Source organism: Columba livia, chromosome 5 (assembly GCF_036013475.1).
Source record: "Columba livia isolate bColLiv1 breed racing homer chromosome 5, bColLiv1.pat.W.v2, whole genome shotgun sequence".
In the NCBI taxonomy this organism is placed as follows: domain Eukaryota; kingdom Metazoa; phylum Chordata; class Aves; order Columbiformes; family Columbidae; genus Columba; species Columba livia.
This window is the reverse complement of record NC_088606.1, coordinates 5,073,495-5,302,065: the sequence shown is the minus strand read 5'-3', so window position 1 is coordinate 5,302,065 and position 228,571 is coordinate 5,073,495. Positions and strand designations below refer to the sequence as shown.

Genomic DNA, 228,571 nt, shown 5'->3' with positions numbered 1-228,571 from the left:
TGCCCAGGTGGGTCTGGAGACCACCAGCCCCAAGGAGCAAGAGCATCCACTGAACACCCAGTGATTCCAGTGGTGCCCAGTATTTAAAAGCGGACTGTAAGAAAGATGGGGACAGACAGCAGGGCCTGTTGTGACAGGACGAGGGGAGGATGCTTTTAAACTAAAGGAGGGAGATTCAGGCTGGACATGAGGAAGAAATTGTTGGCCCTGAGGGTGGTGAGAGCCTGGCCCAGGTTGGCCAGAGAGGTGGTGGCTGAACCATCCCTGGAGACATCCCAGGCCAGGCTGGACGGGGCTCTGAGCAACCTGAGCTGGTGAAGATGTCCCTGCTCGTGGCAGGGGTGGCACTGGATGAGCTTTGAAGGTCCCTTCCAACCCAAACTGTTCTGTGATTCTATTCTTTGATTATACGATCCCACCTACACCCAAGTTTTAATTACTACACTGATTCTAATTACATTCTGTGATTCTAAGGTTTCTGGCCCACACACAGCAGCCTGCAGCACCTGGAGGGTGTCCATCTACCTGCAGATGATTTCCAACCATCACACTCCAACTGTGACTCATGACCCAGCCACACATCTTTCAGCTCATGGCACCAAACATGAGAGGGGTTGTCCTACGGAGAGCTGGGAAGATGGGATGTTAGATCACAGGTGGTTCCATAATAAGGAAAATTATGTTTTTTATAGAAAGAGAGGAAGACGACTTGACCCTGGGCAACTCAGACAAAGCAGAAGTGTGGGAAAGCAGCTCTGTGTGTGGAGAGGAGAAATAATGAAGCCTCTACACTAAAAGGCGAGATGGCAAGTGTTGAGTCTTCCCAGCTGAAAGGTAGCAGAGCTCTGATTTCCCAGCACCCCGGGGACCTGGAGACTTGTGGGATGGAAACACCTCTCTCATGTGGAAAAGCTTCCTGAGGCATCTGGAACCCCAGTCCAAAGAATTGCTCCAGGTTTTAGTTATTTTTATTATTAACAATAGTAATAATTACCTTTTATTCTTTTAAGGCATAAAGGTAAAGAAAGGATGTTTTTTTTAATCTCTGGGACTCTACTTCCTTCCTCTCTCTAAATATTGCTGTAAAGCTGGTTTTGATGCCACAGCTGCCATCCCAAGCCCTGCGAGCCCCCGGTGCTGCTGGCGTGCCAGGAGCTCAGCGCAGAGCTTGCAGGGAGCTTGTGAGCACGCCTGACATGACTGATTCCTGCACACCGTTCCCCCAAGGTTAGCCACAAATTCCTTATTTGGTCCTGGATCCAGCAGACTCGCTGGCAAGGGGGGTTTCATCTGCCGGGGAGAGCAGCCGGGATGGGTTTGTCCTCTATACGCGCTGGGGCTGGAAGCAGGGAGGTGGCAGGCTGGTGACAGGGAGGGAAAATGTTAAGAATAAAATCATCCCACTGACGCACATTTTCAGGTCCCTCTAGTGTTTTTCCCTGCAGCCCAAAGCACATCAGGGAGAGATTGCCTCTCCCCATCACTCCCCGCAGCAGGTCTGGTCCTACCCCATCCCCATCCCAGGGATCTGATGCAGCTTTGAGACACTTCTCTGGGTGTTTATAGCCCAAATCAAGAGCCCTCTTCAGAATTAGGCTTTATTTGCTGTATGAATTAGGTGTCCCTGGGACCTGCCCACCCCAGCTGGGGGAGAGCAGGGAGTCTGGGGGGAGCTGGGACCCCATGGCATGTCCAGGGAGCACCACCAGAGCTGGGGTCCAGACCCTGGTCACCCCTTGCTCTTCACCCAAACATCTCTTCCCATGGCTCTAACAAATTCAAGGCTCTCCCCAAAACCTCTCTGCAGCTCATCTCTCCTCGCCTGACCTCCTCAGGCCTCCAGCCCTGACCCCTGCAGCACCCGAATGCTCCAGGGTGACTAATCCCAGCAATTAGCCTCGTTCCCTGCATTTATCTCCTTCCTGCCTTTGTCTCATCCTGACAGCCTCTCCGAGCAAATATGCTTTTAGCCACATTTTCCTGGCTCCAGCTCTCCTGCCAGGCTTTGTCCCATGGACCCTCTCCGAACTGGGTGAAGAGGTTATTCTCCTCCATAACGTGTCCCTTCCGACTGCTGTGATCAAACCAGTGACCAAAAAAGAAGCCCCCAGCAGCGCCGAGGTCACCCCGGCCCCGGGCAGCGGATGGGCCAGCTCCAACTGGAGGCAATAGGATTTGTTCTTTAAATCGAAGACTGATGTGGACCCAGGGGCATGTCATGCTAGAAGGGATTTTAGGGCTGAGTGATCCAACTAAATGGGGACAGAGTGCTTGGGCCAGCCTAAAATTCAATGAGAAATAGTGAAACACAAATTCAATGGGAAATAGCGAAACACATGGGCAGCACATTTGGGAATTGCCTTCTTGTGTTCCTCAGGACAGGCTGTGCATCCGCAGGGCAGCTCTGTGGACCCACCAAATTTCAGAGAGACGTAAACTCTCACATGTAGGCTTGACCAGCCTCCCATGCCTAAAAAAGCAAGCCAGGCTGCTTTAAATTAACTTTTTTTTTTCTTTTTCACTTCAGGATCCATGTCCTCTTAAAGTGAGTTTCAAAACCTACCAGGATATTTCCCTATGGAGTTTTGGGCAGCTCTGCAGCACGTCTAACCCTGCTGAGGGCTGTTTTGCTTTGCTTGGGCTTCTTGGGTGCTTTTGTCCCCATGTGGTCCCTTCCCTGCAGCACTTTGGGTGCTTCAACGGATGAGCCCAGGTGGGGATCTCACCTCTGGTCTGGGGGCTCCATGCAGAGTGGGAACATGAGACTCAGACAACAATTGAGAGGTTTGTCATACGATGCTACGCAGGATGCTGCACATGTCAGGGGATGAAGTTCCCAGGGGTGATGGTCCTCACCTCTTTGCAGTAGCTGCGTCAGTCTTCAAGTGAAGTAAATCACAGAATCACAGAGTGGTTGGGGTTGAAGGGACCTCCGAAGATCACCCAGTCCAACCCACCTGCTAACGCAGGGTCACCAGAGCAGATCAGACAGGTCGGTCCAGGTTTGAATGTCTCCAGAGAAGGAGACTCCACAACCTCTCTGGGCAGCCTGGGCCAGGCTCTGGCACCTCACAGGAAAGAAAATTCCCCTCATGTTCAGATGGAACCTCCTGTGTTTCAGTCTGTGCCCGTTGCCCCTCACTCTGTCGTTGGGCACCACTGAACAGAGTCTGATCCATCCTCTGACACCCACCCTGGAGATATTTATCAGCAGAAACAAGATCCCTTTGCTGACCCAGGGCCGGACTCAGTCCCCGCCCAGGGAGTTGAGCGCTGGATTTAATTTCCACTATTTAAAGGGGGAAAAAAAACAAGTGGAATTTTCTGCCGGATCTCTTTCCTGGTGCAGGGCAGCGCCCGGCGAGGAGGGCATGGGGAGGACGGCGGGGCCGGGGCCGGTCCCGGAGCGCGGCCCCGTCCTGTCCCGCAGCTCCGCGGGCCCGGCCGCCGCCTGCTGCCCGCCCGTGGGGCTGCACCCGGCCGGGCACGCACGGCAGCTCATGCTCTCACACACACACACACGGGCGCACACACACACACGGAGACCCCCTCCCCCCCCAACCACACACATCCCGGTACACCAGCCCCCAGCCACGCAGCACCGCGCTGCACCCACCCGCACCCCACCAACTGGCTGCAATTGTCTTCCTTTTTCCACCTTTTTCCAGCTTTTCACACTTTTTCCCACATTTTTCCTTCTCCCTTCCTTCCTTGATTTATCTTTTCCCACTCTCCCATCCTTGCTCACTCCTTTTCTGCCTCATTTTCTTCCTCTCTTCATCCTTCCTGCCTTCCTTTCTTCACTTCTTTCCCCCTCATTCCCTTTTCCCTCCTTCCTTTCTCCATCCCCTCCTCCCACCCTTCGTTTTTCCACTATTTCCCTTTTTCTTCCTCCTTTCCCTCCTTTTTTTAACGTCATTCACCCTTCCTTCCTGCCTTTCCCCACCCTTTCCCTTTTTTCCTTTTTCTTTTTTTTCCTTCATTTCTTCTTCCCTATTTCCCTTCTTCCTTCCCTCCTTTATTTTTTATTTCCTTCCTTCCACCCCCCCATCCCTGCCCCTCCAGCCCCTCTCCCCCTGTTCAGCCTATCCTTCCCCTCTGGCAGGGCCAATTCCCACCTGCTCTCACTCTGGGGGTGCAGGGGACCCCCAGACCTCTCCACACCCCCCTGCTCTCTCCACCACACCCTGTCCGGGACAGCGCGTGAAGCAGCTGCCCCGTGACTCGTCCCTGGCTGTGCTGAAAACGCCACCCAGTCCAAACCACTTTCCTTGCTGGTTCCGGTCAACCCACGCCTGGGCCAGCCCCTGCCCTGGGTTTTTGGGGCTTGTGCAATTGGGGAAATATTGCTCCACCGTCCGCTCCTTGCCCAACACCTTCCAACCCCGGCCCTGCCGGCTTTTTCCCCTTGTTTTCCTTCCTTTGGCAGGCTCTGGCCACAGCGATGATGCCGGCAGGTCCCCGAAATGCAGCAGGAGGAGGTGGCCACAGCACCAGACCTGCTGCCCCCCGAGGGCCTAAGCCGACCACTGCCCATGGCTTTTGACAGATTTCCTGGCTATTTCCAAGGGCTATTTTCTCCTCTGGCTGAGCAGCGCTGCAATAACACAGCTGGAAATAATCACCAGGGTTTCTCCTGCCTGGGTCACCCGATGACTCAGAGTGGGTCTGTGTTCCCAGCTTGCACCCCAGCAGCCCCTCAAAGCCCCCCTCTCCTGGGGGCACCATCACAGTCGGGATGAGGGGATACGAGGACCAGCCCTGCCAGGTGCTGAGATGTGCCAGCTGCCGCTTCTGCCTCTAACAGCCAGTTTAAATTGGGGTGTTTGGGCATGTTTAAGATGTTCAGTGCATCTTCCCAACAAAGAAAACACATCCCCCTCGGAGGAAAAGCACTGGGGTATCACCAACTTGGGTGCTTCCCATCCCTGCACCCCAAATCCATGGCTGCAGCACCCTGGGTGCCTCCCAAAGCGCTCATTGTATTGTCTGGGCCATGGGGTCACCCACCTGTCCACACCAGGGAGCTGCAAATCCCCAAGTCCCACCACCTGGAAAGAGTTGAAAGGCTGGTGGGTGTTTAGTTGGAGGAAACCAGAGCAGGGGAAGACGTGGGAATGGTCAGAAAAGGACACTGGGGAGGGGACAGTGATGCCCTGCTCCTGTCCCCTGGGGGACTGGTGTCCCCAGGAAGGAGACCAGGGCTGGGGTGCATGACCAGGGCTGGGTGAAGAAGCACCAAACAGTGGTGATGGAGCACTCCTGAGCAGGGTTCTCACCGCAGTACCTTCCCAGCCTTGTTTTCTTGACATGCGAATATCCAGCAAAAGCTGCCAAAAAGCCGCCGTTCCTGGCAAGCCACATCCTCCGTCCAGCTCCCCGGCACGTCACCCACCGCCTGCCAAAACCCTCCCTGCCTCTAAATTAGGTTATTCAGACACCACTACAAACACTTCCAAAGCGAGTGCTGAGCTGGAGGAAGGCGAGAACATCACAGTACGGCCGCCCCGAGCCGCGTTGCTGACAAAAAGCAGGCGGACGCGTCTTCTCTGGGCAGAACTGTCTCTTCAGGGAAAGCCGGGCTTGGCAATAACACAGCAGTGGGACATCGCCGTCCCTCGTTGCCACCCGGCTGGCAAGGAGAAGCCGTATGGGGTCAAGCAAGAGTTTTGGAAAAAAAAACCCTGAAATTCCTTGCAGATGCTTCAAGTTTTTCCAGCACCTCATTTGTCTTCAGGGCTTTGTGGCATGCTGCTTTTTCTTCCGCTGTGGGTTGTTTTTATTCTGCCTTTTTTTTCCCCCATGTCCACCAGGAATGTGACCATCACATCGGAAGTGTGACAAACAAGAGAGATTCATCCTACGTGGTGATGAGACTTTCTCAAAATCATTTTCCCCTTCCAAGTAGCTGCAATTTATGCAAATTAACTGAAAGATGAGTTAAACGGGGACTTGGTGCATCTGGCTGTCCACACTGCTTTCTCTGCCGTGGGCAAGGAAGGAGGGAGATGTGTCTGCGGTTATGTTCCTGGCTGCACATTGTGCCCGTGCTCAGCGTCAGACCTTCCAGCAGTGGGTGAAGGAGCTGGGATCGAGTGAAAATCACCCCTCCCACCCTCTGCCAGCCCCAGCCATGGCTGCACCCAGCACCTCGGAGGTATGGGTGGACCAGGAGATGGTCCCAAAAAGCCTTCCTCACCCCAGTCTTTTCCATCACTACAGCACCGAGTGGTGCGAGGACGGGAACAGCAGCATCCTCTGGTACTTCAGGGTTTACAGCCACCTGGTGCATTCGGGGGCAGCACTCACCTCCAAAAAGGGCTGAGTTTTGTAATGGTTCTTCCTCCTCTCCCCAGGCAACTCCTTTTCTGTTGAATTTGGCCTTCATCCGGCAGGCTAGTGTCTGTTGAGGGACTTCTCAGTGGTGGTGGAGAAGCCCGGCACTTTGGTCTCATCTCCATGAGAGCAGATGGGGAGCAATGTTCCCTTTGCAGGAGTGTGCAGGGTCATCGCTCAGCCAGCAGCACATCCCTGGGTGATGAGGAACAGTGTCCCATAATGTCCTCAATGAAGGGGAACAGCATCCCATAACATCCTCAGTGCAGGAAGGGAAGTGAAGCCCAGATGTTTGACTTGTGGAGGCAGCTCCTGTGGATGGAGGCAGCTTGCCTGGGCTGGGTTTTGGTTCAAGAAGGCATGTCACTGCTCTGAGCAAGAAGAAGAGATGTTCTTTCCGCATGCAAGATCCAGCCTTGGGAACCATCCTCCTTGACATCTGCAGTGTTGCAGGGCTGGCACCAGGGTCTGGGACAGACACCATCCTCTTGGCCCTTAGGAGTCAGTAAATCAGCTCTCCTGTGCTGCTGGGCTCTTCTTCCCAAACCTCATCCTGGGGAAAACCTGAAGGATCCTCATGCTGCTCCATGCTGCCGAGATCACCCCAAAAGGAGGATCCCAGACCTGGAATGAGCTGCCGTGTGCTCTGCAGAGCAGTGAACTCCCCGGGTGCTGGCAAGCCGTCTGCTTGGGTGTGTTTTCAAGGATATTGCTCAGATTACTTCCCCAAAGCAGCTGAATTTCTTCTCCCCTGGGCCCCAGGCAGGACGTGGCCACTGGGTTCACGTTCAGCCCTAGTGAGGGCAGCACCTCAACACCACACATGTGTGAGCACCAAGCTGCAACAAGTTTTTATCTTGATATCTTCCAGAACTGGGGCTCTCACCAGCCACAAATGGTCCCTGCCCTTTCTGTCAGAGAAGGCTTGAAGTCAGCAGCTTCCTTCATGCAATATGAGAAATGCAGTCCACCACTAAATCATGCCAGGACTGATGTCTGGCCCCTCTGACTGCCTTTCCCACTCCTCCTGTCATCTTGATACTTTCCTGTGCTTTGTGTACGCTCATTCAGAGCAGCGAAAAGGGGCCTGAAAGCAGACAACCGTGGTTTCGTGCTTATTCATCATCACATGTATTCTGCAAGCTGTGGTATGTGTTATGTCGTGGCGTTTCTGCAGCTAGAAAGGCCACTTTCTTTTCCTGGAAGAAGCTTTTGGCACTTCTCACGGAGTTTCCTGGGGTAGCTGAGCACAGCCACAGGCATGGAGAGGCTGGAACCCCCGCAATGGGGGGCTCAGCAGCGGTACCCCCACACAGCAGGCATGAGGGATGGGGTGCAGGTAGAAGTGATGCCTGGCCAGATTAAAGGCTCGAGTGTGGGATGTCTCCTGAGTCATACAGAGGCACAGGCACCCCTGTACTTGTAACCCCTCCAGCGGCTTGGCCCAGCTCCTCACCCATAACCATCTCTGGGGCTCAGCCCTGACTCCTCACCTACAGACCCTACAGGGGCTCAACTCCAGCTCTTGACCCTGTATCCCCCTCCAGAGACTCAGCCCCTCTCCTCTACCCTGCACCCCCCACAAGACACTCAGACCTGGCTTCTTAGCTACAACCCCCCCAAAGAGGCTCAGCTCCCTGCCCTGCACCCCCTGTCCTCCAGGGACCCAACCATGCTCCCCTTACCCAAACTCTCCCCTCTACGCTATAACCCGCCCCTCGAGGAACTCAGCTATGGCCCCCTTACCCATAAGCCCACGCCCAGGGACTCAGCCCCCACTCTCTACCATGTACTGCTGCCCCCCCAAGACACTCAGCCCTGGCCCCTTACTTGCAGTCCCCCAAAAGTCTCATCTCCAGCTTCCTGCTCTCTAACCCCTCCGTCAGCGATTCAGCCCCCGTTCTCTGCCCTATACACGCCGCCCCTGCAAGACACTCAGCCCGGGCCCCTTACTTGCAGCCCCCTAAGGGGCCCGGCTCCAGCTTCCTGCCCTGTAACCCCCCCGCAAAGGGACTCAGCCCTTAGCCCCTCACTCGTAACCCCTCCGGGACTGAGTCCCTGTCCTCCATCCCACAATCCTCCCTGCCCAGGGACCCGTAACTCCCCCGGGACTCAACCCTGACCCCCTTCTCTTCCCCTCTCCCGGGGTTTTCCGCCGGCCCGCAGCCCCAGCTCTCCCTGGGGACCGGCGCATCCCCCTGCCCCGCAATCACCCTCCGCCATCCCGAGGGGGGTGGGGGCAGGCAGCGGGAAGGGGCCGCCCCAGGGGCCGTACCCGGTCGTTCCGCACCGCCTCTCCCCTCCTTCCCCCCGTCCCTCCCTCCGCCGCCGCGGGCCGCCCGCCCCGCCGGGCCAGTCGCCGCCGGCAGCCGCGGCGCAGCCCCGGTGCGTTCACCCCGGTGCGTTCACCCCGGTGCCGATGCGGGACGCCCCATCCCGGTGACCGGATTATCCCGATGGAGACGGAAGGTTACAAATGCCGTAACAGCCGGTACATCGAGAGCGGGCAGTCGGCGGTGCCCGGGTCGGTGTTATTCGCTGCCGGCTTGTTGGGCAACGTGTTGGCGCTTCTGCTGCTGGGCCAGCACCGGCGGAGGTCGCGGTCGCCCGGTGGTCGCCCACCGCGGGTCTCCGCTTTCTACGTGCTGGTGAGCGGGCTGGCCGTCACCGACCTGCTGGGCAAGTGCCTGCTCAGCCCCATCGTGCTGGCTGCCTACGCCTACAACCGCAGCCTCAGTGAACTGGGACCCAGTGGGCGCAGCGAGGGTGAACCGGGTGTCCTCTGCCAGCTCTTCGCCTTCTTCATGGCCTTCTTTGGGCTGGCCCCCACCTTGCTGCTGCTAGCCATGGCTCTGGAGTGTTGGCTTTCCCTTGGACATCCTTATTTCTACCGACGGCATCTCACCCGGCGGTTGGGTGCGATGTTGGGGCCCGTGGCAGCGGGGCTCTGCGCCCTTTTTTGCGCCCTGCCGCTGCTGGGTTTTGGGGTGCCCATGCAATATTGCCCTGGGACGTGGTGCTTCATCCGCATGGCCGGCGGTGGACCGCGCCAGCTTGGCTTCCCCGTCCTCTATGCCAGCCTAATGGGCCTGTTGGTGTTGGCCATCGGCGCCTGCAACGTGAGCAGCATGCGGCACCTCTACGGCATGGCCCGGCGGCAGCCCCGCCGCGGCCCCCCCGCCACTGCCACCCCGCACATGGAGGAGTTTGACCACCTCGTCCTGCTGGGACTCATGACTGTCCTCTTCACCATCTGCTCCCTGCCGCTCATCGTGAGTAACCCCACCAGCCCCCTCCCCCAGAACAGCCCCTTGCACTGTCCCCCTGTACCCAAAAGTTCATGTAGTTGCCTTGCCACGGCCAAATATCCACCACCCCATCCCTGGGGGTCAGTTCTTGCATTAACTCCCCTGGAAAATAATCTCTCTCCCTGCCATCTCCTCCCACAGGGGCTGGATTGTTACTTTGCCGCCCCAGAGTAGTCCCTCACCTTGCCCATGGGGCTCAGGTCATTGCCTAAAGCCCCTTGGAGTAACACTCCCTCCAGCACCACTCAGGCTGGGAAGGGGGACATCAGGTTGTTGGTTTTGCCCTTTGGAATAAACTCTGGCATCACCACCTGCTCCTGGGGGCTTTGCCCCCGCTCTGAACACTGCCCAGGCTGTCAGCAGGGTTCATGTTGTTGCCTAAACCCCCTTGGAATAACGCCCCCGTCACCACCACTCTGTCCTGGGGGGTCAGATTGTTGCTTTGGCCCATTAGAATAAACCCTGGCACTATCACCCACTCCAGGAGCTGTCGGGGGGGGCTCATTGTTTTAGTCCCTCCTGAATCCCCACTACTACAGCCCCGTCTCTGAGTGTCACATTATTGCTTTAACCCCCTTGGAATAACCCCCCCGTCCCCAGCACCACCATTCCGTTCTGGGAGGTTGCCCCCCTTGAGTATCTGCAACCAGCACCACACCTCTTGCGGTTGTTTTATTGCTTTAATCCCCACAGAATAACATCACACCCCCCCCCCCCCCCGCCCCTCCATCACCACCGATCTGACCTAGACTTTCCAGGAAGGTAGTGTCATTACTTTTGTCCCCTGTGAGCGTCCCCCATCCTTTCTCAGGGGTCTGGTCATTGCTTTAACCCCCATGGAATAACCCCCAGCACCACCACCTTGTCCTGAGGGTGGGTTCATTGCTTTAAGCCCCATGGAATAACCCCCCCATCACCATCACTCTGTCCCAGAGGTGTTTGGGGGGGAATATCACATATTTACTTGGGTCCCCTCTGAATATCCTCCACCCCCTCTCAGGGATCTGGTTGTCACTTTAACCCCCATGGAATAACCCCAGCACCACCATCCTGTCCCAGGACAGGGGAGTTAATTCATTGCTTTAACTTTACTGGAATAACCCCCCATCACCCTCACCCTGTCCTGGGTAGGGTCATTGCGTTGCTCCCCCAAGAATACCCACCACAGCACTATCCCATTCCTAGGGTTTAGTTCATTGCTTAAACCTCCCCATCACCACCACTCTGTCCTAGAAGTGTTGAAGGGGTTGGGTAATCATTTTGGCCCCCTCTGAATATTCCCCATCACGTCCTAGGGCGTCTAGTTGTTTCTTTAAGCCCATTGGAATAACACCCCCCCCATCACCACCACCCTGTTCCTCTGGGGTTGTCCCAGAGATATTGGGGATGTCAGTTCATTGTTTTAACCCCTTGAAATAACTCTTCCCCCATGCCTGTTCCTAGGGAGGCTGGTTCACTGCATTAGACCCTTCAATAACCCCCGTATTCCCACTCCCTCCCTGTCCCACAGGTGCTGGATAGATCCAGATCCCTTTGAACCACGCTGGGTTTCCCAATCTGAGGGAAAAACTCCCTGAAATCCTCCCCCTTCTTCCCTAGGAGTGGGGGTCCCACTGGTGGGGTGGGAGTGGGAGACTCCCAGCATGACAGTGCCCTTGTTGCCCACCCCCCCAAGAAGTGCCCCATGTCCCAGGGTTGGATCTGCGGTGTCACCTCGCTGCCACCAACTGTGAGCAGAGCTGGTGCAGCAGTGGGGGTTGTCCCAAAATCAGGAGGGTATGGGTGCTGCCACTGCCCTAGGTGACAACGTCCACCACTACTCCCTGTCCCCTCTGTTACACTCTGGAGCTGTATCATGACACACCAGCAGCCCCAGTATGACTGGGCTCATACTGGTTTTGGAATAACCCCAGTGGTCCTCAAACAAGCAGGGCTTCAGGCTGGACCTGGAGGTGGAGGAAGGACCTTGACCCAGCTAGGGTCACCATCCAGCTCTGCTCCAACTGTGTTATCCAACGGACACCTGATCTGATACCCATCGCAGTGGGGGACAACCCAAACGGGATGTACCAGCCTCAAGGGATGCGCAGCACCCACCACTGCAGCCTGCAGAGATTGGATGTTCCCTTTACCCAGGAAAAATCCCAGTTCTGGGACCAAATCTTCAGCTCTAACCTCCTGGCCCCAAAGGGGACATGGTGTCCCTGTGCTACTGCAGTCACTGACCCATCCCCAACTCCCAGTTTTAGGGTCTGCAACCCACAACATGTCCTGATTCGATGCATACAGGTATTGGGGGTTAAAACTTCTTTTTGCTGTCCCCACGAGAATCTTTTTCCTCCCAGCTTTAACACTGCAGTGAGATCTTTTCTCATTTTTCCTTTCTTTATTTGTTCACCAGATCCGGGCGTACATGGGGGCTTTTGCTGCTGATTTCAACGAGAACGCTGACCTCAGTGCCCTGCGCTTTCTCTCTGTCAACTCCATCGTGGACCCCTGGGTTTTCATCATCTTCCGCACCTCTGTCTTCCGCATGTTCATCCGCAGGCTTTGCCGGAGGCTCCATTCCCGGAAAGCCACCCTTAAAGGACCGGTCCCTGGTGGGGACAACCAGTTTTGTCCCCCGGGATGGCGCAGGACAGACACCCCGCAGCTTGGTTTTCCCTGAGTGCGTGGGGTTGGCAGAAGCCAGCAGCTGCTGGTGAGGATGAGGAGCGAGTCTTCGGCCCCGGAGCATCCCAGGGCTGTTGCAGGAGGGGACGGTGTCCAACTCGCAATGAGGGGTGGGCACCAAGTGTTTTTGGCCCCTCCCCAGGCTGTGTTTCACCCCGGAGAGGAACCAGGTGTTGGTCCTGGGTGCCTGTGAATATTTCCGAGCAGCAGCACTTTGTGGAGCGTTTGGGGAGCACTCGGCCCCAGGAAAGCAAGAGGGTTTTGGTGTGTGGCTTCAGGGCAGCGGGGACGCACAGGGAGGAGAGATGTGTGTGTGCGTCCATAGAATAAAAGTGTTTGGGAGCCCTGCTCCATCGCCTCATCCTGTGCATGGGCCCCTTCCACGCCGAGGGGGGTTCTCCAGGGCTGGTTTGGGGTATCCCTGGCCTGGGCAAGGTGGGGTGTGAGGGAGATTTTGGAGTTGTGGAGACTCAGAAACTTGAGCAGCAGCTTATGACTGTGTTAAGGAGCCAAAGGGCACACAGGGTCCTTTGCCTGGATGCCCATTGTCCCTCCCCGGGATGTCCATCATCCCTCCCCTAACCCTCTATCCCTTGAGCAGGGCTGTGGATTCTCAGGAGCAATTTACTTTTCTCTCAAAAATTGATTCCTCCAGGCGCTAATGTTGCATTTGTGTTACTCAGATGGCTACCTGTCCTGCTGTAATTATTTTAATTTGGTGTCTGTGATGATCCGGAGCCTTATAAGAGCAGTAATTGAGAGAAAGCAGAGCCTGGGATGTATAACCTCGCGGCATAAGCATGCAAGCAAACCATCATTTTAATGAAAGATCCATTTCCCCTCAACCACACGTATTAAATAGATTTAATATCTGCCTCAAGTGACCATTTAGGCCAAAAAAATTATGATAACCAAAGTCTCCATCTGCTTAGTGTCCGTGAAGGAGACAGGGCAAATACTTCTCCTCCTCTATTTAGCTAAGCCTTGCAAGGTGTAGTCGTGTTCCTGCCAGTTCTCAAGCCATATTTACTCCTGGTGTCAAATGGATTCTGGTTTTTGAAGGAGGAAACTCATGCAAATCTATCTTGAGGCCTTTTGGAGGTGACCTGGTTGGGTTGGCTCTTTTTTTGACCTGCCAGGCTGTCCTGGCTGGAGAAAAGGGCAGACCTACCTTTTGGGATGTACTTGGGGGGACCTGCAAGCTCAGTGCCTCTCGTCGGTGTTTTGTAGGGAGAAAGAAAAGAAATGAGGCTTGGTTCGTGTACAGGTTTCATATTACTGGTGTGTTATTGACTTGGAAATGGCTCACGTGGGACTGCAGAGTCAACAGCACCCAGCCTGCATGGTGGCTTTCGCCAGACCTGTTTCACCATGGCAGAATGAAGGCCAGGTGAGATAATGGTTCTGCAAAGTCTTGCTGTTGTCCCCTCTGGCCATAGAAACATAGAACAGTTTGGGTTGAAGGGACCTTCCAAGCTCATCCAGTGCCACCCCTGCCATGAGCAGGGACATCTTCACCAGCTCAGGTTGCTCAGAGCCCTGTCCAGCCTGGCCTGGGATGTCTCCAGGGATGGTTCATCCACCACCTCTCTGGCCAACCTGGGCCAGGCTCTCACCACCATCAGTGAAAAAAAATTCTGGGATTTCCTCCACCATATGGATCCATACATCGCTCAGGACAAATGGACCAGGCATGGTCAGGCAGTGACATGAGCTGTGTGTGATCGGTGTGCGCCCAGGCTGAGACAGGTCATCATCTGCCCATGACCCTAACGAGGATTCACTCCTAGAGAGGTTCCTGCACCACAATGTGTGGATTTAGAGCCCAGGGCAACCATGCTCCATGGAAAGCAGTAATTGAATTAAAAATAAATAGGTTCTTTATTAAGGTGTGTGAATGCAGACTCCACCCGAGCCCCGAGATAATGTGCACACCACGGTGTCTGACCCATCCATGACTTTATCATCAGAGGGAAGAAATGGCTTGTGGGCTGCCGGGGTGACACCTCTGTCCCTGCACCATCCCCACTCCCTGGCTGGGTCTGTGCACGTCTCGGCAACCTTGGCACACTTGTCTGGGTTCTGCAGCGCTTTTAATCGACGTTGTGCCCTTCCTGCTGTCCTGCCTGCCCTGGGAGCAGACTTGGAGGCTCCAGCCGGGCACCGCTGCGTCCGGGCAAGCCCAGCTCCGGCTGCAGCCAACAAGGTTTGCATTGGCGGCTGAGGGCCAAGCCGCCCTCCCAGCAGATAAATCACTTATCGACGTGTTGCTGGGACCTGAGACTGCGATATCGCCGTCCTCTCCAGAGATGGCAGCACGTCCCCAGCCAGGGATGGGCTCAGAGCACGCTGGGCACCGCCGCTGCGAGGAGAGGGGCTGCCGCTTTTTCTTTTGGTTAACCCATTTTTTAATGCCCAGACACATATGGTTTAGGGCTTCAAGGAGTTACATAGAAGCTCAGAGCCCTTTCCTATTACAGAGCTTGGAAAATATTAAAATAAATTAAAAAAAAAAAAAAAAGAAAGAAAAAAAAAATCCCTGCAACACGCGGTTTAGTTGTAAATGTTGCTAAACAGGAACCGAAAAAAGCCCAGAGGCTCAGGGCTCTCCGGCCAAATGCTGAGGAGGTGAGAGCTGCCGTGTGAGCCAGTCTCCATCGCATCCTCCCACCAGGCTCCTCGCATGGCTCAGCTGGTCCCCACGGGCCCCTCTGTGCCAGACGGCTCCTTTGCCAGCAAGCCTCAAAGGGACGGAACTGACACTTAATGGAGGCAATAAAGTGATGCTGCTCAGCTCAGGGCTGTGGCTCACACTACGATGCTCTTTTTGGAGATGTTGTGCCATGCCTGCTGCCCTCCAGCACCACCAGCTGCCCTGCCCCATGCTCACAGCATCACCAGCATCCTCTAACCCTGCATCCCACTCCTTTCCTGGACATAAATCAAGCATAGCCAGTTGTTTGTTATTTGTTTTTTTTTTTAATTTTCAGCTCATGAAATCCAGGCACAACTTCTCACAAGCTGATTTCCCAGCAAATTGTTTAGTTCTTGCAAAGAGCCCTTTTAAAATTATTATTATTTTTTTATTGTCTGCCTGCATTTTTCTGGCCATTCGGGAAGCAGGAGGCACGTGCCTGGGCAGGCAGCAGCGCCGGGGCTGCCAGGATGCTCATCAGCCTGCAGGGATGTAAGATGCAACCAGCTGGTGAACAGTTGGGTATTTTTTTAACCCAGGTGCTTGCACAGAACAGCAAGTCAAGGCAGCAAAATCTGGATGTGCCACGTCGGTGCTCAGCCCTGCTCTTTTCCAGGGTGGTGAACGAGGCCGCTGGCAGCACTGGTGGGCAAGGTAAGAAACGGGGCTTTGGAAGAAAAACAATATCTGGCTTTGCTAAACACAAGTCAGATGGGTTTTTGGTTTAAAAGGGTTGAAATCCACCCATACAGTCTATCCCTCCCTGCACAGGAGGGCTGGTCTCCTCCCTGCCCACCTTTAAAACCTTCTAGGGATGGAGCAGGATCCCAGTGCCCTTCCCAGCCATAGGCAGCAAAGTCCAGAGGTTGAATCCTCTTAGCTACCTGGTTTATATGAAATTCATGCAGCTTTCCTACAATCCTAGAGTTTTTTTTTTCTCAAAGTGGGTCAAGCCTGGAAATCTTCTCTTAGGGAAAACAATGCCAACGACCCTTGGGAGAACATACGGTCCTTGTTAGTGGCAAGACACCTGTAGATAAAGATGGAAGCAAAAGCAAGAAAATAAACACTTCCCAAGAAACAAGACAGATTGTACCAACTGGCGTATTCCTGGTTTTGAGCTGAGGAGAGAAAGAAAAAAAGAGAAAAGCCCAGCAGTTTTCCTGTTATTGCAAAAATATCCCATCAGAGGCAACTGCCGGTTGAGAAGCCCCAAATGGGTATTTAAGGCTCCATTAGCTGCCAGCAAAAATGAGCTCCAGAAGATGCCAAAACCCCTTCCTGAACTGTGACATGAAACACCAGAAAGAAGTGGGAGGTTGGGAAAAGCCTTGGAGCAACCACCCAATGGAGTGTCTTCTGCTCAGAAAAGGTCTCCGTGCACTGCTCGGATGGACCAGGACAGGGCTCGGCCTCAGCTCCATTTTTTAACCTGATTTTTGTGGACACCACAGAGGGCTGAATGTTTCATCAGGCTGGACATGAGGAAGAATTTTTTGACACTGAGGGTGGTGAGAGCCTGGCCCAGGTTGTCCAGAGAGGTGGTGGATGAACCATCCCTGGAGACATCCCAGGCCAGGCTGGACGGGGCTCTGAGCAACCTGAGCTGATGAAGATGTCCCTGCTCATGGCAGGGGTGGCACTGGATGACCTTTGAAGGTCTCTGCCAACCCAAACTATTCTATGGTTCTAAGAAACTCTGAAAAGATTACCATTGGATGGTCCATTGTGGTTGATGTTCTTCCAGCCTGGTCTTTGACTTCACCCATTGGGTGCGAGAGTCACCCTGACCAGCCAGTGAGCACCCTGCGTGGACACCCACGTCACCCAGCTTGGGGACAGAGCGGGACACCACAGCCATGAGTGTAATCCCAGAAGGAGATGCTGGAGGTGGAGCACCCCTCTGTTGGGAGAGGAAAATACAGACAGAAGGTGTTTGGGGAGGAGGTGGTTTTGGCTGCTCGTTCTGGCTCCATCACGAACCCTGGCTCCAGGAGAAATGAGCTTGGAAGGTCCCTTCCAACCCAAGCTATTCTGTGATTCTATGATGCTCTGATCCAGCTCTCTGCATACAAACAGCATCACTCTCATGGCTGGATCTGTCCACATGCTTTTGTGCTCTGCTGGATTAGGTCTACAGGGCTGGGAACAGGGTTAAAAAGTCCTGGGATGGGTGTTTTTCTGGCCCATCTGCATGCAGGGTTAGTCTGGATGTCAGCTAAAACACCTTCCCCTCTATCACACCCATTGTTTTGGCCACAGGAATGGGGAGGGCTGGGGCTGCGGGTGCCCTGCTACCGTCAAGGTGACTGTGCATCCTCCCCAAGGTGCTGAAGAAGCCTTTGAGCTGCATGACATAAAAAACCAAAGCGAGGAGTAGGAATGGCTCATCGGAAATGGAGGTGCTGTCACAAACCACAGCTCACCGAGCACTGGAGTTTGCCATGTACCATATTTCCTTTACGAAGTTCCTGTTACAAAAGCAAAGTTTAAAAAAAAAAACAACAGGCAAAATGTGCTTGTGGCAGCAACCTGCCATGTCCATGCCCGGGCTGATCTATGCTGCATCATTTCACTGGAGTTTGGGGGAACCAGAGCACTTTGTGAGGACAGTTTTCTCTTAGGTCGTGGGTGAAGGGGTGCACCTAAACCCTGCCTGACCCCCAGCTGAGCTGGGTCCCAGCTCGGGGGCCAAGGGAAAGGCTTTGCTCTAAGCAAGGTGGCCAGAGGACTGGGGTCACAACTGGGGAAATACTTGCTCCAGGGAGACCTTATTGTGGCCTTTTAGTACTTAAAAGGGGCCGATAAGTAAGAAGGGGACAGACTATTAGTAGGGTTTGTAGTAACAGGACAAGGGGTGATGGTTTTAAACTAAAGGAGGGGACATTAAGGCTGTACATGAGAAAGAAATTGTTGCCCCTGAGCATGGTGAGAGCCTGGCCCAGGTTGGCCAGAGAAGTGGTAGATGAACCATCCCTGGAGACATCCCAGGCCAGGCTGGACGGGGCTCTGAGCAACCTGAGCTGGTGAAGATGTCCCTGCTCATGGCAGGGGTTGGACTGGGTGAGCTTTGAATGTCCCTTCTAACCCAAACTGTTCTCTGGTTCTATGAAATACTATGCAGCAGCCAGAGTTTCCTCTGGCATCTTCTGAGCCTGAAGCCCCAGCAGAAGAAGCTTTCCTGGAGCTGGGATTTGGGGCCGGTGAACCATGTTCAGCAAGGCTTGCAGTGAGAAGAAGGGTTCCCTCTGATGTCACCCCCACAGCCCACTCCTGACCAGACACTGGCCGCAGGCAGGACCCCCATAGGGAGTTCTGATGACATATGGGAGAAGGGGCAATGAGGACATGGTGTGGGGCTGGCCATGGGGCAGGGAGTTCTCCGGGGTCTCTGAGCACCACCAGACCCACCTGCACAGCCCAAGCTCAGCTGTGTCTCCCTGGTAGCCCACCCTGCACCAGGCTGGTGGAAATGGCACCAAGGCTCATCATGCCACGGGGTCCTCAGATCAGCACTGGGGCTTGCTGTGTCTCCCAGGGATCCCATATCAGCATTGGGCTGGCTGTGCATCAAGGTTCCCAGTGACAGTTCAGGGCTCTCAGACTGGACTGGGGCTTGCTGTGTGCAGGGCTCCCGAACCAGCATCAGGACTGGCCATGCCACTGGGCTCCCAGATCAGTACCGGGCTAGCCCAGCCTTCCCGCAGCAGCAGTGGGACTCCTGAACCACCACAGCAGCCAGCTGTGCTCAGGGCTCCTGGCCCGGTACAGGGACTCTTGGAGCAGCACCAGGGCTGGCTGTGCTGTGTGGCTTGCAGCCCAGCACCAGGACTCGCCACGCTTCAGTTCTGGAGACACACTGGGACTCCCAGGACGACACCGGGGCGGTCTGTGCAGGTCTCCCACACGACCGGCACCGGGGCTGGCTGTGCTGCAGGGCTCCCTCAGCATCATCGGAGCTCCCAGAGCAGCACTGGGGCTCCCAGCCCGGTGCCGGGGCTCTTGGACCAGCCGGGGGCTGGTTGTACCTCGGGATTCTCAAAGCTGCACCGGGACTCCTGGACCGGCACCAGAGCTGGCCGTGTGAGTGACTCCCGGGCCAGCACCGGGATTCACTGTGTCTCAGAGCTCCCGAAGCAGCACCGGGACTCTCGGAGCAGCACTGGGGCTCCCAGCCCGGTACCCGGACTCGCGAACTGTCTGGGGCTTGCCGTGAGAGTGGCTCCTGGACCGGCACCGGGGCTGGCCGTGCCTCGGGACTCCCGCAGCAGGACCGGCGTTCCCGGAGCAGCACCGGGATTTCCGGCCCCGTACCGGGACTATCGGACCGGCCGGGGGCTGATCGTACTTCGCGGCTCCCGGAGCCGCACCAGTGCTCCGGACCAGCGCCGGCCGTGCCTCGGGGCTGCCGCCGCAGCACAGGGACTCCCGGAGCAGCACCGGGGCTCCGGTACCGGGACTCTCGGACCTGCCGGGGGCTGGCCGTGGCGGGGTTCTCAGCGCCGTACCGGTGCTCCCCCGCCGTCGGGTCCCCCGGAGCAGCACTGCGGGGCGGCCCGGGGTCGCGGGGCGGGGCGGGCCCGGGGGCGGCGGGCGGGGCGGTGGGGCCGGGGCGGGGGAGCCCCGCGGAGGGCGGTGCCGGCGGGGCGGTGGCGGCCGCGCAGTCGCTCGGAAGCGGCGGGATGAACGGGACGGGCCCGGCGCTGTGCGAGGGCGGCGGGGCGCTGCCGGCCGGGGCCCGCCCGCTGGTCAGCGCCCTCATGTTCTCCGCCGGGCTCCTGGGCAACCTCCTGGCCCTGGGGCTGCTGCTGCGCTGCCGCCGCGGCCCCCGCCCGCCCTCCCTCTTCCTTGTCCTGGTGCTGGCCCTGGTGGTCACCGACCTGCTGGGCACCTGCTCTGTCAGCCCCTTCGTCCTGGCTTCCTACCACCACAACCGGACCTTGTCCACCCTGGTTGAAGGAGGACACATCTGTTTCTACTTTGGCTTCGCCATGAGTTTCTTCGGCCTCGCCACCATGCTCATCCTCTTCGCCATGGCGCTGGAGCGATGCCTAGCCCTGGGGCAGCCTTATTTCTATGAGCGCTTCCTCAGCCCCCGCACAGGCTTGGTTGCCCTACCTGCCATCTACACCTTCTCCGCTGCCTTCTGCTCCTTGCCGCTGGTGGGCTTCGGGCAGTATGTGCAGTATTGCCCTGGCACCTGGTGCTTCATCCAGATGCATCTGGACTACTTCCAGCACAACGGTGGCAGGGAGGTCTCCAGGTTGGATGTCACCTTCTCGCTTCTCTATGCCACCCTTCTCCTCTTCCTCATCCTCTCTGTGCTGCTCTGCAACCTCAGCGTCATCGCCAACCTGGTCCGTATGCACCGCCGTGGGCAGAAGACACGTCGCTTGGCTACACTCGAGCAGCCCCGCGTGGCCGCTGGCTCCAACCGGTGCATGTTCTCCATGGCTGAAGAAATCGACCATCTCCTTCTCCTCTCCATCATGACCATCACCTTTGTCATCTGCTCACTGCCAATCACGGTGAGTGCAACCACTCCTCCTCTGGTGTGGACTTCCTCTCCCCAACACCCCTGTTCCTCTCCCTCCCTTTATAAGGCTCTGCTGCCCAAGCTTTAAGGACTGAGGTCAAAGCTTAGCTCCTCCTGAAGCTTGGGAGACCCTCAACTCTATCAGGCAATTAGCACATTTCACGGGGAGCTGGGAAAATCACTCTCTGTATCCTGAGTGCTGCAGGAGGATAGGGTGACAGAAGGATGGGGTGGCAGAAGAATGGGTTGGCAGGAGGACAGGGTGGCAGGAGGATGAGGTGGCACGAGCAGAAATGTCCTCTCATCCTGCAGAGGCTCTGTGGCTAGGCAGCTTGGCACAGGCAGGGTTTGGGGTAGAGGGCCCCTGGACCACATGGCAATTGCTGTGGTTCCCAAGAGCCAGCCACTCATGGTTGAGGTGTGAGAGATGGCAGAGCAAGAAATTAGACATCCAAAGATGAAGGAGATGCCACTGGGTTGGATTGAAGACAGCGAGTATCTTTGCTGGGTGGGAAGAGTTATCCCAGATTTCTATGGCAAGAGGGAGGGACGGAGCTGGGGATGTGGGCAGGTGGTATCCACCTCACCGTTAGATGGAGGTCTCTTCCTCCGCAACAGCACCAGGCCATGGGCATGGAGATGGGTGACTGCTGGGAACAGAGATTGGCACACGGACCACAGCATCCCTCATCCCGTGTCCCCTCCGTGCACGAGACTTCCAGCAGAAACCTGGGGTCAAAACACCACAGCCAAGTGAGGAAGGGAGAGAGTGAGTATCCTGATGCTTTTCATCCATCCAAGCTGTATTACACCAGCAGCATCACGGACTCCAAAGCACCTCAAGCCACTCTTGTCCCCTGCCCATGTATGTGAGACTGCCAAGGTGGTAGGTCATTTTGTTCACATTAGAAACGAGCCCCACCAAGGTTGGGAGTGCAGCCAATGCTAATTTTGTGCTTGTGGAGTTAAATAGACACCACCTTCCCTCCATGCTCACGTTCTTTTCCCAAGGGAAAAGAAAATAACCACAAGCTGTAGCTGAGCCAGGCTGCCTGAGCTTTAAGACAGAGAAAAGACAAAGCAGTAACGTCCACGTGCTCGTGAGCATCCCGGGGACCAGACTCAACATCCTGAGAGATGCTTCAGCTCCCATCAATGGGACCACACATGATGGATGTCTCCTCCTTTGTCCCCAAAAAGCCCAAGTTTGGGTGCTGTGGTCATTACGAAGCAGGACCTCTTGATGGTGACACGTGGGCAGAGCCCTACAGGTCTGCTGGGGGCAGATGGGATGGGAAAGTGCCTCTGTTGGGGATCCCGTGGGCCCTGTGGTAGCAGATATAGCCTTATCCAGAAGCACAGCCAGCTTTTTTGTTTCCCGTCGCCCAGCTCCCATGTGGGGTTGTGTTTGGGCTGCGTTTTGGCAGCCTCTCAAACCGAGCTGCCCAACACTGCCGGTGCCTCCTCACTGCGACACTTTCTCTTCTGTCTGGGGCTGCCCACAGCAGCCACCCCTCCGAGGAGCAGCCTGAGCACGTGAATCCAGCAAGCATCAGGCCACAGCACCACAAAATCCTTCCTAAACCCCTCACCATGACCCCAGGGCAGCCCTCAGAAGCTCCAGGTACCGGCTGCACCGTGGCCACCTGGTACCCCGGGATGCAGCATCCCTGGATGGTACCCAACAGCCAGAGGAGGGATGCTCCTGCCTCCCATGCTCCCGTCCCATCTGAGCATCTTGTCTCCCCCGAAATGAGGGGGTGGTGATTTGACCGGTCTGAGTCAGGAATGCTGAGTCACCCTTCCAGGAAGCCCCATAAGCTGCGATGAGTCGGCACGTTGTAGGCAGGACTGGAGCGGTCCAGCCCCCCGCACCCTCTTTATTCATCCTGTTTATTCATCCTGTCTGGTTTTCAAGGTGAGACCCACCGTTTCCTTAAGCAGCCACTGGCTTAATTATGTTAGGGCTAAACTAAGCCTCACTGAGAGTAGAGCGCAGGCCTGGCTCTTGTTAGCAAGAAGATAATTTAAACTGGTGGAGGCAGAAAGGGTGCTGTGACAGCCCAAATCTCCCCAAGGAGCTGCCCTGGGGGCCAGATTCTGGCAGCCCAGACCCAGCGTTATTTCTCCATGTTGTGTTTTGCAGATCCGCGCCTACATGAACAAGTTCAGCCAGGAAGAGGACAGCCACGACTGGGACCTCCTAGCCCTGAGGTTTCTCTCGATTAATTCCATCATCGATCCTTGGGTCTTTGCCATCCTGAGGCCACCAGTCTTAGGGTTCATGCGCTCAGTGCTGTGCTGCCGGGTGTCCCCTGCCAGCCAGGACAGACAGACTCTTTCCCCTGCAAAGACAAAACTGGCAGCACGGCTAGACCCCTGTGGGCAGTAGATCCATCAGCTGTTCCAGGAGACATCTGCCAGGTGAAGCACTGGTAGATGTTAACAAAGCTCTGAAGCTCATAAAGACATGTATGTGCTGCAGGGAGGGCCAGGGACGGGTGGCTTGGCCAGGTGTCACCACATGTCTGGGAAGTCACTGCAAAGCCAGTGTGGTTTCTCACAGGGCAGAAAACATGGTGGGACAGGGTTGGAAGGGCTGATGAGCACCTGGATATCACTGCCACCCTTAAACAGGGCTGCTCCCACCCAGCAAAGGACACAGGCTGCATTCAGCCTCGCTGCAGGAGGGTTTGGGGCTGATGCGTGGGGGGCTTTGCTATAACACTACTGCTGGGGGGGGTGACAGGGACCAGAATTTCCCTGTGTTGAAAGGGACCTTCAAAGCCCATCCAGTGCCACCCCTGCCATGAGCAGGGACATCTTCACCAGCTCAGGTTGCTCAGAGTCCCATCCAGCCTGGCCTGGGATGTCTCCAGGGATGGTTCATCCACCGCCTCTCTGGGCAACCTGGGCCAGTGTTTCACCACCCTCATTGGAGAGGAAGGGAGCAGTGTATCCCCAAATGTTCCCCTTTATTTAATAGGCTGGTTGCCTAAAGAAACGCACTTTATCAGGTGTAGGTCTGTGTGCATGTGTCTGTCTCTCCGTCCCCCACCCCCAGAGATTTGAGGCTCTGGTGGGTGCCAGCCCAGCATGTCTGAGGGCCTCTGGGGGCAGAAAAAAGCTGAATTGTGGCTTTTCTGTAGTGCTGTGATGGCAGCAGAGCTGTCTGACCCCTCCTGAGCAACCCTTCTGCAATTTTCTTTATCCTGTGGTTTATGCAGGAGCCAACAAGGGGCATAAAATCTCACCCCGTTGGGCAGCATCCTTCAGCACCCCTATTTTGGGTTTTTTGGTTGTACGTGTTGCTCTCTGGGGCTCTGGTCTGGGAAAAGGGCATCCAACCCCTCTGGCTTCTCCCACGGGTGAGCTGGGTTTGTCCTGAGGCCATCGCTGCCATCAGGGGTTGCTTGTGGGGGGCTCATGGATCCTTTTCGTGCAGCATCCAAAACACTCAGTGTCATTGTGCTATTGCAAGGGGGGTGTCTCGTCCATTTGGGAACTGCAGCTCTGCTCAGAAAGCCCAAAGGTGCTGAGATTTGGAACTTTTCTGCCGTTCGGTAGTTGAGAGGATGTAAAAAAAATATAATATTATTATTTAAATAATAAATGTCTCTGAAAGGAGCCTGCTGAATTGTGTGTGAATTTGTGGTGAAGATGCATCTCAGGGTAGATCTGGCTCGCGGAGAAAAAACATCACCTGCCTGGAGCATCGGTGGGATGAAGCCTTGGGGATGGGGGGAGAGAGCAGGAGGGGAAACACGTGTCTACAGTTTCCTAAAATGTGAAAATAAACTGTGTTTTATAAATGTGTGATGATATTTTTACCTCTGCAACCCAGCCCTTGAGCTACAGAAATACCCCCACCTCTGAGCTCTTCCCTAAGACTTGTGCATCCCAAAGCCAGGGAGAGACAGGCCAAGCTCCTACCTGTTATCAAAATAAAATTAAAATAAAATCACCCTAAAAAAAGGCGGAATTTATGTCACTTTTGTCAGGCAGCCAAGATCCACAGGAAGTTTACTGGCCTCCGAAATGTGTGTGGGCAGATGTCAGGCATGGGCTGCTATTGCTCAAGTGCTGCTGCTGGCTTTCTGGCAGCATCCTGCAGCTGGGGGGGTCCAGGGGGGACATCACGGGAGGGGTGACATGTGTCTTGCACACAGGGCTGCAGCTGGGGTGCTCCCCACGACATCCCGTAACTTGTGCAATTAAGTCATTAACCTTCTTTCTGAGCCCTGGGTGTCCAGATTGGGCAGATTCCCACCCGCTGCTCAGGGGTGACCGTCACCCCCTCCCTAATTAAAAAATTGTCACCCTATCTGTGAACGCAGCAGCAGCAGCAAAGGCAATTTTGGGGTTCAGGGCTTGTGCACCCCATTGTGTGTCAGCAGCTGTTCGGCTTGAAAAGAAGCCAAAATCCTGGGAAGATCCGTCGGTCCGTGTGCTTTTTTTGTCATGATGGTCATGACCTGGTTGCTCACGGTGGAATTTTGGGACCAGTTGCCTAATTATCTTCTTAGCCAGAGGGAAAGGCTGCCTGGCATGCAAAAGATGGGAAAAATATATATCTATATATATATTTAAAAAAAAAAAAAAAAGGAAATGGCAAAGGGTCACATCCCACAGAAACCAGCCAAGGGGTGTGACAGTGGTGGGAAGGGGACCCAGGATCGCTCATGGGACTGCAGGGGACAACCCGAATGCGAGATGTTCCAGAGGCTCTTGCTCTGAGGATCTGCTTCTGCCAGCTTGGCCGCTGACCACTAATTGCCGGCTGCGTGGGTTTTTTTGGGAGGTTTATGGTTCCTCATCGGGAAACAACATCCCCATCCCACTGGGAGCTGCGTTTCACAGGGTGATGCTCCAGTGGAGTCACTCTCATGCAAACTGTCCTCTATAAGGGACAGCAAGCCTGGCAAGTGGGGTCAGGGAAATGATTTGGCTGAAATGTAATGCAATAAATAAAAAATAGTAATGGTTACAAGCCAGGGTCCCAACCTCTGAGCCTGCTGGTCACGGGCTACCCCAGCCGCTGCTGCTCCCCGACCCCAGGAAAACTTTAAAGAGGCAATCAGCCTTCCTGCTCCTTCTTTCAGATGAGAATAAGGCTTTAATTAGAGCTCTGCGAGGGCAGGGAGGACCATGGATCTCTCTGTATCCTGAGCCATAAACCTGCACAAAACGCTGCTTTTATTAGCATCGTGCAGGAGCCATTACAAAAGCTGAATTAATTTGACTCTCTTCAGCTCAATTGATGTCTGCTCAACTTAAATGCAAGATGCCAAAGTGTCATTTAGTTGTCTGTGCTGACCCTTAATGAGTTTTTATTGCCATACCGTGGACCAGAGCCGGAAACCTGCTGGTAGAGGAAAGCGACAGGCAGGTTTTTACGTCTGTATTTCCATCTGGAAATCAAGCTGATGAAGAGTGAGAGAGAAGCCACCCCTTGGGGACAAGGGACAGCATCAGCCACCCATCAGACTTCTTTAAAAATGGAGAGGGACCTTCTGAAGCTGCTGGAGGGAGTGGGGCATTGCGGGACCCGGGGGACCAGAGCAGCCCCAGGGTGGCTCAGAGTGGTACCCCATGGCAACAGGGAGGCCAGTGTCTGCCTGTCCTTCTGGGCTGAATCCCTTAAAAAAGAAGAAAAACCCAAAACCCTGAAGGGTCCAGGCAGTGGGACATGGTTTGAGTGGGAAATGATGATATGATGCAAGGTTTTTAGGAAAATGGGCATTTCTGGGGAGTGGAGAAGAAAGGAGAAGAGCTTCCCTCTTGCTCGCTCCTTTTCTGGCTTGTTTGGAACATCTCCTGTGCCAGGGCCTGTTGCACTAGGACAAGGTGTGATGGTTTTAAACTAAAGGAGGGAGATTCAGGCTGGACATGAGGAAGGAATTTTCCCCTGAGGGCGGTGAGAGCCTGGCCCAGGTTGGCCAGAGAGGTGGTGGATGAACCATCCCTGGAGACATCCCAGGCCAGGCTGGACGGGGCTCTGAGCAACCTGAGCTGGTGAAGATGTCCCTGCTCATGGCAGAGGTGGCACTGGATGAGCCTGGAAGGTTCCTTCCAACCCAAGTTAATCTATTGTTCTGTGATTCTGTGATCTGTGTGCTATCAGCAAGGAGCAAACCCTCATTTTTCAGCTGTTTTGACCGCAAAAGCCCCACAACCCCATTCATGGGGGGTCAGCAAACACGGGCAGCACTTGGGGACAGCCTGCAGAGGTGAGTGACATGATGTGCTGTGTGCCCAGGCCAAGGGCATCCCTGCGGAGCATCTCTGGGATGTGGTCCTTGGGGAGGCTGGGTGGGAGCAAAGCCCTGGGATGAAGCGGGGAGGCAGCTGCCCAGCCAAGACATCTCCGTTTCCAGGCAGGGGATGGGCAACAAGCCCATCTCCCCATTCTCCAGGAGGGCGTGCAGCACAATGGCAGTTAAACCAGCATAAATGAATTAGGCAAGGAAGTGATCGAAGGGAAGATGGTATGGCTGGGCTGCCAAACCAGCGCTGCAGGGCTGACATCGGATGTTGGAGCTGACAGCAATTCCCCATGGCTCAAGCGCAGGGAAAAGAGAAACGTTTGGCTTTACCATAGCTACCTTCTGCTTTTGCATCTGGTTTTGCATCTCTGCATCCCCATGTATTAACGTGAAATTTTTCCAGCTCCGCTGGGTCCCTCAGGTCACCCCCACATCTCTCATTTTTCTGGATTTACCAGGTCCCTTTTTGTCATCAGGGACTAATGCCAAGCACTGCCCACCCCCAGAGGGGAGAACTGCAGTTTAAATCAGGGTATATTTTACCTTACAGCCAGGTAAGCAAGAGCATCAGCCCTTTCCAGGAAGACTGCTGGGGTACCCCAAAATTCATAAGCATAAAATCAGAACCTGCCACCCAACACTGAGACCCAGAATGAGTAATTCATGGCCCGTCCCCTGTCATTATGAGGGGCTACGAGACCTTGAAAGCAGTAGGGCTGTGGCAGAATTACCCCTCTGCAGCCACATTTTCAAGCATGTTTTGCAATGTGTGAATAATAACAACTTTTTCATTCTGTTTTTTTCAGTTTAGCATTGCAGGAGGGTGAAGTTCTCATTGGAATTTACCCCCAAACCGGCTGAATTGCTGCTATTTTGGCTGCTTAGGGATTTTCTCTTTCCCATCACGCTCTCAGGTCTCTCTCCCTCCCCGATACCTGTATGCAGTTTCGTGAGCTGATGCATAAGGGAGGAATTTGGGGTGGAGGTGCAGCTGCTGACAGCTCCTGCAGGCTCACTTCTCCCCACAGCTGGATCCAGATGTTCCAGAAGGTGAGCTGGAGGATGCCAGGAATAGTGCTGGACCCTGTGATGTTGAGGGCAACCAGACATCCCGCTGGCCCCCGAGCCATAAGATACGTGCAGGAGAAGGGCTGGAGGGAGCAGAGACCCTGAGGGTCCTTCTTCTGCTGCGGGAAAACCAACCAAGGGAACAACTGAAGGGCTGGGAAAAATCTACCCGGAGCTCAGAGATGATCTACAACTGACTGAAAACACAAGGAAGGAAAGTTTTACAAACCCAACTGGGAGATGGAGCTAAAAATACAGCTGCCGCAGCTTGGCGAGGGAGTGAGATGTCCAAGGCCACCGCGTGTTTGTTTGCTGCAGCGACGTGCAATCTCAGCGGGGCTGGTGCTTGCCCCCAGAGAAAGTCCTGTCTCTTAAGAGCATCCAGATGAAGAACACAAAAACATATATTCTCACTTGCTGCTCTTGATACATGATGAAGACTTGTCATCTTTCCCTGAGCTGGTGGTGAGGGCTGGACCACACGTCCCCGATGCTCGCGGGCTTTGCTGTGGGGACAAGGTCACCACAAGAGGTTTGGAAGGGGCACATCAGGTCCCTGTTCAAAAGTCCGAGGTGGGCAGCGTGTTTTGGGAGGTTCCTGGGAGTCACAAGGCTTTCTCAAGCCAAGCTGCTTTTTTTAACCGGATTTCCCTGAAATATGGAAACATCCGTGCCCATCAAATCCGCAGGGAAACGCCGACGATCTGCCAGCGCTGGTGCGCTTCCCAAAGCGATCCATATCTTCAAAAACAAGAGACTAAACAGTGTCAAACTCATGTCAAGCATCTGGCTTTTTAAAAGGCCATAAAAGTTATGAGGCATCGCTGAGCATGATGGATTACTTGTCACCCTGCCCTGCACGCTCCATGCTACAACCTCACCCGCAAACCCCATTTATTAGGTAAGTGAGACCCCCCCCTTAGCAGTCTCGTGAGCTGAGCTCATGCGAGGAGGACAGCAAAGGTCGCAGGGTTTCCGAGCAAGTCAGACTATAAATCTGGAGGGTTTTGGGTCTGAGCACTGCAGCCGAGAGCAACCACCGCCTGCTGTGGTTTCCATGCGGTCCCCGCTGAGCCACCCCAGCTGCACAAGGTGCCAGTTTGTGGCTGAAATAAAAACCCTCTAAAAAAAAAATAACACCTGAAAAAGCTCGTTTCTCTGAGCAGCCAGTTTGGGACCAAGGCTATGCCATGGTCAAAACATCATCTTTCCAGTGCGATGAGTCTGGCACGCTGCATTTCTTAGCCTCAGTTTCCCCCCCGTGCTCTGAGAGCATCTCTTCCCAGCGCAGAGCTGCATCCCTCCCGTGGCCATTCCCCCAGCACCCCACATTGATTGGGGAAACTTCAGGAAAATAATAAAGGGAGTAAAAAGAGGAAATAACAAAGGGGAAAGTGCCTGCGTGCTGGAGCTGGTGCTGTTCTCTGCTCTGGGGCGCAGTGCGCTGCCAGCTCCCTCCACCTCCCAGCTGCCACCGGCTTTGCTCCTGTTGACGTTGGCAGCTTTTGCGGTGACGAACAGTCCCTGCTCTGGCTCAGCTTTCCCTTCTTGCAGCCAACCCCATGCCGAGGAGCCCGGCCGAGCCGCCGTGCCGGCCCCGGCTCAGCAAGGTTCCCACAGGGCTGGGGGAGCCGTTCCTCATGCTGAGCAGCTGCAGATTTCTCTCTCTTTCTTCTCTAAAGAGCACCCACCAGATGCAGACTTCTCCAGCCGGGCTTTTCCCAGCAGGACCTACCTGGCTGCTGATTTTATGTGGGGTTTTTTTGCATGGCTCTTTGCTTAGCTGGGATGCTGAGGGGGCAGGATCAATGCATAGGTGCATGGGTGAAGGGCTCTGCTCCCACTGCCTCCTTGCCCTCTGCTCAGAGGCACTGAAATGGTGCTGGAAGAAACTCCCAGAGCTCATTGAATCCATCACCCTCCCAAAACTTGCTCCAGGATCATCATCCTCCCTGACCTCCTTCCTTTGCTGTCACCTGCGCTGTAATTTCAATCCTAGAAAGCACCTAGAAGATGCTGAATAAGCAGCATAGAACCAGAATTGATAAAAATCATTAAAGATGCCATTTATTGGGAGACAAATATTTCCAATACTGCTGCCACAACACGCTGGGGACAAGGTTTTATATCTCGATAAAAGGGAGGGCCAGAAGGAGGTGGTGTTGGCTGGGACAGATGTGAAATGTCAAAGCAGACAGCGTTTTGAACAGAGTTAAGAAGAACAGTGTTTACAAGAAGCCATTCCAGGGCTGTTTTGTTTGCCCATGTTTATCTCCAGACATTTCGTGCTACTAGAGTTTTGGCCATGCAGCTAATTGAGAGTGATGGAGTTTGTCATGCCTAGTGGATATATACACGAGAGAACATTTATTTGTCATAAGCAGCTGCTGTTTCCTCTGCTAAAGACCTTTTTTTCCATCCAATTGGGACTGGGAAATGCTCATTTACAGCTGGGAGGACTCTCAGAGGGCACTGCAGAGGTTGGACTGACTCGTAGCTCCGTGAGGATGAGTCCTCAGCAGTTCTCTTCAGCAAATCAGTGCCTGGGGACAGCAGGGACAGCCTGTGCCAAGGCGTCCATGGGGCTGCTGGAAGAAGCTGCTCAAACTAGACGTGAGGAAGAAATTGTTGCCCCTGAGGGTGGTGAGAGCCTGGCCCAGGTTGGCCAGAGAGGTGGTGGATGAACCATCCCTGGAGACATCCCAGGCCAGGCTGGACGGGGCTCTGAGCAACCTGAGCTGGTGAAGATGTCCCTGCTCACGGCAGGGGGGGCACTGGGTGAGCTTGGAAGGTCCCTTCCAACCCAAACCATCCTGTGATTCTAGGGTCTTGGAGTGATTGCACCAGGCATCAATTTTTGGAAACCTCTTGCATCCTGTGGGACTGCTCCTGCTTCCTCCAGTAATGGGTCATCGCTGTCCCCAGTGTCCCCTGGTCCGCTGAGGCAGCTGTTCCCAGCAAGGTCATCACTGTACCTCATTTCTGGTGCAGGACCATGTCCATGATGTGGATAAGGAGCACAAAGCCTCTGCAAACCAACAGGGATGGAGAGAAGGGATGAGGAAAGGAGAAAGGGGACAGGGGACAGAAGAAAGGCTTCCAGGCTCTGTCCTGGTGTATTTCGCCATTGGAAACTGCCGTGTTCAGGTGTCTCTGTGGGCAGCACTTTGTCATCAGCCCTCCTGTTCATTGCTTTTTGCCTTCCTAAGCTTTGGCAGCTACATTAGTCAAGAAACCCGAGTGCTCCCTGCAAGATGCTCCAGGAACTGGAGGTTTCCCACTGCCGTGGAGATTGGACACATCCCAGGACAGTAAAACACAGAGCCCCTGATGTGCCTGAGAGGGGTTCAGGGCTCAAAAACACAAATACCAGGAAATCCAGGGCAGGATATCCGCTGGTTCAAGAGGCTGGTTACCCCCTTGGAGAGGTCCTTCAACTCTGAGTATTCTTCCCAGGAGGGTTTGCTCAGCATTCTCCTCCTTGGTGGAGCCGCTTGTACAAACTGGGGCACCAGGGCCGGTTCTTCCTTCCCACACATGGAATTTTCCTACCAGTACTTCCCACCAGCACCAGTTACAGCTGCACTGTGGAGCAACTGGGCTCAGCTTCAAAGAGCCGGTGCTCCCGTGATGCCAAACGCTTCTCGAATAGCTACGCAAGAGGCTCTTGATTCTCTTAATTATTTATCATTGTGAGTAATGTGCTGTAATGACTAGAACAAACCAGGAAGATTTGCAAAGTTTATAATCAATAATCTCTCTTTGAGAAGGAGCTGAAGGGCCATGGTGCAGCACATCCCTTTTGCAGGATGTCTGGGAGCATTTAAGTGAATAATCAGCATCAGACAACTTTTTTAAGGGAGATCAGCTTTTCCTGGGCATTGCAGTGATGCTCTCAGGAGTACCTGCTGCCGATGACCCCATATGTCCATCCAGCCCCCTCAAAAGACCATGGGAGTCCAGTCCCTGTCCCCTGCCAGGACAAGGACACAGGTCTGGTCAGCAAACACCATCACGTCGCTGCTTTGCTCTATTTTTTCCCTCTCAAGGGGGAACAGTTCATGTTTTCTCACATTTTTCTGAAGTCATTCTGTGTTTTCAGGACACGCTAAGCTGGGAAGGATTTCTTCTTGCAGGCGTGTTTGCTTTGAGCCTTGCTTTTGCACAGCAGTGCCTGGTGTGTTTTTAAAATCATGTTTAATTGCCCTTTTCCCCTGCTGGGACTCACTGGTGCCTTTCTGGGAGTGGAAGGGCACTGGCAGCCCATGGGCTCATAAGGGACATCTTTGGGGTTCCCACCCTTGTAGAGCAGATCCTTCCCTCCTAGGAGGTCCCTGTCCTTGCAGGGGGCCCCTATAGAGTCCTTGTCCTTTTAGGACATTATTGTGGGGTCCTTCTCCTGGTATAGGGGTCCCTGTTCTCATAGAGGGTGTCTCAGTCCTTGCAGGGTGTCATTGTGGGGTCCTCAACCTTGCAGAAGCTCTAAGGCCCTTGCATGGTACCACTGTACTTGTAGAGGGTCCTTGTCCTTTCAGGAGGGTCCTGTGGTGTCCCTGTCCTCATAGGGAGTCATTGTAATGTCTTCATCCTTGCAGAGGCTATAGGCCGCTTGTACGATGTCCTTTTTCTTGTAGGGTGTCCCTGTCCTTGTAAGGGGGCATCCCAGTTCCTGGTAGGGGGTCCATAGGGGACTGCAGCAGCCAAGGGGGACAGGACTGCGTTCCATGGGGAGCCACATCCCAGGGCCTGGCATGCCGGGGACAGCCAGGATGGAGGGGGACAAGAAGTTGTCCAAAAGCTCCCCATCATCCCCCAACTCCAAGGCATGGTTTGTGGGACTTTCAGCTGCCCCCAACACAGACCAACGGCCACCACAGTTTGGAAAATCCCCACACAGGGGGATGCGAAAGGCATTGGAGCAACATGGGGCAGGCGGAGGTCACCATGAAAAGGCAACGGCCAGGAGAGCAAAGAATAATTAGCAAGAGCGGAGATTTGCAGAGAGAAAAACTATGACAGCAGCATTGTCAGCCCGCTGACAGATGGATTTTCCAGGCTGCGAGGAACGAAAAAAATGACTTTTCTCTATTTGGGAAAAGAAATGGAAGGGGCCTATCTGTTAAGTCCAAGAAAAATACCTCCTATCCTCGATATCAAGCAGGAGATGGAGGGGCTTGGGCAAAGAGCTGAGGCAACTGGGTCTCGATAACTTCATGCTGGTGCAGGGACCAGGGACATTAATGTGCCCATGGCATTGGGACAACACTAGTGAGCCCAGACTGAGGGACTGGGCTGGGTAAAAATTAGACATTTCACTGTATGAAGACTGGCCCCATGCCCTGCTGAGGCTGCGTGGCAAGGACCCCATCCCCAGGACTGTCACCAGGGCTGGCAGGATCCTTCCCAGACCTCTGGAGTACTTGTTTCTCCTGGAAATCCCTGATCCACCACGGCGTCAGAAGGGAAAAGTCCTGTGTATTGAGTCATCGGCAGCGAGGACCACTTAGACCTGTGGCGTGAGAGAGAGGAGAGCAGGACTAAGTGGTCCTTGCTGCTGATGACTCAATTTTTAACCATCCTCGGGAATCTTGAAGGGAAGCTGCTCAAAAAAAACAGTCACGGAAAGACAAGGAGGTCCAAAGGAAATGAAGAGCAGGAGGGTTGTGATTAAGTGGCTTTAACTCATATCCTTAAAAACAAAGATCTGCTTTGGGAGCTGTTTGGGCAGAGGAATGTCAGGCTGGCCCTCCTGGCTCACACTGAAGGTCTCTCAAGCTTCAGAACTTGTCTCCACCAGCAGACACGAGCTGGGATTTAGGGAATGAGTCCAAGGACGGGGCAAGTCAGAGCAACCTCAGCTGGCAATGGTCAGGAGTCACCAAGAGCCGACCCAGCCCCTCTGAATTCAACTACTCCCTTTCTGAAGGCACCACCACCTTGCAGCAAGAAAACTGGGGTCTAGCCAGGGATTTACCCATGGATAAGAAACGCACCTCACAGGGACAGGGTGTTCTCCCAGGGCCTCCACAGGATTGCTGGACCCACCAGCATGGGGAAAAGGCTGGGGAGAGCAGCCAGCTGGCCCCACTTCCCCAGTACCGCAGGACAGGGCTTGCCAGGGGAATAGTTGAAGCTCTGCCATGGGGACAGCTGGGCTGGGCTGTGAAGCCCTTCCTTTCCCTGGGAATTGGACCACAAGAGATAAAGTAAAATATCCAAGACCTCGTTCCCAGCTGGAGTCCTTAAAACGGAGCGTGCTGTGCTCTTGGCTGCGGTAAAGGAAGAGAGAAATCCCTCCTGGTGAAAAACCCCGGCTTTCTCTTACTCAGCCCAATTTTGGGGACCTGTGTGTCACTGCTGGCATCTCACTGCCTTGCTGCATCCCCTGTGAGCCAGGGAGTGATGCTGGCGTCTGGCTGTGCCTCGTCACCCAGAGTCCCCTCTGCTGTGTGGTGGCATTGCTGGGTCACTGTGGTCCCCATAAGCCACAGGACTTCCCAAGCTGTGAATCAAGAGGGGTTTCCTCCAGCCCTGAGGTGGCACAGTCTGATTCATGCCCCTGCCCTCCTGTTTCACGTTCTACAGCTTGTCCTGAACTGTTTTGCTCCCAGGGACAACCCCGTTTGCCCAGTCCAAGCACTGGGGAGAGTCCCTGCTGCATGTCCCAGCCCCACTACAACCAGGCACAGGGAGCGAGGGACCCATCTGCCATCGATGCAGGGACATCTTCACCAGCTCAGGTTGCTCAGAGCCCCGTCCAGCCTGGCCTGGGATGTCTCCAGGGATGGTTCATCCACCACCTCTCTGGCCAACCTGGGCCAGGCTCTCACCACCCTCAGGGGCAACAATTTCTTCTTCATGTCCAGAAAATAAAATACAGCCCAGATGTCCCCAAGCAGGCTGTGCCCAGATCTCCAGCTTGGGGTCCTGGCTCCTTGCTGGGGGGGTCTCACCCCAGAGGGGTCTCTGCCAGTGGAGCTGGTGGCAGAGGACCTGTGACAGTCACTGTCAGTGCTTCTTGCGTGTTCCATCCCAAGGTTGCCTCGCTGGGATGCTGCAGGGGATGACAGGTGGACTGGGGACTTGGGGACAAAATTTGAGACCACCTGGGTTCTTGTCAAGGATGGGGCTGAAGCTCAGTTGAAGCCTGTGGTTGTCACACTGCCTCTCCAGTGGAAATACTCCACCAGGGGACATCTCCATGTCCCTATGAGCCACGCCGGCACACTCCTGTCCCTGGCGTTGATTCCCAGGGCAGCTCAGTCCCCGGGGAAACAGGCTGCCCAAGCATGGGGAGGGGACATTCTCCTCCCTGCCATCCCCAAGCTCAGACAGTTCCCAAGTGACCCGGACACCAGGCTGATGTCTCACGATGGGGCTGAAATATCTGCACCTGGCTGGGTGACTCACACACCCCAGGGCCTGTAAAAAGGAGTTGGACTTGATGATCCTTGTGGGTCCCTTCCAACTTAGGACATTTGATGGTTCTGGGAAACATCGGGGGAGTGAGCAGGCTGTCCTGCATTGCAAAGATGCAATTTGCTGCCTGGTGCTAATTTCTGGGAGTGAATGAGTAGACTGGCTGGATGCTGGCACCCACATTTCAGCATCCATGTACCCACAGGGAGAAGAAGCTATTTCTCACCTCCTCAGCTGTCAGGTCCATGGGGATGGGGTGTCTCCAAAAAGCTCAGCCAAGAGAAGTCCTATAGAATCACAGAGTGGTTGGGGTTGAAGGGACCTCTGGAGATCATCCAGTCCAACCCACCTGCTAACACAGAGTCACCAGAACAGATCACACAGGATCACATCCAGGTGGGTTTGAAGGTCTCAGAGAAGGAGACTCCACACCTGCTCTGGGCAGCCTGGGCCAGGCTCTGGCACCTCACAGCAAAGAAGTTTCTCCTCATGTTCAGATGGAACCTCCTGTGTTTCAGTCTATGCCCATTGCCCATCATCCTGTCGCTGGGCACCACTGAACAGAGTCTGGTCCATCCTCTTGACACCCACCCTGGAGATACTGATCAGCATCATAAGATCCCTCTTGGCTTCCCTTTTCCAGCTGAACAGCCCCAGTTCTCTCAGTGTCTCCTCATCAGAAAGATGCTCCAGACACCTGATCATCTTCACAGCCCTCTGCTGGACTCCCTCCAGTAATTCCTTATCCTTCTTAAACTGGGGAGCCCATAAAACAAAGACCACACGCTGCCACAGGAAGGGTAATGAATGTCCCCCTGGGCCAGGGGACTCTGGCCACTGCCCATGGACACTGTTTCAGCTTTGGTCCTGAAAGCATTTGCAGTTAATTTTGGGCAGGAACTACCTTTCCAAATATTTGCCTTGGTGTTAGCACCTGGCCCTGCTGGCAGCTGGGGCTCCCTCCCCTGCTCACTGCTGCGCAAAGCTGAACTCTCCCAGCTGCAGCATCCTTCTTGCAGCCCTGTGGTAGCCCCATGTCCAGCTTCCCACCTCTCTTCACAGGTAACTTCTCTCACCCACCTCCCCACAGTAGGTCCAAGGTGCACAGACAGTCACCCACAGCATCTCTCCAGGGTAACCCAGCCTTCCAAAGCTCCCACAAGCCAACATAGGTCACTCACAAGCCCAGCTGTGGGAGAGAAGACTTAAAACTCAAAAGTGGCCTGAGGAGCTGCTCCATGCATTGCATCAAAAGGCTCTGTACATAGAATCATAGAATCACAGAATAGTTTGGGTTGAAGGGACCTTCAAAGCTCACTCAGTGCCCCCCCTGCCATGAGCAGGGACATCTTCACCAGCTCAGGTTGCTCAGAGCCCCGTCCAGCCTGGCCTGGGATGTCTCCAGGGATGGTTCATCCACCACCTCTCTGGCCAACCTGGGCCAGGCTCTCACCACCCTCAGGGGCAACAATTTCTTCCTCATGTCTGGCCTGAATCTCCCCTCCTCTAGTTTAAAACCATCACACCTTGTTCTATGGCAACAGGCCATGATAAAAAATCTGTCCCCATTTTTCTTACATATATGTTGTCCAGTCGCCCAGGTAGGACCAGTGATGGAGCAAGTCTGGGCCAGGGACACCAGGGCTTTCATGGGTGCAAGGAGCTACTGGTCCATGGCTTTGTCCTCACTGGGGATCCTGATTTTTTACTCTTTGTGGGTGCATGTGCAGAATGAGTCCAGCCCATGAACTTGGGCAGCTGCCAGTGTAGAGGAACAACACCAAGTTTAGCGATACCGACTATTTGTGTTGCAAGCAAGCCAAGAAATCCCCAGCTGATGGAGCAAAGGCCCTTCCCCACCTCCCAACCCCACCGGAGAGCTGACCGTCGCCCTCCGGCACTGGAGCGAACCTGGGAACCTTCCCAGTATGGTCGCACAGAGGAACTGGCCCATGTGTTACCACCAGGGGCTGAATCATGGTATTGCAGCCACCGCAGCTCTTTCAACACACAGAAGGGATTTGGTAACCCCATGGGCTATTAATAGAGCCGAGCTGTTTTCCATGGGCCCCATGCTGCGCCGGATGAGTGCGGGAGAGCAAAGCAAACTCTGAGGGAGGCAAAGTGCTGAGTTTACCTAAGGAGAGGTCGGGTGAGTGGGGAAATAACATGCTGGAGAGCAGGAACCGCAGCAGTGCCCTCTGCCCTGTTATCGCTTCCCGTCCCCAAAGCGGCTCCGCCGAGCCAAGAGGGAACAATGAATAATGGAGCCAGCAACGTGGCGCTGGAGGGACATGTCACCTCCTGCTCCCTTCCCAGCCCTGTGGAACCCCAGGGGCACCTGCTTTCCAGGATATGGGAAGACATTTTTGGGGGACAGACTTTTTAGCAGGGCCTGTTGCAATAGGACAAGGTTTGAAACTGAAAGAGGGGAGATTCAGGCTGGACATGAGGAAGAAATTGTTGCCCCTGAGGGTGGTGAGAGCCTGGCCCAGGTTGCCCAGAGAGGTGGTGGATGAACCATCGCTGGAGACATCCCAGGCCAGGCTGGACGGGGCTCTGAGCAACCTGAGCTGGTGGAGATGTCCCTGCTCATGGCAGAGGTGGCACTGGATGAGCTTTGAAGGTCTCTGCCAACCCAAACTATTCTATGGTTCTAAGAAACTCTGAAAAGATTACCATTGGATGGTCCATTGTGGTTGATGTTCTTCCAGCCTGGTCTTTGACTTCACCCATTGGGTGCGAGAGTCACCCTGACCAGCCAGTGAGCACCCTGCGTGGACACCCACGTCACCCAGCTTGGGGACAGAGCGGGACACCACAGCCATGAGTGTAATCCCAGAAGGAGATGCTGGAGGTGGAGCACCCCTCTGTTGGGAGAGGAAAATACAGACAGAAGGTGTTTGGGGAGGAGGTGGTTTTGGCTGCTCGTTCTGGCTCCATCACGAACCCTGGCTCCAGGAGGATGGAGCCAGTGGTGCCCTTGAGACCCAGTCCCTGCCCGTGCTGAGTATGAAAGAACCACAGAATTACAGAACCATTTTGGTTGGAAGAGACCCTCAAGATCATCAAGTCTAACCGTTAAACCAACACAGAGAAGGGATGAAGGCCCCATCACAGCCACCCCACCAGCTACAGCGGGTGCTGTGGGTACCTCCCCTGGGCCCACACCAGGAGCATGGCTGTGTTTTTAGCAATAGGAGCACCAGGAGGAAGAGCCACCCAACGCAAAAAGGAAACCCACCCTGCCCAGCCACCACCCCTTATCTCACATCCCAGCTCCATCCTGCCCCTGCCCCTGCACCCTCCCTTCCCCAGCACGACTCCTCTGCCACCTTCTGCCATGCCAATCCGACACCAACAGCTTCCCATCCCACCCCTGGACCAACTGTCTGTTCTGTCTGTGTGTCTGTCTCCAGATTTCCCCCAGATTGCTCCCCACCACTGTGCTTCAGCCACCGGTCCTGTCTCATATCAGAAGGCAGCAAGGGCATCGTGGAGGCTTGGGGAGCTGGTTTGGGTCTGGGCAGGGGGACCCACTGGCAATGATGGATCATCCCAGGCACTGCAGAGCCATGGGATCTTCTCCTGTCCCCTCAGGCAATGACATGGGGATCACATCCCCAGGGTACCATGCTTTGCATTGCCCTTGTAAAATTGGATGCATCCAAGTGTGGGCTGAGGTCTGTTCATCTGTCTGCCCAAGGCAATTCCAGAAAGCCTCAGCAGGAGACCAGCCTTACCCAGCAATCCGGACAAACAGCCCCAGCTCGGTTACTGCTGGTAGGGCCCTGTGTCAGGGGAGGGTGATCCATGGCAACTCAGAGAAGGGAACGGAGCTGGGGAAGGGGCTGGAGCACAAGTGTGATGGGACCAGCTGAGGGACCTGGGGGGTTCAGCTGGAGAACAGGAGCTGAGGGGAGACCTCCTGATCTCTGAACTGCCTGAAAGTAGCTTGGAGCTGGGGGAGCGGTCGGGCTCTGCTCCCAAGGAACAAGCGACAGGACGAGACGAAACGGCCTCAAGTTGTACCAGGGGAGCTTGAGGTTGGATCTTGGGAACCATTTCTTCCTGGAAAGGGCTGTTGGGCATTGGAACAGGCTGCCCAGGGCAGTGGTGGAGTCACCATCCCTGGAGGGGTTGGACAGATGCGGAGATGAGGTTCTCAGGGACATGGGTTAAGTGCGAGGGCTGAGTTAACGGTTGGAGTTGATGATCTTGAGGGTTTTTTCCAAAACAATTCTGTGATTCTACGGCAGGGATTATGGCCAGGCTGTTCTGGAGGGGAGCCTGCTGTACAGGAAAAGCATCTCTGCCAGACAGGATGGAGTGACTGGTCCCCACCGTCCCCCACCCCTGCCAGACCCCCTGTCCCCACGCAGCACCAGACACCGACAAGTCCCGGAGGCAGCAGCCAGCTCACCTCTGTGCTGCTGCACATCCTGGCAGCGCTGACAGGCAACGCTGCCTGCGCACAGGCAGATGTGTCCTTCCCGTGCCCCCACTGCTGCCTGTCAGCATCTCCCTCCTGGGACAATGTCCTCTCCTTGTCACAGACTTGTCTTCTGCTGTCCTGCAGCTGTATCCCTGTGGCAAAGCCAGATCACAGAATCACAGAACAGTTTGGGTTGGAATGGACCTTCCAAGCTCATCCAGTGCCACCCCTGCCATGAGCAGGGACTTCTTCACCAGCTCAGGTTGCTCAGAGCCCCGTCCAGCCTGGCCTGGGATGTCTCCAGGGATGGGGCATCTACCTTAGAAACAACTGTTGAGTTTAATTTCCAGTTCTTTTTCAGTTTTTATTTTTCTTTGTATGTTACAATTCGGACTAATTGATTTTAAGTCTTCACTGAGTGCTAAAACATGATTAATGGAGCTGCAGAATCCCAAACAGATAAATATAAAAAGAAATATATTCACAGTTGTGAAGGTAGATCGGCTTAGATGACGGCCTGGCCACGGACTGAGGCTTACTGGAAGGGACAGTGGCTGTCACTGGTCCAGGCTTGGGACTGTGATCATCAGTGGTCCAGGATGGGTGAGAACGGCCAACTTGGACAATTCACCTTCCACCACAAGGACTTTGTTATTTTGCCATCCTTGTTTTGCTCAAGCTGGGAGAAACACTGTGATTGCTTCCTGATGTTCCACAGCTTGGAGAGCATCTGCGGAGATGTCCATGTGAGCAGGTCCCGAGTCAGATGGCACCGAGCATCCGAGGGCAGCAGATGGCACAGAAACATCTACCCCACAGTCAGGTCCCCGGGGCTTTCATGCTGTTCAGTTCACTGACTTCCCTAACCCATCCTCTAAAAGCTCTTTAAGCATGGAAAATACAACGAGCATCCTTCATGTTCCCCCACACTGCTGCTGCAAGCCTTCCTCCCTCCTCACCAATGGTGATGGCCCTGCAGGGCTCACCAAGGACACGGAAGACCAGTCAGAACACAGCACTTGGAGAATTTAGCATTGTTTTGGACAATAATTTAAATTGGTTTGCTCTCTAGGACAAGCACATCATCTTTTTTTTTTTTCCCCTTGCATGTGTCATCATTTTATCTTCTGATCAACCACTGACATTCAAACAACCCCTGAAAAGCTCCCAAAGCACACAAAGTGCACGCAAACGTCCACCTTTTGTGTGTCACCATCAAAAGAAGAATTTGGTCTTCTGTGAATAGTTAATGCCATATTGGTCAGGAAATCTCTGTGTTCTCCAGCTCAGCATGCATGTCATCTAGGGAAACAGATCTGTGGTTTCGCCAAACAGACGTGTCTTTTGGCATTAATTGGTTGAAAAAGGTCTCCTTCCACTGACTTGCTTTTTACTCAAGGCCGTAAACACCCACTGCAGAATATTGAGTTCCACACCAGTTTGTTCCCAGAGCCACAGCTCTTAAGAAAAAGTAGCACACAAATGAGTGTGCTGTGGGTTGCAGACCACAATCAACTGTCCCCAATACCCCTAATACTTTCTCTATGTACATATCCTGGCACATATGTATTTCCCTAAGTACCTGCTTGTGCTGCACAAGGAAAAAGACATTTTATATTTAAAAACAAACAAACCAAAAAAATCAAAGCCAGGCAATGTGGTCCAGGACCCCAACCTGCTCCCCTGTTCACTGTCAGCAGCTCCAGCCAATGCAGCTGCAGCCCCAGTTTGATGCCAGTGGTGGGACAGGAACAAACACAACCCTTCCCTGTGTCACCGCTGGCACCTGCACTGGCAGCTGCAGGGACCCGCTGGCTGGGCTCAGCTTGGGGTTCCTGCACCTCTAAATGACCCCACTGCTGATGCAGGGGACGCCCCAGCCCTTCAGCTTGTCACAGCTACCGCCCCTGGGTGCAAAGAATCCCTCAGCCACCAGCGTCCCACCAGGACACCACCAGGTAGTGGTCACTAACCCCTCATCACTTGGGTGGAAATGCTCCAGCATTAATTGAAGCAACACTTGGAAAGGCAGCAATTTTTGCAGCTATAACTGAGATGTGGCACTGACCTCTAGTGACAGGATCCTGTCCTGGTGCTGCACAGCCAAGGGATGTGTTGGTCTCCTCCCAAGTGACAAGTGACAGGACGAGAGGAAATGGCCAGTTGTGCCAGGGGAGGTTGAGGTTGGATCTCGGGAACAATTTCTTCCCCAAAGGGCTGTCGGGCATTGGAACAGGTTGCCCAGGGCAGTGCTGGAGTCACCATCCCTGGAGGGGCTGAGCAGAGATGAGGTTCTCAGGGACATGGGTTAGTGCCAGGGGTGGGTTAATGGTTGGACCTGATGATCTTGAGGGTCTTTTCCAACCCAAATGACTCTGTGATTCTATGATGTGATTAAAAAAGGATGCACGACCAAGAAGAGGAAGGATGCATGAACACCCCTGGTGTTGCACAAACCCTGCTGGAGGGGATCCCTCAGGGCTCAGGGGGCTCATAGAGCCTTCTCATAGGGGTGCCCCCAGCCCAGGATACCAGCCCCTCGACTCATCATGCTGTACCCAGGACAGATGCGGATGGACTGTCCTTAAGGTGGGAGCTTATTTAAGATATCAACCACAAGGCCAAATATCGTACTTCACCTGCACCAAGTGAGAGAGCAATGTGGTACCAGCAGCATCACTGGGGACAGGATGGGGAAGGGCCCAACACTCAGTTTGTAGAGCCCAGCAGTGTCACTTAAAGTACTTAAAAGGGGATTATAAGAAAGATGGGGACAGACTTTCTAGGATGGCCTGGTGCGATAGGACAAGGGGTGGTGCTTTTAAACTAAAGGAGGGAGATTCAGGCTGGACATGTGGAAGAAATTTTTGACACTGAGGGTGGTGAGAGCCTGGCCCAGGTTGCCCAGAGAGGTGGTGGATGAACCATCCCTGGAGACATCCCAGGCCAGGCTGGACGGGGCTCTGAGCAACCTGAGCTGGTGAAGATGTCCCTGCTCATGGCAGGGGGGGCACTGGATGAGCTTGGAAGGCCCCTTCAACCCAAACCATTCTGTGATTCTATGTGTCTATGACCTTATAGAGCAGAGGAATGACAGGAATTCACAGAAGATCCATTTGTGCCCAGACCTGCTCCTTCCCTTGGGAATAGTTGGCTGCATGGCTGGGTCCCATCCGCATACTACACTTTAGTACTTTGAGTATATACATTTTTGGCTCCAAGCCTGTTATCAAGTCCAAAAATAGACTGTTTCAATTAAGGGTTTCAAGGAAAGCCCTAGATTAATGTCTATTTCTGGGCATTTCAAAATATTCCCAACCATGTGGATGAGAATTACGGACTTTACAAGGCTCTCAGCGGGTTCTCACCATCAATTTTTCCCCTCCACAGTAACTTCAGAGCCATAAGGAGGAGGAGGATCTGACCCTCCCGTGACATCTCAATGGTGCTATGGAAAGGAGCAGATATTTATTCAAGGGGGTGGGAAGATGGTCATGGTATGACTGGCATTAGACAAAGCTTCCCACGCTGGTCCGCAGGCTCAGGTCCTCTAACAAAGGACAGACCCAGGAGATGAGCAGAGGCTGGAAAAGCAGCTCCATCCTACCTTGGAAAGGTTTATCCCCTTCATCTCCCTCCCCTGGTTTCCAACGCGCTGTTTTTTCTGTGGAACTCACTCCCTGTATTTTCCCCGGCTCAGAAAGCACCAACCTCGCTGCTGTCACCGAGAGCAAAGAAATATTGAGGCTGCAAATAACCCCCCTGGGCTTGCACCCAAGAAAATGCCAGCGCTGAGCAAAGCCATCTTCCAACCTGCCTGCCCTCAGGATTTGCTGGCAGATTTTTGCCCTGGCTATTCATGGCTGTTGTGATGACCTGAGCTCTGGCCTTTGTAATAAAACCAGATGCTCCTTTTTTACCCCCCGAGGATGAAGATGCTCACAAATTCGCTTGCCAAGACAGGTGTAAACACAAGCAGGTGCCAGTTTTAGCAGTGCTGGAGCGGGTGCCACACTTGCCCTCCCAGCTCCACACACTCACAGTGCAGATGTAAATGCTTTTTGAGAGCAAAGCTTTGCAACACAGATCACTAGAGCTGCTACTGCACGTGGGGGAGAGAGAGAAATGTGCTTTATATCCTGGAATCACTCACTCCTTCCTGCTCGGGGGCAACCGAAGTGTTTATGTGACACAGAAACTATATAGAGCAAGGCTGTGCTGATTCGACATTTCCAGCATAGTTTGTTGTGCGAGTGAGCATTCAGTGAGCATCCAGTGAGCAGTGAGCTGCCCCCATCGCTCCCCCAGCCACAGGGCGGGCTGAGCTCCCTTGCTGCAGCCTCCCTGATCTGCTCCCGTCCCTTGGTGTGAAATGCAATCCCAACAGTGGAGGGACCAAGGTGTGGGGTGTACGGACACATTTCTGGCATCAGAAACCACAGCCACTGCAGAATCGCAGAATCAGAGAACAGTTTGGGTTGGAAGGGACCTTCAAAGCTTATCCAGTGCCACCCCTGCCATGAGCAGGGACTTCTTCACCAGCTCAGGTTGCTCAGAGCCCCGTCCAGCCTGGCCTGGGATGTCTCCAGGGATGGTTCACCCACCACCTCTCTGGCCAACCTGGGCCAGGCTCTCACCACCCTCAGGGGCAACAATTTCTTCCTCATGTCCAGCCTCATTCTCCCTCCTTTAGTTTAAAACCATCACCCCTTGTCCTATTGCAACAGGCCCCTTTTAAGTACGGAAAAGCCACAATAAGGTCTTGCAGAATCGTAGAATCATTTTGGTTGGAAGAGACCCTTGAGATCATTGAGTCTAGCCATAATCTAAATCTAGCACTAAACCATGTCCCCAGAACAACTGACACGCTGTGGCAGGGAACTCACTGAGACTTAAGGGCTGGTTTGACCCTTCACTGTTAATTTACTGCTGAAAGAGCTCCTCTCCTTGGTGCAAAGGCTCATGGAGGGGTGGGGAAATGATAAAGTTTTCTGGGCATCGTCCCACATCATTCACTGCCTGGGCTCTCAGAGCTCGCTGTGTCTCTTGCCCTGTTTCTCCCTTGCCGCCAGCCTCGGGGCTGTCCCCCGCAGGTCCCTCCCAGGGGACACAACTTTCTCTGCTTTGTTCTCCTGCGATGGCTCCTTGGGGACAGCAGTGTCCCCTCCTGGGCTTTTGGGCGGGTGCTGCTCCGGCATGTCCCCAGGGTGGTGGGAGGTGTGGAGGGAGAGCTCAGGCATGGTGGTCTCCATCATCCGGAGGAAGTCATAAGCAGGGAGAGGTGGTTTCCAGTCTTCCTCAGACAGGGTACCTGAGAAGCAAAGACATTCCCCTGTTAACAAGTTAAGAGTTATGCAGCCACCACCCCACGGACGAGAGGAAAATTATAGGACAAGAGCAAATGGCCTCAGTTGCACCAGGGGAGGTTTAAGTTGGATATTGGGAACCATTTCTTCCTGAAAAGAGTTTTTGGGCATTGAAACAGGCTGCCCAGGGCAGTGGTGGAGTCATCATCACTGTTGGCTTGTCACTTGTTACTTGGGAAAAGAGACCACCACCCTCTATGCTACAGTTTCCTTTTGGGTAGTTGTGGAGAGCGAGAAGGTCTCCCTGTGGCACCCTACGTCTATGTGTAACAGATGAGGAAGACCCATCTCACTGCCGTCCTCCAAAGCTTCAATGGGACGATCAAAGCGGGAGGGAGGCAGTGAAAATCTTCACAGTACAAGCCAACCCTTTATGTCCCAAAGACCACAGCAAAGCACCAGCTTCCTTATCCTCTCCTGTCCAAAATAATGCTGGAAGGCACCTAAAGAGCAGCTATTACAACTTGGAGTCAGGGGATTTTTTATTAGCGGGCTGTGTTTCAGAAGGTCTGTTTGCAGCAGCCAGAGAGGACAGCCAGGTTTGGGGATTATCGTGGGGAAGAGATGTCGATACAGAACTATTCACACTTGGCTCTGAACATTAAACAGCCCCAAAGCAAACTCATGAGGGCGGGTATTCTCTTCTGGCCGGACTATTTGTACTGCTCCAGCTCAAATTAGCATAGCTACTTTTTCCATCATTAAATTCCAGGGCAGACAATTTATTGCACGGAGCATCTTCTCATAAACAGAGTGGAGCTAACGGCTTGAGCTGAGGAAAATTACAAACGCGTCTCCACTTACTGCTGGGAATCTCCAGTCCTGCTTTGAGCTTCTCCAGCCAAGACAAGATGTTCATTTCGGTGATGGACTGCTCCGGTGGGAACTTGAATACCTGACCCCCGGCATGAAGGTTCACCCAGACGAGAACAGGCAAGGAAGGAACAGTGGCAAAATACGCCTTCAGGATCCCACGTCCCACTGGAGTCTTCCTCCTGTGGGGAAAAGGAGATTCAATTTGCTCACCGGTGGTTTGGCAGCACAAGAGGACTAAGATGCTGAGGGGTCTAGAGCATCTTTCTGGTGAGGAAAGACTGAGGGAGCTGGGGCTGTTCAGCCTGGAGAAGAGAAGCTGAGAGGGATCTGATCAATGCTGATCAATATCTCCAGGGTGGGTGTCAAGAGGATGGACCAGACTCTGTTCAGTGGTGCCCAATGACAGGATGAGGGGCAATGGGCACAGAATGAAACACAGGAGGGTCCATCTGAACATGAGGAGAAACTTGTTTGCTGGGAGGTGCCAGAGCCTGGCCCAGGCTGCCCAGAGCGGGTGTGGAGTCTCCTTCTCTGAGACATTCAAACCCGCCTGGACCCACCTGTGTGATCTGCTCTGTGACCCTGCGTGAGCAGCGGGGTTGGACTGGGGGATCTCCAGAGGTCCCTTCAGCCCCAATCACTGTGATTCTGTGACTCTGTGGATCTGAAAGGCAGGAGCTGATGCAGACAATTGTGCTCAGCTGGTCCAGCCCCTGGGCAGCTGTTTGGTGCTTCCCCACAGCCCCAGAAGCAGGACAGGCAACTCCCCCAAGTGACACAGAGCCCCATAAAAAGTACATGGAGGTGGAGGGACAGCAAGCACACGAAAATGCTGAGTTCTTCCCACACTATTTTCCGGCTAAGAGCGATGCGCAAGGTCTGAGCTGGCTCTCGCCATGAGAATGAGCTCCTCTTTCGAGGACTGTGCTACTTTTTCCGAGCCCGTGACCATATTTTGCCCCTTTTTTGTGGCAAAGCCCTTTCACTCTGACAAAAGGCAGCTCGCTCTTTCTCAAGAAAGGCAGATGTGTAGGTGGGGAAGTTCCAAGGGCTCTCGTTTCTTGCTCCTTTACTGGCAAACAAATTGACTTCTCTTTGAAAAAACATGCATTCCCCCTTAGCTCAACTTCAGCCCACGCTGCAAGGCGCTTCCCAGACTTCAAAGCACATTATGATTAAGACACTGAGGTATCTCTGGGCTTGGGCAAAGCAAACAGAGACTAAAAATTGAAAACGCAACTAGGGAGGGGAGGATTAAAAAAAAAATCCCCTCTCCTACAGTGTTCTATTTCTTACCTCCTGGAATAATTTTGTTTCTTGAATATTTTTTAAGTTTGCTTTGTGGGACTTCTGTCTCTCCCTTCTGCTGAAAACTTTATTTGCCCCAGTCAACAATCAATAATCACCCTGTTGTCCTTCTCTCTAATTGCTGGTGGTAAATTCACCATAAGACACTACAGGACAGCAAATTTACTGTTTTCTCCCACACCTAACAAAAATACAAATAACACCAGAGCCTGAGCCAAGCTACCATGAAATATCTTTGAGAACATTTTACTCTACTGAAAATTACTCCTGCAATCTATTAAACATTTACTAATTTTGCTTCATCACACAAATTTGCAGCTGTCCAGAACACAATCTGAATCATTGCTAAATGATTTGACCTCCCAGCTCATGACTTCAGACCAGATAATCACATTAACAGCTAGATAGTGTTTGCAGTAATTGCAGGCTCAGTTTTTTCTTGCCCTGAAATGCTAAGAGTGAGCTAACAGAAAGAAGAAAATAGGTTTCTGCACACTCACAAGTTTAACCAACAAGCCACAAACACTTGGTGGGGTCTTCTTTTTGCCACCTTCAGCATTTCCTCGCTTTCCATTTGACCGATGTCACCATCGCTGAACAAGATGAGGAAGGGCTTTCCGAGCTGCAAGTAGGGGGGTAGATTTTGCACAGTGATTTCTGGCTGCAAGACATCAAAACAAGAAGTTGGGGGTTACAGGGAGGAGAGAACAGGACAAAATTAGACTTTCTGTCCTTACATGAGGGGTGTGGGGGCTAAGCAAGGCTGTAGGGTTCGTGCTGAACGCAAGGAGCTTGTTTGTCCTGGAGAACAGGAGGCTGAGGAGAGACCTTCTTGCTCTCTACAGCTACCTGAAAGGAGGTTGTAGCATGGAGGGTGTCGGGCTGTTCTCCCAAGGAACAAGTGATAGGATGAGAGGAAACGGCCTCAAGTTGCACCGGGGAGGTTTAGATTGGACATTGGAAACAGTTTCTTCCCGGAAAGGGCTGTCGGGCATTGAAACAGGCTGCCCAGGGCAGTGGTGAAGTCACCATCCCTGGAGGGGTTGAACAGACGTGGAGATGAGGTTCTCAGGGACATGAGTTAGTGCCAGGGTTGGGTTAATGGTTGGACTCGATGATCTTAAAGGTCTTTTCCAACCAAAATGATTCTGTGATTATAAGCAGTCTCTGAAAGGCACGTGCAAGGGCCAGGGAGCAGCCCATGCAAGAGGACAAGCCACCACAGCAGTAGGTCTGTGACCATGGGCACTAGCCAGATCCTGGACTCCCAGGGTCCCCTCCCAGGAGACCACACAGCAAACAGCAGATTTCCGTCCAGACTGTCTGGTCCAAGCCATAAAATTTAAAAACAAATGTAACTCAGCATGACAGAAATAATGAGTAAACATATTTAATTTGCACAGCTCTACACTATAATCAGGGCAAATGATTGCAATGGAAAAGAAGATGCCTTTTTGTTTGTTTTTACTTACAAAAATGTCCAGCAATTCATATCTGATCATCTGCACCATGTCCTGCGCGCTCTGCTTGGACAAAGCGATGCCTTCCACGCTCCGACCTCCACTCCTGGCGAGAAGAAGGGCTGGGGGAGACACGGCATATTGATGGGACCTGCACAAGAGGGATGGTGGCAAGAAGTGGATGAGGGATTTGTCATGGACCAAATCTGCTGCACGGAGAACTGACATCGCCATGGTGAAAAGTGGGGATGGGGTGTCTTAGACTCCATCCGAGGGACACCAATCTACACAAAATAAGCTCCAGGAGATCTGATTTCTGTCTTGGTGGGCACAGACCATTTTGCTAAAGCCCAACAGACAGAGCCTGCACACGTACTCTTAGTGAAGAAACCAGCTTGCCCTTTGTTCCCCAATGTTAAGAAAGTCAAGGATATTTAAAGAAAAGCTGAGAAGGTGGAAAGAGCAAAAATAGGAGAAGTCCGAGCAATGAAAGGGCAGGAGCTACACCAAGATGAGACAGTAATTCTCTGGAAGTTTGAGGAACTTCAGTCCTGAAGGTTCCAGATGTCAGAGGCAGAGGAAGGGTGCGACGCAGGAAGTCAGCTGCATCAACAGGTTTTTTTGGGGGGGTGTCTGTAGTTTTATTTTTCTAAGGCTGTTGGAAATTTTTCAAAGGCTGTGACACCAGAATTGCTGGGGAAGTGAGCGAGGTGTAAGGACATTCTGGGTTGTGGGTGTAGGGAGGTGGAAAGCTTTTGATTTCCTTTTCAAAAGTAATCTGGCCTATCTTTTGTTTTTTTCTCATATGAGAAAGATGCGACATAGACCTTATAGCTGTCTACAACTACCTGAAAGGAGGTTGCATCATGGAGGGTGTTGGTCTATTCTCCCAAGTAACAAGTGATAGGATGAGAGGAAATGGCCTCAGGTTGCACCAGGGGAGGTTTAGATTGGATATGAGGAAAAAAATTATTCCCAGAAAGGTTGTCAGGCATTGGAACAGGCTGCCCAGGGCAGTGGTGGAGTCACCATCCCTGAAGGGGTTGAACAGACACATAGATGAGGTTCCTAGGGACACAGTTTCGTACTAGAGTTAGGTTATGGTTGGACTCGATGAACCTGAGGGTCTCCTCCAACTGAAATTATTTCCATGATTCTATGACTCAGCTTACTGCACAACAAGCTACTTATTTTTAAGAAATGGCAGCTCATAGAAAAGTCACGTTACAAGCTATTGCACTTCCCTCCATGGTTTGCTTGGGCAAGTTCAGTTTGGACACTTATTTTAGCAGTTCTGAATGGGACGGAGGTTTGTTCAAATTTGCTGTAAAAATCACAGTATGCTGGTTTAGGTCATCAGTGACAAAGCAAGTGGATGGAACTGCAGATAACACATTTCCATGGTATTCAGCTCCTACATGGGCCTTTCACTTGCCCCATGACAACACTTATCTGTCTGGAAATAATACACCCATCGCACTTTTCTAAGGAGCACCCCAAGATCTGCACTGCCATCTTGATAAAGAGCAGTAGTAATGAATGACTGTGGACTTTCCCAAAGGCCTCAAATGCTGTGAATCTGTTGCTAAACGGTTCTTGGATTCACCTGATACTTTTCAGCTTTTTAAACTCATCTTTAGCCCTGAGCTAAGCTTTCCCCTTTCTGCCTGGACTCCCAAGCTCTGCTTCTCAAAGAAGTTGAATCTCACACCCCTGGTCATGGCTGGGAGTCCTTTGATCAATAGATCATAGAATCATGGAATCATTTTGGTTGGAAAAGACCCTCAAGATCATCAAATCCAACCACCAACCCAACCTTGGCACTAACCCATGTCCCTGAGAACCTCATCTCCGTGTCTGTTCAACCCCTCCAGGGATGGTGACTCCAGCACTGCCCTGGTCAGCCTGTTCCAGTGCCTGACAGCCCTTTCCAGGTAGAAATTGTTCCAAGATCCAACCTCAACTTCCCCTGGAGCAACTTGGGGCCGTTTCATCTGGTCCTGGTACTTGTTCCTTGGGAGAAGAGACCAACGCCTTCCATGCTCCAACCTTCTTTCTTCTCTGTTGTTTTCCAAATTAATCTGTATTCCCCTTTAATTAAGAACAGTAAAACCCTAGTAAATTTTTAAATTCGGGGGTTTTGAGCTTCTCTAACTTGCACAGGTCACAAAGAGACTCTGAAGACTTCTCAGAGGAGGGGAGGACTCTTGCTTTGTATGTCTAAATACATTAATTTAATCGGCAGCTTTTGATAAGGAAGTCTATTATATACTGACAGAAAAATCATCAAATTCCCCAACTAATAACTAGAGTCTACCCTGAAATCACTTCTCAACTGACTGGTTGTATTGTTGCTTATGACAGCTTTCTATTTATATAGCAGGGGCATTCGATGGGTAATATGAGACTTGCATTTAAATCAAAAACATCTGCAAACAAATACTTGGCAGGAATCTATCGTATCTAATTATCTGAGAAATAAATAAAGACTTCATTCAAAGCATTTCTTCCTTAACGCTTTTTTTGTTTTTTCATTAGCTACCAAGCGAGCAGGTGCTTGCTGAGCAAACAGGTTTTGTCACCAACATTCTTTGTGCATTTTGTACACCTTTTGCTCTGGGAAGGGGGACTCAGCTTTCCGTGACCTGAGAGCTACAAACATTTCCTCCTCAAACATTTAGCAGAAGAATAGCTTTTATTTTCTTAAGGGAAGTGAGCCTGGCTCTTGCATAAGGAATTCCTGTAAGTGTTTACTTTCTATTACAGTTGAGAAGACGACCATCTACAGTAGCTTCACCCACAAATCACAGCCCAAATCCAAACTTGGCAGAATGAATATCTGTATAAACTGTATTAACTATTCCAACACACTGCTTACCGTGGTTGGAGCAGGAGGATGAAGTTGTATTCTCCTATGTGTCATTGCTGAGAGAACACAGATTTTTTTCTATTGGTATCTTTTGTAAGATCACCCTGCCTTCCTTGCTTTTTTGTTTTTTCCTTATATCAGCAGGGGAATCAGGTTTTACACCCTGATGCTGCTGGTTGTGACTCCAGTACCTGTCATCACCCACTGGTTTCCCACTGAACAAGTCTGGCACTGCCTTGCATTAAAGACCCAACCACGGCTGGTTCTTTGAGCACAGATTGGTTAATAAAGATGTACGACCAAGATATTTGCATTTTTATTCTCCGTGCATACCACAAAAACACCCATGTCTCATCACACACACTCGAGGTGCATTGCATCTGTAAGAAACTAAAGAAAATAACTCACTGATGCATTAAATCCACACCTGGAAAACAGGCCAAGGATCTGCTGGGATTTTTAACTCTGCCTTGATAGTTAAATCCTGATGGAAATGAAATGCCAGGACAAGCTGAAGATTCCCCCTGCATCTAGCTGCATTTACAGGCACTGAAGCATCTCTCACAGTTTAATTCAAAGCACTTTGCCCCTTGCTGGAGTGAGCCTTAATGACATGGTTAAGTGCACGGACAGCTCAAATCCCCTTAGATCCTATTTGGTTTAAAGTTAGGGCTGCAACTGATGCTCTTATTTAATCAGGAACTGACCAAAAAAGTCTTGGCTTTGCCTTTATCATATCTGCAGGAGCAAGGCTGCGATATTCTTCCCCCAGGAGGGTGCACCCACCCCAAAGCTCTGTCTAGAAATGGTGGAAACATCTTGGTTTTGCCAAGGGGAAAGAAACGGGTGGGTACGTCTTTCAAGAAAAAAAGATCCATGGTAAGATTAGCTGCTGAAAAGATTGAGGTAGGTTCTTCCACAACCTTAGCAGTTGCAAACATCTTGCAGCCAGATGTTTGGGTCCACCAGGAAGCTGGATGAGACCAAAGGAGCTCAACGCCTTTCCCAGGGCTGCAGAAAGGCCATCTGCTCCACACCAAGACAGCTCCATAGAATCATTTGGGTTGGAAAAGATCTTTAAGATTATCAAGTCCAAACATTAACCCAACACTGCCAAGTCTATCACTAAAACATGTCCCTAAGAACCTAATCTATGTGTCTTTTAAACCCCTCCAGGGATGGTGACTCCAGGTGAGAAGGTGAAAGGACTGCAGAAAGAGGAAAACCAGTAACAATTCGTCACTTTTCCCTGATGGCAAGAGAAGATCTGTTTTTGCTTCCTTACGCATTGATCCTAGCTAGAGGGCATCATTTTTCCAGCCTGATTGTTTCCCCATATGAGTTTAGTTCTGTTTGTATGGGGAACCCAACAGATGCATGGGGGGGCTGGCACAGCTGGAGGACTGAAAATACCCAGAGTGAACTCGAACAGCAGGAAGGGAGATGACCGTTCATTTCATGGGGTTAAATGAGTTGCCCATGGACGGATTAATAAATCAGTGGCAGAGCCAGGGCTGTATCTCCCTTTGGCTGAGTCTTGACCAGCCTATCTACAGGACCAAATCACTTGTAGCTGTTTGGGGCTGCTGTTAAACACTCAGCATGTGACACTTTCACTAAATGCCAATCAGCTTGAATTCTCATCAAAAAAAAAGAGGAACAACTTACAAAGCCAAGGCATCATCTTCAAAATACATCCCCATCGTTACATGGCCACTTAAGATGTTTCCTGCCTCTTCAAAAGCTTCCTTGGCTGTAAAAACGACATAGACACAAAAATAAACGATAGAAAGAGAAGTGTCAGCTTCCACCTGGAAACCACATCACTGTCTGTACACACAACACCCACAGCAAACTGTCAGTGGGGAACAAAACTGCGATTAGAGGCTCATGAGAAGTGGAAGCGTCTCATGGCTGCAGGCTATGGGAGGAGGAGTTGGCAGCGGCCAAAAGATCGGAAGGAAAGTTCCTATTATGAGAACAGTATTTGTACTTTAGCCACCAGAACTGAGTTTCCAGGATCTGCACGACAGAGGCACTGATGGAAAATGAAATGTCTTCAAGTACTTAAAGCCCATAAGTGTTCTTAGAAACAGGAGACCAATTATAACTCTAAATAGAAGTCGTATAAATCCCAGTGACCTTTTGGAAATGACTGATGATGACTTAACTGGAGTAGCACTAAGAGCCCAGCAGATAAACCAACCTCTCCCCCAAGTGTCTGTTGGTTTTATCCAGTTCCCCAGAGCAGTCAGGATCTGTTACAGGCATCCAGCTCTGACAGGGAGGATCAAAAAGCTAAATGCCTTCCGGACACAGCACGTTGCACTGCTTTGTGCAGCTGTAAAGAGATGGCAGCACCTCTGCCGTCTTGTCCCAGCATAAACTCATCCAGTGCCACCCCTGCCATGAGCAGGGACATCTTCACCAGCTCAGGTTGCTCAGAGCCCCATCCAGCCTGGCCTGGGATGTCTCCAGGATGGTTCATCCACCACCTCTCTGGCCAACCTGGGTCAGGCTCTCACCACCCGCCTTATGGAGATGGTAAGGTCTGTAAGAGGATGGGGAGGAAAGGACCAGATTTGGGGTTCACTTGATCCATCACAATCTATCCATGCTCAGATACTGAGAGCAGAGCCCCAGAATGAAGCTGACTCCAAAGCTGGTTTACGCCCTTATGAAAAACAGCCTTAGTTTTACGCAGCTGGATCCACGGGAGAGGCAAAGCTTTGTGTGAACATGAAAACCATAATGTGTGGGCTTGGAAAACCGAGTTATAGATTAGAGATCAAAACCACTGCTGCTAAAGGTAGCATGATTTCAAGAGCAGATTTCAACACCACCTCCCTTCCCCCTTTGTATTGAGCAATAAAAAAGGCTCTTCCGACTTATGGAGAATGAGGAATCACACTCTTTGGAGAAGTCAGGTTTTCCCAAGCATTAAGATTACAGTTCAGATATAGCCATAATATATGTTGCTTTATAACCTAAAGAAGATCTCACTCAGATACTATTTAGTGTTTCTCATAATGTTCACCATCACATCACAACTGGCCAGCCCAAGCTCTTGGGATGGGTGACTCAGACCTCCATAGACCGAGACTGGCTCACGACTGGTCACTTCCTGGTTCTTTGCCTCCTGCTCTCCAGCTACACTCAAAGCTGTATTTTCCATTGTGTTTCCCCGGATCCACAGGAACCAGAAACGTTCCTTTATACTATTTTCCATTCTGAATGGAAGCGTAGATCCTTAAAGAAGCGGCTCGCTGAGGGTTCAGATGTTGTAGGAAATGACATATGTACAACATGGCTGATGACACAGCTTGGCTGTTTCATCTTGTGATATAGAGCAACCACTGTTGGATGTGTTTGACATTAGTTTCCAGCTTTTTGGTCTTTGATTACTTGATTTTATCACCGTTGACAGAAAAGCTGACAAGGATCACTGAGAACTTTACCAACAAAACCATTCTCCAGTGACTGGAGAAGGGGCCATGGGGCAGAACATCGCAAGGCACAAAAGGACAAAGCCTGACGTGGAAAGAGCAGGCTCCCATCCAAAATTCCTCAGGAGAGCACTTCTATGGGCATTTAACTTTAAACACCCCCTTGAGACGTAAGCCTGTGTTGAAACGCTGCCCTGCAGTGTCCCCAGCTGCAGGAATTATCTCCTAAATCAGGACAACCTTCAGCAGAATCCAGGCTTAGTCTTTTAAACAGGATTGTTCCTGATGAGATTTTCCCGCCTTATGAGACTAACAAAATTTGCTGCATTTTGGGGACTGTGCCAGACCCAGAGCCACGTACCAGCCTTCATTTCTCAACAGCTCACAGCAACTGTCTCTGCAAGAAACCCTCCAAATTCACACAGCTCCCCTACGGACATGCAGCACTTCCAAAGAAGCTATTCAAATATTTCCTAGAAAATTACCCCCCACCCCTGAAAGCATGGTTTTAATTCCCCACAGGGCTTGATCGTGCACAGCAGCACATACCTTGAGCTGGAATCCCAGCTGCTGTGCATTGCACAAGCCCGGCTTAGCAGCAGGATTTGGGACTATGGAGGAACAAAACTGCCCGATGAGGAAGGGTCTACAGATCGCGCAGAGTTTTCGGAGGCAGGATCTGAGCACAACCCCTTATCCCTCTAGCAGAAGGCATCTCATATTCTCCGGCAGCACCTGGAGTACCTTTGCAGGCCTTATTCTCTTGGTTGACACCGATGCTGGCAAGTCCTGTGATGGTACCAGAGCTTTGCAGAACACAGCCGTATTTTTAAACATTTGCTGCACTGATTAGGACAGTTTTACTTCCAAAAATGCTTGCACTTTCTTCAGAGCAAACAAATTTCTCTCCTATAAGTTCCTCAAGTTTCCAGAGAAATGCTCACTCATTACCTAGTAACACCACTCATCTCTTTGTAGTAAATTTTAATTATGATTTTTCTGACAAGCCTCATTTAGCTCATACCCACTGAAGGGCTTCTTAACATAGCTCTGATGCTAAGAGTCGGAAAAAATCCCAAGCTTTGTTTAACTGGCCATCTCATTAGTCTGTTTCAGTTAACTAGAAATGGCAACGACATGGCGCATTGCTGGTTCAGGTTAAAGCAGGAATTCTTGCCGTGAGAATATACTTGGAAATTCCAGATAAGTCTTCAGGCTGATAAGAGCAGCTATGTGGTTTCCCTAACTCTGGACTGGGTTTGATGCCAGAACAGCTGGCTCCAGTTTTCGGCTCCCTCAGGTCATCCTGCATGACGCTCAAGCATCCCGCAGGTTACGGGCGGTGGAAGCATCACGTATTTCATCTCCCTTGGCATCTGCGGCTGAGTTACCCCAGACTGCGGATGTTGTGCCAGATTGCAGATGGAGTGTGCCCTGAGGGAAGAGGCAATCCTGCTGGCTCTGCATAGAGCTGTCTGGAAACCTCCAAGAGGAAAATGAAAGAGTTCTACAGAGGAAAGAGTCTGAGCTCAGACATCCAGCCAGATCCAGGAAGGTTTCTTCCATTAGCCTTTCTCACCATCCCCACGTTGTTTAAGGTCCTACCATGGGGCTAATCCAGGCTCCACAACTTCAGAAAGTGGAAGATGTGGAACAGAGGGAAGATTTTGGAGCTCAGCAGATGAAAAACAAGAAGAAACGGACTAAAGTTTTTTTGAGATGAGTAACATTTTCTGCTATATTTAGGGACATGGTTTAGTGCTAGAGTTAGGCTATGGTTAGACTCAATGATCTTGAGGGTCTTTTCCAACCAAAATGATTCTATGATTCTATGATTTAACAGACTTAGATTGTCCAGAAGAAGGGAAGTGTAGTAGCTTCCAGCTGGCTCAGTGGACACAACCCAAGTGTTTTCTAGTCGGTTACAGAGATTTTATTTTGTTCTTTACCCCTGAGCACAGTAGATTCCCCCTGGACCTCATCGTGTGAGAAAGTAGCTTGGTTTGTACTTGACCAAAGTTTACAGGCACAATGGAGCTTCAAAATGAAAAACAGGCCAAAATTCTCAAGACAGATGAAAAAATTCTCCTTTTTTTTAAAAAAAATGCAGTAATTCCCAGGGGTAGCTGGCAACTGAGAGGCCACAGGATTGTTTGTCTGTTTATTTGTTTGGTTTTTTTAAAGGTTTCAGGTTGTGCATTGGTTGCAAGGACTGGGACTACCACATTTGCTGGAGGAATCGTCACCAAGATAATTATCAATCCAATAGTAGAAAGGGCTTTCTTTCAGAAAGAATATGTTGTGACCTGTTCTACATGGACAACAAGAAGAGGCTTGTTCAGTCAGAGGCTAAGAGGGGACTTACTGGAAGCCTACGGATACATTGAAGGGGACTTAGAAAGAGGACAGAGCCAAAGTCTTCATGGTAAGAGGCAGGAGATACAACACAAACAAACTGTGGCATTTTAAGTCCAGATTGGACATCTGCAAAAATTTCTTTGCAGAGACAGGTCACCCAGGGCATTGTTGTCTTTCTACTGCACGAGCATGATGTCTCAATCACTGTCGGGGTTGTCACATGCTGTCACACTGGGTGCAGTAAATATCTGAATGTCCTCTGAGCCAGGATATAGACTTCAGGTCCCCTATATGGAATCACCCGTGGTCTTCTAATTACCAAAATAAAAAGGGTGGTGCCAGGTAGGCTGTGATGTGAACAAACATGCTTAGAGAAAATGAAACATGGAGGAACTTCCAAGCACCCAGAATCATCCCTCTCCCATCAGGAACGAAGCTGAGTGCTGAACCCACAAATACCACACGAACCTTCACTGGTGGCTGTGCTAAAGACTCCTAGAACCGAAGTGTGGCGAAAGGATGACAGCTCAGGTGGAAACTCTCCTCTTAAATATCCTTCTGCTTCCTCAATCGTGGTCAGCTTCAGAGGGCAGGAAATTCGGCTCCTATGGAAAGGCAGAGAAACGACATGGGCTGGCTTCTCCTTCATTTTTGGGATGAAGAGACAAAAGGGCAACCTCAATCCCATGATGCTCCAAGCCAATACGACAACCGCTATGTCTCATTAGAGAGAAAAATCAGTTGCTCCTGGGAAGGAAAGGCAATGCCTAGTCACAGAATCATGGAATCGCAGGTTGGAAAGGGCCTCGAGGATCATCTGGTCCGACCTTTCTTGGCAAAGCACGGTCTAGACAAGATGGCCCAACACCCTGTGCAGCTGCATCTTAAAAGTATTCAGTGCTGGGGAATCCACCACTTTCCTTGGGAGATTATCCCAGTTGCTGGTTGTTCTCACAGTGAAAAACTTCCCTCTTGTGTCCACAGAAAGGCACTGGTGCTGCTTACGGGGAAATGAGACCAGCCCTGAGTCAAACTGGTTGCTCTGAAGATCCTTGAGATACCCATTAAAAATAACAGGGAAGGAATTCCAGCAAAGAGAGAGGGATGGTGACAAGAGATGGATGCACTGTCCAAGAATAGATGTTCCCTGGCATTGAAAAGCACAAAAAGTTATGAAGCTAATTTCCAAACCAGGTCTACAATCAGATCTGACATTATTTTTCCAAAAAGGATTTCCATTACACAGGCCGTGAAGTATCCGGGACATCATCTAGCAGATGTGCCAATCTCACTGCATGGGGACTCATTAACACTTACAGCATGATGAAGTTGGTCAGTTCTTCGGTTCCCCACATGCCATTGTACATCACTGATCGCTCTCCCTTCTCGTAAATCTTGATGGTAGGAAACTGAGTGACGTTCTCCTTTGTGCAAACGCCAGGCCAGTCCCAGCAGTTTACCCGAGAGAGCAGAACCCCCTGAGTTCCTAGAATGGAAAACAAATATGTAAATAATATGAGGAAAAAAAAAAAAGAAGAAAAATTTTTAAAAATATTGAAAAAGAGAGCTTTTTGCGGGCTTTTTGGATATTATCACATATATTTGTATTAACACTGCCAAAACTCCTACTTGCTTTGGCTACAGGGCTGGATCCTAATATGTAGGTGCTCTTGGAGCAAGACCAGGTGGGTCACCACTGAGAAGTTACTGGACCATTCCTGGAGCCAAACGCTGCTTTGTGTGGGCAGGACATCAAAATCCAGCCCTAAATACACAGCCCCTTTGAGTACATGCTATCTCCCTCCTGAAATTATCCATGGATATGTCTTACACTTTTGAGCATAACAGTAACTATTTCCAGCCTGCGAATATATTCCTGGCCACAAGGGCACAGTGCTGGCTCATGGTCATCCTGTTGTCCACCAGGACCCCCAGGTCCCTTTCCTCTACACTGCTCTCTAATATGTAATTTCCCAACCTATACTGGAACCTGGGGTTGTTCCTGCCCAGATGCAGGACTCTACACTTTCCCTTGTTAAATTTCATTAGGTTACTCAAAGGGACACCATGAAACCTTGAGGCAACCATCCAGGAGCATAAAAAGCATAAGAAAGGGTACTGGAAATTCTTTAGAAATAAGGCCAAGACAAAGAAACAAGGCAGGCCCTCACTTACAGGAAAGAGGGAAGATACAGCTTGGCACGGAGGAGACTAATGCACTCAAGGCTTTTTCAACCGGTACTGCAAAGTGTCTGTTTCATCTAAAATGTGGAGCTGTTAAAGGTGATGTAAGCAAGAGCAATGTAATACAGGGTGGCAGTCTGATGGTATTCACCCTGTCCTACTGTGCTCTCTACAACTACCTGAAAGGAGGTTGTAGCATGGAGGGTGTTAGTCTCTTCTCCCAAATAACAAGCGACAGGACAAGAGGAAATGTCCTCAGGTTGTGCCAGGGGAAGTTTAGATTGGATATTAGGGGAAATTTCTTCATGGAAAGAGTTTTCAGGCATTGGAACAGGCTGTCCAGGGAAGACGTGGAGTTGCCATCCCTGGAGGGGTTGGTGATGAGGTTCATATGGATATGGGTTAGTGCCAGGGTTGGGTTAATGGTTGGACTCAATGATCCTGAGGGTCTCTTCCAACCAAAATGATTCTATGACTCTATGCCAGCTGCTCATCTCCCAGGCACTAGCAGGTACCTTTAGGAACTTAAGAAAGAGCCTGAGGTCCCACAGGCAAGCGAGAGGGAAAGGAAGAGCACTGGGAATCACAGAGCAGTAAGTCCAGCTTTGGTTCCTGAGACGAGTACTAAAAAAGCTTTTTATGGGTCCTACCAAAGTGATAAACTCAAGGGATTCATAAGCAGTGAACCAAATGAGGGCAGGTTCTCTGCATGCTCTCCATGAGCCCAAGACACAGGTGTCTGCAACTCCAGCCTGTCTTATCAGTCTTTCATCTGCAGGATGGGCAAAGACCAGCACATCTGCTGCCGGTCCATGGCTGGGCCTGAGTTGGCAGGAGAACCATCACCAGCTTCACAAGCCACCAGACCTTGGTTGCCAGACTCACCTAACCTGCCTCCTACCTACTCACAGGCTTGACCAAAGACAACAAGGCTGTATACAATCCTCAGGCCATACAATGTCCATGCCCACTGCAGGAATGCCATATCTCAGACACCTTCATGCCTTCCCTAAATTTGCTTAAACAGGATTCAAGGGTTACATGGGGGAGATGGGATGAAACCTAGAGACAAGTAGGCACGTGGAGGCAAACCATTGCAAAGTGTCCTTCAAAAACCAGGGTCAGCGGAGGTGATGTGGATTTCTCAAGAGTACGGCAGATCAAAACAGACATGCTTTCTTCTCTGTCTGTCCTGGGTTTGATTCTGACCACTGTTTTCATTAAAGGCCTGGCTGATGAAATAAAACACACACATTCAACCTGCAATCAGTCCCAAGCCCGGAGGGACGGAAAGCAACTTGAAGGGCAAAGGATAAAACCAGCAGTATTCTGTAATGAGAAGCAGGATGCACAGATACCATCAGTGCTGCAGAAAAGGGCAAAGCTCGTTCTGGGATGAACTCTCAACAGCGTCTGCAAGATATGGGAGGAAAATGACGCTTTTCTGTCCTCGTGAGACCTCTGCAGAGCCCAGCAAGTCAGGCTGGGAAACATGCTTTTGGAAAGGTGTAAGCAGATCAATCTGGAGATGGGAGAAGTTTGGAAGACACGCCTCCTGAATTAAAAACAGGTATTAATACAAGCTTATGAGAACCAAGTACAGCTGAGTCTTTTTGGCAGAGAAGTTGTGGAAGGATTTTAATCACAGGTTAGAAACGTGCATGCCAGGGATCCCCACAGACAAAGGTGAAGGCAGAGGTGACTTTAGCATCGGCTCCTACCCTATGTCCTTGGCATCCCACCGGACCATTATCTGCAGCTCTCATTTGAGGTTGTGCTTTGCAGATCTTTCACATGAGAAGTCTGCTGCTGGTCTGCCTTGTGTCAAATGCAGGTACAAGAAAAAGCAAGCGGCAGGATGGAGCTAAGGGTCTGCAGTTGCACTCAGACAGTCAGGAGTTGTCAAAACACTCGAACGAGAACAGAAATGGTTTGTGTCACTCTCCAGGCTCTGAAATAACATCTCAGATTAAAAGCTCGTCCCTGGATTTATTTCACACCTTGGATCCAGCATGGCTGGTTCTCATCATCTGTTACCACATAATCTTGTGTCTTGCCCAAGTCTGAAAAATAATGCCATGGAAATAAGGCTTTGATGTATTGTTAAAATTGAGTTGCAAGGCTGCTCTAAGGTCCCTAAAATATGAGTTTTAGTATTTGGATACTACCTTGAGGGCTTACATACCAAAAGTGACCATGATTTCCAAAGGAGCCCCAGTTGGCCTGAGGAACGCTTTGTCCAGGACGATCACTCTCCCACCCTAATCTGCACCACATTATCAATTACTGAACAAGCAGCAGTTTCAGGAGTTGAGTAACTCAGCAACAAGCTGTTCAGCCCTGTGGTCACTGTCGAGCTGCTGGATGGGAAAAAACGTAAAAGAGGAACACAAGAACCTTCTGTTCTGTGATTTTAGCTGCTACCAAAACTGGCAACAGCGAGAACCTCTGTCCTAGGGGTCTTATAAAACTAGGACAAGACAAATCACCAAGGTTACAGGTGAAGGTGAAAAATCAATAATCTCTTAAACATCTAATTCTTCAAAGGGCAGGACTGGCATTAGAAACAGTTCGCTTGAAGAGCTGATCCAAAGGCTATAAGATGAAAGAGAAGTAAGTTATGTGTGAAGTGCTGCACTTCAAGGGGAGGAATCCAATGCGGAATGGGAAATGATACCCGGACAGCATCACACAATGGACTCCTAAATCCTCACTTCAGATTTAGGTTCCATGAATATACATTTCTAAATCACACAGGTGATTTTCATGCCTTTGAATTACAATTTCAGACCCCTGTCTTTGGAACTCATTGGTCTAGAAGACTCCGGAAGAAAACAAGAGGGAAGTAGAACTGGTTTGCAGCACAGTATATTGCTCTTCTTAGATATTGGTTTCCTCTCTTCTTTGCAAAAAAGGCCCGTTCAGCAAGACAGAAATGCTTCTCCTGATGTCTTGATAGATTTGACCTCTCAACAATGGAAAAACACTTGGGGGGCTATAAACTTAATTTTGTGATGATCTGCTGAACATCTGTTACAGGGTGATTCACAGGGTCATTCCAGCCTCCAGCCTCCTTCATTCCTTTGCATTTGATCTCACGTGGCCTATTCTCAGGGCCATTTTGCACAGAGAACGGGCAATAAAAGTGGGACCCGGTTCTGCAACCAAAATGTGCTTTCTAAAGCAGATGATTCATGGCTTAGACAGCTTGTCTGGGCTTCTCAGACCTTAGGAAGAAAGCTCCACCCCAAAGAGCAGACAGGAATACCAGCATTGCTGGGGGATCTGAGGGAGTGCCCCAAAAACATCACCATGTTTTATTTTCAGTCCTGCACAACTCAAGCTCTTCTTCTTGATCCAGATTTCTGTCCCTTGCTCTGGTGTATCTTCCTTCTCCCATAACTGAGGACCCTCCTAGGATGAGAGGAAATGGCCTCAAGTTGCACCAGGGGAGGTTCAGATTGGATATTGGGAAGAACTTCTTCCCAGAAAGGGCTGTTGGGCATTGGAACAGGTTGCCCAGGGCAGTGGTGGAGTCACCATCCCTGGAGGGGTTTAAAAGACATGGAAATGAGGTTCTTAGGGACATGGGTTAGTGCCAGGGTTGGGTTAATGGTTGGACTCAATGATCTTGGGGGGTCTCTTCCAACTAAAATGATTCTATGATTTTAGGTCTTCCAGCTCCTCTGGTAGCTCTGCCCGGGACTGAGGCTCCCTCAGCAGCAGAGGCAAAGGATCTCCACATCTCCAAATCCACTAACACAGCCGTTCCCCGTCCTTTCTAAGGCCACAGCAGGGAAAGCAGACTGGAGTCATTCCACAGGTCACATCTGGCCTGGGAGTCTTTGGTGGGACATCACTGATCACAGAGAAAAGGCTCTGACCCCAATCAGTTCCTAATCTCTGTTGAGAATCTGCCTGTGGCTACTTCCATATACCGAGATTGTGTACAGATGATTCAAAAAACACATGGTGAAGCTCAGGAAGAGGCAGGGTTTCATCCACTGACCCTCCCAGGTTGCTCCTCAGACTGCCAGGGAGTCTAAAACAAACTCCAAGCCATCAACAACCATAATGTCTCTAACAACAACCCTCCCTGAGCTTTCCTGTTTATTCCCAGGATTTCAGTCCAGATCAAAGCTGCTGGTGACTCTGCTTCATGCAAACTATGAATGCAAAACCACTTTCATCCAAACCACAGCACAGTCCGCAGCGTTCCCAGGAGGGTTTCTCATAAGAAACTCCCACTGTATCTTCTTCCCAGAAAGCTGGCTGGGTCCTCTGCAGGCTCTGTATCACAGGGTCACAGAATGGTTGGGGTTGGAAGGGACCTCTGCAGATCATCCAGTCCAACCCACCTGCTAAAGCGGGATTTCTGTGGCTGCCTGTGAGACTGCCCATGTAATTAAGCCAGTCTCCAGGTCCTGAAGGCGCAGTCACTGTAAATTCTTTCTCTGACACACCATGCTGTTCTGGTGGATCTGGGCCTGCCCACACCTGTCCATCACACTTCCCACCAAAGCCAGAGCCAATTTCTGCTCCTTTCCAGAATGAGTACTTTCAAGGACAGGAGATCCGATGTGCTACCCAGCACTTTGATTTGCTGTTCAGTGTGTAGTGAATCTCCTTGCCCTGTGCAGGACCTAGCACTCAGGGACACAAACAGCACCCTGTTCCTGTGATGCACCCTACAGTGCCTGCTGTTTGCCCACCCCCCTGGTTCAAAGCCCACCCTGTGTCACCCACTGCTGCTGGTGCTCTGCCCTGGGCCTCCCTTTGCTCTACCACCATCATCATCACCATCACCCATCACGCAGACACTGTGCCCACCAACATCATCATCACCGCCACCACCATCATCCATCGCGCTGTCGCTGTGCCCACCAACATCACCATCACCACCACCACAATCATCCATCACGCTGTTGCTGTGCCCATCATCATCACCATCATACATCACACAGTCACCGTGCCCACCAGTTTGACCATCATCATCCCTATCATCCATCACTCTGTCACTGTGCCCACCAACATCACCACCACCATCACCATTATCCACCACACTGTCATAGTGCCCACCAGCATCACCACCTCAGCTGCACGGCAATTTGGGCAGCTGGTGTGTACCAATTTACACCAACAACACGAGGCGATGGCAGCAGGCCGCATTCCCAGTCCCGTGACCTTATAGAGGCACAAATGGACTGCAAAAATCCCCAAATAAGAACCAAAGGACTCTTCACAAGCAACCTGATGCGGGTGTGCCTTCCTTAAGAGTTTGGGAAATCAAAACTAGGATATTCTGGGTGAGGCAGTGAGGTACCACCAATATACTCAGCCTTCTGGTTCCTGCTGCCAGGGCAGGTGCATGCCAGGTGTCAAGCATTCAGACCTGTGGCTCCTTACCTTTCAGGTGATCAGCCACCTCGGCGTAAGACCGCAGCACTGCCAGGGACACTGCTTCCCCTGAAACACAGGAGAGACACAGCCCTGAGGGACACAGAGGTGACAGACCAGACCCACCTTGCTCTCTGACAAAGTCACGTTATGATTCTCTGCACACTGAGCTGCTTCCAGCTCTGAAAGACCTAAAAAAAATACAGAAAATTGGACTTTATGCTTCTGTGCAGCAGACAGCAACCGGGTTGTCTAGGCTAACACATGAGCCCATGCTACCACCATTTCCCCTCTTGTTCTACATTCGGTACCTGTAAAATGAAGGTTAAAAACCTATGCACACTGATTTCTTCTGTACTGAAAGATATTGTCTTCACACTGCATCACTCAATGAGAAAGGCTGATTTAATCTGATTGCTAACATTGGGTGGAGGCACATGGGGCAGGAAACAGCGTTTATTTATAGTTAAAACTTGTCTACAGGATCACCATATTACAGAAAGCATGGTGAGCAGCGCAAGCTTAGAGAAGGGACCGCCAGGCCACATTTCATACTCACAGCTGGCATAAAACATCACCACCGTGCGGGCAGTCTCCAAGAGGGCAGAGTGGAAAGTCTCTTCCGTTAGAGCAAGGATCTGCTCCAGGGGCAGCTCTCGCTTCTTGTCCCTGGAAACTGCTTCCACCACTTGATCATCTTGAATATCTGCAAGGGACCCACAGCTGAGCATGAGTATGGGTATGTGCACAGGACAGAGGGATCTGCAGCCCCTAGTTCCAGCACATCGGCATGTTTTAGTGAGGCAGCACCCCCCAGCAGAGAGGTGGTGACTGTAAGCAGTGGATAATTGCCTGATATGGAGGAGTGAAACCACAGGCACAGACACACACACAAACTCATCAAAACACACTCAGAATCACAGAATGGTTTGGGTTGAAGGGACCTTCAAAGCTCATCCAGCTCATCCATGAGCAGGGACATTTTCGCCAGCTCAGGTTGCTCAGAGCCCCGTCCAGCCTGGTCTGGGATGTCTCCAGGGATGGTCCATCCACCACCTCTCTGGGCAACCTGTCCCAGTGCCTCACCACCCTCACTACAAAAAATGTCTTCCTCATGTCTGGCCTGAATTTCCCTCCTTTAGTTAAAAACCATCACCCCTTGTCCTGTCGCAACAGGCCCTGCTAAAAAGTCTGTCCCCATCTTTCTTATCAGCCCCTTTTAAGTACAGAAAGGCTGTAATAAGGTCTCCCCAGAGCTCCTCTTCTCCAGGCTTAACACCTCAATGCGCTCAGCCTGTTCTCACAGCAGAGGTTATCCCATCCTATCCACTTACCACATCTCACACCGGTTGTACCCTCTGATTTGAACCTTATTCTTTAAGCATGTTGGCTCCTCTAGGATCTTGCATCACTTTTCTTGGGAAAACAAAACCAATTTTGTTTGGAAAACAAATGTATTTTCAAGGAAACATTGCAAAGGCCAGTGTTTTCTCCCTGGGGAAGGCAAGTCTGGAACAGCTCTTAGACAAACACATCTCAAACCTTTCCAAAGGGACTGATAATTCTGAGACGCTTCATCTGACGCTTAAAGAGGAGCCAGCATTGGGTGCACTTTAAACCCTCACGCCTCTGAAGCTGGATTCACTCAGCATAATCATCCCTCTGCCTCATGCAGCACTTCTGCAACTGTTCCTCTAACAACTGCTGATTTTCTTTCCTCATGTTTCCCCTAAAAATTACGCCTGTCACCAACGCCCAGTGTTCTGCAGAGAATACAAGAGCCACTTTGTATGGTGTGATGTGACTGTGATGGTTTGCCTGGGATTTGCAAAAGTGTTCTCTGATGTTTTAACAAATGCTTGCTGCCTCTAGCAGATGCTGATTGCATGTCCTATCAGATGACAATCAGCTTTTCCCTGTTCAGTTGTGCACCTTGATTGTTATTCTCTTTTTCATCCTCATCCTCCTCGTCCTCCTCCTCATCCTCTTGGATTTGTTTGACCTTGCTCTTGTCTTCCACCAGGGTAATAACTTCATCAGTGTCTTCCAAGACCAGGTATTTGATTGGCACTCCCTAAAGAAAACAGAATGAATCAGTGAGAGCAAAACATCACCCTCTGCCTATTCTGTCTGCAAACCAAACTCAAGACTGATGGGGAACCATCACCCAATTCCTTATTTTTGGGCATATTTCAAAGCTGCTAAACAGGGGAGCTTCTGGGGCATGTTTCTTTGACCCCATTTCACCTGGGCTTAAGTTTTTCTCACTGCAGGTTGACTTTTTCTTGCCAGGAAGAAATTGTGGCTATGTGGGATCCTGGGGTGAAGGTGAACACCCACTCCACCTCCCAGTATCTTCATATAGATCCATCATTGCAAGATAAAGCCCAGTGGCCAAACAGTGAAAGAGAATGAGGAGGTACAGGGTCCTCTTGGCTGTCCCCAGTCTAGAGGGGGGAGCCTGGGTCAGAGCAGCCTATCGCAGTCTGGGAAACTGGCACAAAAAATCCTGTATCTCATGGAGCTCAACCCAGGAGAAGTGGTCCCAAGCGTACATGGGCTGCCAACCCATGGACAGAAAAGAGCAAAAAATGTATTTCTCAGAAACGAGACCTTGTCGGCTTAAAACAAGTTCTGGCACTGTCTCAGTGAAAGGCATTTCGGAGAAAATGAATTTGATAATGAACTGAGAGGAATGACAAACTGCTGCTACCTCCCATTGGCTCTAAGAGGAGAAACACAACACACACATCTCTCACCAGGGCAAGGGAAGCCCTCAGTGGACACCCAGTTTCAGGTCTGATCCTGTATCTCTGCAAATGTGACAGTGCAGGTAATCTGGGGCAACATGTGCTCCCTGGCATTTGTCGGCACCAAATTCCATCTTGCCTCACAAGCTGGGTCAGGTCCCTCCAGGGTTGAGCTCATCTTGATCAACCTCATTTAACTCACACCCTGCCCTTTTCCCAGATCGCTGCCAAAGGCATTCGCTTACATCAGTTCAGCACAGACCTTTGGTTGTTTGCTCTTAGTTTCAGCCTCATTTCCTCTCCCATCTTTTCAATGCCTTTCCTAAGGGGCCAATGGCCTTTAGAAGTCCAGATCTCTGGGGAATTTGCACTTGAGCTCCTACCTTCAGTAGTCTGCAACCTTGCGTTGCCTTAAGATATAATGGAGGTGTCACTCTACATTTTGAACCCAAGATAAACACTTTGTCTCCTGTAAGCAGGCACAGTTGCTCTGCAGCACCAAACTCAGGCAGTTCCAAATACATGTGGGCATCTTGGGAAAGACATTCTCCATGCGCTTCTGGGAAGGCTGTCAAGTAACAACAGAGGTGAGCAACACGCCAACACCTCTCAAGAGCAACACTCCCAGATAGGGAAATAAGACTTGTACAATAAAGAAATCCAGTGTCTAACCTCATCTGGTGTCTTGAGAGCAACGTTTGACCGGAGCAGAACGTTCGAATCTACGAGGTCCCTTCCAAAACACAAAGTGAACATTAGATGGTGTGACGTGTGTTCATTCAGCGTGCCTGGCTGACAAGCCCACCTCTCCCAGCAGCACCATGTCCTCATGGAGTTGTGCTTCAGTGCCCCAGAGAACCCACAGGAACCCAGAATCAGCATCAGTGGTGGAGAAATACGCTCCAAGAGACCTTCTGGTGGGGCTGACACCACGTGTGCTGTATAACGTTACAGGCTTGAGGAAGACCGGTCAGGTCAAACCTCAAATCCCGAGGTCAGTTTTGGACCCCACATGCCAAGAAAGGCCTTGAGGTGCTGGAGCAAGTTCAAAGAAGGGAACAGAGCTGGGGAAGGGGCTGGAGCACAAGTCTGATGGGAGCAGCTGAGGGACCTGGGGGGTTCAGCTGGAGAACAGGAGTTGAGGGGAGACCTTCTGATCTCTGAACTGCCTGAAAGGAACTTGGAGCATGGAGGGGGTTGGTCTCTTATCCCAAGAAACAAGTGATAGGACAAGAGGAAATGGCTTCAAGTTGTGCCAGGGGAAGTTCAGATTGGATCTGGGGAACAATTTCTTCCTGGAAAGGGCTGTTGGGCATTGGAACAGGTTGCCCAGGGCAGTGGTGGAGTCACCATCCCTGAAGGGTTGAACAGACATAGAGATGAGGTTCTTAGGGACATGGGTTAGAGTTGGCCTTGGCAGTGTTGGGTTAATGGTGGGTCTTGATGATCTTAAAGGTCTTTTCCAATCAAAATGATTCTATGATTGTATATTTATTTTGCAAGAGATTTGGATGCCCTTTCTGTGATCTGGGTCTTTGCCCATGAGCTGGTAGCCACATCCCAGTACAGCTGATCTGCTGATGGACTTCAGCTCATGGGCAAACACAGTGATAAAGTGTTTCCATACAGGGAGGCACCATGACAGCAGAAAGCTGGAAGAAGACAGCCCAAACTCATCCTTCCTCCACCTCCTCCTATTTTCACATCTTCCAGCAGACACTCCCAAAGGCCAGGTAACCATGTCCCCAGGGGCTGCACACCTCCTTCAGCCAGACACCATGGAAGCATTTGCAAACACAAGCCAGTCTGGTGTACACAGGCTGCTCCAGAGCCCATGGAGTAGACACAAGGGACCAGTGGTCAGCTGCAGAGGAAGCCAACAGATCTCCACCGCACAGCTGCCCCATGGCCACCCACAAGCGTGTCTCCTGTCCTGGGGATCAAGCATGCTGGTCTAACCCAGAGAGCCCTTGTTGACTGAGGAGGCACTACTAACTGAGCAGAGAACCCTGCCAAGTCCCAGCACCCACAGTCCACCTTCTTTACTGGATCTCCTTCTGCTCTTAAATCGAGGGCTAAACACAAAACCTTCCATCTGTGCTGTTTCTTTTCCAAAAATCTCTCTTAGACTGACTGTTTTCCACTTCTAAGTCAGTAAGAGACTCAAGCATTTCTACACCTTCAGCCAGTCTGAAACCAACCTAATCTGATTCTAGACGAGTCCTTAAATGTGTCATCCTCTCACAGGATATAACCTAGTTTTACTGCTTCTCATACAAATGTGAATAAGCCCACTGATTATTGTCCTGGCGGTGGGGTAACCAAGCTTAGAGATATCGCAAAAACCAAGGAGAACCCCCAAAACACCTGAGAGCAAATACCTGGACAAAAGGGCAACTCCTGCTTTCCCCAAGAGCTGCCAGGCCACAAACTCTGCTGTTCTCCTGTCAGCCTCATAGGTCTCTTTCTGGCTGAGGATGAACACAAGTGGTAGCCCAAGCTGCAAGTGAACGGTGGAAACCTTCTCTGGATCCTCAGCAACCTCTGTCTGGAGAAAAGACATGGTTATACTGAAGCATATCTCCACACAGTTGAAGGTACCTGAGCTCTTCTCTTGCACAGCCCAAGCCACCACGCGTTCCCCAGCCACAGAAATAACGACACCCTCAAGAAAAAAACCTCCAACCCCAATTCTAAAACATCCATCAAAGCAGAACCCACACAACCCTGATTAAACTGTTCCAACCTGTCATGACCTTCCCTGCTAAAAACCTGAGCTTTATTATGTGTGTTTTTGGTGACTTAGCAACTCCAGATGTCAAAACCCCATTAATTTTTATTTACCTGGAATCCAATTCCCAAAGCAGTTTGAAAACCCCAGCCCCAACATGCAAGAGCTCCCTTCCTGCCTTGGACATGCTGCTTCATGACAGCAAGGAGCTGCTTAATGAGGTTCCTTCCTGCCATGGGCCTCACCCAGAAGGATGGCACAGAAGGAATGATAGAATAGTTTGGGTTGGAAGGGACCTTTCAAGGTCATCTAGTCCAATTCCCCTGCAATAAGCAAGGACATCTTCAACTAGAGCAGGTTGCTCAGAGCCCCATCACTTCCTGGCTCACCTATCCACCCTTTCACGTGGGCAGACGTCATCAGTGGGAGAGGTGGTCGATGCCTCAAGTCTGCCAGTGCTTAACAGACATTTGGACAATGCCCTTAATAATTTGCTTTAACTTGTGGTCAGCTCTGAAATGGTCAAGCAGTTGGACCAGATGATCATTGTAGGTCCCTTCCAACCAAACCATTCCATTCTATTCTATACTGTTCCATTCCAGATGTCCCAGTGAAGTCCAAGGGGCACCTCCACCCCATCCCCACTCATGGTGCTCACAGACAACTGGAGGAGCACACACTGGTGCCAGGCTCTCCCTAGAAAGCTCTAAGCAAGCTGAGCAGTGCAATGGAGTGTCGCTCCCACCCAGCTCCATGCCTGGTCCTTGCTTGGACCCAACCTGGGAGCTTTGTCACGACCTTCATGGAGAAGGGGCAGATTCTCACCCTCAGCTCACACCTCCCTCATCCTCACACCCACCCCAGCTGCCCTCACGCCCACCAGCCCTGGTGGCTCCTCTTCCCCAGACCTACCACCAGAGGAGCCCCCATGAGCTTGAGGTGCCTGTGGATGTTGAGCAAGGTCAGCGGCTGCTCCATGGCTGTCCTCCTGCAGGGCTGTGCCAGGTCTGTGGCCTGCTGGCAGTGGCAGAACAAGAGCTGGGCAGACAACACATCAGGCTCATCATTGCTGGGAGAGAGAAAACAAAACCCATGCTGAGCTAGGCATCCACTGTGGGGTTTTAATACACCCTGAAAGAATGACCATGTTTGTTGACGTCTTTTACAGGGCAGATGATCCTCAACTTCAGGGTTTGGCAGGCTCGTGAAACATGTCCAAGAGATGACAGGTAAAATTCTGTTCAAGCACCTTTCAAAACTGTGCTGAATATCTACTGAAAACCCTGGTTCACAAGGTATAAAAGAGTCCCAGAATATTTGGTTTAAGAAGGGCACAAATTGAGCTTTTCTCAGTAGCACCAGCCATACCACTCCAGCAGAGATCCTGGCAGGAGGACAGCTGAAGTACAGCTTTGCTCATGTCTTTTACCTCACTGACGACATCTTACAGACTGTATAAGGAATATTGCACCTTTTGAACAGCATTGCTTTTGGCTGCACCAAAGGAAGCAGTGAGATCAAGTTCCCTGGGCGGTTCCCTGGTTAGTGGTTCCTGCTCTTGATACCATCTTTGGTGTTAGCCTGGAGGCCAGATTTGGGAGGTCACATCTCTTTTCTTACACATCCATTCCCCACCTCTAAAATAGGGATCACCTTCTTCACAAAGGACTGTAGGATCTCCCTATGGAAGAGCAGTGTGTAGTATTAAGACCCCAAAGCTTGACGCGCTGGTTGGCTGAAAGCTGTTCATGTTGTGTGAAGCTGCCACCATTTAATCAGCTAAGGTCTGTTGGTGTCTTCTTTCAGGCGAACGAAGCAAATTCCTGTCCAAATGACAATCGCGCCATCTAGTGGCAACCACGAAATGCTATCCCCGATCAAAACCCTGCGAGGACATGATGGCATCTCGGGAAGAGGCTGCTTTGATGTTTACCCTGGTGTTATCTGTGAAAGCAGGCAGATGGTTGGACAAATGCTTTGCTGAAGACGCAACATGCTATGTGGTATTCCCACCTTTCTCCATTTCTGGACTGCAGTAGGTCACGTCAGCAGCAAGCGGCATTGAAGGACCTGTCCTTCTAATGCAGCTCCTCCTGCACCAGCTCCAGTGAAGCCATTAGGTGACATGTCCCAAATGAAACACTCCAGGGAGCAGAGTCTCATGCAGCTGAACTGCAGAACTCACCGCTGCCAGAAGTTGCACAGATGAAAACTAATAATGTGTTTTTAAAAATCTGGTGGCTGTTAACACCATGACACAGGTTCCGTTCCCACCTCTGAGAGTCCCAAAACCTCTGAGGGCCAGAAGATGGGAGGCTGACGGCAACACACATCCACGTCTTCAGACCCTTTGGGAAACACCTATGGAGCTGGATGTGCTTTGCTACGACCTACTACAGCAGTTCTTACCCTTCTCAGCTGGCCAGGCTTGATCATCAAAGCACAAACCTGAGCATTTTAAGACTATAACATCAGCCACATCAGCCTGGCTGAGGTTTGATCAGTCAGCTATGGAAAGGAGAGAGTAGGTTCTTCTATAAAATCTCACTCAATGAACAGTCACAAACAGTATGGCTAGACCAAGTCCAGGAAGACAAGCAGCAGCTGGTTTTGGAAAAACAAAACAGATCTGATTGTCCACCCTTGGCATCATATCCTAACACCATCCCAGATTTGATCTCTGAAGCTGAGAAACCACAAATAGAGCAAATGGTGCAAGGAAGCAGCTCTGCCTGGTTTATGTGGGTATCTGGGTGTGTTCAGACATACCCAGTGTCTTTCAACAGCGTCGCCTCAGTTGTCAGAACAAACTGGTGGACAGTCCCATAGACAAAAGCGGCCTCCATCACAGCTCTGTGCTCTGGAAAGAGAAAAGCAAGAGAAACTCATCACAGCTCCTTTCAGCTCTCACTCTTCATCCTCCCCAGTTGCAAATATCAATGCCCAGGCTTTCAGAAACTCTTGATAAAAAGCCACAGCTGTCTGAAGAAACACTATGATGGTAACCGAGTAACTGAAGCTCAAACCAGTTGCTGACCCCAGTAACACACAGATGGTGTAAATGAACCCATTTCACTGCATAACCAGAGATATGCCAATGGGTTTATTTATTTATTAAGACAGCAACCACTGGCTTGCTTTGCCTCTCATGTCCTTCTCTGAATCATATAGTCATTTTGGTTGGAAGAGAACCTCAAGATCATCAAGTCCAACCATCAACCCACCCCTGGCACTAATCCATGTCCCTGAGAATCTCATTTCTGCATCTTTTAAACCCCTCCAGGGATGGTGACTCCAGCACTGCCCTGGGCAGCCTGTTCCAATGCCTGACAACCCTTTCCAGGAAGAAATTGTTCCCAGGATCCAACCTCAACCTCCCCTGGTGCAACTTGAGGCCATTTCCTCTCATCCTGTCACTTGTTACCTGGAATAAGAGACCAACACTCCCCATGCTGCAACCTCCTTTCAGGTAGTTGCAGAGATCAGAAGGTCTCCCCTCGGCTCCTGTTTTCCAGCTGAACCCCCCAGGTCCCTCAGCCGCTCCCATCGCACTTGTGCTCCAGCCCCTTCACCACGTTTGCCTGTTTGTGTACTCCCAGCAAATGTTTGCAACATTTCTGAATGTTTGTGTGCTCCCAGGAGAACTTTTTTGGTGTAACTGGTCCCTTTGAAAACATAGCAAGAGGTGGACAACTTATGTCTAGGTGGCCCTTTCAGGTTTCCTTGATCCTCCATTTGCAGGATTTTGGGTCAGAGACTCAGTTCCCTTTCACTTTGGTAGGAAAAACTCTGGGAGGAGACCAAAGATGAAAAGCTCAGTGTTAATACCTGCTGTCCCTGTAGCTGGTACATAGGCAAAGACCATGTTCGACCTCCCTTTCAACATATTTTCAATGTTCTGAAGATCCGCCAATGTTTCAACGTATTTAACTTCATTAAAGAGCAAGGCGCTGAGGAGTCAGAAGAAACTCATTAGCAACTGCTTTCTTTCAAGAGCAAATTTACAGCCACATAACAGTGATGGCAAAAACAAGGTAAAATTCCAGCTTCTTGCTGGTAGATTGAAGATTCACAGGCAAATGCAGCTGTCCAGATGTGCGTTGGTCAGTCATCTCAAGGACACAGGTTTAACAGGGTCAAACCATACCAAAGCGAGAAGGAGCCTTCTGCTTGGCTGGGAGCAGCCCCTGCAATACGTGAGGTTTGTATTTATGCAAAACTTTCTATCAAGAAGTGAAAATGGAAAGTAAATGATTTCACAGAGATTAATCTGGTTTGTACTTACAATAAAACATTTGCGACAATGGAGTTCACATCAAACAAGGCATCGGTGGGGAACACTCTGATCAGCACATTACCTCTGGAGAGGGAAAAAAGAGTATCAGCAGAGAAACTATGAAAAATTAACTACATGTACTCAATTTTCACTCTGATTAATACCTCCAGATATCTGCTGGCAGGTAGGGATAGAAAGAAAATGCCAGGACTAAATTTGGGAATTTTGTAGGAATAGGTGTTCAGGCAATGCTGTTTTGGTCAAGTCACCTCTGTCGTTGCCATTTCACTAGCACAGACTGACAGAAGATCTCTATATACCAACATCACCCTATAGACCCTCACCACCAGAGGAAATGTTTCTGTGGGTCATGTACAGGTCAGTGAGAACAGAGCTGATACATGGAGAAGCTTCCATCCAACATCCCATGGATAATTCAAGAGCTAAACCTTCTCATCCAAGGCAGATCATAGTATCATAGAATTGCTTTGGTTGGAAAAGATCTTTAAGATAATCAAGTCCAACCCACCACTACCAAGTCCATCACTAACCCATGGCCCTGAGAACCTCATCTCCAAACCTGTTCAACCCCTCCAGGGATGGTGACTCCGGCACTGCCCTGGGCAGCCTGTTCCAATGCCCGACAGACCTTTCTGGGAAGAAATTTGTTCCCAAGATCCAATGTAAACTTCCAGTGGTGCAACTTGAGGCCATTTCCTCTGGTCCTGGCGCTTGTTCCTGGGGAGCAGAGCCCGACCCCCCTGGCTCCAAGCTCCTTTCAGGCAGTTCAGAGATCAGAAGGTCTCCCCTCAGCTCCTGTTCTCCAGCTGAACCCACCAGGTCACTCAGCCGCTCCCATCACACTTGTGCTCCAGCCCCTTCCCCAGCTCCATTCCCTCCTCTCAACTCGCTCCAGCACCTCAGGGTCCTGAGGGGCCCAAAACTGACCCCAGGATTCGAGATTTGGCTTCACCAGTGTCCAGTCGAGGGGGACGGTCACTGCCCTGGGCCTGCTGGCCACACCAGTGCTGATACAAACCAGGATGCTATTCATCACACCAATGGGAAGAGGACCCAAGAGTGTTTCTTTCTAGGAGAAGATCCAAAGCCAAGTGGGCTGATTGCAAGTTTGGAACCCTGGTGGTGGAACGGACAGAAGAACACTGACGGAGGATTTCTCTTGTGGTTTCATGCAGCAGCACAACCCTCTGCAGCTCAAGAGGAACATGGGGCAGGATGGGAGGTTTCGCAATGAGGAAAAAGCATCTATTTTATGTGTGTTGGACCTTTTGGGGGTGCTTTTCACTAAACTATATGTCACTGACGTGCTCATGGCTCCTCTTTTCCTACACAGATATCTCTGATCACTGACAGCATTCCTTTCAAACATTCACACTGGAAATCAATCCCAGTGTGGTGCCCAGAAAATCTTCCTCACCTGAACAGATAGGCTTTCCTTAATGTGTTTTCTTTTCCACAGTATCTCGAAACATCCTCTTTGGGACAATTAACCTAGACATTGAAAACATGGAATTAGACATTCAGCTCCACAAATGACTACAAACATACAGCACTACAGCTTTCTTCCATTCAAAAGTGTAAATAAAGCTTTTCCAAACATGCTGGGAGAGAAAATACAATAAAACGGAGTTCAGAGCTTGGGACTGGATTTTGTACTTCAGGCCTCCAGTTCGGCCTGCCTTGAATTAGGTCAGATGGGATCAAGAGATCTTATGATCTGCCCAGAACATTTAAAGCAACAGATCGCTGCTTGCTTAATAAACTCAGCCTGTACCTGGAGGAAATTAAATACATACACACACATCTATAAGCACTTCTCATCCTCTAGTTATGCTTGCCTGAATTTGTAACTCCCTCACCTAAATCAGCATAAAGTTTCATCTAAAAAATCCCTTTATAGGAAATATTTATTGCACTGAATTAAAAAGAAGTGAAGCGACCACATCCATCATTCCTTGCAGGCTGAGGCAGCAAGAGGGAGCTGTGCAGGGGTTGGGCAAGTCCCAGTTTCTGACTAAGACTCCATCCAGGAGTTCCTTTAGTTCCACGTTTGGGTGTTCTGCCATTTTGCACTGGGTCTTGGGGCCTTTCTGCCCTTTTGGCCTTTTCTCTCTTTCCCCAGATGGGCTGTTCAGGACCAAGGTACTCTCTTCCCACGACTGACTGCTCGGTGTGGACAGAACTCGTGAGGAATTGCACTGAGTATCACTTATTTTTTTGGTATGTATTTAAATATATTATCAGTATAAGTACATTACTGTTACTTAGTTATTTTATTAAACTGTTTTTTATCTCAATCCATGAGTTTGTCCCTTCCCTTTTGACTCTCTCCCCTACTTGGGAGTGGGGTGGGGGGAGTGAGTGAGCGGCTGTCATGGTTTTGATTGCTGGCTGGGGCTAAACCTCTGCTTCGCTCACTGTGTTTGGAGACATGGGCACAGCATTGACCACTCTGGGATACAGGAACCTGCCCATGTCCCACGGGCAGAAGGTGTGACACAACCCACAAGAGCAGATGGAAGGCCAGGGGAAGGGATAAAATGGGATGTCCTGCGCAGCCAACACCTGTTTTCTTAGAAGTGTAGAATCATAGAATGGTTTATGTGGGAAGGGATCTTCCCAGCTCCCTCAGTGCCACCCCTGCCATGAGCAGGGACATCTTCACCAGATCAGGTTGCTCAGAGCCCCGTCCAGCCTGGCCTGGGATGTCTCCAGGGATGGTTCATCCACCACCTCTCTGGGCAACCTGGGCCAGGCTCTCACCACCCTCACTGCAAAAAATGTCTTCCTCATGTCCAGCCTAAATCTCCCCTCCTTTAGTTTAAAACCATCACCCCTTGTCCTATCGCAACAGGCCCTGCTAAAAAGTCTGTCCCCATCGTTCTTATTGGCCCCTTTTAAGTACAAAAAGACCACAATAAGGTCTCCCTGGAGCTTCTCTTCTCCAGCTGAACACCCCAACTCTCTCAGCCTGTCCTCCCAGCAGAGCTGTTCCAGCCTTGGATCATTTCTGTGGCCCTTCTTATGGGATCCCACTGCTGTCAGTCCCCAAGGTGGGCTGAGAGAAGCTCTGGTCACCCTGCAGGAAACCCTGCAGAAATAATCTGCAGAAATAGCCGGTCCCACTCCTCGTCCCCCATTTACCTTCACCACTGAAATACCATAGTCCTGAAGAGCCTCGACTGAGTTCTCAATCTGCTCCAAGAAGGGCTGGGCACCAGGAGAAACTAAAACAACAAATAAAGAGATGGTTTCCACCCCTTTCCCTTATGGAAGAAGCCAAGGAGAGTACCTGAAGGTACTCACTGTCCATGCTCTGGAGTGGTAACATGCTGAAGTCCCCATGAGAACATCCCTGAGACAACGTCCACAGGACATCCCAGCAGACCTGAGCAGAGCAAACAGGGAGCTGTGGTGTGCTACTGGTGGAGGTGCTGGGAGCTGGCTGGGGAAGGCAGAGGGACTGGGATTGGTTTTGTCAGGTGGGTGCTGCTGTACTGGGCTGCAGGTCCTCAGAGTTAAGAGCATCCTCCTGCCATGCACTGAGACAGTGCTTGATACAATGTGGTCTTGCTCAAAGAGTAAGGCATTTACTGAAAAAAAACTAATTACAGGCAACAACATGAATGCCTGAAGTCTCCCCTCCTTCCTTCCTAACACACCCAGCCCCTCTGTGTCAGTGCCTCAGCCCACACCGATGTCTCTGGAGAACACATCTGGGGTCACAAAGAAGCAGAACAAGAGGAGCAAAGCCAAGGATCATCTTGTAATTCTGGACAGCCCTCAGTTCCCCTGCTTGTAAGGGATCCCCCTTTTTCTGGAAGGTACAATGGAAGAGAAACCCAGCCCCTTGGAGGGGACAACTCCTTAGGAGCCTGGGTTTCTCTTCCAAGGCCACCTCCAGAAAATAATCCAGAAAATGAATGAAGAGGTTTGAAGAAGCATGTCTGGGGACACAGCCAGGGAAGATCCCACCCCAAGAGATGCCAGTCAGCAGCACTCGGGACTGTGCAAACTCAGATTTACCAGCTGAGCTTCACCAGCTCTTCCAAATCACTTTGGGTTTAAAAATGTCAAGAACTGCCTCTTCATTGTTCCACTTCCACACATACCCTCATATGAGCCTTTGCTGAAAAGCCAGGCTGATGTAAGTGCGTACTGTTAATTAAATACATACCGTTACGGCTGAAATAAGCCAAGGATGCTCTGCCAGCTTGTAAGCTACTGAAATACTCCTGGGGGCTCAGCTCCTGCAGCAGCCTTGCACTTCCCCGTGTTGGGATGGAGGAAACACAGAAGAGCAGGAAAGAGAACAAAGAAACCCAGCTGTCCTTCTGGGCTGACATGGCTCTTATCGGCTACAGGCACGGGAGAGTGATGACTGAGAAAAAAAAAAACAAAAACATATATATGTATAGCACATACATACATATACACATTCATATATGAGTATTTTCTGTTCAGGTAGTGCAGCATGACTGTAATTTCCAGATGTGACACAAACATCTTGAGCACATCATGAATTAGTCACTAGACCAGCAGGTGATTCACACAACCGTCAAGATGACAGCAAAGGCTATTCCCGTTCCTCTGAGTGGTATCTGTAAGTGCACAGACCCTCAGTGCTTTCAATTTAGCGTTATTTTTCTTCCATCTTTTATTTTATTTTGATTTAAACAGAAATTACATGTACAAGCAGAAAACAGCGACAGTCTCATACAAAAAAAAAAACACCACCACCCAAACTGCCTCAATTCATGTTAAAAAGCTTTGAGGATGCCACCAACACAATATATGCCACTGAAAGAGGTGTTCACAAAGGGATGGGCCACACTGGTCACTTTGGACCATGCCAAATGATGTGGGGAGATTCCAGATCCCTCTCCCAGCGCCTGCCCCATCTCTCCATCGTTTGAGGTTTCAGCTACACCAAATGGCAGAGGGGTTTGTGCAAACTCCTCCGGCTTGCCACACCTTCCTCCGTCCAGTCTTGTGTTATTCTGATGTTGGTGGCAGGGGAGCAAAAGCCAAGACCCACAGCAGGCTGTAGGGCAGTCGTAGAATCATAGAATGTCCTGAGTTGGAAGGGACCCACAAGGATCATCGGTTCCAACTCCTGTCCCTGCACAGGACAACCCACAGTTCATACCGTGTGTCTGAGGGTGTTGTCCAGTCTCTTCTTGAACACTGTCAGGCTTGGGGCCGTGACACCTCCCTGGGGAGCCTGTTCAGTGTCCAGCACCCTCTGGGTGAAGAACCTTTTCCTAATGTCCAACCTAAACCTCCCATGGCCCATCTTCCTGACATTCCCTCAGGTCCCAATGGTCTCCCTTCCATGCCAGGTCTCCATGTGGACCTGGTGAGGACAGAAGCCAAGGAAACTTGTGAGATGATTTGGAGAACAGGGCAAAGACCAAGTGTCTAAGTCTGCTGCCAGGGTTCAGTCCTGCCCAGGTTGCCCTTCCACAGCTGTTTGACTCTTCTTCCTCACATTAAAGGGCTCAGGAGATCTTCATGAGAACAACAGTTAAAGGGTGAGAAAACACCTTCACACTTCATTCCCGTTTACCACCAGGTTCCTTCACAGCCTGATCTTCAGGTATCAATCTTTGCCCTGAGCGTGCCAGAGCACGGCTGGTCCCTGGTCAACACAGATCCAAAGCTGGAACTGGAGCCACACAGAAGCTGTTTGCTTCACATCATGAGCCACAGCTGTTTTTGTGAACAAATGCCCCTGTGTCCATGGACTGTCATTCCCTCCAGCACCCTGTTGGATCCTGTCAGCTTTACTATCACTGCTCTGTGACGAAAACAAATTCAAATGCTCGAAAACATGCAGGCAAAGTCCCCCAGCTTTGCTCTGAGAGGGGATTTAGTGACAGCCAGGCAGGCTCAACCTTCACAGGTTCCCTCTCACATACGTCTGGTGTTTGAGTGGCACAAAGGAACAAGGAGAGAGCTGAGAAAGCCATTATTTTTAAATTTTCAATCCAAAAGTCTCCATTTCTCTCCTTTCCAGCTTTGGGAAGTGCCAGGCATCTCTGGTCCTTTGCCCTTCCATCTGCTCCTCTGGATTACAGAGGGGACAGGAATCAGGGCTGAGGGGGGTGATGTTTATTAAATGATGAACTTGGTTACAGCGAGATGGAAAAATAAACTCAGGCCTGGCACATGGGAACCAGCCCGGGTGAAATGGGAGAGTTTGTTATCCAGGAGGCAAGAGGAGCAACCTCTGATGACTCAAAGACTTCACGGCATTATACCTGGAGCAGTTTAAAACGCAACTCCAGCCTCTACCCAGCCCCGATCTCTGGGACTTTTTACAAGGGCATGTAGTGACAGGACAAAGGATAACGGGTTTAAACTGGAAGAGGGTAAATTTAGATTAGATATGAGAATTTCATCTCCGTGAGGGTGGTGAGAGCCTGGCCCAGATTGGCCAGAGCGGTGGTGGATGAACCATCCCTGGAGACATCCCAGGCCAGGCTGGACGGGGCTCTGAGCAACCTGAGCTGGTGAAGATGTCCCTGCTCGTGGCAAGTTTAGCTCCCTAGGTAGATGCTTCCAAAACAGGAACATTGAGGATGCTCCTAAATTGAGTGACTTTAGCCTCTCCTGTGATGATCAATCCAGATCAAGCCTTTTGTTGCAGCACAACATTCACCCCACTCCCAGCTGGTATCGTTTTTTGGCAGCCCTGCTCACTTGCCTTCCATGTCCCTTCGGCAGCAGTTAACCAGTGCGCTGCCCTCCCAAATTTGCCAGCAGAGAGGACACACACAGCCCCCAAATCCATGTGGGGCTGACTCAACCCCTTCTCTGCAGCAAGCAAAACAGGCTTAAGCATTATCCCCGGCCCAAATATGCCTGCGGAAAACATACCACTGGTAAAGAATGCAAGGGGAAGCATAACGCTGACAGCTCTTCTTGCACTTTGGACCATGCACAGAGGTTTTCTTTAGAGGATCAAAAAAAAAACCTCCCTGAAAAACTCTTTGTTCCAGCCTCCTGCTCTGTGGATCCACGTGAATCCCTCCAGCTGCACGTCACTGCCTGACCAACAAACCCTTCCCAAACGCATCCAACTCACTCGTAGCCAGCTCAACTGCAGATGGAAACTGTCCCAACAGGTGCACTGTCTGCAAACTTCCCCTGAAGATACAATAAATTGACTTTTCAGGGCAAAATAAAGCATCCCCGGGATCCCGCTCAAGCACATCTGGATGATGCTGACTCTCAGGTGACAACCCACTACCAGAAACTGTCACCCTGTGGTCACTTCACTGTCCTGAGGGTTTTTAGTTCTTCAGAAGACCCCACAACTCCAAGTCATGTGCCTGACAACTGCTGACATATCCTGCTGACAACTGCTGAAATATTGCTTATGTCAAGCAATATTTAAGTCTTTTTTTTTTTTCTGCATGAGGTTATGTGTTAATTTTACAGAATCCTAAGGCTGCCCAGCAATAATCTCACTTCCTTACTAGATATTGTAATATTTTACGTATTTTTCACTACACGCTCCCCCTCCCTGGTCACCTTTGAAAAAGTGGTCAGCACCAGCCTTCTCCTAATCAGCAGACAAGTCAGTTTAATTATCACTACCCGGTTTTGCTGGAACGGAGCTCAACCCAGCTCCTTTCACACATTCCAAAGGCAAGTTTTTTGACCCGCCTGACTTAAACAAGGTCAAGAAGCCGCAGTTCTCCAGTGCTTGAAGCTGGGACAGCGTCAAGATTGTTCTCCACCACTTTGGGATGGGTCTGTAATCGTAGGACTGAAATACCTGCCAGCCCTTCCCGCCTGGTCCTCCCCAGCAGCCTGCACAGGAGGCAGGGGTTGCAACCTGCAGCCACAAGGCCCCTACAACCATGTCCCCCCCATTGTGGCCTTGGCCCTGCCCCTGCGGGAAGATGTTTCCACCTGTGCTGGACGCCCCAACAAGACTCCCACCCCGGCTGCGATGCCGGGATCCACAGCAGACCGGTGCAACCGCTCCCATCCACAAACCAGAGCCCCGCTGCAGAGGGATTTATCCCGCATTTATCCACAAATGCTCTTTCAAGCCTGAGTGCTGCCAGAGCTTCTTTGCACAGGCGGGCATGCTTTTCAACCAGCAGCGTTTAAAGGACGTTGCAGATTGCTGCGTAATCAGCCCACGGCACAAATCCGAGCTGGGGCAGCTCCCGAGATATCTGGCACACTTTGTCGGATGATAACAAGCTCCGCTCAGCGGCGCCGCCTCTCCCCCAGCCTCTGGCACCAGACGTACCTGATTTTCAGTGAAAACACAAGATACAGGCCTGGAGGGTGCCTATAAAGCAGCCACTGAAATGCTGCGGGAGCAGCATCTTCCAGCGCAGGGACCCTTCTCAAGGATGATCAGAACTGGAAAACACATCGACGTCGAAGCGCATCCAGCCTGGTGCCCAGTGTGCTCTGCCTCGCTGGGTTTTTTACAGGGATGATCCCATGCTGCTCCATCTCCTGCGAGTTCCCGGACAGTTTCACTTTCATTTTCACTTCCAGGTCCCACTTCCCGGCACCCAGTAGCCCAGCTGGGTCTTGCTTGTCACCGGGGCTGCAGGAGGGACACTCTGCAGCCTTTCCCTCTACCCACACGGGGAGAGAAGCGCTTTGATGCCCACGCACAGCTGACAGCCTGCAGCATCACCCACTCCTGCTAGTCCCTGGGCACCCCAAAAATCCCTGGAAAACAGCTGGCACTGTGATGACGGCCTACAAGATGGCTTAGGGATGTCACCTACCTGGATGTCCTGAGCTGAAGTCCTTGTCCCTCCACCACGGCTGCTAGGACAGCGGCACACATCCAAGTCTCCTCGTGGCCTCAGCAGTTCCCTGCGGTTGGAGAGCCTGGCTGCACGGCTGGAGAATCTGCGAGGCGGCCTCGGGTGCCAAAAATAAAGCTGGGAGGTCTGTGCCAGCCCAGTGGTGGGATTTCTGAGACCCGAGATCTCCTGGTGGGGAGGGTCTCTCCACTGACTGTTAGGACCCCTGAGCTTTCCCCTCAGCCATAGGGATCGCTGCTCGTATAGAGGAGACAACACCAGAGACCCAACCCGCCCGTAGCTCAGTGCACAGCTCCAGGACACCCCTCTAGGAAATCTCCCCGCGTCCTCCAGGAACCCCAAACCCGCTTCCGGAGCCAGAGCGCTGCTAGAGCCGACCCCACAAAGCGGGGGGCTCCCTGCCACCCCCCGCTGCGGGGACTCTCAGCTGCTCGGAACTCCCTGGTGCCCCCCTGCAAGATGCTTGCATCCCTCTGCCCCGTGCACCCCTCTGCCCCGTGCACCCCGTTTGCACTGCGCACCCCCCGGCACCCCGCACCCCGTTTGCACCGCGCACCCGCGCACCCCCCGCGGCGCGAGCCCCTGCCCTGCCGCGCGCGCTCCGCCCCGCCCTCCGGGAGGGCGCGAGGGGGTGGGGCTTCCCGCCCGCCGCTCGAAGGTAGGCGGGGCGGGAGAGCTCGCGAAGGAGGGGGGAGGCGGGCGGCGGCGGCAACCTAAGAAGCCAAAAGAGGCGACCCGCGGGGGAAGGCGGTTGAGTGACAGGCGGCGGCGGCCACTCGTCTGGGCGGATGGGCGCGGTGGGGGCGGGCCGGCGGGGAGCCAATGGGGAGCGCGCGCTGTCAGGAGCGAGCGCCTCAAATAATCGGGCTCAGCTGATTGTCCCCGGCAGAGAGTTGTTTGGCGGCGGGCGGGCGGGCGGCGCAGGCGGGAGGGCGGGCGAGAGGAGGAGGGGTGGCGGAGGGGGGAATCTCCCCTTTGTTGCATGGGGGTGTCCAGCCGGGGCTGAGGGGAGGGGCGAGGCGGGCGGCGGCCGTTGGCGGGTCGTTGCCTCCCCCGCTGCCCCATGAGCTCGACGGCGGCCCTGGCTGAGGGGGCGGCCGAGGGGGCCGCCGTGCCCTACGCGGTGGAGCTGGGGCTGACCGTGCTCCACACGGCGCTCTACGCCGCCCTCTTCCTCTTCGCCTACCTGCAGCTCTGGCTGCTCCTCTACTACCGGGAGCGGCGGCTGAGTTACCACACGCTCTGCCTCTTCCTCTGCCTGCTCTGGGCAGCCCTCAGGACCACCCTCTTCTCCTTCTACCTGCAGAACTCCCTGCAGGCCCTCCGCCTCCAGCAGCCCTTCGCCCACTGGCTTCTGTACTGCCTGCCCGGCTGCCTGCTCTTCTCCAGCCTCTGCCTCCTCAACCTCTATTTCGCTGAGGTGAGTTTTTAATTTGAGGGGGGGAAAGGGACAGCGAACCTCCACGCTGCGAGCCGGCGGGGTTAAAGGCGGCTTTACAGCCAAACTTGGGGGCGCGCAGGGGTGCGCCCTGAGGGCAGGTTTGGGGTGAGATGGAGGGGGTTGTGTGTGTGGAGATGTGCCCTGAGGGTGCTGAGTGCTCTGCCCTCAGGCTGGGCTGTGGGGCAGGGTTGGGAGGTGCAGGGGTGTGCCCTGAATCCAGGGTTTTTTTCGGGGGGGGTGGGGGCGGTTACAGAGATGATGCCCTAAATCCAGGCTTGGGGATGGGGAGGGATGGGGGGGCGTCAGCAAAAAGTGTATCCTGGACCCCCAGCGTGGGGGTGTTGGGGTGCAGGGTGTGCCTTGGATGCAGACCCATGGTGGGGGGGACACAGGCACATGCTCTGAATTTGGGGCTGGGGGGTGCAGAGATGTGCCCTGCTCCCGGGTGGGGCTTTTCCCTTTTGCGGGGTGGTGGTGCCACCGAGATCTCTTGGAGGACTGTTTTGCATTTTTTTTTTTAATTGATTTCCCCTTCTCTAAAGGGGACCAGAAAGTGGCAGCAGCAGGGGCTGCTCTGGCCTGGAGTGATGCCAACCATTACGTCACCAGCTAGAGCCTCTTCTGCTATTGTTGCTGCGCTCGCTCCTTCTCTCCATCTCTCCGCTCTGAACTGAGCTTGTTGTTCTGCAGCTTGTTGTCAGACAAAAAAAACAACCAAACAAAAAACAAACCCCCAGATCCCTCTGCATCCCCAGACAACAGCCTGGGGCTGGAGAGGTGGGACCCTTCCTAGCACAATGATCGCTACTGGGACAGCACGGAGCTGCTTGTTATTGTTGCTGAGCTGTATTCCTCCTTTTCTGGGTTTCTCATTACTTGTTTTGCATTTATTTTTTTTTATATTCCTTTCTCTACTCCTTTCACTTATCTTTTAAAGCCTTAGCTCTCCCCTCCCCTTCCTCTTCTGAATATTTTGTTTCTGCTCCAGTTTCTCGTGAGCAGCCTTTTGCTTGCCTGCCTTCCAGTTTGGTGACTTGTTTCATAAATAGGCAGTACTTTCCTTCCAGCTTTGTTGTTGTTGTTCCTCAGATTCTTTGCTCTGCGGCTCTCAGCTGTTTGCCAGCCTCACAAAGGAATCGCTAACACACAGCGAAATCGCTCCATCGCTCCGATGTGTCACCGATGGGAGTTATGATTTCATTTTCCCGAGGACAGCAACATTCACATGATAATGTGAGACTTGGAGCAATTGGGTTGTTCAGCTGTTTTGGTTCTTTCCCCTCTGACACAAACACCTGGAAGCTGGGGGTAAACTGCTCATTGCAAAAGCTGTTGGTGTTAGGTAGGCTGCCGATCGAGCGGCAGCAAAATAACAAATGGTGCATAGTGTGCATAATCCATCTTGACTGTTAAAGGGAGCCTGACCTACCGATTGCTCCAACCCATAGGTGTTTGTGCCTTCCTTTGAAGGCAAGCTGAGGAAGAGATCCCATCTTCTGGTGCCACAAAGTGGCTGGATTGCTGTTTTCTCCAAGTCACTGAACTTGACAGCACATTTGCCTCTTTGCAGGGTTGTTGAAAGGCTCCTTTAAAGAACAGCAAAGTAAATTAAAATAGGTTCTCAGGCTTCACTTCCTCCCACGATATCTGTTTTTCAGTGGACTCTGGCTGAATATACCCCATTTCTTCCTCCTTGAAGACCTAGAATCAAGGGAAATTGTGGCTGAGGAAGTCAGAGCTCAGGATCTAGAGTGGAGTAGGATAAAATGAGTTATTAAAGTGGGTTTGCATGCATAGTTACGGATAAAGTCTGACACTTGGCTGTCACAAGCAGAGTGGGTGTCCAGCGCTTGTGGTGTTTGTGGGTGATCTCACGGGGTGGTAGACGATGAAGAGCTGCAGCTCCAGAGCTTTGAAGAAAGTGCAGCTAGGTGGATTGAAAGGCCTTGGTGTTTTTCTGGCTTCCATTTTAACAAAGTAAATGATGCTGAGTAGCAATATTTGGCCTCCTCCTTTAGCAACTGCTAAAACTAGCCTGTTCTCCAGACAGAAGGGTGCCATGTGCTGGGAGCTGAGATGTGCCTGGCTTGGCTGTGCTCAGTGCTTCTCTTAAAGCACCAGAGGAGTTGTGTTAAGGGGGCTTAGGGTGTAATTAAACAAGAATTGTCACTACCTGGAGGAAGAAGAGGAGCTTTGGTGGAGCCACAGCAGTTGAGCTGAAGTGGCTCAAGATCTAGAGATGTTTACAAGTGTGACCTCAAGCAGAACCTGCTGTGGATGGCCTGACCGTTCCCAGTTCTTCAGGGCCCATTGGCAGCAGCCTGCAGAAGGACACTGAGCTGCTGCTGCTCCAGGGATGGCATCTCAGCCTGAGATGTTCTCAGATGAAAGCATAGGCTGCTTCTGTGTGTAAGGCCTGGCTAATTGTCTTTGTACACGGTGCCTCCTTTATGGAGATGCTGGCATCTCTCTGAACAGTGGAAGAAAATCTGGCCTGGGCTATGTTATTTGAGCTAATCTTCCTTGATTTAAGGAGCTCCTCAGGCTATGTACAAGCTGAGGATGGAATGGTGCTGAGTGGGGAAAGAACTCCAGGAACAGCATGTACCCGTGGAGAACTAGCATTATTTTGCACTCCAGGCTGTTCTGCGGCTGAAATTCAAGCTCATGAAACTGTCTAGTGTACCTCCTTTCTGTGGGCAGAGATTATCCTCTTCCTATCCCCTTCTGGCCCCTGAAATTCTTGAGGAGATATGGAGGCATCACAAAACATGTGTAGGATTCTTGTTTGGTGGCGACAGTTTATTTTCATCACTGCCTTATTCCCACCTGGAACATCAAAAGGTGTTAATGCCTTTTGCTTGGTAGCATCTTTTCCTTTGTCCTTAAGTTTGTCCCAGAATTAGTTCCTTTTGAGGAAATTTGAAGTTTGAGGGAATTCTGATCTGATGTACCATAATCTGCTTCCAGTTTTGCCTCAAATGGGCAAAACAATGGCTCTGATATCCAACCTTTCTCTGCCTTGCTTGTGGAATAGCTCCTCTGCTGCCAGTTGGTTGTCTGCGTGAGTAACACTACCTTTCCCAAGAGTCTGCTAATTCCTGCTTTTCCCCCAGGTGATTGTCAGGAGTGCAGCATATGGAAATGTAGCCACAACAACCTACATTTTGACCCTCTCAGAGACCTTCTTGAGTACTTGGCATCCTTGCTGCACTTGGGAGCGTACAGTGATGAGTAAGGCCTTCTGCTGGAGTGGTGGCTTTGCTGGGCTGCTCTGTCAGACTGGTGTGGCCATAACCCTTAACCTGTCTGGGTTTCTTTAAGTGCTTCATCTCAGGAGATGACATCAGCCCATTTCATCCCTTGTTGCTCTAATTGCACTGGAGCAGACATGCATGGGAAGAGCATCCAGCCTGGGAGCTGTTTGTCCTTGCTATCCTGCATCTTCCTGCCTTCTGGAAAAGCTTCCCTCCGTTCTTGTGGTTTTCCACCTTCCTCATCCAGCAGACACCTAACACATGCTCTCTGCCTCAGAGGGACAGCTGGTAACGGGTCACTCGCACTCAAAACTGCTCCATCCCATAGCTGATGGTTCCCAAATGAACAGGTGGCTGTGGCAGCTATTCTAGGAAATCAGGGTACATGCAAGTTGCACCCTGTGTTTATGATGACATAGGATGATCCCGGTATTAGTAGGGATGGTGAGAGATCCTCCTCACAGTTCCAACTTTCCCTCCAAGGGGCGGGTGGGAGCTCAAACACTTGTTATGGGGTGTAATCCCAAAATAGTCTGTGCTCTGCTCTGGTGCTCAGTGGTGAGAGAAGGAATCTGTCTGTGGATGATCTTGCAACTGAGGGCTCTGTTTGTGCCAAGGCAGAACATGGTTATGTCTTATATCATGATTTCTCTATGGAGCGAAAAATACTTAGATTCCATCAGACAATGAGAAGTTTCTGTCTCTCCTGGATCTTTCAGATCTGTTGTGAATGGTTCTAGCAAAACCAAACTAAAGTGCTGTCTGAGGCTTAATGTTAGGGCTAAGGTCATGGCTTGTACAGTGGTCCTTGGAGAACATGAGAACAAGCCCTTAGCAAGTTTACTTTTCAGGCTCAGTGACGTGAGCAAGATATTTCATTTTGTGAAATGTATCCACTCTTGTCACAAAAACTGAAGCCTCCAGCACCACAGAGGACTTGGAGGTCTGTAGGTCTTCTTGGCCTCGCCTTCTTCCTGAGTCTCTGGTGATGTGAAGTGCTCAAAGGACTTGTGGCTTCAGAAAGACAACTGAGTGTTGTGTAATTGTTACAAAAAGCTTGCTTAGGAGTAAATGTTCTCAATCCTGCTGCTCTGGGCTAGCAGAGACCTCTGGTCATAGTTTTCAGCAGACAACTGCATGACTTTTGGGGCTGGCCTCAGCTAGGAGGAGCTGAAGGAACTCAGTTTGCAAAGGTTGATCCTAGCAGCTTGGCATAATGCACCTGTTTGAGGACAGGGCTACTCCTGAGCTCTCTGTGCTGGTTTCTTCACATCGGAACCCTCTACATCAGCTGTGCTTGGGTTTTGAAAGCAGCAGAGCTAGTCCAGTGCTGAAAACCTTGCAAGGTTGTCTCATGGTTAAGAAGAACCCAAAGGTGCTTTGTGAACACTGCTGGTGTCACCTACTGACCCAACTCCTATGAAGAAAATGCAGCCTGCAGATGAGTTACCATGTCTTAATAACTAAAACCACTGCAAACTGAGCGATGCTTTTTTTTAATCTGATAACTACAGGACTAAATAGCTGGGGGCTAATAAAAGTGAAAGACTGGTGCTGTGGTCTCACTGTGCTTTTCATGGCAGCAGCCCAAACGTGAGTCTCAGGTTGCTGTTGTACTCTTAACCCTGAGATGGCATTGTGTGCCTGAGTCCTCAGAGCTCAGGGCTTTATGGGAGAGTTTTGGGACACTGTTTTGCCCGTGGCCACTGCAGCTGTGGAGGTCAGCACCTTATTTCTGTTTGCCAGCAGCATTTCCCTGCTTGACTGAGGGCCTGTTCTCACCCAGGGTAGAATACAAGCCAGGGACTCTGCAGGGCTGTAGTTAAGGGCTGCTCTTCTGGGAGTTGGAGCAGCAGTACAAATACATCAAATGGGTTTCCATGGGTGCTGAACCAAGAGGTTTCCCAGCTGGATGTCCTTGATGCTCCCAAAGTGTGTGAATGTAGCCTAAAGGCAAACTAAGGGCAGAGGAGGATTGGAGGATTTTTGTTTTGAAGTCATGGTCATTCCAAGGCCCAGGTTTCCTGTAATTCACATGAGCTTTGGGCCTCAGGGTGCATCATTCTGTGCTTCTCTGGGCTGGCACAGGCCAGGACAACAGGATAGAGGGCTTCAGCAACTGCTTGTAGTGCCTCTCTGGATACCTTCCTCTGCTGAGTTACCACATCTTATTCCCTGCTTGTGCTTCATGAGTTCATCCTCCCTCGTCCTGGGGAATAGGACCTAACAGTGTAACTGGCTCTCAGAACAGGTTTGCTGAAGCTGTCTGATGCCCTGTAGGAGGGCTTTCCAATGCTTGAAACTACTGTAATAGATTGACCCTCAAATCCTGAAATGCCTGTGGAAAGCCCTTGAGGTGCTGGAGTGAGTTGAGAGAAGGGAACAAGGCTGGAGCACAAGTGTGATGGGAGCAGCTGAGGGACCTGGGGGTTCAACCTGGAGAACAGGAGGCTTAGGGGGAGACCTTCTTGCTCTCTGCAACTACCTGAAAGGATGTTGTAGCATGGAGGGGCTGGTCTCTTCTCCTAAATAACAAGTAATAGGATGAGAAAAAATGGCTTCAAGTTGTGCTGGGGAGGTTTAGGTAGGATACTGGAAACAATTTCTTTCTGGAAAGGGTTTTCAGGCATTGGAACAGGCTGCCCAGGGCAGTGGTGGAGTCACCATCCCTGGAGGGGTTGAACAGATATGGAGATGAGGTTCTTAGTGACACTGTTTAGTGCTAGTGTTGGGTTAACAGTTGGTCTTGATCTTGAGGGTCTCTTCCAACCAAAATGATGCTATGATTCTAGGAAATCCTGTTAGTAGGAGCCTGACTTTTGGAAGCTTTGGAGCTTCATCACTACCTCAGTGCTGACTGGAAGGCAGGAGCCAAGAAATCCCACCGGACCAAAAAAAGCTGACTAAGGTGCCTTGTAAGAGATGAGTGATCCTTCACTGCAGCCATGGTCTGGAAGCTGGCAGGGAGGGCTCCTTGCAGAAGTGGTGAAACTAAACCTCCATACCACAGTGGTCTTGTGCTGACCCCACAAGTAGATCTCTGCTGGATCTGGCTAGCTGGCTCTCTACCTCTCCCCAAGTTCCTTCCAAGTCTCCAGTCAGGATGTGAGCTTTGTCCAAGGCTGTGACCTCAGCTCTGGCATCCTTCCTGGTGGGGTCTGTACTGGGATCTGTATTTCTCCCAGGGCAAAACCCAGTTCCATCTGTGATTGTGCTGAAGTGTGTGACAAGTGAGCTCCATGTTTTTCTTGCTGCTTGTCCTGACCAGGTGTGGGCACCACTTATCTGTCCCCTTGCAGCAGGACCGCAGTGCCTGTGTTTGAGCTGTGGCTTGGGAGTATGTCCACACCTCCCTAAACTGTCCACACCTCCTTAGCCCTGAAGTCCTGCCCTTGGATGCTTCAGCAGGAGCTGCCCTCCAGCCCAAAGGGACATGGAGGGTTTGCTGGTATACTGGACAAAGAGCACTGTAGGGCTGCCTGAGCATGAGCTGATGGTTTTCCAGCCTTCCCAACCCAAATAACTGGGGATGCAGACATGGCTTCAGTGCCCCATGGTCTGAGCAAGAAGCCTGTGAGCCTTTGCTTTGAAGCGCTTCCTTCTTGAGCAACTTTCAGCTTAAGTCTTCTAATCCCTTGTGTGGTGAGAAAATTCACAGAACCCAGATCTGCTCTTGGACAGAGTGTGTTTCTTTGAAGAGTGAAACAGTCTCAAAGTGACTGACTGTTGTCTGTTTATCTGTCAAATGTGCTATGCAGCTTGGTTTGCTGGCACTCCCATCTCTGGAGGACTTCCTACCATCTGAGTTACTTTTCAGGTGTGTTTGGCCTACAAACATCAGGGTGGAGGAGCTCTGAGCTCCAAAGGCTTGTTATAGCCTGCAGGTCCATAATCTAATACGGGAGGGCTATTTTAAATCAGCTATTTGTCTTGCTGAAGCTGCCTTCTCTAACAGGGAAGCAGAGCGTGAGGTCCTAAAATACGCAGCACAGAACACTGGGCAAAGTAGATGTATTTTTGTATTAACTTAGTGACTACTGCGTGCTGAACTCCCTGGTTTTTCTTCGAGTCCATAGGTGTGGTGTTAAAGTCCTTGTCACATATGGGATATTAAATATGTTTATGCCTATTGGACACCTATGTTTGGGTGCGTTTCTTGCTAGAAAAATAATACCAGTTTTTCTTGCAAGTGGGTCCAGTGCCGGACTTGGTACTAATAGATAATATGGAGCCCTTCAAGATGTCCAACTGGATGCTGGCTTCCCTGTTGTGTGTATATCTTTACTAAGCTTAAAAGAGAATGGTAGGCCGTGTTAAGTAATACTGTGCAAATCTTTCCACTAGGTCATATTCAAAGTGAAATGTGCAGCTGAATTCAACAAGTACAAGTAAGTGAATCTTTTCTAATGTTCCTCTCAAAGCTGGTTTAAGGCAGGCTTGTGCTGCAGTGCTGGAAATGGGAGCTTCAGGCCCCAAAGTGTGAGCAGAACTTCTGCCATACCTGGTGTTGTGCCTTGGAGCAGGACAGAGAGCTCCAAGGGCACCAAGGAAGCTAAAGCCTGTGCTGCATAGCCCCACACCTGTCCTCAGCATCCCAATACTGCTGTTAGCAAGCTAGATGAGCTCTTGGTCATTCTGAGCTGTCCCACCCTCAGGGTAAGATCTGCAGGGTAGGGCTTGAGCAATAGGTGGGACCTGTGTTTGTGCAGCCCAGGTGCTCCCTAGACATTCCCAGGGAAACCCAGGATGGAAAATGCAGGTGCCAGTGGCTTTCAATAAAGAAGTTGCAGTGATTGTGATGACTCACAGCTTATTGACTGAAGTTAATGCAGAGCTGGAGCAACACTTAAAATCTGCAAGATAAGAACCTGACTGTCAGAAAATGAGTCTTGTAACTCATGATGACTTACACTGCTTATGCATTATGAGAACAGCTCAAACAAATACTCTGCAGACTTGGGCTGTCAATACAACCCCTGAAACTTGCTGGAATGTCTGGTCTTTGTAGCAAGCAGATCACTGGGCATGCAGGGACATCCTCTTGCCTGATGAGACAGAGTGGTGGAGAATGACCCCAGAAATGTTTGACTTGAACTCCATTATTTCCATCCCCCATCTCTCCAGGGTCCTGTTGTATCTGGGCTCCATATTTACCAGCCTCCTCTACTTAGTTGTGAACTTAACTTGTGCAATGTTAATCCATGGTGAGGTCCCGGAGAACCAGCTGAGATGGACAGTCCTTGCCCGCGCTCTTGTCAACGACAGCCTCTTCATCCTCTGTGCCATCTCACTGGCTTTCTGCATGTGCAAACTGGGAAAGATGTCTTCAGCAAACGTCTACCTCGAGTCTAAGGTACGTAAATGCTTTGTCAGCTACACTGGAACTGCACAGTTACCAGCTGGATTCACAGCTGGATCTGTGTATACTTACTGGTGATACCCAAGCTACTCTTGCTTGAATACTCCTTCCAGTGTGGAGATGGCAGCTCTTGGACTCCTCTGTCCAGGAGGTTCACACTCCTGCTTTAGGAATGAAGCATCCTGTGTGTTTCAGAATACATTGTCTGCAGCTTCGGTGACACAATAGGAGACTGAAGAGCTGCTTATGCTTTTCTAGTTTAGAAGTATAATTAAATTCTGACTGGAAGAGAGGGTTCTCTAAGAGTAGCAGATTGGTTTTTCTGTAGTAAATTGTCATAAGGACAGTAGAGTCTGCAGCATATTATCTCTAGCAAATGCCCAACACAATTCTCTGTGGAGGGGATCCCCTCAGCACTCCAGCTTTAGCTGCCTGCTTGCTTGAGCTGGAGGCAGTGCTCACCTGTCCTGGATGAGATGAGCATCTTGGAGGGGAAGGAGAGGTTGCTGAAGGTCCTGCCCCAAGGCAGAAGGACAGCTGGGGGCCTGAACACACACAACTCATCTCAAGCAGGTAGTAAAGTGGATAAGCCACCAGCAGTCTTATCTTAGTGCGGCAGCAGCTTGCAATTAAGTGTGCACTTGAGCTGCCTCATCTTCCTCTGGGAAGCCACATCACTCCTGCCAAAGGCAGTGACTCCAGGATGTGTCCCCGGCCTGTTGAGAAGGGCAGACAGCAGTTTCTTGATAAGCCTGAAAATATTTGCAGGAAAACTTGAGCACCTGAGCGTAGTCAGGCTAAGGGAAGCCAGCTACCTGGCTCTGGTAATTCTGAGCTGCTGCCTTTCCCTAGTAACAGAGTTCCTCACCTCATCTGCTCTGTATTGCCACCTTCCAGATGTCAGAAGGTGGGACTCAGGCCTCATTTCCAATGTGCCCTCAGGTGAATTTCTGTGGGCTTAAAGCACTGCCATGCCTGGCTCAGGTGAGAGGCTGCCAGGAGTGTATAGCTCCTGGATGCTGTTGGATGGCTCTGTCCCATCTCAGGAAGAGGGTGACAAGCCACCTCGCAGTAGACACTGCTAGAAAGATATTCTGGAGCCAGGTAACTGCCTTGCCCTGGCTGGAGACATCTCCTTGCTCCTTAGCAGACCATCTTATGAGGAGCAGGGGTTAAGCCAGGAGAAGAGGAGGCTGAGGAGACCTTTTTGCTCTCTACAGCTACCTGAAAGGAGGTTGTAGCATAAAGTGGGGGTTGATTTCTTCTCTCAAGTAACAAGTGAATAAGATGAGAGAAAATGGCCTCAAGTTGCACCAGGGGAGGTTGAGGTTGGATCTTGGGAACAATTTCTTCCCAGAAAGGGTTGTCAGACATTGGAACAGCCTGCCCAGGGCAGTGGTGGAGTCACCATCCCTGGAGGGGTTGAACAGACACAGAGATGAGGTTGTCAGGGACATGGGGTAGTGCCAGGGGTGGGGGAATGGTCGGTCTCTATGACCTTGCAGGTCTCTTCTAACCAAAATGATACTATGATTGGCGTGACTGCTTACAGTGGCTGTGGTCCACTGCTCTTTCTTTAGAGTGGACAGCTGAGTGCAAGCTGAGAGGGAGGCCAGAGCTGTGCTGTCAAGGTTAAAGCTGAGCCTTTCTGTGTGAGAAGTCTGGATCTCTTAAACAGCAGAGAGCATGGGCAGCTGCCCAGAACCTGGGGGGTGTGGGCTGTAGGTGGCTGGGACCAGCTGCCTGCCTGACTCTTGTGACAAGTGTCCACAGAGGCTGCAGATTGTGGCCAGGTGATCTGAAGGGGGAGACACAGGAGCCATGACTAAGCTGAGAGCCTTCTCAAATCCCTGCTTACATGGGCCAGCTCTGACTGGCTCTGGATATTAATTAACTTATCAAGTTCACCCAGCAGTGGTTTATGAATGCAGTAACTTCCTCTAGTTACAAGCCTGAGGCTGCCTGTGGGGCCTCACTCTTGTACAAGCTCACCCTGAATATTCAACCTGACTGTCTGGTAAAGGTCTCTTGTATTTAAGTGCTGTCTCCCTTCCCTGCCTTGAAGGCGTCCCCTGACTTTGTCTTGTGGAGGAGCTGCAAAAATAGGGTGGGGATGAGCAGAAGTGTTACACAACTACCTGTAAAGGTTGTCCTGCCTCCTGAACTCCAGCTGTGAACGTGCTGACTCAAAGTAGGAGGTGCCTGGTGAGGCTGCTGCCTCTACCACTGAGGGCAGGAAGGTTGGAGTCATTTGATGCTTGAGAAGGAGGCTGTGCTGTTGGACTGCTGCCAGATCATGTACCATGGTCCTTGTCACCTGGAGACTTGTTTCATGAGCTTTTCTGCCTCTTATTCTGCTGTCCTAACAGTGCGGTGCTTTTGGTGGTGTTACAGGGTCATGTCTATTAGCAGCACTTTCACACTGACTCTTCCAAGACACTGTCTTGAGCAAGTGCTATAAAGCAAGGAAAATAGAGCTAGCACATACCTGTAGCTTGGATGTGGAGCAGGTCAATGAGATGAGTTTCCTGAGCAGATTGTTTGCCTAAATACAAAAGCAAGTCAGCTCCTGAGATGTTTGTCTGCCCACTTACCAGCTTCTGCTGTTTGGTGACTTGATGGCTACCAGTAGCTATTAAAAGGCTTCATGGGTGTATTTTGCAAAGAAATGGAGACACTTGCAGATCTTAAAGTAGCTTCTTCTCCCTTAGCTAGTTCTCTAGGAGAGGTAGGTTACTGTGACCTTTGTGTACCTTGTGCAACTGTCCCTCCGAGAGCTCAGTGTCTGTAACACTGGAGAGAGCTCTGTAGCAGCACAGGACAGCTTGCAGGAGGCAGAGACCTGCAGGATCTTGCCACTTTTTAGCTTAGTGCTCTCTGTTTGTTCCAACAGTGCTGGAGTTCATGTGCTAGGTCTTTCTGCCTGTTCTCAGAGTTGCCCACCCTGAATATTTGAGCTGCTTTTCTACACAAATGTGTTCAATGTCAGAAGTGCCAGACTGCTGTAGAGGGAATGAGCTGGGTTGGACATCCCTGCTGTAGGGTCTGATCAGGGAGGAGAAGCAGCAAGTTGGTGCTGCAGCAGCAAGTTGAAGGAAGAGAATGAAGCTGGTGAGGGGTTGGAGCACAAGTGTGATGGGAGTGGCTGAGGGACCTGGGGGTTCAGCTGGAGAACAGGAGCTGAGGGGAGACCTTCTGATCTCTGAACTGTCTGAAAGGAGCTTGGAGCATGGAGGGTGTTGGTCTTTTCCAAGTAACAACAGCATGAGAGGAAATGGCCTCAAGTTGCACCAGGGGAGGTTTAGATTGGATTTTGGGAATGATTCCTTAAAGGGCTGCCAGGCATTGGAACAGGCTGCCCAGGGTGGTGGTGGAGTCACCATCCCTGGAGGGGTTGGACAGACACAGAGATGAGGTTCTTAGTGCCAGGGTTGGATTAATGGTTGGACTCTATCTTGAGGATCTCTTCCAATCCAGATTATTCTATAAAGTTGATTTTTCTTAATGGTAGTTGGTTGGTCTTCTGGAAAGTACCACAGAATGGCAGTGGGTGGGATGGCATCTCTCTGGGCCACCAGTTTGAAGCTGACTGTTAAGATCCTGAGAATGATGCTCCTGTGTCTCAAGTCTTCCCTGCTCCCAGGCAATACCGGCTGTGTAGCTCTGCTACTGCAGTGAACTCTTCACACACAACTTTAACCAGCTCTGAATGTTTTAGTAACAACATACAAATGTTCTAGGTCATTCTTGCCTGCACAACTTCTTGTGCATTTGTTGGGGGGTGGGGAGGCCAGTTCTGTAGGAGGGTCTGTATTAAAGCTGTTTTTCTTCTTGCTCTAGGGAACATCTGTCTGCCAGGCTATTCTTGTGGGATCTGTAGTCGCTCTTCTCTATTCCTCAAGGGCTTGCTATAACCTGGTAGCTGTGGCCATATCTCCAGACAATGTTCCTGGTCCTTTTAACTATGGCTGGGACAACCTTTCAGACAAGGTAAGTGTCTGTGACCCCCAAGCCAGAGCTGGGAAAGTGAAAGGCAGTCACTTTACCATCCTGTGAGGGCATGTGTAGGGGAAAAGGGAGCTATGAGGAGGTGTCTGTTCCTCTAAATCCCCAGATGAGCTGGCTTCTTGCCTTCAGAAGCCCTGTGTGCTCTCTCTACCAGAGTAAACCTGAGTCTTCCTCTATCTGGCTACTTCTTCAGGAGGGATTCCTTGTTGTACCCTTCAGTTTTAGCCTGCCAGCTCTTCTTTTGGGGGAGAGGAGGAACAAGTCAACTGGAGCAGAAAAGCAATGCTTAATAAGGTGTGGCTGTGTGCAAGGAGAGTCCTTGGTGTGGGGAGGGAGCTAACAGTACCTTGGTAGCACCCTGAACTAGAACCTCACTAGAACCAGTAGCAGTAGTCAGGTGAGGGTTGCTATTCTGGTTTAAGGACTCCTGCCTTTGTAAGGATTTCTCTGTGTTCCTAATCCTAAGCTGTGTGCTATGTCCAGCTTTGGGAGCTGTGTAGCTCTGCTAATGGCTAGGATTATGCAGAGACCTTGAACTTCTGTCCACAGGTGCACGTGAGCAGTGAAGAGTATGTGGTGTTTGGAGTTGTCCTCTTCCTCTGGGAGCTGGTGCCAACGACGTTCGTGGTGCTTTTCTTCCGGGCTCAGAGACTAAGCCAGAACTTGGTAGGCCTGAGTAAACTGCTCTAGCTTGAGGAACTTTTAGGAAAGACAGAAATATTTCACTTCTGGCCTAACTGCTTTCTCTTTAACAGACTCCAGCAGGGATGGTCAATAGTCACAGCTACAGCTCCAGAGCCTACTTCTTTGACAATCCAAGGCGCTATGACAGCGATGATGACTTGTCACGGCTTGGGGCCAGAGAAGGAGGGTAAGTGTGGTGTTTGGGTGGGGGAAAGCACAGCTGCTGTTCTGCTGCCCTGGGTGGAAACAACAGAGCTCTTGGCTTCTGTGCTTAGGAGGAAATTTTGGTATAAGAAGCAGCTTGGGCAATGTAGATGAGGCAAGAAGCCTTCTGACTGAGCTTGGTTTTGTTCACAAGGAGCTATTTTTATCAGAAGCAACCAGCTCTGAGAAGTGGATATCACACTGGGTGCTCCCAGGTAGAAATATGCAGAGGGTACAGACAGGAGGCCTCACCCAGGAGGGCTGATCTTGTGGGGATCCTTCCTCAGCTGTGGGGATCCTTCCTCAGCTGTGGGGATCCTTCCTCAGCTGTGGGGATCCTTCCTCAGCTGTGGGGCAGAGAGCTTTTAAATAACCTCCAGAGGAGTTTCTCCACTGGCAAGTGAGAGCTGGTGAAGTTCTGGTGGGGGAGACAAGGTCCCTGGGAGCTGTCTGGGACAAAGCTCTGCAGGAACACGTGGTGTGGGGGGAATGGTCACGTATCCCCTGCAAAACTGTAAGGGGAAACCTGAGAGCCCTGTCCCTGCCTGGGGTGTAGTGAGGGGTTCAGAGGTTCTGGCTCTTCTTGGCCAGTGTTGTAGGGCCTGGAGCTATTCTCCTTGTACCCATTTCATCAAAACCAGGTTCCTCAGAGATGCTGCATGGATACCCTAATCTGTGCTAGTCTTTCCTAGCAGTGGGGACTAACTGCAGCCAAATTACTCCTCTCTAAGAGTCCGTGTCTGGTTTTTGTCTCTCCTCCCAGCTTGGCCACCCCTCAGTGCTCTGGCTGCTACGGGTCCCTGGCTGGGAATGACAGTTACGCGGTGGGTCCCCATCTCAGCGGAACCGCTACAGACGGTGCCCCCTTGCTCTTTGCCGCAGGCGGCTCGGAGATGAATAACCACCATAGCTCATACCCTGCACCGCAGAACTGAAGAGGCTGCGAGGTCCCTCTCTTCCCTGAAGTGGCATTCATGTATAGGATTGTAACCTGGTTTTCTCTTTCCTTCTTCCCTGAAGCATCTAACTCATCAACACAAACATTCCACTGCCTGCCGCAGCTGTAAGCAGGACTGAGCCTATGGCTGCAGGCAGTAAGCAAGAGAACTGTGACTTTAAGGTACCATGTAGCAAAGTGAAGCTGAACTCTCTGGAAGCTTTTTTTTTTTTGGTCTGGTCTTCAAGATGTTGGCAGCTAAATGCACCAGAGCTTCCTCACTAGAAAAGAAACATCAAATGCATATTTGCACTTTTATCTGCACACTTGGAAGGAACGAATCTTGCTCAGACTGTGCTTGGTCTGAGACTGTTCTAGTTACTCTTTTAATTGCACATCCATAGCTGGGAGAGGCACTGTCTTCCTGCAAAGACGTGTTCCGTGAAGTACTCTGCATCCTGACTCACTTGGGAGCGTGCAGCTCTGCTAACCGAGTGCGTTATGGGGAACGTTACAGCATTCTGTGCCATATTCACACCCTGCAGGGCTGAGGCCTCTGGCCTGAGTGTGGTCTTGCTCTGCTCGTCCTTGTTTCACAGGTTCCTGAACTGTCCTACCCAGGACTGTGGGTTCAAAGCTGAGCTCAAAGTGTGTCCTAGCAGAGTCCTCTGAGGGTGAGATCAAGTGTTCCTACTGGCATTAAGCTTGTGAAATTGTAAACAGCCCACTAGCTTCTGGTGGAGGAAGAGGGCTGGCTTGGGGGTACCTGCTGTTGAGTTGGGAGCAAGGCTTTTAGAGGCTGCTGCCTTCTGGGAAAGCTTTGAGCTGGAGCTGTCTCAGCAAGAGCGTGGGGGCAGCAACACATGTGGCCCAAAGCACATGGAAAACTGGGGCTGCTTTAATTGGGGGGTGGTGAAAGGCAGTCCTGCTCCCCCCTCCTCCTCACCCACGGTGGGGCTCCTGTTTCCCCCTCAGTATTAAATTGTGTTTAGCAGATAACCAAGAGTTTTAACCTGAATGAATGTGAACCAGTGGGATCTCTGCTGAGGTGCAGGAGGTGTCTGTCTGTTCCTGGAGACAAAGAGGGAAGTGGCAGATGCTGTGGAGATCTGCTCTCTGTGTTCCTCTCCCCTGCTGTGGGGCAAGACCGTGGGCCTGGAGATCCCCCCACCATGGTGGTGGCTGTGTCAGCAGGGCTGGGTGGTACATGCAGGGTTTGAGGGGGACAGGTCAGTCTGGAAGGATGTTTTTCTGTCTCTCTGTAACCAAAATAGCTAAGTTTTGCCTGCCCTATAGGTCCATTGGACTCTTGGAGATGAGGCTTGATGTTATTCCTGGCTTTGGCTGCAGGCTGGGATGGAGGCACTGGTCCAGGAAGGGCAGCTGCTCCCTGCTCTAGTGCCAACCTGAACTGGAACTGCTTTTAACCCCCCTAGAGCTGCTCCTGCTGCTCAAACCCACATCTGACAGTGAAGGACCTGGCTGGGTTGATGGAATTACCTGCATGTCGAGCTGTGCAGTGCTGCCTGGCCCTGGCTGTGGGACACTGGGCTGAGGTCTGGTGCTGGAGAGACCCTGAAGCCACCTCGGGTGTGAGAGAAACTCCAAACCCTGGGACAGCCCCGGCCTTTCCTCACTTGCTGTGTGCTCACTAGTATGGCCTGGTCACCTGCTCACCCCCCTTGCTTATGCTGAGCTAGATGTCACTTGTCACACAGAGACCACCCTGTCCTGGCTTGGGAGCCCCCTCCCCGCTCACCTGTGTCACTCTTGCTGCCCCCCCAAAAAAGGAGCAACCCCTGCTGCTTTTTGGAGAAGACTCCGAGATGACAACTTTCAGCACATCCCTCTTGCTCTAGCACTTGAACCTGAGTGTGCTGCTGTGGCGCTTCTGGCTGCTCCTGCCTTATGTGGTGTGAGGGACCTGTCCCTGTCCCTTGGCTGGGGTGCAGAAACAGGTTGTTCCATCTCAATCACTGCTTGACTTATGGCAAAGCTAATGAAGGACCTGGGCTCGGTGTGTTTGCCCTTCTTTCTTCTCCCATAAGTCACCAAAGACGTGAAGTGATGCTAGTGGCCCCTGTTCTTGCTTAAATTCCAAAGCACTAGGAGCACTTTAAGTTTTTTCTTTGGAGGGAAAGGAGTGTAGTGCAAAAAAAAAAAAAAAAAAAAGGAAGAAAATTTAAAAATAAAAACTAAAGGGCTACAGGCTCATTGTTCATATTGCACTGAAGCACACAACAACAATATGATCTTCCTGGCATTAGGATGGCAGGTCGGGGCAGTGAGTGTCGTTGCTAATGTACTCGTGAGTGACTGGCACAGTGGTTTGGTTTTATTCATTTGTATGGATGGCTGTTAATTTCAAAACTGACCGCTCCTCTTGGGGCTGGTCCCGTGTTTTACTGAAGTAATTTATAGCTGAGAAGTACAATGACTTTTTTAATGCATAGTTGCCTTTCATTAAACTTTTTTTTTTCTTTTGGTATGTTTTAACAGTGTTTTGGCTCTGCAGTCAGGCAGCAGCTGGCTGCAACAGGAAGCTGTGGCCAATGAATGTACCTATTTGTTCTTCACTAAACTGTAACCAAGCACTACTATGTTGAAATAATAAAATAATTAAAAAAATACTACTTTCTGTGCTAGGCTGCCAGAGGCCTGGCTGCATCTTGCTCATGGTGTGACCCAGCTCCAGATGTGGTCCTGCTCTCCCCCTAGTCCTGGCCAGGGATATGGTGGCTGTGCCAGTGCAGGAGCCCTGAACACCTGATTGTTCTGCTGGTTTTTGTTGGGCTGTGTTCTCCAGTGTGGCTGCAGCATCCCCGTGAGTCCCGTTCCAGTCCAGCTGGGTGCAGAGCACCCAGAGGTTTATGCGGGGGGTCCTGCAGTTCTCCTTGGCAGCATTCCTTCCCCTGCTCTCCCATGGTGTATTATCCTCTGATGTTTCTGAGGGCCCAGAGGGACACAGGGCTTCATCTTGTTCCCCAGCTCGTGAGGTACAATGTGCTTGAACCGTGTCCTCTCCACCTCCCTGCCGCTTCCCTTTCAGTGCTTAAAAGAGGCCCATAAGAAACACAGGGACAGACTTTTTAGCAAGGGCTGCTATGATAGGATGATGGTTGATGGGTATAAACTAAAAACAAGGAGATTCAGGCTGGACATGAGGAAGAAATTGTTGTCCCTGAGGGTGGTGAGAGCCTGGCCCAGGTTGTCCAGAGAGGTGGTGGATGAACCATCCCTGGAGACATCCCAGGCCAGGCTGGACGGGGCTCTGAGCAACCTGAGCTGGTGAAGATGTCCCTGCTCATGGCAGGGGTGGCACTGGGTGACCTTTGAGGGTCCCTTCCAACTCAAGCTGTTCTGTGATTCTATGATTCCTCACATACTGCTCCAGGAGAGCTGTCATCCTTCAACTGCTGCAACATAGAGCTGTAGAGGAGCTGAAAACCCTTCCCAGTAACTTGGTGCTTCCCTTATTTCCGTGCACAGATTTATCTGTGTGGCCTCGAGCTTGCTGCAAACAGCAGCAGCTGCTCTGGAGTGCATGGTGCATCTTCCTGCGCAGCAGCACCTGCCCCCACATGCATTTTGGGGGCTCTGGGGAAAAAAGCTGGGCTGGGCTATGGGTGTCTTCTATGGCAGTGCTGACCACATTTGAGCCTGTTTCCTTTGCCCCGGTTGCAAAGGCGGATGGTGCAATCAGGGCTGGCTCTGTCCCTGTGGCACCCAGCTGGCAGCACGGATGGGGTGTCACTCCTTTGCTATGGAGGTGCGGGGGCTGTACATGGCCCAGGAGGGCCCCCCTACCCTGCCACAGCCATTCCCTGTCCTACTTCCCTGGCTGCCTGTCCTCGGAGTGGCAAAATTCAACTTCAGCAGCTGAGCAGCTCTGTGCTGCCCCTGAGGAGCAGCAGCCCTGCGGTGGGCATGTCCTTTTCCCTTCTTAGCCCCAGCGTGAGACAAGCAGGTCCCTAAAGAGGCCAAATGTCAAGTAGCAGAGTTCCTCCAGCATGCTGCTGCTTGGGACATCTCTTGCAATCAACAAGGAAGCAATGACCAAAGGTTACAACACTGCATCAGTGCAGCAGAAACCATCACAAGCAACCTGTTGCCACAAGAAAGTTGTGCGAGGAAAAGGAAGGCGTCTTTGTACAACAGCAGCTCTGAAGCTCCTATAATCCTTTGCAGGTTTTTCTTATGCAGCAGAAAGTTCACATTGAGACAAGTGAGGAGCTGGTTGGAATCATGGAGCAGACAAGGAGTTTTCCTCACATTTATTCAGTCTCACAATTCCTTCCCTACCTCCAGCTTCTGAAGGCAAAATATTACACCACTATTTGAAAGTTATTCAGAATGATCTTTCAGTATATAAAATAAACTTTACATATAGTCTCCACTTTTATACAAAAAGAAAATAGCTTTTTTTTTTCCCTCTTGTACAAAATATTTGTCATCAGCAGGTTACAGATTATCAGCCAGGAACAGCAAGTGGTCTTCACCATGGAGTGGCTGGCAGTGTGATGGAACCATGGTGTCTGTCCATTTTTAGAGAGTAAAAGCAGTAATACTTTAAGTCTCTCTTTCCTCCAATGAATTCACCGCATATTTCGTAACATGTTCCTGAAGTTTTCCAGTTCTTTAACGCTTGTTGAAATCCTGCGTGTAAAGAAAGCAAAAGGGAAACATTAGAGCAATGAATGCATCACACCTTATTTAAAATTCAAGAGAAAGGGACTGCTATCAAGTGAAGCTTCAAGGAGCTTTGAGGAAGAGAAAATTTGGAATTTCAGCTAAATTAGGCTGTGGTTACAACCAGACCCTTCACTGATTTCACAGATTTTTTAAAGTAAACACTGAGGAACACAGCAGAACAGGATGGTACAGAGAGCTCAGCAGTGATCAGGCAAACCCATTAACTAGAGGTCCAGAAACACACCATAATATTACCAGCTGTGTGGCAAACCGCAGAGTCTCTGTGCAATATAAGCTCGTTGCTTCTGAAGGATTTTTTTGGTTGTTTGGGTTTTTTCGATTGGTTGTTTTGATTGTTTTATCTCCTGCCTCATGCGTAGATGAGGCTCTTAGGGACACGGGTTAGAGCTGGACTTGGCAGCGTGAGGTTAATGGTTGGACTTGATCTTAAAGGTCTTTTCCAACCAAAATGATCATAAGATTTTCCTGCTGAATGTCTCCAGGGTAGAGTTTTAGCTGGGCAGCAGAAAATCCTTTGTAAAAACAGTTTGCAGAAACTCCAGGGTCTGTCAACACCACGGAGCAGTAATGTATAACCAAAGGGTCTCGCAGTCTCCTCTCCCCGCTAAAGGCCTCATTAGCCTCTTTTTCTGCCCAAAACTCCACATCCAGTGCTCTGCAAGGGCTGGACAGATGGATTCCTGTTCAACCAACCGCTGCAAACAGATCTGGGTAGAAAATGCTGGAAGTGTGAAGCCTAAAGGAGAGCTCTGAAGTGAGAAGCGAACAAGAACAGCAACTCTTGTCTGGGGACAATATGCTCTGAGGACAGAGTCACAGTTTCTTAAAAAAAATTTTTTAAAAAAACCACCAAATTCTTTGTATCTTAATACAAAAGCTTCCTTGAATCCCTCACGGAAATGTCAAGTATAAAGAAGTTGTTTAATATTGTTCCAGCTGTTGCACTCAACATCATCTGACATTTGAAAGCCTCTTTATGAGCCACTATGATCAGAGCAGGAGTTAATAACACTGGTTTGCTGATAAGAACTGCCTGTTTAACCTTAAATAGGATGTAACAACAGCAACTTGTGTAAAAATAGAGGGAAAGAGTGTCAAACTAACCTTCCAAAAGCATTAAATAAGGCAACGATTTCTTGTCTTGTCAGCTGGAATCCATAGGAGGGGCCGCTTTCAGGTATATTTTCTATCAGTTTTTCAGAGAAGAGGATCTTGAGCGCCGTACCCAAGCCCTGCGTCTATGCGTGACAAACAAGATCATTTAGTAGCGGGGAGACATCCAGGGCCTGACTCACACGTTTAACTTGACTTCCCTTCATCTTTGCAAGGATTCCTGTTGACATCATCTTAACAAAGCCAGGCTTGGATTTCACTTAGCACAGCCCAGAGAAGGGAGCAGAACAGCATCAGGACACTTTAGTGTCACTGCAGAACTACCCAGCAGAGGCTTACCACGTGTAAAATTCAGTGCAGATCTCACACTCCCAATTTTAGGGCACCCAGATGCTCTGCGCCCCCTCCCCTCTCTTTGGGAGCAGCTGTAGAAGGTTTAACCCAGTTTTCAACTGCAAAAGCAACTGCTGCCAGCCCCGGCAAGCTGGAATCAACACGCTGCATCCTGCTGACCGGACCAGGAAGCGATCCCAGCAGCACCGATCTGTATTTAGGAGCTGACCAGTATGTAAGAACCACATCTGCACACCAGAGTCCCATCAGACGAGGTGCTGCAGACACGTCCCCAGCTCCCGACAAAGCTTACCTGCAACTTCCCCCACAGGCGACATTTGAAGCAGCCAACACAGTCCATTATCTTAGAAATATTCTTAAAGTGTAGCTTAAATTCCTCCTAGGGGAAAAGACATTAGAGTTGATCGTGATTATGCGCTAATTGTGACTTCTTCTGTGTCTTAATCCAAATCCAATAATGGATTGAGGTTCTTAGAGACGTGCGTTAGTGCCAGTTAGGTTATAGTTGCACTCGATGATCTTATGGGTCTCTTCCAACCAAAATTATTCTATGATTCTATGATTAATCCTGGACTTCAGGCTAAATTCAGTGGGACTGAGGGAAATGCTTCCTAAAGCGGAAACCCCCACTCTCCTTCAGGCACACCCTGTGATCTGTGGTTACCCACCAGCACCCCAACCATTCAGAAAGCAAAATTAATTGGAAATACCTGATACCTTGCACACACTGGGGTCCCTTTCAGATCTCCTATTATCCCAGATGCACACCTGAAAACACCCTTCAGGTACCAAATGCCCCAAAGGGAGGGACTGGCCAGTTACCTTTAGTTTAGCAGCTTCTTTTTTATTCCCTGCAAACAATGAGTTTTCATCGAAATGCAGTGGGAAAGACCTGAAATAGAATGAAAAGAGTTTTATCTCTGCACAGCTGATTTGTACAGCTGAAGCATCTGGTTAAGTGAGCAGATGAAACTACGAGGTGTTAGGCATTGGACATCTCTAGATGTATTTTAAGTCAAGCTGCTTGTTTCTTAAATCTCTTGGAGACTTTCAATTTTAGCTTGCATCTCACTTTAGAGACATTTTCAGCAATCACTCTGTGGTTTCTAAGCAATTGTAGCCTGTTTTCTAACAGACATAAGCACTGAGAGCATGGGAGCGTGACAAGATAAATTCAAACATCCATCACATTAGGAGACACTCATTTCTATCTGGTTCCAGTATCTCCCATTCCTATTACTCCAAACTCTGCCCAATAGCCCAAACCTCTGTTACAAACAGGTTTAAGATTTTTTTCTAGTTTAAAAGACACTGGTATTCCACAGATGAGTCAAACAGGTAACCAATTTCGGGGCTGACACAGCGGCAGTTATTAAATTCAACTCTGCCAAATTCAAATGGCTGCCTAGACTATTAAACCATGGGTTTAATTACCCTGGTTTGCAACTTGAATACAGATACCAGTGTGTTCCCAGCAATATTACCCTACTGCATAAATCACACTATTTCACTATAGGAACAAACCCAGAACCCGCCTTTCTGGGTGCTTTAAGTCAAAGGTTAAGCACACTCAAGGGTTGGAAGAGGTTAATTACTTGGCCAAATGAAGAATTTCCAGCAATTGGTTTTTCATTTCTGCGTCGTGACTTTTATTCCCCGTGTAGAGCTGGAAACCTGGGCGCTCGAAGAAGGGCAGCACTTTGGAAAGTGCCCGCAGCTCGATCAGGTAGAGAAAATACAGGTTCTTGAGTCTTCGGGGACCTTCTCCTCTGGTGATGACTTCATCAAACCTCTGCTGGAACTCGGTAACGTTGGGGCCCCATTTCTTCTCTGACCAGGTATCTGAGACAATTTAAAAAAACAACAGCAAAAAAACTCTGAGCAGGGAGATCCAAGCTGTATAATAGTCACAGCCCTTTCACGAACCACAAATTGTTCAGGAGTCAAAAGACCGAAGATTTGTCTAAACTCAAACCCCAACAAATGCAGAATTCCTGCAGACCTTTGTCAGTTGGTTTAAGACACCACCCAGGCTTACAAGCAAAAGCTAAAAGTGGAGGCTGCTCATTTTAAATTTTAAAATTAGATCAGTTGAAGAGTTTCTCATCAGTCAGGCTCAGTGTTCCTGAGAGCAGATAGTGCAGGTTTCCCGATGTCATCACCCTGGGATGCAGCGTGGGGACAACAGGCTCAGAATCTCCCTAATGACCAGGGACATCTTAAGAGAATTAATTCCTTCTGTTGTGGAAATGCAAGAGAACAGCAGCAGCCAAGGATCACAGAGACTGACCTCTATTTTCCATTAGCAAGCCCACAAGTTTCACAAAGAATGTTTGCTCATCCCATCGGGTACTTAATATTATATAAAGTATGTAGCGGAAGATGTAACACAGTCACATGAAGCCGGTGTATAAAAATGAAAAACCAAATGGGAGAAGCTTTATCTTCTAAATCACCAGTGGATAACAAGCCCAGCAGGAATGGGCTCCCGTCCAGCTCCCAGCTGAGGTCAACTCTGCACGATGTGCTCACAGCAACTGGAGATGGGAAGCCCTGCATGGATGCAGCTGAGGAACATCATCTCACAGCAGGGATCATCTGGAGATGATCCTGTTCAGCTGGAGAACAGGAGCTGAGGGGAGACCTTCTGATCTCTGAACTACCTGAAAGGAGCTTGGAGCCAGGGGGGGTCGGGCTCTGCTCCCCAGGAACAAGTGCCAGGAGCAGAGGAAACGGCCTCAAGTTGTACCAGGGGAGGCTGAGGTTGGATCTGGGGAACAATTTCTTCCTGAAAAGTGTTCTTGGGCATTGGAACGGGCTGCCCAGGGCAGTGGTGGACTCACCATCCCTGGAGGGGTTAAATAGATGCAGAGATGAGGTTCTCAGGGACATGGGTTAGTGCCAGGGCTGGGTTAATGGTTGGACTCGATACTGAGAGGCTTTTCCAACCAAAATGATTCCATGATTCTGTGATTCTTCAGCCTTTCACCAGTAGAACGTGTCCCTTTCTACACAAGCCAAGCAAAGACACTCACTTGGCTGTCTGTAACCAACTGTGTTTTCCTAATCCTCTCTGCAATCCCAACTCATCTCTTGCCTTTGATGTTTCTCTTGTTATTCTATCTCCCAGCTCTAACATGGACTAACTCACATTGAGGTGAGGCCTACATGGGCTATAGAGACTCAAACACAATTACTAGGTTAAATCTAAATTACTTACCCAAACAGCTCTCTCTAAATCTGTACTTGATTTTTGTAAGCTTTAGCAGAATAAAGGTGGTAGATTCAGTCCATAGGTACCACTCAAAAGTACCACAACTAAATCCTTGAGGAAATCAGTCAGAATCTGCATCCCACGGCCCTTGGCCACACAAGATGCTCAAATCATGTTTTTACATCACCCTAGATTTTCAACCCCAGGGCTGAAATTTAGATTCTTCAGATAGCTACTTATTGACAAAGGGACACAAAGGAAATGGAATATGGAAATGGATCAAGCATCTTGGAAAAGCACCGCTGAGCACTTCACAGTCTGGGTGAGATTGTTGCTAAACTGATCATCCTAATGCCAGGATAGGAAGGGATCTTCTCAATATGCAGTTAGAAACCCATTCCAAAATAACCTCAGAGCAAGAACAGAAGGAATACGCACTGGAAGTCTTGGTGCAGAGCACCAACCAGCCATTTTCAGACCTGAAGGCACATGGTAGCTGCACTCCCGATTCTGTTACACAACCTGTGTGCTGGGGGGGGGGAGCGAAAAGCACAGAAACAGGCCTGGATGCTGCTGGAACCGGAGTTTAGTGGAACCACAGAAGTGCCAATTTAGGGCAGACGCAGAGGAACTAAGGCAGAAAAGCAGCATTTACCTTGTAAAAGGTACCTGGCGCTCAGATGGATGTTGATGCTTGCATGCAGACCAGAAATGAGCTTGTAGAAAGCTCTTTTCTCTACACAGACACCTGAAAAAGAAATGAGCACTTCAAGATACTGAAAGCATGCATTGAATTCTCCTCTCCTGGCTGTCAAATCTAATCCCACCTGAGCACGGCCAGTAACTCCCACCCACTCCCCAGCCTTTCAGCCTTCACCCCAGGAAGAGCAACCGAGTTTCAGGAAAAATAATTACCTTTCAGCCACTTGTAAAACGTCTGCCCTGGGAAGAAAAGGCAAACAAACAAGCACATCAGTTTGAGATGCCTTACAGCCCCAGGAGGGCCTTAACACACCATGTCGTGTTTCATGCCACTTCTTTTGGAGCAAAACAGGATGATACACCAATGAGACTGGGTGGCACTTGATGCCACCTCCAAGGAGCCCCCAGAGAACCTCTGCCCGCTCCCGTTCACAGAAGCAGGGAGAGCAGCCTTAGAAGAGCATGAAAATAGTTCTCCTCCCGCACCCTTCTGACTGATGCTTCTGTGACACGGTGTGGCAGCAGCTAAACATATTCGTGGTCGTTCCCACCCACCTCAGCAAGGGCTGCAGAACCACATAGTGTAGGGGGAAACAAGGATCATGGATGGGTTGCTTTTCTCCTCTGGCCAGGGTGGGGAGATTGGTATTTTTATTAAAAATTGAAGAGTGCAAGCGAGCGTGTACAATCACAAAAGTCAGTGTTTCACCTACCCCCTACTACTTGAAAGTAATCTGAGGAATACAAATATGGATTTGGAGATAATCTGGAGACACGGCCGTGCCATGTACACAGCCCTCCCCAGCTCTTACCAGCTGCCAGAGTCTTCTCAAAGCTCCAGCCTGAGAGCTGCTTTCTCAGTAACAACAAGCCATGAAAAAACACACACAGAAGCCCCGTTCCCTGAAGGCTTAGGACACTTCAGTGATGGCCTTCAAATAGGACTTATACTCCTAAAAACCTGTTGGTGCTTTTTAAGAGCTCCACACAAGGATGGGACAGGGAGCTCAGAAGGGCCTCCCCAAAGGAAACACAGCAGAATTTCAAGACAACTTCTGATTTTGCCCAACCAGGTGCGTTATCTAATGGTACAGCTTGTGACAGCAAGATAAAGACACTACATTTGTTTCTGTTACCAGTAAAAACAGAGTGCCACTTACCTCCATCATCTCCTGGTCAAAACAAAGCACGAGTGGTGAAGGGAGAGAAAAGATGAGATTAAAAATTACACATGACCAGAATTAAACTCCAAACCACAAACATTAAGATCGCCCTGTTAATGGGCTCTGACAAGAGAACGAGCCTCTCCAGCGTGCTCCAAACACAGAAAACATAATCTGACTGCAGCAGTGGACACAGCAGATGAGCAACGCTCCTGAATAACCTGACCAGTGCAGGAGGGACCAGTATTTGCAAAGGGAGCAAAGCCACTACGGAGCTGAAGCAGAAAACAAGGGACACGAGTGTCCACCTCTGCCAGAGATCTCCTGTGTGACCTCTGACAGGACACTCAAACACCCCAGCCCTCATTCCTGCAGTTTATTATTTGCTTGCAGCAACTCCGGCAGGTTTCAGGTCAGATTCTCTATTTTCACGTTCTCCTGCTTCCTCACCGGCAAACAGCAATCCCTCCCTCTCCCCGCAGCATCCCTGGATTATTTCAGTCAGATCTTGCCCTAAAGAACTGAGGTGGTCAGGGAAAGCACCAATATTTTAAAGGACACTGCTGTTATTTTAAAGCACACTGTACATTTCCTACACCAGTGCTGCTCCTGAAGTGCCAATGCTTTGCACCAGGGTCAAAGGCGGGGGGAAAGCATCTCCACAGTTTAGGGAAAACCAAGAGACAGCCCTGGATGGCGCTCAGGTCAAATGAAGAGAGATTGATGATGCTCTAGACAAGACAGCAGGAGACATGGGGTCTCTTAACAGCCGTGGGCAAGAAGCTCTTACGTTTCCAAAACCCTTCCCTAGTTTTATTTACATACTTAGCCTTAGTCTCTAGGGCAGAGTTTCTCTTACTGGATGGTTTCCCCAGAGGATCCCAGCCAGGTTCTTATTTCAGTCCATACGGATGGTTTGGCATTGCCAAGCACAGAAACCAGCGACCAAAGAAGAGCTCAGGGTTCAGACCTGCTCCCTCCAAAGCTCACATTTCTTCCAGGAACGGAGGATCAGCCTTAATTTCTCCATGCTGGATGCTAGAAAGTCACACTTCCAGGTGCCTTTGCATCAGCCATAAAATTCTACACTTAATCAAAGAGCTACAACATATTTCTCATTCAGTAGCAGTAGCTCAGAGAACATTTACTGTTCCTGGAGCTAGGATCATAACACTGCTAAACCACTTAGCGAGATAAAGAAATGTCTTACCTCTACCAGATGCCAAAGGTCTTTTTACATTCTGAGGCCTACAAGAAAAAAAGAATCATTTAAATAAGATATGTAAATAAGCGAGTGTCTCCTTGCTGTGCAGAAACACAGCACAGCAGAAGTAGTTACTGTGTAATAGTAATGCTTCTCTGCAGTCAAATAGCCTAAGGAGATCTAAGAACCCCTTCCGTGCTCAGCTTTGCTTAGACAGGAAAGGCATAGAACAAAATGTGGCCGCTCTTTTTTTTATTGTTATTTTTTTAATTATTTCTTTAGAAAGAACAGTCAGGAAAACTCAAGTGTCTACTGAGGTGCTAGTGGACATTATCCCGTGGCCTTGGCACAATATGGTATGCTAGGTTGAACAGGGAGGAAATCACTAGAATTGTAGAATCATTTTGGTTGGAAAAGACCTTTAAGACCATCGAGCCCAACCATTAACCCAACACTGCCAAGTCCATCACTAGCCCATGGCCCTGAGAACCTCATTTATGTGTCTGTTCAACCCTCCAGGGACGGTGACTCCAGCACTGCCCTGGGCAGCCTGTTCCAATGCCCGACAGCCCTTTGGGGAAGAAATTGTTCCCACATCCAACCTCAACCTCCCCTGGCACAACTTGAGGCCGTTTCCTCTGCTCCTGGCGCTTGTTCCTGGGGAGCAGAGCCCGACCCCCCCGGCTCCAAGCTCCTTTCAGGCAGTTCAGAGATCAGGTCTCCCCTCAGCTCCTGTTCTCCAGCTGAACCCCCCAGGTCCCTCAGCCGCTCCATCACACTTGTGCTCCAGCCCCTCACCAGCTCCGTTCCCTTCTCTCAACTCGCTCCAGGAAGCTCAGAGCAGGCAGGACTACAGACCAGCGCCCACCAGCACTGTGCCTCAGGGGTACCCCCAGCCGAGTTCACACTGCACAGACTGGGCTGAGCTCCCCTCGCCAGTGCATTGCCCAGGGGGACAGGACCGCGTGCCCAGGACCACGTCACACAGAGATGCGCAGTCCCTGCCAGGCTGCTGTCTCACCACATCGGGAGCCTGCAGCGGGACAAGCTGTGGGACAAAGAACAGCTGGGGGGGCTCAGGGGGCAGCCACACAGCCCATCCCCTCCCGTCACAGCCCACACTGTACCAGCATCACAGCACAGACAGGGGGACGGGGACTAACAGAACAGTTAAAGCACATGCAGCTCCTCTGCAAAAAAAAATTCAGCACCTTCAGGCTGGTGGAATCTGTCTCCCAAAGCACCTACTTGAAGCAGTTTTCTTCGTAAATACTGTTCCAAATTTTCCAGGCATCCGGTCCTTTGTAGCCAGTATAGCGCTCAGGATTCAGGAGTAAATCCACGTACTCCGCATCAGGAGAATAGATGTCTGCGAAGCAGAGTGCTGGGTCAGTGACACAAAACACTTCTGAAGGAAAAAGTCATCCTCCAAGGCTGATCCAGCCACCCCTTCGCATACCAAACAGTCTTCCCAGCAGAGAGACGGGCTCATCCCTCTCCAGAGAGGCAGGTGCATAATATTTGCTGCACATCAACCCACTGCAGCAGGGTGCAGCTCAGCGGCCTTCAGAGCTATCGGAGCGCGAGGCCGCTGGTGGCAAAGCAAATTCCGAGCACGCTCCATCCAAACTGCTAACTTGCTAAACACGGCAAGAGCCTGACCAGCAATGAAGCTTCATCAGAAATACTATATTTGCATTGTATTTTCAAAATATCGAGGGCAGGGGTGTGGAAAAGAGGAAAAAAAATGCTAGATATGCTCCAGGCTTGCTGAAATATTACACATTGGCCTTGAAGTTCTGCAGAGGTGCTTAAAATCCCATTAGAAGGCTTGTCAGATCAAACAGGTCCCCATACCATCAGCTTCGCAGAAGCTGTCTGAAGAGTCGTCGTGCCGTGTCCACTGGAGCACTGCCTGCTGGGTTTCCTCGCTGCGAACAAAGTGGAAAAGGACCATCAGAAAGAGGCGCTAATGCTGGTATCCTTCGAGGCAAGTAAGGTTTATGGATAAAGAAGTCAAACCTCAAAGAGCCATCAACAGCTCCAAGTCTCTTGGCTTCTTCACATTCTTCAGCAAGGTTATTGGCCTCTTCTGAATACTGGGTTGAAAAACAAAGGGTTGGGGAGAGAGGAAGATTAAAAAGCGGTTTTTCTACTGTTATAATCCTGCCTTTAATGCACTAGCCAGTTGAAGTCAGAAACGCTTTTATGATTCATCCCGCCCTGTATTTCCGCAGGGTGCCTGCAGATACCCAGAGGTTCAGGCAATTGTGGTGATTGTTGAGGGACTGGCAGCAGCCTCTGGCACTGCTGCAGGGGCAATTTGTGCCTGAGGACATTTGCTTTTGGAGACCTTGTGGCAGTTGCACATCCCCCTGAGATCCAGAGCCTTCAATGGGGCACTTGATGGCTCCTTAGCACCTTTTGTGCCCCACTGTGCCTGTCCCCACCTACATATCTAGGGTGGCACCAAGGTGCTGACAGTCACATCCTCCCCTACCCGGGGGCAGGGTGACTTCACCTCCACCAGCTGGTGGGGCAGGACCCTTGGTCAGTTGACAGGTTCCTCAACAAAGGAGGTTCCCAGAGAAGCTGAGAAGCTTCTGGACCGTGTTGTAATGCCCACAGCCAGATCTGACCAGGCTATAAAATGGGGTCCCTGTCAAAATCCCCCTTTAAGTGACCTTCTTGGAGCATTGGGTCTGTCAATGGGAGCCCTCCTCTTAGACTGGGACGCTGTCTAAGGAGACTTTCCATGATTGAGAGCACCTCACCTCCTCACTTGGGTGAGTGGTTATTTACTGGATATATCCTTGAATGAGTCCTCGCCTAACCCAGGTGAGTGATTATTTCTTGTGGGTCCCCTGGAGTCAGAGGGCTCTGTTTTTGTTTCTTGTGAGTGTGTGCATGCACACTGTGGATCCTCATTATTCTCATTTTGTTGTACCCCAATAATCTCCTCAACTGATAACCAAACCTGTATTTTATGTTCTCGGAGTGCTAAATAATTGTATAAACCCCGTTTCTAGTTGGTTTATTGGCTATAATTTCCAGCTAGAATAAAATCTGTTTCGGAACTTGTTGTCCACCTAAAGTCGACTTTTGGGGTGTCTCTGTGACAGAGTCTCCTAATGCTCTACATTAGTGGACGGGAATACCTGACCTCAGGGCAGCCACCTCTTTAGCACACGCCAAACACTTGAAGGGGCTAAAACTTCATCTTGACAAATGCTGCCTATCTGATTAACACGGCTTTTTGGCTTTTATCAGCTGCAGTGACACAAACTGGTCCGTAAGCAGCGTCATTTGCACCCCAGCACACCCACCTTGTAACTTGCAGATCTGATTCCATCAGGGACTTTGTCCTGAAAGACAAAATTGAGCATCTGCTACATCTGGGGCTGACGTGGCCTGATCTTGGAGAAAGATTAGGAAGGTTACGGCAGTTTCTAGAAGTTAGAAAGCAAGCAAAGCCCTCAGCTTAGCTTACAACACATCCAATTTCTGGCTCCTCCGCAGCCTAAGGTTAAGCAATATTCTTGGGTGCTTTAACCTGATTTTTCGCAAGACTCTTCTGCAAAGGTCAGCACAGCCTTCCAGGTTCTGTTTTGCTTACCCAAGCCTGAGGTTGGGGAGGCCAATATAAACTTCAGAGGAGCTGGAGCTGCCTCCGATCAGCTGATGTCTGTCTGCCGGCGATGCCAGCGCTCCATTTAAAACCTTTAACTTAAAACTTCACTTTTACCACTCAATAGCGTAATGTCAGGCTTGCCAGCCCCACACACAAAGTAATCAGGTCCTAAATACTCCTCAACTTCCATTTCCTCCGTCAGTAGGAAGGCAATAAAACCACTTCTGCGCTGCAGGAGCAAATGCTATGATGGCCAACAGCACAGGAAGAGAAATATTAAGCAGTGAAAATGAATTATTGTTGTTACTTTCAGAATGAAACGGACCCAAATCAAAATAATTAAAACCAGCAGCAATGCAGTCAGTTCCTAAAATAAGGACAACTTCTAACTACTATTAATGTAATTGTAACATTACTCCTTCGCATTGGTCATAATCATTACCAGAAACGTCCTTTTTGAAGAAAAAAAGTATTTAAACAAAATGTAGGGTTATTTTAGCTGGGAATTAAAAAAATCATCACCCTATTTTGAGTCCACAATAGGTGATATTTGAAGACCAGGGAAGGAAAGGACACTTGTGTGACAAGTAGGGTAGCTGATGGGAGAGAAGACAAAGAAGTTCAACATACATATCAGAATTGATATAACAAGTGATGCCCACGCACACCCCCATACCAGATCATGTCATGGTACCATATCAGCTTTGATATTTACATCAGGTTACCACGGAGTTACCAGGTGAGGGGGACAGACACCTGCTTCATCACAGCCCATTTGGAATTATATGTGAAAATAAACCGAGTCCTCGTTCACTCCCTTTCTGTTCCCCTTCTTTTCAGGCAGACACCTGCACTCAAGGCATTTTAGCTCAGCGAACAAAACCCTTTTGTCCGGGATACAGGGACAAGAGTGTTTGCTTTTGTACTGGGAAAGAGAGGAAAGAGCCTATTCAGGTAAAGAGAGAGGGCTGGAAGGGGCCTGGTTGGATTTAACAGCCAAACCAGCAAATCACATGGGCCAACAGTTTGAATATCCTGGCAACTAACACAAGAGGCACCTCTTGTAACAACGGATTTGCCCCAAAAATATGTCACAGATACCAAAAATGAAAGAGGGACCGTGAGAAGTTTTTGGTCATTCACAGAGGGTCAGGTATTAAAAGCCTAGCTTTTAATTATTTAACATTCCTTTAATGTTCAGAATTTAGCATTTTTGTCTCTCTCGCAGATACCAGAAAGCTCCATCACAGCCACAGTTTTGCTATAGTTACAATAACGAGAAAAGTCAGTCACTTGCCTGCTTCTTCCTCTTGGTCTGCAAAAGCCAAATGTAGAAAAGAGGCAAAAGAATGAATTTGGTACTTACAGATGGGCAGGGCTTTACGGCGCAGTCTCTGACTCCACAGTGACTGTTGTCATTCCAAAAAGGACAAGGTTTCTGCAGGTTTACCTACAAATAATACATTATCCTATTAGACGTTTCCTCCACGTGATGAAGCCAACCTTCCGCACCGCAGTTCACCAAGACTCATCTTCAGCGCCTCAGTGCAAGACTTGAGATAACAACAAAACTTAGAGCAAGGCTGAGCGCAGGGAGAGTGGAAACAGATGGTGTTATTTATCGTAAACAAAGTTGATCACACTCATTCAATCGTCTCTCGTACGAGATGTGCGCACCCATGGAATATTGCTCACTTCATGAACCTCGGGGATGGTTTGCTCCCCGTTTATTGAATTTCTACCATCCTCCTGTGGCCAGAGCCCAGGTCTTCTGCTGTCAAGTCACCTTTTGGGCTTGATGGGAACAAATAATCGCTTGGGGTTTACCAGGCTACCACTCACGTCCTTGTTACCAATACAGGTTATTCTTGTAATCTTTGCTTGGTTTCTTCTTTCACACAGACATCTCCATTCATGCTTCATTCAGATCAACCTTAACATTTCTGTTATAAATCCCAGTACTGGAAAGGGAGACAACATTAACTTCTGCAACAAATCCTGGTCTTGCTTTTCTGTGAGTTGGTATCAAGTATCCTTTTTCCAAAACAACAGTTAACAAGACTTTGTGGGTTTGGTGGAGATGGGGAGCACAGAGAGGCAGCTCTACCCCAGTAATCTTATATATGGATCTGTTCTAATTTGCAGTGAGGTTTGAAACTTTCTAAACTGTTCTTGCAGAAGAAGAAATACTTGTTTTTGTCTGCAGAAACAATCAGGCAACAGTCGCTCTTCAGAATCCACCTAATGACAATGGTCTGGCAGCCACCAATTCACCTGAACGTCTGGTGACTAAACCCCCTTTCCATGTCAATGGGAAGACACCAAGAACACTCAAGTTACAAACTGTGGACCTCCAGCCATCAACATTTTGGAGCAACAGCTGAACAAAAGAAGTCATTTCATTGGTCTACCACCTAAGGTCTTAAGAGGGAAAAACGCATTTAAAAATAAATTAAAATTGTGCATCTTCTAAGTATGTTGTGCCACATTAAGAATCTCCTGATAACAGAGGAGTCCCACTTACCGACTACATCCTTGACGGATCAGGATTAAAATGCGGGTGTCTGATTTTTAAAGATTCACAATCACATCAAGGGAAATTTAAAAAAAAACAACAGCAGCACACGAAATAAATACAATTTTTGCATGAGAAAATTACCTTGTAGTATCTAAAATAGTCACTTCCCAGAAGTTCATTCAGTCTAGGAAAGAGTTTGTAGTTGTTGAAGGCATCAATGGTTTCTACATCACAGGTGCAGTCATCTAAGTGACCAGTAACCTGTTGGATAGAAAAGGACAACCGGATGTGAACAATTTAGCAGTACTTTTTAACATTGCAGACAATAAAACAACCCACAGTTTTATTTCATTTTACCAGTGAGTCCACTAGTTAAGTTTAATTGGAATTAAACAACATTAAATCAGGCTGTGCTGAACTGGCAAAGAACTTTCAATGCATCCTTTAGGATGTGTCCTGTACTTGTGGCTTGGGAGCAGGTGGTTTTATTTGGCAACACTTTTCCCAAATAAACACACATTGATATATCAGAATTCACTGATGTCAGAATGACAGGCAACAGATGGACACTTCCATCTCTTTAAAAAGCAGAGATGGCAGATACATCCAACTACACCGTGTCATATACATACACAAAAAACACATGGCCCTTGTCCACATATCAGACACAATCATGTTATATATATTATATGGATATGGGTGGCTGTAACAGCTGTGAGCCTCAGGGTCTCTTCCAACCCAAATTATTCTATGATTCCATGAAGAAGCCCATCCGTCCTGCAGGATGGCACACAGGTGAGAGCTGCCCTTTGCAAAAGGGCCCAGTTCAGCAATAATAACGCGACTGACAGATTAGAGCACTCACAGAAAGCCCTTGTTAACCAACCGCGCTGCAGCCACGTGTTTGATTTAATCAGAGCCACAGCAACCGCCACGGCCTCTCGCCTGGCAGAGCCATTTGGCAAGAAAACATCTGTTCCGAATCTGATGTAGGAAGCCAATACTTCTTGCATCATCCCAAACAACTCAACAAGCTGTGTGCGAGCCCTGAAGACAAAAAACAAAGCAGCAGCACAAACCCAGCTCTGGCTTCCTGACACGTAGATGACTGTCTGGATGACAAAGCTGCACAGCACACAAGTAGTTTTGCTTCCCCCACACCCCCTGATGAGTACTTGGGGAAATCGCCCTGGCCAAAATCAAGTGTTACTACTCATTCACTCCCAACAGCACGCCAGGGATTTTTCCTGGATGTTGATATAACAACACAACACGTGGCAAGCTGCCATTCCCCAGTATAGGATAAATCTGGGTTTTAAGATCAGAGAGTTGTTTTAAATCAATATTATTGATTCATGAAGCAAAGAACAGGATGGTTGCCACAGCTTGTGATAAGAAACCCTCTTGCCGCTTCTGTCCCAGAAAGCCTACAAAATCCTGGTAGCAGACAGGACAGAAATTATTATTATTACATACAAACACAAAAGAAAGAGGCATGTGAGAAATATGAGCCACGTGCATTTCCAGAGAGCCCTCAGATAATTCAGGAAGAGCTACACATCAGCTTAAATAAACCCGCGATAATTAGTGCTGTAGAAACGAAGCTCCCTGCCCTCCTTCCGAGAAGGAAGGCAGAGATGGAGCACTTGCCCTCAGAGCACAGAGTCACACACAACGGGGAAGGGAGGAGAAAAATAGCTTGGATTAAGCATAAGAGCACCTTAAAGCCAAGTGCAAGTCTTTTCCCACCCCCCTGCACAGAGGAGGGAGGAATCCAGGCTCTCAAACCCGACCGCTCCATACCAGGAATCGGTATTTTGCAAACAGCGTTTTTCGAAAGGCCTTTGGTAATTTGGACTTGGCCACACTGATCTAAGGGGGAGCGAGGGGAAAGCTATCAAACCACGTCAGAACGCCCTATTCCACAATTTGTTAAAACACTTTATTTGGAGGCTCGCTTCTATTTCTTCTGGTCGCATTGAGGCCCACTGCCCCATCCTCACGTATGCGCCATATTCTGTCAGGCACTTTGCATAGTAATGAAGATTAACAGCATAGCAATTAAGCTTTCCACTAGCCTGAATCATCCTCGTAAAAAACAGACGCAATTTCCTAATCCAGTTACCCAATTTAAAGCTGTTTCAAAATTTTAAAAACAACCAACCCACAAAAAAAAAAAACAACCTAAAACCAGTACTTGGTTGTTTCTATTTCCTGGAAACATGGCATCTTCTGAGGCACGCAGCTTATAGACCAGGTCTAAAAGTGGCCTACAAAAAGGATAATTTGTGGATAACCTTCAGCTGCTCTCTGTGTCCACACTGGACAGACATGTCACTGGAAGGGAATGACATCCCTGGAAGGGGGAACGTCCAGCTAGGCCTCAAGTGAACCATTTGCACCGGGCCCGTCTTTGCTACATCCAGCAATCAGGTCAAGACAGAACCGATCCAGCGAAACGTTATTCTGAAAATGATCCAGGGTGAAGCACTGCACGTGCTCCCACAATATTCAGGAGTAGATAAAGGTCCTATTTTGGAGATCTCCAAATATCCACTGCTCGGTTTAGAAAAGACACAATGCCACCGTAAACACGCGTATGGGAGCAGCACAAAGGGGAAGCTCTGGGGACAACTCAAGTGCTGCTTAAGCCAGAGGGAAAACTTTCTCCAAGGATTTCAGTCAGACTGTGCAGAAATGGGCAATTTTCCTGGGCTGCACGTGGCTGATAAGGTATCTCTGGCCTGCTGCCCTTCTGGCTCGGCCTCCTAGGCCACCGAGCTGCTGAGAACAGCTCAGCCAGGCCCAGTGGCATCACCCGTATGTGCCCAGCCTAGAAGAGCTCACAGCCAAAGGCGTATAGATGACAGCACCAAGGGCCAAGTCCCTCAGAGAGCCAGATCTAAGCCCCAGTGATGCCACCACCAAATGGCACCAACCCACTTTGAGACACAGAGAAGCGGGCAGGACAGGGTGAGGGGCAACGGGCACAGACTGAAATGCGGGAGGTTCCATCTGAACATGAGGAGAAACTTGTTTGCTGTGAGGTGCCAGAGCCTGGCCCAGGCTGCCCAGAGCGGGTGTGGAGTCTCCTTCTCTGAGACCTTCAAACCCCCTGGACCCACCTGTGTGATCTGCTCTGTGACCCTGCGTGAGCCCCTGGACTGGGGGATCTGCAGAGGTCCCTTCAACCACAACCACTCTGTGATTCTATATCAGATCACTTGGCAGATCTTCAACACAGAAGTTCTCTCTTGCTCCATGACCACGTGCCACCCCAGAATCTGTTCTTTCAGCCCTATATCCAGCCAGAGACTCTCTTGTTTTGAACTTCAATTCCTGCTGTCGCAGCAGTTGAGCTACAGCCCGAGTCAAACACACCTTGCAATGGGTGGTGCCATAAAACACTTCCCCCCGCTCCTCCCTGAAGTATTTATCTACATCTTCACCCTGTAAAAACTGGAACAGTTGTTTAAGATGGAACATAAATTGATCTGGTCCCAAACATGCGCCATGTGCTTTGCTGGCACCGGTGAATCACCGAGCCGCGCGATGGGCCGCGCTCCACCCAGCCGGGGTGTGAGACCCACGGGCAGGGCTGGGGACAAGATGCAACGGAGCCGCCGGGACAGACGTGACACAAGCGGCTCCGGCTGCTGAGCCAGCACGGGGAAGGCGTTCGGCTGGCACTCTGCAACAGCCACTCTCAGTTCCTTAGTGCCAATGTACCCACCTTGTGTACATAACACAGGCTGAAACACCAGCACACATGGACTCTGCAACAAAACCCCTTGGGTTCAGCCTTCACTTCGTCTTCCTTCAGAAGCACAGAATCATTTTGGTTGGAAGAGACCCTCAAGATCATAAAATCCAATTATCATCTAACTCTAGCACTACTCCACGTCCTTGAGAACCTCATCTCCGTGTCTGCTCAACCCCTCCAGGGACGGTGACTCCACCACTGCCCTGGGCAGCCTGTTCCAATGCCCAACAGCCCTCTCCGGAAAGAAATTGTTCCCAAGATCCAATCTAAACCTCCCCTGGTGCAATTTGACGCCATTTTCTCTTGTCCTGTCACTTGTCACCTGGGAGAACAGAGCAACCCCCTCCATGCTCCAACCTCCTTTCAGGCAGTTGCAGAGAGCAGCAAGGTCTCCCCTCAGCCTCCTTTACCTCCATCCCAGCTCCTGCCAGTCTGCTCCCCCTGTACCGCTGCTCTGTCTCTTTTCACCTCCTTCGGCTTCCCCCAGTGTCACAGAAATGTCCTCAAGTAGTGAATTTAGGGCTTTCTTCTCTTGCTTTGGGCTCTATCCCGGACTCGTACACCATCTACTGCCCAGCTGGGCGGGAAAGAATCATAGAATGATTTGGCTTGGAAGGGACCTTCCAAACTCATCCAGTGCCCCCCCTGCCATGAGCAGGGACATCTTCACCAGCTCAGGTTGCTCAGAGCCCCGTCCAGCCTGGCCTGGGATGTCTCCAGGGATGGTTCAGCCACCACCTCTCTGGCCAACCTGGGCCAGGCTCTCACCACCCTCAGGACCAACAACTTCTCCCTCATGTGTAGCCCAAACGTGTGGCTCTGACTGCCTGCAGCACTCAGTCCAGGTCTCCTGTTCATCCCTACCAGCACACGTGGAGCAAGCAGCTGGCAGCCAGGTGAGGACAGTCATGCCCGTCATCTGCCCTGGCAGCAGTACATGCTGGCCTAGATGCTTTTTCCCTCTCTATCTTTTGCCCAGAAAACAAGGACTGGGGCTTCTGGAGCTCACACAGAAGTGAACTCCACACAGGAGCCTCAGGACGGGGTTAAACCAAGTGCTGTCAGATGGCACCTGCAAGCATCTGCCAGCCAAGAAGGATCTGCAGCTGCTCTGCCCTTGGAAGCCACCTCCTGAGCCACCCCGCAGAGATGGGGAGCTGCACGAGCTATGAATCCCTGCCCCGAAGGCTGTGGGGTGAACACCAGTTCTACAAGAACGCAAGAAAGTCTGTTGAGGTAACAAGGAGGTAACTCTCAGTGCCCAGACTGGCCACAGAAACACCCCCGAGGGAAACCAGCCCTCAAACCTCCTCAAAATCCCAGCCTGCCAAACACCTGCAGCACATCCTTAACGCAGCGACATCAGTCTGTAAATAGAAAACGAGCAATAACTACTAGGAATATGGAGAATTGATTCATAGCTGATTAAAGTGTTAATGCAAACAGGAGTATCTGGGTGGGGGACGAGCTGTCTGTAAAGTTTGAGGGAACTCTGATACTGAAATGTTATTCAGCGCTAATGAGACAGATTGGAAAGCAGAAACATTATGTGAAACTTCAGTGTTTTTTAGTAACAGATGGAGGTTTCTAATAAAAGTTTCAGGAGTGGTTAGCAACCTCTCCAAGCAAATTAAGAGCTAAAATAATAGTCAAAAAAACCCAGTAGGTGAGGCATTGCTCTAATAGTGCAGACAGACAAGAGCACAACGCCCATTCCGGAATTATGGCCTGATAAGTTAGTGCTTGAAATAGTGTTACAGCAAGTGTTCTCAAAAGCAGCCCTTGTCAACTGTCCCAACACGGGCTGATGGAGAAACCAAAGCTCTTCATTCACCCTGTGTCAAGGCTTCCTCATCAGACAAGCCCATGAGATGGCAAGGGATGGTTCACAGAAGGAAACCAAAAGCTACACCCAGGCTTTCAAGTATAGAAACAAATGAAGGTAAAACATACCATTTAAGGCTTGCCCTGTATTTTATCTGGTGATAAATAAAAACCACCATACCAGCTCCACACAAGATGATCAGCAGGTTATTTTTCCATAAGAAAAGATGAGGCAGCCCTCCAGTGTGTTTTTAAAAGGGTTAAAAGGTAAGTTTGGCTGAGAAATGCTGCCCTACATAACACACTTTCCCAAATGCAATAAAGCCTGGAAGAAGTCCTGAAGGTGAACATTTGTACTGAAAACCAAAGCAAAGCATACGCCACCACATAAACAAGAATCGCGTTGCAACAAACCAACAGTGTACAAAGTACAATGCCAGTTCCACGTACCCAAGGAAAAAAGCTTGCGAGCCATTAATGTGCCAGAATGTCAGTTCATTTAGCAGTTAAGGCTTCTTACCCCACACCACACTCCTGGCTCAGGCTTCAGTCCTCAGGAGACAAGCTTCGCTGTTAAGTGTGAAGCATATAAACAAAAACACTACAGAGATATATAATAAAAATCTGTGCTTTTCAATTCTTTATCGGCACAGCTTGTGTATATCATCTCCACACGAAAATGAAGCATCAAGAGCCACCCAGAAGGCAAAGCCAAAGCCCAGCACACAATTACGTTTTCTTTCTCCACTCTCAATTTCTGACTCGCATTTAAGCACTAGAATTTTAATTCAGCGAGAGTAGGCTCTGCAATAGCTTCCTTTTTAAAAAAAACAACAGAAATAAGCACTGAATAAATTCTACCATCTTCATTCCTTGATCTTGCCAATGTGCTTGTGCAATGCCAAGTCAAAAGGAATCTGCATGGTGACCATTCCCCCAAATCCAGCTGCTTGGTGTGATCTCTCAGTCGACTATAGCTGGTGCTCTCATTGCTGTACACCAACAGAAGCTGCACCAAGTGCGTCAGGACTGCGTGGTGTATCAGCAAGGAGAATTAACCCTGGAAGAGCTTTAATGAGCAAGGCAGCCCAGCTCAGCCCTGGGCATGGCAGGGTGGCTGGTGCTGTTGCAGCCACTCTGTCCAGACAGCGGAGTCAGGATGAACAGCACGGCAGCGCTGCAGGAGCACAGAGGAGGCAGCTCCCGGACGTTTTTGTAACACACATCCCTGCAACATCACATGAGACACACCTGGGTGCTTCGAGAAGAACTGTTCCTGCAGCTGCAAGACCTTTCCTGCCAGGGGCAGGGAGTGAATATGGGTAAGAAGGCAAGGAAGAGGGGATGCTCAGCAGGCATAGAATCACAGAATGGTTTCGGTTGGAAGGGACCTTCCCAGCTCCCCCAGTGCCCCCCCTGCCATGAGCAGGGACATCTTCACCAGCTCAGGTTGCTCAGAGCCCCGTCCAGCCTGGCCTGGGATGTCTCCAGGGATGGTTCAGCCACCACCTCTCTGGCCAACCTGGGCCAGGCTCTCACCACCCTCAGGGCCAACAATTTCTTCCTCATGTCCAGCCTGAATCTCCCCTCCTTTAGTTTAGAACCATCACCCCTTGTCCCATCCCAGCAGGCTCTGCTAAAAGTCTGCCCCCATCTTTCTTATCGGCCCCTTTTAAGCACTGAAAGGCCGCAATAAGGTCTCGCCGGAGCTTCTCTTCTCCAGCTGCACACCCCAGCTCTCTCAGCCTGTGGAAGGGCAGAAGTCTCCCTTTGCTCCACGCACCTCCCAGCAGCCTCGCTGAGGCACCTGCACCCCGCGGTGCTCACAGGAGGGTCCCCAGCGCCACGCACAGAAGCCGCCGCCCGCCCTGCCCCGTCCCCCCTGTCCCGTTCCCCGCAGACCCCACCTGGCAGAAGCAGCGTCTCTCGGCCGCGCCGGGCGGCCCGCGGGGCAGCACGGGCAGCAGCAGCACGGCGAGTGCCAGCGCCCGCAGCCCCAGCCCGCTGCCCGCCGCCATCTCCCCGGGCCGGCACCGCCGCCGCCGGCTGAAGAAGCCCCGTCCCGAACCGCCCCTCGCCGCGGGGGAGGCGCGGCCGCCGCCGGGTACGCTCCGCTCCGCACGCAGCCCGCCCGGAAGAGCGGCCCGTTCCCCGCAGGGTGACTCACCCGAGCCGGGACGCGGTGGCTCTGCCGGGGGTGGGGGAGCCCGTGTACCTGCGGCGCGGCGTTCTGCTCTGGGTCCTCAGCACAGGACACACAGGGACCTGCTGGAGAGGGTCCAGAGGAGCCACAGGAATGACCCGAGGCTGGAACAGCTCTGCTGGGAGGACAGGCTGAGAGAGCTGGGGTGTTCAGCCGGAGAAGAGAAGCTCCAGGGAGACCTTATTGTGACCTGTCTGTGACTAAAAGGGGCTGATAAGAAAGATGGGGACAGACTTTTTAACAGGGCCTCTTGCAACAGGACAAGGGGTGATGGTTTTAGACTAAAGGAGGGGAGATTTGCTCTCTAAAACCACATGAAAGTGCATTGTAGCATAGAGGGTGTTGTTCTCATCTCCCAAGTAACAAGCGACAGGACAAGAGGAAACGGCCTCAAGTTGCACCAGGGGAGGTTGAGGTTGGATCTGGGGAACAATTTCCTCCCAGAAAGGGCTGTGGGGCATTGGAACAGGCTGCCCAGGGCAGTGCTGGAGCCACCACCGCTGGGGGTTGGACAGACGCGGAGATGAGGCTCTCAGGACATGGGTCAGTGCCAGCGCTGGGCTAACGGGTGGACTCGATGATCTTGAGGGTCTTTTCCAACCCAAATGATTCCGTGATAAACATCCGACTCGTATTTGTACACGGGGCAGGCGGCCTGTTCGCCCCGTGCCAATGCGCATGCGCGCCGCATCGTGCCCGCCCCTCCCGCCCCAATCCCTCCGGGACGGCAGGGGGCGCCGCGGAGCGCGGGCCGGGCGGGCGCGGGCGCGCGCGGGGGGCGGGGCGGGCGCGCGGCCCTGCCCCCGGCGGCCATGGCCCTTCCCGGCATTCCCTATGAGCGGCGGCTGCTCATCATGGCGGACCCGAGAGACAAGGCGCTGCAGGATTACCGCAAGAAGCTGCTGGAGCACAAGGAGATCGACGGCCGCCTTAAGGAGTGTGAGCGCCGTCCCGGGGGCCGCCGTCTTGGGGGATCGGCGCTGCTGAGCGCCCGGGGAGCCCTGAGGGAAGGCGGCAGCTGCCGCGCCGCTGCCCGCGCTTCGTCACGGGCCTTGCCGGGCCCCGCGGGCAGCGCCGGCGGCCGCGCTGAGGGGAGGGCGGGCGACGCAGGGCCGGGCTGGAGCGCTGCCGGCCGCGGGGTCAGGGCGTCGTGTGGCGGCTCCAGCACTGTGGCTGTTTTGCTGTCCCCTTGGAGAGCCCCGCGGGGCGCCCCGGGCCCTGAGGACTCTTGTGCGCTGGGGCCTCCGGGGGGGTCAGGCCGGGCCGCTCTTTCCTCAGCCTTTTCCCCCGCGAGGATGTTCTGTCAGCCCTTTTCTCTTATAAGCGTTTTCTGTAATATCGTTCAGGCAGTAGCACGAATGACAGAACCCGAGGGAATGGCAGGAAATGGGCCAGGGGAGGTTTAGGTTGGACATGAGGAAAAGGTGGGTGCTGGACACTGAACAGGCTCCCCAGGGAGGTGTCACAGCCCCAAGCCTGACAGTGTTCAAGAAGAGACTGGACAACACCCTCAGACACACGGTGTGACCTGTGGGGTTGTCCTGTGCAGGGACAGGAGTTGGAACCGATGATCCTTGTGGGTCCCTTCCAGCTCAGGACATCCTATGATTCTATAAGTATCAGTGCTGTACAGAGGCAGTGGTACATTGAATTTAAGCTTTTTAAATTCTGGATTAGCTTTTTATAATCCTTCTGTAGAGTGTTTTCACTAATAAGAGATGCTGCTGTGCTGAGGGTGTGCAGGCCCTGGAGCTGCTGAGTTCCTGGTACTAAAAAACTGTCATAAGACCTTTTTTTTTTTTAATAAGATCAATAGTTTCTCTGGTGGTTTAGATAGAGACAGAATGGAAACTTAAGCTATAACGTAGTAGATACTGGTGTCTAATTATATCTCTCTATTTTATCTTGGCAAAAAGAATAGTCAGCTGCCCCTAGTGTAAATATTTACTACATAAAACACTATCAAGAATTCAACTTTTACTAAATATCTTTAGTTCTCCATTATTTGTACAAGTACTTTACAGCAACACACAGGAGAGTGTGATGGGGTGGACTGTAAACAACATGGTTATTGACATAAATTACTAGTACCTCATTACAGTCAGATGTATTGTGGTTGTGGGGATTTTGTGCTTGCAGGAGGGTGACTCACTGGGGGTGCAGCTCTCCCACTGCCTGCCTCTACCTGCTGCTTTTTTGCTGGTAAGAGTCCTGGTCCTGACTTCTTGCTGGATTGAAAGTTAGCAAAATTCTTTGTTTCTTTCCTTTTCTAGTAAGGGAACAGCTGAAAGAGCTCACCAAGCAATATGAAAAATCAGAAAATGATCTCAAGGCCTTGCAGAGTGTTGGGCAGGTATGTCACAGAAACGAAGTCATAGCAACCTGTGGTGCTGGTTGGCAGTGAACCTGCCTGGAAGCAGCATTTAAGTCCATTTTTTATATGGAGAAGGAGTAAGCGGGAATAGTACAGCGAACAGAAATGGGGGCCTTACCTTCACGAGCAGACACGCCAAGCAAATGGGCTGGAGAGGTTTTCTGTGTTTGTCCTGCTTGACAGAAATGTGTTAAAGAAATAAAAGTGCTGGCAAACAGCATGAAGCAGGAGAAAACCATCAAGCTTGAATTTCTATCTTCCATGTCCTGAAACATGTTAAATGTTGTTTTGCAATGGTAATTTTATCTGTAGGCTAATACTGCATTTATTCGTTTGCAGATTGTTGGTGAGGTTCTTAAGCAGCTAACAGAAGAGAAATGTAAGTACGCTGGGCTGTTACATTCCTTAAAATCTTAAACATAAGCTTTTGTAGTTATAATCTGGCTAAAGATTTGGGGGGGGAAGAATTAGAGTATCACTGACTGAGTATTGGCAGAAAAATATAGTGGCTGTTTCAGCAGCATCATTCAGACCAGTGAATCAAGTAAATTGGATTTTTTTTTCTTTGATCTTCTCTCTCCAGTCATTGTGAAGGCTACAAATGGACCGAGATACGTGGTTGGCTGTCGGCGCCAGGTAGCTGATCTATGTGAATGGTCATTAACATTTTGCTTTAGTCTTAAATATTAGAATTGCTTTTGGTAAAACTGGGTTCTTAATGGGATTAAGTGTTTTCTTTAAGGTTTATATGGCTGTTTTATACTGGTATCTGCTTGCCCTCTCCCTTTGTAGCCAGTAGTTGTGGAACTTCCTTGTAAAGACAAAGCAGTCCAGAACATTCTGGGAACCTTGCGTGTGTTTTATTCGTTTCATTAATTTGAAGTTCTATCTGATTTTGAACTCTCCGAAGATTAATCATGACTGTAAAAATAAATCAACTGTGTAAAGTCTCCGTTGCTGTGTTGTGAACACGGCATGTGACCGCTGCTGTCATAGTGCTGAGCTTTAGATTTAATGTTATATAACCATGTACTTTTATGTATTTTTTTCTAATGCTTTTGCACTCCAATAAATAATTATGGTAGGTAAAGCCCCTGTTCTAAACACTCTGAGGGGTTTTTATTTGTTCTTAATGATCTTAAAAAAAGTCTTGTAACTTCTAGTCCACAAGACAACAACTTTTTTACCTACACTAAATTCTATACAAGTTAGGCACTTTAATGCAGGACCTTGCTCACAGCATGATCCATCTTTTGCTGTAGTCAGCAAGAACCACTAAGAGGTACTCTTTGCTTTTTATTTTTATACAAAAATATAAGGGATCTAGCAAACATGGTTTAAAAACTGCTTGTTGGTTAATTGAGTGCTGAATGTGACGCACTTACAGTAATTGAAACCCGTAGATCGGCTGTTTCTTACCAAAGCTGCCTATTAAGTAGGAATCACAATGCTGAGTGAATGTGTTCTGCAACTGCAGAGCCACTGGGGAGCGAAAGTGAATCTCTGGTTAGGTTTTATTATGCTCATCCCTGACTTTGACAAGTGGAAGCAAAGGAGAATATGTATGAAACGTGAAATCTTAAGGTGTCTCTGAACAGAGAATAGTGACCCCAGGAAAGGATTGTGTATCCTGAGGAGGCAACAGCATATTATGTAGTTGTTTTAATGCACAAGTGTAAGATATTTTAACAGCTGTCACCTCTCAGTGCATCTTGAACTGATTCCTTTATGGTGGAGAAACGTAACTGCAATTGAGCTTTAAACACATCATGATTGTAGCATGTTCTCCTGTGTGAAATATAGGAATTCCTGCAGTTGAAGGAGCACAGGTGTAGTATTGATGTTAGAGGTGCTTTTCTTTGTCTTTCCGAAGAGAAATATGTTCTTTACAGAATTTTGAACTGTTACTGGTTCTGTGTAAAGAAAAAATATTTACAAGACTAACATGCAAATGTTTTGCATATTCTAAGCTTAAGGCTTGTATGTGGAAGTTCAGTTGAAGAGCAACATAATGGAACTCCAACATCCAAAAGTTAACCAGCTCTAGTTAGATGATTCATTCATAATAGTGTTGTTGTGGCTGCAGGAGCCAAGAGGCATTGAGCAAGGGGCAGAGCGAGGAGCGTGCTATAATTTAAAAAGAGAGGCGCGGGGGGTTTCTAGCTGTCAGGAATTCCTGGTGAAGCCCACAATTAACAATACTGAGCAGTGAGCAGAGCTCAGGCAACAAGTATTTTCCTCTGCTGTTGTCTCTCTCAATGGATTGAATATTTTTCAGTAAGCGTTACCTTATCTCCTCCTTTTAGAGACAAAGTATTTGGGGAATAGGGTACTAGTGTGTTAGTTCATGCTGTGTATATACAGATACCCATGACTTTCCTCAAGCATGCTGGTGTGGTATGTTTTACTTGCTTAAAAAATCTGCAAGAATTGCTAGTATTTCAATAGTCCTTAAATGCATAATTTTAAGCTTTATCCCTTTCAAGATATTAGAGTGAAAACTCACTATTTTCTTTCCCCAGAATGAACAAAATATTTTTCTGGTACCTGAGCGTGCATAATTCCACATCAGGGCATGTGAGGTGGTCTTGAGGTTCTGTGTTGGAACAGAGATAAATGCTAAGGAATAAGTTGTGCTTGGATGAGTCAGGTATTGCAGCACTTACTTTTGAGTTTATTCTTGAGTAAAAACACTCACGGATCTTTTAAGATCAAAGATTTGATACCAAAGACAAGAAAAGACAGTATCCATGATTGTTTTCAAAGTGTCAAAATATCAAGGAAAATAATTTCCCATGGAATATTTCAGAAACTAGAAGAACTAGTTTTTGATTGTAGTCCTTGTGGCTGTGCTGTGCTGCTGAGGAAGGGGAGCAATGCTGTGTACATTGAAACAAAATTGTGCATTTCCTAAGGAATTCGAAGTCAAGTGGTTTCTCTTTATTTTCTTCTTGCTGCAGAATAACTTAAATCTACTGGGCAATGATGAATCTGATAGAATTTCAAGCTTTTACAGATTTGTTAAGATTAGGCAGCTAGAAAGAGGTCTTGTTAGTGACCCCAGTGAGGGAGGAATGACAGTTTGATCCTAAACGCTGCTGGAGACTAAAAAAGCCACGTGGGCAGGGGACCTTCTAAATCCCCCAGTGGGGTGATGGAAAGGTTCATGCAGTGCTTGAAAACAGTTGTTGAAATCCCTGTTGCTCAGATGCCATGTCAGTAAAGCTCGGAATAAATAGGCTTCATATTCTTCAAATGTGGATCGAGTATCTCTTTTAAAAAAAGAAAAGAAAATAGAGAAGAAATTAGAGTGGTGCGGTAATCTCTATGATCGTTGTTCAAGGTTGTGTTGCGCAAGCGGTAAGACTGCGCTCCTAGAGCAGATTCCTTAAAAACAAAGCGAGAAATGCAAATTAGTAGTTTTATCCCAGCAGAAGTTAGCAGAATGTACTGGAACAGGATTGCTAATGTGTTCAAAAATCTCATAAAAACGGAGTAAGCAGACAAAAACTGCAGAGGCAGATGATGAGGGCATCTGAGGTAAATGGTAGCAAAAGAATAACAGCAACTGGAACTGGCTGACTTTGAAGATGGGAGGATACAACTTGGTATGTGAAGATGTGCAAATTATAGAAGGCTTGGAAAAAATAGGTTAGGAACATCTATTCGGCCTTTCTGGCAGTGCAAAAATGAGAAGGCCACTGAGTAAAAGGGTGGGAAGTGCAGACTCAAACAGGCAGGCTGCTCTGGGTGTCCTTAAAGGAGGATTGTGCACTTGTTCTGAAACAGCTGGTTCTGTCTGCCTTCGAGCAGGGGGGAGGATTAGATCTCTCAATAATCCGGTTGGATTGACAGCAGAAAAAAAAGAAACAACCAAAAAACACAACACCAAAACAACAACAGCAAAAAAACAACCAAGAAAAAAAAAAATACACAAAAAAACCCCAAACACCCCAAAAATCCCCCAAACAAACAACACCAAACAAAAACCAAAGAAACAACCAAAAATCTCTAGAAAATAGTATTTAATTTCAAATAGTGAGCCAGCTTTTTCCCAGTTTAAATATTCCTAAAAATGGTGTTGAGGGGGACACAGTGCTTGGCATGTAGGTCAGCAGCCTTATTTTTTCTCATGTGTGATTGAGCAAAGAGTGCAAACTCCAGTAAACACCTTGGCTAAAACCAGATGTCATTGTGGAGTGTGGTTCTAATAGAAATACCTTCTTTGTGACTAGCTCGACAAAAGTAAGCTGAAGCCGGGGACAAGAGTTGCTCTGGATATGACCACTCTGACAATCATGAGGTAGGTTTCTGGTCTACAGCTGCTCTTCTGCTCTTCATGTAAAGGGGGAAAAATAGTGATCTGAGTAGCTCACACAAAGGTTTGAGTAATGGGTTCTGTAGTATTTTGTAAATGTGTTCTGTGAGGAGAATAACTTGATGGGAAGAATTATATGTCTATTACATGTGGTTTAAAAATAAATCAGTTGTTCTTTAAAAACATAATTCAGTTGCAACTCAGCACTTGCAGCAGGTTTTTTAAGCTTTTGTTTGTTTGGTTTAGAACTTGAGTCAAGTTTTCTAGGCTTGGAGTTTATTTCACTTTTTCAAAAAACACACTTGCCTTGTTATCAAGGTGGGAGGAGAAGAAACCATTTTCATACTTGCCCTAAAATTTATTGTAATAACTTTGTAAGTGTGTCCTCATGATGACAAATGCCTACTCTTAATTCTTTATTCCAGATATTTGCCAAGGGAAGTGGATCCTTTGGTTTATAATATGTCTCACGAAGATCCAGGGGATGTTTCCTATTCTGAGATTGGAGGGTTGTCAGAACAAATCAGAGAGCTGCGAGAGGTATCCAGTATCTCAAAAACACTTTATTGAATTATGGGATGTGTTCTGACTGTAGTTTTTCAGTGCAAAAATATCTTATTGATGCTTGTCATGAACTATCATGAGACAAGCTGTTTGAGGATTCTATCAGATTAGTGCTTTCTGTGCTTCATTATCTTAGACTACATTTCCTGTCCTGGAAGATAACTTTTAAAGCATTAAAATGCTTTCTGACTTTGCAGTTGTCTTTGTGGCAAACAGTGACGTGATTACAGGGTGCTGGTGTGTTCACACTGAAATAATCCTGTTAGTTTGGGCATCGCTGCTGCGGGCTGTGTGAGCCTGCCCAGGAATGCGGGCGTTTGGAGATGAGCTCGTGCTGCTGCGAGCCAGCTGACTGTAACAGAGCTTGTTTGTGTGCTGTGCATGCACCTTGTAGCAGCAGAGAAAAGCTATTCTATCACCAAAGCCCATTTTTCAAACTGGTTATATCTTATCTTGACTGTTATGGAAGTTTGGATTGAGATTCAAATGAAGAAAAACCCCTAAATAAAAGGAGCCTTTAGGCTAAGGGAGTGCCATAAAGTCAAGTGGGAGGGCGTAGTTAGGATTGACAACCAACAAACCAAACTTTAATTTTGCACAAAAACTGCTAGAATCGCTCTGCATGGCGGTATTAGGACAACAGCAAAATGTGGTTTGAGCAAAGAGTGTCAAGAGAAATGAGTCACTGTGGAACTGAAGTCTGAACAACAAGGGCAGGATTGTGGATCAATCCGTTGGATCAATCTGACATCTTCTTACTTAGCTGTGTCTCATACAAAATATGCTGCACAGATAAATAAGAATACAGGTATCTGGAAAACAGGTTGGCAAGTGTACCATGAGCTTCCTGTCTCTTCACAGGTAATAGAATTGCCACTTACAAACCCCGAATTATTCCAGCGTGTGGGAATTATACCTCCAAAAGGCTGCTTGCTCTATGGCCCCCCTGGTGAGTCTTGTGAAATGGTAACAAATGCGTAGTTGTCACTCTCAGACCTTGTTTGTTCCTTTTCTTTTGTTTTTTTTTGAAGTCACTAGCATGCAGTGTTGGGTTACTTGTTCAACAGCTCGTCTCTTGTCTGTCCAGGTACAGGGAAAACCCTTTTGGCGAGAGCTGTTGCCAGCCAGCTTGACTGCAACTTCCTAAAGGTACTGGAACTTTACTCTTGCACTCGTGCACATGTGCTCTTATCTGTTTGCACTGCTGTCTCTTCACTTGTGTCTTTTTGTCTTTCCAAAGGTGGTGTCAAGTTCGATAGTGGATAAGTACATTGGAGAAAGTGCTCGACTGATCCGAGAGATGTTCAATTATGCCAGAGATCATCAGCCGTGTATCATTTTCATGGATGAGATAGATGCCATCGGTAAGACTCACAGCCTGGAGGATGGCAGAGGCTCCTTTTAACACTGAAATTAGTTATAAGCGACCGTTTGTCTTCTCAAAGGAGAGTGTGCATGCGTGTTTGTTCAGAAAGAACATAATGGGACAGATAGTTCAGCTTCCTCCTGGAGCTGTTAGAGCTGGCGTAGAACCATACCTCTTTGTATCAAAAATATTTATATGAAAAAGCATTCTAAAATGTCTGCATTTAACTCTTTAAACACACCCCTTTTCCCCCATTTTTAAAGGGGTACCTAATTGTCTTTAGACTTAGTATTATATAAAGTATGATAACTGAAGAGTTTGGTTTGCTGCAGGTGGTCGGCGTTTTTCTGAAGGCACCTCAGCTGATAGAGAAATTCAGAGGACTCTGATGGAGGTGAGTGGCTAAATCCTGACTGTGCACTGTACAGTCCACATTAAATGATGATGCAGATGTGAATCTTTACACTATGATCTGCTTGGTAGAACTTTTTCTGAGTTAATAATCTTAGGCTAAAAATAAACCAGATGGTGCTTTTACAAAAGTCAGCTGCACATCCGGATAACTCAGCCATGAATTCAACTTAAAGACTAATTGAAAGAATCTTGAAGATCGCTAATATTATTTGGGATATTTTTCTCACTGTCACTTGACTTTGCTGCTGCTTACTGAATTTTCTTGAGGGTTTGGAGGGCCCCCTCTTTCTTAAGAAAGTGGAGCTTGTTTCTTTTAGTCCCAAAGAGACTTACTCTAGAAACCTTTAGAACAGTTAGAGTTCAATTTTTCAAAACTAGGAGAAATCATTGTGTTTCTTAGTTTCTGTACTAATTGCTCTGGTAAACCAGGTTGCATGTTGAGAATTTTAAAACCGGTGACAATTAAGAATTCCAAAGCTAATGGGAAGCTTCATTGGCCTATGTTTGCAAACAGTTTGCCGTGTTCAAAAGAGTGTGTCTGCCTTACATAAAGAATTAAATCATTGTGATCAAAGAGCAAGTACTTTGAATCTTCACAATGAAACGTCTTCCTATGTGTGTATTAGTATTCTGGAGGCTGCTCTGCAAGTCTAATTTGAATGTCCTGGACTTAGTGCAGTACAATCAAAATGTGTCAGCCAACTGTGGGCTCCTTTAGTACTCGCACTGTTTTCATTGCCTTGTTGTTTTAGCCAAATCTTTCACATTGGAGCTCTGCTTTGCTCAATAACTTTTTCTCTGGGCAAAGCATTTTCAGTGTCTCTCTTAAGCTCTCTTTCATTGCTTATAGAATATGCAGGGCGCTATGGTTTTTCATTAGAAGGCCTGTAGCATTTTTTTCTGATTTCTGTACTGCTTTTTACATCTTGGTGAAAATACGCAGAAAATAAGTACAGTAGATTGCGTGAGGAAGGTTTTGGGTTGTTTAAAAAACACACTTCTGTTTTCTATTAGTTATTGAATCAGATGGATGGATTTGATACTCTGCACAGAGTTAAAATGATCATGGCGACTAACAGACCAGACACGCTGGATCCTGCGCTTCTGCGGCCTGGAAGACTGGATAGAAAAATCCGTGAGTTACTGCTTCACAGTAGCTGGAAGGAGGAGGAAATTATCAATATGAATTGAATTGTGATTTTCTGATTTTATTAAAGCTGTAATTTTTTCTAGATATTGATCTACCAAATGAACAAGCCAGACTAGACATTTTGAAGATTCATGCAGGTCCTATCACTAAACATGGTGAAATAGGTAAGTAGGAAGCTACCTGGATATCCTTCCTACTTCTGTTTGTGAAGTTGGGAAGAGTGTGAGTTGTTATGATGACTCTGCCATTCGAACCCTTACACTGGCCACACAACTTCCTCTCTCTCAGAATTCTGCTCTTTTCTTTTTAATGCGTCCTGAATGAGTTGTTGCCAAGTCTTCCTTTGCAAAGGAAAACACAATATAAACTGTTGTAGCACAGTTGTAAACTGGAAAATCAATGTGATTCTGATCAGGTAGTTTCCTGTTTCTAAAGGAATAGCTTGATCCAAGTAAATGGCATTTTCATTAGCTTCCCCCAAAGAAAGAAATTGTTACTGCAGAAGTCTGAAGACAATAGAGAGTCTTTAAAAGTCATGGAGAGACTTACTGTGGAGTTCGGAGATGGTGTAATGTCAGGGATTGGCTCAAGGAGCATGGACATGAGTCCACCAAGCAACTGTACGAGCAGAGCCCATTTTAGATGACATAAGTAGGCCTTAGTTAGCTTGTCTGTTAGGCCATGGGAAAGGGGGAAAGGAAAAGTACTAACTAAGGCAGGGTCAGGATATCCTTGAAGAGATAAGAGTCAGAAGAATGCGGGATGCGCATAGCTAGCTAAACCCAAGTAGGTGGAGTAAGTAAATGTAACCTTTTAGTGCTTAGCCTATTAGATAGAGACAAGTATGCATAATTATGGTATTTGGTATAAATGCACGCTATCTCAGGCAATAAAGTTGAATCATGCTTTATCACTCACATTGAGTCGGCCTGCATGTTTTCCTCAGCTGCGTACTCGCAGTGTAATGAAAATCTCATTGCCCGAAACAACACTTGTTTTTCGTTAGTGGTGTAGAGGGCTCTCTCCAGAGCATAAGGGGGAGAAGTATCTACCAGATAAAATGAGGAAGGTTTATTTAATGGCAGTGTTACTCCAAGCTCACCAGAGGCTTAGTTGCACAGAGACACTTCACAGCTTTCCTCAAGAAAACTTATTGTGATTTTCCTTTAAAATGACGTTGGCTGCCTTTTATTTCAGTAAGGCCCCACAGTTCCCAGCCCCGTGCCGCCCACCCCCGCCTCTTTGCTGACACAAGCTATTCACGCAGTACAATCTGGATGGTGGAACTGATCTCGTTCACCATCTGGCTGCATAAACAGCTGCAGCTCAGGAGCAGGAATGAGCTGGGGGAGGGCCGGAGGGATGAGGATTGCCTTTCTTAGCAGCAGCCTTGGCTTAAACATACATGCACGCGACTATAGTCTAAGATAGAGAAGCTCCAAAGCAAATCATGAACCTGGGGTAAAGCATGTCATCCTTTCCCTCATATCATCGGGCACTGAAGGGGAGGCAGGGTAGGATCATCTTTATATCATTTAGCAAGGTGAGCTGTCAGATGGGTACTTGCTAAATTTCTGAACGTGTTGTGGGAAGACTGTGATGCTCAGCTTTGAGACTGACAGGAATTCCCGAACTTATTGGCAAGATGGGGTGTGAATTGCATTAAAATCCTGAGATACTGACCTATGCCAGCTTCCAACATGAGATTCTCCAGCTCTGGTACTGGAGCCAACTGAAGACTTTAAATTTACCAAACTTTGTGATGTTTGACATTACTTTGTCCCCTCACTACTCTCTAATTACGGGGAGACTTGTTTGTAGCACGTTGTGCTACCTGGAATTAAAATACAGTTAAAGAATTTCTAGTCTCTAGGGCTTTTTGGATTCTTAAGATAAAAACTAGCAGTTCAAATGTTTTGAATTTCATACAGAAGGTAAACTGTTTTGAAAAGTTTTGCTGAAAGTTGATAATTTCTTTTAATAAGCAGCCTTGCATAAAATCAGAAATTGCTTGGAGGCTCAACAGACACAGCATTTAGGAGCTCTGACTATAGCCACTTTTTTAGTAAATATATGTGCATAAAAAATCAAGCTCGATATATCAAGACATTAAATGCCTTTAGTAGATGCATTTGTTGTAAGTGGAAAGGGACTGAGTTACGATCACTTGGAGATAAGTTTTCTGGTTTTTTCACGTCATTTAAATGATAAGAACATCGCCTTGCTGGAGCTTTTCTTACATTTCACGTTGATGCTTGTAACCACAAGTTAGTAACTTTGGGATTTAATTATATAATATGAACTTTTGGCTGCAATATGTTTCTGTTTTAATGAAAGGGGTAATAACAGCTGAAGATTTCAGTTAATTTAATTTAGCAGTCTAGTGGACAGCTATCTATTTGCACTGAAATTAAATTCTTTCTTTGTTAGGTGGGTACATATTTCATTGGCATCCGTAACGGGAAGTGTGAATTTATTTCTAATTGGCATTTGTGTTTTACGACTAGATTATGAAGCAATTGTGAAGCTTTCAGATGGCTTTAATGGAGCAGACTTGAGAAACGTCTGTACCGAAGCAGGTATTTTCTTAACTCTTAATTTTGACATGCTAAGTCTTGGTAAATGCTAAACACTTGAGCTGTTTTCTAATACTTCTGTCAGTGGATTAAAACCACAAGGTCAAAATTGTTCTGCTGGAACACAGCACTTGTTCACTGCTGCTCAATTTTTCATGTTCCTTAAGGGCTGGATAGCATTTAATGAATGGAAATGTTAGGAGCAAAATGCCAGAACAGTTGTGTATTTCACAGTGTGTCACATCTGTCCAGCAGCAGCGTGGTGATAAGCCCTGAAGCTTAGACAGAACAACTTGAACAAAATCTCTTTTATTTCTTCCCAGTATCCTTATGACCTTTAGAGTCATGCAGAGCTTGATTCTTGACATCCTCCCTCTGAGGTTACAGACAAGTCTCTTAGGAAGTCCATAGATAAATGGGTTCAGCACCATGAGAGGAAAAACTAGCCATACTATTTCTGAGCTAGAGCTGGCCCCAACCACTTACTGGCTGAGTATCGTGACATGTCATGCTATCTCTGAAGAAATACATTCCAGAAACAGCAATGATTTTGCAGAGAATCCAATTCTCCTAGTACCAGGATGACTGGAGAGCTAATACTTTTTTATGCTTTTTCCATATGATAAATTCATTGCATGCTTAGAGTTTGCCTACATGGAAAGGCTGAGTAACACAGTAATGACACACTTGGAGTTTAAAACAAGGTATACATTTCTTAGTGATCACCTAGTTCAGGAAGACGTTTGGATTCTTCACTCCTCTTCCCAACATCCAGGAGTTGCATGTAACAGTCTACATGCAGACAGCCTAAGGTGGATCTGTTTTCACTTTAATTTGAGTGAATCTTTGTATCAGTCTTCTCAGTATTGTTGCTGCAAGGAGCACCAGTTGATTCTTGCTGTTGAATTATTCTTTGCAGGTATGTTTGCAATCCGTGCCGATCATGACTTTGTAGTTCAGGAAGACTTCATGAAGGCTGTTAGAAAAGTGGCCGATTCTAAGAAGCTGGAGTCCAAGCTTGACTACAAACCTGTTTAAATTAATGATATAATTTGTGATTGACTCTACACCTCATACTGGGTTAATGTATAAAAAAAAAGAGAGAGAAATAATGTACCTCTTGATTATTATTGTAAGGTGTTTGTGTAACATGTAGCTAGTAATTTGGTAACACTAGTTGCAAGTTGGCTACAGAAGTGCATTTTCTGTACAATTCTGAAATAACAATATTCATTGCAGTCCAGACTAAGTAAAATGTGTGGAGATGCGTTCTCTTAGCAGTTCTGGTGTGAAGTTATAAATGTGCCTGAATGGGTTAGCAGACTTCAAGAAAGTCGGTTTGTTTCTTGACTTTTTTTATATCAGTAAATTGCCCTACCCCAAACAGTTTATGAATAAAACTTGTTTAAATCTGCTTATCCTGGTGTACCTTCTCTGTAACTCTTGAAAAGAGATGAATTACGTGTCTGCAGTATTTGAGGAGCAACTTTTCTCTGGTGTAAGGATTGCACTGGAGTCCTTTGCTTTTCATACTAATTGGAGACAACCTTTCCCTCAGAAGAGGGCAAGTGGTATTTATTCCTTCGCTGTTGAAGTCCAGGAAGAGCCTTCAGCTGAACTAGCCTTTAATTATTGCAAGAAGTAAACAAGCCTTTTAAAATGTTTGCTGTCTTCCCGTGTGCTAGGACAACTCCTATCCTGAATGCCACTTATAAACAAATGCATCTAAGTGGAGGTGGAGAAACTGATAGCAGTTTGGTATGTAAGAGTTTTGATTACAACTTTTGGGGTGGTGAGGGAGATGGGCAAGATGGATTTCCTTTCCAAGTTGCCATTTCACCTGCTCTATAGAGACAGGAACTGTGCAATGTATTATACTTTGAACCTGTGCCGCTTTAGACAGGCAAAGTGATTTACCTAATACTTGTGGAGCTCGGAACGGGGCTTACAAGGCTGGAATTTGGTTACTGTTGTGCTCCCTGGGAGTTGACTGCTGCAGCTGCTGGAGTAATCACTGAAACAAATAAAAACAGAGGCAAAGGTGTTGGTGCTTTTGGGGGCATCTGTCACTATGCCTTATTTTATTTTCTAATTGGTTCCACTCCCTCGCAGATTGACTGCACTGCGCAGCTTACCTAAATGTCCAACTGGCACAGCAGACTTCTGGCTACTTCTAATTATCCTAATTGGATTACTCTAGGCATGCTCAGCTGACAGACAAGTACATTAGATTAACTCTACATCTGCCAGGAAACACACCGCTAAACAGCACCTTCCTGGCAGTTTCAATAGCCATGATTGTTGTTTCTTTACCTGTTTTGTCTCATAGTTATGGGGAATGCGAGGTGTAAAACAGTTACAACAGGACAGACAACAATATTTTGATGTTTATATGGCTAATAGTTGTTGCAGACCTTTTTACTGTACAAAAGCTTCCTATTGTGACTGTGTCAGGAGTGTAAAGGTGCAAACCTCAGATTTAGTTTACGGTAACACCCTTTTGAGTGCAGCTCGTACAGAGCTGCTCGGTCTGGGTGCTACAGCCTGTGCGCTTAGAACAATTAGAAAACTTAGTGAAAAGACAGTTTCTGAGCACTACAGTGAACAGTGAACTGAACTGCTGCCTTTACTTACCTTGGAGAAGGGTAAAAGGTGGCAAACTGTTTCCTGTAGCCCTGGGGGTGGTTAAAACTCATTTTTGAAGTTTGGGCTATAAGCGAAGGCTACTGAAAGTTGTCCCTCTTCCTATTCTTGATGCCAGCTGGACGTGGAAGCTGCAGTTTTACTGTTGCTTTCTCCTTTGCTGTTTAATTTTCCATCTTTCACTGAAAGGAAATGGCAGTGCTGAAAGGATGGTTGCTGAAATGTGATTGTCAAAGATTTCTCAAGAGGGAAATGAGCAAATGAGCCAAGTGTTTAAATAGTTTGGGGTGATGTCCAGCAGAGCATGGGACCGGGGAACCTGAAAAAGCAGAAAAATAGGTTCCTGCTGCAAGACTGGTGTGTCAGAGGGTGTCTCCCATGTGCAAAGAGGAGCTGCTTGAAAATGGTTGAGAGATTCTCCTCCCCTTCTACTCTGTCCTGGTGAGACCACACCTGGAATATTGTGTCCAGTTGTGGCCCCTCAGTTCCAGCAGGACAGGGAACTGCTGCAGAGAGTCCAGCGCAGCCACCAAGATGCTGAAGGGAGTGGAGCATCTCCCGTGTGAGGAAAGGCTGAGGGAGCTGGGGCTCTGGAGCTGGACAAGAGGAGACTGAGGGGTGACCTCATTAATGTTTACAGATATATAAAGGGTGAGTGTCAGGAGGATGGAGCCAGGCTCTTCTCAGTGACAACCAATGATAGGACAAGGGGTAATGGGTACAAACTGGAACACAAGAGGTTCCACTTAAATTTGAGAAGAAACTTGTTCCTGGTGAGGGTGGCAGAGCCTGGCCCAGGCTGCCCAGGGGGTTGTGGAGTCTCCTTCTGTGCAGACATTCCAACCCACCTGGACACCTTCCTGTGTAACCTCATCTGGGTGTTCCTGCTCCATGGGGGGATTGCACTGGATGAGCTTTCCAGGTCCCTTCAACCCCTGACATTCTGGGATTCTGTGACCCCATTTGTGGCATCAGCCAAAATTTGAGGCAGGCAACGTCTTTCTGATTTCTGCTTGCCAAAATGGAAGCTGTTTGATCTGCGTGTGAAAAGAAAGAGACTACAAGCAATGGCAGGCTGCGGGGAGGAAGAACATCTTCGGAAGCGCTAATGGCTGAGGCTCGGCGGGGAGCGCTGTGGTGGCTGGGGCGTGAGGCGCTTCGGGCCGGAGAAGCTGGACCTGCGGCGGGAGAAGGGCCCGCTGAAGAGGTTCCAAGCGGGGACGTGAGGGGTTAGCGAACGGAGCCGGGGACCAACCAGCGCTTCCTGCGCTCCGCCGGGGGCGCCGCTGTGAGGGGGCAGCGCGCGCGCGCGGCCGTTGGCGGCACCGCCCCCGCGCGCGGCGGCCGTTGAGGGCGGGGCGGTTGGGGCGGGGCGGGGGCGCCGCCGGAGCGGAGCCGGGGGCGGGCGGAAGGGCGGGGGAGCGGCGGCGGGAGGAGGAGGAGGAGGGAAGAGGCAGCAGCAGCAGCAGCAGCATGGCGGCCGGGCGCGAGCGGCTGAGCGCGCCGCCGCCTCCTCCGCCTCCTCCTGCCGCCGCTCCCGAGCCGGAGCCTGCGGGCCCGCTGCCCAAATAGCCGCCCCTGCCTGGTCCTGCCCCGCCCGGAGAGCGCCCGGCCATGGAGCTCGCCAAGCCGGCCTTCCCCGCGCTGCCGCAGGCCAAAGAGGACTCTGAGGTGAGCTTCTCGGGGCCGCCGCTCGGCCCCGCCTGAGAAGAACCGCGGGGACAGCTGCCGCGCCGGCCTCCAGCGCGGATGATCCCGGTGTCCCGGGCCGGGGGACCGTGACCCCCCGCGGGCAGGTCCCTACTGCCAGCCCTCCTCACCGTGAGGTGTCTCCCGCTCCCCTTGGGCCCGGCTATCGCCCCCACGGGTCCCCAACCGAGGCGCCGGTCCGCCCGCTCCCCCCTGTACCGGGGACACCGCAGGCCCTGGGACCACCCACCGCATCCTCCGGCCCTGCCCGCTGCTCCCCGCCGGCTCCATTGGCCTCACCCCCCGCCCCGTGCCCGCCCTACCGGGATCCCCCCCGTTCCTCTCTCCTCACTAATGGTGGCCCCGCTCAGCCTGTTGTCTCTCATGTCCCCTCTCCTGTGTTTCGCCGTATCCTGGCCTTCCCCTTGCTTTCCCTTGCGTGTTCACTCTCCCTTTGTATGGTCATTAGTCGTGTCCTCCATCTGCCGCCTGCCTGCTTGCCCCTTTTTTTTGTACGTGCAGAAAGGTGATGAGCTGCTAGCATTGAGTACCTGCGTGTCCCCTTACACACAGTTGCCGCCTGCTAACTCTTAGATACTCACGAAACAATTTGGCATTCTGGTGAGTCTATCGGGGAGGCATTTTTATGATGTTCCAGAGCCAAGACTTCTCGGCAAACTAAGACAGGTGGCAATATCTGCCAAGGCTGAACTGCACCCCGCGTGGTGTCAGAGAAGCCGGGTCGGTTTGGTGTCTGATTTCTGAACTTGGCGTAACCTCTCTGTTGTGACCCTGGACACTGCTGGTGTGTGTCATGTGTCACAAACAGCCCCGAGTGTCCCACTTTGATAGCGTCAGATATTTAATGCAAAAATGTCACCGTGTTTGTGCGGGAAGTTGATAGTATCTGAGCTCCTCAGAGGTCCATAGATTGTTGTATATTTCGTAAGCACCAGCATTATTTTTTTCTGTTTTAATGGAGTTATTGTTGAATGTTGTAATTGTGGTAAATTGCCTGAAACATAGACGTTACTATATGTTTATCTGTTTTGGTTTTCTTGTCAAGATTTAATACCCTCTTCACTTGAAAGCTATGGAGGCATTTACAAGTAATCTCATTGCTTTCATAAAGTTGTAATCAGTTTGTATCTGAACGCGAATTATATATTATACCATCCTAAGGCTTATAACTTATTTGTTTTTAAAATCCTTTATGAAGAAACTAGATTAGGCTGGATGGCTTTTCAAACCCGTTTATAGCAAGAATAGCTAAAAAGAAGTATGAGGTTAAAATAGGTTTGAAAACAGAGGTCACTGTCAGTCTAACAACTCTTAGCTAAGGAAAATTGAGATTATAATACAGTGTCCTTCAGAGTGGATTTTGTTTTGCTTTTTTCATGCTCCGTCTCTTAATAGTATAATGTATAGAATGTTAGAACTTAACGTTCTGTGAGACCATAGCTGAGAATTTCAAGGACTGTTTTTAAAAACTAAGTTAATTTATTTTCAACACCTTAGATTTGTGTCTGACTGGATCTAAATCTGCTGTAGTTGGAGTATTTGGGGGAAACAGCAAAGTTAGCTTGTGGAGCTAGCTTCTTAAACAAAGGGTAAGAGACTTTAGCCCAGTCCTTAAGAAGATGCCTTAGAAAAGCAAACCAAGGAAACTAAAATAATTCTCTCCACAATATGTAGTTATTAGTGGAAAGCTGAAGATGATATCTCGTGTCTTGTTGTGAGGAGGCTCTTTGATGAGGAGTACTCCTTAATAGCATTTCAGGAAGTTGGTTAGGTATGGTTTAGTGCCATCTTGGTAGACTGGACTTTAAGATATTGGAGGGGAAGTGGAGGAGAGAGGACTTGGAGTCCCAGCTTTGCTTCCTGGTGTAGGCTGCTCGAGAGTAACCACAACTTTGCAGTCGTTTTAACGCAATCCAACTGCCACCCCCCAGCTCCATTCTCAATAATAACCATGTGATAGGTTAAATAATAATTAAAAAAAAAAGCCAAATCAGTGAGCCGATCTGGCTGATTGCACAACTTCACCCTCCCCAGGGCTGGCCCAAGGAGAAATCAGGCACTGGGCAAGGCTCTCTGCAGAGGAGGTGACAGCGGCTGGTGGTTGGGTTCACTTTGGCAGGCTACAGAAATGTGCTTTAGGTAAACAGGTCATTTTTCTGGTCTGTAGATGGTTTGTGATGTCCTTAATCCATTCATAGCATTAAAAATTGCTGGGTTTTTAAACAGCTGGCCTTAGCTTATTGTACTTTTTGGAGCTTGTGAAATGCCGCGTTAAGAAGCGCTGGTGGTATTTACCTGCTGAAGAGAGTTCTGCTGCCTTTGCATTCCTCATCTGACATAATCTCAGGAACTGACAGACCAGAAATTAATTCTTCTGCTTACTTAGTGACATGCGTCACTTTTTTTTATCCTGTAGTTTTGTGTACTCAAAGTTCATTCAGGTGGTGAAACCGTGTTTGTTACAGGTCGAGCACAGACAGGATTGAGTTTGTGTCAGTGCTCCCTCCCACCCACTCTTGTGTGCTGGCTGCAGGCTGGGCAAATTGTTCAGTTCTGCAAGGTGAGCTAATGAAGTCTGGGGTAAACTAGATTTTTGGATATTTAACACATAACTCATTGTTCTCGCAAAGCTTTTCTGTCATATGCCATGAATGTCTGTAAACTCTACATGTTCTTTTATGGATTGGTGGTAGTGAATATGGGAAAGTCGTGTGAGTAATAGTGATTGAACGTGGCATGGTGACCATTTCTAAGCTTAGACTTGTATGTCTTTTTCTAAAATTGGCACATTTCCCAAGATGAGGTCTCAAACTTTCTTAAATTTCAGAAGTGCTGTGTGTTTTTTGCTCCAGTATAAACGTGTATGGCTAAAGATGTGTTAAAAGAGGGTTGGGTTAATAACAGTTAATGCATGCTGGTATATTGGTACTGAGACATCTTAGCACTTTTGGAAATATGGTAAATAAAGACTGGAATAATTCAAGGAATTTACTGGAAATTATGTTTTTCCCATGAAATTTTAAACAAATAAGAATAGCACTAGGATATATGTAATGGGAATGCAGAATGATTACCACTTCATTTCTTCGTATTTGCTTGCAAGCAGGCTCAGTAAACTAGTGTTCATGATGTATTTAGAATTTTTTTAGGACTCTCCATGGTTTTTGTGATGGAATTATCAGCTTATTGACTAAGCAGTCATATTTGCCATTTTATCATGAGCTTTCTTTAGCACATGATTTTTGAAGAAATGTACATTTCTTGACAACTATGTTTAGTCTGAAATGCTAATGTATTTTTGATTGCTTTTTAAACTATGTAGTAGTGCAGCCCGTGTAAAAGTGGCACAAATTTCTTAAGCTTTTTTTACTCTTGCTTTTGATAGGAGACAAATAACCCCCTAAACAAATATAAATTGATTCCCCTCCTCTACAGACTCTTTAAAATAAATAGGAAGCCCGTGTTATAATATTTAATTTTGCCTGCCCACATAATAGAGCAAAAGAAATTTAAAACAGTCGTCGTGTCATGCTGGGAAATGTAAATCAGGTGACAGATTTTTGATCCCAGCTCTGTGGGATGCTATCAGAATACTCCGCATGTATCAGAATTGCACTGTGGCAGCTGAGGTTGAGCGGTTGTGTCAGTCGTGATCAACTTACAGCTTTTATCCACGAGCAGCCTGTTGAAGTGCAGAGGCATCTGCACAGATGGAAGGTAGTTCATAATGGGAGCAGTTTGTAGAACTGAGGACTTAAAATGTGTGGTTTGGGTTGTTTTTTTAATCTAAATGAGGATTGTAAGGAGACCTGTGTGGTCCTTGGCTGTCTCGATATAGCCCATCTCACGAGGCTGTCATATCCTTTTTCATGCCTTTTTTAATATATATTTACACCATTATAAAAAATAATTACCTGAATATAATTTTTCCTTTACTGGTTGCCACTAAAACCTTTTTATTAGTGCTCACTCCACAGGTATTTTGTAAAAAGCAAATTGATGAGACCTTTTATTTTAGCAGGTAGAAATGCTGTGGGATAAGTTGAGGAGAAATACTATTAGAAAAAAATCTGAGTCTCAGCATCTGTGCAAGTCTGTTTAAAAAGAAAATAATATGAAAGGTGTGGCAATCTTGCTACTTGGCTATGTGCTTCATGTAAGCTGAAGAATTCTGCCTTCATTGCTTTCTCCTGCTTTAATGAAACCAGTGCTGATCATCCTGGGTGCTAATTGGTATTTAAGAAGCCAGTAGAGATGTCTTTTTGGACCAATATTACAGAATGGGACAAATAGAAACATAAAGAAGAAACAAATGTTTTTTTACTTTCCATTTGGTTGCTTTAGTCTACTTTTTATCCTTTTCCATGGCTTGTGTTTCTCTTTGCCAAAATAACCTCTATTATCCTGTTGTGTGCTTCTTCCTTCCCCTGTGTGTTCTATCATTCCCACCTGCTCTTGTTGTTTCTTCCCCACCTTCCTGCTTTTGTATTCCTCTGGATTTCTAAAAGCGAAAATGTTGGCATGATGAGGACATCCCATTGTCCGAGTGCTTCACAAATACCCAGAAAACGCTCTTCAGCACCAGGTCCCATTGTCAAGGCTGGCCCAAGTGGAATCTGTGACTGCGGGGGTGCTTGCTGTTACAGTAAACCCCATCAAATAGCTGATTTTGCTGAAAAGTGGCCTTTCCCATCCTGCCAACCATCCAGTGTTGTCACCGGTTTTGTCCCGATACTCGTCTGACCTGTGGTGACCGGGAGCAGGGAGCTTACTCAGTACACAATGAGTTCTGCTAAAAAAAGCTGTTAGTTTGGGGTCGTTTTAGTCTCCTGAGTGTGGTGACTATGGGATTAGACAACTGTGCAAGGCTGGGGCTGTCACCTCACCCTTTAACCAGTGCTGGTTTGGGTTAGAAGCCCGGTCAAAGCCTGACTTAACCCTGCCTTAACCCTGCTAGTACAGCTTTGCTCTTGTTAGTTACATGCCCACATCTTGAGTGAACAAAAAGAGTGAGTTTAATTTGTTATATTTTATATACTTGCACTAGGACTTCTACATGAAATATATGTGTATATACACACACATATTAAAAAAAAAAAGCTGCTACCTGGAATAACTGTGTCCAAGAACATGAAGCATCAGCAAAACTGAAAACGCAGCCTTTCATTTGAGTCTTGTTTGTAGCTAATTTTGAGGCCCTTAGAGCAGCCTGCTTTACAAGGGGAGACATAACAGGTTGCAGTAACATTCAGGTATTTTTCTTGAATGTTTTTAGTGCTTCATTTGATTTTTCTGTTTTCTTATTAAAAGATGGCAAATGAGTATGCTCTGTTACTACTTTAATATTTCATTCTTTCTTTTGACAATAGTTTATTCCACTTTACAAAGTCTGTTGCTCTAAGTAGCTTTATTTTTGTGCAGGTCTTTAATGACACCCCTGGCTCCCTTTTGTTGGACTGTTTGAGCTGGGAGGCTTGTTTTTATTTTCCAATATATTGTCTAAAATACTTCCAAATTGAAGATATTATCTCATTTCATCATGTCAATTAGACTTAGAACTTCCTCAGAACATATCAGGACCCAACCACAATCCAGGCTGTAGCCTGGTAAGGGGAGGGGGGTGATGATAGTATTGGCAGTTAATATAATTCTGCTCTTTAACTGTTCTGATATAATACTATTTAGCTGTAATTTAATTTCCTATACAGAACGGTACAGAGTTATAGCCAAGAGAAGAGGAAGGAACTGAAGCAGGTCAGCAGAATGTGTGGCTGTCACTGCTGTAACAGTTGTCTTCAGCTTTGATTTCACCACTTGCAGAAGAATGTTATACCAGGTTTGGAGGAGAGATTTTTGAGTGTTAAAGCTTATATGAATATTCCACTAGACAGGGAAACAAATTTAGGCAAGAGGATTCTGACAGCCGTAGATTCTTGAGGTACATGAGGAGCGCTGTGATGAATTGTGATGGCAAGAGTAATCTGTACGGAGAGGTAAGCGATGCTATTAATCAAAAACAAAAGAGCTGTATTGGAAAAGGGTCAGAAACCTAGAGTGGTCAGGAAATTTTTACTGGGAGTTGTGTGTGGCTTTTCAAAAGGACTTGAGTAGTGGTCTTGAAAGCAGGGAAGGAGTCACTGTAGATGGTGGCTGGTGCCCTGTGATGTCAGCGGATCAGGAGCAGCGGCTGAAAGTCTAGAAAAGATACTTCTTGATGTTGGATTCTCCTCCTTTAAACTACTGATTTGATTTATTTTACTGGTGTTTTTTTCAGCACCTTTGAGAGCTTCTTCCTTCATCCAGGATAGCTGCGGTTTGCAAGATCTACTAATTATAAGGCAGCAGCAGTTTAACCATAATAATGCAAGTGCAGTACTGCAAATTGCCTTTCAAGCAAAGCTGAGCTTTGTCAAAGACTAACTAGGATATACTTTTGTATGTGAAAATTAGCTAGGTCATCAGACTTAAACTTGTGGTTAGGAACCAGTTAAGCGATGTCATGTATATGCGTTTCACTACATTCCTTCTGGTGAGGCATATGCAGGTTGCGTGAGGTATGTTGTGCTGCCACATTTAAGAAACACAGGCTTTATTTTTGTGCAGATCCTGAGCATAGACAAGTGTCAGGGCTGTTAAACTAATTAAAAAATTAATAATATGAATTCTCTATTAGGTCCTAGCCAAGGTCACTCTTTCAGGATAAAGTCCATGTGTACGTGCATTTGCGCATGTCAATGTGAGGTGTCAGGTTTTTTGCTATTAAACTCTTCTTCTAAAGAAGAACAGGTATAGCTATGGCGAAATATTAACAAAATAACCATAACTCTTGATGTCATTTGGATATTGGATATCAAGAAGCTGTTTGTAGCATAGACAGGTCTCACCTGTTCATTTGCATCCTCAATGTGTTTTGACTAGAGTCTGGCTGTAGGTAGGGAAGGGAGGGCTTTGTATTCCCTTTTCTCTTGCTAGTTGCTCCATTCTGGGGCAGTAGCTGAAGCACTTAGTCCCTGGCATTTCCTTTGTGCAAACACAAAATACAGCAGATATGTGCTGCGGACACCCTCAGCGAAACAGCGGAGATATCTTTTAAACTTGTCCATCAGTGAATCACAGTTGAGTTTGGGAAGATCTGTCGGGGTGAGTGGCTCCTCCTAAAGTTTCATTTAGGATTGGGAGGGTGTTTCGCCTTCCTTTCTCTTTGCTTTTTGTCTTGTGGGTATTGAAGAGCACTTATTCCAGTGAGTTGTCACTTAGTTGGTAGAATCTACCAAATACTGAGCAGCAAGCAGTGCTGTTAATCTATCCAACTTTAGCATCATCAGTCATTTTCTTAGCAAAATTCTTGTATTCGGTCTGATAAAAAGAGAAACTTTCAGCTATTATTTGACTGCTGGATGCTTCAAACAGTGTGGAAAATGTGGTTGGTGAATTAATTTCTTAAAACGAGACCTCTGCTTGGGTTCAGTCTACATTAATAGACTTTTTTACATAATTTTGCATAACATTTGAGCAATTTTAGTTTTAAAAGCCTTGAAGGGCTGTCAGGGAATCACCAAAATAATTTTTTCAGTAGTTTGTGTCCTTGTCTCAGATATAATGTTTTCTTTATACATCTTTCAGATATTTATTTTGCAAACCAGATCCCAGTGGAAACTGTACCTTTTTGGCTTCTTGAAGAACGTTGTAGACTGATGTCTGGAGCAAATACTGGTGGTTTTTTTCTTGTTCAGAACATCTGTGGCATCTGTTGTCTTTTGGGTTTTGCTTTCCTTTGGACTGTATATTGCTAAATTCTTGCCTACTTCTTTTGCACAGCTTACAGCTGTTGTTGGGACTAACATCATTTCCTGCTCCTAATGCATTTAAAAGGAATATTTGTAATGTATTATTAAGTCCCCTTGGCCAAAATACTGATGAATTTGTGTTTTCATTATACTCCAGATTAAGACTCTTAAATTCTACAAGTTGAGTAATAAACCCACTTAGGTGCTTGTATGCTCCTGGAGTATAACTTAAGCTTTTTCAGAGTTTATTACTCTCACTATTGCATTTATACTTGGACAAAACTGGGGTTTTCTTGCTTTTTGATGAGTGAATTATGCTTTTGTCGATGCAGTGAGACAGCAGGGTTATGCTAAAGGACTCTAAGGTCAACCTTCAAAGGATATAGTTCTGTAAAAAACATCCTTTTGTCACAGGATTTCTACTTTCTACTACCAGGAACTTTTATTATTACAGCTGGAACATGCAGAAATAATTTAGCTACCTCTCTGCCTCTTTAGCAAAGACCATTTCAGTGCATTTTATTTCCCCATTTGTACTACCTTTTTAGGCAGTATTCAAAGAATTGTTTGGAGTGGCTTAAGGTTTGTTTGCTTTCTCAGAAATGCTGTCCCAGACTCAATTCAAGTGGTTTCCAGGATAACTTTACTGATACTAAAATCCTTTGTAATTCCACTAACACAAGCTAGCAAAACCTCACTGTGTAGCTGTGTGTGTCTGAGGGAAGCACTGGATTTTTCGTGTATGCCTTAATAAAAAGGGAATTAATGTGAAATTGATGCTACTGGTGCAAAGGTGGACGGTGCTGCAGTTTAGGGTCCTGGAGCTTCCTTAGTGTAATCCTGATCTCACTTCAGAGGTTGAATATTTAGGAGTTGAACTTTCTCATAGTTTTGAGGAGATTGGAACATTAACAAGAACGACATATGGCAAAGCTTTTTCTTAGCTGCTGCTGTGTGTGGAGCAACCAACAAAGTTATGTAAATAAATATATGCAGTCTATTGGATTTGATATGTTTGACTATTTCCTTTTTTTTGTCTCTCCAGCTGGTAACTGTGATCTCAGATACAACTCCTTCGTGTGTGAGGGTCAAAGAATGAGTAAGAGCCTGTTAATAGAGGACAGTGGGAGTTGCAAAGAAGGGATGACAGGAATAGCGTCTGCCTGAGCATTTCTCTGTTCAGCTTCGACAGTTCTGTAAAATGGAGCAAAGGATGAAATTGCTGATCCTGGCATTTGCCCCAGACAGTTCCGATAGATCGAGTTGGATTATAGTGAATAGTCAGCTGGGAAGAGGTTGTTTTCAAGGGGTAAATCTTCGCAAACTCTGGGTCTGAGGTTTGTGGAGGGCTATAATACGCTTGCCGTAAATTAACTGACCAGGAGCGTCACATCCTTGTGGCTGAACACAAGTGTATGTGTTTGCTGCGAAAAGATCCTTTCAGTGTAACGGTCTGGGATGGAAAAAAGTGGAAACTCACTTGAAGGACTTGCTGTATTCATGGACAACAAAACTTTCTAGAATTATTTAAGCTAAATCCTGAATATTCAAAATCAAGTTAGTTTGAATGCATTAGGTGAGGCAGTGTGGGTTTTAAGGGAGTTACCTGCTGTACTTGCTATCTTCTGTTTTTCCAGTGGCTGCAGGAATGTACCAATCAAATGATTTTTTTCTTCTGTGGCTTGTACAGAATGTTCTAAAGCCTTTTTCCTTTTCCTTTTTTTATCTCCCCACTCTAGAGGGAAGTTTCTAAGCAGAAGGCTGAGGTGTGGATGTACAGCGCACTAGCTATTCTATACAGGCTTCATCACTGATGTAGAATACTTATGGTTTCTTCACATTAGCTTTCAAAATAATGTTCCTTGCACTTGAGTGTTAATGTGGAGAGTTAGCAGTAAGCATAAGCAACAGCCCTGGTGTGTAGCAGGTATTGTGTACAATCTGCAGAAAATAGATTTTTATTCTTTTACAGAATAATTTCTGCCTGAATTTGTTTTTCCCTTTATGTGCCTATATAGTAATTTTTTGTTTTATTTTAAGGATTGGACCTACCCCATGAGGAGAGAGATGCAGGTATGACACTTTCATTTACAGTTCGAGTCACAACCCATGGGTGGGTTCACTAAGAGAAAGAAAGTGCCCTACAAAAGAGCTGCTATCAAAGTCAGTTTTTAGGGGTAAAGTACAAACACTTTTCTTCAGAATCCCCCAAATACTTCATTTTAGTGATTGCTACTGCTTTGCGAATGTTTTTATATGATTGGTAAAAACATATTGGATCTTTGCTTTTTAACTTAAATTTGGTTGGAATTAAGTGTTCTCAAGTAGAATAGACAATGAAAATTTTCCTACTGCGGTGTCAGCCAAATCTTTGCACAATATAAAATCTGCAGACCTACATGTCTTTATTGGTGGGGAGGTAAATGGTTAAAAATATTTCCCTACTATTAGGACAAAGCTAGCAGACTTACCATGAGTATATCTTTTTCCATGAGAGCAAATTGGAATTGATTACAATGATTATATACAAAGTTAGAGTTCCCTTCATTTGATCTGGGGCTGGGGAAGATGCAGTAATCAAACTGGAACTCAGTCCAAATAAAGGACTTGATTCCTCTTCGAAAACAAGTTCTCCTGCACAAAGATCATGTTTCTTTTATTTTGCCAAACTGATTTTTATTTCCCTTGTCCTGTTATAAAATGACACTTGATAACACATCTCTCACTAGGACGTAAATTACTTGTTTCCATGGCCATAGTCTCAGTTGAGTGCAATGTATTATTTCAAATAATTTTGAGTTGGTATTAAATGTCTGTTCTTCTGCCTCCTAGGAAATTCTACCTGGGTTATTTTTAGGCCCATATTCTTCAGCTATGAAAAGCAAGGTACGATTTTCAGAATGGTGTCTCATACTGTGATGATTAGTTACTGTGACAATATGTTCAAGTGTTGTCTATATAGGGGTAAATTTGGTTGCAACCCTGAGCTGGAACATGAATGATGCTGGAGGATAAGTAATACATGGAGCATTTATAGGGTGGTGCTTTTATCCTGCAGGATTATCTCGCTGGGACTGGTGTCTCTGGGGCTCCCCTGAGTGAATCTGAAGTGCTGTGTCAGGGACACACTGGGGCAGTTGACACAAAACTGTGTTTTCTATAACAATCTTGTGAGATAAAGGGTTACCAAAAAAGAGCCCAGATTGTGGGGTTTTTTTATGTGACTTGAAGTCCTGCGTGTGTTTGTACACACACACATGCATGATCTCTCAATTGAGCTAGTCAGCTTTACCTGCTCCTTACAAACCACAGAAAAATGCAAGTTTGGAGTGACTTGCACACTAATTGCAATGAGCATTCATGTGTGAGCTTCTTGCATTAAAACGGAGTCTTATACTTAAGCTTATTATAATTTTTCTTAGAAAAAGGTATTATAAAACATTTGAGATTTACACATTACCAATCAGGCAATCTGTTTCCTTTGCAAAAGTGTTGTGATACAAATCAGAACTGGGAACTCGCACATACGTAGTAAAATAAATTGCACCTACAATAAAGTCAAGCACTGCTAAGACCAAGCTTGTGTCCCCAAGCTTACCTCATAGTCTAAATCTTCTTAATTTCAGTGGTCTGATTCCAGCAAGATTCCAGTGCTGGCTGAAAACCATGTAGGGACTTGAAATTTCAAGCCAAGTGAAAGGTGGGCAGAGACAAACAAGTTCATTGAATGCTGCCTCCACTGCCTGCTCTTTTATCATTGTTAGAAATGGCTTTTCTTGCAGCTCCTAATGGTTGCGTTTTGTCTTTTGAAAGACAAAGATTTTCATGCTGTGCTTTGAATATGAGAAAACTAGCTCCAGTTTTCCTTGAGGACATGATATAACACTGTTGTATATTTAAGTATAGCTTTTCTTTTTATTACTGTACAATGATGGATTCAGTAATTCTAAAAACCTTTCTTTTTCCACAGCTACCTATACTTCAGAAACATGGCATAACCCATGTAATATGCATACGGCAAAACATTGAAGCAAATTTTATCAAACCAAACTTCCAACAGTTATTTAGGTGAGAAATATTGCTAACATGCAGACCTACAAACAATGAAGGGTCTTACTTTTAAACCACTTATTCTGCTCTAACAAGATTTTTTTTGTCTTGGTGTTCTTTCCAAATATTTTCGTGTTGTCAAAACTATTTGAAAAATGTGCTGAAGAATAGAAAGACTCTTTGATCCAAACCATGAAGTTTATTCATCCTGCTAAACTCTAGATATAGGCAAGTCTGTGAATGAGAAGTATACATTAATTTGCAGTAACTGTCTTCATTTTTGTGGTTCTGAGTATAGTTTGTCCTGCTAATAAAACATTTGAAGTAACTTAATCAGGACGTGTGTACCTCTGAAAAAACTGTGTAAAGCCCCAGAAAAGAGCGCTGGTCCGTATTTACAAACCAATGGGGTGTGTGTTTGTAGTATGCTGCTTTTAAACAATGACAGTCACCTGTAGCATAGCAGGTGTGAATTTCTTCCACTGAGAGAGGTGATTTTGTCAGGGGGTGTTGGAGAGGGTTCCGCACAAAACGAGGTTGCTCGTTTGCAGATGTTCCGGAGCTCAGACCAGAGAATAAAGTCAGGAGGGTGGTGCTGGTGTCCTTCACATATTTGAGTGTGGTAGTGGGGTTGGATCAGCTGGATGTGTGCTGGTGGCAGCAATTTGGTGTTACTGTGTGCTCATAGCATCTGTTTTCCTTGTAGGTATTTAGTCTTGGATATTGCAGATAATCCAGTTGAGAATATAATACGATTTTTCCCTATGGTAAGTATTTGTGTGTTAATGGGAATGGAGATGCCCAGTAAGAGTTTTCTGAACTAACAGATACCAGTTGCAAATTTGGGATGCTCAGCCTGAGGCACCTAGAAGAGCTGAGAACTCTTAAGTGGCCTTATTGCCACTTTAGTGAGTGTGATTAACTCCTTTATACAAGTATAAAAGCTGAGACAGATTTTTAAGAGATGTACCTGATTCTGATCTCATAAAAAAAAGACAGGTCTCAAACCAAAAACAGGTAATGAGAGAATGATAGTTATTTTGGAAATCCTTGGCATGTAGGAAAGTTATTTTTTGAGCCCAAGATTATTTATATCTCTTGTGTCAAATACTAAACCAAATTAAACATGAAATAGTAATGAGTTGGTGTAACCAAGTTTTACAGCATCTTGTTTACTGTAGAGGAATTAGTACCTAAGTTAAAGATACTGACATTTGGAAATACAAGAAACGTAGAGTTTTGAGCCTTTTTGGTTTTTTTAATCCTTATTTAAGTTAGTATGCAACAGAGCAAAAGCATTTTATTCCTTCTCCCACCAAAAAAAAAGACCAACCCAAAAGCTCTTGTGGCTTCCCTGTCTATGGCAGAGGTGCTCGTGTTTTTGCAGAACACGAACGCAGAGCTTGCAGCTTTTCTGAATGTATCATTTGATCAAACAGCGTCCTTTGCACATCCCACAGTCACTGACATCTCAGTAGCTCCGTGGTGATGTATTTTAAGAGTCTAGCTTGAGTTCTCCCCGCCATAAGTCATTTAGCTTTTGCTTTTCATCTCATCAGCTGTTTCAACCTGGTAATATTCCACTGACCTCGCTACCTCATATCTCGCCTTATAGATTTATTAGAGCTGCTTTTGTAACTGGAAAACTTATAGGAAGAAACAAGTGTCTGTGGAGTGGTCCAGGCTACGTTGGTGTTGATGTGTGGGTTTCTGTTTGGTGTTTTCCCCCTCAACTCTTAAGCAAAGATGTGTGGAAGTTACTTTTTATTATAGTGGCATAACGTGGCATCATGACTGGATATTTATTTATTTTTGTTTCTGGCTTCTCACTGACAATTTTATGGGTCGATAAAAGTACGAAAGGAATATGAATGTCCAGTTGTAGATAAAAGTACGAAAGGAATATGAATGTCCAGTTGAAGTGATGTATGAACAGAATGCACTATTGTCATTGTATATAGAGACCGATACAAAAATTCTACCCAATCTAAACGCAAGTAGCAGCAATATCTAGAACAATCTGAAACTGAGTCTTGTATTTATTTTTATATTTAGACTAAAGAATTTATTGATGGAAGTTTACAAAGTGGAGGTAAGACCATATTAACATTTTTCCTTCATTTTCTAATACATTGTTGTTAAAGTTTTGAAACTAACTTAGTGATATGTATTAAAGGTTCTTATGTATGAGATTTTCTTAAATTTGGGGTTTTATTGTGCTTGACTTGAACCATATTATACAAGTTCAGAGCAAAGTGTCCTCCATTCCTTTGCCTCTGACTGCAAAACAAACCTCTCTGTGTATCTGTGGTGGTTTTGGTGTGTGTGTCTTTTTGGTTTTGTTTCAGTTTGGCTTGTTGGTTTTCTTTTCCACTTCAAACACAACTGTGTTCTGTTCATGAGGGGTTTTGCCCCCTCTCTAATGTGGGGCCTTAAATCTGCCTTGTGGTCCTGGAATGCCGGTGCTGTTACTCAAAATCCTGAGAGGAGCAGGAATTCATGTTTCTGTATCCTAGAGCAGTAATGGGTAGAGTGTAGTTAGTAATCTAGGGTGAAGTCAGACACACCTGTTATTCGTAGGATGCATCTTGCTATTGTATAGTTCTCCACAACATGGAAAAACTACATTTCAAAGCATTTTCTTCAGTCTATACAAATATGGTTTGTTTTGTTTTTTTCCTTCTCAGGAAAAGTTCTTGTCCATGGAAATGCAGGGATTTCTAGAAGGTAGGAAACTATCCATCCTGCTTATTACTTTTTTTACTAAATGAAAGTATATTTTCCCTAAGTTTTTGTTGTTTCTTTTCAGTGCTGCCTTAGTTATCGCGTACATAATGGAAACGTTTGGGGTGAAGTACAGGTAAGAGCAGAGCATGGTCATGGTGTTAAGCATTTGTCTGAAAAGGCTGAAGTGAGAGAGCACTTTAGTGCAGATGAAGAATCTGTACTGTCTGTAGATATTTATTTTTTTTAAATTCAAGTGCTGTAAGTAAATAATTTTGGAAGGAATGTAAACAGTTGTGTGTATACAATCCAGTTGTTACCTACTGAGTGAAGACTTTACACAGGGCAGATTTATTCCATTTCACTGCAGGTGTGTTTACATCCTTTATTTAAGAATTAGGTACCAGCCTATGTGAATTGATGCCTTGCTGTAAATCTATAGGAGAGGCCCAAGAGGCTGTTGTAGGTAGTATGGTGAAAACAGGCCAGAGAGCTGGCGGGTGGGCAAATAGGGTGTTAGAACTACTGCTCCCTGTTTTGCCCAAACAATTTCAGTCGTACAACCGGGTTCTGAGGAGCATTTAGAGATTGTGTGTTTTTGAAGAACTAATAATCGGAAGGAAGAGTCCTGAAACCACAGAGACTTTTGTCACAGTCTGTTTTCCACTGAAGTATTTTCTCTTCTCTTCATAAGGGATGCGTTTACTTATGTTCAAGAAAGAAGATTCTGTATTAATCCTAATGCTGGATTTGTCCATCAACTTCAGGTGACTTTTTTTCCCCCCCCGGTCATAACTCTAAAACCATTTGATGAATCATCTTCCTGCAAAACAGCTGTTTCTACTTAGGCTTAACATTTACTGTACAAGTATGATTCAAGTGAATCTCAGAAGCCGTAGTTGAGCTGGGGAGGAAGATGAATGTATATCCTGGTTCATTTGACTTGAGCTTTAGACAAAGCAAATCCTAAATTTATTTGGGATTTTAAGTAACTCCTCAAGGGATTGTCATGTAGCACTGAAAGTGCAACAGGTCACTGAAATGCAACTTCAAGGCCATGTGTGGTTTGTCTTGGTAACAAATTTCTGAGGCTGCTATATTCTAAGTTTGGTTTGTTTCTACTGCCTGAATTGCAACAGTGAGTTCTCTAAACAGTCTCACAGATTTCTTTTCTTTCATGAAAGTTTACTCTGTTTTTAAAAGCCATTTCTTGTCATCCTTTAAGTTTCTGTTTGTTCTGCCTTCCTGACAGTTCTTGTCATTCAAATCAAAGCAACAAAGATCTTCCCTTCTCTCAAATATCTGCCTTACTATAAGGTGCTCTCTTGGTCCGTCCTAATGAACTCTCTGAATTAGTCCTCCTTATCCATACAAAGCATTATGCCAAATTAATAACACTATGCATTATCAAACTGTTTCAGGAATATGAAGCCATCTATCTAGCAAAATTAACCATCCAGATGATGTCACCACTGCAGCTGGAGAGATCCCTCTCAGTCCCACCTGGCTCTACAGGTCAGAAGCCGCCTGTGTGTGATGCCCCTTAAGTAAAACCCCCAACAGCAGCAAATCTCAAACTTTTGGGAAGGAATTGGCTGCAGCTGCTGTGCAAGCTGCCTTCAAACTTTAGTATGTGGTAATTAAATATTCTGTTCTCCTACAGTTGAACTTCCCTGCGTTGTCTGCACTTCAGTGCTGTTCTGGAGCAGGGCCCTGTCACCCTATGTCCTTCAAAACCCCCGAGTTCCCTAGAGAAATTGAGAGCGACTGGTTGAAAGCAGCCAGTGTTCATCACATAGTTGCTGCTCTTAAAATGAAGGCAGTTGCTCTGAAAAAAGTTTTGGTGTGACTTTAAACAGATGACAGGGGATTAGGGCATGTAAAAAATGTTACCGTAATCATCTTGAGGTGTGACAGTAGCAACCTGGTAAAAGTCCCTGAAAATGGAGCCTGGGGGGAGATGTAACGGGAGTTTAAGAAGTGGTGTGTTCTAGGACATTTCTCTTCCATGTGAGGGAAGAAGAGTGCGGTCAGCACTGTCCAAAAGCTGAATGTCTTCAAAGAGTAGAGTCCCTGCAAGATGACAATGACAACTGCCCTGTAGCCCTGCGTGCAGCGGTGTGCGGGTATAACTGATCTTTTCAGGAGCGTCCTCCTTCCTCTTGCAGGGAGTTTAAAGCGAATGCACGAAGAGGATGAAGAACTCGGAACCATGCAAGTGGCAGCAGCACAGAACGGATGATATTGGAGGCCAAGCGCTGTTTGTACTGTGAATTCCTGCCAAGAAAGGTGAAGAAAACTGGGGAAAAAAAGAACTAATAATGCAAAGCGATGAACACACACACACACACACATAGCTTCTTTTCAATTACAAGTTGCTTTCAGATGTAAATCTGCCTCTGCAACACACTAAGCATCATTTTTAAGATGTTGGACTTCTTGAATGAATAGATGGCACTGATTGTTTTATTCCTTTTTTACACTTTACAGTTTTATTCTAAACCAAGATTTTTTGGACTTGCAAAGAGGTATTATTGCAATAATGCACTTTTCATACTTGAAATTTGTTTATTTGTATGATATAAAGTTATTACTTTAAACAAAATGCAAGCGGGGGGGATTTGTTTATAAAGTTATTTGTGTAATTTATAACAAGAGACTTTAGTAAAGAAAAAGTTTGCTAAAACTCACCTTGTTCTCAGTATGTATGACGGTCACGCTTGTAGAAATGCGCTTTATGAACAGCACTATGCACCTATACTGGCAGGTGAGGAACAGCAGTGATCTAACTGGTATTTAATTCTTCACCTTGTTATAAAACCCCATTATATACTGAATTATTTTGAGACTGACACTCTTGAGAGCAATTTAAGATAGAATATTGTTCTAAAAATCTCTACCTTGTTTTATACAAGTTTAACAGAATGCTGATTAATGTGCTGAATTAATACAGAGGGCAGCTACCAATGGTACACACATCAAGACTGAATTATTTTCTTATAGCTAGCCTTTAAAAGCTGTTTGTTAAATCAGTTATAGGTTGTTTTAAGCTGAACAAGCCAGCATGGTCCATCTGTCCACTAGAACAGTGCATCTTCAAACTGGTATTGGAGGAGTAGTTGCCTTTGTGAGACAATAGTTACATCATTTGAGGTAAAAATCACGTTGGTATCTGAAAACTAAGGCCTAAAGCGTTGACCATAAATCTTACCAAGACCTGAAGGACTCACCTTGGCTCTTCTAAAGCATTAGAGTGAATTAAGGCCACATGCTTATCAGCACTTTGAAGTTTTCAAATTGGGAATTACCAGAGTGGTTTGTGCAGCTTTAACGCTTCTCAGAAGCGCTGTGCAAACCCAACCACAGCTAGTCAGCGCTAGACTGACGGGTTTACGATGTGCTGTTAAGGTTCTTTAAAAGTCAGTTGGGAAATAAATTCTCCGCTGTTTCACTGCTGCCCCTGTGGCTGCACTGGGGTCTGCGGGTCTCTCTTGCACAGCTCACCAAGTGCTGCCAGTGACAACTGAAGAAACAAGGGTGGCAACCAGACTCGTGTGAAACTGTTCTCTATTTCGGCTCCTCTGGGAAGGGGCAGAGATGACACATGGGTGGAACACCAGTGATTCATGTAACTGGCCCCTGCCAGCGAGGCTTGTTCATGTGTCACTGGGGTGCTGGTGCTTCCCTGGGAAGATCATTTCACAGACAAACAAGCCTCGTGACTGAGGATTTTCCACCGAACTGGTGGGTTTTTTTGTGCTGTTACCCCCTGCTGCTGCCTTCTACAGCCACTCTGGTCTCTTGGCCTGCTGCCTTGCAGATAACAGCCTCAGATCCGAAGGGGTTTGAGATTAGTTCTCCTCACATCTATTATTAAGCCTTTTATTTAAAACTTCTTGACATCTGTCTCATTTAGCTTCCTGCCAGGAGGTATTTCAATTACTGTTTGATTTCTGTGGTTCCACCAAAGGTGTAACTGGCAGCAGGGGTCCCTCACTGTGCCCTTAGAGTAGCTGAATGAAGGAGCTGGAGTTTTCTTCCTCACAGGGTAGAGCTGTTACCCAAAAAATGAAATCCCAAGGAGGAGGTAACACTAAACCTCCAGAGAAGATGGTAGTTTTCTTATGGTTGATTTCTGACAAGGTCCTTAGTTCCCTGAGCGGGGCATCTTGCTTTTTCCAGCTGAGCCAATTGTACCGTAGATAAATTAACAGGGCTGCTTCAATTTAGGAGATGCATAATATATTTTAACACAAACTCTTGCTGTTCAGTGCTGTTATTTGTGACATTTTCCTGGTTCCTGTGACAGTTCAAAATATATAGACCTGTATATGAGGTGTTCATCCAGCTGGCTGGGCCATGCTGGGAACCAGTAGCATTTTTAAGTCCCCAGTCTAGGAAGTAACAGCTTTGCAGCATCTGCCTGAAATCTGCAGATATACCTGTTGAGTTTAACACATTTGTCAGTGGACTCTGCTACACCTACAACCTGATCTTCCTGAAGGGATTCCTGGTGACAGTCCCTTTCCTCACATCACTTCTGGGCCAGAACAAAGAGCCTTCAGCATTCAAGAGATGCTGATGAGCTGGATTCTGCCCAGCAGAGAGGGACATTGTCATGCAGCCACAAAACCCAGCTTTCCACTGAATTCATTTGTTTTACAATGATCTAAGCTGGGTACACAATCACCTGCTCCTCACTAGTACTAATCTTTTCATTAACTCTTAATGAGGGCTCCTGCAGCTATTTAGATGGTGTAGATATCCTGGAATTCAAATAATCCACTTTAAGTTAGTAGAAATTCAGAGTTAATTAAAACCCTGAAAGGCAAGAAAATCCACCTCAGTGAGTTTGGGCCAGTAGCTGATTTCATACAATTAGTTGACAATTGGGGCTCAAGCTGCTTGGATGTTCTGTCTGCAGAGCACATCTGGGAAAGGCCCAGCCCTCCCTTGGGACAAACACCCCTAAGAAAACAGAGGCATTAGAAACCCATGAAAGTGCCTCCTAGATGTGTTTTCTAGGTGGTCCTGGCAGCCCTGGGCTGGTGTCAGTAGCCATGAAGCTCTTTGGCTGCAGGGAAAGGCTCCACCAGCAGAAGAAGCTGAGACTTGCCTTTGGAGACTTGCTGCAGAGAAGCCAGACTTGAGAAGGTGCAAATGTGCATTGGACATACACTCAAAACCCATGTGGAGTCTCAAAAAGTGGTATTTTTCAGTCCAGGGAAAGGAAAAAAGGGTATTTGCAGCAGGGGCAACACCAGGCGCACACTTACTCTGGGTACAACACAGCAATACAAAAACCAGATACATTTGGCAGTCTTCATTTATTCAGCCTAAACAAAGATTTTTTTAAAAAAATAATCAATAAATAAACCAGACATCACTAAGGAAACACTATATTGAGTGGAGTACCATCAGGAACGTTAAATAGAAGCCCCACCACAGCTTTAAGTAGCTCTCCACACCACAATGAAAGGACATTGTGTAAGGCCCAACTGTTCACAGACGGGACTGGCTGTTCTGGCCGAACCTTCCTGCATTCATAATGCCCAAGTCACAGATGTAGGATTTGTCACTCTCTCCGCACAAAACACCACTGTTGAAAACCAGGGTTTTGTACGTTATTTGCTTGCCGTCGCTGGCAAAAGTGCTAAAATCATCCAATTTTATAGCAAGAGGGATGCTCCAAAACAGCAGCAAACTATTGGGTGTTTTTTTTTGTGTGTCAGAAAACAAGTAATTATCCTGAAAACAAAGTTATCAGCTAAAGTGCAGAACCCCTGCAGTGAGAAGTACGCATCCATTTTTAGACTCGGAACATCAGCTTTAGCATAGTAAATTCAGTTTTGGAAAATAGTGCCTATAAAATGTGAGGTACGCTAATACCGAAAGCACTTCTGTGGAAAGAGAACAAGCGCCCGTTCTGTATCGCTAACTCCGCACGAGAAGCATCCCTACCCAAGCTACGTCGTCCTTCTGTCAAGTACAGAACAATCCCACCAGCTGCACTTTGGCTACCGAGAAAAGAAGCACAAACCTTTAGAAAAATACAAGGCAAGAAAAAATTTGAGATAAAAATATATACCTTTGGTTAAAAACCATCCTTTTCACAAGAGTCCTTTGTAACTCAGCTAGAACAAAAAAGCTTCACTTGGACTGAACAGTAGTAAAAATTAGTTCTAAGCGCTTATTTTCTAACCCAAAGGACCCTTCTAAAGTGTCAGTAATGTTTTTTTCGCAGGATTTACACATTTCATGTTCATTATTTATAGGAATCGTTATATTTGCAGCAATAAACTATATCAATTTTTCACGAAGAGAATGTTTGTAGCACAAGCTCCTCCACCAAAAGTCTTTAAAAAAAAATTACTATAAGTTCTTAATTAAAGAACCGTTGAAACATGTAGTTTTCTTCAGATACCGAATAGCCAAACTTCTTATAGAAATCCACATTTTTTGGCAGACACTCAAGCGTAATTTTGTAACAGTTCAGTCTCTTACTTAGCAATGTCAAAGTGGACGTTAACCTGAAAAAGACACAAAACCAAGAGATAAATGAAAGGACCCTGAAGGGAGGATCAATTAGCATTTAATTAGCTACCGTTATCAGACCTACAATACTGAAGTTTTACAGCACTCTGCGTTTTTTTCACTAGACAATATAGTTGCTATCACAAGGAAAGAAAAAAAGAGCAAAGTACCAGCATCTTGCAGATAATTTTCTGTTCCTGTTCTAAGGACCTTGGCTTCGCTCTGCCAGCTGGTGACACCATCTGGTTAAACTCTTTTTAACTGGTCTGACTGGGAGGATCTGCCCAGCAACCCTGCGGGGCTGAACTGCCAGGTTCTGGGCTTGTGTGGTGCGGTGGGGGGACAGACACCAACCGTGTACCTGCCTGTTGTTGAACAAAGGTGGCGAAATAGAATACTTACAGTTTCCCAAGCTGCTTTCCTCTACACTCCCCGCTGACAACGACATCCTCTATCCTCCCTCGCTGTGAAAATACAGGAAAGTGTTAGTCAAACACTGTTGTGTGAGTTTCCCCACTGCTCTGCATTTTATGCTTGGATTTTCTTTGGTCGACGTGCTTGTGACGCCCCTTCCAGCACCCAAGAGGAGCTGTAGTGCCGCCACAGCCCTTCCCCGCAGGGAGATTTGTGTCCCTCTCCCTCCCTGTTGTCACACGTCCAGCTGGGACTCCAGCGAGATCCTCAGCCATCTGCTCCGGCAGAACCACCTCTTGAGTTCAAAAGCTGAATGGGACAGACACCAAATTGCTCTTGTTTCCCCCAAGAAAAGCCAAAGCTTCCTTTTTGTGTTTAGCTGAGCGCCCAAGGATGGGAGATATTTTTAAAGTGCCTCCGTCACTGACTCAGCAGAACGTACTTCATCACACCATAAAAATAACACGCGCGGAGTCTGGGGACGGGATCTTTATTCCTCACTTTACAGCTGCAGCGAGAGAATTTACCTTTGCACAGGAGTGAGTGAACTTATGTTCTATCACCAGCGTTGCCGTAGCAACAATCTGTCCGAGATTTGTGTCTTCTACGACAGTGACGTAGTAATCTCCAGATCTCTTCATGTGCTCAAAGGTTTCTGTGGGAGCAGACAGTGGAATGGTCACCGTTAATCTCAGATTAAATTACTGTGAAGTCTTAATGCTTGGAACAGATTGTGAATGTAAACCAGGAAGATGTGCCTAAAACCCCAGAACCTGAAAGCCCCAGAGTCTAACCCAGAGAGAGAACAAGGTAAAAAAAAGCAGAAATTAAACAAAAGTCTTCTCCTTAGCTGCCAAGGGAACCTTCCCTTCCCAGAGTCCCTGCAGATGGGTGCTACACCAGTGACAGTACTTCTAAGTCTTCTTACATCTCAGCATGAGCAGTGACGAAGCTCAGGACGCTGTGGAGCTGTGATCAAAGACGAGCCTCTGCCTCTCTACCGGCGCTGCAATAATTCAGCCAAAACAACCCAGCATCCAGTAGGCCCTTCTGCTGGCGATCTAAAGCGGGGTCTCAAAAGCACGATTACAATTTAGGCCTGTCCCAACCCTTTGAGATAGCTGCAACGCTGAGTGCCAAAGGGGACCTGAACTAATAAATCCCTCTGGCATCGGGCAGTTGGGAGCTTCACACCCGAGTAGATTTGCTGTCAGCATCACTATCCTTTGGTTCCCAGCAACCTCGATGGAAATGCCAAGAAATAATGATATACTCACTGATAAACTGCTCTGGGCTTGCAACTCCAGTTTCAGTCAGCTGACCCAGAACCTTAAAAAAGCCTGTCATAAAAAAAGGAGGGACAGAAAAACCTTCAGTGAGGGACAGAGACACACAATTAACACAGAACAACCCGACAGGGCTGTTTGGAGAGTTTACGTCCAGCCCCATGGCACCAGCCAGTTCAGGGGTATGTAAAGCTTGTGCTCTGTGGAGTGTAGAACTAGACTGTAATCTTCAAATCAAACTCCCGCCTTGAGCAATGCTGGAGGATCAGCTAATGCACCAGCAGGAAACTGCAGCTTGAGTGCAGGAGGCACATACGTGCAGAAAGAAAAGTATAAGCCTGAAATTAAGCAATATTAAGCTGTATGTTCAGAACAATCTTTTTGTCCAAGCTATAGAACTGAGGAAGTCTCTGTACATTAAGGATAACGTGCTGATTCACACTACTCTTATATTAACGGGAATAGTATGAACAACCACACTCCCTCCTAAAGCTGTGGTGAATAGGAAGCTGAGGATTATTTGAAAGTCTTGACTTGAATTTAACATTCTTTTTGAGGTTAAAACAGTAAAACCAATTTTGAGGGTCACTCAACACAGCACCAATCCACGGTGCCAATCACTCAAATTCCTTACTGATAAAAATAACACAAATCAGATAAAACGCCCAATCCTAATCTATGGAGGCATCATGGAGAAATACATATTATCTAATTCAGCACCCAGCTTTTATTTGTCGTTATCATTAAACAGGATTGTACCTCGATTTAAATCAGCCGTGCAAAGTGGTCTCAAAACTAGGCCATCTCCTGGATCTAACGGAGAAATAGCAGGAGAAAACGTCGTCGTATTCTCACTCCAGTCAAGTTCGTGCAGAATATTTGGGTCAAACATCGGCGTGTCGTCAGGCATCATGGTTGCAACAGGCATCATGGCTGCACCAGGTGTTCTGGAACGGAACACACAGAAATATTTGGTATCTCAGCCAAGAAGTGAACATACAGACGACACACCTGCTCACACGCGTTTCTCACGGAGCCGTGTTTGCTGCGTGTATTTACAAAACGAACGCCATCGCAGCTCTGAAGCCTCGTTGTGTATTAACAGGTAAAACGCAGAACTGCCAAGATGACGGTGAGACACCTGTTAATGATTAAAGAGAGATCCGGGAATTGTGTATTCTTTGGAATTAGGGAAAAGAGGAAGCAAAGAGTTCCCTAATTCCTAGATACAGCAAAAGAATTGTCATTTGTGCAATACCCGGTCAGGTTTCTGGTATGAACAGAGCGTACCATGGGAAGTTTTCACGACAGTAAGTTCTTTATATATCTTCGAATTAACTTTAAAAATACACTAGGCAAACACTGTTGGACAGGTCAAATAAACATCAGAAAGAAAAATGTATTTGGGATGAACACTTTTGAAAATAAGACATCTTACAGCCCTGTCAAGCTGCCCAGAGAAAGTACAGAGGTTAGTGATGAAGCATCTCAGTGTAACTGCAGCGTGCCAGCCTCAAAATAGAAGGTGGCTCTGGAAAACCAACTGAGAAAACTTCTCTAAAAACAAACAAAACACAAAATCAATTTTTATGCCACCTGCTGGTATACACTGGCCTTTAAATCCCCACTCTCATCTCAGTCTTGCACATGTAAGTAAAAACACTTGATGTTATAGCGATTAAACAGCAATACAAATTCTCATGCCACATGAATTTTCAAAATGAAACAGCAGGAAAAATTATGTGCAAAGAAAAACATTTCCATAGAGGGGTGAGTCAGAAGTGAGAATCCAGGTCTTCCAAGTCCCAGCCTGGAGCTTCAGTGATGAGATCACACTGATATCTGCAAGTCCGTCACTAGTGTATTAATTATGTCATTACTGAACAAAACTGAAGTCTCCCTGGTTCCAGCAATACGTTTGGTATCTCTGTTCCTAGGTATATTATTCTAATATTGCTGTCACCCAGCTCCATTTCAAAGCCTTCCTAGGATTCGTGTTTGTAACATTCAAATAGTGTCCTGTACAGAACAAAATTAATCTAATTAATTTCAGCTCGGGGTTACTGAATACCAAACACACACAGCAGTAGAAAAGCCCATGAAGGAAATAAAATTTTTGAAGTGATAGTGTGATAAACTAAGAGTTATTTTTCAAACTATCTCTGGCACAGTTGGAGCAGGAAGAAGTTTGAAGCTTCACGCATTTTCTGGAGTCAGGAATATGAATTAAAAGGCACCGGCCATTACAAAAAGGATTAAAAATCGAGGGGTAAGAGCTGCAGCTTTCTTCCGCGGGCCGCCGGTGTCCCCTCCAGCCCCGCTGAGCTCCCCCCCAGCGCAGGTGCTGGCCCTGAACCCCGCTCTGTTCCGGGAAGCGGCGGGGAGGAGCAAGGTATCCGGGGGGGCGAAACGATCCGCCCGCCCGAGGAGGGGGGACCCCAAATCGGTGGGTCCCGGGGGTGCTCGGCAAGGGCTCTACCGGCCTCAGAGCCCGGCCCTGCCCCGGGAGGCGAGACAGCCCCGCGCGGCTCCACACCTGAGCAACCGGGGGGGACCACACACCCCGAGCTCGGTCTCTAAGCGGGGTCCCCACAGCTCCCTCGGCTGGAGCGGCTCCTCGGGGGCGGGACACCCCCATGAGCCCTCCGGCGGTTCCCCACGCCCCTCACAGAGTCTTTTTTGGGGGGTTTCTTCGCCTCACACACAGCCCCTCAGCAGGAACTCCTCACCTCACACCCAGCCCCCCGGGGGTTCCCCACACCCAGACCCGTGCGGGGATCCTCTCACACCACATGCAGCCCCTCAGCGGGGACCCCTCACCTCACACCCGGCCCCCCGGCGGTGCCCCCAGCCTCACGCAGCCCCTCGGGGGGTGTCCCCGCACTCACCCGCACACGAAGCCGCGGCACCAACCCCCGCCCGCACCGGCTCCGCCGCAGGGACGTGGCGGGAGGGGGGCGGGGCCCGGCACGCACGCAAGCACGCTGAGCACGCAGCCAATCGCCAACCCCGCCTCGCCTCCACGCGCACGGAACTCCGCGCCGTCCTCGCGACTCTGGGGAACAGTCCCGCCCCCGCACGCGGATTGGGCGGTGTACTGCCAGACCACGCCCCGCTCTGATAGAAGACCCGCCCCTCTCGTCGGGTACTGCTCCAGCGCGCGCTCTGGGCAGTACGGTGGGGGTGCGGGGTGGTCGCTGATTTTGATCCGGCTCGTCCCTCCCGCCCAAGTGCGGAGGCCAATAGCGTTCAGGAAGCCAATGGTACCTGGGGTGGGTTAGAAGGGGGTGGTCAGTAGGTCAGAGAGGTTCTCCTGCCCCTCTGCTCTGCCCTGGGGAGACCACACCTGGAATATTGTGTCCAGTTGTGGCCCCTCAGTTCCAGCAGGACAGGGAACTGCTGGAGAGAGTCCAGCGCAGCCACCAAGATGCTGAAGGGAGTGGAGCATCTCCCGTGTGAGGAAAGGCTGAGGGAGCTGGGGCTCTGGAGCTGGACAAGAGGAGACTGAGGGGTGACCTCATTAATGTTTATAGATATATAAAGGGTGAGTGTCAAGCTCTTCTTGGTGACAACCAATGATAGGACAAGGGGTAATGGGTACAAACTGGAACACAAGAGGTTCCACTTAAATATGAGAAGAAACTTCTTCTCAGTGAGGGTGGCAGAGCCTGGCCCAGGCTGCCCAGGGGGTTGTGGAGTCTCCTTCTGTGCAGACATTCCAACCCGCCTGGACACCTTCCTGTGTAACCTCATCTGGGTGTTCCTGCTCCATGGGGGGATTGCACTGGATGAGCTTTCCAGGTCCCTTCCAATCCCTGACATTCTGGGATTCTATGATTCTGTTTCTATTCTGTTTATTGGCTACACATTCCAGCTATAATGTGATTCAAACACACCTTTTATTGGCAACTTTGCAGATGGTAAAGCTCCCAGAAGGAATGGAGTGTCTCACAGTCAGGGGTACAGTCACTGTCCGGTTGGTAACGGAGTCCCTGTCACAGGCCTCCTCATGCAGGACGACCTCTTTCAGTGTCCGTGGAGAACCTGTTTACGAAGCCAACATTGCAGCACCAGAAAATCAAGCCATGCCTCCTCATAGGCGTCAGGATTGTGCTCCAGGTGCTGGAAGAGATTGAGCCACTTAGCCGTTTGCAGTTCCAGGGGCAAGATGATCTCCTCAGGCACATTATCATTGCCGATGAAGAAGTGGTTGAGGCCTTTCTTGTTCAGGCACCTCTGCAGGTACAGCATGATGTCCTCCAGCCGCTCCGTGAAAGCGTCCTTGTGCCAGCGTGACAGGGGTATGATGGTCAGCAGGTGCATCACAACTGTCTTCAGCGTATAGATGTAAAAGTCTCTGCCCAGCAGGCTGCTGACACAGAGCTGCAGGCACCTGAGGTGGCAGATGTCAGGCTGTGCCTGGCTGGCAATATAGCTGAAGAACTTCCTCTCTGCCACAGCGTAGGTCTCTGGCCAGATCGTGCTTGGGGTGTAGGCAGCCTCTGCATACTGGCTGCTCAGGAAGATGTCCGAGTCACCTTCCTGCACCCCAAACATCAACTCAGTTAAGAGACTTTTCTCCCAGCCTTGTGTCACGCGGAATTTGCAGGAGCGATCCGAGGGCAGCACCATTAGGCGGTGTGTGGCTGACTCAGGCAGATCCTTCCAGAAACGCCTCACCATCTTCTGGAACCAGTGAGCAGTTTTCTGCACATCCAGGTAGGAGTCAGTGCAGAGGTCGTCTAGGATGTTGGGGCCCTCCTTCCTCCTCTGCTCCTCCTCGGGGTCGTGGAGGAAGCAACGTGTCTCTGCTGTTCGCTGCTGCTTCTCACAGGTACACTCCAATTCCACACGGATGCGAAAGTTCCTCACCGGCCACGAGGGGCCCGGCTCGAGCTGGAAGATGTGTCCACGGGGGGGCTTCAGAGACACAAGCAGGTGGTGGGTGATGTCTACTTCCTGGGGACTCCAACCTTCGAAGGCGGTGCCCACCTCGAGGGCTTTTTGCACCACAGGGTACCAAGTATTGGAGAACTCATACTTGAAGAGATCGATGAATTTTTGCACCAGGTTCTTCACAGCTTCGCAATCTCTGTCCTGGTTCTGAACTGGCCTCTAAACACCCCTGGAGCTGCTCTTCCTACAGTTACTTATCTGTGATGCCAGATACTGGGGGGTTTCACAGAGGTGAAAGAGAGTCCAGGGTGCAGGTGTGATTGTCTGGGATTAGAGAACTGAGAGCACTGTGTAACAGGCAGGATCCAGGAGAAGGCAAGCAAGGAAAGCTGAGCCACCCACTGCCCACATTAGAAGCAAGGCCACCAGGAAAGGGGCACAGGTGGGGCACGAGAATCCAGACCGATCAGTTAGAATATTGCGTGTCATTAGCATCACGCTTCATATTTAAGGTGAGTGGGGATCTTCTGGCTAGTGTCAGAGCTGGGACGGAGACCTGTTTGGAGGAGTTCTGTTCGGGAGTTTCTTTATTTCGGTCTTTTGCCATTCTGCCGTTTTGCAGAGGCCGCTGGGCCTTTCTGCCTTTTTCTGTCTTCTCTCTCTGGGATCGGTTCTTCTGGACGAGGGTGCTGCTTCCTGGGACGGGCTGCTCGGTGCAGGCAGAGTTCAAGAGGAATTGCACTGGGTACCTTTTGTGTTTTATTTCCATTTCATGTACATTATTTTTACTAGTGGTGTATTAGTGATATTTTGTTATTTTATGAAACTCTGTTTATGCCATTCCACGAGTTTCTCCCTTCCCTTTCCTATCTCTCCCCTATTGGGGGATGGGAGGACGGGGGAGTCAACAAGCGGCTCTGGCGGCTCTATTGCTGGCTGGAGTTACACCACGACATGGAGCTGCGAGATCGCTCACGAGACTGCTCATCGCCAGACAGGCTCTGAAAGAGCTCTTCATGCACAGAGCTGTGTTTGCGAGGCTCACAGCTGACTGCAGGCGACAACTTCATCCCACAGGGACACAGAGTGGAGACCAGGGTGGCTACAAAGATGATTTTTTCCCTGCTTTCCCGTCACACTCTCACAAATGTGGCGGCGATTTCACATGGGAAAAGAAACTCCTTGGCAGCTCCATCTGCACCGGGACCAAGCGATAGGCACCGCTGATGTGTCTCCGTGTGTTCGCTGGGGTCCAGGTGGAGACTCTGCTGATCCCAGACACATTCCGGGGAGCTGGTACCACAGAACTGAACGTGCTGGACGTGGAGAAACCAGTGCTCTATCGGCAGTGGGAGCTGCCCACTGGGAAAACTGCACCTGCACCCCCTCGTCACCCTTAGGAATTGTCTCTTTGGAATCAATGTCCTCTCGCAGTGGCACAGCAGGAACAGAGGTCCTGCCATGGAGAGGCCCCATCTTCCCAGCGCAATTTCCACCATCACCCACCCCAGAGGCAACAAGGGCCCAGCCGTGACCACCAGAGCAGCGGCCAGCAGCAAGGGAGCTGATCCCATCTCATGGGATAGGATGTCAGGGAGCAAAACATCCGTGGGTCACATCACCCATTTTTATAACTGGGAAGGGTGTGGGGGGCTTGTGTCTGCTTTGTAAACAGAACCTTGGGAGTGCTGTCAGGCTCGGTGGGTCCGTACATTGTCAGGGTTGGTGTTTGGTTGCCAGGGGCAGCTGCGAGTGGCTGGGCCGGGGTGGTCAGGACCAGGTAGGGCCGGCGGGCGTGCCTGTGACGTGCTCTGGCGCCTGTGACATCACAGGGGACGAGTCCCCACGGGGCGGTTATCAGGGGCGCCAGCAGCAGCGCTGCCCCAGTCCGGCCTGGGCCAGCGGTGAGTGCGCAGGCGGGGGGAGGCCGGGCTGGACGGGGCCGGGGCAGAAACGCGGCCCCCGGGGGTGGGTTCTCACCCTGCATGGAGGGCCCGGCCGCTCGCGGGAGCACCTTGGCCAGGGCACGGAGCCGCCGCCGCTGGGGCCGGGGCAGCCCTTGCTGCCTCCCAGCTGCCTCGGCCCCGCTCCTAACCTGCCCCCAGCTCCCTGTGGCCCCCAGCCCCGCTCCCCAGCCACCAGCCCCCTCCCTCTCGCACAGCCCCACTGAGCCCCTTCTCTCCCTTCTCGTGCAGGCCATGGCTCTCTTGGACGTTGCCTTCGGACTTTGGCAAATTCTTACGCTGAACGTGCAGCCGGTCGGCTATGAGCCGGATGAGGAGACGCGCGAGCGCATGGAGCAGCGTGCGCAGATGCTGAACCGGGAGATGACTCGGCTGTGGCAGGAGGTAGAGCGGATGAACCAGGAGCAGAGGAACCAGGAGCAGAGCGGCTTTGCTTGGGCATCCCTGCTCCTCTCCGCCTTGCAGTGCTGGCAGTTCTGGGCCATTGCTGCAGTCCTGGTCCTGCTCTTTGGGCTCTGCTGGTGGCTCAGGAAACGGAGCCATGAGCCAGAGAGAGAAGAGGAGAGCTCCGGTAACAACGTGGAGGAGGAGAGACATAGAGAAGAGAATAACGATGCAAATGAAGCCGAAGAAAGAAGTGATAATGCAAATGGAGCTGAAGAAGAGCATGACGATGCAAATGGAGCTGAAGAAGAGAATGATGATGCAAACGAAGCTGAAGAACAGAATGATGATGCAAATGAAGATCAAGAAGAGAATGATGATGACAATGAAGATGAAGAAGAGTATGATGATGCAAATGAAGGCGAAGAAGAAAATGGTGATGACGATGAAGATGAAGAAGAGTATGATGATGCAAATGAAGGCGAAGAAGAAAACGGTGATGACGATGAAGATGAAGAAGAGCATGATGATGCGAATGAAGGCGAAGGAGAAAATGGTGATGACGATGAAGATGAAGAAGAGCATGATGATGCAAATGACCCGGGAGTGTTTTTTGCGGAGGGCATACAGTGGCCAGTTCAGCACCTGGACAGAGATTGCACGTCTGTGCTGAGCCTTGTGGAAATCTTCATCCTTGTCTACCAGCGTTTATTCTCAAATACTAGTTTTCCAGTGCTGGAAAAAGCTATCGGGGTGGGCAGTGCCTTTGAAGGGTGGAGTCCCCGTGAGGAAGACATCACCTACCGCCTGCTTTTGCCCTTGAAGCCCCCCCGTGGACACACCTTCCACCTGGAGCCGGGCCCCGTGTGGCCAATGAGGAACTTCCGCGTCCGCGTGGAGTTGGTGTGCACCTGTGAGACGGAGCAGCCGGCAGGAGAGACACGTTTCTTCCTCCACGACCCCGAGCAAGAGCAGGGGAGGAATGCAAGCTTCAGCACCCTAGACGACCTCTGCACTGACTCCTACCTAGATGTGCAGAAAACTGCGCGCTATTTCCAGATGTTCGTGAGACGTTCCTGGAGGGCTCTGCCTCTTTCAGCCATTCGCCGCCTAACAATGCTGCCCTCCGACCGCTCCTGCAAATTCTGTGTGACAAATCGCCGGGGGAAAAGGCTTTCAATTGAGTTGATGTTCGGGGTGCAAGAAGGCGCCTCGGACATCTTTGTGAGCAGCCAGTATACAGAGGCTGCCTACACCCCTAGCACGATGTGGCCAGAGACCTACGCTGTGGCAGAGAGGAAGTTCTTCAGTCATATCGCCAAACATGCACAGCCTGACACCGGCTACCTCAGATGCCTGCAGCTCTGTGTCGGCTGCCTGCTGGGCAGAGACTTTTCCACCTATACAATGAAGACAGTTGTGATGCATCTGCTGAGCGCCATGCCGCTGTCAAACTGGCGCAGGGGGCATTTCTGGGAATGGCTGAACAGCATCATGCAGTACCTGCAGAGATGTCTGAAGAAGAAACACCTGAACCACTTCTTCATTGGCAATGAGAACGTGCCTGAGGAGATCAACTTGCCCCTGGAATTGCAATTGGCTCAACCAGTCAACCTCTTCCAGCACCTGACACAGAATCCTGACGCCTTTCTGCACGCACAGCTTGAGTTTGAGGAGCTGCTAAATCGGGTTCATATAATGCTTCTCCGCGGACGCTGAAGGAGGTCTTCCCGCACAGAGCTGTGTTTGCGCAGGTCACAGCTGCTGGCAGACGACCGCGTCTTCCAGGAGGAAAAAAGAGAGGAGAATGCAGGGCACGGAACGGAAAGGGAACACCCTGCGCAGCAGCCCTCCGCCAAAAGTGGCAGCGTTCCCCTCTCGATGGTCTCCCCAGCGCAGCAGCCGGTGAGGACAAAGAGGATTGTGACCCTGCTCTCCACTTTCACTGTCAGGGCCGTGGTGGCGATTTCACATTGGCCCAGATACTCTTGCTGGGAGCTCCGGCGGGGCAGGGACCAAGCGACAGGCACCGCTCCATGTGCCTCAGTGTGACCTCTGGGGCCTGGGGGACACTCTGCCCACCCCAGACACTCTCTTGGGAGCTGGTGCCACAGAACCGAGCGCGCTGGACACGAGGAACACGCTGATCAGTCGGCAGCGGGAAACGTTCCTGCCCAGCAAAAGCACGCGCTGGGGAGTGGGACCCGATGCAGCTGAAGAGGCCGTCGCGAGGAGGCTTGTGACAGGGACTCCGTTACCAACCGGACATTGACTGCACCCCTGACGTTGACACATTCCGTTTCTTCTGGGAGCTTTACCATGTGCAAAGCTGCCAATAAGTGTTGTGTTTGAATAAACATTGTGTTGTGAGTTTTTGCATCACTTTTGTGGGGATCGTGGGCATAGGGTGCTGACTGCTCAGCTGGCACAGAGTCAGGGAGCGTTTTGCGGAAGATCTGATGTGGTGGGCTGTGGTCTCTCTGATTCTGTAAATCTGGCTCCCCTTTGCGTCCATGCTTCCTCATCGGGGCAATGAGAATAACTCATCAGCCTCCAGAAGGTGGTTCATCCAGTGCAGCAGATGGAGGAGAGGATGCAGGAGCAGAGTGGCGTGGCCTTGGGAGCACTGTGCTTTTCTGCCTTGCAGCAGTGGCAGGTCTAGTCCTTCTCCTGCTCTTTGGGCTCTGCTGGTGGCTAGAGAAAAGGAGCTGTGCCTATGTGGGTATCAGTGAGGAGGAGAGATCCAGCAGCAGCACAGTGCAGGAGGAGGAAGAGGAGGCAGGGTTGAGAAACACGAGGAAGAGGAAAGTGAAGAAGATCGTTGTGATGATAGTGATTTGAGCATGGTTTTTGAAAAGCACATTCAGTATCCAGTGCAGAACATGGCCAGCAAGTGCCAGGTGGCAGAGGAAGTAGTGGTGACTTCCTCCATGTTTTCAGATTGCTCTTCTTCAAGAGTTTCTTCCTCCCAGTGCAGCCAGTCATTGATAAGGAGACCAAGGGAATGCCAAAGAAGCTCACGTGTAGATTTATTACTATGGTAGCCAAGAAGGACTGGTAAGTTTTCCCACGTTCCGTTGTGAAAGGGGCGTGTTTGAGGAGGGGTGGATGGAACAGATGATTTAAATTGACCAATTAAGTATTCCATCCCGTAACCGTCATACCCCCTATATTAAGATGGTGATCATGAGGTGTGGCAGAATGCAACCCCCCCTCTCTCCCCCTCCCTCCTTCAGTATGGAAGGAGTGGGCACATCTCCCTCTTTCTCTGCTAGTTGAGGCTAACAGCTTCTTTTGTTTGGCCCCAGAGCACCCTGGCCAGGGCCGTTAGGAGAAGGGAGTGCCGAGGCACACTGAGCCGCGCCCAGTGTGGGGGATGTTTGGAGGCTTCAGGGGCACCCGCAGACAGTGTGGGGGTGCAGAGAAGCTTCTAGAGTGCCTACAGTCAGATCTGATCAGATAGAAACGGGATTCTCGTCGACACGGCCCATTGTCGCGGGTCTCTCGAAGCACGAGCAAGATGCTGCCGCCGAGAGCCCCGCTCCCCGGGATGGGGACTCCGCTTGCCTCGCCACCACGGGTGTGAGTAAACCTTCTCGCAGGATTGAGAGTATCTTTATACTTTTAGTGCACACATGCACGTATAACTTTCCGTGCTCCATATGAGCGCGTGTAAAATTAATACTCGCACAATCGCGAGTGTATTTTCCTCCTGTGCTTCCACGTAAACACATGTAGGATTCCGTGCACACTTGCGCGTGTAAGTAAATTAACTCTCGCAGGATTGCGGGTGTATTGTAAATTTACCCTCGCACAATCGCAAGTGTACACTTCCCGTACTCACTACGAGCGCGTGTATCTCTTTAAAAACAATCCTGCACCGTGTTTAGGCAAGTGTGTACTTCTCCGGGACTCAGGGCCGGCTCCGGCATTGTTTTGGGTGATGCCACGTGCGTGCACACTGTGGACCGCCTGTTGTTTTAGGTGCTGCCTCAATAATTTTCCTCAACTGACATCTGAACCTTTATTTAAGTCACTTTTGGAGTGCTAAAACCCTGTTTCTCGCCGGTTTGATAAAAGTTGGTTTTGGACCTTGTTGTCCCTTAAATTAACCTACGGGGTGCCTCCGTGACACGAGGGTCACTCTCTCTTCGCCCATGGCCGGCATCCGGAGAGGACCCTGCCTGTCTGCCTGTGATCCACAGCCCTCAGGCCCTGCATCCCCGCAACCAGTTTCCAGTTTGCTGTGCAGTCCCGCCCGGGACTCGCGGGGCCTGAGCTGCAGCTGCTGGAGCCGCCAGCCCCGCAGCCCCAGCTCTGCTGCTGAGTGACGCCAACGGCACACTGAGCATTCGAGGTGGGCTTTTATATTTTGTGTATATATTCTCTGTCTATTAGTAACGTTAGTAAAAGCCTTTAAAACCTTCCAACTTGAAGTCTGAGTCTCTCTTCCTTCCTCCTTATCTTTCCTATCATCGCTCTGATGTACAGGACGTGGGTGGCGGGAGGTGAGGGGCTAACGGAGCGTCTGCCACGGTTTATTGCCGCCTTGCCTTAGAGCATGACACACTCCTGATGGGTTCACGTGTAGGAGGAAGGAACCGCTCTGCTGCCAGGTGGTTGTGCCTGTTACAGATGGAAGACCTGACTACTCTCAGCGGCAGTTGCCACCAACTTTGCTGCAAACCCTGCTCGTGATCCTGTTGCACGAGGGACAAGCTCAGACAGGCAGCAGAGCTCCTGTGGGCTTTCTGGGTTGGTGTCGATTTTTCTTAGCCCTCGAGGAGACTTAAAGGAACTGCCGTGTTTTGGGAGGGGGTTATTGACGGATATAGAGGAAAAGAATACATGGAATTGAAAGGTAGAAAGGAACTTAACAGCTGAGTCAATTATACTGTTAAGAAGGCATCTTTTATTTCATCAGTGCTGGGGAACACTGGGGATCATCCTCCATAAGTGCTCCAAAGACTGGACGCTCTTGTGTTGCTTATATTCCTATAATTAATACACATGCATTACAATTTTCGGGAATTTTGACACACAGTAGATCTGTACCAAAAAGAATTGATGATGTTAGTTATAATTGGTTAGTTTCGTACTTACAATAACTCGATTAATTATTAGCTAAATATAAGCTAAGCACTCTGCTTCTAAACAATTTATTACTTAATCTTCTGTCTCCCTCTTGTCGTGCAGAAGGATCTATAACTTGAAAAATATCCCCTGGTTTTGCAGGTGGTCGGAAAGCATTTATCATGTCAATTGGTTAATGATGGGTGTGTCTTTTGTAACTTAATTACAGTGTACATTAATTTAGCAGCTTCTCTTCAGAATCAGAAAACCAGTTTGGAAGGGACCACACAGATCATCTGGTCCAACCTGGGCCCGGAAGGGGCACACGAGGACCATGTAGGCCAATCCCTGACTCTGCACCGGGTAAGCTTCAAGTTGTATCACGCAATCATAGAATGATTTAAGTTGGGAAAGACCCTTAAGTTCATTGAGTCCAGCTGCAAACCTATCACTGCCAAAAACACCACCAAACCACATCCCTAAGTGCCATGTTTACACATCTTTTGGGTACCTCCAGCCACGGTGCCTCAAGCACTTCCCTGGGTACCTTCTTGGAATGCTCGTTAACCCTTTCAATATAGAACTTTTTCCTGATAGCCCATCTGCACCTCCTCTGGAGAAACTTGAGGCCATTTCCTCTCTTTCTATCAGTTGTTACCTGGCAAAAGAGACGAGCCCTCACCTCACCACAACCGCCTTTCAGGCAGTTGGACACAGTGATAAGGTCTCCCCTCAGCCTCCTTTTGCAACTGGCTGGCTACACTGTGCGTAATGCACCCCGGGAGACGGCTGGCTCTTTTGCCTGCCGGGGCACATTATCATAGTCTCCTCTTGAGCTTAACATCAAGCACAACCCCCAGATCCCTTTCCTAAGCCCATCCACTTCTGTTTGCTGCCTGAGTTCCTGAAAGAGAGCCCTGGCCAGACAAGCCAGCCTTCTGCTCCTCTTGTTTGATTTGCAACACATAGTAGCTACTCAGTCCTGCCTTCTGAAGGAACGGCTTTTAAAAGGTCACCAACGCTTAGGAACACCAATGCCCTCGAAAGCACATGCCCAGGTGTGACGCATGCACTTGACTCTTCCCAACCAAACCAGCAGCAGTATGGTACATGCCCCAAAGGAGGCAGAGGGCTGAGCTGTAGCTGAGCCCGGGGTCCCTTTTAGAAAACCCACAAGGAAGCAGAATGACTCACGGAACACCGACAAGCTGTGGGTGCAAGGAGGCTCTTGCAGACCTTCCCCACTCTATGCAGCTTGACCACGAGCCAAGCATTTCATTCCTTCAAGATGGCAGCCTGGTTGAGCCTACTTTGACCTGTCTCTGCTGTGCAAGCTCGGCTGTATGGTAATGGTCTTTTACTAATCACAGGTCACTGGCTGAGCCCAATGGAAGGTTTATATCAATCATTTAGCTTAAGTAAGTACGTTTGAAATAGAACCAATCACTTTGAATTAGAAGGTTGTATGAGTTTTAATACACTGTCTGTTTCACATTACTTAGTAAGCAAAATTTGTTGAAATCTTAAACCGCATGTTGAAAATTCTGCTCCGACTTACCAAACTTGTACCTGCTCAATGAACACAACGCAGCTGCAAACCATCAGCAGCTGCAAGATAAGGCCTGTGTCCCTGACACCCTTGGGCTGGGTGTGGAAGGGACTGGCCAGCAGGCCTTGGGAGAGTTGGGCGCTGCTGGCTGTCCTCGCGGTGTCTTCCTGCCATGGGAAGCATCAGGAAACCTTTTAAACGGGCCCGTGCCAGCCCAGGAGAGAGGCTGGGATGCAAGGATGCAAAGCCTAGAATTACAGGAGTAATTTTTTACTGGCACGCATGAGGTATTTCATTCAAACTGGAGCACCCCAATTGTGGTTTCACACGAGCATTCAGGTGCAACACGATTTGTCCAACCTCTACTTAACACACACATACTACTAAGTTGCAAAGCAGCTAGAATTCTGTGCCATCACCATCCACCTGCCTGATTCTTGATCTAAACACCCCTGGAGCTGCTCTTCCTACAGTTACTTATCTGTGATGCCAGATACTGGGGGGTTTCACAGAGGTGAAAGAGAGTCCAGGGTGCAGGTGTGATTGTCTGGGATTAGAGAACTGAGAGCACTGTGTAACAGGCAGGATCCAGGAGAAGGCAAGCAAGGAAAGCTGAGCCACCCACTGCCCACATTAGAAGCAAGGCCACCAGGAAAGGGGCACAGGTGGGGCACGAGAATCCAGACCGATCAGTTAGAATATTGCGTGTCATTAGCATCACGCTTCATATTTAAGGTGAGTGGGGATCTTCTGGCTAGTGTCAGAGCTGGGACGGAGACCTGTTTGGAGGAGTTCTGTTCGGGAGTTTCTTTATTTCGGTCTTTTGCCATTCTGCCGTTTTGCAGAGGCCGCTGGGCCTTTCTGCCTTTTTCTGTCTTCTCTCTCTGGGATCGGTTCTTCTGGACGAGGGTGCTGCTTCCTGGGACGGGCTGCTCGGTGCAGGCAGAGTTCAAGAGGAATTGCACTGGGTACCTTTTGTGTTTTATTTCCATTTCATGTACATTATTTTTACTAGTGGTGTATTAGTGATATTTTGTTATTTTATGAAACTCTGTTTATGCCATTCCACGAGTTTCTCCCTTCCCTTTCCTATCTCTCCCCTATTGGGGGATGGGAGGACGGGGGAGTCAACAAGCGGCTCTGGCGGCTCTATTGCTGGCTGGAGTTACACCACGACATGGAGCTGCGAGATCGCTCACGAGACTGCTCATCGCCAGACAGGCTCTGAAAGAGCTCTTCATGCACAGAGCTGTGTTTGCGAGGCTCACAGCTGACTGCAGGCGACAACTTCATCCCACAGGGACACAGAGTGGAGACCAGGGTGGCTACAAAGATGATTTTTTCCCTGCTTTCCCGTCACACTCTCACAAATGTGGCGGCGATTTCACATGGGAAAAGAAACTCCTTGGCAGCTCCATCTGCACCGGGACCAAGCGATAGGCACCGCTGATGTGTCTCCGTGTGTTCGCTGGGGTCCAGGTGGAGACTCTGCTGATCCCAGACACATTCCGGGGAGCTGGTACCACAGAACTGAACGTGCTGGACGTGGAGAAACCAGTGCTCTATCGGCAGTGGGAGCTGCCCACTGGGAAAACTGCACCTGCACCCCCTCGTCACCCTTAGGAATTGTCTCTTTGGAATCAATGTCCTCTCGCAGTGGCACAGCAGGAACAGAGGTCCTGCCATGGAGAGGCCCCATCTTCCCAGCGCAATTTCCACCATCACCCACCCCAGAGGCAACAAGGGCCCAGCCGTGACCACCAGAGCAGCGGCCAGCAGCAAGGGAGCTGATCCCATCTCATGGGATAGGATGTCAGGGAGCAAAACATCCGTGGGTCACATCACCCATTTTTATAACTGGGAAGGGTGTGGGGGGCTTGTGTCTGCTTTGTAAACAGAACCTTGGGAGTGCTGTCAGGCTCGGTGGGTCCGTACATTGTCAGGGTTGGTGTTTGGTTGCCAGGGGCAGCTGCGAGTGGCTGGGCCGGGGTGGTCAGGACCAGGTAGGGCCGGCGGGCGTGCCTGTGACGTGCTCTGGCGCCTGTGACATCACAGGGGACGAGTCCCCACGGGGCGGTTATCAGGGGCGCCAGCAGCAGCGCTGCCCCAGTCCGGCCTGGGCCAGCGGTGAGTGCGCAGGCGGGGGGAGGCCGGGCTGGACGGGGCCGGGGCAGAAACGCGGCCCCCGGGGGTGGGTTCTCACCCTGCATGGAGGGCCCGGCCGCTCGCGGGAGCACCTTGGCCAGGGCACGGAGCCGCCGCCGCTGGGGCCGGGGCAGCCCTTGCTGCCTCCCAGCTGCCTCGGCCCCGCTCCTAACCTGCCCCCAGCTCCCTGTGGCCCCCAGCCCCGCTCCCCAGCCACCAGCCCCCTCCCTCTCGCACAGCCCCACTGAGCCCCTTCTCTCCCTTCTCGTGCAGGCCATGGCTCTCTTGGACGTTGCCTTCGGACTTTGGCAAATTCTTACGCTGAACGTGCAGCCGGTCGGCTATGAGCCGGATGAGGAGACGCGCGAGCGCATGGAGCAGCGTGCGCAGATGCTGAACCGGGAGATGACTCGGCTGTGGCAGGAGGTAGAGCGGATGAACCAGGAGCAGAGGAACCAGGAGCAGAGCGGCTTTGCTTGGGCATCCCTGCTCCTCTCCGCCTTGCAGTGCTGGCAGTTCTGGGCCATTGCTGCAGTCCTGGTCCTGCTCTTTGGGCTCTGCTGGTGGCTCAGGAAACGGAGCCATGAGCCAGAGAGAGAAGAGGAGAGCTCCGGTAACAACGTGGAGGAGGAGAGACATGGAGAAGAGAATAACGATGCAAATGAAGCCGAAGAAAGAAGTGATAATGCAAATGGAGCTGAAGAAGAGCATGACGATGCAAATGGAGCTGAAGAAGAGAATGATGATGCAAACGAAGCTGAAGAACAGAATGATGATGCAAATGAAGATCAAGAAGAGAATGATGATGACAATGAAGATGAAGAAGAGTATGATGATGCAAATGAAGGCGAAGAAGAAAATGGTGATGACGATGAAGATGAAGAAGAGTATGATGATGCAAATGAAGGCGAAGAAGAAAACGGTGATGACGATGAAGATGAAGAAGAGCATGATGATGCGAATGAAGGCGAAGGAGAAAATGGTGATGACGATGAAGATGAAGAAGAGCATGATGATGCAAATGACCCGGGAGTGTTTTTTGCGGAGGGCATACAGTGGCCAGTTCAGCACCTGGACAGAGATTGCACGTCTGTGCTGAGCCTTGTGGAAATCTTCATCCTTGTCTACCAGCGTTTATTCTCAAATACTAGTTTTCCAGTGCTGGAAAAAGCTATCGGGGTGGGCAGTGCCTTTGAAGGGTGGAGTCCCCGTGAGGAAGACATCACCTACCGCCTGCTTTTGCCCTTGAAGCCCCCCCGTGGACACACCTTCCACCTGGAGCCGGGCCCCGTGTGGCCAATGAGGAACTTCCGCGTCCGCGTGGAGTTGGTGTGCACCTGTGAGACGGAGCAGCCGGCAGGAGAGACACGTTGCTTCCTCCACGACCCCGAGCAAGAGCAGGGGAGGAATGCAAGCTTCAGCACCCTAGACGACCTCTGCACTGACTCCTACCTAGATGTGCAGAAAACTGCGCGCTATTTCCAGATGTTCGTGAGACGTTCCTGGAGGGCTCTGCCTCTTTCAGCCATTCGCCGCCTAACAATGCTGCCCTCCGACCGCTCCTGCAAATTCTGTGTGACAAATCGCCGGGGGAAAAGGCTTTCAATTGAGTTGATGTTCGGGGTGCAAGAAGGCGCCTCGGACATCTTTGTGAGCAGCCAGTATACAGAGGCTGCCTACACCCCTAGCACGATGTGGCCAGAGACCTACGCTGTGGCAGAGAGGAAGTTCTTCAGTCATATCGCCAAACATGCACAGCCTGACACCGGCTACCTCAGATGCCTGCAGCTCTGTGTCCGCTGCCTGCTGGGCAGAGACTTTTCCACCTATACAATGAAGACAGTTGTGATGCATCTGCTGAGCGCCATGCCGCTGTCAAACTGGCGCAGGGGGCATTTCTGGGAATGGCTGAACAGCATCATGCAGTACCTGCAGAGATGTCTGAAGAAGAAACACCTGAACCACTTCTTCATTGGCAATGAGAACGTGCCTGAGGAGATCAACTTGCCCCTGGAATTGCAATTGGCTCAACCAGTCAACCTCTTCCAGCACCTGACACAGAATCCTGACGCCTTTCTGCACGCACAGCTTGAGTTTGAGGAGCTGCTAAATCGGGTTCATATAATGCTTCTCCGCGGACGCTGAAGGAGGTCTTCCCGCACAGAGCTGTGTTTGCGCAGGTCACAGCTGCTGGCAGACGACCGTGTCTTCCAGGAGGAAAAAAGAGAGGAGAATGCAGGGCACGGAACGGAAAGGGAACACCCTGCGCAGCAGCCCTCCGCCAAAAGTGGCAGCGTTCCCCTCTCGATGGTCTCCCCAGCGCAGCAGCCGGTGAGGACAAAGAGGATTGTGACCCTGCTCTCCACTTTCACTGTCAGGGCCGTGGTGGCGATTTCACATTGGCCCAGATACTCTTGCTGGGAGCTCCGGCGGGGCAGGGACCAAGCGACAGGCACCGCTCCATGTGCCTCAGTGTGACCTCTGGGGCCTGGGGGACACTCTGCCCACCCCAGACACTCTCTTGGGAGCTGGTGCCACAGAACCGAGCGCGCTGGACACGAGGAACACGCTGATCAGTCGGCAGCGGGAAACGTTCCTGCCCAGCAAAAGCACGCGCTGGGGAGTGGGACCCGATGCAGCTGAAGAGGCCGTCGCGAGGAGGCTTGTGACAGGGACTCCGTTACCAACCGGACATTGACTGCACCCCTGACATTGACACATTCCGTTTCTTCTGGGAGCTTTACCATGTGCAAAGCTGCCAATAAGTGTTGTGTTTGAATAAACATTGTGTTGTGAGTTTTTGCATCACTTTTGTGGGGATCGTGGGCATAGGGTGCTGACTGCTCAGCTGGCACAGAGTCAGGGAGCGTTTTGCGGAAGATCTGATGTGGTGGGCTGTGGTCTCTCTGATTCTGTAAATCTGGCTCCCCTTTGCGTCCATGCTTCCTCATCGGGGCAATGAGAATAACTCATCAGCCTCCAGAAGGTGGTTCATCCAGTGCAGCAGATGGAGGAGAGGATGCAGGAGCAGAGTGGCGTGGCCTTGGGAGCACTGTGCTTTTCTGCCTTGCAGCAGTGGCAGGTCTAGTCCTTCTCCTGCTCTTTGGGCTCTGCTGGTGGCTAGAGAAAAGGAGCTGTGCCTATGTGGGTATCAGTGAGGAGGAGAGATCCAGCAGCAGCACAGTGCAGGAGGAGGAAGAGGAGGCAGGGTTGAGAAACACGAGGAAGAGGAAAGTGAAGAAGATCGTTGTGATGATAGTGATTTGAGCATGGTTTTTGAAAAGCACATTCAGTATCCAGTGCAGAACATGGCCAGCAAGTGCCAGGTGGCAGAGGAAGTAGTGGTGACTTCCTCCATGTTTTCAGATTGCTCTTCTTCAAGAGTTTCTTCCTCCCAGTGCAGCCAGTCATTGATAAGGAGACCAAGGGAATGCCAAAGAAGCTCACGTGTAGATTTATTACTATGGTAGCCAAGAAGGACTGGTAAGTTTTCCCACGTTCCGTTGTGAAAGGGGCGTGTTTGAGGAGGGGTGGATGGAACAGATGATTTAAATTGACCAATTAAGTATTCCATCCCGTAACCGTCATACCCCCTATATTAAGATGGTGATCATGAGGTGTGGCAGAATGCAACCCCCCCTCTCTCCCCCTCCCTCCTTCAGTATGGAAGGAGTGGGCACATCTCCCTCTTTCTCTGCTAGTTGAGGCTAACAGCTTCTTTTGTTTGGCCCCAGAGCACCCTGGCCAGGGCCGTTAGGAGAAGGGAGTGCCGAGGCACACTGAGCCGCGCCCAGTGTGGGGGATGTTTGGAGGCTTCAGGGGCACCCGCAGACAGTGTGGGGGTGCAGAGAAGCTTCTAGAGTGCCTACAGTCAGATCTGATCAGATAGAAACGGGATTCTCGTCGACACGGCCCATTGTCGCGGGTCTCTCGAAGCACGAGCAAGATGCTGCCGCCGAGAGCCCCGCTCCCCGGGATGGGGACTCCGCTTGCCTCGCCACCACGGGTGTGAGTAAACCTTCTCGCAGGATTGAGAGTATCTTTATACTTTTAGTGCACACATGCACGTATAACTTTCCGTGCTCCATATGAGCGCGTGTAAAATTAATACTCGCACAATCGCGAGTGTATTTTCCTCCTGTGCTTCCACGTAAACACATGTAGGATTCCGTGCACACTTGCGCGTGTAAGTAAATTAACTCTCGCAGGATTGCGGGTGTATTGTAAATTTACCCTCGCACAATCGCAAGTGTACACTTCCCGTACTCACTACGAGCGCGTGTATCTCTTTAAAAACAATCCTGCACCGTGTTTAGGCAAGTGTGTACTTCTCCGGGACTCAGGGCCGGCTCCGGCATTGTTTTGGGTGATGCCACGTGCGTGCACACTGTGGACCGCCTGTTGTTTTAGGTGCTGCCTCAATAATTTTCCTCAACTGACATCTGAACCTTTATTTAAGTCACTTTTGGAGTGCTAAAACCCTGTTTCTCGCCGGTTTGATAAAAGTTGGTTTTGGACCTTGTTGTCCCTTAAATTAACCTACGGGGTGCCTCCGTGACACGAGGGTCACTCTCTCTTCGCCCATGGCCGGCATCCGGAGAGGACCCTGCCTGTCTGCCTGTGATCCACAGCCCTCAGGCCCTGCATCCCCGCAACCAGTTTCCAGTTTGCTGTGCAGTCCCGCCCGGGACTCGCGGGGCCTGAGCTGCAGCTGCTGGAGCCGCCAGCCCCGCAGCCCCAGCTCTGCTGCTGAGTGACGCCAACGGCACACTGAGCATTCGAGGTGGGCTTTTATATTTTGTGTATATATTCTCTGTCTATTGGTAACGTTAGTAAAAGCCTTTAAAACCTTCCAACTTGAAGTCAGAGTCTCTCTTCCTTCCTCCTTATCTTTCCTATCATCGCTCTGATGTACAGGACGTGGGTGGCGGGAGGTGAGGGGCTAACGGAGCGTCTGCCACGGTTTATTGCCGCCTTGCCTTAGAGCATGACACACTCCTGATGGGTTCACGTGTAGGAGGAAGGAACCGCTCTGCTGCCAGGTGGTTGTGCCTGTTACAGATGGAAGACCTGACTACTCTCAGCGGCAGTTGCCACCAACTTTGCTGCAAACCCTGCTCGTGATCCTGTTGCACGAGGGACAAGCTCAGACAGGCAGCAGAGCTCCTGTGGGCTTTCTGGGTTGGTGTCGATTTTTCTTAGCCCTCGAGGAGACTTAAAGGAACTGCCGTGTTTTGGGAGGGGGTTATTGACGGATATAGAGGAAAAGAATACATGGAATTGAAAGGGAGAAATGAACTTAACAGCTGAGTCAATTATACTGTTAAGCAGGCATCTTTTATTTCATCAGTGCTGGGGAACACTGGGGATCATCCTCCATAAGTGCTCCAAAGACTGGACGCTCTTGTGTTGCTTATATTCCTATAATTAATACACATGCATTACAATGTTCGGGAATTTTGACACACAGTAGATCTGTACCAAAAAGAATTGATGATGTTAGTTATAATTGGTTAGTTTCGTACTTACAATAACTCGATTAATTATTAGCTAAATATAAGCTAAGCACTCTGCTTCTAAACAATTTATTACTTAATCTTCTGTCTCCCTCTTGTCGTGCAGAAGGATCTATAACTTGAAAAATATCCCCTGGTTTTGCAGGTGGTCGGAAAGCATTTATCATGTCAATTGGTTAATGATGGGTGTGTCTTTTGTAACTTAATTACAGTGTACATTAATTTAGCAGCTTCTCTTCAGAATCAGAAAACCAGTTTGGAAGGGACCACACAGATCATCTGGTCCAACCTGGGCCCGGAAGGGGCACACGAGGACCATGTAGGCCAATCCCTGACTCTGCACCGGGTAAGCTTCAAGTTGTATCACGCAATCATAGAATGATTTAAGTTGGGAAAGACCCTTAAGTTCATTGAGTCCAGCTGCAAACCTATCACTGCCAAAAACACCACCAAACCACATCCCTAAGTGCCATGTTTACACATCTTTTGGGTACCTCCAGCCACGGTGCCTCAAGCACTTCCCTGGGTACCTTCTTGGAATGCTCGTTAACCCTTTCAATATAGAACTTTTTCCTGATAGCCCATCTGCACCTCCTCTGGAGAAACTTGAGGCCATTTCCTCTCTTTCTATCAGTTGTTACCTGGCAAAAGAGACGAGCCCTCACCTCACCACAACCGCCTTTCAGGCAGTTGGACACAGTGATAAGGTCTCCCCTCAGCCTCCTTTTGCAACTGGCTGGCTACACTGTGCGTAATGCACCCCGGGAGACGGCTGGCTCTTTTGCCTGCCGGGGCACATTATCGTAGTCTCCTCTTGAGCTTAACATCAAGCACAACCCCCAGATCCCTTTCCTAAGCCCATCCACTTCTGTTTGCTGCCTGAGTTCCTGAAAGAGAGCCCTGGCCAGACAAGCCAGCCTTCTGCTCCTCTTGTTTGATTTGCAACACATAGTAGCTACTCAGTCCTGCCTTCTGAAGGAACGGCTTTTAAAAAGTCACCAACGCTTAGGAACACCAATGCCCTCGAAAGCACATGCCCAGGTGTGACGCATGCACTTGACTCTTCCCAACCAAACCAGCAGCAGTATGGTACATGCCCCAAAGGAGGCAGAGGGCTGAGCTGTAGCTGAGCCCGGGGTCCCTTTTAGAAAACCCACAAGGAAGCAGAATGACTCACGGAACACCGACAAGCTGTGGGTGCAAGGAGGCTCTTGCAGACCTTCCCCACTCTATGCAGCTTGACCACGAGCCAAGCATTTCATTCCTTCAAGATGGCAGCCTGGTTGAGCCTACTTTGACCTGTCTCTGCTGTGCAAGCTCGGCTGTATGGTAATGGTCTTTTACTAATCACAGGTCACTGGCTGAGCCCAATGGAAGGTTTATATCAATCATTTAGCTTAAGTAAGTACGTTTGAAATAGAACCAATCACTTTGAATTAGAAGGTTGTATGAGTTTTAATACACTGTCTGTTTCACATTACTTAGTAAGCAAAATTTGTTGAAATCTTAAACCGCATGTTGAAAATTCTGCTCCGACTTACCAAACTTGTACCTGCTCAATGAACACAACGCAGCTGCAAACCATCAGCAGCTGCAAGATAAGGCCTGTGTCCCTGACACCCTTGGGCTGGGTGTGGAAGGGACTGGCCAGCAGGCCTTGGGAGAGTTGGGCGCTGCTGGCTGTCCTCACGGTGTCTTCCTGCCATGGGAAGCATCAGGAAACCTTTTAAACGGGCCCGTGCCAGCCCAGGAGAGAGGCTGGGATGCAAGGATGCAAAGCCTAGAATTACAGGAGTAATTTTTTACTGGCACGCATGAGGTATTTCATTCAAACTGGAGCACCCCAATTGTGGTTTCACACGAGCATTCAGGTGCAACACGATTTGTCCAACCTCTACTTAACACACACATACTACTAAGTTGCAAAGCAGCTAGAATTCTGTGCCAGCACCATCCACCTGCCTGATTCTTGATCTAAACACCCCTGGAGCTGCTCTTCCTACAGTTACTTATCTGTGATGCCAGATACTGGGGGGTTTCACAGAGGTGAAAGAGAGTCCAGGGTGCAGGTGTGATTGTCTGGGATTAGAGAACTGAGAGCACTGTGTAACAGGCAGGATCCAGGAGAAGGCAAGCAAGGAAAGCTGAGCCACCCACTGCCCACATTAGAAGCAAGGCCACCAGGAAAGGGGCACAGGTGGGGCACGAGAATCCAGACCGATCAGTTAGAATATTGCGTGTCATTAGCATCACGCTTCATATTTAAGGTGAGTGGGGATCTTCTGGCTAGTGTCAGAGCTGGGACGGAGACCTGTTTGGAGGAGTTCTGTTCGGGAGTTTCTTTATTTCGGTCTTTTGCCATTCTGCCGTTTTGCAGAGGCCGCTGGGCCTTTCTGCCTTTTTCTGTCTTCTCTCTCTGGGATCGGTTCTTCTGGACGAGGGTGCTGCTTCCTGGGACGGGCTGCTCGGTGCAGGCAGAGTTCAAGAGGAATTGCACTGGGTACCTTTTGTGTTTTATTTCCATTTCATGTACATTATTTTTACTAGTGGTGTATTAGTGATATTTTGTTATTTTATGAAACGCTGTTTATGCCATTCCACGAGTTTCTCCCTTCCCTTTCATGTCTCTCCCCTATTGGGGGATGGGAGGACGGGGGAGTCAACAAGCGGCTCTGGCGGCTCTATTGCTGGCTGGAGTTACACCACGACATGGAGCTGCGAGATCGCTCACGAGACTGCTCATCGCCAGACAGGCTCTGAAAGAGCTCTTCATGCACAGAGCTGTGTTTGCGAGGCTCACAGCTGACTGCAGGCGACAACTTCATCCCACAGGGACACAGAGTGGAGACCAGGGTGGCTACAAAGATGATTTTTTCCCTGCTTTCCCGTCACACTCTCACAAATGTGGCGGCGATTTCACATGGGAAAAGAAACTCCTTGGCAGCTCCACCTGCACCGGGACCAAGCGATAGGCACCGCTGATGTGTCTCCGTGTGTTCGCTGGGGTCCAGGTGGAGACTCTGCTGATCCCAGACACATTCCGGGGAGCTGGTACCACAGAACTGAACGTGCTGGACGTGGAGAAACCAGTGCTCTATCGGCAGTGGGAGCTGCCCACTGGGAAAACTGCACCTGCACCCCCTCGTCACCCTTAGGAATTGTCTCTTTGGAATCAATGTCCTCTCGCAGTGGCACAGCAGGAACAGAGGTCCTGCCATGGAGAGGCCCCATCTTCCCAGCGCAGTTTCCACCATCACCCACCCCAGAGGCAACAAGGGCCCAGCCATGACCACCAGAGCAGCGGCCAGCAGCAAGGGAGCTGATCCCATCTCATGGGATAGGATGTCAGGGAGCAAAACATCCGTGGGTCACATCACCCACTTTTATAACTGGGAAGGGTGTGGGGGGCTTGTGTCTGCTTTGTAAACAGAACCTTGGGAGTGCTGTCAGGCTCGGTGGGTCCGTACATTGTCAGGGTTGGTGTTTGGTTGCCAGGGGCAGCTGCGAGTGGCTGGGCCGGGGTGGTCAGGACCGGGCAGGGCCGGCGGGCGTGCCTGTGACGTGCTCTGGCGCCTGTGACATCACAGGGGACGAGTCCCCACGGGGCGGTTATCAGGGGCGCCAGCAGCAGCGCTGCCCCAGTCCGGCCTGGGCCAGCGGTGAGTGCGCAGGCGGGGGGAGGCCGGGCTGGACGGGGCCGGGGCAGAAACGCGGCCCCCGGGGGTGGGTTCTCACCCTGCATGGAGGGCCCGGCCGCTCGCGGGAGCACCTTGGCCAGGGCACGGAGCCGCCGCCGCTGGGGCCGGGGCAGCCCTTGCTGCCTCCCAGCTGCCTCGGCCCCGCTCCTAACCTGCCCCCAGCTCCCTGCGGCCCCCAGCCCCGCTCCCCCCACCACCAGCCCCCTCCCTCTCGCACAGCCCCACTGAGCCCCTTCTCTCCCTTCTCGTGCAGGCCATGGCTCTCTTGGACGTTGCCTTCGGACTTTGGCAAATTCTTACGCTGAACGTGCAGCCGGTCGGCTATGAGCCGGATGAGGAGACGCGCGAGCGCATGGAGCAGCGTGCGCAGATGCTGAACCGGGAGATGACTCGGCTGTGGCAGGAGGTAGAGCGGATGAACCAGGAGCAGAGGAACCAGGAGCAGAGCGGCTTTGCTTGGGCATCCCTGCTCCTCTCCGCCTTGCAGTGCTGGCAGTTCTGGGCCATTGCTGCAGTCCTGGTCCTGCTCTTTGGGCTCTGCTGGTGGCTCAGGAAACGGAGCCATGAGCCAGAGAGAGAAGAGGAGAGCTCCGGTAACAACGTGGAGGAGGAGAAACATGGAGAAGAGAATAACGATGCAAATGAAGCCGAAGAAAGAAGTGATAATGCAAATAGAGCTGAAGAAGAGCATGATGATGCAAATGGAGCTGAAGAAGAGAATGATGATGCAAACGAAGATCAAGAAGAGAATGATGATGACGATGAAGGTGAAGAAGAGTATGATGATGCAAATGAAGATCAAGAAGAGAATGATGATGACGATGAAGGTGAAGAAGAGTATGATGATGCAAATGAAGGCGAAGAAGAAAATGGTGATAACAATGAAGATGAAGAAGAGCATGATGATGCGAATGAAGGCGAAGAAGAAAATGGTGATGACAATGAAGATGAAGAAGAGCATGATGATGCGAATGAAGGCGAAGAAGAAAATGGTGATGACGATGAAGATGAAGAAGAGCATGATGATGCAAATGACCCGGGAATGTTTTTTGCGGAGGACATGCAGTGGCCAGTTCAGCACCTGGACAGAGATTGCACGTCTGTGCTGAGCCTTGTGGAAATCTTCATCCTTGTCTACCAGCGTTTATTCTCAAATACTAGTTTTCCAGTGCTGGAAAAAGCTATCGGGGTGGGCAGTGCCTTTGAAGGGTGGAGTCCCCGTGAGGAAGACATCACCTTCCGCCTGCTTTTGCCCTTGAAGCCCCCCCGTGGACACACCTTCCACCTGGAGCCGGGCCCCGTGTGGCCAATGAGGAACTTCCGCGTCCGCGTGGAGTTGGTGTGTACCTGTGAGACGGAGCAGCCGGCAGGAGAGACACGTTGCTTCCTCCACGACCCCGAGCAAGAGCAGGGGAGGAATGCAAGCTTCAGCACCCTAGACGACCTCTGCACTGACTCCTACCTAGATGTGCAGAAAACTGCGCGCTATTTCCAGATGTTCGTGAGACGTTCCTGGAGGGCTCTGCCTCTTTCAGCCATTCGCCGCCTAACAATGCTGCCCTCCGACCGCTCCTGCAAATTCTGTGTGACAAATCGGCGGGGGAAAAGGCTTTCAATTGAGTTGATGTTCGGGGTGCAAGAAGGCGCCTCGGACATCTTTGTGAGCAGCCAGTATACAGAGGCTGCCTACACCCCTAGCACGATGTGGCCAGAGACCTACGCTGTGGCAGAGAGGAAGTTCTTCAGTCATATCGCCAAACATGCACAGCCTGACACCGGCTACCTCAGATGCCTGCAGCTCTGTGTCCGCTGCCTGCTGGGCACAGACTTTTCCACCTATACAATGAAGACAGTTGTGATGCATCTGCTGAGCGCCATGCCGCTGTCAAACTGGCGCAGGGGGCATTTCTGGGAATGGCTGAACGGCATCATGCAGTACCTGCAGAGATGTCTGAAGAAGAAACACCTGAACCACTTCTTCATTGGCAATGAGAACGTGCCTGAGGAGATCAACTTGCCCCTGGAATTGCAATTGGCTCAACCAGTCAACCTCTTCCAGCACCTGACACAGAATCCTGACGCCTTTCTGCACGCACAGCTTGAGTTTGAGGAGCTGCTAAATCGGGTTCATATAATGCTTCTCCGCGGACGCTGAAGGAGGTCTTCCCGCACAGAGCTGTGTTTGCGCAGGTCACAGCTGCTGGCAGACGACCGCGTCTTCCAGGAGGAAAAAAGAGAGGAGAATGCAGGGCACGGAACGGAAAGGGAACACCCTGCGCAGCAGCCCTCCGCCAAAAGTGGCAGCGTTCCCCTCTCGATGGTCTCGCCAGCGCAGCAGCCGGTGAGGACAAAGAGGATTGTGACCCTGCTCTCCACTTTCACTGTCAGGGCCGTGGTGGCGATTTCACATTGGCCCAGATACTCTTGCTGGGAGCTGCGGCGGGGCAGGGACCAAGCGACAGGCACCGCTCCATGTGCCTCAGTGTGACCTCTGGGGCCTGGGGGACACTCTGCCCACCCCAGACACTCTCTTGGGAGCTGGTGCCACAGAACCGAGCGCGCTGGACACGAGGAACACGCTGATCAGTCGGCAGCGGGAAACGTTCCTGCCCAGCAAAAGCACACGCTGGGGAGTGGGACCCGATGCAGCTGAAGAGGCCGTCGCGAGGAGGCTTGTGACAGGGACTCCGTTACCAACCGGACATTGACTGCACCCCTGACGTTGACACATTCCGTTTCTTCTGGGAGCTTTACCATGTGCAAAGCTGCCAATAAGTGTTGTGTTTGAATAAACATTGTGTTGTGAGTTTTTGCATCACTTTTGTGGGGATCGTGGGCATAGGGTGCTGACTGCTCAGCTGGCACAGAGTCAGGGAGCATTTTGCGGAAGATCTGATGTGGTGGGCTGTGGTCTCTCTGATTCTGTAAATCTGGCTCCCCTTTGCGTCCATGCTTCCTCATCGGGGCAATGAGAATAACTCATCAGCCTCCAGAAGGTGGTTCATCCAGTGCAGCAGATGGAGGAGAGGATGCAGGAGCAGAGTGGCGTGGCCTTGGGAGCACTGTGCTTTTCTGCCTTGCAGCAGTGGCAGGTCTAGTCCTTCTCCTGCTCTTTGGGCTCTGCTGGTGGCTAGAGAAAAGGAGCTGTGCCTATGTGGGTATCAGTGAGGAGGAGAGATCCAGCAGCAGCACAGTGCAGGAGGAGGAAGAGGAGGCAGGGTTGAGAAACACGAGGAAGAGGAAAGTGAAGAAGATCGTTGTGATGATAGTGATTTGAGCATGGTTTTTGAAAAGCACATTCAGTATCCAGTGCAGAACATGGCCAGCAAGTGCCAGGTGGCAGAGGAAGTAGTGGTGACTTCCTCCATGTTTTCAGATTGCTCTTCTTCAAGAGTTTCTTCCTCCCAGTGCAGCCAGTCATTGATAAGAAGACCAAGGGAATGCCAAAGAAGCTCACGTGTAGATTTATTACTATGGTAGCCAAGAAGGACTGGTAAGATTTCCCACGTTCCGTTGTGAAAGGGGCGTGTTTGAGGAGGGGTGGATGGAACAGATGATTTAAATTGACCAATTAAGTATTCCATCCCGTAACCGTCATACCCCCTATATTAAGATGGTGATCATGAGGTGCGGCAGAATGCAACCCCCCCTCTCTCCCCCTCCCTCCTTCAGTATGGAAGGAGTGGGCACATCTCCCTCTTTCTCTGCTAGTTGAGGCTAACAGCTTCTTTTGTTTGGCCCCAGAGCACCCTGGCCAGGGCCGTTAGGAGAAGGGAGTGCCGAGGCACACTGAGCCGCGCCCAGTGTGGGGGATGTTTGGAGGCTTCAGGGGCACCCGCAGACAGTGTGGGGGTGCAGAGAAGCTTCTAGAGTGCCTACAGTCAGATCTGATCAGATAGAAACGGGATTCTCGTCGACACGGCCCATTGTCGCGGGTCTCTCGAAGCACGAGCAAGATGCTGCCGCCGAGAGCCCCGCTCCCCGGGATGGGGACTCCGCTTGCCTCGCCACCACGGGTGTGAGTAAACCTTCTCGCAGGATTGAGAGTATCTTTATACTTTTAGTGCACACATGCACGTATAACTTTCCGTGCTCCATATGAGCGCGTGTAAAATTAATACTCGCACAATCGCGAGTGTATTTTCCTCCTGTGCTTCCACGTAAACACATGTAGGATTCCGTGCACACTTGCGCGTGTAAGTAAATTAACTCTCGCAGGATTGCGGGTGTATTGTAAATTTACCCTCGCACAATCGCAAGTGTACACTTCCCGTACTCACTACGAGCGCGTGTATCTCTTTAAAAACAATCCTGCACCGTGTTTAGGCAAGTGTGTACTTCTCCGGGACTCAGGGCCGGCTCCGGCATTGTTTTGGGTGATGCCACGTGCGTGCACACTGTGGACCGCCTGTTGTTTTAGGTGCTGCCTCAATAATTTTCCTCAACTGACATCTGAACCTTTATTTAAGTCACTTTTGGAGTGCTAAAACCCTGTTTCTCGCCGGTTTGATAAAAGTTGGTTTTGGACCTTGTTGTCCCTTAAATTAACCTACGGGGTGCCTCCGTGACACGAGGGTCACTCTCTCTTCGCCCATGGCCGGCATCCGGAGAGGACCCTGCCTGTCTGCCTGTGATCCACAGCCCTCAGGCCCTGCATCCCCGCAACCAGTTTCCAGTTTGCTGTGCAGTCCCGCCCGGGACTCGCGGGGCCTGAGCTGCAGCTGCTGGAGCCGCCAGCCCCGCAGCCCCAGCTCTGCTGCTGAGTGACGCCAACGGCACACTGAGCATTCGAGGTGGGCTTTTATATTTTGTGTATATATTCTCTGTCTATTGGTAACGTTAGTAAAAGCCTTTAAAACCTTCCAACTTGAAGTCTGAGTCTCTCTTCCTTCCTCCTTATCTTTCCTATCATCGCTCTGATGTACAGGACGTGGGTGGCGGGAGGTGAGGGGCTAACGGAGCGTCTGCCACGGTTTATTGCCGCCTTGCCTTAGAGCATGACACACTCCTGATGGGTTCACGTGTAGGAGGAAGGAACCGCTCTGCTGCCAGGTGGTTGTGCCTGTTACAGATGGAAGACCTGACTACTCTCAGCGGCAGTTGCCACCAACTTTGCTGCAAACCCTGCTCGTGATCCTGTTGCACGAGGGACAAGCTCAGACAGGCAGCAGAGCTCCTGTGGGCTTTCTGGGTTGGTGTCGATTTTTCTTAGCCCTCGAGGAGACTTAAAGGAACTGCCGTGTTTTGGGAGGGGGTTATTGACGGATATAGAGGAAAAGAATACATGGAATTGAAAGGTAGAAATGAACTTAACAGCTGAGTCAATTATACTGTTAAGCAGGCATCTTTTATTTCATCAGTGCTGGGGAACACTGGGGATCATCCTCCATAAGTGCTCCAAAGACTGGACGCTCTTGTGTTGCTTATATTCCTATAATTAATACACATGCATTACAATGTTCGGGAATTTTGACACACAGTAGATCTGTACCAAAAAGAATTGATGATGTTAGTTATAATTGGTTAGTTTCGTACTCACAATAACTCGATTAATTATTAGCTAAATATAAGCTAAGCACTCTGCTTCTAAACAATTTATTACTTAATCTTCTGTCTCCCTCTTGTCGTGCAGAAGGATCTATAACTTGAAAAATATCCCCTGGTTTTGCAGGTGGTCGGAAAGCATTTATCATGTCAATTGGTTAATGATGGGTGTGTCTTTTGTAACTTAATTACAGTGTACATTAATTTAGCAGCTTCTCTTCAGAATCAGAAAACCAGTTTGGAAGGGACCACACAGATCATCTGGTCCAACCTGGGCCCGGAAGGGGCACACGAGGACCATGTAGGCCAATCCCTGACTCTGCACCGGGTAAGCTTCAAGTTGTATCACGCAATCATAGAATGATTTAAGTTGGGAAAGACCCTTAAGTTCATTGAGTCCAGCTGCAAACCTATCACTGCCAAAAACACCACCAAACCACATCCCTAAGTGCCATGTTTACACATCTTTTGGGTACCTCCAGCCACGGTGCCTCAAGCACTTCCCTGGGTACCTTCTTGGAATGCTCGTTAACCCTTTCAATATAGAACTTTTTCCTGATAGCCCATCTGCACCTCCTCTGGAGAAACTTGAGGCCATTTCCTCTCTTTCTATCAGTTGTTACCTGGCAAAAGAGACGAGCCCTCACCTCACCACAACCGCCTTTCAGGCAGTTGGACACAGTGATAAGGTCTCCCCTCAGCCTCCTTTTGCAACTGGCTGGCTACACTGTGCGTAATGCACCCCGGGAGACGGCTGGCTCTTTTGCCTGCCGGGGCACATTATCGTAGTCTCCTCTTGAGCTTAACATCAAGCACAACCCCCAGATCCCTTTCCTAAGCCCATCCACTTCTGTTTGCTGCCTGAGTTCCTGAAAGAGAGCCCTGGCCAGACAAGCCAGCCTTCTGCTCCTCTTGTTTGATTTGCAACACATAGTAGCTACTCAGTCCTGCCTTCTGAAGGAACGGCTTTTAAAAAGTCACCAACGCTTAGGAACACCAATGCCCTCGAAAGCACATGCCCAGGTGTGACGCATGCACTTGACTCTTCCCAACCAAACCAGCAGCAGTATGGTACATGCCCCAAAGGAGGCAGAGGGCTGAGCTGTAGCTGAGCCCGGGGTCCCTTTTAGAAAACCCACAAGGAAGCAGAATGACTCACGGAACACCGACAAGCTGTGGGTGCAAGGAGGCTCTTGCAGACCTTCCCCACTCTATGCAGCTTGACCACGAGCCAAGCATTTCATTCCTTCAAGATGGCAGCCTGGTTGAGCCTACTTTGACCTGTCTCTGCTGTGCAAGCTCGGCTGTATGGTAATGGTCTTTTACTAATCACAGGTCACTGGCTGAGCCCAATGGAAGGTTTATATCAATCATTTAGCTTAAGTAAGTACGTTTGAAATAGAACCAATCACTTTGAATTAGAAGGTTGTATGATTTTTAATACACTGTCTGTTTCCCATTACTTAGTAAGCAAAATTTGTTGAAATCTTAAACCGCATGTTGAAAATTCTGCTCCGACTTACCAAACTTGTACCTGCTCAATGAACACAACGCAGCTGCAAACCATCAGCAGCTGCAAGATAAGGCCTGTGTCCCTGACACCCTTGGGCTGGGTGTGGAAGGGACTGGCCAGCAGGCCTTGGGAGAGTTGGGCGCTGCTGGCTGTCCTCGCGGTGTCTTCCTGCCATGGGAAGCATCAGGAAACCTTTTAAACGGGCCCGTGCCAGCCCAGGAGAGAGGCTGGGATGCAAGGATGCAAAGCCTAGAATTACAGGAGTAATTTTTTACTGGCACGCATGAGGTATTTCATTCAAACTGGAGCACCCCAATTGTGGTTTCACACGAGCATTCAGGTGCAACACGATTTGTCCAACCTCTACTTAACACACACATACTACTAAGTTGCAAAGCAGCTAGAATTCTGTGCCATCACCATCCACCTGCCTGATTCTTGATCTAAACACCCCTGGAGCTGCTCTTCCTACAGTTACTTATCTGTGATGCCAGATACTGGGGGGTTTCACAGAGGTGAAAGAGAGTCCAGGGTGCAGGTGTGATTGTCTGGGATTAGAGAACTGAGAGCACTGTGTAACAGGCAGGATCCAGGAGAAGGCAAGCAAGGAAAGCTGAGCCACCCACTGCCCACATTAGAAGCAAGGCCACCAGGAAAGGGGCACAGGTGGGGCACGAGAATCCAGACCGATCAGTTAGAATATTGCGTGTCATTAGCATCACGCTTCATATTTAAGGTGAGTGGGGATCTTCTGGCTAGTGTCAGAGCTGGGACGGAGACCTGTTTGGAGGAGTTCTGTTCGGGAGTTTCTTTATTTCGGTCTTTTGCCATTCTGCCGTTTTGCAGAGGCCGCTGGGCCTTTCTGCCTTTTTCTGTCTTCTCTCTCTGGGATCGGTTCTTCTGGACGAGGGTGCTGCTTCCTGGGACGGGCTGCTCGGTGCAGGCAGAGTTCAAGAGGAATTGCACTGGGTACCTTTTGTGTTTTATTTCCATTTCATGTACATTATTTTTACTAGTGGTGTATTAGTGATATTTTGTTATTTTATGAAACGCTGTTTATGCCATTCCACGAGTTTCTCCCTTCCCTTTCATGTCTCTCCCCTATTGGGGGATGGGAGGACGGGGGAGTCAACAAGCGGCTCTGGCGGCTCTATTGCTGGCTGGAGTTCCACCACGACATGGAGCTGCGAGATCGCTCACGAGACTGCTCATCGCCAGACAGGCTCTGAAAGAGCTCTTCATGCACAGAGCTGTGTTTGCGAGGCTCACAGCTGACTGCAGGCGACAACTTCATCCCACAGGGACACAGAGTGGAGACCAGGGTGGCTACAAAGATGATTTTTTCCCTGCTTTCCCGTCACACTCTCACAAATGTGGCGGCGATTTCACATGGGAAAAGAAACTCCTTGGCAGCTCCACCTGCACCGGGACCAAGCGATAGGCACCGCTGATGTGTCTCCGTGTGTTCGCTGGGGTCCAGGTGGAGACTCTGCTGATCCCAGACACATTCCGGGGAGCTGGTACCACAGAACTGAACGTGCTGGACGTGGAGAAACCAGTGCTCTATCGGCAGTGGGAGCTGCCCACTGGGAAAACTGCACCTGCACCCCCTCGTCACCCTTAGGAATTGTCTCTTTGGAATCAATGTCCTCTCGCAGTGGCACAGCAGGAACAGAGGTCCTGCCATGGAGAGGCCCCATCTTCCCAGCGCAATTTCCACCATCACCCACCCCAGAGGCAACAAGGGCCCAGCCGTGACCACCAGAGCAGCGGCCAGCAGCAAGGGAGCTGATCCCATCTGACGAGATAGGATGTCAGGGAGCAAAACATCCGTGGGTCACATCACCCACTTTTATAACTGGGAAGGGTGTGGGGGGCTTGTGTCTGCTTTGTAAACAGAACCTTGGGAGTGCTGTCAGGCTCGGTGGGTCCGTACATTGTCAGGGTTGGTGTTTGGTTGCCAGGGGCAGCTGCGAGTGGCTGGGCCGGGGTGGTCAGGACCAGGTAGGGCCGGCGGGCGTGCCTGTGACGTGCTCTGGCGCCTGTGACATCACAGGGGACGAGTCCCCACGGGGCGGTTATCAGGGGCGCCAGCAGCAGCGCTGCCCCAGTCCGGCCTGGGCCAGCGGTGAGTGCGCAGGCGGGGGGAGGCCGGGCTGGACGGGGCCGGGGCAGAATCGCGGCCCCCGGGGGTGGGTTCTCACCCTGCATGGAGGGCCCGGCCGCTCGCGGGAGCACCTTGGCCAGGGCACGGAGCCGCCGCCGCTGGGGCCGGGGCAGCCCTTGCTGCCTCCCAGCTGCCTCGGCCCCGCTCCTAACCTGCCCCCAGCTCCCTGCGGCCCCCAGCCCCGCTCCCCAGCCACCAGCCCCCTCCCTCTCGCACAGCCCCACTGAGCCCCTTCTCTCCCTTCTCGTGCAGGCCATGGCTCTCTTGGACGTTGCCTTCGGACTTTGGCAAATTCTTACGCTGAACGTGCAGCCGGTCGGCTATGAGCCGGATGAGGAGACGCGCGAGCGCATGGAGCAGCGTGCGCAGATGCTGAACCGGGAGATGACTCGGCTGTGGCAGGAGGTAGAGCGGATGAACCAGGAGCAGAGGAACCAGGAGCAGAGCGGCTTTGCTTGGGCATCCCTGCTCCTCTCCGCCTTGCAGTGCTGGCAGTTCTGGGCCATTGCTGCAGTCCTGGTCCTGCTCTTTGGGCTCTGCTGGTGGCTCAGGAAACGGAGCCATGAGCCAGAGAGAGAAGAGGAGAGCTCCGGTAACAACGTGGAGGAGGAGAGACATGGAGAAGAGAATAACGATGCAAATGAAGCCGAAGAAAGAAGTGATAATGCAAATGGAGCTGAAGAAGAGCATGACGATGCAAATGGAGCTGAAGAAGAGAATGATGATGCAAACGAAGCTGAAGAACAGAATGATGATGCAAATGAAGATCAAGAAGAGAATGATGATGACAATGAAGATGAAGAAGAGTATGATGATGCAAATGAAGGCGAAGAAGAAAATGGTGATGACGATGAAGATGAAGAAGAGTATGATGATGCAAATGAAGGCGAAGAAGAAAACGGTGATGACGATGAAGATGAAGAAGAGCATGATGATGCGAATGAAGGCGAAGGAGAAAATGGTGATGACGATGAAGATGAAGAAGAGCATGATGATGCAAATGACCCGGGAGTGTTTTTTGCGGAGGGCATACAGTGGCCAGTTCAGCACCTGGACAGAGATTGCACGTCTGTGCTGAGCCTTGTGGAAATCTTCATCCTTGTCTACCAGCGTTTATTCTCAAATACTAGTTTTCCAGTGCTGGAAAAAGCTATCGGGGTGGGCAGTGCCTTTGAAGGGTGGAGTCCCCGTGAGGAAGACATCACCTTCCGCCTGCTTTTGCCCTTGAAGCCCCCCCGTGGACACACCTTCCACCTGGAGCCGGGCCCCGTGTGGCCAATGAGGAACTTCCGCGTCCGCGTGGAGTTGGTGTGTACCTGTGAGACGGAGCAGCCGGCAGGAGAGACACGTTGCTTCCTCCACAACCCCGAGCAAGAGCAGGGGAGGAATGCAAGCTTCAGCACCCTAGACGACCTCTGCACTGACTCCTACCTAGATGTGCAGAAAACTGCGCGCTATTTCCAGATGTTCGTGAGATGTTCCTGGAGGGCTCTGCCTCTTTCAGCCATTCGCCGCCTAACAATGCTGCCCTCCGACCGCTCCTGCAAATTCTGTGTGACAAATCGCCGGGGGAAAAGGCTTTCAATTGAGTTGATGTTCGGGGTGCAAGAAGGCGCCTCGGACATCTTTGTGAGCAGCCAGTATACAGAGGCTGCCTACACCCCTAGCACGATGTGGCCAGAGACCTACGCTGTGGCAGAGAGGAAGTTCTTCAGTCATATCGCCAAACATGCACAGCCTGACACCGGCTACCTCAGATGCCTGCAGCTCTGTGTCGGCTGCCTGCTGGGCAGAGACTTTTCCACCTATACAATGAAGACAGTTGTGATGCATCTGCTGAGCGCCATGCCGCTGTCAAACTGGCGCAGGGGGCATTTCTGGGAATGGCTGAACAGCATCATGCAGTACCTGCAGAGATGTCTGAAGAAGAAACATCTGAACCACTTCTTCATTGGCAATGAGAACGTGCCTGAGGAGATCAACTTGCCCCTGGAATTGCAATTGGCTCAACCAGTCAACCTCTTCCAGCACCTGACACAGAATCCTGACGCCTTTCTGCACGCACAGCTTGAGTTTGAGGAGCTGCTAAATCGGGTTCATATAATGCTTCTCCGCGGACGCTGAAGGAGGTCTTCCCGCACAGAGCTGTGTTTGCGCAGGTCACAGCTGCTGGCAGACGACCGCGTCTTCCAGGAGGAAAAAAGAGAGGAGAATGCAGGGCACGGAACGGAAAGGGAACACCCTGCGCAGCAGCCCTCCGCCCAAAGTGGCAGCGTTCCCCTCTCGATGGTCTCCCCAGCGCAGCAGCCAGTGAGGACAAAGAGGATTGTGACCCTGCTCTCCACTTTCACTGTCAGGGCCGTGGTGGCGATTTCACATTGGCCCAGATACTCTTGCTGGGAGCTCCGGCGGGGCAGGGACCAAGCGACAGGCACCGCTCCATGTGCCTCAGTGTGACCTCTGGGGCCTGGGGGACACTCTGCCCACCCCAGACACTCTCTTGGGAGCTGGTGCCACAGAACCGAGCGCGCTGGACACGAGGAACACGCTGATCAGTCGGCAGCGGGAAACGTTCCTCCCCAGCAAAAGCACGCGCTGGGGAGTGGGACCCGATGCAGCTGAAGAGGCCGTCGCGAGGAGGCTTGTGACAGGGACTCCGTTACCAACCGGACATTGACTGCACCCCTGACGTTGACACATTCCGTTTCTTCTGGGAGCTTTACCATGTGCAAAGCTGCCAATAAGTGTTGTGTTTGAATAAACATTGTGTTGTGAGTTTTTGCATCACTTTTGTGGGGATCGTGGGCATAGGGTGCTGACTGCTCAGCTGGCACAGAGTCAGGGAGCGTTTTGCGGAAGATCTGATGTGGTGGGCTGTGGTCTCTCTGATTCTGTAAATCTGGCTCCCCTTTGCGTCCATGCTTCCTCATCGGGGCAATGAGAATAACTCATCAGCCTCCAGAAGGTGGTTCATCCAGTGCAGCAGATGGAGGAGAGGATGCAGGAGCAGAGTGGCGTGGCCTTGGGAGCACTGTGCTTTTCTGCCTTGCAGCAGTGGCAGGTCTAGTCCTTCTCCTGCTCTTTGGGCTCTGCTGGTGGCTAGAGAAAAGGAGCTGTGCCTGTGTGGGTATCAGTGAGGAGGAGAGATCCAGCAGCAGCACAGTGCAGGAGGAGGAAGAGGAGGCAGGGTTGAGAAACACGAGGAAGAGGAAAGTGAAGAAGATCGTTGTGATGATAGTGATTTGAGCATGGTTTTTGAAAAGCACATTCAGTATCCAGTGTAGAACATGGCCAGCAAGTGCCAGGTGGCAGAGGAAGTAGTGGTGACTTCCTCCATGTTTTCAGATTGCTCTTCTTCAAGAGTTTCTTCCTCCCAGTGCAGCCAGTCATTGATAAGGAGACCAAGGGAATGCCAAAGAAGCTCACGTGTAGATTTATTACTATGGTAGCCAAGAAGGACTGGTAAGTTTTCCCACGTTCCGTTGTGAAAGGGGCGTGTTTGAGGAGGGGTGGATGGAACAGATGATTTAAATTGACCAATTAAGTATTCCATCCCGTAACCGTCATACCCCCTATATTAAGATGGTGATCATGAGGTGTGGCAGAATGCAACCCCCCCTCTCTCCCCCTCCCTCCTTCAGTATGGAAGGAGTGGGCACATCTCCCTCTTTCTCTGCTAGTTGAGGCTAACAGCTTCTTTTGTTTGGCCCCAGAGCACCCTGGCCAGGGCCGTTAGGAGAAGGGAGTGCCGAGGCACACTGAGCCGCGCCCAGTGTGGGGGATGTTTGGAGGCTTCAGGGGCACCCGCAGACAGTGTGGGGGTGCAGAGAAGCTTCTAGAGTGCCTACAGTCAGATCTGATCAGATAGAAACGGGATTCTCGTCGACACGGCCCACTGTCGCGGGTCTCTCGAAGCACGAGCAAGATGCTGCCGCCGAGAGCCCCGCTCCCCGGGATGGGGACTCCGCTTGCCTCGCCACCACGGGTGTGAGTAAACCTTCTCGCAGGATTGAGAGTATCTTTATACTTTTAGTGCACACATGCACGTATAACTTTCCATGCTCCATATGAGCGCGTGTAAAATTAATACTCGCACAATCGCGAGTGTATTTTCCTCCTGTGCTTCCACGTAAACACATGTAGGATTCCGTGCACACTTGCGCGTGTAAGTAAATTAACTCTCGCAGGATTGCGGGTGTATTGTAAATTTACCCTCGCACAATCGCAAGTGTACACTTCCCGTACTCACTACGAGCGCGTGTATCTCTTTAAAAACAATCCTGCACCGTGTTTAGGCAAGTGTGTACTTCTCCGGGACTCAGGGCCGGCTCCGGCATTGTTTTGGGTGATGCCACGTGCGTGCACACTGTGGACCGCCTGTTGTTTTAGGTGCTGCCTCAATAATTTTCCTCAACTGACATCTGAACCTTTATTTAAGTCACTTTTGGAGTGCTAAAACCCTGTTTCTCGCCGGTTTGATAAAAGTTGGTTTTGGACCTAGTTGTCCCTTAAATTAACCTACGGGGTGCCTCCGTGACACGAGGGTCACTCTCTCTTCGCCCATGGCCGGCATCCGGAGAGGACCCTGCCTGTCTGCCTGTGATCCACAGCCCTCAGGCCCTGCATCCCCGCAACCAGTTTCCAGTTTGCTGTGCAGTCCCGCCCGGGACTCGCGGGGCCTGAGCTGCAGCTGCTGGAGCCGCCAGCCCCGCAGCCCCAGCTCTGCTGCTGAGTGACGCCAACGGCACACTGAGCATTCGAGGTGGGCTTTTATATTTTGTGTATATATTCTCTGTCTATTGGTAACGTTAGTAAAAGCCTTTAAAACCTTCCAACTTGAAGTCTGAGTCTCTCTTCCTTCCTCCTTATCTTTCCTATCATCGCTCTGATGTACAGGACGTGGGTGGCGGGAGGTGAGGGGCTAACGGAGCGTCTGCCACGGTTTATTGCCGCCTTGCCTTAGAGCATGACACACTCCTGATGGGTTCACGTGTAGGAGGAAGGAACCGCTCTGCTGCCAGGTGGTTGTGCCTGTTACAGATGGAAGACCTGACTACTCTCAGCGGCAGTTGCCACCAACTTTGCTGCAAACCCTGCTCGTGATCCTGTTGCACGAGGGACAAGCTCAGACAGGCAGCAGAGCTCCTGTGGGCTTTCTGGGTTGGTGTCGATTTTTCTTAGCCCTCGAGGAGACTTAAAGGAACTGCCGTGTTTTGGGAGGGGCTTATTGACGGATATAGAGGAAAAGAATACATGGAATTGAAAGGGAGAAATGAACTTAACAGCTGAGTCAATTATACTGTTAAGCAGGCATCTTTTATTTCATCAGTGCTGGGGAACACTGGGGATCATCCTCCATAAGTGCTCCAAAGACTGGACGCTCTTGTGTTGCTTATATTCCTATAATTAATACACATGCATTACAATGTTCGGGAATTTTGACACACAGTAGATCTGTACCAAAAAGAATTGATGATGTTAGTTATAATTGGTTAGTTTCGTACTTACAATAACTCGATTAATTATTAGCTAAATATAAGCTAAGCACTCTGCTTCTAAACAATTTATTACTTAATCTTCTGTCTCCCTCTTGTCGTGCAGAAGGATCTATAACTTGAAAAATATCCCCTGGTTTTGCAGGTGGTCGGAAAGCATTTATCATGTCAATTGGTTAATGATGGGTGTGTCTTTTGTAACTTAATTACAGTGTACGTTAATTTAGCAGCTTCTCTTCAGAATCAGAAAACCAGTTTGGAAGGGACCACACAGATCATCTGGTCCAACCTGGGCCCGGAAGGGGCACACGAGGACCATGTAGGCCAATCCCTGACTCTGCATCGGGTAAGCTTCAAGTTGTATCACGCAATCATAGAATGATTTAAGTTGGGAAAGACCCTTAAGTTCATTGAGTCCAGCTGCAAACCTATCACTGCCAAAAACACCACCAAACCACATCCCTAAGTGCCATGTTTACACATCTTTTGGGTACCTCCAGCCACGGTGCCTCAAGCACTTCCCTGGGTACCTTCTTGGAATGCTCGTTAACCCTTTCAATATAGAACTTTTTCCTGATAGCCCATCTGCACCTCCTCTGGAGAAACTTGAGGCCATTTCCTCTCTTTCTATCAGTTGTTACCTGGCAAAAGAGACGAACCCTCACCTCACCACAACCGCCTTTCAGGCAGTTGGACACAGTGATAAGGTCTCCCCTCAGCCTCCTTTTGCAACTGGCTGGCTACACTGTGCGTAATGCACCCCGGGAGACGGCTGGCTCTTTTGCCTGCCGGGGCACATTATCGTAGTCTCCTCTTGAGCTTAACATCAAGCACAACCCCCAGATCCCTTTCCTAAGCCCATCCACTTCTGTTTGCTGCCTGAGTTCCTGAAAGAGAGCCCTGGCCAGACAAGCCAGCCTTCTGCTCCTCTTGTTTGATTTGCAACACATAGTAGCTACTCAGTCCTGCCTTCTGAAGGAACGGCTTTTAAAAAGTCACCAACGCTTAGGAACACCAATGCCCTCGAAAGCACATGCCCAGGTGTGACGCATGCACTTGACTCTTCCCAACCAAACCAGCAGCAGTATGGTACATGCCCCAAAGGAGGCAGAGGGCTGAGCTGTAGCTGAGCCCGGGGTCCCTTTTAGAAAACCCACAAGGAAGCAGAATGACTCACGGAACACCGACAAGCTGTGGGTGCAAGGAGGCTCTTGCAGACCTTCCCCACTCTATGCAGCTTGACCACGAGCCAAGCATTTCATTCCTTCAAGATGGCAGCCTGGTTGAGCCTACTTTGACCTGTCTCTGCTGTGCAAGCTCGGCTGTATGGTAATGGTCTTTTACTAATCACAGGTCACTGGCTGAGCCCAATGGAAGGTTTATATCAATCATTTAGCTTAAGTAAGTACGTTTGAAATAGAACCAATCACTTTGAATTAGAAGGTTGTATGATTTTTAATACACTGTCTGTTTCACATTACTTAGTAAGCAAAATTTGTTGAAATCTTAAACCGCATGTTGAAAATTCTGCTCCGACTTACCAAACTTGTACCTGCTCAATGAACACAACGCAGCTGCAAACCATCAGCAGCTGCAAGATAAGGCCTGTGTCCCTGACACCCTTGGGCTGGGTGTGGAAGGGACTGGCCAGCAGGCCTTGGGAGAGTTGGGCGCTGCTGGCTGTCCTCGCGGTGTCTTCCTGCCATGGGAAGCATCAGGAAACCTTTTAAACGGGCCCGTGCCAGCCCAGGAGAGAGGCTGGGATGCAAGGATGCAAAGCCTAGAATTACAGGAGTAATTTTTTACTGGCACGCATGAGGTATTTCATTCAAACTGGAGCACCCCAATTGTGGTTTCACACGAGCATTCAGGTGCAACACGATTTGTCCAACCTCTACTTAACACACACATACTACTAAGTTGCAAAGCAGCTAGAATTCTGTGCCATCACCATCCACCTGCCTGATTCTTGATCTAAACACCCCTGGAGCTGCTCTTCCTACAGTTACTTATCTGTGATGCCAGATACTGGGGGGTTTCACAGAGGTGAAAGAGAGTCCAGGGTGCAGGTGTGATTGTCTGGGATTAGAGAACTGAGAGCACTGTGTAACAGGCAGGATCCAGGAGAAGGCAAGCAAGGAAAGCTGAGCCACCCACTGCCCACATTAGAAGCAAGGCCACCAGGAAAGGGGCACAGGTGGGGCACGAGAATCCAGACCGATCAGTTAGAATATTGCGTGTCATTAGCATCACGCTTCATATTTAAGGTGAGTGGGGATCTTCTGGCTAGTGTCAGAGCTGGGACGGAGACCTGTTTGGAGGAGTTCTGTTCGGGAGTTTCTTTATTTCGGTCTTTTGCCATTCTGCCGTTTTGCAGAGGCCGCTGGGCCTTTCTGCCTTTTTCTGTCTTCTCTCTCTGGGATCGGTTCTTCTGGACGAGGGTGCTGCTTCCTGGGACGGGCTGCTCGGTGCAGGCAGAGTTCAAGAGGAATTGCACTGGGTACCTTTTGTGTTTTATTTCCATTTCATGTACATTATTTTTACTAGTGGTGTATTAGTGATATTTTGTTATTTTATGAAACTCTGTTTATGCCATTCCACGAGTTTCTCCCTTCCCTTTCCTGTCTCTCCCCTATTGGGGGATGGGAGGACGGGGGAGTCAACAAGCGGCTCTGGCGGCTCTATTGCTGGCTGGAGTTCCACCACGACATGGAGCTGCGAGATCGCTCTCGAGACTGCTCATCGCCAGACAGGCTCTGAAAGAGCTCTTCATGCACAGAGCTGTGTTTGCGAGGCTCACAGCTGACTGCAGGCGACAACTTCATCCCACAGGGACACAGAGTGGAGACCAGGGTGGCTACAAAGATGATTTTTTCCCTGCTTTCCCGTCACACTCTCACAAATGTGGCGGCGATTTCACATGGGAAAAGAAACTCCTTGGCAGCTCCACCTGCACCGGGACCAAGCGATAGGCACCGCTGATGTGTCTCCGTGTGTTCGCTGGGGTCCAGGTGGAGACTCTGCTGATCCCAGACACATTCCGGGGAGCTGGTACCACAGAACTGAACGTGCTGGACGTGGAGAAACCAGTGCTCTATCGGCAGTGGGAGCTGCCCACTGGGAAAACTGCACCTGCACCCCCTCGTCACCCTTAGGAATTGTCTCTTTGGAATCAATGTCCTCTCGCAGTGGCACAGCAGGAACAGAGGTCCTGCCATGGAGAGGCCCCATCTTCCCAGCGCAATTTCCACCATCACCCACCCCAGAGGCAACAAGGGCCCAGCCGTGACCACCAGAGCAGCGGCCAGCAGCAAGGGAGCTGATCCCATCTGACGAGATAGGATGTCAGGGAGCAAAACATCCGTGGGTCACATCACCCACTTTTATAACTGGGAAGGGTGTGGGGGGCTTGTGTCTGCTTTGTAAACAGAACCTTGGGAGTGCTGTCAGGCTCGGTGGGTCCGTACATTGTCAGGGTTGGTGTTTGGTTGCCAGGGGCAGCTGCGAGTGGCTGGGCCGGGGTGGTCAGGACCAGGTAGGGCCGGCGGGCGTGCCTGTGACGTGCTCTGGCGCCTGTGACATCACAGGGGACGAGTCCCCACGGGGCGGTTATCAGGGGCGCCAGCAGCAGCGCTGCCCCAGTCCGGCCTGGGCCAGCGGTGAGTGCGCAGGCGGGGGGAGGCCGGGCTGGACGGGGCCGGGGCAGAATCGCGGCCCCCGGGGGTGGGTTCTCACCCTGCATGGAGGGCCCGGCCGCTCGCGGGAGCACCTTGGCCAGGGCACGGAGCCGCCGCCGCTGGGGCCGGGGCAGCCCTTGCTGCCTCCCAGCTGCCTCGGCCCCGCTCCTAACCTGCCCCCAGCTCCCTGCGGCCCCCAGCCCCGCTCCCCAGCCACCAGCCCCCTCCCTCTCGCACAGCCCCACTGAGCCCCTTCTCTCCCTTCTCGTGCAGGCCATGGCTCTCTTGGACGTTGCCTTCGGACTTTGGCAAATTCTTACGCTGAACGTGCAGCCGGTCGGCTATGAGCCGGATGAGGAGACGCGCGAGCGCATGGAGCAGCGTGCGCAGATGCTGAACCGGGAGATGACTCGGCTGTGGCAGGAGGTAGAGCGGATGAACCAGGAGCAGAGGAACCAGGAGCAGAGCGGCTTTGCTTGGGCATCCCTGCTCCTCTCCGCCTTGCAGTGCTGGCAGTTCTGGGCCATTGCTGCAGTCCTGGTCCTGCTCTTTGGGCTCTGCTGGTGGCTCAGGAAACGGAGCCATGAGCCAGAGAGAGAAGAGGAGAGCTCCGGTAACAACGTGGAGGAGGAGAGACATAGAGAAGAGAATAACGATGCAAATGAAGCCGAAGAAAGAAGTGATAATGCAAATGGAGCTGAAGAAGAGCATGACGATGCAAATGGAGCTGAAGAAGAGAATGATGATGCAAACGAAGCTGAAGAACAGAATGATGATGCAAATGAAGATCAAGAAGAGAATGATGATGACAATGAAGATGAAGAAGAGTATGATGATGCAAATGAAGGCGAAGAAGAAAATGGTGATGACGATGAAGATGAAGAAGAGTATGATGATGCAAATGAAGGCGAAGAAGAAAACGGTGATGACGATGAAGATGAAGAAGAGCATGATGATGCGAATGAAGGCGAAGGAGAAAATGGTGATGACGATGAAGATGAAGAAGAGCATGATGATGCAAATGACCCGGGAGTGTTTTTTGCGGAGGGCATACAGTGGCCAGTTCAGCACCTGGACAGAGATTGCACGTCTGTGCTGAGCCTTGTGGAAATCTTCATCCTTGTCTACCAGCGTTTATTCTCAAATACTAGTTTTCCAGTGCTGGAAAAAGCTATCGGGGTGGGCAGTGCCTTTGAAGGGTGGAGTCCCCGTGAGGAAGACATCACCTTCCGCCTGCTTTTGCCCTTGAAGCCCCCCCGTGGACACACCTTCCACCTGGAGCCGGGCCCCGTGTGGCCAATGAGGAACTTCCGCGTCCGCGTGGAGTTGGTGTGCACCTGTGAGACGGAGCAGCCGGCAGGAGAGACACGTTGCCTCCTCCACGACCCCGAGCAAGAGCAGGGGAGGAATGCAAGCTTCAGCACCCTAGACGACCTCTGCACTGACTCCTACCTAGATGTGCAGAAAACTGCGCGCTATTTCCAGATGTTCGTGAGACGTTCCTGGAGGGCTCTGCCTCTTTCAGCCATTCGCCGCCTAACAATGCTGCCCTCCGACCGCTCCTGCAAATTCTGTGTGACAAATCGCCGGGGGAAAAGGCTTTCAATTGAGTTGATGTTCGGGGTGCAAGAAGGCGCCTCGGACATCTTTGTGAGCAGCCAGTATACAGAGGCTGCCTACACCCCTAGCACGATGTGGCCAGAGACCTACGCTGTGGCAGAGAGGAAGTTCTTCAGTCATATCGCCAAACATGCACAGCCTGACACCGGCTACCTCAGATGCCTGCAGCTCTGTGTCCGCTGCCTGCTGGGCAGAGACTTTTCCACCTATACAATGAAGACAGTTGTGATGCATCTGCTGAGCGCCATGCCGCTGTCAAACTGGCGCAGGGGGCATTTCTGGGAATGGCTGAACAGCATCATGCAGTACCTGCAGAGATGTCTGAAGAAGAAACACCTGAACCACTTCTTCATTGGCAATGAGAACGTGCCTGAGGAGATCAACTTGCCCCTGGAATTGCAATTGGCTCAACCAGTCAACCTCTTCCAGCACCTGACACAGAATCCTGACGCCTTTCTGCACGCACAGCTTGAGTTTGAGGAGCTGCTAAATCGGGTTCATATAATGCTTCTCCGCGGACGCTGAAGGAGGTCTTCCCGCACAGAGCTGTGTTTGCGCAGGTCACAGCTGCTGGCAGACGACCGTGTCTTCCAGGAGGAAAAAAGAGAGGAGAATGCAGGGCACGGAACGGAAAGGGAACACCCTGCGCAGCAGCCCTCCGCCAAAAGTGGCAGCGTTCCCCTCTCGATGGTCTCCCCAGCGCAGCAGCCGGTGAGGACAAAGAGGATTGTGACCCTGCTCTCCACTTTCACTGTCAGGGCCGTGGTGGCGATTTCACATTGGCCCAGATACTCTTGCTGGGAGCTCCGGCGGGGCAGGGACCAAGCGACAGGCACCGCTCCATGTGCCTCAGTGTGACCTCTGGGGCCTGGGGGACACTCTGCCCACCCCAGACACTCTCTTGGGAGCTGGTGCCACAGAACCGAGCGCGCTGGACACGAGGAACACGCTGATCAGTCGGCAGCGGGAAACGTTCCTGCCCAGCAAAAGCACGCGCTGGGGAGTGGGACCCGATGCAGCTGAAGAGGCCGTCGCGAGGAGGCTTGTGACAGGGACTCCGTTACCAACCGGACATTGACTGCACCCCTGACATTGACACATTCCGTTTCTTCTGGGAGCTTTACCATGTGCAAAGCTGCCAATAAGTGTTGTGTTTGAATAAACATTGTGTTGTGAGTTTTTGCATCACTTTTGTGGGGATCGTGGGCATAGGGTGCTGACTGCTCAGCTGGCACAGAGTCAGGGAGCGTTTTGCGGAAGATCTGATGTGGTGGGCTGTGGTCTCTCTGATTCTGTAAATCTGGCTCCCCTTTGCGTCCATGCTTCCTCATCGGGGCAATGAGAATAACTCATCAGCCTCCAGAAGGTGGTTCATCCAGTGCAGCAGATGGAGGAGAGGATGCAGGAGCAGAGTGGCGTGGCCTTGGGAGCACTGTGCTTTTCTGCCTTGCAGCAGTGGCAGGTCTAGTCCTTCTCCTGCTCTTTGGGCTCTGCTGGTGGCTAGAGAAAAGGAGCTGTGCCTATGTGGGTATCAGTGAGGAGGAGAGATCCAGCAGCAGCACAGTGCAGGAGGAGGAAGAGGAGGCAGGGTTGAGAAACACGAGGAAGAGGAAAGTGAAGAAGATCGTTGTGATGATAGTGATTTGAGCATGGTTTTTGAAAAGCACATTCAGTATCCAGTGCAGAACATGGCCAGCAAGTGCCAGGTGGCAGAGGAAGTAGTGGTGACTTCCTCCATGTTTTCAGATTGCTCTTCTTCAAGAGTTTCTTCCTCCCAGTGCAGCCAGTCATTGATAAGGAGACCAAGGGAATGCCAAAGAAGCTCACGTGTAGATTTATTACTATGGTAGCCAAGAAGGACTGGTAAGTTTTCCCACGTTCCGTTGTGAAAGGGGCGTGTTTGAGGAGGGGTGGATGGAACAGATGATTTAAATTGACCAATTAAGTATTCCATCCCGTAACCGTCATACCCCCTATATTAAGATGGTGATCATGAGGTGTGGCAGAATGCAACCCCCCCTCTCTCCCCCTCCCTCCTTCAGTATGGAAGGAGTGGGCACATCTCCCTCTTTCTCTGCTAGTTGAGGCTAACAGCTTCTTTTGTTTGGCCCCAGAGCACCCTGGCCAGGGCCGTTAGGAGAAGGGAGTGCCGAGGCACACTGAGCCGCGCCCAGTGTGGGGGATGTTTGGAGGCTTCAGGGGCACCCGCAGACAGTGTGGGGGTGCAGAGAAGCTTCTAGAGTGCCTACAGTCAGATCTGATCAGATAGAAACGGGATTCTCGTCGACACGGCCCATTGTCGCGGGTCTCTCGAAGCACGAGCAAGATGCTGCCGCCGAGAGCCCCGCTCCCCGGGATGGGGACTCCGCTTGCCTCGCCACCACGGGTGTGAGTAAACCTTCTCGCAGGATTGAGAGTATCTTTATACTTTTAGTGCACACATGCACGTATAACTTTCCGTGCTCCATATGAGCGCGTGTAAAATTAATACTCGCACAATCGCGAGTGTATTTTCCTCCTGTGCTTCCACGTAAACACATGTAGGATTCCGTGCACACTTGCGCGTGTAAGTAAATTAACTCTCGCAGGATTGCGGGTGTATTGTAAATTTACCCTCGCACAATCGCAAGTGTACACTTCCCGTACTCACTACGAGCGCGTGTATCTCTTTAAAAACAATCCTGCACCGTGTTTAGGCAAGTGTGTACTTCTCCGGGACTCAGGGCCGGCTCCGGCATTGTTTTGGGTGATGCCACGTGCGTGCACACTGTGGACCGCCTGTTGTTTTAGGTGCTGCCTCAATAATTTTCCTCAACTGACATCTGAACCTTTATTTAAGTCACTTTTGGAGTGCTAAAACCCTGTTTCTCGCCGGTTTGATAAAAGTTGGTTTTGGACCTTGTTGTCCCTTAAATTAACCTACGGGGTGCCTCCGTGACACGAGGGTCACTCTCTCTTCGCCCATGGCCGGCATCCGGAGAGGACCCTGCCTGTCTGCCTGTGATCCACAGCCCTCAGGCCCTGCATCCCCGCAACCAGTTTCCAGTTTGCTGTGCAGTCCCGCCCGGGACTCGCGGGGCCTGAGCTGCAGCTGCTGGAGCCGCCAGCCCCGCAGCCCCAGCTCTGCTGCTGAGTGACGCCAACGGCACACTGAGCATTCGAGGTGGGCTTTTATATTTTGTGTATATATTCTCTGTCTATTGGTAACGTTAGTAAAAGCCTTTAAAACCTTCCAACTTGAAGTCTGAGTCTCTCTTCCTTCCTCCTTATCTTTCCTATCATCGCTCTGATGTACAGGACGTGGGTGGCGGGAGGTGAGGGGCTAACGGAGCGTCTGCCACGGTTTATTGCCGCCTTGCCTTAGAGCATGACACACTCCTGATGGGTTCACGTGTAGGAGGAAGGAACCGCTCTGCTGCCAGGTGGTTGTGCCTGTTACAGATGGAAGACCTGACTACTCTCAGCGGCAGTTGCCACCAACTTTGCTGCAAACCCTGCTCGTGATCCTGTTGCACGAGGGACAAGCTCAGACAGGCAGCAGAGCTCCTGTGGGCTTTCTGGGTTGGTGTCGATTTTTCTTAGCCCTCGAGGAGACTTAAAGGAACTGCCGTGTTTTGGGAGGGGGTTATTGACGGATATAGAGGAAAAGAATACATGGAATTGAAAGGTAGAAAGGAACTTAACAGCTGAGTCAATTATACTGTTAAGCAGGCATCTTTTATTTCATCAGTGCTGGGGAACACTGGGGATCATCCTCCATAAGTGCTCCAAAGACTGGACGCTCTTGTGTTGCTTATATTCCTATAATTAATACACATGCATTACAATGTTCGGGAATTTTGACACACAGTAGATCTGTACCAAAAAGAATTGATGATGTTAGTTATAATTGGTTAGTTTCGTACTCACAATAACTCGATTAATTATTAGCTAAATATAAGCTAAGCACTCTGCTTCTAAACAATTTATTACTTAATCTTCTGTCTCCCTCTTGTCGTGCAGAAGGATCTATAACTTGAAAAATATCCCCTGGTTTTGCAGGTGGTCGGAAAGCATTTATCATGTCAATTGGTTAATGATGGGTGTGTCTTTTGTAACTTAATTACAGTGTACATTAATTTAGCAGCTTCTCTTCAGAATCAGAAAACCAGTTTGGAAGGGACCACACAGATCATCTGGTCCAACCTGGGCCCGGAAGGGGCACACGAGGACCATGTAGGCCAATCCCTGACTCTGCACCGGGTAAGCTTCAAGTTGTATCACGCAATCATAGAATGATTTAAGTTGGGAAAGACCCTTAAGTTCATTGAGTCCAGCTGCAAACCTATCACTGCCAAAAACACCACCAAACCACATCCCTAAGTGCCATGTTTACACATCTTTTGGGTACCTCCAGCCACGGTGCCTCAAGCACTTCCCTGGGTACCTTCTTGGAATGCTCGTTAACCCTTTCAATATAGAACTTTTTCCTGATAGCCCATCTGCACCTCCTCTGGAGAAACTTGAGGCCATTTCCTCTCTTTCTATCAGTTGTTACCTGGCAAAAGAGACGAGCCCTCACCTCACCACAACCGCCTTTCAGGCAGTTGGACACAGTGATAAGGTCTCCCCTCAGCCTCCTTTTGCAACTGGCTGGCTACACTGTGCGTAATGCACCCCGGGAGACGGCTGGCTCTTTTGCCTGCCGGGGCACATTATCGTAGTCTCCTCTTGAGCTTAACATCAAGCACAACCCCCAGATCCCTTTCCTAAGCCCATCCACTTCTGTTTGCTGCCTGAGTTCCTGAAAGAGAGCCCTGGCCAGACAAGCCAGCCTTCTGCTCCTCTTGTTTGATTTGCAACACATAGTAGCTACTCAGTCCTGCCTTCTGAAGGAACGGCTTTTAAAAAGTCACCAACGCTTAGGAACACCAATGCCCTCGAAAGCACATGCCCAGGTGTGACGCATGCACTTGACTCTTCCCAACCAAACCAGCAGCAGTATGGTACATGCCCCAAAGGAGGCAGAGGGCTGAGCTGTAGCTGAGCCCGGGGTCCCTTTTAGAAAACCCACAAGGAAGCAGAATGACTCACGGAACACCGACAAGCTGTGGGTGCAAGGAGGCTCTTGCAGACCTTCCCCACTCTATGCAGCTTGACCACGAGCCAAGCATTTCATTCCTTCAAGATGGCAGCCTGGTTGAGCCTACTTTGACCTGTCTCTGCTGTGCAAGCTCGGCTGTATGGTAATGGTCTTTTACTAATCACAGGTCACTGGCTGAGCCCAATGGAAGGTTTATATCAATCATTTAGCTTAAGTAAGTACGTTTGAAATAGAACCAATCACTTTGAATTAGAAGGTTGTATGATTTTTAATACACTGTCTGTTTCCCATTACTTAGTAAGCAAAATTTGTTGAAATCTTAAACCGCATGTTGAAAATTCTGCTCCGACTTACCAAACTTGTACCTGCTCAATGAACACAACGCAGCTGCAAACCATCAGCAGCTGCAAGATAAGGCCTGTGTCCCTGACACCCTTGGGCTGGGTGTGGAAGGGACTGGCCAGCAGGCCTTGGGAGAGTTGGGCGCTGCTGGCTGTCCTCGCGGTGTCTTCCTGCCATGGGAAGCATCAGGAAACCTTTTAAACGGGCCCGTGCCAGCCCAGGAGAGAGGCTGGGATGCAAGGATGCAAAGCCTAGAATTACAGGAGTAATTTTTTACTGGCACGCATGAGGTATTTCATTCAAACTGGAGCACCCCAATTGTGGTTTCACACGAGCATTCAGGTGCAACACGATTTGTCCAACCTCTACTTAACACACACATACTACTAAGTTGCAAAGCAGCTAGAATTCTGTGCCATCACCATCCACCTGCCTGATTCTTGATCTAAACACCCCTGGAGCTGCTCTTCCTACAGTTACTTATCTGTGATGCCAGATACTGGGGGGTTTCACAGAGGTGAAAGAGAGTCCAGGGTGCAGGTGTGATTGTCTGGGATTAGAGAACTGAGAGCACTGTGTAACAGGCAGGATCCAGGAGAAGGCAAGCAAGGAAAGCTGAGCCACCCACTGCCCACATTAGAAGCAAGGCCACCAGGAAAGGGGCACAGGTGGGGCACGAGAATCCAGACCGATCAGTTAGAATATTGCGTGTCATTAGCATCACGCTTCATATTTAAGGTGAGTGGGGATCTTCTGGCTAGTGTCAGAGCTGGGACGGAGACCTGTTTGGAGGAGTTCTGTTCGGGAGTTTCTTTATTTCGGTCTTTTGCCATTCTGCCGTTTTGCAGAGGCCGCTGGGCCTTTCTGCCTTTTTCTGTCTTCTCTCTCTGGGATCGGTTCTTCTGGACGAGGGTGCTGCTTCCTGGGACGGGCTGCTCGGTGCAGGCAGAGTTCAAGAGGAATTGCACTGGGTACCTTTTGTGTTTTATTTCCATTTCATGTACATTATTTTTACTAGTGGTGTATTAGTGATATTTTGTTATTTTATGAAACTCTGTTTATGCCATTCCACGAGTTTCTCCCTTCCCTTTCCTGTCTCTCCCCTATTGGGGGATGGGAGGACGGGGGAGTCAACAAGCGGCTCTGGCGGCTCTATTGCTGGCTGGAGTTCCACCACGACATGGAGCTGCGAGATCGCTCTCGAGACTGCTCATCGCCAGACAGGCTCTGAAAGAGCTCTTCATGCACAGAGCTGTGTTTGCGAGGCTCACAGCTGACTGCAGGCGACAACTTCATCCCACAGGGACACAGAGTGGAGACCAGGGTGGCTACAAAGATGATTTTTTCCCTGCTTTCCCGTCACACTCTCACAAATGTGGCGGCGATTTCACATGGGAAAAGAAACTCCTTGGCAGCTCCACCTGCACCGGGACCAAGCGATAGGCACCGCTGATGTGTCTCCGTGTGTTCGCTGGGGTCCAGGTGGAGACTCTGCTGATCCCAGACACATTCCGGGGAGCTGGTACCACAGAACTGAACGTGCTGGACGTGGAGAAACCAGTGCTCTATCGGCAGTGGGAGCTGCCCACTGGGAAAACTGCACCTGCACCCCCTCGTCACCCTTAGGAATTGTCTCTTTGGAATCAATGTCCTCTCGCAGTGGCACAGCAGGAACAGAGGTCCTGCCATGGAGAGGCCCCATCTTCCCAGCGCAATTTCCACCATCACCCACCCCAGAGGCAACAAGGGCCCAGCCGTGACCACCAGAGCAGCGGCCAGCAGCAAGGGAGCTGATCCCATCTGACGAGATAGGATGTCAGGGAGCAAAACATCCGTGGGTCACATCACCCACTTTTATAACTGGGAAGGGTGTGGGGGGCTTGTGTCTGCTTTGTAAACAGAACCTTGGGAGTGCTGTCAGGCTCGGTGGGTCCGTACATTGTCAGGGTTGGTGTTTGGTTGCCAGGGGCAGCTGCGAGTGGCTGGGCCGGGGTGGTCAGGACCAGGTAGGGCCGGCGGGCGTGCCTGTGACGTGCTCTGGCGCCTGTGACATCACAGGGGACGAGTCCCCACGGGGCGGTTATCAGGGGCGCCAGCAGCAGCGCTGCCCCAGTCCGGCCTGGGCCAGCGGTGAGTGCGCAGGCGGGGGGAGGCCGGGCTGGACGGGGCCGGGGCAGAATCGCGGCCCCCGGGGGTGGGTTCTCACCCTGCATGGAGGGCCCGGCCGCTCGCGGGAGCACCTTGGCCAGGGCACGGAGCCGCCGCCGCTGGGGCCGGGGCAGCCCTTGCTGCCTCCCAGCTGCCTCGGCCCCGCTCCTAACCTGCCCCCAGCTCCCTGCGGCCCCCAGCCCCGCTCCCCAGCCACCAGCCCCCTCCCTCTCGCACAGCCCCACTGAGCCCCTTCTCTCCCTTCTCGTGCAGGCCATGGCTCTCTTGGACGTTGCCTTCGGACTTTGGCAAATTCTTACGCTGAACGTGCAGCCGGTCGGCTATGAGCCGGATGAGGAGACGCGCGAGCGCATGGAGCAGCGTGCGCAGATGCTGAACCGGGAGATGACTCGGCTGTGGCAGGAGGTAGAGCGGATGAACCAGGAGCAGAGGAACCAGGAGCAGAGCGGCTTTGCTTGGGCATCCCTGCTCCTCTCCGCCTTGCAGTGCTGGCAGTTCTGGGCCATTGCTGCAGTCCTGGTCCTGCTCTTTGGGCTCTGCTGGTGGCTCAGGAAACGGAGCCATGAGCCAGAGAGAGAAGAGGAGAGCTCCGGTAACAACGTGGAGGAGGAGAGACATAGAGAAGAGAATAACGATGCAAATGAAGCCGAAGAAAGAAGTGATAATGCAAATGGAGCTGAAGAAGAGCATGACGATGCAAATGGAGCTGAAGAAGAGAATGATGATGCAAACGAAGCTGAAGAACAGAATGATGATGCAAATGAAGATCAAGAAGAGAATGATGATGACAATGAAGATGAAGAAGAGTATGATGATGCAAATGAAGGCGAAGAAGAAAATGGTGATGACGATGAAGATGAAGAAGAGTATGATGATGCAAATGAAGGCGAAGAAGAAAACGGTGATGACGATGAAGATGAAGAAGAGCATGATGATGCGAATGAAGGCGAAGGAGAAAATGGTGATGACGATGAAGATGAAGAAGAGCATGATGATGCAAATGACCCGGGAGTGTTTTTTGCGGAGGGCATACAGTGGCCAGTTCAGCACCTGGACAGAGATTGCACGTCTGTGCTGAGCCTTGTGGAAATCTTCATCCTTGTCTACCAGCGTTTATTCTCAAATACTAGTTTTCCAGTGCTGGAAAAAGCTATCGGGGTGGGCAGTGCCTTTGAAGGGTGGAGTCCCCGTGAGGAAGACATCACCTACCGCCTGCTTTTGCCCTTGAAGCCCCCCCGTGGACACACCTTCCACCTGGAGCCGGGCCCCGTGTGGCCAATGAGGAACTTCCGCGTCCGCGTGGAGTTGGTGTGCACCTGTGAGACGGAGCAGCCGGCAGGAGAGACACGTTGCCTCCTCCACGACCCCGAGCAAGAGCAGGGGAGGAATGCAAGCTTCAGCACCCTAGACGACCTCTGCACTGACTCCTACCTAGATGTGCAGAAAACTGCGCGCTATTTCCAGATGTTCGTGAGACGTTCCTGGAGGGCTCTGCCTCTTTCAGCCATTCGCCGCCTAACAATGCTGCCCTCCGACCGCTCCTGCAAATTCTGTGTGACAAATCGCCGGGGGAAAAGGCTTTCAATTGAGTTGATGTTCGGGGTGCAAGAAGGCGCCTCGGACATCTTTGTGAGCAGCCAGTATACAGAGGCTGCCTACACCCCTAGCACGATGTGGCCAGAGACCTACGCTGTGGCAGAGAGGAAGTTCTTCAGTCATATCGCCAAACATGCACAGCCTGACACCGGCTACCTCAGATGCCTGCAGCTCTGTGTCCGCTGCCTGCTGGGCAGAGACTTTTCCACCTATACAATGAAGACAGTTGTGATGCATCTGCTGAGCGCCATGCCGCTGTCAAACTGGCGCAGGGGGCATTTCTGGGAATGGCTGAACAGCATCATGCAGTACCTGCAGAGATGTCTGAAGAAGAAACACCTGAACCACTTCTTCATTGGCAATGAGAACGTGCCTGAGGAGATCAACTTGCCCCTGGAATTGCAATTGGCTCAACCAGTCAACCTCTTCCAGCACCTGACACAGAATCCTGACGCCTTTCTGCACGCACAGCTTGAGTTTGAGGAGCTGCTAAATCGGGTTCATATAATGCTTCTCCGCGGACGCTGAAGGAGGTCTTCCCGCACAGAGCTGTGTTTGCGCAGGTCACAGCTGCTGGCAGACGACCGCGTCTTCCAGGAGGAAAAAAGAGAGGAGAATGCAGGGCACGGAACGGAAAGGGAACACCCTGCGCAGCAGCCCTCCGCCAAAAGTGGCAGCGTTCCCCTCTCGATGGTCTCCCCAGCGCAGCAGCCGGTGAGGACAAAGAGGATTGTGACCCTGCTCTCCACTTTCACTGTCAGGGCCGTGGTGGCGATTTCACATTGGCCCAGATACTCTTGCTGGGAGCTGCGGCGGGGCAGGGACCAAGCGACAGGCACCGCTCCATGTGCCTCAGTGTGACCTCTGGGGCCTGGGGGACACTCTGCCCACCCCAGACACTCTCTTGGGAGCTGGTGCCACAGAACCGAGCGCGCTGGACACGAGGAACACGCTGATCAGTCGGCAGCGGGAAACGTTCCTGCCCAGCAAAAGCATGCGCTGGGGAGTGGGACCCGATGCAGCTGAAGAGGCCGTCGCGAGGAGGCTTGTGACAGGGACTCCGTTACCAACCGGACATTGACTGCACCCCTGACATTGACACATTCCGTTTCTTCTGGGAGCTTTACCATGTGCAAAGCTGCCAATAAGTGTTGTGTTTGAATAAACATTGTGTTGTGAGTTTTTGCATCACTTTTGTGGGGATCGTGGGCATAGGGTGCTGACTGCTCAGCTGGCACAGAGTCAGGGAGCGTTTTGCGGAAGATCTGATGTGGTGGGCTGTGGTCTCTCTGATTCTGTAAATCTGGCTCCCCTTTGCGTCCATGCTTCCTCATCGGGGCAATGAGAATAACTCATCAGCCTCCAGAAGGTGGTTCATCCAGTGCAGCAGATGGAGGAGAGGATGCAGGAGCAGAGTGGCGTGGCCTTGGGAGCACTGTGCTTTTCTGCCTTGCAGCAGTGGCAGGTCTAGTCCTTCTCCTGCTCTTTGGGCTCTGCTGGTGGCTAGAGAAAAGGAGCTGTGCCTATGTGGGTATCAGTGAGGAGGAGAGATCCAGCAGCAGCACAGTGCAGGAGGAGGAAGAGGAGGCAGGGTTGAGAAACACGAGGAAGAGGAAAGTGAAGAAGATCGTTGTGATGATAGTGATTTGAGCATGGTTTTTGAAAAGCACATTCAGTATCCAGTGCAGAACATGGCCAGCAAGTGCCAGGTGGCAGAGGAAGTAGTGGTGACTTCCTCCATGTTTTCAGATTGCTCTTCTTCAAGAGTTTCTTCCTCCCAGTGCAGCCAGTCATTGATAAGGAGACCAAGGGAATGCCAAAGAAGCTCACGTGTAGATTTATTACTATGGTAGCCAAGAAGGACTGGTAAGTTTTCCCACGTTCCGTTGTGAAAGGGGCGTGTTTGAGGAGGGGTGGATGGAACAGATGATTTAAATTGACCAATTAAGTATTCCATCCCGTAACCGTCATACCCCCTATATTAAGATGGTGATCATGAGGTGTGGCAGAATGCAACCCCCCCTCTCTCCCCCTCCCTCCTTCAGTATGGAAGGAGTGGGCACATCTCCCTCTTTCTCTGCTAGTTGAGGCTAACAGCTTCTTTTGTTTGGCCCCAGAGCACCCTGGCCAGGGCCGTTAGGAGAAGGGAGTGCCGAGGCACACTGAGCCGCGCCCAGTGTGGGGGATGTTTGGAGGCTTCAGGGGCACCCGCAGACAGTGTGGGGGTGCAGAGAAGCTTCTAGAGTGCCTACAGTCAGATCTGATCAGATAGAAACGGGATTCTCGTCGACACGGCCCATTGTCGCGGGTCTCTCGAAGCACGAGCAAGATGCTGCCGCCGAGAGCCCCGCTCCCCGGGATGGGGACTCCGCTTGCCTCGCCACCACGGGTGTGAGTAAACCTTCTCGCAGGATTGAGAGTATCTTTATACTTTTAGTGCACACATGCACGTATAACTTTCCGTGCTCCATATGAGCGCGTGTAAAATTAATACTCGCACAATCGCGAGTGTATTTTCCTCCTGTGCTTCCACGTAAACACATGTAGGATTCCGTGCACACTTGCGCGTGTAAGTAAATTAACTCTCGCAGGATTGCGGGTGTATTGTAAATTTACCCTCGCACAATCGCAAGTGTACACTTCCCGTACTCACTACGAGCGCGTGTATCTCTTTAAAAACAATCCTGCACCGTGTTTAGGCAAGTGTGTACTTCTCCGGGACTCAGGGCCGGCTCCGGCATTGTTTTGGGTGATGCCACGTGCGTGCACACTGTGGACCGCCTGTTGTTTTAGGTGCTGCCTCAATAATTTTCCTCAACTGACATCTGAACCTTTATTTAAGTCACTTTTGGAGTGCTAAAACCCTGTTTCTCGCCGGTTTGATAAAAGTTGGTTTTGGACCTTGTTGTCCCTTAAATTAACCTACGGGGTGCCTCCGTGACACGAGGGTCACTCTCTCTTCGCCCATGGCCGGCATCCGGAGAGGACCCTGCCTGTCTGCCTGTGATCCACAGCCCTCAGGCCCTGCATCCCCGCAACCAGTTTCCAGTTTGCTGTGCAGTCCCGCCCGGGACTCGCGGGGCCTGAGCTGCAGCTGCTGGAGCCGCCAGCCCCGCAGCCCCAGCTCTGCTGCTGAGTGACGCCAACGGCACACTGAGCATTCGAGGTGGGCTTTTATATTTTGTGTATATATTCTCTGTCTATTGGTAACGTTAGTAAAAGCCTTTAAAACCTTCCAACTTGAAGTCTGAGTCTCTCTTCCTTCCTCCTTATCTTTCCTATCATCGCTCTGATGTACAGGACGTGGGTGGCGGGAGGTGAGGGGCTAACGGAGCGTCTGCCACGGTTTATTGCCGCCTTGCCTTAGAGCATGACACACTCCTGATGGGTTCACGTGTAGGAGGAAGGAACCGCTCTGCTGCCAGGTGGTTGTGCCTGTTACAGATGGAAGACCTGACTACTCTCAGCGGCAGTTGCCACCAACTTTGCTGCAAACCCTGCTCGTGATCCTGTTGCACGAGGGACAAGCTCAGACAGGCAGCAGAGCTCCTGTGGGCTTTCTGGGTTGGTGTCGATTTTTCTTAGCCCTCGAGGAGACTTAAAGGAACTGCCGTGTTTTGGGAGGGGGTTATTGACGGATATAGAGGAAAAGAATACATGGAATTGAAAGGTAGAAAGGAACTTAACAGCTGAGTCAATTATACTGTTAAGCAGGCATCTTTTATTTCATCAGTGCTGGGGAACACTGGGGATCATCCTCCATAAGTGCTCCAAAGACTGGACGCTCTTGTGTTGCTTATATTCCTATAATTAATACACATGCATTACAATGTTCGGGAATTTTGACACACAGTAGATCTGTACCAAAAAGAATTGATGATGTTAGTTATAATTGGTTAGTTTCGTACTCACAATAACTCGATTAATTATTAGCTAAATATAAGCTAAGCACTCTGCTTCTAAACAATTTATTACTTAATCTTCTGTCTCCCTCTTGTCGTGCAGAAGGATCTATAACTTGAAAAATATCCCCTGGTTTTGCAGGTGGTCGGAAAGCATTTATCATGTCAATTGGTTAATGATGGGTGTGTCTTTTGTAACTTAATTACAGTGTACATTAATTTAGCAGCTTCTCTTCAGAATCAGAAAACCAGTTTGGAAGGGACCACACAGATCATCTGGTCCAACCTGGGCCCGGAAGGGGCACACGAGGACCATGTAGGCCAATCCCTGACTCTGCACCGGGTAAGCTTCAAGTTGTATCACGCAATCATAGAATGATTTAAGTTGGGAAAGACCCTTAAGTTCATTGAGTCCAGCTGCAAACCTATCACTGCCAAAAACACCACCAAACCACATCCCTAAGTGCCATGTTTACACATCTTTTGGGTACCTCCAGCCACGGTGCCTCAAGCACTTCCCTGGGTACCTTCTTGGAATGCTCGTTAACCCTTTCAATATAGAACTTTTTCCTGATAGCCCATCTGCACCTCCTCTGGAGAAACTTGAGGCCATTTCCTCTCTTTCTATCAGTTGTTACCTGGCAAAAGAGACAAGCCCTCACCTCACCACAACCGCCTTTCAGGCAGTTGGACACAGTGATAAGGTCTCCCCTCAGCCTCCTTTTGCAACTGGCTGGCTACACTGTGCGTAATGCACCCCGGGAGACGGCTGGCTCTTTTGCCTGCCGGGGCACATTATCGTAGTCTCCTCTTGAGCTTAACATCAAGCACAACCCCCAGATCCCTTTCCTAAGCCCATCCACTTCTGTTTGCTGCCTGAGTTCCTGAAAGAGAGCCCTGGCCAGACAAGCCAGCCTTCTGCTCCTCTTGTTTGATTTGCAACACATAGTAGCTACTCAGTCCTGCCTTCTGAAGGAACGGCTTTTAAAAAGTCACCAACGCTTAGGAACACCAATGCCCTCGAAAGCACATGCCCAGGTGTGACGCATGCACTTGACTCTTCCCAACCAAACCAGCAGCAGTATGGTACATGCCCCAAAGGAGGCAGAGGGCTGAGCTGTAGCTGAGCCCGGGGTCCCTTTTAGAAAACCCACAAGGAAGCAGAATGACTCACGGAACACCGACAAGCTGTGGGTGCAAGGAGGCTCTTGCAGACCTTCCCCACTCTATGCAGCTTGACCACGAGCCAAGCATTTCATTCCTTCAAGATGGCAGCCTGGTTGAGCCTACTTTGACCTGTCTCTGCTGTGCAAGCTCGGCTGTATGGTAATGGTCTTTTACTAATCACAGGTCACTGGCTGAGCCCAATGGAAGGTTTATATCAATCATTTAGCTTAAGTAAGTACGTTTGAAATAGAACCAATCACTTTGAATTAGAAGGTTGTATGATTTTTAATACACTGTCTGTTTCACATTACTTAGTAAGCAAAATTTGTTGAAATCTTAAACCGCATGTTGAAAATTCTGCTCCGACTTACCAAACTTGTACCTGCTCAATGAACACAACGCAGCTGCAAACCATCAGCAGCTGCAAGATAAGGCCTGTGTCCCTGACACCCTTGGGCTGGGTGTGGAAGGGACTGGCCAGCAGGCCTTGGGAGAGTTGGGCGCTGCTGGCTGTCCTCGCGGTGTCTTCCTGCCATGGGAAGCATCAGGAAACCTTTTAAACGGGCCCGTGCCAGCCCAGGAGAGAGGCTGGGATGCAAGGATGCAAAGCCTAGAATTACAGGAGTAATTTTTTACTGGCACGCATGAGGTATTTCATTCAAACTGGAGCACCCCAATTGTGGTTTCACACGAGCATTCAGGTGCAACACGATTTGTCCAACCTCTACTTAACACACACATACTACTAAGTTGCAAAGCAGCTAGAATTCTGTGCCATCACCATCCACCTGCCTGATTCTTGATCTAAACACCCCTGGAGCTGCTCTTCCTACAGTTACTTATCTGTGATGCCAGATACTGGGGGGTTTCACAGAGGTGAAAGAGAGTCCAGGGTGCAGGTGTGATTGTCTGGGATTAGAGAACTGAGAGCACTGTGTAACAGGCAGGATCCAGGAGAAGGCAAGCAAGGAAAGCTGAGCCACCCACTGCCCACATTAGAAGCAAGGCCACCAGGAAAGGGGCACAGGTGGGGCACGAGAATCCAGACCGATCAGTTAGAATATTGCGTGTCATTAGCATCACGCTTCATATTTAAGGTGAGTGGGGATCTTCTGGCTAGTGTCAGAGCTGGGACGGAGACCTGTTTGGAGGAGTTCTGTTCGGGAGTTTCTTTATTTCGGTCTTTTGCCATTCTGCCGTTTTGCAGAGGCCGCTGGGCCTTTCTGCCTTTTTCTGTCTTCTCTCTCTGGGATCGGTTCTTCTGGACGAGGGTGCTGCTTCCTGGGACGGGCTGCTCGGTGCAGGCAGAGTTCAAGAGGAATTGCACTGGGTACCTTTTGTGTTTTATTTCCATTTCATGTACATTATTTTTACTAGTGGTGTATTAGTGATATTTTGTTATTTTATGAAACGCTGTTTATGCCATTCCACGAGTTTCTCCCTTCCCTTTCCTGTCTCTCCCCTATTGGGGGATGGGAGGACGGGGGAGTCAACAAGCGGCTCTGGCGGCTCTATTGCTGGCTGGAGTTACACCACGACATGGAGCTGCGAGATCGCTCACGAGACTGTTCATCGCCAGACAGGCTCTGAAAGAGCTCTTCATGCACAGAGCTGTGTTTGCGAGGCTCACAGCTGACTGCAGGCGACAACTTCATCCCACAGGGACACAGAGTGGAGACCAGGGTGGCTACAAAGATGATTTTTTCCCTGCTTTCCCGTCACACTCTCACAAATGTGGCGGCGATTTCACATGGGAAAAGAAACTCCTTGGCAGCTCCACCTGCACCGGGACCAAGCGATAGGCACCGCTGATGTGTCTCCGTGTGTTCGCTGGGGTCCAGGTGGAGACTCTGCTGATCCCAGACACATTCCGGGGAGCTGGTACCACAGAACTGAACGTGCTGGACGTGGAGAAACCAGTGCTCTATCGGCAGTGGGAGCTGCCCACTGGGAAAACTGCACCTGCACCCCCTCGTCACCCTTAGGAATTGTCTCTTTGGAATCAATGTCCTCTCGCAGTGGCACAGCAGGAACAGAGGTCCTGCCATGGAGAGGCCCCATCTTCCCAGCGCAATTTCCACCATCACCCACCCCAGAGGCAACAAGGGCCCAGCCGTGACCACCAGAGCAGCGGCCAGCAGCAAGGGAGCTGATCCCATCTCATGGGATAGGATGTCAGGGAGCAAAACATCCGTGGGTCACATCACCCATTTTTATAACTGGGAAGGGTGTGGGGGGCTTGTGTCTGCTTTGTAAACAGAACCTTGGGAGTGCTGTCAGGCTCGGTGGGTCCGTACATTGTCAGGGTTGGTGTTTGGTTGCCAGGGGCAGCTGCGAGTGGCTGGGCCGGGGTGGTCAGGACCAGGTAGGGCCGGCGGGCGTGCCTGTGACGTGCTCTGGCGCCTGTGACATCACAGGGGACGAGTCCCCACGGGGCGGTTATCAGGGGCGCCAGCAGCAGCGCTGCCCCAGTCCGGCCTGGGCCAGCGGTGAGTGCGCAGGCGGGGGGAGGCCGGGCTGGACGGGGCCGGGGCAGAAACGCGGCCCCCGGGGGTGGGTTCTCACCCTGCATGGAGGGCCCGGCCGCTCGCGGGAGCACCTTGGCCAGGGCACGGAGCCGCCGCCGCTGGGGCCGGGGCAGCCCTTGCTGCCTCCCAGCTGCCTCGGCCCCGCTCCTAACCTGCCCCCAGCTCCCTGCGGCCCCCAGCCCCGCTCCCCAGCCACCAGCCCCCTCCCTCTCGCACAGCCCCACTGAGCCCCTTCTCTCCCTTCTCGTGCAGGCCATGGCTCTCTTGGACGTTGCCTTCGGACTTTGGCAAATTCTTACGCTGAACGTGCAGCCGGTCGGCTATGAGCCGGATGAGGAGACGCGCGAGCGCATGGAGCAGCGTGCGCAGATGCTGAACCGGGAGATGACTCGGCTGTGGCAGGAGGTAGAGCGGATGAACCAGGAGCAGAGGAACCAGGAGCAGAGCGGCTTTGCTTGGGCATCCCTGCTCCTCTCCGCCTTGCAGTGCTGGCAGTTCTGGGCCATTGCTGCAGTCCTGGTCCTGCTCTTTGGGCTCTGCTGGTGGCTCAGGAAACGGAGCCATGAGCCAGAGAGAGAAGAGGAGAGCTCCGGTAACAACGTGGAGGAGGAGAGACATGGAGAAGAGAATAACGATGCAAATGAAGCCGAAGAAAGAAGTGATAATGCAAATGGAGCTGAAGAAGAGCATGACGATGCAAATGGAGCTGAAGAAGAGAATGATGATGCAAACGAAGCTGAAGAACAGAATGATGATGCAAATGAAGATCAAGAAGAGAATGATGATGACAATGAAGATGAAGAAGAGTATGAT

At 49.8% G+C, this 228,571-nt stretch overlaps 16 protein-coding genes and 1 long non-coding RNA gene across 19 annotated transcripts in view; 12 read left to right on the top strand and 5 right to left on the bottom strand.

Moving 5' to 3' along the window:
* Positions 1–8,644: 8,644 nt before the first annotated feature.
* On the top strand, positions 8,645–14,205 carry LOC102094421 (prostaglandin D2 receptor). Its single transcript, XM_021292752.2, has 2 exons — positions 8,645–9,608; positions 12,046–14,205. Exons 1-2 carry the CDS (start codon positions 8,793–8,795, stop codon positions 12,310–12,312), a joined length of 1,083 nt encoding a protein of 360 aa, XP_021148427.2. The 5' UTR covers positions 8,645–8,792; the 3' UTR covers positions 12,313–14,205.
* Positions 14,206–19,630: 5,425 nt separating this feature from the next.
* Positions 19,631–24,360, top strand: PTGER2 (prostaglandin E receptor 2). 2 transcript variants are annotated; one of them, XM_065063194.1, is made up of 3 exons: positions 19,631–20,540; positions 21,167–21,317; positions 22,695–23,012. In XM_065063194.1, exons 1-3 carry the CDS (start codon positions 19,695–19,697, stop codon positions 22,775–22,777), a joined length of 1,080 nt encoding a protein of 359 aa, XP_064919266.1. In that variant the 5' UTR covers positions 19,631–19,694; the 3' UTR covers positions 22,778–23,012. The 2 variants fall into 2 exon arrangements, with proteins under 2 accessions (XP_064919266.1, XP_064919267.1); XM_065063195.1 differs by lacking the exon at positions 21,167–21,317 and having other exon boundaries at positions 19,650–20,540; positions 22,695–24,360.
* A 15,709-nt stretch (positions 24,361–40,069) lies between these two features.
* Positions 40,070–84,080, bottom strand: TXNDC16 (thioredoxin domain containing 16). 2 transcript variants are annotated; one of them, XM_005506345.3, is made up of 20 exons: positions 83,487–84,080; positions 78,896–79,099; positions 77,863–77,945; positions 76,136–76,209; positions 74,707–74,781; positions 74,250–74,371; positions 73,191–73,281; positions 71,334–71,490; positions 70,072–70,238; positions 68,363–68,423; positions 66,873–67,014; positions 65,500–65,646; positions 64,950–65,009; positions 58,677–58,845; positions 57,828–57,964; positions 53,224–53,308; positions 48,699–48,837; positions 47,727–47,887; positions 45,907–46,097; positions 40,070–45,047 (listed from the first exon to the last, which is right to left on the bottom strand). In XM_005506345.3, exons 2-20 carry the CDS (start codon positions 79,062–79,064, stop codon positions 44,764–44,766), a joined length of 2,514 nt encoding a protein of 837 aa, XP_005506402.2. In that variant the 5' UTR covers positions 79,065–79,099; positions 83,487–84,080; the 3' UTR covers positions 40,070–44,763. The 2 variants fall into 2 exon arrangements, with proteins under 2 accessions (XP_005506402.2, XP_064919259.1); XM_065063187.1 differs by lacking the exon at positions 83,487–84,080 and adding an exon at positions 82,991–83,185.
* Positions 84,081–84,454: 374 nt separating this feature from the next.
* GPR137C (G protein-coupled receptor 137C) lies at positions 84,455–102,048 on the top strand. The gene is made up of 7 exons (XM_005506384.3): positions 84,455–84,948; positions 92,571–92,614; positions 93,351–93,579; positions 97,426–97,575; positions 98,143–98,259; positions 98,349–98,464; positions 99,245–102,048. The coding sequence occupies exons 1-7, from the start codon at positions 84,592–84,594 to the stop codon at positions 99,414–99,416; spliced, it is 1,185 nt and encodes a 394-aa protein (XP_005506441.2). The 5' UTR covers positions 84,455–84,591; the 3' UTR covers positions 99,417–102,048.
* Positions 102,049–103,677: 1,629 nt separating this feature from the next.
* On the bottom strand, positions 103,678–125,752 carry ERO1A (endoplasmic reticulum oxidoreductase 1 alpha). Its single transcript, XM_065063188.1, has 16 exons — positions 125,525–125,752; positions 118,172–118,291; positions 116,879–116,962; positions 115,208–115,246; positions 113,904–113,980; positions 113,739–113,812; positions 113,130–113,250; positions 111,888–111,925; positions 110,675–110,686; positions 109,728–109,754; positions 109,468–109,560; positions 107,194–107,440; positions 106,421–106,490; positions 105,891–105,977; positions 105,236–105,369; positions 103,678–104,074 (listed from the first exon to the last, which is right to left on the bottom strand). Exons 1-16 carry the CDS (start codon positions 125,633–125,635, stop codon positions 104,014–104,016), a joined length of 1,395 nt encoding a protein of 464 aa, XP_064919260.1. The 5' UTR covers positions 125,636–125,752; the 3' UTR covers positions 103,678–104,013.
* An 839-nt stretch (positions 125,753–126,591) lies between these two features.
* Positions 126,592–140,000, top strand: PSMC6 (proteasome 26S subunit, ATPase 6). The gene is made up of 14 exons (XM_065063189.1): positions 126,592–126,759; positions 128,094–128,173; positions 128,534–128,573; positions 128,778–128,830; positions 132,430–132,497; positions 132,938–133,052; positions 133,938–134,025; positions 134,164–134,225; positions 134,317–134,440; positions 134,775–134,836; positions 135,871–135,991; positions 136,090–136,170; positions 138,514–138,585; positions 139,502–140,000. The coding sequence occupies exons 1-14, from the start codon at positions 126,633–126,635 to the stop codon at positions 139,618–139,620; spliced, it is 1,212 nt and encodes a 403-aa protein (XP_064919261.1). The 5' UTR covers positions 126,592–126,632; the 3' UTR covers positions 139,621–140,000.
* Positions 140,001–140,505: 505 nt separating this feature from the next.
* Positions 140,506–143,876, bottom strand: LOC135579512 (uncharacterized). Its single transcript, XR_010472699.1, has 3 exons — positions 143,517–143,876; positions 141,217–141,407; positions 140,506–140,596 (listed from the first exon to the last, which is right to left on the bottom strand). It is a non-coding gene; the product is annotated as an uncharacterized LOC135579512 (long non-coding RNA).
* On the top strand, positions 142,625–160,186 carry STYX (serine/threonine/tyrosine interacting protein). Its single transcript, XM_065063190.1, has 11 exons — positions 142,625–142,896; positions 152,763–152,795; positions 153,555–153,608; positions 154,693–154,790; positions 155,479–155,539; positions 156,828–156,864; positions 157,460–157,499; positions 157,582–157,632; positions 158,191–158,263; positions 158,918–159,011; positions 159,665–160,186. The coding sequence occupies exons 1-11, from the start codon at positions 142,840–142,842 to the stop codon at positions 159,736–159,738; spliced, it is 672 nt and encodes a 223-aa protein (XP_064919262.1). The 5' UTR covers positions 142,625–142,839; the 3' UTR covers positions 159,739–160,186.
* Positions 160,187–162,804: 2,618 nt separating this feature from the next.
* Positions 162,805–168,772, bottom strand: GNPNAT1 (glucosamine-phosphate N-acetyltransferase 1). Its single transcript, XM_065063191.1, has 6 exons — positions 168,619–168,772; positions 166,490–166,677; positions 165,722–165,784; positions 164,972–165,099; positions 164,433–164,494; positions 162,805–164,026 (listed from the first exon to the last, which is right to left on the bottom strand). The coding sequence occupies exons 2-6, from the start codon at positions 166,659–166,661 to the stop codon at positions 163,879–163,881; spliced, it is 573 nt and encodes a 190-aa protein (XP_064919263.1). The 5' UTR covers positions 166,662–166,677; positions 168,619–168,772; the 3' UTR covers positions 162,805–163,878.
* An 891-nt stretch (positions 168,773–169,663) lies between these two features.
* LOC135579657 (inositol 1,4,5-trisphosphate receptor-interacting protein-like 1) lies at positions 169,664–171,233 on the bottom strand. The gene is made up of 2 exons (XM_065065801.1): positions 171,183–171,233; positions 169,664–170,827 (listed from the first exon to the last, which is right to left on the bottom strand). The coding sequence occupies exons 1-2, from the start codon at positions 171,231–171,233 to the stop codon at positions 169,757–169,759; spliced, it is 1,122 nt and encodes a 373-aa protein (XP_064921873.1). The 3' UTR covers positions 169,664–169,756.
* Positions 171,234–172,374: 1,141 nt separating this feature from the next.
* Positions 172,375–175,339, top strand: LOC135579511 (inositol 1,4,5-trisphosphate receptor-interacting protein-like 1). Its single transcript, XM_065063186.1, has one exon. The coding sequence runs from the start codon at positions 172,612–172,614 to the stop codon at positions 174,691–174,693; it is 2,082 nt and encodes a 693-aa protein (XP_064919258.1). The 5' UTR covers positions 172,375–172,611; the 3' UTR covers positions 174,694–175,339.
* A 6,235-nt stretch (positions 175,340–181,574) lies between these two features.
* LOC135579510 (inositol 1,4,5-trisphosphate receptor-interacting protein-like 1) lies at positions 181,575–184,467 on the top strand. The gene has a single exon (XM_065063185.1). The coding sequence runs from the start codon at positions 181,805–181,807 to the stop codon at positions 183,884–183,886; it is 2,082 nt and encodes a 693-aa protein (XP_064919257.1). The 5' UTR covers positions 181,575–181,804; the 3' UTR covers positions 183,887–184,467.
* Positions 184,468–191,187: 6,720 nt separating this feature from the next.
* Positions 191,188–193,761, top strand: LOC135579509 (inositol 1,4,5-trisphosphate receptor-interacting protein-like 1). The gene has a single exon (XM_065063184.1). The coding sequence runs from the start codon at positions 191,212–191,214 to the stop codon at positions 193,108–193,110; it is 1,899 nt and encodes a 632-aa protein (XP_064919256.1). The 5' UTR covers positions 191,188–191,211; the 3' UTR covers positions 193,111–193,761.
* A 6,339-nt stretch (positions 193,762–200,100) lies between these two features.
* On the top strand, positions 200,101–202,494 carry LOC135579687 (inositol 1,4,5-trisphosphate receptor-interacting protein-like 1). The gene has a single exon (XM_065066514.1). The coding sequence runs from the start codon at positions 200,222–200,224 to the stop codon at positions 202,301–202,303; it is 2,082 nt and encodes a 693-aa protein (XP_064922586.1). The 5' UTR covers positions 200,101–200,221; the 3' UTR covers positions 202,304–202,494.
* Positions 202,495–209,293: 6,799 nt separating this feature from the next.
* On the top strand, positions 209,294–212,077 carry LOC135579686 (inositol 1,4,5-trisphosphate receptor-interacting protein-like 1). The gene has a single exon (XM_065066513.1). It carries the CDS (start codon positions 209,415–209,417, stop codon positions 211,494–211,496), a length of 2,082 nt encoding a protein of 693 aa, XP_064922585.1. The 5' UTR covers positions 209,294–209,414; the 3' UTR covers positions 211,497–212,077.
* A 6,409-nt stretch (positions 212,078–218,486) lies between these two features.
* On the top strand, positions 218,487–221,140 carry LOC135579685 (inositol 1,4,5-trisphosphate receptor-interacting protein-like 1). The gene has a single exon (XM_065066512.1). The coding sequence runs from the start codon at positions 218,608–218,610 to the stop codon at positions 220,687–220,689; it is 2,082 nt and encodes a 693-aa protein (XP_064922584.1). The 5' UTR covers positions 218,487–218,607; the 3' UTR covers positions 220,690–221,140.
* Positions 221,141–227,569: 6,429 nt separating this feature from the next.
* LOC135579508 (inositol 1,4,5-trisphosphate receptor-interacting protein-like 1) overlaps positions 227,570–228,571 on the top strand; it is a 2,959-nt gene continuing 1,957 nt past the window's right edge. The window contains exon 1 of the mRNA XM_065063183.1: positions 227,570–228,571. This exon is cut by the window's right edge and continues 1,957 nt beyond it. Within this exon, the coding sequence (XP_064919255.1) occupies positions 227,801–228,571 (771 nt within the window). The 5' untranslated portion in view covers positions 227,570–227,800.

Bases quoted from the DNA above. Each gene is read 5' to 3' on its own strand.
- LOC102094421 (XM_021292752.2), top strand. From the start codon at position 8,793: ATGGAGACGGAAGGTTACAAATGCCGTAACAGCCGGTACATCGAGAGC. The intron at 9,609-12,045 runs GTGAGTAACCCC...TTTGTTCACCAG, and splicing joins TCTGCTCCCTGCCGCTCATC to ATCCGGGCGTACATGGGGGC.
- PTGER2 (XM_065063195.1), top strand. From the start codon at position 19,695: ATGAACGGGACGGGCCCGGCGCTGTGCGAGGGCGGCGGGGCGCTGCCG. The intron at 20,541-22,694 runs GTGAGTGCAACC...TGTGTTTTGCAG, and splicing joins TCTGCTCACTGCCAATCACG to ATCCGCGCCTACATGAACAA.
- TXNDC16 (XM_005506345.3), bottom strand. From the start codon at position 79,064: ATGTCAGCCCAGAAGGACAGCTGGGTTTCTTTGTTCTCTTTCCTGCTC. The intron at 74,372-74,706 runs GTAAGTACAAAC...CTGACTCCTCAG, and splicing joins ATTGTCGCAAATGTTTTATT to CGCCTTGCTCTTTAATGAAG. The intron at 58,846-64,949 runs GTAAGGAGCCAC...TTTCCATTCTAG, and splicing joins GGTGGCTGATCACCTGAAAG to GAACTCAGGGGGTTCTGCTC.
- GPR137C (XM_005506384.3), top strand. From the start codon at position 84,592: ATGAGCTCGACGGCGGCCCTGGCTGAGGGGGCGGCCGAGGGGGCCGCC. The intron at 98,260-98,348 runs GTAGGCCTGAGT...TCTCTTTAACAG, and splicing joins AGAGACTAAGCCAGAACTTG to ACTCCAGCAGGGATGGTCAA. The intron at 98,465-99,244 runs GTAAGTGTGGTG...CTCTCCTCCCAG, and splicing joins CTTGGGGCCAGAGAAGGAGG to CTTGGCCACCCCTCAGTGCT.
- ERO1A (XM_065063188.1), bottom strand. From the start codon at position 125,635: ATGGCGGCGGGCAGCGGGCTGGGGCTGCGGGCGCTGGCACTCGCCGTG. The intron at 118,292-125,524 runs GTGGGGTCTGCG...TCTATCCAACAG, and splicing joins AGAGACGCTGCTTCTGCCAG to GTTACTGGTCACTTAGATGA. The intron at 115,247-116,878 runs GTAAGTACCAAA...TTTGTCTTTCAG, and splicing joins CCGTAAAGCCCTGCCCATCT to GACAAAGTCCCTGATGGAAT.
- PSMC6 (XM_065063189.1), top strand. From the start codon at position 126,633: ATGGCCCTTCCCGGCATTCCCTATGAGCGGCGGCTGCTCATCATGGCG. The intron at 128,574-128,777 runs GTAAGTACGCTG...TTCTCTCTCCAG, and splicing joins GCAGCTAACAGAAGAGAAAT to TCATTGTGAAGGCTACAAAT. The intron at 128,831-132,429 runs GTAGCTGATCTA...CTTTGTGACTAG, and splicing joins TGGTTGGCTGTCGGCGCCAG to CTCGACAAAAGTAAGCTGAA.
- STYX (XM_065063190.1), top strand. From the start codon at position 142,840: ATGGAGCTCGCCAAGCCGGCCTTCCCCGCGCTGCCGCAGGCCAAAGAG. The intron at 153,609-154,692 runs GTACGATTTTCA...CTTTTTCCACAG, and splicing joins CTTCAGCTATGAAAAGCAAG to CTACCTATACTTCAGAAACA. The intron at 157,500-157,581 runs GTAGGAAACTAT...GTTTCTTTTCAG, and splicing joins AATGCAGGGATTTCTAGAAG to TGCTGCCTTAGTTATCGCGT.
- GNPNAT1 (XM_065063191.1), bottom strand. From the start codon at position 166,661: ATGATGCCTGTTGCAACCATGATGCCTGACGACACGCCGATGTTTGAC. The intron at 164,495-164,971 runs GTAAATTCTCTC...GTATTTTCACAG, and splicing joins TCACTCACTCCTGTGCAAAG to CGAGGGAGGATAGAGGATGT. The intron at 164,027-164,432 runs GTAAGTATTCTA...TGTCTTTTTCAG, and splicing joins GGAAAGCAGCTTGGGAAACT to GTTAACGTCCACTTTGACAT.
- LOC135579657 (XM_065065801.1), bottom strand. From the start codon at position 171,233: ATGGCAAAAGACCGAAATAAAGAAACTCCCGAACAGAACTCCTCCAAA. The intron at 170,828-171,182 runs GTCTCCGTCCCA...GTTCAGAACCAG, and splicing joins AACAGAACTCCTCCAAACAG to GACAGAGATTGCGAAGCTGT.
- LOC135579511 (XM_065063186.1), top strand. From the start codon at position 172,612: ATGGAGGGCCCGGCCGCTCGCGGGAGCACCTTGGCCAGGGCACGGAGC.
- LOC135579510 (XM_065063185.1), top strand. From the start codon at position 181,805: ATGGAGGGCCCGGCCGCTCGCGGGAGCACCTTGGCCAGGGCACGGAGC.
- LOC135579509 (XM_065063184.1), top strand. From the start codon at position 191,212: ATGGCTCTCTTGGACGTTGCCTTCGGACTTTGGCAAATTCTTACGCTG.
- LOC135579687 (XM_065066514.1), top strand. From the start codon at position 200,222: ATGGAGGGCCCGGCCGCTCGCGGGAGCACCTTGGCCAGGGCACGGAGC.
- LOC135579686 (XM_065066513.1), top strand. From the start codon at position 209,415: ATGGAGGGCCCGGCCGCTCGCGGGAGCACCTTGGCCAGGGCACGGAGC.
- LOC135579685 (XM_065066512.1), top strand. From the start codon at position 218,608: ATGGAGGGCCCGGCCGCTCGCGGGAGCACCTTGGCCAGGGCACGGAGC.